Below are 271192 nucleotides of genomic sequence, written 5' to 3' on the forward strand. Positions count from 1 at the left end.
ACTTCCCTAGAAGCAAACTGTACCTCCATTTAAATGAAGCCTTGTTGGAGGACATATGCACTGTATCCGTATGTGATTTAAAACAGCAACTAAAAGACTTCCAGAGAATTATTTCCTGTTGTTGTTTTTTTTTTTTTTTTGTCTTTCTTGTTTTGTTACCATTGTTCTAAGTGGAATTTACAGAGTTAAATAAAGACTATATGTGACAATATGGTGGATTATAACATACTAAGAAACTTGACAACGGCTAATTGTGTTCAAGAGTTTTGTGTCCCTCCCTTTGTCCCATAGCTGCTTTTTGGATTGCATCAGGGAAGGTGGATGAAACAACTTTAAGATCATAATGCACACAGTAGCAGAGGAAACTGTCGGTCTGCCTTTCTTTACACTGTGCGCGTGTGTGTGTCTGTGTGTGTATGTAACAATCTGTGCTTCCTGTAAGTCTGTAAGTACTCAAACCATGTACCCAGCAACAGCACTCTTCTACAAATGTTAGATAATTGGAGAGCCACAAAAAAGTAGGGAGAGAGAGGCTTTGAAATGTGAAATTAATGTCCCTCGTTATCCTGGGTAATGCTTGCCAAGCCTTTACTTCTTTTTCACATCTGTTCACACAGCATAGCAAAGATAGAGAGACTGGGTGGGGAAGAGCCAGAGACAGAGAGGCAAGATAGAAAATAACAGAAAGAGAGGCGATAGAAAGAGGCAGAGTGAAAAGGACACCACTGAATTTGAAAGAGAAATCCCTCACTGAACTCCATCCATTATTAGATCTGTCTTGATCTGTTAATTCTGGGCATCTTTTAAGGGGGTTGTTAATACGCCAGCAGGCTGTAGCTGCAGCTTCTTCACTTCTCTCTGTTTAACAGACAGACTTGGCTGTCCACAGTTGAAGCTCCTGCCAGAGTGATAGACTCAAACACAGGCTTGTCAATACTGTCTCAAGCTTTTGATCGCCTAATTACTCCCCTCGGTGGCTGGGGACTCATTCAGGAGGGGGCTGAACACAGGAAAACATGCTGATGAATAGATTTAGAATAAATAGAAATAGAAAATGTTTTTCACTCTGGGTAGAAAGGTAATCTGGTCTCTTTTAAAGTTACAGCCTTAAACTCCAACTAAAACAGTCTAAATGCTGCAGTATATTAGTTAATGGGATTAAAAGGAAAGGAATACACTGGTGGATTTGCATGCTCTGCCCTCACATTTTACACACATTACATTACTGCTGAGGATTTGTCAAAGCACTCCAGTTTTTAGAGTGATTTCCAACCTGTTAGCTGCTATCAGCCCATGAAAATACATACAAATACAGACTTGATTTAGATAGTAGAGTCATGCTGTACTCCCATTAAAGTTCATGGTCAAAGTCACCCTTGTCACCTCCCATCCTGTTTGTGGGGAGATCAGTCATCTTATTAATCCAAATGGAGTTGCTTCAATTGCTCAGGATCACAAGTAAAACAAATCAGTGCAGCTGAGAGCTGAGAGCTGTTTGTGTCAGTTGTAGAAGAATTAGCTGAAATCCAATATTTAATTTTTTGATATCAGGTGTGTTTGGTCACTGTAGTGGTGGTCATTATTTTCTTTTGGTTCACTTCATTCTTATGTTCTGCAGCTGTGTTTTCTGTGCTACGGCCGCATTCACTTCATATGGAATAGCAGGTAGAGGTGGGAAATGTCCATGTTTACAACTTGTCAGCGTTCACATCACAGGACAACTCAAGATGGTTACATGATTACAAAGTAGGTCAAAATATGTGTACTGACAATATGCCACCACAACCAGTAAATGTGGGTTTAATCACATTGGACAACAGACTTTGGCTGGCATGAACGGTCTCTTGCTTGTGCTTGATTTTCAGGCATATTTGGAAGTATGAAGCATTGAAGTCGGCTAAAAAAAAGGGCATGGATGTTGACAATAATGCTATTTTTAAGCCAGAATCTCATCATTATGTTTATTCCAATATGACATGAATGCGGCATAAGACAGCCCTATGAAAATGTCCCCTTGGAAGCAAATGTAACTGAGTTAAACACAGTATTCAGTAAAAATGTAATGACTTTTAAAACATAGACATAGTAGCCTATTAATCCCAGGATGACATATTGTTGACAACATTATCATGTGCTGCATTAGCATTTTCTGCAGGTCACAGTCTGTGTCATCTGGGTCTCTACTGTATGTTCATTGAATTTTGGGAACTGATTCCCTGTAGAGTGAATCCCTACTATGGGGGAGGTTTGATACACAGTTATAAATATAGTTAGTATACTTTATAATAAAAAGTATTTTGGTGTGTTCAAGGAAACACTGACAACCAGGATTTGAGACTTGGCTGATGAAGGGAAACCTTTTCAATGCAAGATATTATCAAATTCCCACCATTCTGTTCATGTCCATGTTTGCTTATTATTTGTCATTTATGGTTTGATGAGTGTAGTGTTTTTAGCAGCTGATTCTCAATTCTTTAACATTAATTGTTCCTACTTCTTGAGTTTATCAGTGAGAGTTTTTTTCCAGTTTCTCCACACCTACTTTTCAACGACAATTTCCCCCATTTGTACCACAATCTTTGTTTCTGAAAATCTCTTGATGGCCGTGAGTCTCTGAGCAGTTTCATGCTATCGTTTCAGATCACACCAAACAGCAGGAGAGCAGTAACAAAGACATGATCCCTCACTGGCTTCCCACCCATGCATATTCAGCAGTTAAACCAAGTATGTGAGGTAACATGCAACACCACCAGTACAGCCATTTACAAATCCCCTGAAAAAATACAGCCATTGTTGTCCTGTTGTGCGTTGAATCGCAATATAAAATTATGCATTTTGCAGTAAAAAAAGATTTGTTGACACTGTTGTGTTCCAGATAATGAATGATAACATTGTTTGCACACATTATGTTGTTTCTTTGAATGATCCCTGTCAGCAGAACCAGGCCTGGATTTGATGTGTCTGTTTACTTCTGCCTTTGTGTTCAGAATGCTGACGAGACAAATAGAGCCAACCTTTTTCCACAAGTCGTCTCAGTACACACACACACACACACACACACACACACACACACGCACGCCTGCAAACAAAAACACACTCATCCACAGCATCTTCATTTCTGATTCACTTGTTGTCTAAACACAGTAAACCTGCTGGTTGTTTTCGTTGTTTTCAAATTTGTCTTCAGTCATTTTCCTCGTCTTCTTCTTCACAGTTTGTTCTGTATACAAATTTTCACGACTCGATATGTGACAGCATCACACAGCCATTAAGTGGCTATCAACAGCTTTAAACCATCAGCTGACAGAATTTATTAGCTGCAAAGTATTATTGGAGAGAGGCGAGAAGAGGGTACAAACCCTAAAAAGCCAAAATATTACTAGTATGAATATCAAAGGGAAGGGAGGGTCACAAAACAAATCAAACGGGGTGTCTGAACAGTCACTCCACAAAACAAACACTTTTTGTTTACTTTTATGTTCTTTTCTTTGGTATTTTTTTCATATTTCTATACTAGTGCTAAATGGATTATTAAAACTGATGATGAATATTATGATTAAATTGTTGTTATTATTATTCCTATTGAAGAGCAAGAGGTTCTATAGTGTGCTTGTAGGTGAAAGGGGGGCGGGGTCGGGGGTGGGAGGTGTTGGGACGAGATTCAGTGATGTTCCTCAGAGAGATCCCCATGTTGTTCAAACCTATAGACACACAAACTTCTTTTGGAATAAAAAAATATTCAAACAGTGAAACAAGTCTTTGCTTTTCAAGTGGAAAGTTTGCTGCATTTTTTTTCTCCTTTTCATCTCTGATTGATGTGATATACTGACTCAGGAAGACTTCCTTCAAACAGCATCTGTCTTTCTTCCCTGACATGACAGTACCAGAAACCAAAGATCCAAAGAGTCGGTGAGATTTGTACAAATGTAAAAACTTTTATTTTTTCTATTACAGATGCAACAACACAACAAATTAAAAATTAAGTATGAGCCCCCAAGTTATCCTTTTACACAGATAAAAGCTTGTGATTATGTTCTCACCTGACAGCACAGAGCGAGTGTGGCAGACATAATCTCACACCCACAAAATGACAGTTAGGAAACACAGTAAACGACTGTTGGCAATGTCGGTAGAAGTATGCATCATTGCAGCAACTTTGCAAAATATGTTTTGTCATCTTTTTACATCATGTGCGCTTAGACTATAACACCTGCATACAGGATTGTTACATTAGTGTTAACCAAAGTTCTGCAACACAGACGCACAGAATACTGGGCAGGATAAAAGACTTACTAGACCCTTGTTACCCTGAATACACACAGTGCTGTGTTATAATATACAATTCTTGTTTTTTTTCTTTTAAAGCTGCTGTAAGTAAGCTAGAGGCAAGAATACAACCACAATTCAACTCCCTAATGGAGTAAAACGAAGAGGTAAACATTATCGTCGCCAAACATTGTGATGTCCAATTTAGTTCAGAAAAATCACAACAACATGGGAAAACTAATTTACCACAGAAATGGAGTAAAATTCCCTCAAAGCCTTTAACTCTTACTGTGATGGGACCCACTACACTAGTGTTGACTCTGGTACTTAGTTTAATTCCCTTTTGGTTGGGTAATTTTGAATTTTTGTCTTTATTGTCTTCCTCATTTTGTGGTTTTCAGCAGCTTCAAGCTCTTCACACATAACAATGTATCTTTCACCTCAGGTGGGGTTGACAAGTAAGTAAGGATCTGGGGCTGTCCTTACTGCCTGGTATGAGAACTGCAGACAGCCCAAAGCATTAGGGGATGTGAGCTTCCCCCCATCCATGACTTTTACAATGGACGGTGTGTCAGTAAAGCCCACAGGATTATCAAAGACCCCAGCCACCCCAACCACGGCCTGTTTTAGCTGCTGCCGTCTGGCAAGTAGTACTGCAGCCTCAAGGCCTGGACCAGCAGGCTCTGGGACAGTTTTTTCCACCAAGCAACCAGGCTTATGAATAATGGACACTAACAGCCTGTTGCCTGTCTGTGACACACACACGTAGCGGTGCATACACAAATACACACAAAATATGCAAACAACTACATACACATATGCACATTTATTATGGTAGGACACACGCACACACACAAAACATTTTGCACACAATACATTATTTATATTTTTATTGTATTATACTTTTAGTGCTACTTTTATAGAACTATTTATGTAAGCACAGATCATTTTACTCCCAGTATACATTATTTATATTATTTATATTTTTATTATATTTTACTGCTATTTATATTGTTATAGTATTGCTATTATTGCTGCAATGTCGAGGAGCCAAAACCCAAGAATACCCACTTATCCTTGTATAATGGGATGTAACAATACAGTAATCCTGAATCTATTACAGCCAGATTTTTTCCCCATACACATCCATTACCAAAGAAAAGGCTAAACTTTGAAGCAAATTAAATATAACATTCACATGGAAACAAGAAAAGTGCCAATGTGAAGCTGTACCAAGCGATGCTTTGAGCTAAATGTTAGGTACATGTTCACCATTTTGTTGAATTGGAGTAGTGAACAAATTAAAACTTTGACCTCATGGTGGTGCTAGATGCCTGCAGTGCAGTTAATGTAATCCAGTTTAATTTTACTAAATTTCACCAAAATTATGTTAAATTCAACTGATTTACAGCAGCTTTAACAGTGTATTTTTTGCTCTCATCAGATACACAATATACATCATGCCTCAGTGTCATCGACAGAATAATCAAACTAATTCAATTTGTTGTTAGAGATGTAGACATGTCTAAACCTACTCTGAGCTCACATCGCTACTTTCAATCACAAATGGCCTACACATCCATCACTGGACCACGTGTAAAACAGATTAACTTTAGTCAAAGGAACTGAAACAGTCAAAAAAAATGTAAACTAATATGCTTCTATTTAGAAATAGAGAGAATAGGAAGTGCATTTATTCCCACCAGTGCCAAAATGCTACCTGACCAAAGCCTCACATCCCCATGACGAAAATAATGCACATTCTGACTTAATCTTGCATCTGCAGTTATATTGTACAAGATAATAGGTAGTATTACACATTTATATGACACTCCTGGTAATGGAAAGATTGTATTTTTAACAGCATAATCCTACACAAAGTGAATATCACACACACCTTATTTGGATGATAATGACCATCATCCTCGGTGCGACCATCCTCTCTGCATCGGTTGTGAGGAAAGAAAAGCAACTGATCAACCCTAAAACCTGTCGGGCCATCTTCAGTGATGTTATGTGAAATTAATTTAAATGTAAGTTCACTGTGCTGATATAACCCCAATTATCTGATGACAGATTCAGACTTTGGATCACTTTGATGTCTGTACATCATGTTAATATAGCTACAGATGGAAAAAAAAAGCTTTACTTATTAACCTCAAACAAGTTTGGTGGTTCCTTTAAATAAACCAGAGGGAAAGGTTGCTGTGATGCAGTTGTACAGCTCTGCAACCTTTATTTTCACATTTCTAATTGTCAGAGATTGTTCTGCAAACTCCACTCTCCCCTTCAGAGAAGCTTCAGTGACTACAACTCCTAATTGGACATTAGACACAATAATTGTAATTGTAATCACCAAACCTGAACTTTGATAGACATTATTGGTCTTTGGATGAACTGACATGGCAGTGTGACATCAAGCCTGAAGTATCCAGACTTCAGACAAGTTGATGGTTGCAGGAAGAAATACAGAAATGCAAATATAATATGAAACAAATCATGTTGGTTTCATTCTTTTATGATTTACCAGCAAAAACAAAAGTGACTAAAAGAATGCCTCTTCAAATTGTTATTATTCTATGTCCTGTAGTGTGTTCTCTTTCTATTTCATGTTATTTCCCTTGAGCATTTAGAGTATGGAGTATATTAAGTCCTCCTTTAGTTTCTAACAACAGCATGTCTGCCAGCATATGTTGTATTTGTTTCACGACAGTCTCCATGCTTTTGTGTTTTTAATTAGTCTTTTTTTTTTTTTTATCTTCAAGGCTTCCACCACGCTCCCCTGCAGTGATCTTAATTAAACTGTACTCAGCATTTCATAATTTAAAGCTTTTTGTCTTACCTGGGAAAGTGAAGTAAACAAACCACAAGAAGTATGACGTGGGATCTGCTGTAAGTTTTCATTGTGCACACATCAGCCAACGCACCAGCATTTCTGCACATCAAAATGACACAAACAGCTATAGATGAAACTGCTCATGCCAGCTTCAGTAGAAGAGAAAATTAGGAAACTTACTAAATAAAGAGGGATGGGGGAAAAAATTACGATGTCTGGTAAAAGAGAAACCACACCTCTCAAATGTTGATTGCAAGACATAATGTTAGCATCTACATAAAGCTTCAAAAATCTGTTACAGCAGCTTTCTCTCAAGTGTAAAGTAATAACAAAAGAAATTAAGGTAAGGCGAAGCAAGTTTATTTATTTATCACATTTCATGCGAGAAAAATAAAAATCCAAAGTGCTTTACAAAATACAAAAGAATATAAGAACAGGAATATAAAAGTAAAAACAACAAGAAGAAAGCAAACAGCAAAATTGATAAAAAAATATTGAATAAAAAGTAAAGGAGCATCAAAAGCAGCATAAAGGATTAACAATTATAATTGAATTAAAATCCATGGCAGAGATGTGCCTTGAGTTTAGGTTTGAAAGTTGTCAGCAGTGTCTGTAGTCTTAGATCTTAAGGTACTTTGTTCAAAATGTGAGCGGCACCGAAGCTAAAAGCAGCTTCACCATGTTTAACTTTAGGAATCATAAGTAGACCTGAACCAGCTGACCTGAGAGCTCGCTTTGGAAGCTTCATGCTGTCTGAGCTGATCTGAGATGAACCATTCAGGGATTTATGGACAAGCAGTAATACTTTTAAGTCAAATCTTTGACACACTGGCAACCAGTGTAGTGATTTGTGGACTGCTCCCTTCTTTTTTAGTCTTTGTTAGGATTCTAGCAGGATCAGCTGAATCTGCCTGATGGCTTTCTTTAGAGTCTTTTTGCAGTCGTCCAATCTATTGGACACAAATGCATGCACCAGTTTCTCCACATTGTTTTGACATGAACTCAGATCCTTCATATGTACTTGAGCTGATTTTGTGACAGATTTTATGTGACCGCTGAAATCTCTGAATCCTTGACACTCAGGTTTGTAATCTTCTGGAGGGAAAAGCCTTCGAGGGGAGCACTGACTTAAGTCTCTATTTGGTGCCAAAAATGATGCTTATTTAACTGAAGGAATTATTGATTTGCTCAGTAAAACAGACAATTAATTAAAATGACCCTTTTAAGAAATAGACTTGCCGGCAACAGGTAGCAATTCCCAATCTTTAACAATTTTTACTGGCAGCATAAAACAAAACCAATCTTTTATCGGATAAATAAAATCTTAGTTTTCTTGTCTTTGAGTTGCAATTCATCATTTTGTGGTTCATAAGGTTCAGTCCTCCCTGCTGCCAGTAAGCACCAGAACAACTGGGACCTCCAGTGGTTACATGATGATAATGCAAAACAGCACTTCTGTGGTGTTGAACACTGGAAAATAAAATATAAATGGAACAAAGGTGAAAGGTCCAGTGCTAATCGTTAATTATGTTAGAACTGAAAACTAATTTGCCATAGATACACTAAAATATTTATGCTGGATTTTTAAAAAATGTATTTAATAAGCTTCATGAGAATACTTAAAGGTGCATAGGTCTATCTTTACCGATTGCCTGTATACCAGTAGATATGTCACTTGCTAAAAAAAGGCATGGGATATAGCATCAAATTTCACAGTAGTATGTGAACCTTGACTAAAGCAGCTTTAAGGATGACCCAATATCAAGATTGCCTTTGCAGCAGAAATGTCCTTCTTTCCAATTTTGAAAACTCAAACTCAGCAAGGTGCAGAACATAGAGCTTCAATACATGCTCATCAAACTTAAACAAGTTACACAGCTCCTCTCCAAATAACGGAGGCTCTATTCCCCAAACGTTTTCAGCTATCTCGCCTTCATCAGGGTGGTGCTTCCTTAACACTCAATTATAGATGGAGTTAATGCTTTAAGCTTTCATAGGAAGGTTCCACTGGAAACGCACTGTCTGAAGTGAAATAAGGAGCTGTGTACAATGAATCTTGAGATGAACACAAAGAGAGGAGTGTGTAAAGGTTGGTGAGTCTAGTAGTGTAATTTTGTGAAGGACTGACCCTCTTAAACCATGAAGGAGGAGACGAGTTGTAAAGTCAATGAAAAAAGGTGAGCTAAGAGATGCCTTTAAAAACTGTTTAAATTGATGTCATTAATTATTGGGTGACTGCAACTATTTTTGTGTAAAACTTTACTGTAGTTCTATAAAACTTTCAGATCTGCAAGATGCAACAATTATAATGAATTACACTTTTTAATATAATTAATTTAATCTTCAAATGGTGCAAACAACAATAGCAACAATAGTAATACTGTTACTACTGACGTTTATTTGTGAATAGCATGTAACAAAACAGATTTAATTTGTGCACAAACACATCCCTTCTTCACAACACACCCACAGATAATGTACTTCACACACACACACAAACACACACACACATACACACAGTCAGCAAAGTGTTAGTTAGTGTGAGTCATAAAGTGAGGCATGATACTCTGACCAAGATGGTGCTGGTGAGAACGTCTGCTGTCCTTCGAGCGATTACAAAAAAACAAAAAACGCCTTAATGACTATCACCCAATAGCACTAACTTCTATCATTATGGGGTGCTTTGAGTGACTAATCGAAGTCCACGTCACCTCCTCCCTACCAGACTCACTGGACCCCCTACAGTTTACATACAAGCAAAACATGTCTCCACCCACCTGGAGCAGAGGGGCACATACAGTATGTGAGAATGCCCTTTGTGGACTACAGTTCAGCACTTAACACTTAGCACTTAGCTCAGGGACCTTGGACTGGCTTTATGAGCTGGATCCTGGACTGTAGCTGGGTCATGGCCTGGTTTGGGAGCAGCTCTTGCTCAGCACAGATCTCTTCCTCTTCTCTCTCTTATACAATTGTAAATATTTACTTCATACTGTAATTGGAACTTGAGCTTGAAGAAACACAATTTCACTGCCACCAATATTGCAAGCTGCTGTGTTGCTGTGCATGTGACAATAAAAGCTCTTGAATCTTGAATAATAATATCTCATTTCCAATTTATTTTATTCTAGGATCACACAATTAACATACATATATCAAATTATTTCAGGTTTCAGGTTATCCCCCAAGCAGAGACTGATTCACTCTCAATTTAGTGCACACTCTCAATTCAACATACAGTAAACATTTAATAATGTCTGTATCATTCAATATCAACACTAAAACTGGGTCATATAAACATATCCTGAGTGGCTTCCTTGGTAACATTAGCCGAGCATTGTTTTGGTGCTATATTGACCCAAACTGGGTCAAATTTTAACTTTGATGGTTCTGGTGTGTATACTATAGGCATGAAGAAATTGAGAGTTGGCAAACAATAAGATTTTTTATGCAAGAAACTACATCATGCTTTCTACAATGTCGACAATTTCTTGTTTTTTATCCTGATCATAATCTCATCTCATCTCATTATATGCTTTACAGTAGCTAATTCTCTTGTTAAATTAGTCTCTGCTTTTCAAGTTGAAAGTTAGCTGCATTTCTGTTCTTATGTCTGAGAGATCTGTGTCTGATGTAGTGATTTGAAAAGACTGCCGCTCCCTACAGAATGCATTTGTCTTATCTTTTGCATCTATTTCCTGTCACGAAAGCACTAGAAACCAATGATCCTGTAGGGTGGAAAATGCAGAACTTTATTCATTCAGTAGCCACAAACTAAAGATTATGTTCTACAGCATATGTTGAGACAGTTTCATGACTCTGCAGTAATTTCTGTCTACATGACTGAATTATCCTAAAAGCACAAAAACACTGATTGTAATCAAATTTCTTTAGCACCGACTTTCACACAACACAACCAAAAAATCTAAAGAATTACATATAAGTTAACATTTTTATACAGTGAAAAACAGATTTTATATAACATGTTCTGGCAGTGCAGAGAGAGTTTGGGAGGCATGATCTCACACCCACAAAACACTGCCACTGCCAGGAAGTGCGAGTTGAAAACCACCAGTTGATTGATAGTGACTGCTGCTAAGTGATGAACCGTACTTTGTCACCTTTTTAAACAATGCAAACTCAGACTGCAACATCTCAGTGTTAGATGTTCTGCACAACAGACTGAAAGCACACTGGACAGGATAAAATGCTACTACAGTACAACAAGTATGTGTGCCAACGGAATACATACTGTTTGTACTACATTACGACATTCTTCTTTTTTGTTTAAAGCTGCTGTGGTTTAAGGAAATAGGCAGTGTTAGGAAAGAATAATTGAGTCCAGCCTTCCTCTTTGACTCAAAATAAAGCTCCCAGGCAAATACTGACTAGAAAAACCATTGTTTCGTAAAATGAAGTAATTTAGTTGAGAAAAATAAAAGTAAAAATATAAATCTAGACATTTCACTTTCTTGCAGAAAACGAGAAGCTGGGTGTCACTTTAAGCCCCTGACCATCGCCAACTCTTGCTATCATTGACATGGCATGTAAGTGCTGACTGGCCTTTGCATTTAGTTCCCTTTGGACTGTGTAATTTACATATTTGTCTTCCTTTCCTATGTATCTTCCTCCTTTTAATGGTTAGCAAAGGAGAAAATGTGTGTACTGGATTACCTGTGGAGGGATTGGCACTGTGTACTGGTGACGGACAAAATTGCAGGTCATGCGACACCTTGGGAGCCAGATGAATTTTTCGCCATAGGCAACCATAACTGGATCTGTCTCTATTACATGACTGCTATCTCCTGCAGAAAGACATACCAATTGTTGGGTTACATACAGGCGCAGAAACATGTATGTCCCTTTTTACAGAGCGGTAGAGATAGTTGCTGTGAGCTGTAAGCAAGCACAGTCAAGGTTTCTGCTTGTACTATTCCTCCTTGCAACATTTAGAACTAGAAATAACATCAAATGTGTCCATTTGTTGTTATGTTGACCTGTTTTTATTGAAGAATAACACTGCTCACTCGGTGAAAATCACATTACGTTTTCTATCTTCTTCCTGCTGTGACTGGGCCTATGGAGAAACACTTTATACTGCAGGATCACGAACAAAGGCTAGGTTTTATTTTAGATGAAACTCTCCTACCTTTTTCATGTCATCTCTCCATGAGGAGGTGCATGTTTTTGAAATGTTATTATTAGAACAATCATAAACTGCCATATAAGGTTCTATGAAGGGCAATGTGTCTCAGCTTTCCACGTGGGATGGGATCACTGAGACACATTTTTAAATTCCAAATTAATTCAGACTAGAACATGATCATTTTAAGTCTGTTTATCCCCCAGTGAAGAAAGGTAGAGATCATCTATTAATGACACGCATTGACAGCTCTGGACCACTAGATTTCGTTCATACGTCATTATAAATTCTGAGAAAAATTGATGAATGCCACAAATGTTTTAAAATCATTTGTACGTGCATCTTAAGAACAAATCTGTTTGCATTATTTCATTCATAGAAGTCAGGATGTGACACACATTTCCCTAAATGACAGCAAAAAGATGGTAAATGCAACTTACGGCAGCTTTTTTTCTACAATCAACAAGTTTAAGAAAAAGAACATCATCATCACTTTAACATACATCTCCAAATCTCATTTGGGCTGTCGGCGCATAACTATGACCTCAGAGTATGTGACATCATCAGCATGCATGCTCTCTGTGTGTTTGTCATTGAATAAAGCAGTAACCTCTCTGGATGGTTCAAACTTGACATCAGAGTAGACCACATCCTATGAGAAAGCGTGAGAGAAAGGGTTGAGGTGGAGACTCTGTTGCTCAATGTTATCATCATAATCATTATGTTGGAACAGTAACAATGAAACTTCATCTGACTAAAACGTATTTAACTGAACTTCAAACCAGCTCTGAGCTCACCTCGTCTCTGTTGATGACAGAAAGCCTGGCCACATCCATCACAGGACCATCTTTATCTGAAAGACAAACTTCAGTCAAGGGAACTGAAACACACACAGGGTCAAACTAAATCAGGTGCTCTTTGGAAATAGAGTGAAGAGAAACTTATGCAATGCGTTCTCACCAATGTAGACACGGTGCCTGACTGCAGAGTCATGTCTGAATAAAGGAAACAAAACTGCTGAGATTAGTTCCTCTAAAGGTTTTTAATTTTCTACCAAATCCTTGAAACCCTTTTTGTGACACAATCAGTTATTTGTTGAAATAAATAAATGATTGTGTTATAATGAAACGATTAAGAGGGTTTTTTTTCTCTTTAAATCTTAGATGGACTGAATGTACACTGAACTTGAACTAAATTTTACAGCTATTAATATAAAAACATATTTGCAACAAGATTATTTGCAAGGTATTACCTTAATTAATAGGACAAATCTGTGGGACAATATTTTGAAATGTGTAGTTCAATACACACATTGAAATATGAAATAATTTCGTATTCCATCACAATTTGTGTACATGACAAAACATCAGGTTTATTTTACATATACATATCAAAGATTAAATTAATTTTAAATATGATGATTACTCTTATGACATTAGACCCTTGGTTCTGGGAAGAGGGTTTTTATTGCAGCTTTTACACTCCCACACAAGATGCATATCACACCCACACACAGACTTCAGATCATGGTCACTTTTGGGGACATTACATACTTACTTAAATTAACTTCCTGGAAACTTACCTAACCACTGACCAAGATATCAACTTTTTCTCAATTTGAGACACATCTTTTGTCCTCATTTGGACAAGCCATCCCCAGTTTACTGCTCGTAAGTCTGAAAGTGTCCCTAAAAGTAGCCTATGACACACACACACACACACACACACACACACACACACACACACACACACACACACACACACACACACACACACACACACACACACACACACACACACACACCTTCTCATGAAGATGAGGTATGCTGTGGCCGCCATGATCACTAACAGCAGCATGACAGTGATCACTATAGCAGCAACCACTCCTGATGATAACGGTATCTGTTCTGGGGGAGGAAGCATGACTGTGATTAAACCCGGTGTGTGTCAATCCTCACAGACATCAAATTGGTGTAAGCACAAATTCATTCATTGTTGTATATAAGAATCAGACGTGGTGTATTGATTTTTAGGTACAATAAATGAGCAATATAATTGGTACAATGCATAGATATTTTAAGAATATTTCAAATGAAGGAATCTAATCACACCATGCCATATTTTTATCATGGTGGCATCAATTCACTTTTGACTTTCTAATCAGTTTCAGATGCTGGTCCAAGTTTCTAACCTCCTATAACATCAGACTGCAATACTGATACATGCTGATTGAACTGTCACTACATCATCGTAATTTGGTAGCAGTTTGTATTAAGTGTTATGTGAGACAGAAAAGCTTCAAAGCTTCACATTCAAGAAGCTGCAACCAGCATTTTTTCTTTGAAAAATGTCTCAAAAATGATTATTAGATCAGGTAATTAATTTTCTGTCAATCGACTTAACTTGGTTAAATTGACTGGAAATCGCGCCAGTAATATGTAACTATTCTTACTTACCTTGAACAACAAGTTTGGTGGTTCCTTCAAATAAACCACTGGGAAAGACTGTAATGCTGCAGCTGTATGAGCCTGCATCTGCCTTATTCACATTTTTAATTATCAGAGATTGTTCTATAAGCTCCACTCTATACTTCAGAGATGTGTCATGAATACTCAGTCCATGTTGGCTATTTAAAACAAGAATGATGATTTTCTTTCCTTGTGGTGTGTGGAAATCCCACTGAAATTGTGTAATATTGTTCATTTGTGGCCCTTGGATGAATTGGCACGGCAGTGTGACATCATGCTTGAGGTATCCTGTCACTTCAGGCTGGAATTGGACTTTTTGTGCCTCAAGAGCTGCCAAACAACATAGTGATATGGTGACAAGGGGAAGAGAAAGACAGATGAAATGGAAATTAAATGTACAGTCTTAGTTTGATTGCACTCTTTGACTGACTGGTATTTATTTTGTAGTAAATATATACATATTTCAGACATGCAGAGTTGACAGCTCTGATTATACTGTAACTTGTCACATCATAAAATATATTTGCAATAATAGAGGAACAGTGTGCTAACAAAGTGGGCTCAAAAATATGTTAGTATAGCTTGTGTTGAAGACAAGTTTCACAAGTGAACGTCTAAAAAAGTCACTTAATATGATTTTATAACAATATTTACCAACTAGCAGGTGTTACATACACAGCAGCCCACTGCAAACAAGTTTTTTGTCTTACCTGGGAATGACGTGATGTAAATCAACAGCAGTATGTAATGTGATTTGCTGCAATTCTTCATTGTGCACACCTACACAGGGTGGACAAAAAAACACCTCACAGTACAATATAATAGTTCCCTATATATACACAACCGAATACACCGATTTAGGAAGTTACTGCAGTAAATCAACATTATAAAGTGAGTCACATTCAGTGGTGGAATAACTAAGAACATTTATTCAAGTACTGTACTTAAACACATTTTTACTTTACTTGAATATTTTCATTTTATTCTACTTAATAACTCTACTCCAATACATTTCAGAGGGACATTTTACTCAACTGCATTTATTTGACAACTTTACTGGTTACTTTTTAGAATGACATTTTACATAAAATAACATGATGATGATCTCATAAATTACTGCATTGCAAAGGTTAATCCAGTGGTTCTCAAACATTTTGGCTTGTGGGCCCTTAACCAGTGTGTATTTGTGTTTCTTTGACATGAGATATTTGCGGTTCCACCAAAGAAACACTTCACCTCCTATGGTTTCAAATAAATAACATATTAAAGCCCAAAGAAGTAAAACACTGCAATATTTGCATTTTTGTGCTTTAAAAAAAAGTCTAAAATAAATTGGTCCAATTTTATGCAGTAGAACTATGTTTTTTTCTTCTTTACAACTTAATCTATCAACTCAAGGGTCCGGACCCTTCAGATGTATCTTACTGTATGAGCATTATAAAGCAGTTTAAACGAGCTCCATGTCCATCAGCTACAACAATATATAATGCTGATTATGCATTGACACATCAATAAATGTATTTCATATCACGGCTGGATTTTCTTCAAAACCAGCACTTTTACTTTAATAGCCTACTTTTAGTAAATGTAGCAGGTAATACTTGAATACTTTTATTTAGGTACATTTTAAATGCAGTATGGTTACACTGTGGGATTGATTCTTTCACTTAAATAATGTATTACTGTAGTACGTCTTCCACCACTGGTCACGTTAAGTTAAAGCAGCGTTCAAGTCAGGATTAAAAAAGGAAACTTACAAAGATGCAGATCCGTCCAGCTGATCAGTCAAAAAACATCCAAAGTTGCAACGGGTCCCAGAAAAGTGGCAAACAGAAAAAAATGAGCATTTGCAAAGAGGAACAAACAGTTTAGTGTCAACTCCTCACCAACAGTGACTCAAACACACGTGATATTTGCTTCAACGCTGCAATCGTCGAGCTGCCTCAGATCCACCAGCACTGTATATAAACTAAATATGTATAATGTGTGTCTGATTCTGTGTGCTGTCCGCTTCCCTGCAGGTTTCTGAAGATGTATCAACCGCTTATTAAAAACACACCTGTGACATAAAACAAGCGAGTCTAATAAAAAGTAATTAAAATAACTTGCTTACGAAAGAGAAGAAAATTGTTGTTGTTGTGACTTCGTCAGGAGGTATATTTCATGTCTCAGTTCTTCTTTCTAATAATAATATCTTAATCAAAACGTTCATGTTCCGATGGTTTCTGTTTAGTTTGTTCCAAGTCTGATAATTCAGCAATCAGCAGTTCTGCACGATTCCCTGCCGCTGATTATCTTTAAAGAGAAACACTGACCTCATGTGGTCAAATGATGATGGTGTCCTCCATACAGCAGTGGTTCACAAAATTCGGTCCAGATACCTCCAGTGGCCTTGGAGGAGTCTCCAAGGGGTCCCGACCTAAAAGGGGAATCATTTATGTTCACTATTCCATCTATAAGTAACACAGTGGCAGGACGTGTGACATCTCAAATCAAAATTCTCATCAGATGGGGGTCTGTGATCTAATTTGTGTAAGTTTAGGGGTCCTTGATGTGAAAATGAGAACTAATACTACACAGAAACACTAAAGCATTGATGAAAACTGTCTGAGAAATGAATAGAGCTGCATTTACTACTAAAAACAACTTATGGTTAGGTGGGTTTAAAACTGAATCAGTAACATCATCACTGGCTGGTAAAAAGTATTGGTATTAAAATCTCTCTATTATGGTGTATCAAATACTCACATTCTTACAGCAGCACTGCAAGAAAAAGAGAGAAAAAGATCACCTTAAAAAATGTATTTAAGTATCGAAGTAACTCCTTGTGCCATCAACCAAAAAACAAAAACAACAACAAAATTCACCTTTTTAAAAAATTTCAACTCTAATGTTGGAGAGCAAATTGCACACAAACAAATTTCTAAGGCAGACATACTTTTTTGTACATGTAATGCTAATGATATGCTACTTTGTCTTCTTTAAATATAGTATTTGCACAATTCTTTGCTCCCCTTTATATAAAAGAGCAAATTGTGGTGATAAAGACATTAAAAATGGACACTGTCTATTTCTTCCTATTAACAGCTTCATATGTGTGAGAGTCTATGTGTGTGGGTTCATGTGTGTGTGGGAGAATTAAACAAAAGAGCAGAAAGCAGAGCAGTGATAATTTACAGCCTCACACTGGTGCCCTCATGTCAAGCCTCCTGAAGAAAGCTGTATAATACAAAAGTGGTGTATAGTTATCTCCACCAATCACAGTCCCTGGCAAAATTAGCTCCAGGCGTTGAACAGGGTAATCGGGTCAGGGATGCTGCCTGTTTCATTTGGTCAAATTTGGCTTGTTCTCTGCATGTAAATTACTGGTTTACAAGGCAAGACAGCAATAACAACTGAAATAGGTAAAGCTCTTCATCCTAAGTTGTCCAAGTCAAAGCAGGCAAAAATGCTTAATGGAATTTAAAAAGAACATTTAAATCTAGGCTTAATGCGGCAAAATATCGCTCAACCAGTAAAAACGCTGCAGTACAAAGGTTTTCACACTAAATGCACTCCTAGATGACACGTTGGAGGACTGGTGAAGATGTCTCCAGAAACTTAAAGTGTTAGTTCACCCTGATCACAAAACAACAAATAAAACAAACAAACAAACAAACAAACAAACAAACAAACAAACAAACAAACAAACAAACAAACAAACACATTTTCTCAGTTACTTCTAATTGGTACCTAGCCATACAAATAGCTTTGATCAGTCACTCAAATAATTCAGCAAACTTGTTGCAGAGGAATCAATCAACGGGCAGAATAAAGATTTAAATGTATTACATGCTGTAAATAGGAATTATACATAATTATGTACATGTTGTACGTACACATTTACATAGTTTATATACCAACACAATAGAATATAGTATGACTGCACACAATAACTTGCACAAATACACAAGCTGTTGTATGTGATTTCTGTGACATACACTTACATCACATTACTTCAAAGAATTTCAAAATCACTTTTGATTATTAGAGACCGAAACAGGAAGAGAAATAAGAGAAGTGCCACAGTCAGAGTTGCTATCACAATGTTTGTACAATGGTGATGCAACAGTGAAGCAACACTGCTGAACTTTTTGTAACCCAGATTAATTCACTGAATATGAGTAACAGTGGATTTGGAAACCCCCCCCCGTATGTTTGCAACAACAGCTTCCGGGAGAAGCAGGGACACCTACAGTAATGTGATCATATTAATTTCACTGTCTGGTCACAAACAAAGGCTGCCAGACATACTTTTATTCAATCCTTTATTTGAACAGGAAGTCTCATTGTATCAGGATCTCTTTTTAAAGAGAGAACTTTGTACAAAGAAATAAACACACAGATAATTCACAGACATAGATTACACTTTTTTTCACAATTAAGAAAACTTTTAAAATCTCTAAGTGAAAGAGAGTGTAACTTCAACCATTTTTATAAAGCATGTTTTAACCTACTTTTTCCTAGTTCAGTGTGAGTATGAAGTACAGCTAATATTAAAATGTCCTGCGATCTGACGTCGTACTGTATTTAATTGTAACCAGAGAGCAGTGATAAGTAAGTAGAGTAGTAGTAGCAGCCTTGTAAATACACAATATACCAAAAACAAACAAACAAACAAAACCCAAAACCAAACAATTGTTGACACATAGACTTTTATTTGAATACTTAAGGAATAATAAGAAATATGAATAGTAAATTCAGATGATGCTGATATAAATAATAAAAATAATTATAATAAAATAATTCATGTGATAATCAGTGTGATCTTATATTATCTGTACATTTATTTTCAAATAGATTGTTAGGTGTATTAAGTAATGTTTTTTCACAGTGTGAGTGTTTCCACATTGTCTCAGGAATGAGGTGACATAGAAGTAAAGTCTCTTGGGTCAAAATAATATTCATTGTTTCTGTCATTTGGTTGATTTTAAAGAAGATTATCCATCATAATCAAAAACACATCAAGGAGGCAAGAATCTGTAGAGACACACAAAGAAATGTTAGATAAATGTGGCAATTAAAATAGATATAGGAGCTTAAATGTGAATTATTGGGTATATATATTATAAATTATTAAATCACCTGTCACCTCCAGCTCATTATCAGCTACATTAACCCCCTCAGGCTCATTGAGCTCATCACCAGCACTGTCAGTGACCAGCAGGGAGCAGCACAGGATGCTTTATGAAGTAAGTAATTAAATAATTACCATCACTTGAAATGTCACCTGGCCTTAAAATATATGTATTAGTAACAAAATGACCATGGTATGTTAAAGACAAATGAATGCATACATCACTGTCCAGTTTCAAAGGGGAAATCTTACCTCTCAGATTCAAAACTGTGGAGTTTTCCTGCAAGGTCACCATATTTCTGGCAGTGCAGGTGTAGTTTCCTGTATTTTTTGCCTCCAACCTCTCTATGATATACAAGGAGTTATTAACATGTGTCTCATTGCCGTTCAACATCCAGCTGAAGATTGCTGGTGGGACAGAGGCTGCTGTACATTTCAGTGTCACTTTCTGGCCAGGTGGAGCCGCTGATGGTCCAATAATTGATATGTTATGTGGTCCAACTGAACAGAGAAGAGAAATATGCAGTATGTACAGGGGGCATAACATTTTTGTGAGTTTCTGTCATTTATATACTGTCAGATGTCTGTGTTCTAAATGGTTAAAGTTCCAAAAGTTGGGCTGAACACTCCTTTTTAAGTAAGTTTCCAACTTACAGGTGCTAAAATGGCCTGTTTCAGAAAGTGGCTGACCTGAATAAAATTCGGTAAAAGATAAGGAGTGTTTTGAACTTTAAATCATGCAAAGATATCCCAGTAAAGCCCCAGATTAAAAATATAGACCCGTAATTGTGCATAATATGTTTTCTTTAAGCCAGAGAGTTCAGTGCTGTACCTAATGCCCTTAATATGGCTAAAAAATGAGAATCACCCCAAAGAAGGTCTCCTATGCATATAATTTTCCCTTTACAATGACTTCCTATGATCTTTTTTGTTAGGACTAACCTTGTATGAACTAATTCAGTACTGCAGAGAGCAGTGAGTATACTCACAGTTGACAGTGAGGTTATGGGCTGCAGTCATGGTGCTGACTGGGTTGCTGACTAGACACTGGTAGATGCCGTGGTTGGAGCTGTGAACAGGTTGTATGAACACTGTTCTGTTGTCCACTGAGAAGCTGACTCTGTCACTGGGATGGAGAGGACGGCTGTCTTTTATCCACACTCTTGTGCTGATGGAGCCGGAGGCCTTGCAGGTGAGGTTGGTGGAGCTTTTCTCTTCTATGAGGATGGCTGCGGGGCTGCTAATGGCGGCGTCTGTTATCAGTTCTGACAGAAGAGAGAAAGTGTGAGTCGATAGGAAATGGTGAAAAAAAAAAGATGCATTGACACAGAGAAACACAAAACACAGTAAAAATGTCTTTATTCATTTGTATTGGTCCTGATCAAGTTAGATTTTAAATTGGCTACCCAGGAAACACTTCCATATCACTTTATGTAGATGTTCATGTCAATTCTATATAAATACATTTAATTGAAAAATAATTTATTTCTTTTGTTTGTTTGTTGTTGGTTTTTTTGGACACATTAATGTAACACAACTGGGTTTAAGCACTAGCTTAAAGTTTATTCCGGTTGTTTAAAGGCAAAAACAATCATGGATATCTTCATAAACACTAGAATCTTATTTATTTTAACAATATCATTTATTGTCTGACATTTGTACAAAAACTGTAGGTTTACTGTATTGGATTATTGGATATTGTGTCCACCATGCATGACTCTACTATATCAGAATATTAAGAAAAACAGTTTTTATCCATTTAATTATTTTAATGTAATTTAATTATTTTTGCCTGAACTTGTATCAATAAAATGGGCTTTGAAGACAGCACTCATTGTAGAAAATTATTACTCTATAATAGTAAACCCACCATACACATTCAGTGTGGTCTCTCCCTGTTTCTGTGGTTCTCCTTCTGGTATGATGGTGACTTTGTACAACCCGCTGTCCTCCGGCACGAGGTTGCCGAGCTCCAGGGCCCCCGTAGCTCGATCTAATGAGATCCTGTTGGTGTATCCGGTCCCAATGATGTCGGAGTTTGAGGAGGTGATGATGTTCACCCCTCTGAAGCTCCAGCTTACAGAGACAAATGGACTATCAGGAGGTCTGAGGGTGGTAGTGAACGTGACTGTGCGCGCCACAGCTCCACTCAGAGGTCCTGGAGGTAAGATACCTTCACTCACACACATACCTAAGTAACCTGATGAACAAAAATTACTGTTAGAGCAACATTGTGATGCTGCAGAAAGTGCTCTATTGTCTCAATGTTCAACAAAATAATAAATCTAGTTTCTTACACTAATACAACAGCTTATTAATTCTGATTAAAAACATTATTCTTCCATCAAAAACCATATGAATCTAAGTCTACCTGATAAAATGAGCAGCACAGCAGTCCAGAGCCTCTTCTCGTCCATAGTGAACAATACCTGATGTGACGTTGGCTCACAGTCCTCTCCAAAGTCAAAAACATAGAGAGTCTCGTGTGCTGCCGGCCTTTTATTGTCCCACACCCAAAGCCACAAGACCGACTTCAGCCTCCCACTTAGTATGTAAAGCACAAACTATGTTTACGATACCACTGTGTACATACACCAAAATGCCTGTGGGTACACTGTATGTTCAGTCAGGAGTTACTGAGGCTCACCTTGATGGACTCTTGCTGTTGGACTAATTGGTTTTGAGGAAATTCCCTTTGATCAAACGACTGGTGGCCAATTGTGCTGAAAGAACAACCCATTCTTAGATCCTAGTTCTAACTTTGACAACCAAACTGTAACAGAAGTTTTGATAAAAAGTCAAAAATGCAAATAAAGGCCCTCTAACTCAACTGACCACCTTATCAGGTTGCTCCACACTCCATTAGCCATAACTGAAATAATAATGTCATTCTCCTACAATGCACCTTACACTTGGAAACTGCAAAAAGCCTTAAACTTGGATTATTTTCCAATGCTACATCTGTTCAAAAGCCTTATTTCAGACCTTGTTTTAATTGATTGTAAATGTTTTTAACGTCACTGTAGTCTTATCTGTTTACTTCTTTTGTATTAATTCACTGTATTTATTTTCTTCAATTTTTATTTACATTTCATTATTGTCTTGTTGCTGTTTGGTCTAAATCTCGACACCATTGTAAGTGAGGATTCCTCTCTGGTCTTTCGAGGTCAAATAAAGGTGAATAAAAATGATCTTGGTTATCTTACACTATAGCTGTGAATATTTATATTTGATTTAATGATTTTACTGGTGATCTTACTCTAATGGTGGCCCTATTCACAACATAATTTTGATACTTTAAGTTTATCTCCAACATGCAGAATGTGTTGTATGTATAACTTTATATGATTTGACATTTAATTGACCAGCAGTTTATTATTATTAACTCCAGATAAGTCATACATTAATTCATTATATTCATCTTCTCAATTTATGTTTGATTTAATTATGTAAAACATTCTGTGTTGTGGGTTAGGGTTAGGGTCATCCTCTCCTGTCCGACTGGTGTGTGATTCTTCTCTTTGTGCTACAAAATTGAAACTTGTGTATAAATACTGATCTGTTTGGGAAGTATTCTTACATGGTTTCCTTAGATTAAGATGACTCATTCATTACTTTTGCCTTAATTAAGCAACATGAGTTCACCTTCATATTTTGGCCTCCAGAAAAATGATATCAGCTTCAGGACAAGAGACAAATACAATTTTAATGAGCTGAAAAAGGTTAAATTGGAAGGTCATTGCTTCTCCAAGCAACCAAGAGTCAATTTACTATAGGTAATATAACAGCAGAACATAATATAATAGGCATGATTATAAATGTTTTAGACTGTGTTCTAGGCTATGTATATGTGTGGATGAGTCATGGTGGTAGTGGGGTGAGGGGGGAGGAGGAGGTGTTGTGCATGAATTTTATGAGCTCTTAAGTGAGTGGTTTTGGGCTTCTTACAGGGTCATGTTTGACAAGTGGCAGCCAGTCGTAGCATTCCTTGAGGAGGTGGATCAAAGACATCCAGGAGACACTCAGCCTCCATCAAACAGCTTTACAAACAGTACTGTACACTTCAATGTCTACTGATACACTGATTTATAAACTGATTAAAAAATTGTGTATATTGCATACAGGGTTCTTCATATTCTGTCCCTTACATTAAGGTGTATTATTTCTATTTTTTATTAAACCTCGCTTTAATCACTGTCTGGTAAGTGCCATGCCTTTGTGTCTCTGCCTGAATGGTATGACACAAAGATGAAACCAGCGGAAACAATGAGGTATTGACAATGTGTCGTATGTGTCTATAACTCCTGACAAGTGAATGTACAGTATGGGAGGTGAAACGTCTGTCAGGGATGTGTCACCAACAGAACAATGTGCTTTTGTAAGTGCCAGTCTCAGTGTAAATACAAGGTTACTCAATCTCTGTGGTCTCACTGTGTACTGGGAGTGATGGAGGTAATGTGGTTCATTAGGGGCTGAGTGACTGATAAGTCACCATGCGTTCTCAATGAACAATGAAGCATCGTCTACTTGTGACCCCTAGTTGTACGCTACTTTCTAAAATGTATTCAAGAAGATAAAGAGTCCAAAAAATTTCATTCACACTTGCTAGGCAAAGATATTGTTACCCCCCACCTTTAGTCAAACTTATGGGGTGAAGAACACTTCAACACCGACCCAAACTACAACTCTGACAACACCTTTTAAAATAACAAAACCATGGAGTTTATTAACATAAAGACACACAAAACAACCAAGTTTTATGAAGCTGAATTTCAAAATTGATGGTAAAATTAAACATGTGAAGTTTGTGTCACAAATGTTTATGAGCTCAGATTAGATTCTTTGGGTAATGTCTGTAAAGGTAACCTCTAATGTAAACAGAATGTAACAGGTTAACTTCAACAGTTTACATCCAGAACCAAACCAAACCAAATTTTTACAATGACTCTGTCAATAGTGAACAAATTGAGTGTCTATATTCTTTTTCTAGTAATAAGAAGCTATTTTAGGACTATGTGTGTGTCATCAGTGGATTGTCATGATAGAAATGAGATTTGATTTTTTAGTGGATGTAGTGTTCATGGTCAACAATGCAATTTTCTTTCTTGTATATATTTTTCACTCATGTTTATTTTCTTTTCCATAGCACTCATAATACTCAAATGTTTAATTTCCTTCTATGCATAAATGAAGATAATAAAAAACTAGTAGTAGCCTCATAGCTTTCTTCAGGTATATACCGGGATGTTTTTTTTTCCTTTTTAAAATGTGCACAAATGAAGACAATGTGGAAATTGGATTATTTTTTGTTTTACAATAACCATTCATACACTATTACAAACAGTGCATGCATAAATGTACAAGCAAGAAAACATTAAACTAATACCCGTTTTGCTCTGTGTCCCTTTATCCAACAGACCAACCAGCACAATCGTAGTTACACCACAGGAGGGCAACATACTGTAGCTTTTGGCATGAAAGTGTTCTACAGATTTATATAATTATTTAAGCATTTTACATAAGTAGATTTAAAATGCTTACTTTAACAGGAGCCATATCTTGACAGTTGATCTATGACCACATTTGGATGTATGTTAAAGTTTGATCATTACCTTTCAGTTGTTGTCCTCTGGAGGCACTAAGTCATGGAAAGTCAATCCTAAAATCTTACACCAATAAATTCACATAACCATTAATGTTTCTGTTATACTTTACTTTAAATCCCTCTATGTACCATTTATAAGCATTATACACTATAAAATGTAATAAATGGTTACATATGCCTTATAAATGTAGTTATAATGCACATAACTGTGTGTTATGATATTGTGATTAATTACCTGTTTATGTACCATCCTGTAGTCATGGGTGCCCACAGGAGTTATATGACAAATACATTGATGTGTTTTAATGTCATTATATGTTTGTATTGCGTTAAAGTAAAATAAATAAATAAATTATTGATTATTATTTTTGTTGTAACATATAAATGAATAAAAGTAAAATGTATAAATTCAAGTACACATTTAAAGGATATAAATACAGCTTTATTAAAATAATGTCAACATCAAAACTATACAGGGAAAAGTTGATAAATCCAAAAAGTCTTGTCTGCTACGTCATGAATAAGAAAAAATACTTTAATTTAATGGATAACAGTAAATTAACAGTCAAAAATAATGTCAATGTGTTTTTAAATGTATTTCTAATAGATCTATCATTAAAAGGACATCTTTGAGTGAAACGAACAAACGAACGAACGAACGAACGAACAAACGAACAACTAACTAACTAAATAACTAACTAACAAGCAAGCAAACAAACAAACAACAAAAACTGCATTGTAGCTTGTAGGTTTTCATAAAAGTCCATCAGCTAATCACCTTGTTCTTTCACTGTAATGTGAATCTACAGCTAGCAGCTCTGTAGACTCAGTGCTTCTTTGAGCTAAATAACTTACATCATATACATGTTTACATGTTTACATATTTACAAAGACAATGCTGACATGCTGATTTACAGCAGCAGATATAATGTTTGCCACAGCTTGTTCACAAGCTAAACTAAGGGTTTTGACTCACTGCACAGTTGAGGCTGCTGCAGGTATTTTACCATAAATCAAAGTATTTTATTTCATTTATAAATTTGGACCTGTTGCTGGTGCTATATTAAAAGTTAAGGATCAACAAATAAGAGACATTAATGTGTGGTGATTTCATGGACATAGTTTAAATATTTCACTCAAAAGTACACATTTTTGAAACTCATCATGAAACTCATGGTGGTTGTAGAAGAAAAGTCAGGATGTCATCAAAGTCAACATGATTCATCTTCTGTGAAACATGAATGCCTTTACAAAATTTAGTAGCAATAACTGTTGAGATATTTCAGTGTGGACCAAAGACTGATGATCTGACACTGCCATCCATAAAAGACACTTGTTTTCTTGATGCTGGTGATGATTTTTCAATTATCTGCAAGACAAAAAACAGCTGATTAAGACAAAGAGTTGCTGTTTCGATTGACTTTCAGTGGTGAGTAATCTTAATAGTTGACCCATTGTAGTCTTTTCAGGTCTAAACCAAGAGAAATAATTTCTACTGCATAAAAAACATGATGCTCTGCTAGTCAAAGTTTGTCTTTTCACTGAATCAGAATAATAAGATTAGAACTTACTGTACCTTCAAAAGGTATTATTTTTTTGTGTTCCCATATAGCTCTGAGCTGTTCTCATAAATATGTAAGTCTTGTTCTGTGGAAAAATAGAGTTTTGTTACATATGATTATGATCATATTAATTTCTAATGTATTCTTCATTTTGTCTATGTTGCTACAGTATTGTGGTAGTTTGAGTTTAGAAAACATTAAATTAGATCAGATGAATACCAACCTGTGACTTGTGGCTCAGCATTTTTGTTGGTTCTAAACATTGAAAAAAACATTGTTAAGTTGAGTTATTGGTTTTAAATAACATTTCTCAACAGTAAACACAGCAACTCAATCTAAGCTTCATGGTGAGATTGTATTTCCCATTTTATATTCAGTATGTAGGTAATGCTCAGTTCGCTTTGAATTTGAATTTTTCCACTTAAAGGAATTAATTTCTTATTTAATTATCTTGATCACTATTTTTTTCACTTACTTTTTGTTATAAATGTAAAACCCTCCACCCAAAGCTCCTCCAACAACCAGCAAACATGCAATTACTATTCCAGCGATGGCACCAGCTGAAAGACCTCCAGCTTTCTCTGGGAATGTATGAAATGAAACAAAAGAAAAAGTATTATCACTTCAATTTGCAATTTTAGACACACAAACTTGCCTGAAGAGGGTTTATATCACAGTAAATGGTAATTGTTAGTACATATAAATTGATATATAAAAAGATTACATAGATTACAGGATCAAACACAAATCATTCACCTGATGGAACAAAATCTGTTGAATGCATCATGCTTCTTATCTCTTCATATGATTATTATGAGAAGTATAGGTTGAAGGAGGCAGTTTAGTTTTGGGTCGGCTATGGATCAGAGGTAGAATGGGTACTAATCAGAAGATTTATGATTTGATCCCCGGCTTTTCTGTCTGTGTCTGCAATCACCACACATCTGAAAATCAGTTTGAAAATACAATCAAAATTTCAGGACACAAATGAATAATTATAGTATATTCTTCTATAATATAATATAATAATAAACACTGGTAATCAGTTTAATTTAACCTTTTACGGATATAATGATGTCCTCATTTGTCATTGGTTATTCATTTATTTTTATTTTGTTGGTATTAATACAATCTGTTGGGAGACTGCTGCTCTTCAAATTATTAGAGGTATAATACTGTACGTTAATCACATACCTGTTACAGACAATCGATGAACCGCAAATGATGTTCTCCAAGTTATTTCATTCAGTGCTCGACAAGTGTAGCTGCCACTGTCAGACAGTTCACTCATGTTTTTAGTGAACACATCAGAATTGTATAATATATTTGTCCCATTCAGTATCCAGGTGTAACTGGCAGATGGTGTAGACGCAGCAGAGCAGGTTAATGTTAAGGTCTGTTTCACGTTTATCTCACTTGGTCCTGTGATTTGAACATTTTCTGGTCCATCTGAAAACAAATACATGGGAAGTTCTTAAACCAGCACAAATAATGTGTTTTTTATGTAGTACATTGATTGGGAAAAAATAACTAATAAAGAATAGAAAACCTGCATAATAATTGCCTTAAAAAGCAGGCGTTATAGGTCTATAAATACTTTACAATGTTTTACTTACAGTTAACAATCATGCTGTAATTAGCTTCATCATTGCTGACAGGGTTGCTGATTTTACACAAATATTCTCCACTGTCTGTTTTCTTCAGAGAGAGAAAAGACAACACTCTGTTTGTGTTGTAAAGTATCATGTTGTCAGTCTGAATCAGTGGTGAGCCGTCCTTCATCCACTCTCTGGTAAAGATGGAGCCAGCACCATCACAGGTCAGGTTAACAGAGTTTCCCTCAATCAGCTGTGTTGAAGATACGATAGAGGCATCAGATACTCTCTCTGTTGATGAAAGAAGAGTAATTACATTTTTTGTGAACATCATGACGTATCAGACAGCTGGAAGGATTGTGACATGTAATTTTCCTTCTATTAGGTTGAAACTTGTTATTTCTGATTTGCCCGAACAAATCCTCAAAAATAAATCAGTAATGATTTTAGTTATGAGAATAATGAGAGTTTAACATTCATTCACAACACTGAATAATGGAGATCCTCCAACACTGACTCAAGCAATTAATAGTTACAAGACTTGTGACTTTTTTCACTGTGTGTTCAGTCCAATATTCTGGTTTTAGGGTCTTAATGAAGAATGACATATTTAAATTATATGTTAAACTATGTAAATGATCAACTGGAGTGACATTTTCTTATTTTCAACCCGACTTATAGCATTAAAAAACAGGAAATGAAAGAGGTTAACCCATAAGATCAAGCAAATGTTAAATCAAAAGAGATTCAAATATTTCTATAACACTCTGCTATATTAGAACATTGTAATATTCAGTGTATAATCTTGGAGAGTTATACACTGGTCAAACAAAAGTAATACAGTGACAAACTTGCAAACTTTTTTTGTACCTATATCACTGTGTATACAGCTTCTTACAACAACTTACCCAGTACAGTTATAGCTGAAGGCTGAGATGTTTGATATCTCATAATTTTGTAGTTAAAGGCCCGACAGCTGTAGTTCCCACTCTGACTCATCTGAATATTCATCAGTGTGAGTTCTGGTCCAGTATTAGACAGCAAGTTTCCATTCAGAAACCACTGATACTCAACAGGGGGTCTAGAGGCAGCTGAACAGGACAGTCTGATAGTTGACCCTTCCACATGGTGTTCTTGTGATGGAGATAGTTTCACAATGATGTTTTCTGGGCCAACTGGGCGGAATATGGAAAGTAAAAAACAAATATCGGCATAAAGCAAAGTTATTGTCAGTTTAGCTCAGTCTGATGGCTTTTAATAGCTTCATATGTCAGTCAGATAACAAAACACAATACAGGTGATGAAATGTCATCATTGCCAGTCCTTAACTGGTTCATATTCAATAATATGAATCAAGCTTTGTTGCACTAGCATGCTTTTAATTAAAGGATAAGAAGTTGTGTGTGCAGGTTAGTAACTCACAGCTGATGGAGATTTCTACTGGATCGCTGGTGCCATCACTGACAAGATTAAACACATGACATCTGAACGGTCCCTGATCATAGCGGGTCACATTGATGATAGTGAGAGTACGGCCTCCATCAGTGAGCTGAACTCTCTCACTGGCTGTAACTTCAGAGCTGCCGTTCATCCAGAGGAAAGAAGGAGAGGATCCAGAAGAAGAGCAGGATAGACTGACAGAGCTGAACTCCACCAAGTCTGTGCTGCTGGCATTTACCTTTACATTGGAGACTTGTGCTGTGGGTGAAAAACACTTTGGTTTTATACTTGACACTATGTAGCAAAGGGATCATGGCTCAGTAGTGTGCAGCAATTTAGAAAGTGGGAACGAATCAAAGGTTAATGACACAACAATGAATATTATTGACTAGATTTTCATAGTTCACATTAGCTTCTGGGGCAACTAAAAACAGAAGTGAATAATTTAGTTTTGCTTAACATTCAATAAGAGTTTGACAATTATTATACACTAGACATACACAAACTGTACTCAACACAGAAGTGAAAACACTTCCAGTAACTTCTACATTCAGATATGGAAAAAGTGTTAATCTCTGACTGGTGTCAGTGCCATAATAGAAACAACGGTATCTACTTAAATATTCTGCTTCCTCTCTTCTTCTATTACTTGTTAAACATTTAAACACAACAACTGTACGATCAGACAATATGCATCTAGTGCAAGTAATAAATACTTTCCAGTCCAGTATCAGAGCTGTTACACTTGGACTTTTCTTCAGTGAGACTTGACTGTTTGAGACATGATTGTCTTAACATTGAAAGTTAAAACAGCAGAGAGGACTAGTTCAGCTGTTCCTCACACTCTGCATGTTTAACTTTTATATTGTGGTAGAAACTGCTCCCATGGCCTTCTGTACAACACTACCCTTAGTGATTGCAGTAGTGAAATCTTTAACCAGTGTTGGTGGACCATACTGTTAATTTTGAGTCTTTGACCATACCTACATTCTCCATGAAAATGTTTGAATGGCTACTTGCATACTATTTACTGATTGTGATTAGCTTGGCAAGTTAAATTAGCTTGGTGTCTTAAATGTGTGTACCAGTAGCAAACATTGACTAGCTGCAAGTATTTTCCTGTTTTTGACCACGTCAGACAAACAGGCATTTGTTACCACCTCAAACATATTTTATTCTGTGATGTCCTCATTGTCTATGTAAGAGCAAAGTTTGGAATATCACAATTTTAATAACAATTATTTAGTTCAGGAATGTATGTAAAGTTGTTATTAGAGTTTCTGCTCTGCATTAAAGGAACAAAAAAACTTTTAATTTGTTATGTGTTTATAAATAATGTAACAGTTGAGACAGACATGGGAGAAATATATATTATTGGTACTCTGACACAATATTAATAGCAAACTTACCCAGTACAGTTATAGCTGAAGGCAGAGATATTTGATATCTCCAAGTTTTGCTGTTAAAGGCCCTACAGCTGTAGTTCCCACTCTGACTCCCCTGAATATTCATCAGTGTGAGCTTTGGTCCAGAACCAGACAGCAGGTTTCCATTCAAAAACCACCGAAACTGAGCAGAAGGTCTGGAGACAGCTGAGCAAGACAAGCTGATGGTTGACCCTTGCACATAGTGGTCTTGAGATGGAGATAACTTCAAACGAGTGTTTTCTGGGCCATCTGAATATGGGGAGCAGAAACAGGCAATTTATAATCAACTAAACATTTTGTTAGTACTGTATCATGAGAACTAACTGAATCCAACAGCTTGACGCAGTGTGAAACCTCATAATTGATTAATATGCACAACTACATCACTATACACCAAGTCACCAGAAAATCCCTGAACAATATAATGTAATGAAACTGAACATCCCAGTGATTAAAAAAAATAAAATAATGTAATGATACTGTATAATGTTTTTGTGTACACAGTGCTTTCATTAATGTAATGTGAGATTTATTTTTGTGAAGAAGCAGCAGGCCTGTCATATTGGATTTGATTATCTCATGCAGTCACTCAGTGTCTACAGTGATCAGTTTAGCCTGCATAATGCAGGCACCTTGTAAGATGTGGCACAAATATAATCAAGCTTGCAGATACTATTAAATAAAATACTGAGCATGTTAAGAACTCACAGTTGATGTAAAGATTTACTGGATTACTGGTGCTACCATTGAGAGCATTGGACACTCTACAGACCAATGGCCTCTGGTCATAGCGGGTCACATTGATGATAGTAAGAGTACGGCCTCCATCAGTGAACTGAACCCTCTCACTGGCTGTAACCTCAGAGCTGCCGTTCAGCCAGAGGAAAGAAGGAGAGGATCCAGAAAAAGAACAGGACAGTCTGACAGAGCTGAACTCCATCAAGTCTGTGCTGTTTGCAGTTACCTTTACATTGGAGACTGGCTCTGTGGGTGAAAAACAAAATGCTACAGTAAACACCTCATAGGGTAAGTCAGTTTAACTTTCTGTTGACATTGTGACAACAAGTCACTGATTCAACTCTGTGGTAGTTTCTTAGGCTGTACATTATGGTGATGGCTCATTAGAAATGTTTAATATAATTCAGCACCACAACATTTAGTCTTAAAACTACCAAATTACTGTAGAGTTGAATCAATTCAACTCTGACACAGTCTCAACAAAAGCCACATTTAATTAGCATGTAACATAAGACTTTATTGTCTTATAAGACATAAGACAATTGTATTAGATTACATTCAACTACATTCATGTATAGATAAGCTCCTGTCTTATATATATCAGGCAAGTCAGAAAAACTAACAATACTACAAATGTGCACCTGTCAAGTTATTCATATCTCAGGCACGAAGCCGATATTCTAAGTAGTAAGATAAGATGTCAATTATGTTGCATTATTGCTCTTAAAATTAATTAATTTTGTTCTCCATTTAATGTTTAAAACTATTGCTCATGTGAAACATCTGCTCACCAAGTATTTTCAGTTCAGTGAATCCTGTTATCGTGTGTCCTCCATCTGTTATAATGTTAACTCTGTACTCTCCAATGTCATTAAGAGTCAGATCCATCAGCTTCAGAGATCCAGTAGATCTGTAGAGGATGATCCTGCCTTCATACTCTGGTCCAATGTTGTTTGAAGAACTGAAGGAGGTTATTATAGGTCTTTCTATAGTGTTTAAAACAAAAGTCCAGTTCACAAAAAGAAATGGTGTTTCTGGTGGAGTCACTGTTGTGGTGAACATCACTTCCCCTCCAACAGCTGCAGTCAGTTCATCTGGCAACACACCACTTCCTTTGGTTAAACCTGGAGGAGACAGTTACATGTTAGAGAAGGACTGAATATGAGACACATGGACAATTTACTTTATCATCATAAACTACTCTGTCTTAAAGTCAAATCAGTCAAAAACAGTCAAATCATGTTTTTCTTATTGTTAAATCAGTTGAATGTTTGACCCTCACTGTGCAGAATGATTGTACGTATGTGCACAGTTTGATACCAGAAAGTTTCTCTGTGATCATCAAAAATCTTTAGTTTAACAAGTTCACTGACAAACATGATTTGTGATTTCACAATTAGTTTAGAGCTAAATGTGGTCCAATATGCAACTTATACAAGTTTGAAGTGGAAACCTAAACACAACTTGTCATTCAACACACATACACTGAAGATGGACTTTACAGAGAAATGTCTTGTGTCCAGCAGTTAAACTTTTAAAAGGACAATATTTGCATGTTCATATTTGCATGCACCTATTTATATAGTTTAACAATTTAACTGAACTTTTCCTTGTGGAAAAAAACATGTGAGACACAAATTCAAAGTAAAGAACGTATTTGTACATCTCAAAAAATGTGAAAAGTTTCATGTTGTAACGTTTAATTTGTACTTCATTGTGGGTTTAAACGTGATGAGATTCTGCTGTTACTGAGCACAGTGGATGATACAGTGATAAATATACTGAGAAGGATTTTAAAATGCATGTGGTTGTATACGGAGGGTCAGACTCATTCATCCAGCTGTATACAGGAGGATGAATAAGCCTGACCCTCTTAAGGTAGGGTCATTCATTCATTGATCTGACGTAGGAGGAGCCACCACTGTCCACAAGCACTAACACACATTTTAAAGAGTGCACAGGTTGGAGTCTGATTCCTTTTAGGGTGAGCAAAGACACATCTCTCTCTGTAGCCTTCATGGTAGGATGAAATGGCCGCAGCATGTTTTAACCACATATCCTCACTTCTAACAGCTGAGGGAAAATAATCACATCAGATAGAGGGCATGATCTGTGCCCCTATCCACACACCAGCCGCAGACCCTCCACCTCTGCCTGAGACCACTATGACTTTCACATTATAACGTCATAATTTTCACGTAATGATGTTATTCTGGAAGACAGAAACAAGCCAATCAGCCTCATAATGTTTAGGTGACTGTCAGAAATCATAGCTGAAGCTGATGATATGTTTATAGAGCAGTTTATACTGTAGTGCTCTCTTCATTCATTTTTATGAGGACAATTTAGTTTGTGCCCTTTGATACTGTAGAAGTATTAGACCACAACAAGGCAATTAAATATTAACAGATTGACCCAGTTAGTGAATGGTAACCAGTACACAGTGGTATAAAGTTATTTGTGTTAGTAGCCTAGTAGCTGCGACTTTTAGCTGGTTTTATAAACTCCTTGGACAAAAAGTGAAGACTGATGCAACTTTTCTGTAAGTGACAACAAAGGAAAATATTTTATCCAGCAAAAGAGGAAGACTTTAAAACTCTCAAATACATTTTACAGCTCATATCTTAGTGTCAGTGTAGAAAACATATCTGATACGTATTGTGTTGCCAACTATGTGCATAGTGAGTTAAACCCACTGAAGCTGTCATGACAAACACTGAAGAGCATTGCCCTCTAGTGTTTGAGCTGACAGTTTAGAAGTGATAGTACAGTGTAACTGTAAATCCTCCATGCTGAGTACTTTGCACTGCACTGCACTGATTCAGATTTGCAGCTATATTTTGATCATTGTGCTGCTGTGCTGCTGCTTTATTTTTATACTTAGTTTATTTAGTTTAGTTGTTGATTACTATAGATACTACACAGAGCCCCAATCCTAACTCATAATATTCATAATGAAATCCAACCTCACAGCTTTTTGTGAGTTTTTTGTGCTCTATTTTATATTTTGTATACATTTTATTGTTAAACATGTTATGTTGGTGTTTCTGTTATATTTATAATTGGAATATTTTGGTCACTTATGGGATGAACTTGAAGATTTTAAATGTTTCATCAAGATATTTATTCATATCTGGGACCTTGATGCCTAAAACATTTTTTTTCTCAAACAACATTATTTTTTATGTTATGTGCTCCCAAAGGTAAGTTTGTCCAGAATATATTATTCTAATGGCATTTGCTAATGAAAGCAATGAGCAATTTATGTAAGCAATACTGTGAAAAAAAGGAAAAAAAATCTCTCTCATGACTTGTGGCATCTGATTTGATTAAATCTCAAACCTTTCTTGGTAACATCACCCTAACTAAACAGTGCTCAGAAAGCAAGTCTGTCTGTAAAGTAGTGTAAATGTAATCAGACAATGTAAAACCTTAATATCAACATCAACACTATGAGCATTTCATCATAAATAACTTGAAAAACAAATCCAAGGATAATATTTCAAAAATTGAGACAATATGTGTAAAAATGTCTTTGGTTGTATGAAGTTTTCAAAAACTGGTGAAAAACATTTAGTATGTTCTGTATCAAGTGATAAGAGCTCACCTGAGATGACTGCCAGCAGGATGAAATGAGTCACAGCTGTTTCCATTTTATCTGAATTATCATCAAGTATGACCAAAAAGAGAAGATTTTGTTTCAAGCTCCTTAAATTTCCTTTGGCTGGTTTCAGTGTGACAATGTGGATCTCAGTATATGAAGGATAATAAGGAAGCAATGTGTTATTTATGTTTCCCTATCAGATTTCCTCTAAATTGTTTACCTGCATCATCGTGCTGTTAATCATTGATAAAAAGGACTATGAGGAACTGAAAAGCAAAACAGGTATTTTTATTCAGGTATTGTATAATAAGCCAATCCCAGGGCAAGAGATCACAGAGAGCAGACAGACAACCATTCATCCTCACAGGTGAGAGTGATCAGTTGACCTAAACTGCATGTTTTGGACAGTGGGAGAAAGCTGGAGTACATACAAACTCCAGACAGAAGGGCCCCAGCCAGCTGTTGGGTTTGGACCCACAACTCTCTTGCTGTGAAGGAACACTACACTATTACACTATTACACTAACACTAACCACTACACCACCATGACACCTGATCTCAGTTGTTGCTTATTGTACATAGAATCCCATTTCACTGAAAAATACCAAACAACATTATTACCTGCAAAAGCCTCATTATAAGACATTTTATGGCACAATATAGTTTAACTGAATTGTTCCGTAAATTCCCCTCAAAATCTACAAATAATGTTATTTTAACACTTAAACTGTATTATATTGCTATTTGCATTATGGTTGTTCTGCATTTAAACTACAGTAATAGGTCATTTCTACAAAGAAATGTTTAAAAAAAAAAATTCTTTCTTTTAAATTAATAGTTATGTTTGGTTCATTATTTTACAAAATGTTATTGTAAAGTAAACAATGCTCCATTGTATTTCCTTTTTAATTACATTTTTAAATTATTTTTTTTTTTTACAGCGTATCTAAACTGTACACCAACTATCCAGTCACCCTGTGCTGCCACACAGTGGACATTGTGTACAATCCAGTTGACAGCACTCATAATTGTGCAATTATTTTGTAGTCAATTCATATTGAAGTTGAAAAAGTTTATAGTTTAAGAGATTACATGGATATCTTATTAAGTTCGATATAATGGTCAAGGGTTGAGTCAAGCAAATGAACAGTTCAAGAGATACGCAAGGGACAGATAGAGATTCCTTGTTTTATATAGAGATGAACACAAGGTAGTAAGGACCCACATCATGTCATCAGTTAATTCAGAAATGCATTCCTACTGGAGCGCCCTGGTGGTCGATTGGTTAGAGCACATGCCACGTGATCGCAGCGTCCCTGGTTCAAATCTGACCTGTGACCTATGCTCCAGGTCATTCCCCCCTCTCTCTCCTTATTTCCTGCTAGTGTCTCTTTGCCAGTTACTGTGTAAATAAAAAATAAGTAAATCTTAAAAAAAAAAAGAAAAAGCATTCGTACTGACTCATACAGTGACTTAAAGTGTTATTAACACATCTACTCACCTGCTTTAGACTGTCAATTTAAGTACATAAACTGCCCCTAACTTTCACTTCATGAACAGATCCTTGAATATCAACAAAATAATATTATCTGGACCAACTTAATTTGGGCAGGAAACAACATAAAAAACAATGTTGGGGAGAAAGAAGTGTTTGTGGTCACAGAAAATGTGTGACGACACAGAAAACTACCTTGATGAAACATTTAAAATCTATTAGACCATACCATCCGTCACCAAAATATCCCAAACATAAATATACCAGAAGCACCAACATATGAAAAACCTATTCAAGATAAAATGAAAACAAAATATAGAAAGGAACACACACAGGTCACAAAAGGCTGTGAGGCTTTTACATTGGATTTCATTAGGAAGAGTTAGTGCTCTGTGTAGTATCTATAGTGCTCAACAACTAAGTATAGAAAATAAAGCAGAAAAGGCAGAAAATAGCACAATGATCAAAATCTAGCAAAATCCAAAAACCTAAACATCCAAAACAGTGCATATTGTATTGTAAGATAAAGTACTCAGCACTGGGGATTTGCAGTTACACTGTACTATCACTTCCAGACTTTCAGCACAAACACTAGAGGGCAATGCTCTTCAACTATCGTCATGACGGCTTCAGTGTTTATCTCACTATGCACATAGTTGGCAACACAATACGCAGCAGGTATGGTTTTCTACACTGACACTGAGGCACCAGTTGTGTGATTGGTTAAGACAGTCAGAGTTTGATGGTTTAACTTTTCTCAGCTGTACACATCTCACAAAGACCAATGGATATATTACCTTTGCTTTGTGTTGTCTCTGTGACTTTTACAGGTAAGAATCTTGAATATATGAGAGTTTTATAGGTTTTTTTACTTGCTGGTTAAAATACATGTTGTTACTTACAGAAAAGTTGCATTAGCCTTCACTTTTTGGCCGAGGAATTTATAAAACCAGCTAAAAGTCACTGCTACTAGGCTACTAACACAAATAACTTTATACCACTGTGTACTGATTACCATTCACTAACTGGGTCAGTTTGTTAATATTTAATTGCCTTGTTATGGTCTAATACTTCTATCAAAGGACACAAACACCACAGTATAAACTGTTCGAGAATCATGTCAGCAGCTTCTGACAATCACCTAAACATAATGAGGCTAATTGGCTTGTTTCTGTTTTCAGAAAATAGACATTTATGCCAAATGATTATATGAAGTTTACTGACTTAAAAAGATTAATGAGCATTATATAACCACTACTTAAACACAGACATGTTTATAGAGAAGTAAAAACACTTTGAAAACAGTTTTCATTTTATATGTTGTTTCCACAAGAAAAAGTTCAGTTAAATTGTTATAATATAATCATATGTGAACATGCAAATATTGCCCTTTTAAAAGTTTAACTGCTGAACACAAGATGTCTCCTACTTCACTGTAAAGTCCATCATCAGTGTATGTTCACTGGCCGCTTAAAGTTTCCACTTCATACTTGTGTAAGTTGCATACTGGACCATAGTTAGTACCAAACTAGTTTTGATGTCACATACCATAAAGATTTTTGGTGATCACAGAGAAACTTTCGACAGATCAATGTGACAACTTACTAAAGTCAAACTCGACACATATGTACAATCATTCTGCACAGTGAAGGTCAAAAATCCAACTGAAGGAACAATAAGAAAAACATGATTTGACTGTATGAGAGACTTTGAGACAGAGTATTTTATTATTATACTTTTTTTTCTCCTAGTGTCTCATTCTGCAGTCCACTTATCTCAGTCCTTCTCTAACATGTAACTGTCTCCTCCAGGTTTAACCAAAGGAACTGGTGTTTTGCCAGATGAACTGACTGCAGCTGTTGGAGGGGAAGTGATGTTCACCACAACAGTGACTCCACCAGAAACACCATTTGTGGCGGTGACCTGGACTTTTGCTTCTGAAACTATTTTAAGACCTATAATAACCTATACGTCTTCGGTCAACAATACTGCACCAGAGTATGAAGGCAGGATCATCCACTACAGATCTACTGGATCTCTGAAGCTCATGGATCTGACTCTAAATGACATTGGAGAGTACAGAGTTACTATTATATCAGCAGAAGTAGAACAGTTTCTGGGATCCACTGAATTGAAGATACTTGGTGAGCAGATGTTTCACATGAACAGTAGTTTTAAATGTTGAATTGAAAACAAAAATCAAAAAAGAAATTAACTTTAAGAGTAATAATATAACATAATTGACATCATATGATTATATTACATGATTAAAGATATCTGTGAATTTTTATGGACAGTTTTCCACAGCAGTGAAATTAGTAAAATATCGTCTTTATTCCTGAATTTCTTAGTGATATGTAGTATTGTTAGTTTTTCTGACATGCATGATATACAAGACTGGAATTTATTTATACATTCATGTAGTTGAATGCAATCTAATACAACTGTCATTTAATAAAGTCTTTCATTATGTGCTAATGAGACTGTATCAGAGTCGAGTTGATTCAACTACAGTAATTTGGTAGTTTTAAGACTAAATGTTGTGGTGCTGAATTATATTAAAAGTTTCTAATGAGCCATCACCATAATGTACAGCCTAAGAAACTACCACAGCGTTGAATCAGTGACTTAGTTACACAATGTTAACAGAAAGTTAAATTGATTTTCCCCTATGAGGTGTTTACTGTAGCATTTTGTTTTTCACCCACAGTGCCAATCTCCAATGTAACGGTAACTGCCAGCAGCACAGACTTGATGGAGTTCAGCTCTGTCAGTCTGTCCTGCTCTTCTTCTGGATCCTCTCCTTCTTTCCTCTGGATGAACGGCAGCTCTGAGGTTACAGCCAGTGAGAGAGTTCAGTTCACTGATGGAGGCATTACTCTTACTATCATCAATGTGACCCGCTATGATCAGGGACCATACATCTGCAGAGTGTCTAATGCTGTCAGTAATGGCACCAGTGATCCAGTAAATCTTTCCATCCACTGTGAGTTACTAATTTACTCAGTATTTTATGTAACAGCATATGCATGCAAATGTTAGCCAGATTTATATCAGTGCCAATAAAATACAATGAACACTAATGACATTTTAATCAGGAGAGACTGGATCAGCATCAAGAAAGCACTAAAGCAGAGACGGTGAAAACATATTTAAAAAGACAGCTGCAATATGATAAGCTGAAAAAGGTGTGTAACCGTGCTATTGGTTAGATGTGACCAGGTGATGTGAACAGCTGACATCGTAATTGATGCCCCTGAAATGACAGCAAGGATATCATGAGGTTTGAGAAAGATCAGAATGACAAAGGGATGAGAAATAAAACTATAGATGTGAGCATGCAACTGATGGTCTTCCTGTCCGTCTGTACTTTCACTGAGCTTCATATTTACATACATTCCCACATTACCACTTACCGAATGCCTGTTTACCTGATGTTGTCAAAAGCTGAAAAATAGATATGACTATCCTATATTAATAAATGCTATAGAAATTGTACAGTTGTAAGGCTAATCACAATCACTAAATTGTAAGCAAATTGCCATTTAAGGTAACATTTTCATGGAGAATAGGCAGTAGTGGCTTGATCTACTGCCCACATTCTATATGGAGAGAGAGAGAGAGATAAATAACAACCATAAATATCAAAATGATATACAATCATAACAATAACAAATACCAGATTAATTATGAAGAATAGAAACTCAAATTACACATTGTGTAGTGTGACTAATTTTACTTTCTGAATCAGTAGGCCACCATACAACATTAGGTGCGCTAGATTCCTCCGCTCCTCCTACCTCAGGCTTTCAGTAGAGAGATCTGATGTCTGCTAGGTTATTAACTGGTACTAGGGTGCCCACTGCAACAAGGTTAATTGACCCAGAAGGTGACATTATAAAAGATTTTACCTTTTAATCTTAAGAAGAAAAGTCAAGTCTCAGTTCAACAGCTCTGATATTGGACTGGAGAGTATTTATAGCTTGCACTAGATTCATAATGTCTGATCATATGGTTGTTGTGTTTAAATGTTTAACAAGTAGTAGGAGAGAAGAAACACAATCTTTTAGTAGATACAGTTGTTTCTATTATGGCACTGATACCATTCAGAAATGAACACTTTTCCGCCCAGTTTTCACTTCTGTATTGAGCACAGTTTGTGTATGTTTAATGTATAATAATTGTCAAATTATAACTGAATGTTAAGCTAAGATAAATGATTCACTAAAGTTTTCAGTAGCTCCAGAAGCTATAAATAAGCCTTGACAATTCATACTCATCATTGTATTTTTAACATTTGATTTGTTCCCTGTTTGTACATTGCTGCATTCTAGTGAGCTATGCTCCCTTTCCTGCATAGTGGCATTTATCAACCAAAACCAAAAAATGTTTTTCATCCACAGTGCCAGTCTCCAATATAAAGGTAAATGCAAGCAGCACAGAGTTAGTGGAGTTCAACAGCTCTGTCAGTCTGTCCTGCTCTTCTTCTGGATCCTCTCCTTCTTTCCTCTGGATGAACGGCAGCTCTGAGGTTACAGCCAGTGACAGAGTTCAGCTCACTGATGGAAACTCCACTCTTATCATAACCAATGTGACCCGCTATGATCAGGGACCATTCAGGTGTCATGCGTTTAATCTTGTCAGTAATGTCACCAGCGATCCAGTAGAACTCTCCATCAGCTGTGAGTTACTAACCTGCACACACAACTTCTTATCCTTCAATTAAATACATGCTAGTGCAACAGAGCGTCAAAGACGCAGCTTGATTTATATTATTGAATATGAATCAATCACAGACTGGCATAAATCACCTGTATTGCTCTTTGTAGCTGACTGACATATGAAGCTATTAAAAGCCATTAGACTGAGGTACGCTGACACTAACTTTACTTTTTTCTAATGTTTGATTTCCCCCCTCTATATACATCCCAGATGGCCCTGAGAACATTATTTTGAAGTTATCTCCCTCTGAAGACCACTATGTGGAAGGGTCAACCATCAGCCTGTCTTGCTCAGCTGTCTCCAGACCTTCTGCACAGTTTCAGTGGTTTCTGAATGGAGACCAGCTGTCTGATACTGGACCAGAACTCACACTGATGAATATTAAGGGGAATCAGAGTGGGAACTACAGCTGTCAGGCCTTTAACAACAAAACTCTGAGATATCAAACATCTCAGCCCTCAGCTATAACTGTACTGGGTAAGTTTGAGTAAAATGTATGTGTACATTTGTTTATTATGTCTGTAACACCTGCTATTAACATTGTGTTAAAGTAACAATACTACTTATTTCTCTGTAATAATATGATACATCTTGCCAGGTCATGTCAAGTTGAAGTATGGCTCCACTGTTACATTCTTTACAAACATATAACAAGTTAAAATGTCTTTTTTAGTGTCTTTGATGCAGACCATTGCATTTTGGTTCTCTGTCAGACATACAGAGAACTAAAATGTTATTAAAATGGTGATATTCCAAACTTTGCTCCTACATAGACAACAAGGACGTATCAGAATAAAATGTGTTTGAGGTGGTAACAAATGCCTGTTTGTCTGATGTGGTCATAAGTGGTGCAACTCTCAAATATTAGGTACTGTGACACAAATTTAAGATGGTTATCAAGTTAATCACAATCAGTAAATAGTAAGCAAATGATCATTCAAACTAACATTTTCATGGAGAATGTAGGCATGGTCAAATAGTCAACATTAACTGTATGGTCCACCAACACTGGTTAAGCATTTCACTTCTGCAAGCACTAAGTATAGTGTCGTACAGAAGGCCATGGGAGCAGTTTCTACCAGAATATAAAAGTTAAACATGCAGAGTGTGAGGAACAGCTGAACTAGTCCTCTCTGCTGTTTTACCTTTCAATCTTAAGTCTCAAATAGTTGAGTCTCATTGAAGAAAAGTCCAAATCAAGTCTCAATTAAACAGCTCTGATACTTGACTGGAGAGTATTTATTACTTGCAGTAGATGCATATTGTCTTATTGTACAGTTGTTGTATTTAAATGTTAAACAAGTAGTAGGAGAAGAGAGGAAACACAACATTTAAGATACAGTTGTTTCTATTATGGCACTGATACCAGTCAGAGATAAACACTTTTTTCCACAATTTAATGTCGAAGTTACTTGAATTGTTTTCACTTCTGTTCTGAGTACAGTTTGTGTATGTCCAATGTATGATAATTCTAAAGCTCTACTTGAATGTTAAGCAAAGCTGATGATTCATTTCTGTTTTAGTAGCTCCAGAAGCTAACCATGAAAATTCAGTCATGAATACTCATTGTTGTATTGTTAACCTTAGATTTTTTCCTTGCTTCTACATTACCACACACTACTGAGCCATGCTCCCTTTGTCACATAGTGACGAGTATAAAACCAAAGTGTTTTTCATCCACAGAGCGTGTCTCCAATGTAAAGGTAACTGCCAGCAGCACAGACTTGGTGGAGTTCAACAGCTCTGTCAGTCTGTCCTGCTCTTCTTCTGGATCCTCTCCTTCATTCCTCTGGATGAACAGCAGTTCTGAGGTTACAGCCAGTGAGAGAGTTCAGCTAACTGATGGAAACTCCACTCTTATCATAACCAGTGTGACCCGCTATGATCAGGGACCATTGAGGTGTCATGTTTCCAATTTTTTCAGTAATGTCACCAGCGATCCAGTAGAACTCTCCGTCAGCTGTGAGTTACTAATCTGCACACACAACTTCTTATCCCTTAATTAAATACATGCTAGTGCAACAGAGCTTCATATACACAGCTGTATTCATATTATTGTATATGAATCAATTAAAGACTGGCAATAATAACATCTCATCACCTGCGCTTTGTTGATTGAAGCTATTAAAAGCCATCAGACTGAGCTAAACTGACTCTAACTTTACTTTTTGTTGATGTTTGGTTTTTACTCCCCATATGCCACCCAGTTGGCCCAGAAAACATTATTTTGAAGTTATCTCCGTCTGAAGAACACTATGTGGAAGGGTCAAACATCAGCTTGTCCTGTTCAGCTGTCTCCAGACCTTCTGCTCAGTTTCAGTGGTTTTTGAATGGAGACCAGCTGTCTGATACTGGACCAGAACTCACACTGATGAATATTCAGGAGAGTCAGAGTGGGAATTACAGCTGTCAGGCCTTTAACAACAAAACTCTGAGATATCAAACATCTCAGCCTTCAGCTATAACTGTACTGGGTAAGTTTAAGTAAAAAGTATGTGTACATTTGTTTATTGTGTCTGTAACACCTGCTGTTATCATTGTGTCAAAGTACCAACAATATATATTTATCTGTGATAATATGACACAGTTTCCCAGGACAGTATGTCTTGGCAAGGTAAAGTCAAGCCCAAGTATATCTCCACTGTTACATCCTTTGTGAACATATACCAAGTTAAAATACAGTATGAATCTCTTTTAGTTACTTTGATGCAGACCGTTACAATGACATCAAGTGAATGATGATCTCAATGGTCTCATTGAAGAAAAGTCCAAATCAAGTCTCAATTCAACAGCTCAGATACTGGACTGGAGAGTATATATTACTTGCAGTAGATGCATATTGTCTTATCGTACAGTTCTTGTGTTTAAATGTTTAACAAGATTTAAGTAGATACCGTTGTTTCTATTATGGCACTGATACCAGTCAGAGATTAACACTTTTTCCACAATTTAATGTAGAAGTTACTTGAAGTGTTTTCACTTCTGTGTTGAGTACAGTTTTTGTATCTAGTATATGATAATTGTCAAACTCTAATTGAATGTTAAGCAAAGCTAAATGATTCATTTCTGTTTTAGTAGCTCCAGAAACTAACCATGAAAATTCAGTCATGAATACTCATTGTTGTATTGTTAATCTTAGATATGTTCCTTGCTTCTACATTACCACACACTACTGAGCCATGCTCCCTTTGTTACATAGTGTCAAGTATAAAACCAAAGTGTTTTTTACCCACAGAGCCAGTCTCCAATGTAAAGGTAACTGCCAGCAGCACAGACTTGGTGGAGTTCAGCTCTGTCAGTCTGTCCTGCTCTTCTTCTGGATCCTCTCTTTCTTTTCTCTGGATGAACGGCAGCTCTGAGGTTACAGCCAGTGAGAGAGTTCAGTTCACTGATGGAGGCCGTACTGTCACTATTATCAGTGTGACCCGCTATGATCAGGGACCATTCAGGTGTCATGTGTCCAATCCTGTCAGTGATGGCACCAGCGATCCAGTAGAAATTGCCATCAGCTGTGAGTTACTTATCTGCATGTACAACTTCTTATCCTTTAATTAAATACATGCTAGTGCAACAGAGCGTCAAAGACGCAGCTTGATTCATATTACTGAATATGAATCAATCACAGACTGGCATAAATGACATTTCATCACCTGTATTGCTCTTTGTAGCTGACTGACATATGAAGCTATTAAAAGCCATCAGACGGAGCTAAGCTGACACTAACCTTACCTTTTGCTAATGTTTGATTTTCCCCCTCTATATGCCACCCAGTTGGCCCAGTAAACATTATTTTGAACTTATCTTCATCTGAAGAACACTATCTGGAAGGGTCAACCATCAATCTCTCCTGTTCAGCTGTCTCCAGACCTTCTGCTCAGTTTCAGTGGCTTCGGAATGGAGACCCGCTTTCTGATACTGGACCAGAACTCACACTGATGAATATTCAGAAGAGTCAGAGTGGGAACTACAGCTGCCAGGCTTTAAACAGCAAAACTTTGAGATATCAAACATCTCAGCCTTCAGCTATAACTGTACTGGGTAAGTTGCCGTAAGAAGCTGTATACACAGTGATATAATGTAGGTAAAAATAACATTAAAAGAAAGAAGTCATCTTCTTGTGATGGTGAAAGTGTGACACTGTAAGGTACTTGAATCAGAATTCCCTTTTCAAAGTAACTGTTCTACTGTATTGTAATATAGTGGAATGCTACAATAAAAAACACAATTTACACAAACTTGCAAACTTTTTAATCAATCTAATGTGATATTGTGAAGTTGAAAATACTAAATAAATCACTCTGAATTGATAATTTACACATTTAAAAATACATTTTGTGATTTTGATTTAATAGTTTTTGTCTCCATTATTCAGTGTACTGTCAATCATTTGTGTAAAGTCAATTCATTTTCCAGTGTTAATACTGTAAGTAGTTAATTGAACTCAGTCAACTCTTTTGTCACTTTTATTAAAAACAAAACAAAAATTCTTGTTCAGGAAAGTCAGAAATAACAAGTCTCAACCTAACAGAAGGAAAATTACATGTCACAATCCTTCCAGCTGCTTGATACGTCATGTTGTTCACACAAAATTAAATTACTCTTCTTTCATCAACAGAGAGAGTATCTGATACTTCAATCATACCTTCGACACAGCTGATTGAGGGAAACTCTGTCAACCTGACCTGTGATGGTGCTGGCTCCATCTTTACCAGAGAGTGGATGAAGGACGGCTCACTATTGAATCAGACTGACAACATGATACTTTACAACACAAACAGAGTGTTGTCTTTTATCTCTCTGAAGAAAACAGACAATGGAGAATATTTGTGTAAAATCAGCAACCCTGTCAGCAAAGATGAAGCTAATTACAGCATGATTGTTAACTGTAAGTAGTGCAGTATTCACTCACTTCATTAAGTACACCTGTGCGATCTAAAGTAATCCAATACAACAGCTCTGCCAAAAATCATACCTTAAAGAAGCTTATACATTATCAGAAAGGTGATAATTGACTTCAATGTTTATTATTGAGGTCATAGTGGGTGGTGGTGCTGTACTGGAGTGCATTATATTGAATGGTATTTCTAATATTTTGTTAACTTACATAAGGGAGGAAACATATTAGGAACACATTATTTGTTCTGGTTTAAACTTTGTTTTCAGATGGACCAGAAAATGTTCAAATCACAGGACCAAGTGAGATAAACGTGAAACAGACCTTAACATTAACCTGCTCTGCTGCGTCTACACCATCTGCCAGTTACACCTGGATACTGAATGGGACAAATATATTATACAATTCTGATGTGTTCACTAAAAACATGACTGAACTTACTGACAGTGGCAGCTACACCTGTCGAGCACTGAATGAAATAACTGGGAGAACATCATTTGCAGAACATCGATTGTCTGTAACAGGTATGCACATTTTGTTAATTGCAGACTTTGTTTATTGGAGATTTTGTTGCAGCTCTTTGACATTTTGATTAACATACAGTATTATACCTCTAATAATGTGAAGACTAGCAAGCTTCCTGAAGATATTACTTACATATTTTATTACCAACTAAATTAAAATATATTGATCTGAGATAGCATGTTTGCTAAAGCAACAAGCTGCACAATCATTCAGCGACAGCAACAGGAAACTCCTGCCAAAGTAGGCATCAAGGCCTCAGTCTCTGCACTCAACAAACAGGCACTGATAACTGTAAAATTACATAAAGGGAGAATTTATTGTATGGTTTATATCTACAGGGATGTTGAGATGATGAGACACCACTCTTTACAAAGTGGTGTTAAAATCTTGATCTTATCCCTCTTAAATGTGTACCTTTACAGAGAACACAACATCTACATGTTCAGCTGGTTGCATTGCTGGAATAGTAATCGCATGTTTTGTTATCTGTGGAGTTGCTGCTGGAGGATACTTCATTTATAAAAAACAGTAAGTGGTGAATAGCTTTGAGATATAAAGAGGCAGCATTTTTCTTGTTTTTTTATTGTGAAGTATCAATCACAATTATAGTATGGTAACATTTGTTTTCAGAATCTACCATAAATACTCAAGCTACCAAAGGTTGTTATTCAACAAAGTTTCACTAGCCTATGTATAGCGTCTGTTAGTCTCACAATATATTCTTCTTCTTTGTAGTCCTAATCCTGATTTAAGCTTTGATTCTAAAACGTTTGTGTTATTTCTCAGTAGAGCTTCACATTGCCACTGTACGTCTATGTAATTTAACTTAAAACTTTAAAAAACAACTAACAAAAAACCTGTGGCGGATTACACGGGTCACCATAAATTGAATCAATTTTGTCATAAGGGTCACAAAACTCTAAAACTAAACTGTTCAAAAATCATTGTAATGTATGGTGATCAAACGTATGTCTTTTAAATTATGTCTGATAAAATGCACAGTAAAGCTCTCTGTGAAAGAACAACATTGTACGTCATGCAAGAATGATTTACTCTTGTTTTTTTGTATTGTTTTGTTTTGTTTTTTTGAACAAGCAGTTCGTTGCACACTATGCAAGTTTTTGTGCAGCTTCTGACATTTAGGACAAATATGACCAGCAAAACAGATGTAAGTCAATCAGAAGCAGATCAGTGCTTACCTAATCAATCAGTAGATAATGCTGTTATTATTACCATAAAGTCTGCAAAAAGTCAGATAATGCATGTCTGATATCTAATTTACACGGTAATGGTTCATTATCTCTTTAAACAGGACGAAAAAATCCTCTAATGGAAACACCACCTCCAGAAGAGGTAAGTTTAATACAACATGTTATGTTTGTGATCAAAAAAACATCAAAGGGAGTAGATACAAAATGATTATGTGTATGTGCTAATTTTATATGTTTGTATAATTTATACAGTATTATTTACTCTCAGAATTGAATTCCTGTAAGTACTGATAATATATTGTATTTTAAAGGCGGTGGAGGCCAGGAGAACAGAGCATACTCTGGAGATCAGGTACTGTAAAATGTCACCAATGGTTTACATGCACTTAAGTAACTGGGTCACTCAGAGAAATCAGGTGTTGATATGCAGGTGATCAGAGAAAATGTTTTTCATGCCAAAGTCAATACCTAAAAGGTTCTCAGTTAGTTATCGCACCAAAACATGTGTGCCCAGAGAAATTGACATTTATGCACAAATCATGATTACATGTGAAAACACATGATGATGGAGTCATGTTTTATATACAGTATGTCATAAAACACCAGTCAACAATAACACAAGATTTTGAAGGAAAAAGTAAAATCTTATTTTGTTTATGTTCATCATACATGGTTGTTATAAAAATAGATGATTTCATCAGAATGCACAATATGACATTTAAGAACCATTTATGCCTCTGTTGAGTATTACAAGCATGAAATGCCATCAGCAAATTATGTAGTTCACACAAACCTTCATTCATTATAAAGACATTTGTAGTAACATTATTGTAAGTTGCAAGTAAATGCATGAAATATTAAAATATACTGTAAGCAGAGTCTTGATGGAAATATAAGATGAAAAAATCTTTTTATTACACAGTATGTTTTATTTATTTAATGTGTATTTGTATAGGGATATATAAGAACTAATGTCACATGCCAGAGCAGCTAGTTTGCTGTGCGTGTCCCTTGATGGGCCATTGAAATACATAAAACTTAACACTAAAATACATATGGAACTGCACATGACACAAAACTCAATACATATAGTGTACTTACATTGAATTATATTAATGCACAGTGTGTGATCAGGTTTGCTTTGGTTGGTTCAAAGAGGCTCCCTTCTTCCATTGATCAGATTCAGGACCAGTGTTTACCACAATGAGATGACAATGGCAGTCAGACTTTGAACCAAGAAGAAGATTTTCAGCTCACACATTGAAGTGGAAGTGTACATGTGTGCTTATTTTTGGCACTACAAGCCAAATATTAATTAAACTGTTAATATTTTATCTGTGATGTTAGCTTTTATAGAGTTTCAAACAGAGATTATGATATGTCCTGAACTTTAATCAAAACTGTTCTCTAATATGTTTTCCCACAACTCTTTTGTTTTACTAGGAGCTGAATTATGCAGACCGTTTTTTCAACAACAATGATGGTTTGACAGTCCACCTGGGGCTACAGAATCGCTCTCAGAATCAAGTGAACAGGGGTCCTGCTGGAGCATCCTCCCCTCCAAGCTATGATGTCCACATGCAGCGAATGAGGAGGCCAGCTCCTCAGCCTGATACTACTGATGCAACAGTATACGCTCAGGTCCAGGTCCGTAAAAAGTGAACACAGCAGAACTGATCCTCTAATGAGGTCAGACTGGAGACCAGAATCTGCAAACATGTGGTCAGAGAAACCTGCACTTCCCTTTCTGCTACTTTATGGAGGGCTAATTTGGACTTGGGTTTATCTAGTCAAAGCACTTTAGCAGTGGTTAATGATCAACTGTTATTGCCCTGACTGAAGTCAGCACAAAAACAATGATGCCCTTTTATGTGTGATACGCCACATATAATAGCTTTCTTGTTCCCTTGTTTGAATTAGTTCATTCTGTTTGCTTGAGTAAAATGTTTGGGACCACTCTAGTAACATATTAGACTCCACAAGAATACTGTAGGGGAGACCGGGGTTGGTTGTCACAGTGCTTTTTACAGACAAACTAGAGGGTGCTGTGACATGATGTTGATATCAGATAGTTAGCCTAGCATCCTGCCCATTTTGCACTGGTCACTTTGTGGAACACACACAAAACATTGAAGTGAAGAGATATTTTGTCATGTTTAAGGGTCAGAGTAGATTTTAATGTTAGTGTTGTTTTTGTATTAAAAGCTTGTAGGTTATTAGTCATTTAAAAATCAAACACTTATTGGAGCACCCTGGTGGCCGAGTGGTCAGAGCACATGCCACATAATTGCAGCGTCCCTGGTTCAAATCTGAGCAGGGACTTATGCTGCAGGTCATTCCACTCTTTCTCCCCGTTTCCTGTTGGCCTCTCTGCCAGTTACTGTCTGAATAAAGGCATAAAATCAAAAAAAATCAAACACTTATTAAAAATCCAAAGGTAATAGCTTTGATTTGAATCAATTTTTAGCTCACAGGCTAAACCCATGTGGTAAAAATGTTTGTCAAGAAGTCGGTTGGGGATGGTTGTCTCATTTATCTGGGGGTTGGTTGTCACACATGTGGCAACCAACAGGTCCAACCCGTACACTGATATGTTATGAAGCAATGGTCTTAATAAAGGCTAGAGCTTTTTTCAGCACTGTAAATTCCTTCATTTTACTTTTCATTACAGAGGCTAATTCAAACAAATAATCACCTGGTTCAAATTCATGGTTTAAACACATGGGGCATTGATGAGTACTATTATAGAGTAAATGGTAAATGGCCTGTACTTATATAGCAATTTTCTAGTCATTATGACCACTCAAAGCGCTTTTACATTACATGTCTTATGCACCCATTCACACTGATTCATAAACTGATGACAGGGGCTACCACACAAGGTATCAACCAGCTCATCAGGAGGAAACTAACCATTCATACAGTTGGAGCAGCAACGGTAGCAATTTGGGGTTAAGTATTTTGCCCAAGGATACATCGACATGTGGACTGGAGGAGCCGGGAATCAAACCGCCAATCTTCCAATTGGTGGACAGCCACTCTACCTCCTGAGCCATAGCTGCCCCAAGAGGTAGTGTTCATTTAAAAAAAAAAAAAAACGTTTTTTAAAATCACATTATTTTTTAACTGAAAGCCCATTGATAACTAGAGGGACAACCAACCCCATACCTTGTGACAACCAACACAGTGATGGTGTTGGTTGTCACAATGTGTCAGAGTGTCTTTGATGGTTAATTACTTCTTGTTACAATAAGACCTTAAGGTTCCATTTAATGTAGAAATGATTATTGAAAGATGTTTAATTTCTCCAATTAGATTCCAGTTTGGAGTTTGTCAGTTTTGAATTATTTTTGTATTTATTTTGCACCTTACAAAATATCAGTTATTTAACAATAATTTAAATTATATATTTATTTACATATCAGTGGTATCGGTAATTGTCAGGACATGGATGCACCTTGATATCGATGTAGCTTTTTTATTGAGGTTTTTATAATAACAGTGAACTATTTTGACGTTGCTCTGTTGGACAGATCTACAGTATGTTATCTATTGGTCCAAAAAGACAGATGAAAGATCAATAGACATAATTATTTGTAATTTAATTCCATAATAATAAACTTTATTATCCCTCAAAGGGAAGTTCCACAGCTCCGAAAATCCAAAACTGAAAAGTTCAATAACAAACAATAAGAAGGCATTTTTCTCCAATCCTACTGAAACAAAAAAAAAAAAAGATATACTTGAAGTTGAGTGAATGTCAAAGTCATGGTGAAGTGGGATTATTTGATGGACATCTGCAGTGATGAGACGGCCTGAATCTCAAAGTCCTTCCAGGTATACGGAAACTGTTGCCTAAAAATATCTCAATCTTTAGTGATGATCAGGGTACTGCAGGTCATGTTAACTGTAAATATTTGTAAAAGGTGCACTTTGATAAGATGATGATATAAACTAATCTATTTAAAATCTAATATGACTGAATGTCTCATCTGTAGACAATCTAACATTCATTGAGCCTTTTGTCAATTGCAATGTATCATAGTCAAAAGAGGTAGAGTAGGGTCAGGGATCAGTGTTTTACAGTATTTTTAATTTAATCATTATATATAAAATCATTTTTTTGTGTGACTACCAGCATACTGTGTACACTTATTGTAGTATGTTCTCACTTCATATTTTCTCTCAGATGTAGATTGGAAGTTTCGCACATCACACACAGACAGTATTTACTGACTTGTCCCATTGGTACTTAATCATGACCATCTGATCCAAAGTTGTCCTAAAATATTGTTTTTATTGAAATTAGGAGGATATATGTGGGACTCAAATTTTTTATGAAATCAAATAAATAAATACTTTTCTAGCATATTTCTAACCCTACAAATGGGATGATATAGTAATAGAAAAAAATAATAAATAAAATAAACTATTTTTTAAGATTTTAGTCAGGAAGTGGTTGAACTGTAGTAGATTTTAAATTATCCTTGACTGACTTTAATGCATTAGGGTGCAAAGTGTTTTAAAGCAAAAGTCAGGAAGAGTTTGAGAGGGAGGGAAAATGCATTCCTAACAGTTTGAACTGTTTCAGAGAAAAATGATAAAAACTCTTCACATTTATCAACTGAGAGCTCAATCGGCTTTATATGAAGCAGAAAACACAAGTTGTGACAAACTTCTGGAGGACAGTGCCCTCAAGTGTTTCATGCAAGGATCTGAAATTACACCATTTATACTCAACAACGGAAAAATACCCAGTTAGTGAATGGTAACCAGTACACAGTGGTATTAAGTTATTTGTGTTTACAACCTAGTAGCAGTGACTTTTAGCCAGTTTTTAAAACTCCTTGGACAAAAAGTGAAGGCTAATGCAACTTTTTTGTAAGTTATGTATTTCATCCCAAAAGACAGAAATACTTTAAACTCGCATATATTCAAGACTGGGATCGTATGTCTAAAACATTTCTTTCTCAAACAACATCATGTTTGTTTGCTCCACAAATTAAGTTTGTGCACATAATATTACTTTGAAGGCATTTAAGAAACTGCTTGCTAATTGAAGTTAGGTGCAATTTATGTAAGCAAAAGACTGTGAAATGTCAAAATAAATCAACAGAATAATACTACTAATAATAATAATAATAAAAACTCCATCACTCATTTTGTGTCAAACTCCTTAACTTTCCTTCAGGTGGTTTCAGTGTGACAATGTGGGTCTCAGTATATGAAGGCTAATAAGGAAGTAATGGGTTATTGGAGTTTTCCTATCACGCTTCATGTCAAGGCATCCGAAGGTGGTGATGCTGCCGGGTTTCAGACAGTGGTGATTTTTAACGCACTCCAAATGCAGGTTCTTCAACTTGATGAATTTACTATTAAACAAGGAGTTTCCAAACATAAATTAAGTTGATTTCATAATTTCTATTAAACTCAAAACTTAACAAAAATAATAACTTAAGTAATATAAGATAAACGTTGAGTGAAGAAAAAATGTGAAATTGTTGTTGAAATTGGATTTTACCACAGTCACTTGACACTGACACTGCTAGACTGACACTAGCTGCCATACTCAGGTGACTATGCCGGATTCAAGCCAAAACCACGCCTACTTGCTACAGGTAATCAATAAATCTAAACAATTAAATTTAGCAGTAATTCATTCTAATAAATAATAATGGAAAACACAAATACAACATCTCACAGACTACATGAGTGCCGTTGACGTTGTCTGGCAATCTTTTGGGCATGTAAGGGTATAATACCCACCTAACCTTGTTGTTCTAAAACCTTGAAAGTACAGAAGTGTAACAGCTCATTTTACTTATACAGTAAACCCTCCACTCACCACAATAATTTTTTTGTCTTGCAGTATTTTTTTGTTTCTCATAAATTAATAAAAAATCAAACATGAATTCAAGCATGCATTTGTAGGACATAAATACAGCTTTATTACACTAATGTCAACATCAAAGCTTTACAGGGAAAAGTTGATAAATCAGAACATGAGTCCTGTCAGCTTCATCATGAATAAAACATCTTAAATAAATTAGCTATCTAGTCTGTAAACTGATATAATCAGTGCACTTTTCTCCAGTGAATGCTTGTTTGGTCCAATACTTGTCTCATGTCTTTAAGTTAGATATGGAAGAGACTTTAGCAGAAGAGTCAATGTGAGTTGTTCGCAGTGTGATCAGAGTAGTTTCAGGTTTAGGAGCTAGATATTTTTGTCAAGGGCTGGTGCATATCAAACATGGCTTAAAGGAGAGTTAATATTGGACTTGCATGTATTAAGTGGCCAGAAACTCAGCAGAAATAATACAGTTTATGAATACAGTAGCCATGAAATTGTTTAAGGTGATAATATTGGCTTATCAGGGCAGTTGTATGTTATCTTGTTGTGGAATTATTTTCCTGGCCAAAAAAACTAATGAATGTAGTTTGTAATGTACTGTAATGTAAGCACATTTATATTACTGGTTGTTTAATAGTAACACATACACATATAAAGTTACTATCAAATTGAATTGCACTGTAAAATGGAAAAATATATATATACAAACTAGCAGAGAAATAATATCAAGTAAAGAACCTACAGATGTAGTTACATTATCACAGAAAGGCATATTTTGTGCATGCCATGTCCATTATTGTGTATATAATTTTAATGACATTTTGAATTTGTTGAATTTTGACTTAATAACTGTTTACCATTGATTGAACTGAAAGATGGACAAAAAAGGTATGTTCGTATGTTTCTGAATTCCCTGAACTGTTCAATAACAAATCGATCCACAGACCAAAAATATATTTGCCTGTTTAAAATGAAACAAACAAACAAACTAATAAATAAATTAATAATAATAAAAATAATAAAAAAATTTATTAATAAATAAAATCAGCATTGTAGCTTTTAGGTTTCCATAAAAGTCAGTCCATCAGCTAATCACCTTGTTTTTTCACTGTAACGTGAATCCCCCTTAAGAGTCTACAGCTAGCAGCTCTGTAGACTCAGTGCTGCTTTGAGCTAAATAACTTTCATCATATACATGTTTACATTTTTACAAAGACAGTGCTGACATGTTGATTTACAGCAGCAGATATAATGTTTGCCACAGCTTGTTCACAAGCTAAACTAAGTGTTTTGACTCACTGCACAGCTGAGGCTGCTGCAGGTATTTTACCTTAAATCAAATTATTTTATATCTTTTATAAATGTGACCTGAGGGTGACACTATATAAAAAGTTAAGGGATCAGCAATTTGGGGGACACAAGTGTGGTGATTTCATGGAAATAGAGATATTTCACTCATAACTACTAATATGAAACTCATGTTGGTTATAGAGGAAAAAGTCAGGATGTCATCAAAGTCAACATGATTCATATTCTGTGGAACATCAATGTCTTTACAAAATTTAACAATAGCAATAACTGTTGAGATATTTCAGTGTGAACCAAAGCAGTGGACCGACTGATCAGCTGACACTACCACTCATAAAAAACAATAAAGGTGTCTTCTCGATGCTGGTGATGATTTTTCAACTATCTGCAAGACAAAAAATGTCTGATTAAGACAAAGAGTTGCTGTTTTTATTAACTTTTTATATAATCTCTATAATTTCTCCTGAATAAAAAACATGATGGTCTGCCTGTTAAGATGTCTTTTTTCACTGATGAGATCACAACTTACTGTACCTTCAAAGAAGATCATGTAGTATATTTTGTGTTCTCATATATTGCTGAGTTGTTCTCATACACATCTAAGTCTTGTTCTGTGGAAAAATAGAGTTTTGTTGCATTATGATTATATTCATTTCTATTGTATTCTTTATTTTGTCTATGTTGCTACAGTATTGTGGTAGTGTGAGTTTAGAAAACATTAAATAAGATCTGATGAATACCAACCTGTGTTTTGTGGCTTGTTGTCGGTTCTAAACATCTCATACACATGTAAGTCTTGTTCTATGGAAAAAACTGTTTTGTTCAAATGATTATAATTATATTCACTTCTAATTTAGTCTTCATTTTGTCTATGTTGCTACAAGATTGTGGTAGTCTGAGTTTAGTAAACATTAAGTTAGATCAGATAAATACCAACCTGGGACTTGTGGCTTGTTGTCAGTTCTAAACATAGAAATAAATCATCGTTAGGTTAAATTATTGGTTTTAAAATATATTTCTAAACAGTAACCACAGCAACTCAATCTAAACTTCTTGATAAGATTGTATTTTGAATTTCAGTTAAGGCAGCTACAGTATGAAAATAATCCAGTGGACTTTCCGTATGTTGTAATGTTCGGTTAGATTAGTGCTAAATTAGAATTAAGATAAAGTCACTTTTACCTCTTATAAGGAATTACATTTCTATCAATACATGAAAAAATAATTTTGATGACTATTTTTCACTTACTTTTTGTTATAAATGTAAAACCCTCCACCCAAAGCTCCTCCAACAACCAGCAAACATGCAATTACTATTCCAGCGATGGCACCAGCTGAAACACCTCCAGCTTTCTCTGGGAACGTATGAAATGAAAAAAAAGACAAAGTATTATCACTTCACCTCGGAATTTTAGCCACACAAACTTGGCTGAAGAGGGTTTATATCATGAAAAAAAAATTGTTAGTACGTTTACATTTTTTAGAGTCGTAATGAAGCATGACATCATTAAAGCATATGTTAAAATATGTAAATTATCAATTGGAGGGACATTTTCAACCTGACATTATGGAATTAAAATAGCAGGGAGTGAAGATAACGCATTCAAATGTTAAATTAAAAGACATTTAAAGATTTATTCTTGTAACACGCTATATTAGAAAACTGTAATATTCAGTATATAATCTTGGAGAGTTATACACTGGTAATACAGTGCCAACCTTCCATTTTTATTTTTTTTACTTTCTTATTTTTTTGTACCTATATCACTGTGTACACTCTTACAGCAACTTACCCAGTAGAGTTATAGTTGAAGGCTGAGATGTTTGATATCTCAGAGTTTTGCTGTTAAAGGCCTGACAGCTGTAGTTCCCACTCTGACTCATCTGAATATTCATCAGTGTGAGTTCTGGTCCAGTATCAGACAGCAGGTCTCCATTCAGAAACCACTGAAACTGAGCAGAAGGTCTGGAGTCAGCTGAACAGGACAGTCTGATGGTTGACCCTTCCACATAGTGTTCTTCAGATGGAGATAACTTCAAAATAATGTTTTCTGGGCCAACTGGGCAGAATATGGAGAGTAAAAACCAAACATGAACAAAAAATAAAGTTATTGTCAGCTTAGCTCAGTCTGATGGCTTTTAATAGCTTCATATGTCAGTCAACAAAGCGGAGGTGAAGAAATGTCATTAATGCCAGTCAGTTATTGGTTCATATTCAATAATATGAATCAAGCTGTGTCTTTGAAGCTCTGTTGTACTAACATGTATTCAATGAAAGGATAAGAAGTTGTGTGTGCAGGTTAGTAACTCACAGCTGATGGAGATTTCTACTGGATCGCTGGTGCCATCACTGAAAAAATTGTACACATGACACCTGAATGGTCCCTGATCATAGCGGGTCACACTGGTTATGTTAAGAGTGGAGTTTCCATCAGTGAACTGAACTCTCTCACTGGCTGTAACCTCAGAGCTGCCGTTCATCCAGAGGAAAGAAGGAGAGGATCCAGAAGAAGAGCAGGACAGACTGACAGAGCTGTTGAACTTCACCAAGTCTGTGCTGCTGGCAGTTACCTTGACATTGGAGACTGGTGCTGTGGATGGGAAACACTTTGATTTTATACCTGCCACTATGTAGCAAAGGGACCACGGCTCAGTAGTGTGTGGTAATGTAGAAACAGGGAACATATCTATGGTTAATATTACAATGATGATTATTCAATGATGACTACTCATACTGCTACGTCATGGTTATCTTCTGGAGCTACTAAACAGTAGTGAATCATTTAGCTTTGCTTAACATTCAGTTAGAGTTTGACAATTATCATACACTAGACATACACAAACTGTACTCAACACAGAAGTGAAAACACTTCCAGTAACTTCTACATTAAATTGTGGAAAAAAATGTTAATCTCTGACTGGTATCAGTGCCATAATATAAACAACTGTATCTACTTAAAGATTGTGTTTCCTCTCTTTATACTACTTGTTAAACATTTAAACACAACAACTGTACGATCAGACATTAAACATCTAGTGCACGTAATAAATACTCTCCAGTCCAGTATCGGAGCTAACCCTAACCCATGAAAATGTTACTTTGAAGGGCCATTTCCTCACCATTTAGTGATTACGATTAGGTTTGCAACTGTCTTAAATTTTTGTACCATTTATTAATATTAGATAGTCACATCTATTTTTCTGCTTTTGACCACATCACACAAATCTTTTAACACCTCAAACGTTTTTTCATTCCTAGACCTCCTTGTTATCTTTGTAAGAGCAAAGTTTGCAATATAACTACTTGAATAACCAGTAGGTAATGTGGGAATGTATGTAAAGATGTCATCAGTGTTCACTGTATATTATTGGCACTGATATAAATCAAGATAACATTTGTATGCAGATACTGTTAGATTTGAGTGAGTAAATTAGTAACTCACAGAAGATGGAAAGATTCACTGGATCACTGGTGTCATTACTGACAGCATTGGACACTCTGCAGCTGTATAGTCCCTGGTCACAGCGGGTCACATTGATGATAGTGAGAGTACGTCCTCCATCAGTGAACTGAACTCTCTCACTGGCTGTAACCTCAGAGCTGTCGTTCATCCAGAGGAAAGAAAGAGAGGATCCAGAAGAAGAGCAGGACAGACTGACAGAGCTGAACTCCACCAAGTCTGTGCTGCTGGCAGTTACCTTTACATTGGAGACTGGCTCTGTGGGTGAAAAACAAAATGCTACAATAATCACCTCATAGAGAAAGGCAGTTTCTGTTGACTTTGTGTCACAGATTCATCTCTGTGGTAGTTTCTTAGGCTGTACATTATGGTGATGGTTCATTAGAAACTTTTAATATAATTCAGCACCACAACATTTGGTCTTAAAACTACCAAATTACTGTAGAGTTGAATCAACTCGACTCTGACACAGTCTCAACAAAAGATACATGAATTAGCATGTAACATCAGTCTTTATTGAATGACAGTTGTATTAGATTGCATTCAACTACATGAATTTACAAAATAAACTTCTGTCTTGTATATCAGGATGTCAGAAAACCTAACAATACTGCAAATGTGCACCTGTCACTAAGTTAGTCATATCTCAGGCACAAAGCCGATATTCTACTAATTTCACTGCAGTATTATCATTTATTTTGTGATTTATGTTATACATCCAACATTTAAAACTACTGTTCATGTGAAACATCTGCTCACCAAGTATCTTCAGTTTGGTGGATCCTGGTAACTGTTTTCCTTCTGCTGATATAATAGTAACTCTGTACTCTCCAATGTCATTAAAAGTCAGATCCATGAGCTTCAGAGATCCAGTAGATCTGTAGAGGATGATCCTGCCATCATATTCTGGTCCACTATTGTTGACAGAAGACGTAGAGGTTATTATAGGTCTTAGAATTGTTTGAGAAGCAAAGGTCCAGGCCACTGCCACAAATGGTGTTTCTGGTGGAGTCACTGTTGTGGTGAACATCACTTCCCCTCCAACAGCTGCAGTCAGTTCATCTGGCAACACACCACTTCCTTTGGTTAAACCTGGAGGAGACAGTTACATGTTAGAGAAGGACTGAGATCAGTGGACTGCAGAAGAGACACTAGGAAAATTTACTTCATCATAATAAACATATCTGTCTTAAAGTCTGCCATACAGTCAAATCATGTTTTTTTTTTGTCTTTTTTTTGGACATTGATTGAGCATGTGTACACAGTTTGATACCAGAAAGTGGTTCTTATCTGTTTCTCTGCAATCACCAAAAAACTAGTTTAACAAGTGTACTGACAAACATAATTTGTGACATTTGGAGATAACTGCAGCTAACTGTAGTAAAAACTTAAAGTGCCCAGTATACATACACTGATGATGGAGTTTACAGTCAATATATTTGCATATTCATATTTATATAGTTTAATAATTCAACTGAACTTTTTCTTGTTTAACAAAACATGTCAGACACAAATTCAAAGTAAATAAAGTATTTGTACAGTACATCCCTAAAATTAAGACTGTTATAAAGTTGTGGTGTATAAGATTTGTGTATCTTTTCAAGTCAGTAAACTTAACATAATTGTTTGGTATAAATGTCTATTTTCTGAAAACAGAAACATGTCAGTTAGCCTCATTATGTTTAGGTGATTGTTAGAAATCATAGCTGAAGCTGCTGACGTCTTTACAGAGCAGTTTATACTGTAATGTCCTCTTCATTTATTTTAATGAGGGGAATTTAGTTTGTTCCCTTTGATAGAAGTATTAGACCACAACAAGACAATTATAACTTCACAAATTGACCCAGTTAGTGAACAGTAACCAGCCTTGTAGCAGTGACTTTTAGCTAGTTTTATCAACACCTCAGACATAAAGTGAAGACTGATGCAACTTTTCTGACAGTGACAACATGTATTTTAACCAGAAAGAGAGAAATACTTTAAAACTCTCATATTCAAGATTCTTACCATTAAGATCCACAGAGACAAAACAAAGTAAAGGTAATATATCCATTGGTCTTTGTGAGATGTGTACAGCTGAGAAAAGTTCAACCATCAAACTCTCTGTCTTAACAAATGTTGAAATTTTACAACTCATGTCTCAGTGTCAGTGTAGAAAACATACCTGCTACGTATTGTGTTGCCAACTATGTTCATAGTGAGATAAACACTGAAGCCATCATGAGAAATGTTAAAGAGCATTGCCCTCTTGAGTTTGTGATGGCAGTCTAGAAGTGATAGTACAGTGTTGTTTATTTTTATACTTCGTGTAGTTAATTTATGTTGTCTGCTCCCAAAAGTAAGTTGGTTCAGATAATATTACTTTGATGGTATTTGCTAATGACAGTAATGTGCAATTCATGTAAGCAAAACACTGTGAAAAAGGGATGTCTTAATGTAAAAAAGAAAAAAGAAAACCCTCCATCACTTCTGACTCATGGCATCTAATTTGTTTGAATCTGAAACCTTTCTGTGTAACATCACCCTAAGTAAACAGTGCTCAGAAAGCAAGCCTGACTGTAAAGTACTGTAGATGTAATCAGACAATGAAAAACATCAAAACTGTGAGCATTTAATAACCTGAATAATAAATGCAAGCATAATATATTTTTAAGATTAGACAATATGTGTAAAAATTGGTTGTATTAAGTTTTTAACTGGTGGAAAATATTTAGTATGTTCTGTATCAAGTGATAAGAGCTCACCTGAGATGACTGCCAGCAGGATGAAATGAGTCACAGCTGTTTCCATTTTATCTGAAGTATCTTCAAGTATGACCAAAAAGATAAATTTGTGTGTGAGGAAAGATTTTGTGTCAAACTCCTTAACTTTCCCTCAGCTGGTTTCAGTGTGACAGTGTGGATCTCAGTATATGAAGGCTAATAAGGAAGTAATGTGTTATTTGAATTTTCCTGTCACCCTTCCTCTCAAAGTTTACCTGCATCATTGTGCTGTTAATCATTGATAAAATGGAATAAGTAGAACTGAAAAGCAAAACAATTTTAGTTATTTGTTGTATCAGAATTCAGTTTTTATAATGTCAAAAAAAGCAGCAGCAGCAGCAGCAGCAGCAGCAGCAGCAGCAGGTCTCACAATGGCTGCTCCCTCACTCTGTATTCGGACCAGACATGCTAGCTTTGGCTCCCTACACACATTCATGAGCCTGTCACAGGTGCATCGGTTATCCTTCTTTGGACCACTTGGGACCTGGAAGACCCCACAATACCTGTCATTTTGGAGATACTCTAACCCAGTTGTCTAGCTATCCCAATTGGGTTCTTCTCAAAGTCGCTCAGGTCCTCACACTGGCCCATTTTTCCTACTTCCAACACTCAAATTCAAGAACTGTGTGTTCACATGATGTCTAATATATCCCACCCTTTGACAGGTGCCATTTTAACGAGATGATCAATGTTATTTACTTAGCCTAGTTTTAATGTTTTGGCTGATCGGTGTATGAACATAGTTAACATTTTACAGCCTGTATTAGTGCTGAGGATAACTTTGCTCTGTGTCCCTTTATCCAACAGACCAACCAGCACAACCACAGTTACACCACAGGAGGGCAACATACTGCAGATTGTTACCTTTCAGTAGTCCTCTGGACGCACTAGGTCATGGAAAGCCAATCCTAAAGTCTAACACCAATTACTTAATTATGTTTATGTTATACTTTAGTTTAAATCTTCCTATTAACCATCTATAAGCAGTGTACACTATAAACATTTAATAAATGGTTAAACATGCCTTATAAATGCAGTTATACAGAGAAATTTGAAGAGTTGATTAATGTTATAACCTATCTTGAAGACATATATTAGAGTATCATTGTTATTAATTACTTGTTAACAGCTAACATTTCTCATCAAGCTCATTAAGATCATGTTTGTTGTTCAGTGGTTCAGTCACTTTTTATTTTATTTTAATTTTATTTTTATCTCACTGTGTTTTTTGTTTTAGAATCCTGTTCTCAGTATGTTTCCCACTGTCAGCCCTGCCCTTAATGTCCTCATCTGTGTCTTGTTGGACATGATTGTGTCTGTATATATATACCCTGTCTGTCCCTCCTAGTGTTGCCAGTTAGTGGTTATACTTGTTTCCTTGTTCCAACTGCTCTCCTGGAGCTTGTAAGTCTCTGTGTTTTTTGACTCTGCTTTGGATTTTAACTCTGACTCTTCCCCTGTATGTTTGCCCCTGTGTGTACCGAGCCATGTGTGCTTCTGCCATCCTGGATTTCTTTGTGTTGACCGACTGTTTAACTGTGTACCGAACCTTGGATTGGAAAATAAATGCTGTGTTATTCTTACTCTACCTGTCCTGTGTTGTCTTCCATTTGGGTCCAAGCTCAGTGTTTCCATCAGGCATTACACCAGCCTCCAGTTATGGGTCCCCAAATGAGGTATATAACAAATACATTTATGTTTTATTGTGTTTTAAACCCTTTGTTTGTATACTGCTAATAAAGGCTAAAGGATTAAGACTTATCTTATTTAGAGTTAAAACAAAATATTTGATATTATAGTTTTTCAGTATTTTTGTTGCTCATAAATTAATAAAAATGAAACATGAATTCAAGCATGCATTTGTAGGACATACATACAGCTTTATTAAACTCAACATCATAGTTGATTAATCAGAAGATGAGTCCCGTCTGCTACGTCATGAATAAAAAACATTGAATAGATTTACTGGATGACAGTAAACAGTCAAAAAAAATGTCTGGGTTTTTGAATGTATTTTTAAAAACAACTTAGTTTTCTATTAAAAAAGGAAGAAACATGTCTTTGATTGTTAGTGTTAGATTGTAGGGAATGAAGGTAGGTGAACTTCTGCTACATGTTATAGGCAGACTGTGTTTTTAGCAGTGCTGAAGAGTAAGAACCACACCAACATCTAACCAGATAGAAGTGATGTTTGCAGGTATGTTAACCTGCTTTTTAATGTGCTGCAGCTGATTAGATGTCTAGTCTGCAAACTGATGTGATCAGTGCACTTTTCTGCTGTGAATGTTTGTTTGGTCCAATACTTGTCTCATGTCTTTAAGTTAGATAAGGAGGAGACTTTAGCAGAAGAGTCAATGTGAATTGTTTGCAGTCTGATCAGTTATTTCAGGTTTAGGAGCTAGATATTTTTGTCAAGAACTGGTTCATATCAAACAGGTCTTAAAGGACAGTTAATATTGGACTTGCGTTTGTTAAGTGGCCAGAAACTCAGCAGAAGTGCTACAGTTTGTGAACACAGTAACTGTGAAAAATTGTAAGGTGATAATATTGACTTATCAGGGCAGTTGTGTGCTATCTCGTTGTGCAATTCTTTTCCTGCAAGTGGCCAAAAAGTAAATGAATGAAATTTTAACCACATTTATATTATTAGTTGTTTAATAATTACACATTCAGATATAAAGTTACTATCAAGTTAAATTGCAGTATAAAAAGGAAAAAATATATAAGTTACAAGTAGCAGAGAAATAATATCAATAAAAGAACCTACTGGTGTATTTACATTATCATAAAAGCATCTTTTGTGCATGCTATGTCCATTATTGTGTATATTCATTTGGGTACATTTTTAATTTGTTGAATTTTGACCTGATTTGTTATGACCCATGTGGGTTAATCATTGTTCAACACTGATTGAACTGAAAGATGGAAAACACATTAATGACCTGTTTGTCTGAATTGTTCAAATTGATCCACTGACAAAACATATATTGCTGGTTGGAAAACAAACAATCAAACACACAGACACAAAAATAAAGAAAACCAGTTGAGTCCTTATAGTGATCTATTGCTAGCAACATCAGCATTGTAGCTTTTAGGTTTTCATAAAGTCAGACCATCAGCTAATCACCTTGTTTTTTCACTGTAACGTGAATCCACCTTAAGAGTCTACAGCTAGCAGCTCTGTAGACTCAGTGCTGCTTTGAGCTAAATAACTTACATCATATACATGTTTACATATTTACAAAGACAATGCTGACAAGCTGATTTACAGCAGCAGATATAATGTTTGCCACAGCTTGTTCACAAGCTAAACTAAGTGTTTTGACTCACTGCACAGCTGCCACCCATAATAAAACAATAAAGGTGTCTTCTTGATGCTGCTGATGATTCTACAATTATCTGCAAGACAAAATTAAGACATTCACTAAGACAAAGAGTTGCTTTTTTGATTTACTTTTTATACAATCTCTATAATTTCTACTGAATAAAAAACACGATGCTCTGCCAGTTAAGATGTCTTTTTTTTACTGAATCAGAATAATGAGATCAAAACTTACTGTACCATCAAAAGGAAAGAAGATCATGGTGTTTATTTTGTGTTCTCATACATGGCTAAGTTATTCTCATACACATGTAAGTCTTCTGTGGAAAAATAAAGTTTTGTTACATTGTGATTATATTCACTTCTAATTTATTGTTGCTATGTTACTACAGTATTGTGGTAGTGTGAGTTTAGAAAACATTAAATTCCATCAGATGAATACCAACCTGTGTTTTGTGGTTTGTTGTCAGTTCTACACATCTCATACACATGTAAGTCTTCTTCTATGGAAAAAACTGTTTTTTTAAAATGATAATAACTATATTCACTTCTAATTTGGTATTTATTTTGTCTATGTTGCTACAGGATTGTGGTAGTCTGAGTTTAGTAAACATTAAATTAGATCAGATGAATACCAACCTGTGTTTTGTAGTTTGTTGTCGGATCTACACATCTCATACACATGTAAGTCTTCTTCTATGGAAAAAGCAGTTTTTTTGAAATGACAATAATTATATTCACTTCTAATTTGGTCTTCATTTTGTCTATGTTGCTACAGGATTGTGGTAGTCTGAGTTTAGTAAACTTTAAATTAGATCAGATGAATACCAACCTGTGTTTTGTGGTTTGTTGTCAGTTCTAAACATAGAAATAAAAAATTGTTAGGTTGAATTATTGGTTTTAAAATATATTTCTAAACATCAACCACAGCAACTCAATCTAAATGATAAGATTGTATTTTGAATTTCAGGTAAGGCAGCTATGAAAAATAGTTAGGATTAAGATAAAGTCACTTTTACCTCTTATAAGGGAAATACATTTCTATCAATACATGAAAAAAATAATTTTGATGACTATTTTTCACTTACTTTTTGTTATAAATGTAAAACCCTCCACCCAAAGCTCCTCCAACAACCAGCAAACTTGTAATTACTATTCCAGCGATGGCACCAGCTGAAACACCTCCAGCTTTCTCTGTGAACGTATGAAATGGGAAAAAAAAGAAGAAGTATTATCACTTCACCTTGAAGTTTGAACACAAACTCAGCTGAAAAGAGTTCATATCATGGCAAATGGTAATTGTTAGTACATATAAATATATAACAAGATTACATAGATAACAGGATCAAACACAAAGCATTCACCTGATGGAATAGAATCTGTTGAATGCTTTGTGCTTCTTATTTCAGCTTTCTCAAACAAATCTATCACTTATTATATTCTTCTATAATAGAAGAGAAAACATTGGCAATCAGTTTAACTTTATCTTTTACAGATAGTTCATGCTCCCTAGATGATGTCATTTGTCATTGGTTATTCCTTTATTTTTTTTATTTTTTTCGTAAGTCTGCTACTCATTAAATTATTATAATACTGTATGTTAATCAAAATGTCAAAGAGATGCAACTAAATCTACAATTAACAAAATGTGCATACCTGTTACAGAAAATCGATGTGCTGCAAATAATGTTTTCCCAGTTATTTTATTCAGTGCTCGACAGGTGTAGCTGCCACTGTCAGTAAGTTCAGTCATGTTTTTAGTGAACACATCAGAATTGTTTAATATATTTTCCCCATTCAGTATCCAGGTGTAACTGGCAGATGGTGTAGACGCAGCAGAGCAAGTTAATGTAAAGGTCTGTTTCACGTTTATCTCACTTGGTCCTGTGATTTGAGCATTTTCTGGTCCATCTGAAAACAAATATTTGGAAAGTTTAAACCAGCACAAATAATGTGTTACACAGTACACTGATTGGGGAAAAGTCCATATGTACTGTACTGTGTGTTACTTACAGTTAACAATCATGCTGTATTTAGCTTCATCATTGCTGACAGGGTTGCTGATTTTACACAAATATTCTCCACTGTCTGTTTTCTTCAGAGAGAGAAAAGACAACACTCTGTTTGTGTTGTAAAGTATCATGTTGTCAGTCTGAGTCAATGGTGAGCCGTCCTTCATCCACTCTCTGGTAAAGATGGAGCCAGCACCATCACAGGTCAGGTTGACAGAGTTCCCCTCAATCAGCTGTTTTGAAGATACGATAGAGGCATCAGATACTCTCTCTGTTGATGAAAGAAGAGTCATTTAATTCTTTGTGAACAAAATGACGTATCAGACAGATGGAAGACTTATGACATGTAATTTTCCTTCTGTTAGGTTGAAACTTGTTATTTCTGATTTGCCTCAATAAATCTTGTAAATTAACTCAGTAATAGTCTTAGTTATGAAAGTAATGAGAGTTTAACATTCTTATTATTTAGACAGCCAGCACCATCATCTGGTTTGTTCATATGATATAAAAAACAGAAATTCTCTATGTTGGCTAAAATATAAAGGATGTTGTTTGAAAATAAAAGTAACAAAAGAGTTGACTGAGATCATTTAACATTTACAGTTTTGAACAACCCGATGTCATATATATTAATACTGGAAAATGTCCTTGTTTTGGACAAAGAATTGACTTCACTACACTAAATAATGCAGACAAAAAACTGTTAAATAAAAAATGACAAAATCCTCCAACATTGACTCTAGCAATCTGTAAAGGACATGAACATAGTGCATTTTGGTTGTATCATGTGCTATGTATTTTTTTAGGTAATTTATTTTGACACTTCCTATTAAACGGGGTTATTTTATTATGAAAGGGTTTGACAAACGGAAAAGCAGCCAATTGACGGGAAAGTGATAGAGAAAGATAAACAAGCATCACAGAAGGAAATTCACGGATAAAGGAAAAATAACTACGGTGTTGGACTGAACTACAAGAGTGATTTATTAGCAAAAGTGGCAACAAGCTAAAGGCTTATGGTACATTTAGGTTTGTGTTGAAATGTAAACTAATTTTATGTAAAGTCAAGCTAAATGCTACAAGGTAATTATAGATATTATTGTTGTTCATATCTCATACATGATGCTCCTGTTATACCAGACACTTTAAATGTAACACTCTGTTACATTAGATCACTCTGTAATATACAGAGTGTAATCTTGCCATGTCATCATTAAAAGACATGATAATAATACTTTATTTACATTGTTCAAGCGGCTTATTTTTTATTGTTTTTGACATAAATTAACCATCCAAAGCCTCTGTATTTCCCAAACAACCCCCTCTGTTTATATGAAATGGTTCAGTCCTGTATCCAAACCAGGAGCACTTGCTAACAGTGAATTAGGATTCAGTGCAGCATAAACATAAAGTCTCAACAGCTTCATAAAATACAATCAGGGTTCCAAAAAAAAAGTGAGAGTGTGACAATATATCAAACTACTTTATATAAAAAAGGTGGCTCTAATCCGTGAGTGGTGGAAATGAACCCGTTAGCTAAGCTTAGTGCATCGTGAAAAAGGCTAATGTTTCTGTCCTAACATTAGTTATTGCTTATATCTTTAAATATCTTCAGTCGTCTTTCAGCTGATGTTTAATCAATGCAGGTAAACCTTTAGAAAGGTATTCATACTTATTCAGTTCTCCCTGCTCCTGGTGCCAGGAAATAAAGTTATTTAAAGTTTTGAATGGGCCAGTTGGGTTCTGGAGGTTTGGTTACAGTAATTGCACATGGTTGGCGTGTCCTGTGCCTGGTGTTGGGGCCCAATTTGACATCTTTTCATGGGGCCCAAAATCCCTGGTGGCCCCTGTTGGAGAGTGAATGCTGATTCAAGCACTGTATATACAGTGTCAAACTTCCACTATCACAAGCAGATGACTGAATCCAATCATTTTTCTTTTATCTATATCACTGTGCATAGAGCTTCTTACGATAACTTACCCAGTACAGTTATAGCTGAAGGCTGAGATGTTTGATATCTCAGAGTTTTGTTGTTAAAGGCCTGACAGCTGTAGTTCCCACTCTGACTCATCTGAATATTCAGTGTGAGTTCTGGTCCAGTATCAGACAGCAGGTCTCCATTCAGAAACCACTGAAACTGAGCAGAAGGTCTGGAGACAGCTGAGCTGGAAAGTCTGATGGTTGACCCTTCCACATAGTGTTCTTGAGATGGAGATAACTTCAAAATGATGTTTTCAGGGCCAACTGGGCGGCATAGAGTAAATAGTAAAGTTAGTGTCAGTTTAGCTCAGTCTGATGTCTTTTAATAGCTTCATATGTCAGTCAGCAGCAAAGTGCAATATAGGTAATGAAATGTCATTTATTCCAGTCTGTGATTGGTTCATATTCAGTAATATGAATTAAGTTGCTTCTTTAAAGCTCTGTTGCACTATCATTCATACTACAAGGATAAGAAGTTGTGTGTGCAGGTTAGTAACTCACAGCTGATGGAAAGATTTGTTGGATCACTGGTGCCATCACTGAAAAAATTGGACACATGACACCTGAATGGTCCCTGATCATAGCGGGTCACACTGGTTATGTTAAGAGTGGAGTTTCCATCAATGAGCTGAACTCTCTCACTGGCTGTAACCTCAGAGCTGCCGTTCATCCAGAGGAAAGAAGGGAAAGAGCCGAATGAGGAGCAGGACAGACTGACAGAGCTGTTGAACTCCACCAAGTCCATGCTGCTGGCTTTTACCTTCACATTGGAGACACGCTCTGTGTGTGAAAAAAACAATAATTATTTATATTCGCATTTATATTATATTAGAGGCTGGGAAATGAATCCCATTTTAAATATACCATGTTGACTATTCTTGAACATATTTAACTTCAAGTGACAAAAATTTGGATTTTCGATTTGACTTAGACTTTGGACTTGATTACCCAACTTTTGATGTAGTTACATCCTGGAGCCACATAACAAATAAGACAGAGGACAGCGTACATGTTGGTTATTTGGAGGTTAAGTTTAGTTCAATTAAGAAACAATGAACAGAATACAATGAGCTGCTTATATCCCAACTTGTTATTTGGTCATGATAACCTGAGAATTATCTTGTTATGACAGACTTGATCTTGCCATGAAAGCTGGGTTATAAATATGTATGTTCACCACCATTGAGTATCTACCATGTGTATTTCTTTACTGAACAGTGTCAACGTCAGGCTTTGGAGGTCATACAAGGAAAAAAACAATCTATGTCAGCATCTGTGTAGTGAAGTGAAACCTTATTGTTCATATCTCAGAGATTATTCTGCTCCTGTAACACTGAACACGTTATATTTCTTTACGTAACACCCTGTTACATTAGATCACTCTGGAGTATACAGAGTGTAATCTTGGAGTACTGTATATACAGTGCCAAACTTCCACTAACTGAATCCAATATTTTTCATGTTTTGTTTTTGTTTTTATCTATGTCACTGTGTATACAGCTTCTTAAGACAACTCACCCAGTACAGTTATAGCTGAAGGCTGAGATATTTGATATCTCAGAGTTTTGTTGTTAAAGGCCTGACAGCTGTAGTTCCCACTCTGACTCCCCTGAATATTCATTAGTGTGAATTCTGGTCCAGTATCAGAAAGCGGGTCTCCATTCAGAAACCACTGAAACTGAGCAGAAGGTCTGGAGACAGCTGAGCAGGACAGGTTGATGGTTGACCCTTCCACATAGTGGTCTTCAGATGGAGATAACTTCAAAATAATGTTTTCTGGGCCATCTGGGTGGCATATAGAGGGGGGAAATCAAACATTAGCAAAAAGTAAAGTTAGTGTCAGCTTAGCTCAGTCTGATGTCTTTTAATAGCTTCATATGTCAGTCAGCTACAAAGAGCAATACAGGTGATGAAATGTCAGTAATGCCAGTCAGTGATTGATTAATATTCAATAATATAAATCAAGCTGCGTCTTTGAAGCCTTGTTGCACTAGCATGTATTTAATTAAAGGATAAAAAGTTGTGTGTGCAGATTAGTTACTCACAGTTGATGGAAAGATTTGTTGGATCGCTGGTGCCATTACTGAAAAAATTGGACACATGACACCTGTATGGTCCCTGATCATAGCGGGTCACACTGATGATAGTGAGAGTACGGCCTCCATCAGTGAGCTGAACTCTCTCACTGGCTGTAACCTCAGAGCTGCCGTTCATCCAGAGGAAAGAAGGAGAGGATCCAGAAGAAGAGCAGGACAGACTGACAGAGCTGAACTCCACCAAGTCTGTGCTGCTGGCGTTTACCTTTACATTGGAGACACGCTCTGTGGATGAAAAACACTTTGGTTTTATATTTGTCACTATGTTGCAAAGTAGTGTAGTGTGCAGCAATTTAGACATTCGGAACAAATCAAAGGTTAATGACACAACAATGAGTATTCATGAGACCATTTTCATGATTCATATTTGCTTCTGGGATTAGTTTAGTCTAGTTTCTCAACACAGAAGTGAAAACACTTCCAGTAACTTCTACATTAAATGTGTAAAAAGTGTTCATCTCTGACTGGTATCAGTGCCATAATAGAAACAACTGTATCTAGTTAAAGATTGTGTTTCCCCTCTTCTACTACTTGTTAAACATTTAAACACAACAACTGTACGATCAGACAATATGCATCTATTGCAAATATATACTCTCCAGTCCAGTATCAGAGCTGTTGAATTGAGACTTGATTTGGACTTTTCTTCAGTGAGACTTGACCATTTGAGACTTGATTGTTTTAAGATTGAAAGGTAAAACAGCAGAGAGGACTAGTTCAGCTGTTCCTCCCACTCTGCATGTTTAACTTTTATATTCTGGTAGAAACTGCTCCCATGGCCTTCTGTACAACACTATCCTTAATGATTGCAGAAGTGAAATGCTTAACCAGTGTTGGTGGACCATACAGTTAATGTGTCCAATTAACTGACCATGCCTACATTCTCCTTATCATTTAGTGATTGTGATTAGCTTGACAACCGTCTTACATTTTTGCACGAGTAACTAACATTTGCTTGCTGCACCTATTTTTCTGCTTTTGACCATATTCAACATATTTTATTCTCAGACCTCCTTGTTATCTCTTTTAGAGAAAGTTGTGCAATATCTCTATTTGAATAACACAATTGTATTGTGGGAATGTATGTACATATGTTATTAGTGTTCAATTCACTGTATGTCATTACAATAGTCTGCATCAAAGGAACAAAAAAACACCACCTGCATTTAAACTTGTTATGTGTGAAAGCAACAGTTGAGACAGACCTGGGGCTTGACCTGAACTTTACAGGACAGTAAAACAGCTGTGTCATACAGTATTATCACAGAGAAATGTGTATTAATGGTACTTTAACACAATGTTAACAGCAGGTGTTACAGACACAAAATAACTTACACAAACATTTTACTCAAACTTACCCAGTACAGTTATAGCTGAAGGCTGAGATGTTTGATATCTCAGAGTTTTGCTGTTAAAGGCCTGACAGCTGTAGTTCCCACTCTGACTCCCCTGAATATTCATCAGTGTGAGTTCTGGTCCAGTATCAGACAGCAGGTCTCCATTCAGAAACCACTGAAACGGAGTAGAAGGTCTGGAGACAGCTGAGCAGGACAGGTTGATGGTTGACCCTTCCATATAGTGGTCTTCAGATGGAGATAACTTCAAAATAATGTGTTCTGGACCATCTGAATGTGGGGAGCAGAAACAACCAATTTATAATCAAATAAACATTATGTTCATATAATAAGAAAAAATTGAGTCAAACATCTTGACACAGTGTGAGGCCTCATAACTGATTACTATGCAAAACTGCATCACTATACACCAAGTCACCAGAAACCCAGAACTATGTTACAAGTTAAACGCCACCGTTTCCAGTGTTTGTGTTTTAATGTAGTGCCCACCTGTAATTCAGTGTCTGATCAGTTTAGCCTGCATAATGCATCATTCAAAACAGCCAAGAGCATCATAAGAAGTCATTACGATGAGGCCACACCTTGTAAGATGTGGTACAAATATACAGTAATCAAGCTAACATTCACATGCAGATACTGTTAGATAAAATGCTGAGCAAGTTAGTAAGTCACAACTGATGGAAAGATTTACAATATAACTACTTGAATAATGTAGGTAAATAGGTCATCAGTGTTCACTGTGTATTATTGGCACTGATATAAATCAAGATAACATTTGTATCCAGATACTGTTAGATTTGAGTGAGTAAATTAGTAACTCACAGTAGATGGAAAGATTAACTGGATCACTGGTGTCATTACTGACAGAATTGGACACTCTGCAGCTGTATGGTCCCTGGTCATACCGGGTCACACTGATGATAGTGAGAGTACGGCCTCCATCAGTGAACTGAACTCTCTCACTGGCTGTAACCTCAGAGCTGTCGTTCATCCAGAGGAAAGAAGGAGAGGAACCAGAAGAAGAGCAGGACAGACTGACAGAGCTGTTGAACTCCACCAAGTCTGTGCTGCTGGCAGTTACTTTAACATTGGAGACTGGCTCTGTGGGTGAAAAACAAAATGCTACAGTAAACACCTCATAGGGTAAGTCAGTTTAACTTTCTGTTAACATTGTGTCACTAAATCACTGATTCAACTCTGTGGTAGTTTCTTAGGCTGTACATTATGGTGATGGCTCATTAGAAACTTTTAATATAATTCAGAACCACAACATTTGGTATTAAAACTACCAAATTACTGTAGAGTTGAATCAACTCGACTCTGACACAGTCTCAATAAAAGCTAAATTTAATTAGCACATAACATAAGGATTTATTGAATGACAGTTGTATTAGATTACATTCAACTCCATGAATGTATAAATAAATTCCTGTTTTATATAACAGACATGTCAGGAATAAAAAAAATACTGTATATGTGCATTTGTCACTAATTCATATCATGAATATATGAAGCTGATATTCTCCTAATTTCACTGCAGTGAAAACTGTCTTTTTCACAGATTAGATGAATCATATAATGTAATCATAAGATGTTGGAATCATATGAACATCACTTCCCCTCCAACAGCTGCAGTCAGTTCATCTGGCAACACACCAGCTCCTTTGGTTAAAATTGGAGGAGACAGTTACATGTTATAGATCAGTGCACTGCACAATGAGACACTGGGACAATTTGCTTCATCATAATAAACTACTCTGTCTCCCATACAGTCAAATTATGTTTTCTTATCGTTCCTTTAGTTGGATGTTTGACTTTCACTGTGCAGAATGATTGTATGAATGATTTTGCAGAGTTTGTCACAAGAAATTTTCCACATTCATCTGCTGAATGTTTCTCTGTGATCACCAAAAATCTTTAGGCATGAAGCAGATATTTTAATTTTACTAGTTGTCGAAAACTGACAACAAAAACATCACAGATTAAATTAATTATGTAATGTAATCATATGTCAATTATGTTGCATTATTACTTTTCAAGATTTAAAACTATTGCTCATGTGAAACATCTGCTCACCAAGTATCTTCAGTTCAGTGAATCCTGTTATCGTTTGTCCTCCAACATCTGGTAGAATGTTAACTCTGTACTGTCCACCGTCATTAAGAGTCAGATCCATGAGCTTCAGAGATCCAGTAGATCTTTCAAGGATGATCCTGCCTTCATACTCTGGTGCAGTGATGTTTGAAGAAGTGAAGGAGGTTATTATAGTTCTTTCAACACTGTTTAAAACAAAAGTCCAGATCACTAACACAAGAGGTGTTTCTGGTGGAGTCCCTGTTGTGGTGAAAATCACTTCCCCTCCAACAGCTGCAGTCAGTTCACCTGGCAACACACCACTTCCTTTGGTTAAACCTGGAGGAGACAGTTACATGTTAGAGAAGGACTGAGATCACTGCACTGCACAATGAGAGACTGGGACAATTTAATTTACTACTATCTACTACTATCTCCTAATGTCCCCCATACAGTCAAATCATGTTTTTCGTATCGTTCCTTCAGTTGGATGTTTGACCTTCACAGAGTTTCACACTAGTAGGTTTTAATATTCATCAGATTCTGCTGAAAGTGGAAAGTAACTTATACATATATAAGGTGGAAACTTTAAACGCCCAGTGTACATACACTGATGATGGACTTTACAGTGAAGAAGGAGACGTCTTGTGTTCAGCAGTTAAACTTTTAAAAGGGACGATATTTGAATATTCATATTTAAATAGTTTAACAAACTATTTAACTTTTTCTTGTTGAAAAACCATGTCAGATAGAAACTGTAATTCAAAGTATTTTCACATCTCTAATAACATGACTGTCTTTAAGTTGTGGTTGTATAATGCTCTTGAATTTATTGAAGTTAGTAAACTTTGTTTGGTATGAATGTGTATTTTCTGAAAACAAGAACAAACCAAACAGCCTCATTATGTTTAGGTGACTAACAAATGAAGCTGCTGACATGTTTCTCAAACAGTTTACACTGTAGTGCTCTCTTCATATATTTTAATGAGGGGAATTTAGCTTGTGCCCTTTAATATGAGGTATTAGACCACAAAAATGCAGATTAACAGATTGACCCAGTTAGTGAATGGTATAAAATGTTCCTTTTTTTTCATTGTATTTTTAAATGTGTTTTTATATGTTGGTGTTTCTGGTATATTTATATTTTATATTTCTATTTGTTAACCATGATGATGGACTGTATACTTTTAATGTTTCATCAAGATATTTATACTTAACTGGGAACATTTCTTTCTCAAACAACAACATCATTTTTTATGTTATCTGCTCCCAAAATTAAGTTGATTTCATTTGCTAATGAAAGTAATGTGCAATTTATGTAAATAAAAGTATGTGAAAAAGGGACGTCTTAATGTAAAAAAAGAAAAAAAAGGAAGAAAAGAAAACCCTCTCTCTCTCATGACTCATGGTATCTTATTTGATCAAATCTGAAACCTTTCTTTGTATCATCACCCTAACTAAACAGTGCTCTAAAATCAAGCCTGTCTGTAAAGTACTGTAGATGAAATCAGAGAATGTACTTTACTATTAACATCAACACTGTGAGCATTTCATCATCAGTAAAATGAAAACTAAATTCAAGTATTATTTATATTTTTTTAAATTGAGACAATATGTGTAAAAATGTCTTTGGTTGTATAAAGTTTTCAAAAACAGGTGAAAAACATTTAGTATGTTCTGTATCAAGTGATAAGAGCTCACCTGAGATGACTGCCAGGAGGATGAAATGAGTCACTGCTATTTCCATTTTATCTGAAGTATCTTCAAGTATGACCAAAAAGAGAAATTTGTGAGAGAGGAAAGATTTTGTGTCAAACTCCTTAACTTTCCCTCAGCTGGTTTCAGTGTGACAGTGTGGATCTCAGTATATGAAGGCTAATAAGGAAGCAATGGGTTATTGCAGCTTTCCTATCACACGTCCTCTAAATGGTTTACCTGCATCATTGTGCTGTTAATCATTGATAAAGTGGACTAAGTGGAACTGAAAAGAAATAAAATTGGAGGTATTTGTTGTATCAGAATTCAGTTTTTATAATGTCAAAAAGCAGCAGCACAATGTTTGAACTAAACATGCAGTGATTTACTCAGAGTGATCTTACAATGGCTGCTGCTTCACTGTGTATTCGCTCCAGACGTGCTAGCTTTTGTTCCCTACACACATCCATGACCCTGTCACAGGTGCATCAGTTGTCCTTCCTTGGACCACTTTTGGTCGGTACTGACCACTGCAGGATGACCCCACAATAATTTTTGGAGATACTCTAACCCAGTATTCTAGCCATCAGAGTTTGGCTCTTCTCAAAGTCGCTCAGATCCTCACACTTGCCCATTTGTCCTGCTTCCAACACACCAACTTCAAGAACTGAGTGTTCACATGCTGTCAATGTTACTTACTTAGCCTAGTTTTAATTTTTTGTCTGATCGGTGTATCAACATAATTAACAGACATTTTACAGCCTGTGTTTCTTGTGAAGATAACTTTAATCATCATTTCTAATATATTTCATTTCCTGTGGAAGTTATGTCTATCCTGAGAAACTTTTTCACCAAATTCATGGGGAATTCACTGTTTTTGGTCCTCTTCTGATGTTTTCTGACCTTCTGTCTTCAGTGTTTGCGCAACAATGAAAACAGTCTTCCTGTGCAATAAATTAAACACATCATCGAGTTTCGACATGCTTGATTATTACCTCCATTAACACTTCTCTTCTGTGGATCTCCAAACTTACTCAACTACTAAGAAAACACAATTATTCAGTACTTATTATCTTCACTATTTATTATTCTGGGTTTCTTGATCCAATTATTGATAGTATTTTGACCATAACAGTAAACAACAGTTACTCCTGTGAGATTAATCAGTTTTCATGTGCTGTAAATGTTTTAGGAACTAAAAGTATAATGAGGATGCTTTCAAACATAATGCTTTCAATAGTTTTGATTTATCAATTAACTTCATAAAAGTTCAGTAAACAGAATATACTTAAATGTCACACATTAACTTTGCCTTTGCTTTCATTTAGCAACAAGAAGAAGACTGGAAAGTTAAATCAAACAACTGATTTCCAAATGATATGGAAATTGTTTCTCATCCCTTTAATGAATAGCACCAAGCAGAGTTAAATCTAACAGGACGACATCCTGCTCAGTAAAACCTAATACCACTTTGCTCTCTGTCCCTTTATCCAACAGACCAACCAAAACACCCACAGTTACACCACAGGAGGGCAACATACTGCAGATTGTTACCTTTCAGTTGTCCTCTGGAGGCTTCCTGTTCTGGGTGTGTTTCCCACTGTCAGCCTCGCCTTCAATGGCCTCATCTGTGTCTTGTCTTTCCTGATTGTGTCTGTATATAAACCCTGTTAGTTGTAGTACTTATTGTCTCTTCGTTCCAGCTGTTCTCCACAGTGTTTGTAAGTCTCTGTGGTTTTTGACTCTTGTAGAAGAACATTTTACTACAAATTTCTCTGAAGAATCACAAACGACAGGACACACAGTTGTTCTGCCAACCAACAAACAGTTTCAGCTTTTATACTATATCTACTAGTGGAAAGTTGAAGAAGGGAAATCATGAGGTAATAAAGCACATAAACCAACCATTTAACACTGCTGACTTCCTAACAAGTTAGACACAGTCAATTCTACTACCATGTGTCTTTCCTGAGTTAACAAATGTCCTTAGGCATTTAACAGATGTTAAGGCACACATACACAATAAATCCCTCACACTCTGCTTTGGATTTTAACTTTGACTCTTCTCCTTTAGAATTGTTAGTTTCCTTCTACCATCCTGGATTTGTTTGCCTTGACTGACTGTTTAACTGTGTACCGAACTTTGGATTGGAAAATAAATACTGTGTTATTCTTACTCTACCTGTCCTGTGTTGTCATGCATTTGGGTCAAAGATCAGTGTTTCCATCAGGCATTACACCAGCCTCCAGTTATGGGTGCCCAAAGGAGTTATATAACACTAAATATACACTGCTTATGAAGGCTAAAGGATTAAGATTTATCTTATTAACTTATTTAAGGGTTAAAATAAAACATTTGATATTTTTGTTTTTCAGTATTTTTGTTGCTCATAAATGAATAACAGTCAAACATGAATTCAAGCATGCATTTGTAAGACATAATTAAAGCTTTATTAAAATAATCAACATCAAAACTTTATAGGGAAAGTTGATAAATTAGATGAGTCCTGTCTGCTACGTCATGAATAAAAAATATTAAATACATTTACTTGATATAATGGATGAGAGTGAATTAAGAGTCAAACAATGTCTGTTTTTGAGTGTATTTTAATAGCGTTCTATTAAAAAGGAAGAAACATGTATTTGGATTGTAGGAAATGAAGGTAGGTGAACTTCTGCCAAAAGTTACAGACAGACTGTGTTTTAAGCAGCGCTGAAGAGTAAGAACCACACCAACATCTAACCAGATGTGTCATTTGCAGGTATGTTAAGCTGCTTTTTAATGTGCTGCAGCTGATTACATGTCTAGTCTGCAAACTGATGTGATCAGTGCACTTTTCTGCTGTGAATGTTTGTTTGGTGGCTCGTTCGACAAGCAGAGGTGTAGAACAAAACTTGCACAGACTGCAAACTGGGCTGAAGAAGATGTCTTTATTTAAGGTTCGGGTACCGGCAAAGTAAAAATAAAAACAATTTGTATCAGGGTAGTCGTATGCTATCTTTTCCTCCAAGTGGCCAAAAGATACATAAATGTAGCTTTAAGCACATTTATATTAATGGTTCTTTAATTATAACACATACAGAGATAAAGTTACTATTAAGTTGAATTGCACTGTAAAAAGGAAAACATATATAAAATGTAGCAGAGAAATAATATCAATTAAATAACCTACAGGCATATTTACATTATCACAGAAAAGCTTATTTTGCTCATGTCATATCCATTATTGTGTATATTCATTTGATGAAATGTTGAATTTGTTGACTTTTAACCTGAGCTGTGGTGATCCTTGTGACTTAATCATTGTTCACCACTGATTGAACTGAAAGATGTGTTTCTGAATACCTTGAACTGTTCAATAACAAATCAATCCACAGACAAAACATATATTTGCTTATTTAAAAACAAACAAACAATCAAATAATTAAAATCAGCATTGTAGCTTGTAGGTTTTCATAAAAGTCAGTCCATCAGCTAATCACCTTGTTTTTTCACTGTAACGTGAATCCACCTTAAGAGTCTACAGCTAGCAGCTCTGTAGACTCAGTGCTGCTTTGAGCTAAATAACTTACATCATATACATGTTTACATATTTACATATTTACAAAGACAATGCTGACATGTTGATTTACAGCAGTAGATATAATGTTTGCCACAGCTTGTTCACAAGCTAAACTAAATGTTTTGACTCACTGCACAGCTGAGGCTGCTGCAGGTATTTTACCATAAATCAAAGTATTATATTTTATTTATAAATTTGACTGCATGGTGGCGCTATATGAAAAGTTAAGGGATCAGCAACTTGGGGGGCATTAGTTTGTCCCGATTTTATGGCACTGGTTGAGACATTTTACTCAAAACCACAAATATGAAACTCATGTTGGTTGTAGTGGAAAAAGTCAGGATGTCATCAAAGTCAACAGGATTCACATTCTGTGGAACATGAATTTAAAAATTCAAAGTTTAGTAGCAATAACTGTTGAGATGTTTCAGTGTGGACCAAAGCAGTGGACCAACTGATCAGCTGACACTCCCACCCATAAAAACTATAAAGGTGTCTTCTTGATGCTGGTGATGATTTTTAAATTATCTGAAAGACAAAATTAAGACATTAATTAAGACAAAGAGTTGCTGTTTTGATCGACTTTTTATATAATCTCTATAATTTCTACTGAATAAAAAACATGATGCCAGTTAAGATGTCTTTTTTCACTGAATCAGTATAATGAGATCAAAACTTACTGTACCATCAAAAGGAAAGAAGACCCTTTATTTTGTGTTCTCATATGTCGCTGAACAGTTCTCATACACATTTAACTCTTTCTCTATGAAAAAACAGATTTTTGTTACATATGATTATAATTATATTAATTTTTACTGTATTATTTATCATGTGTATGTTGCTACAGTACTGTGATAGTCTGAGTTTAGTAAACATTAAATTAGATCAGATGAATACCAACCTGTGTTTTGTGGTTTGTTGTCGGTTCTAAACATAGAAATAAAACATTGTTAGGTTGAATTATTGGTTTTAAAACATATTTCTAAACAGTAACAACAGCAACTCAATATAAGCTTCATGATAAGATTGTATTTTGAATTTCAGGTAATGCAGCTATGAAAATAGTGCAGTGGATTTTCAGTATGTTGTAATGTTCGATTAGATTAGTGCTGAGTTAGAATTAAGATAAAATCACTTTTACCACTCATAAGGGAAATACATTTATATCAATAGATGAAAAAAATAATTTTGATGACTATTTTTCACTTACTTTTTGTTATAAATGTAAAACCCTCCACCCAAAGCTCCTCCAACAACCAGCAAACATGCAATTACTATTCCAGCGATGGCACCAGCTGAAAGACCTCCAGCTTTCTCTGAGAACGTATGAAATGAAACAAAAGAAAAAGTATTATCACTTCAATTTTCAAATTTTAGCCACACAAACTAATCTGAAGAGGGTTTATATCATGGAAAAATAGTAAATGTACATTAAAATGGATAAAATGGTTACATAGATTATAGGATCAAACACAAAGCTTTCACCTGACGGAATAAAACCTGTTGTATAGTTTAGGGGATGTGGATCGGAGGTACAGCAGGTCGTCAGCTAACTGGAAGATCAGCGCTTCAGTCCCTGGAACCTCGATATCACCATGTATACAGCTTCTTGCAACAACTTACCCAGTACATTTATAGCTGAAAGCTGAGATGTTTGATATCTCAGAGTTTTGCTGTTAAAGGCCTGACAGCTGTAGTTCCCACTCTGATTCATCTGAATATTCATCAGTGTGAGTTCTGGTCCAGTATCAGACAGCAGGTCTCCATTCAGAAACCACTGAAACTGAGCAGAAGGTCTGGAGTCAGCTGAACAAGACAGTCTGATGGTTGACCCTATTGCATGGTGTTCTTGAGATGGAGATAACTTCAAAATAATGTTTTCTGGGCCATCTGGGTGGCATATGGAGAGTGGAAAACAAATATCATATTATCAAAAAATAAAGTTAGTGTCAGCGTAGATCAGCTTTTATAGCTTTAAATATCAGTCAGCAACAAAGTGCAATACAGGTGATGAAATGTCATTAATGCCAGTCTGTGATTGGTTCATATTCAATATAATAAATCAACCTGTGTCTTTGAAAATCTGTTGCACTAACAATTATTTAAGGATAAGAAGTTGTACATGCAGGTTAGTAACTCACAGCTGATAGAAAGATTTGTTGGATCACTGGTGCCATCACTGACAGGATTGGACACATGACACCTGAATGGTCCATGATCATAGCGGGTCACATTGGTTATGTTAAGAGTGGAGTTTCCATCAGTGAGTTGAACTCTCTCACTGGATGTAACCTCAGAGCTGCCATTCATCCAGAGGAAAGAAAGGAAAGAGCCGAATGAGGAGCAGGACAGACTGACAGAGCTGCTGAACTCCACCAAGTCCATGCTGCTGGCAGTTACCTTTACAGTGAAGACTGGCACTGTGGGTTAAAAAAAACAAAACATGTTTATATTTGCATTTATATTATATTAGAGGCTGGGAAATGACTCCCATTGTAAATATACCATGTTGACTATTCACAGTTTATTATATTTAACTTCAAGTGACAAAAATATGAATTTGTGATTTGACTTATACTTTGGTTTTAAGACTTGATTACCTAACTTTTGATGTAGTAACATCCTGGAGCAACTTAACAAATAAGACAGAGGACAGCGTACTTGTTGGTTATTGGGCAGCTATGTTTAAAAAGCAATGAACAGAATACAATGAGCTGTTTATATCCCAACTTGTTATTTGGTCATGATAACATGAGAATTTTCTTGCTATGACAGACTTGATCTTGCCATGAAAGCTGGGTGCTAAACATGTATGTTCACCACCATTGACTATCTATCATGTGTATTTCTGTATTGAACTGTGTTGACGTCAGGCTTCAGGGGTCATGCAAGAAAAAAAATCTGTCAGCATCTGTGTGGTGAAGTGAAACCCTAGTATTGTTCATTTCTCAGACATTATGCTGCTCCTGTAACACAGGACACTTTGTATTTATTCATGTAACACTGTTACATTAGATCACTCTGTAATATACAGAGTGTAAAATTGGAGTACTGTATATACAGTGCCAAACATCGACTATCACAAGCAGATGATTGAATCCAATAATTTGTTTTGTTATTTGTTTTATCTATATCACTGTGTATATAGCTTCTCATGGAAACTCACCCAGTACAGTCATAGCTGAAGGCTGAGATGTTTGATATCTCAGAGTTTTGCTGTTAAAGGCCTGACAGCTGTAGTTCCCACTCTGACTCATTTGAATGTTCGACAGTGTGAGTTCTGGTCCAGTATCAGACAGCAGGTCTCCATTCAGAAACCACTGAAACTGAGCAGAAGGTCTGGAGACAGCTGAGCAGGACAGTTTGATAGTTGACCCTATTGCATGGTGTTTTTGTGATGGGGATAACTTCAAAATGATGTTCTCAGGGCCAACTGGGCAGCATACGAAGAGTAAAAATCAAACATCATCAAAAGGTAAAGTTAGTGTCAGCTTAGCTCATTCCGATGGCTTTTAATAGCTTCATATGTCAGTTAGCTAGTATAGAACAATATAGGTAATACACATGTAAGCAAATGCGTATTTAGTTATATTCAGTAATATAAATCAATCTGCCTCTTTGAAGCTTTGTTTCATTAGCATGCATTTAATGCAAACATAAGAAGTTGTGTATGCAGGTAAGTAACTCACAGCTGATGGAGATTTCTACTGGATCGCTGGTGCCATCACTGAAAAAATTGGACACATGACACCTGAATGGTCCCTGATCATAGCGGGTCACACTGATAATAGTGACAGTACGGCCTCCATCAGTGAACTGAACTCTCTCACTGGCTGTAACCTCAGAGCTGCCGTTCATCCAGAGGAAAGAAGGAGAAAAGCCAAACGAGGAGCAGGACAGACTGACAGACCTTGTAAACTCAACCAAGTTTGTGCTGTTGGCAGTTATCTTCACATTGGAGACACGCTATGTGGGTGAAAAACACTTTGGATTCATTCTTGCCACAATGAGAATGTGGCAAGAATTGGATTTTTAACAAAGGTTAATGATACAACAATGAGCATTCATGACTAGATTTTCATGGTTTGTATTAACCTCTGTGGCAATTAAAACAGAAGTGAATCATTTAATTTTGCTTAACATTCAGTTATAGTGTGATACTTATTATACACTAGACATACACAAACTGTACTCAACACAGAAGTGAAAACATTTCAAGTAACTTTTACACTAAACTGTGGAAAAATGTGTGTTCATCTCTGACTGGTATCAGTGCCATAATAGAAACACCTGTATCTACTTAAATATTTTGTTCCCTCTCTTCTCCTACTTGTTTAATATTAAAACACAACAACCATTCAATCAGATAATATATATATACTGCAAGTAATAAATACTCTCCAGTCCACTATCAGAGCTGTTGAACTGAGACTTGACTTGTAATTTTTTTCAGTGAGACTTGACTGGTTGAGACTTGATTGTCTTAAGTTTGAAAAGTAAAATCAGCATATATGACTAGTTCCTCTGTTCCTCACACTCTGAATGTTTAACTTTTATATTCTGGTAGAAACTGCTCCCATGGCCTTCTGTACAACACTATCCTTAATGCTTGCAGAAGTGAAATGCTTAACCAGTGTTGGTGGACCATACAGTTAATTTTGCATAATTGACCATGCCCTCATTCTTGATGAAAATGTTAGTCTGAATGATCATTTCCGTATTATTTACTGATTGTGATTAGCTTGACAACCATTGTAAATTTGTGTACCAGTAACTAACATTTGTGAGATGCACCTATTTTTTTTGCTTTTGACCACGTCAGACAAAAGGCATTTGTTACCACCTTAAACATATTTTATTCTCAGAGTTCCTTGTTACCTCTGTAAGAGTATGTTTTGCAAGATCTATATCTGAATAACAACATTCTAGTGTGGGACCGTATGTACAGGTGTTATTAGTGTTTCATTTTAGGTCATTACAGTGGTCTGCATCAAAGGAACAAAACAAAAAAACACTTTTTAACTTCTCATTTGTTTACAAAAGAAAGCAACAGTTGAGACAGACTTGAACTTGAAAGGACAGTAAAACATCTGTGTCATATTATCACAGAGAAATGTGTATTAATGGTACGTTAACACAATGATAACAGCAGGTGTTACAGACACAAATAAACGTACACAAACATTTTACTCAAACTTACCCAGTACAGTTATAGCTGAAGGCTGAGATGTTTGATATCTCAGAGTTTTGCTGTTAAAGGCCTGACAGCTGTAGTTCCCACTCTGACTCATCTGAATATTGATCAGTGTGAGTTCTGGTCCAGTATCAGACAGCTGGTCTCCATTCAGAAACCACTGAAACTGAGCAGAAGGTCTGGAGACAGCTGAGCAGGACAGTCTGATAGTTGACCCTTCCACATAGTGGTCTTCAGATGGAGATAACTTTAAAATGATGTTTTCTGGGCCATCTGAATCAGAGGAGCAGAAACAACTAATTTATAATCAAATAAACATTATATTAGTATCATAAGAAATAATTGAGTCAAACATCTTGACACAGTGTGAGGCCTCATAATTGATTAATATGCAAAACTGCCTCACTATACACCAAGTCACAGAAACAATAGAAAACCCAGAACTATTTAATGCAACAGAACAGCTCTGTGACAAAAATGAGAAATATTTGAATTACACTAACTGTATAATGTTTTAAATACACAGTGCTGTAAGTTGTGGTTGTGTTGCACCAGATATCATTATGTTGAAAGCTGCTTTTAAAATATTAGAAACACCAGAATATTAAAAACATTATTGAAAGTAAACATTGTGAACATTGTAAATTTAGCAAAGTGCTGCAGGACTGTTATATTGGATTTTTAAAAAAAAACCTCATACAGCCATTCAATGTAGGGGTGTTCAGTTAAAATGTCTCCACGATTTGCCTATACAGAGAGATGATTAATATCTTCTTACAGTTTACATTGTATCTGACATGGTAAGAGCCTCATACTGCATTTCCAGTTTGGTGGTGAAACCTGCACCAGTTTTAATGTCCTGGTAGGAAGCTCACCTGCTGCACATCATGTTTATCTGACAGTTTGGCTGCAGTGAAACACCATCATGTAACGCGTTACTGTAATCACATTACATTTATCTATAAAGCAGTAATGTAACGTATTACTGTGTCTACATAATAATCACATTACAGTTACTAAACAAACAAATATGGCGTTACTTGCGTTACATAAATTATTATTTATAAATTGGCCAGATTTTAAAAAAAATCAAAGGTGATTTTCATGCACGCTGCCTGACCTCTGACCCCTCAAACTAACACAAAGCTAATAGAGAAACAATTACAGACCCGCAGTAATGCTCAGGCTGAGTGTATGCTGACCCCAACCAAGCAGCCTAAGCCTCGTTAACCCCCGTTTTTCAGAAACAAACTCAGCAAAGTAATATTAATAGTGACATGCAGCAAAGGACCTCCAGCAGGGATTCAAACCGGGGTGTGGCTGTGTATGAGGCATGCTCTCTAACCACTTGACAAACTGCGCACCAGCTTCTATATTATGTTGAGGCAGTTATTATTTATACAACATGGTGTTATGATGGCCAAGACTCATTATTTTATTTGCTGTTATCATGATATGATTTTTTTTGTCATATTGCTCACCCCTAACTCAGTGTTTGATCAGTTTAGCCTGCATAATGCATTGTTCAAAACAGCCAAGAGCATCATAAGAAGTCATTAAGATGAAGCAGCACCTTGTAAGTTAGTAACTCACAGTTGATGGAAAGATTTACTGGATCACTGGTGACAGGACCACTGACAGCATTGGACACAGCTGTATGGTCCCTGATCATAGCGGATCACATTGATGATAGTGAGAGTACGGCCTCCATCAGTGAGCTGAACTCTCTCACTGGCTGTAACCTCAGAGCTGCCGTTCATCCAGAGGAAAGAAGGAGAGGATCCAGAAGAAGAGCAGGATAGACTTACAGAGCTGTTGAACTCCACCAAGTCTGTGCTGCTGGCAGTTACCTTTACATTGGAGACACGCTCTGTGGGTGAAAAACAAAATGCTACAATAAACACTTCATAGAGAAAGTCAGTTTAACTTTCTGTTTATCATTGTGTCACTAAGTCACTGATTCATCTCTGTGGTAATTTCTTAGGTTGTACATTATGGTGATGGCTCATTAGAAACTTTTAATATAATTAAGTATCACAACATTTAGTCTTAAAACTACCAAATTACTGTAGAGTTGAATCAACTCGACTCTGACACAGTCTCAACAAAAGCTAAATTTAATTAGCATGTAACATAAGAATTTATTGAATGAAGAATGTATAAGATAAACTGCTTTCTTGTATATCAGACAAACTAACAATACAGCAAATGTGCAAATAAGTCATTCATATCTCAGGCATGAAGCCAATATTCACCTAATTTAACTAGCAGTGGAAAACTGTCCCTACATTTTCTCACAGATAACATGAATAATGTAATGTAATCATATGATGTCAAGTACACGGTCGCCCATGAAGTTTGAATAATTTAGTTTTCAGACACATTCCTCTTTTTATTCCCTATTTATAAACATTAGTAATCACCTTTGACCAGGTGCAATGAGATTGATCAATACAATTTTGAGAATATTTACACTTTATACTTTATATATCAAGAATAAATCACATTGTCACAATTATTTCATGAGAAGAAGTCAAAAATATTGTATTCCAACTTTATGGGCGACCATGTATGTTACATTATTGCTCTTAAAGTAAATTATTTTGTGATTTATGTTCTACATCCAACATTTAAAACTATTGCTCATGTGAAACATCTGCTCACCAAATATCTTCAGTTTAGTATATCCTGTTATCTGTTCTCCTTCTGCTGATATAATAATAACTCTGTACACTCCACTGTCATTAAGAGTCAGATCCATGAGTTTCAGAGATCCAGTAGATCTGTCGAGGATGATCCTGCCTTCATACTCTGGTTCAGTGATGTTTGAAGAAGTGAAGGAGGTTATTATAGGTCTTTCTATACTGTTTAAAACAAAAGTCCAGCCCACTAACACAAATGGTGTTTCTGGTGGAGTCACTGTTGTGGTGAACATCACTTCCCCTCCAACAGCTGCAGTCAGTTCATCTGGCAACACACCACTTCCTTTGGTTAAACCTGGAGGAGACAGTTACATGTTAGAGAAGAGTTGAAATCAGTGCACTGCAAAATGAGAGACTGGGACAATTTACTTTATTTACAAATAGACTACTCTTCAAATAAACAAGTCTTCCGGTTTGCTCACCGGAATTATAAATTAAAATACATGAATAAAAACAAGAATAAAATCTCATTAAATGTTGAGTTATAATTTCGTCACTATCACACCACCTGCTGTGACACTGTGTTGGTCAGACTTTGTAGACACCCATGTGGTCGCTAGTCTGTCTGTCATGTGTTGTCTGTGAATACAAAGACGAAGGCAAGTGACGTACTTCATGTAACCAAAACTCTTGTTTTTTGTCAATGAAATGTTTAAAAAATAAAAGGTGTGTGAGTGGGAGGGGGCAGCGGGACGGAGGGTTTTCCTTATGGGAGCGCATGATGTCACTCGGGATTCCCCCGGTCGTCCCCCCGGTATTCCTCTCAAAAATGACAGCTGATCAAAAAGCGATTATGATGCGCAAAACATGAGATATCAGTGGAGTTATAAGATACACGGGAATTATAAATGAATCTATAAAATAAGCACGTCCAGTGCAAACACACACAGATCATTTGTTGTATAACGATCTCAAATCACGTGTTAAGTAACCTCATCGGCCTGTCACCAATATTACTGCTCTTCTAAATCTCTTCTCATCTCAGAATATTAGCAGAAAAATAATAAAGACAAGGTGGCTGTTGAATTGCGTGGCCGAGCAAAACGTTGTATTCCTACAAATTTGTGTGAAAACTACTTAGTAATAAGTGATAAACTAGACATCATATACATATTCACTGAACAGAGATTGTGAAAACAAAATGCATAATTCTCGCTAGAAATGTCATCAAAACACATTTTAATGCAGAAACTATCTTAAAATATTACAATTTAGACTGAGAATAAAATGAATGGCAGCCATTTTATTTGTTTTCGCAGACAAAAAATGTAATGTTACGTGACGTGAACGCAGTCCTATATAGGGCAGAAAAAAAGTAGCCATCTCACAATGTATGAGCTCAAATTGTGCGGTGGCTACGTTTTGAACTGTGGACCAACGTAGCTGTGATACGTTTTGCTGTGAGACTGGGTTGAATATGTATTTTCTGAAAACAGAAAAACAAGCCAATTAGCCTCATTATGTTTAGGTGATTGTCAGAAATCATAGCTGAAGCTGCTGACATGTTTATCGAGGAGTTTATACTGTAGAGGGGAATTTAGCTTATGCCCTTTGATAAAAGTATTAGACCACAACAAGGCAATTAAATATTAACAGATTGACCCAGTTAGTGAATGGTAACCAGTACAGTGGTACGAAGTTATTTGTGTTAGTAGCCTAGTAGCTGCGACTTTTAGTTGGTTTTATAAACTCCTTGGACAAAAAGTGAAGACTAATGCAACTTTTCTGAAAGTGACAACATGTATTTTAACCAGAAATAGAGGAATACTTTAAACTCTTATAAATTTAAGATTCACAAAGACAATATAAAGTAAAGGTAATATATCCATTGTTTTTGTGAGATGTGGACAGCTGAGAAAAGTTTAACAATGTAGCTCTCACTGCCTGTACAAATATTGAAATTTTACAACTCATGTCTCAGTGTCAGTGTAGAAAACCATCAGTGCTACGTATTGTGTTGCCAACTATGTGCAAAGTGAGATAAACCCACTGAGGCAGTCATGACAAATGTTGAAGAGCATTGCCCTCTTGTGTTTGTACTGACAGTCTAGAAGTGATAGTACAGTGTAACTGCAAATCCTCCATGCTGAGTACTTCATTTTACAACATCTGCACTGATCCACATTTGTAGCTAGATTTTGACCATTGTGTTATTGTCTGCCTTTTCTTCTTTATTTTTATACTCAGTCTAGTTAGTTTATTATGTTTAGTGTAATCTTAACCCTTCATAATGAAATCTGACAGAATGACCTTGCAGCCCAGAGGATGGACTTATATACTTTAAATGTTTCATCAAGATATTTATACTTCATGCAAAAAACATTTCTTTCTCAAACAACATTATTTTTTATGCTATCTGCTCCCAAAATTAGTAGTAAAAAAATTAGAAAGTAATGTGCAATTTATGTAAGCAAAACACTGTGAAAAAGGGACGACTTCATGTAAAAAAGAAAAAAGAAAAAAAAGAAAAGAAAAGAAAAGAAAACCTTCCCTCTCTCATGACTCATGGCATCTTATTTGATCAAATCTCAAACCTTTCTTTGTATCATCACCTTAACCAAACAGTGCTCTAAAAGCAAGCCTGTCTGTAAAGTACTGTAGATGAAATCAGACAATGTAAAACTTTAATTAATTAACATCAACACTGTGAGCATTTCATCATCAGTAAAATGAAAACTAAATTCTAGTATAATATTTTTTTTAAATTGAGACAATATGTGTAAAAATGTCTTTGGTTGTATAAAGTTTTCAAAAACAGGTGAAAAACATTTAGTATGTTCTGTATCAAGTGATAAGAGCTCACCTGAGATGACTGCCAGCAGGATGAAATGTGTCACAGCTGTTTCCATTTTATCTGAAGTATCTTCAAGTATGACCAAAAAGAGAAATTTGTGAGAGAGGAAAGATTTTGTGTCAAACTCCTTAACTTTCCCTCAGCTGGTTTCAGTGTGACAGTGTGGATCTCAGTATATGAAGGCTAATAAGGAAGTAATGTGTTATCAAAGCTGTCCTATCACATGTCCTCTAAATTATTCCTGCATCATTGTGCTGTTAATCATTGATAAAATGGACTAAGTGGAACTGAAAAGCAAACCAATTTTAGTTATTCGCTGTATCAGAATTCAGCCTTTATAAAGTCAGAGAGCAGCAGCACAATGTTTTGACTCTAAACATGCAGTGATTTACTCAGAGTGATCTTACAATGGCTGCTGCTTCACTCTGTATTCGGACCAGACGTGCTAGCTTTTGATCCCTACACACATCCATGACCCTTAGATACTCTAACCCAGTTGTCTAGTTATCACAATTTGGCCCTTCTCAAAGTCACTCAGATCCTCACACTGGCTCATTGTTCCTGCTTCCAACAAACCAACTTCAAGAACTGAGTTTTACTTTACTAGTTTAATGTTTTGGATGATCGGAGTATGAACATAGTTAACAGACATTTTACAGCCTGTGTTTCTGGTGAGGATAACTTTAATCATCATTTCTAATATATTTCCTTTCCTGAGGAGAGGAACACAAGTTATGTCTATCCTGAGAAACGTATAATTCATGGTGAATTCACTCTTTTTGGTCCTCTTCTGATGTTTTCTGACCTTCTGTCTTCCGTGTTTGTGCAACAATGGAAACAATCTCCCTGTGCAATAAATTAAACACGTCATCGAGGTTCGACATGCTTGATTATTACCTCCATTTACACTTCTCTACTGTGGATCTCCAAACTTACATAACTACTAATAAAACACAACTGTTTGTTCTGGATGCCAGAAATTCTGCTAATTATTCACTATTTATTATTCTGGGTTTCTTTATCCAATCATTGATAGTATTTTGACCATACAGTAAATAACAGTTACTCCTGTGAGATTAATCAGTTTTCATGTGCTGTAAATGTTTTAGGAACTAAAAGTAAAATGAGAATGCTTTCAAACATAATAATTTATCAATTAACTTCATAAAAGTTCAGTAAACAGAAGAAACTTAAATGTCACACATTAACTTGAAAGTACTTCCATGCTGAGTGCTGTGTGTATTCATACCTTTGTTGTTCAGTGTTACCAACACATGTACTCACCTCTGCTTTAATTTAGCAACAAGAAGAAGACTGGAAAGTTAAATCAAACAACTGATTTCCAAATGATATGGACATTTTTTCTCATTCCTGTAATGAATAGCACCAAGCAGAGTTAAATCTAACAGGACGACATCCTGCTCAGTAAAAACTAATACTACTTTGATCTGTGTCCCTTTATCCAACAGACCAACCAACACAACCACAGTTACACCACAGGAGGGCAACATACTGCAGATTGTTACCTTTCAGTTGTCTTCTGGAGGCACTAGGTCATGGAAAGCCAATCCTAAAGTATAATATCAATAACTTAATAATGTTTCTTTTCTTTTTTTCTTTCTTCTTTTTTTATAATTGTTTTTTTATTGAGTGAATAGAGATCAATTACAGTCACCACCACATCATAGCATACATTCGTCATTTTCCCAAAATGAAATAGCAAAGCCCAGTCTGAGTCATCATTGGTTACTTATCTACATAATCATACATGCTCCATCACAACATCCTCATCATAAGCAATATTTGTTCCCAATCCACCCCAAAACCCAAGGCCACCCTCCACCCATCTCTTCTTCCCAACCCTCAACCCCCCCCCCCCCCCCACACACACACACACACACACACACACAGACTAACGTGGAATTAAATTACAATGAAACAACAAGCAACAACTTTTTTAATGTTTCTATTATACTTTACTTTAAATCTCCCTATTAACCATATATAAGCATTGTACACTATACACATTTAATAAATGGCTAAACATGCCTTATAAATGCAGTTATACAGAGACATTTTAAGTGTTGATTAATGTTATAACTGTGTGTTATGATATTGTTATTAATTACTTGTTAACAGCTAATATTTCTCATCAAGCTCACTAAGGTCATGTTTGTTGATCACTGGTTCAGTTACTCTGTTTTATTTTTAATCTCACTGTGTTTTTTTATTTTAGACATCCTGTTCCCAGTGTGTTTCCCACTGTCAGTCCCACCCTAAAATGTCCTCATCTGTGTCTTGTTGGACCTGATTGTGTCTGTACATATACCCTGTCTAACCCTCCTAGTGTTGCCATTTAATCGTAATACTTGTTGTTTCCTTGTTCCAGCTGCTCTCCTAGAGTTTGTAAGTCTCTGTGGTTTTTGACTCTGCTTTGGATTTTAACTCTGACTCTTCCCCTTTGGATTTATTAGCCTGTATGTTTGCCCCTGTGTGTACCGAGCCATGTTTGCTTCTCCCACCCTGGAATTGTTTGCCTTGACCGACTGTTTAACTGTGTACCGAACCTTGGATTGGAAAATAAATGCTGTGTTATTCTTACTCTACCTGTCCTGTGTTGTCGTGCATTTGGGTCCAAGCTCAGTGTTTAAATCAGGCATTACACCAGCCTCCAGTTATGGGTCCCCAAAGGAGTTATGTAACAAATACATTTATGTTTTACTGTGTTTTAAGCCCTTTGTTCGTATACTACTTATGAAGGCTAAAGGATTTTATCTTATTTAGAGTTAAAATAAAATATTTGATATTATAGTTTTTCAGTATTTTTGTTGCTCATAAATTAATAAAAGTCAAACATTAATTCAAGCATGCATTTGTAGGACATACATACAGCTTTATTAAACTCAACATCAAAGCTTTGCAGTGAAAAGTTGAAGATGAAGTGTAGGGAATGAAGGTACAGTAGGTGAACTTCTGCTACATGTTATGGGCAGACTGTGTTTTTAGCAGCGCTAAAGAGTAAGAACCACACCAACATCTAACCAGATAGAAGTGACATTTGCAGGTATGTTAAGCTGCTTTTTAATGTGCTGCAGCTGATTAGATGTCTAGTCTGCAAACTGATGTGATCAGTGCACGTTTGTTTGGTCCAATACTTGTCTCATGGTTTTGAGTTAGATAAGGAGGAGACTACCTGATTTGTTATGACCCATGTGGGTTAATCATTGTTCAACACTGATTGAACTGAAAGATGGAGAAAAAAATTAATGACCTGTGTGTCTGAATTCCCTGAACTGTTTAATAACAAATTGATCCACAGACAAAACATATATTGCTTGTTGGAAAACAAACTATCAAACAAACAGACACAAAAATAAACAAAACCAGTTTGAATCTATATACAGTACTGTAGTGATCTATTGCTAGCAACATCAGCATTGTAGCTTGTAGGTTTCCATAAAAGTCAGTCCATCAGCTAATCACCTTGTTCTTTCACTGTAATGTGAATCTACAGCTAGCAGTTCTGTAGACTCAGTGCTGCTTTGAGCTAAATAACTTACATCATATACATGTTTACATATTTACAAAGACAATGCTGACATGTTGATTTACAGCAGCAGATATAATGTTTGCCACAGCTTGTTCACAAGCTAAACTAACTGCACAGCTGAGGCTGCTGCAGGTATTTTACCATAAATCAAAGTATTTTATTTATTTTCTGTATGAAAAGTTAAGGGATCAACAAACTGGGGGACACAAGTGTGGTGATTTCATGGAAATAGTTGAGACATTTTACTCAAAACCACAAACATGAAACTCATGTTGGTTATAGAGGAAAAAGTCAGGTTGTCATCAAAGTCAACATGATTCATCTTCTGTGGAACATCAATGTCTTTACAAAATTTAGTGGCAATAACTATTGAGATGTTTCAGTGTGGACCAAAGCGGTGAACCAACTGATCAGCTGACACTGCCACCTATAATAAAACAATAAAGGTGTCTTCTTGATGCTGCTGATGATTCTACAATTATCTGCAAGACAAAATCAAGACATTCACTAAGACAAAGAGTTGCTGTTTTGATTTACTTTTTATATAATCTCTATAATTTCTACTGAATAAAAAACATGCTCTGCCAGTTAAGATGTCTTTTTTCACTGAATCAGAATAATGAGATCAAAACTTACTGTACCATCAAAAGGAAAGAAGATCATAGAGTTTATTTTGTGTTCTCATACATGGCTAAGTTATTCTCATACACATGTAAGTCTTGTTCTGTGGAAAAATAGAGTTTTGTTACGTTGTGATTATATTCACTTCTAATGTATTCTTTATTTTGTCTATGTTGCTACAGTATTGTGGTAGTATGAGTTTAGTAAACATTAAATTAGATCAGATGAATACCAACCTGTGTTTTGTGGTTTGTTGTTGTTTCTAAACATAGAAATAAAACATTGTTAGGTTAAATTATTGGTTTTAAAATTTCTAAACAGTAACCACAGCAACTCAATATAAGCTTCTTGATAAGATTGTATTTTGAATTTCAGGTAATGCAGCTATGAAAATAGTGCAGTGGATTTTCAGTATGTTGTAATGTTCGATTATTAGAATTAAGTCACTTTTACCACTCACAAGGGAAATACATTTCTATCAATACATGAAAAAAAAAATTTGATGACTATTTTTCACTTACTTTTTGTTATAAATGTAAAACCCTCCACCCAAAGCTCCTCCAACAACCAGCAAACATGCAATTACTATTCCAGCGATGGCACCAGCTGAAACACCTCCAGCTTTCTCTGGGAACGTATGAAATGAAAAAAAAAAGAAGTATTATCACTTCACCTTGAAGTTTGAACACAAACTCAGCTGAAAAGAGTTCATATCATGGCAAATGGCAAGATTACATAGATTACAGGATCAAACACAAAGCATTGACCTTCATGAAATCTATCGAATGCATTGTGCTTCTTATCTCAGCCTTCTGTAACAAATCTATCACTTGTTGGTACAGAAGAGATCAACAACTGTGGGAAGCTTGCTAGTCTTGACATGATTATTATGAGAAGTATAGGCAGAAGAAGGTAGTTTAGTCTTGGGGTGGCTGTGGATCAGGTAGAGCGGGTACTATCACCAACAAAATCTGCAATTAACAAAATGTGCATACCTGTTACAGACAATTGATGTGCTGCATATAATGTTCTCCCAGTTATTACATTCAGTGCTCGACAGGTGTAGCTGCCACTGTCAGACAGTTCACTCATGTTTTTAGTGAACACATCAGAATTGTTTAATATATTTTCCCCATTCAGTATCCAGGTGTAACTGGCAGATGGTGTAGACGCAGCAGAGCAGGTTAATGTTAAGGTCTGTTTCACGTTTATCTCTCTTGGTCCTGTGATTTGAACATTTTCTGGTCCATCTGAAAACAAACACATGGAAAGTTCTTAAACCAGCACAAATGGAAATGGAAATGGACTGTACTTATATAGCGCCTTTCTAGTCTTTACCACTCAAACTTTACATTACAACTCATTGACCCATTCACACACATTCATACACTGATGGCAGGGGCTACCATGCAGAGTGCCAACCTGCACATCAGGAGGAAGTTAACCATTCATTCTCAATCATACACCGTTGGCGCAGCAACGGGACTAATTTGGGGTTAAGTGTCTTGCCCAAGGACACATCAACATGTAGACTGGAGGAGCCGGGAATCGAACCACCAATCTTCCAATTGGAGGACGACCGCTCTACCTCCTGAATGACAGCCACCCGCAAATAATGTGTTTTTACACAGTAGACCAATTGGGGGAAAAAAAGAACTAGAAAACCTGCTTAATAATTGCCTTGAAAATCATGTGTTATTGGTCTATATATACTGCACTGTGTGTTACTTACAGTTAACAATCATGCTGTATTTAGCTTCATCATTGCTGACGGGGTTGCTGATTTTACACAAATATTCTCCACTGTCTGTTTTCTTCAGAGAGAGAAAAGACAACACTCTGTTTGGGTTGTAAAGTATCATGTTGTCAGTCTGAGTCAATGGTGAGCCGTCCTTCATCCACTCTCTGGTAAAGATGGAGCCAGCACCATCACAGGTCAGGTTGACAGAGTTCCCCTCAATCAGCTGTGTTGAAGGTATGATTGAAGTATCAGATACTCTCTCTGTTGATGAAAGAAGAGTCATTTAATTTTATGTGAACAACATGACGTATCAGACAGATGGAAGAGACATGTAATTTTCCTTCTATTAGGTTGAAACTTGTTATTTCTGATTTGCCTGAACAAATCTTCTAAATTAACTCAGTAATAATCTTAGTTATGAAAGTAATGAGAGTTTAACATTCTTATTATTTAGACAGCCAGCACCATCACAGGTTAGATTGACTGACCTCCCCTCCATCATCTGGTTTGTTCATGTGATATAAAAAACAGAAATTCTCTATGTGGGGTAAAATATAAAAAATGTTGTTTGAAAATAAAAGTAACAAAAGAGTTGACTGAGATCATTTAACATTTACAGTTTTGAACAACCCGATGTCATATATATTAATACTGGGAAACGTCATACTGCCAAGTTCATAAAATGTTTTGCTTGTTGTTTGTTCACCCTTTGAATTTTGACGGGTTGTTGTTGTTTTTATTTTATTGAAGATGTTTTGAATAAAGGCTTTCTAACTTAATCCAAAGGTATTTTTGTTCCTCCTCTGAACATGAGCTCCTGAAGTTTGTATTTCAATCCAAAAGTAACAAAAGGGTTGACTGAAGTCATTTAACATTTACACTTTTGAACATCCCAATGTCACACATTAACACTGGAAAATGTCCTTGTTATGGACAAATTGACTTCACTACACTAAATAATGTAACATTCTGTTACATTAGATCACTCTGTAATATACAGTGTATTCTTGCCATATCATCATTAAAAGACATTAAAATAATACTTTACATTGTTCAAGCGGCTTGTCTTTATTGTTTTTGTCATAAATTAACCATCCAAAGCCTCTATATTTCCCAAAAAAACCCCTCTGTTTACATGAAATGGTTCAGTCCTGTATCCAAACCAGGAGCACTTGTTAACAGTGAATTAGGAGTTAGTGCAGCATGGACATAAAGTCTCAACAGCTTCATAAAATACAATCAGGGTTCCAAAAACAAACAACAACAAAAAACAAGTGAGAGTGTGACAATACATCACACAACTTTATATAAAAAGGTGGCTCTAATCTTTGAGTGGAGGAAATAAACCTGTTAGCTGAGCTTAGTGCATTGTGAAAAAGGCTAATGTTACTTTTTTTTCTCCTAACATTAGTTATTGTTAATATCTTTAAATATCTTCACTCGTCTTTCAGCTGATGTTTAATCAATGCAGGTAAACCTTTAGAAAGGTATTCATACTTATTCAGTTCTCCCTGCTCCTGGTGCCAGGACCAACAGATGTATGTTCAGACTCAGCAGCCCTGTCCCCCCAAAATAATGAACCAGTCCTACTCCAAACTGAAGAAGGTGAGCAGCATTGTGTTGAATGACATGTAATTTGGCAGAACTGAAAGGGGATGTTATTTTAATTAATTAATTATTAATTAATTAATTAATTATTTAGGTTTTATTCATTTTATGTTATTCATTAATTATAAAATCATTTTACCATTAAGATTACATTTAGATTGTAAAAGACAGTGTAAAGCTCATTACTTTTAGAGGGTATCAGTCTTACATCAAATAGTGAATTCTACTGTATGCAGTACGTTGAAAGTATGTCAGTAAATATTGTAGAGTTAATATTTGACTACAAGAAAGTTGCAAGCCTACAAAGGAAAAGTTATTTAAAGTTTTGAATGGGCCAGTTGGGTTCTGGAGGTTTGGTTACAGTAATTGCACATGGTTGGCGTGGACTGTGCCTGGTGTTGGGGCCCAATTTGACATCTTTTCATGGGGCCCAAAATCCCTGGTGGCCCCTGTTGGAGAGTGAATGCTGATTCAAGCACTGTATATACAGTGTCAAACTTCCACTATCACAAGCAGATGAGTGAATCCAATCATTGTTATCTATATCACTGTGTATACAGCTTCCTACAGCAACTTACCCAGTACAGTTATAGCTGAAGGCTGAGATGTTTGATATCTCAGAGTTTTGTTGTTAAAGGCCTGACAGCTGTAGTTCCCACTCTGACTCATCTGAATATTCAGTGTGAGTTCTGGTCCAGTATCAGACAGCAGGTCTCCATTCAGAAACCACTGAAACTGAGCAGAAGGTCTGGAGACAGCTGAGCAAGACAGGCTGATGTTTGACCCTATTGCATGGTGTTCTTGAGGTGGAGATAACTTCAAAATAATGTTTTCTGGGCCAACTGAAAGTGGGGAACAGAAACAGACAATTTATAATCAACTAAATATTATGTTAATGTCATGAGAAATAACTGAGTCAAACAACTTGACACAGTGTGAGGCCTGATTAATATGTAAAACTGTCAGAGCCTTTTCAGTTGCCGCTCCCACTCTCTGGAGTGAGGTCAGTACAGTCACAGAGGGACTTGGGGAGTGATCATGACTGTATTGACCTCATCAAATTCAAATCTCCCCTTTAGACTCCCCTTTTCAAATCTGCTTTTAATGTTTGATTGTTTTGATGTTTTTCTTTTATTTGTTTTGTTTTTCTATTTTGTTTCTTTTTCTCTGCATTGCTTTTATCGATTGTGTTTTCATTTATTCTGTATGGTTGTATATTGTTTTAATTATCTTTGATTCTGTAAAGTGTCTGAGTATTTTTAAAAGCATTCTATAAATAAAATGTATTATTATTACTATTGAAAGTAAACATTGTGCACATTGCAAATTTCACAAAGGGCTGCAGGTCTGTTACATTGGATTTAATTTCCTCATACAGTCACTCGGTATCTACAGTGATCAATTTAGCCTGTATAATGCATCATTCAAAACAGCAAGGGCATCATAAGAAGTCAATAAGACAAGGCCACACTTTGATAAGATGTGGCACAAATATAATCAAGCTAACATTTTGTATGCAGATACTGTTAAATAAAATACGAGTTCGTAACTCAAGTAACTCACAGCTGATGGAAAGTTTTCCTTGATTACTGGTGACAGGACCACTGACAGGATTGGACACTCTGCAGCTGTATGGTCCCTGGTCATGGCGGGTCACACTGATGATAGTGAGAGTGGAGTTTCCATCAGTGAACTGAACTCTCTCACTGGCTGTAACCTCAGAGCTGCCGTTCATCCAGAGGAAAGAAGGAGAGGAACCAGAAGAAGAGCAGGACAGACTGACAGAGCTGTTGAACTCCACCAAGTCTGTGCTGTTGGCAGTTACCTTTACATTGGAGACTGGCTCTGTGGGTGAAAAACAAAATGCTACAGTAAACACCGCATAGGGAAATTCATTTTAACTTCCTGTTGACATTGTGTCACTAAGTCACTGATTCAACTCTGATTCAACACTACAACATATGGTCTTAAAACTAATTAATTACTGTAGAGTTGAATCAACTCGGCTCTGACACAGTCTCAACAAAAGATACATTTAATTGGCACATAACGTAAGAATTTATTGAATAGCAGTTGATTGCATTCAACTACATGAATTCATAAAATAAACAGCTTTCTTGTATATCAGGCATGTCAGAAAAACTAACAATACTACACCTTTGCATTTGTCACTAATGGCGCTTTTCCACTACACAGTTCCCGCACGACTCGACTCGACTCGGCTCGTCTCGACTCAGTTTTGTTTTGCACTTCCACTAGGGATAGTACCTGGTACCTGGTACTTTTTAGTACCTGCTATGGTGAGGTTCCAAGCGAGCCGAGCCGATACTAAATGTGACGTCAACAGACTGCCGGCCACTGATTGGTCAGAAGAGTTGTCGCTGGAAGAGTCACGAGCCTTCCCACACAAGAATCAAACCCAGAATTTTTAAATACCGGCAACAGCGTTACAGCCATACAGCTCAATTTTCTTGCTTTGTGTGTGACAAACAGCCACATACAGCAGCAAGTACACCATCGCCTCCATGTCCTCCATTGTTTATGTGTTTTGTGTCGCGTATAAAACAAAGTCACAGCAGTTTCGCGGAGCCGTGCTATGACGAACCCGCCCACGTTGAGTAGGTACTTTTTTGTAATGGAAAAGGTCGTTCCTGGAACCGTACCGTACAGTCGAAGCAAGCCGAGGCGAGGCGAGGCGAGGCGAGTAGTGCTAGAACTGTATAGTGGAAAAGCGCCATAAGTTATTTATATCTCAGGTATGAAGCGGATATTCTCCTAATTTCACTAGCAGTGGAAAACTGTCCCCAAAATGTTCACAGATAACATGAATCATGTAATGTATGTCTTATTATGTCAATTATGTTGCATTATTGCTCTTAAAGTTAAATTATTTGGGGATTTATGTTCTACATTCAAGATTTAAAACTATTGCTCATGTGAAACATCTGCTCACCAAATATCTTCAGTTTGGTGAATCCTGTCATCTGGTGTCCTCCATCTGGTGTAATACTAACTCTGTACTCTCCATTGTCATTAAGAGTCAGATCCATGAGCTTCAGAGATCCAGTAGATCTGTCGAAGATGATCCTGCCTTCATACTCTGGTTCAATGTTGTCTGTAGAAGTGGAGGTTACTATAGGTCTTTCTATATTGTTTAAAAATAAAATCCAGCCCACTAACAGAAATGGTGTTTCTGGTGGAGTCACTGTTGTGGTGAACATCACTTCCTCTCCAACAGCTGCAGTCAGTTCATCTGGCAAAACACCAGCTCCTTTGGTTAAACCTGGAGGAGACAGTTACATGTTAGAGAAGGACTGAGATCAGTGCACTGCAAAACGAGAGACTGGGACAATTTCCTTCATCATAATAAATGTATCTGTCTTAAAGTCCCCCATACAGTCAAATCATGTTTTTGTTTTTGTCTTTTTTTTTTGGACATTGATTGAATTGTGTGCACAGTTTCATACCAGAAAGTGGTTCTTATCTATTTCTCTGCAATCACCAAACATCTTTAGTTTAACAAGTGTACTGACAAACATAATTTGTGACATTTGGAGATAACTGTAGCTAACTGTAGTAGAAACTTAAAGCGCCCAGTGTACATAGAGTACACTGATGCTGGAGTTTACAGTGAATACATTTGCATATTCATATTTATAGTTTAATAATTTAACTGAACTTTTCCTTGTTGAAAAAACATGTCAGACACAAATTCAAAGTAAATAAAGTATTTGTAAATCTCTAAAATTAAGACTGTTCTTTAGTTGTGGTTGTATAAGATTTGTGTATCTTTTCAAGTCAGTAAACTTAACATAATTGTTTGGTATAAATGTCTATTTTCTGAAAACAGAAACATGTCAGTTAGCCTCATAATGTTTAGGTGATTGTCAGAAATCATAGCTGAAGCTGCTGACATGTTTACAGAGCAGTTTATACTGTAATGTCCTCTTCATTTTATTTTAATGAGGGGAATTTAGTTTGTTCCCTTTGATAGAAGTATTAGACCACAACAAGGCAATTAAAACTTCACAAATTGACACAGTTAGTGAACGGTAACCGACCTTGTAGCAGTGACTTTTAGCTGGTTTTATCAACACCTCAGACATAAAGTGAGCATTGCCCTCTAGTGTTTGTGTCGGCAGTCTAGAAGTGATAGTACTTAGTTTATTAGGTTTAGTTTATTTGTTGATTACTATAGATAATAATACACAGAGCCCTAATCCTAACCCTTCATAATGAAATCCAATAGAACAACCTCACAGCCTTTTGTGAGTTTTTTGTGTTCCTTTTTATATTTTGTTTTCATTTATTTTCAAATGTGAATGCATATGTTGGTGTTTCTGGTATATTTATATTTTGGATATTTTGTTAACCTATGGGATGGACTTATATAATTTATATATTTATACTTATCTGGGACCTTCATGCAAAAAATGTTTCTTTTTCAAACAACAACATCATTTGTTATGTTGTCTGCTCCCAAAAGTAAGATAATATTACTTTGATGGCATTTGATAATGACAGTAATGTGCAATTCATGTAAACAAAACACTGTGAAAAAGGGATGTCTTAATGTAAAAAAAGAAAAAAAGAAAACCCTCCATCACTCCTGACTCATGGCATCTAATTTGTTCGAATCTGAAACCTTTCTTTGTATCATCACCCTAACTAAACAGTGCTCTAAAATCAAACCTGTCTGTAAAGTACTGTAAATGTAATCAGACAATGTAAAACCTTAATATTAACATCAACACTGAGCATTTCATCATCAGTACAATGAATAATATATTCAAGTATAATAAAACTAATTTTAAAAAGAGGAAATATGTGTAAAATGTCTTTGGTTGTATAAAGTTTTCAAAAACTGGTGGAAAATCTTTTTGTATGTTTTGTATCAAGTGATAAGAGCTCACCTGAGATGACTGCCAGGAGGATGAAATGAGTCACAGCTGTTTCCATTTTACCTGAAGTATCTTCAAGTATGGCAAAAAAGAGAAACTTGTGAAAGAGGAAAGATTTTGTGTCAAACTCCTTAACTTTCCTTAGGCTGGTTTCAGTGGCACAATGTGGATCTCAGTATATGAAGGCTAATAAGGAAGTAATGGGTTATTGCAGCTGTCCTATCACCCTTCCTCTCAAAGTTTACCTGCATCATTGTGCTGTTAATCATTGATAAAGTGGACTAAGTGGAACTGAAAAGCAATACAATTTCAGGTATTTGTTGTATCAAAATTCAGCTTTTATTAAGTCAAAAACCAGCAACACAATGTTTTGACTTGTCTAAACATGCAGTGGTTTACTCGGAGTAGTCTTACAATGGCTGCTGCTTCACTCTGTATTCGACCAGACGTGCTAGCTTTTGATCCCTACACTCATCCATGACCCTGTCACAGGTGCATCAGTTGTCCTTCCTTGGACCACTTTTGGTTGGTACTGACCACTGCATACCAGGAAAACCACAATACCTGTCATTTTGGAGATACTCTAACCCAGTTGTCTAGCCATCACAATTTGGCCCTTCTCAAAGTCGCTAAGGTCCTTACATTGGCCCATTTTTCCTGCTTCCAACACACCAACTTCAAGTTAAACTTTGAGTGTTGACAGGTGCCATTTTAAGAAGATAATCAATGGTATTCACTTTTCCTAGTTTTAATGTTTTGGCTGATCGGTGTATGAACATAGTTAACAGACATTTTACAACCTGTATTTCTGCTGATGATAACTTTCATCATCATTTCTAAAATATTCCTCTTTTTGAACCTGTTCTGATGTTTTCTGACCTACTGTCTTCAGTGTTTGCACAACAATGTAAACAATCTTCCTGTGCAATAAATTAAACATTGAAGTTCAACATGCTTAATTATTACCTCCATTAACACTTCTGTGTAAGAGCTTCAAGAGTGTGAGTAATGTCAACAATTATAATTTATCCTATTAAGACATATTTCATATCATCATTTATACACCAGCCTCCAGTTATGGATAAGTTATATAACAAACACAATATTTTACTTTTTTATAAACCATTCATTGTATACTGCTTTTAAAAAACCAGTATGCAAACATTAGTATTTATCTTTTGTTGAACATAAATGAATAAAAGTCAAACGTATAAAAAACAAGTACACATTTAGAGGACATAAATACAGCATTATTAAAATTATGTCAGCATCAAAACTTTACAGGGAAAAGTTGAGAAATCAGAAAATGAGTCCTCTCTGCAAATCATGAGTTAAAAAATAATTTTAATCTATTGGAAGACAGAGAATACAGTCAAAAATGTATGTGAGTGTGTTATTAAATGTATTTTTAAAATAGTTTTCTATCATTAAAAGAAAGAAACATGTCTTTGTCTATGGTAAATGAACTTCTGATACACGTCAACATTGTATTTCTGGCAGTGTTGATGAGTAAGGACCACACCAGCATCTAACCAGATTGAAGTGATATTTGGGAGTATACAGATAATGTACAGATGTTATTAATGTTTTATTCTCTTTTAAACCACAAATATACGGCACAAAGCTTACTGTATGTCATTGAAATGGTCTGCTTTAAAGGAATTAAAAAAACTTTTAACTAGTTATGTGTTTATAAAGAATGACAGTTGAAACAGATTTGGGATTGACTTCATCTTGCCAGGACAGTAAATCTGCTGTGTCATATTATCACAGAGAAATATGTATTATTGGTACTTTGACACAACGTTAATCGCAGGTTTTACAGACACAACAACTAATTCTACACAAATGTTTTACTCAAACTTACCCACTATAATTATAGCTAACTTTCATTAGCAAACAGATTCTTGAATACCATCAAAGCAATATTAACTGGACCAACTTAATTTGGGGATCAAATAACATAAAGAAAAATGTTCTTGTTTTAGAAAGAAATGTTTTTGGGCTGAAGTATAAATAGCCCACTTCTACAAGTCGGTCCCATAGGTGACCAAAATTTCTGAAATATAAATATACCACAAATACCAGCATGTGAAAAATCTATGTAAAAAGAAATTGAAAACAAAATATAGAAAGGTCCCAGTCTGGGTCCAGATGCTGGATTTAAGGATCTCGCTCCTGAAGTAAATCAACAGTGATTAAACTGGATTAAACAAAGCAAAGACCTGCTGAAATACACCAGTCAGACACAACATTAAAACGACCTGCCTAATATTGTGTTGGTCTCCTTCATGCTGGCAAAACAGACTCCAGAAGACCTCTCAAGGGGTCATTCATTTCATAAACGTTCAGTAAACAGAAGAAACCTAAATATCACACGTGTACACAGTACTTTGATGCAGAGTAATGTGTATAATTATAACTGTATTGTTAAGTGTTACAAACACATCTACTCACCTCTGCTTTATCTCAACAAGAAGAAGAAGACTGGAAACTGATTTTCAAATGGTGTGGACATTTTTCTCATCCCTGTAATGAATAGCACCAAACAGAGTTATTTCTAACAGGACGGCATCCTGCTCAGTAAAACCTAATACCACTTTGATCTGTGTCCCTTTATCCAACAGACCAACCAACACAACCACAGTTACACCACAGGAGGGCAACATACTGCAGATTGTTACCTTTTAGTTGACCTCTGGAGGCACTAAGTCATGGAAATCCAATCCTAAAGTCTAACACCAATAACTTAATAATGTTTATATTATACTTTACTTTAAAATCTCCCTATTAACAATTTATAAGCATTTTAGACTATAAACATTTAATAAATGGTTAAACATGCCTTATAAATGCAGTTATACAGAGACATTTTAAGTGTTGATTAATGTTATAACTTATCATGAAGACATATATTAGAGTATCATAACTGTGTGTTATGATATTGTTATAACCTGTTTATATACCAGCTAACATGCCTCGTCAAGCTTACAAAGGTCATGTTTATTGTTCACTGGTTCAGTCACTTCCTGTTTTATTTTGTCACTGTGTTCTCTGTTTTAGATTTCCTGTTCTCGGTGTGTTTCCCACTGTCAGCCTCGCCTTAAATGGCCTCACATGTGTCTTGTTTTTCCTGATTGTGTCTGTATATAAACCCTGTTAGTTGTAGTACTTGTTTTCTTGTTCTTGTTGTTCTCCCAGTATTTGTGAGTCCGGGGTTTTGGACTCTTGTAGTTGAAATGTTTACTACAAAATTGTGATGAATCTTTCTCTTTACTCATTACATGCCAGCACGGAGAAGGACACACAGTTTCAGCTTTTATACTGTAACTCCTAGTGGTAATTTGAAGAAGGGAAGTCATGAGGTAATAAAGCACATAAACCAACCATTTAACACTGCTGACTTCCTAACAAATAAGACACAGTCAATTCTACTACCATGTGTCTTTCCTGAGTTAACAAAAGTCATTGTACAGATGTCCTTAGGCATATAACAGATGTTAAGGCACACACACAACACAATAAATCCCTCACACTCTGCTTTGGATTTGAACTCTGACTCATTTCCTTTGGATTCATTAGTTTGCTTCTGCCATCCTGGATTTGTTTGCCTTGACCGACTGTTTAACTGTGTACCGAACCTTGGATTGGAAAATAAATGCTGTGTTATTCTTACTCTACCTGTCCTGTGTTGTTGTGCATTTGGGTCCAAGCTCAGTGTTTCAATCAGGCATTACACCAGCCTCCAGTTATGGGTCCCCAAAGGAGTTATATAAAAAATACATTTATATTTTAGTGTGTTTTAAACCCTTTTGTTTGTATACTGCTTATAAAGGCTAAAGGATTAAAACTTATCTTAGTTAAAATAGTTAAATAAAGTATTACTGATATTTTTGTGTTGCTCATTGATGAGTCTTATCTCTAATTATTTCGTATCTAAATCACTTTAAGTACTTCGTTGTTCGGAGAATGTCAGAAGTTCCAAAAAATACTCAATCAAAAAGTCACCAGGAGTCGTCCAGCTGAATGCAGTTAGAGTTTTATTGTCGACAGCAAAACCCGGAGCCAACATACGCAGACAGAATCTATGCATAAATGACACAAAGAGCTAAAACCTGGGGTCTCTTTTATACTGTCTATATTGCTGACCCTTCCAGAAAAGTTTCGACCCCCTCCCTCGGTGGAGTGAGTTTCAACCAATCCGCTTCTTTCCGCCCCCAACATGTACTCACGTTCATCGCACCCTCTTTCACCTCAAATTGAACTCACGTTCTTGGCGCCTATCCTAAAGACGCCCTAAAACGCCTTTTATGGCTATTCCTTCCGTTTCTATGCTAGCAGGTGTTTCGCTCTAGGAGATTTTGGATTACATCATTCTAGGCTTCAAGTTCTGTACTTTTCCACTTACTAGGTGCTGCCCCCTATCCTCCACAGCTGGTATTAGCTGTGTGGGCAATGTTTATCACAGATTTCTTTAAGTTCAATATTACCCAATTACTCTTATTACTGCAATCTTTTCTATAGTACTACTAATAATAATAATATAAAAGTGTGGTATATATAATCACATATATTGTGGTTTCTCATACTTATTCAATCATAAAGTACTTACACCTTCTTCGTTTAACATAATGCCTTCAAATTTGAAAATCTTCAGCAAATAATAGTCAACAATCAAGTACCCTTTTAGCAGATACAACATTGTTCATTGTTAGGTATTATCATCAAAATTTTACACTACATCATAAATTAATAAAAGTCAAACATGAATTCAAGTATACATTTAGAGGACATAATTACAGCTTTATTAAAATAATGTGAACATCAAAGCAAAGGAAAAGTTGAGAAATCAAATGAGTCCTGTCTGCTGCGTCATGAATAAAAAATACTAAATACATTTGCTTGGATATAATGGATGAGAGTGAATTAAAAATTAAAAATGTCTGTTTTTGAGTGCATTTTTAATAGTTTTGAATTAAAAAGGAAGAAACATGTATTTGAGCGTCGGTGTTACATTGTAGGAAATGAAGTTGGGGTTGCTGATTAGATGTCTAGTCTGCAAACTGATGTGATCAGTGCACTTTTCTCCAGGGAATATTTATTTGGTGGCTCATTAAACAAGTGAAAGTGTAGGACAAAACTTGTGTTCATGTTTTTGAATTCGATGAAGTGACTTTAGCAGGACAGTTGATGCATATCAAAGGAGAGTGAATATGTCACAATGGAACGCAGAGCAGGTAGTATGCAGCACAAACATCAAAATATCACTACAAATCTGAAACAGTGTAGATGTTCTAAGATAAAGTACTCAGCATGGAGGATTTGCAGTTACACTGTACAATCACTTCTAGACTGTCAGCACAAACACTAGAGGGCAATGCTCTTCAACTTTCGTCATAACAGCCTCAGTGGGTTTATCTCACTATGAACATAGTTGGCAACACAATACGTAGCAGGTATGGTTTTCGACACTGACACTGAGATATGAGTTGTATGATTGCAGCTGCCGGAAGACCCCATTTGTTAAGACAGTCAGAGTTTGATGGTTTAACTTTTCTCAGCTGTACACATCTCACAAAGACCAATGGATATATTACCTTTACTTTGTATTGTCTCTGTGGCTCTTACTGGTAAGAATCTTGAATATATGAGAGTTTTTAAGTCTTTCTCTTTTGCTGTTCATACATGTTGTCACTTGCAGAAAAGTTGCATTAGCTTTCACATTTTGTCTGAGGAGTTTATAAAACCAGCTAAAAGTCACAGCTACTAGGCTACTAACACAAATAGCTTTATACCACTGTGTACTGGTGACCATTCACTAACTGGGTCAGTTTGTTGAGATTTGAGAAATGGTTTATTGTGGTGTAATACTACTATCAAAGGGCACAAAACTAGAATCCCCTCATTAAAATAGATGGAGAGCACAATAGCATAAACTGCTCGACTAACACATTGGCAGCTTCAGCTATGATTTGTGACCCCCCTAATCATAAATGGACTATTCTACCAGATTTGGTTCAAAGTCAGGGTTGGAAACATGAAATAAATGTGTCTTTCCCCCAAAACTTTGTATGTATGCGAAATATATATAATATCCAAAGTATACATTTCCAGTTATTGTACAGTTAATTCTCATATTGTATTTTCAGATAGTATGCGAATATTTTTCTCACTACCAAAACATATAACATATATTAAAAGGGTTATATTGACTTATTAAAATTCTTTGTGTAAATCTATATTGTAAATTTTAGTTTTTACAATTTTATCAAGGTAAACCAATAACAATTTCAATTTTTACAATATTTGATGTGTAATTTTTTTAATTCATTGCATTTTGAATACAATCTTTCTTTGTAAAGGGAGTAAAGTTAATCATACTGATTTCAAAGTTAAAGATCCATTAGTCTTAATATACATTAAACCAAACAATATCATAACATCTTAGTTGATACCTAAATCCTACTACTATAATTGGAGAGCAGGATCCCAACCGCCTTCCATCTCCTCCAAGGTTCAGGGTGCCATTGCATATGGCATTTTTTTTACATTTCATTTCATGTCAAAGTCAATTTCTATTTCAATGTTAAAAAAAATAGTCTGCAGTTATACTTTTTATTTGGGACACCGGAGCCACAGCAACTTGGGACTATTTTTTCAGCCTGTGACGTAAATGCGTAGAGACGCCGTACGTAGGGGCGTGAACGACGGGATGAAAAGAGACAACGAGAGGAGACACATACTTACTATGACCATCATATACAAATATACATTCTTCTCAGTGCTTTGATCTATTAGTGTCTGTCTTTTGGCAAGTAAACAAAGGGTGCATTGTTCTAGTATACTTTTTTTTGACAAAACTTCTTATGTTTCAGTTGTGACTGCACATTTTCAGTACTCATATTTCACTACCAAATGTTTAAAAGTAACTCCTAAATGTTGCACATACACACTCTAATACAGCAGACACAAATCTGATTGTAAATATCAGAAAAGAACACGTAATTATACTTGGATTAACAATTACAATAGTTTGGGTCTTGAGGACAGTGCAAGTGAAGAGAGGTATGCCCACACAAAACAAATAAAAAAACAAGAAAATGTAGACTGTTTCAAAAACCCTTTCAGTCCCTAGGGCCATTCTACTGAATTGGTGCAAACTACTGTCCCCCAGTAAAAAAGAAATATTTAAAAATCATTTAAGTTTATAAATCTTAGATGTTTACAAAGATTATGCTATTATGTATTGAAACCCAAAATAATATTTGAGATAGCAGTAAGCTTAATATAAATAAAATCATAATTTTTTAAGCTACTTTGTTTTGCGAGGTGGCTGTCCACAACCCCAAACCCTTAAATTTCAATGAGTGAAAATGATGCTGAAATAATTTTTTCCATTTTTGTTTCTCAAAAGATCTTTCTGCTTTTTTTGAAAGGAAAGTCCAAAACAAATACATATATTTTACATTTAATTTGTAATTCAGGAAATTTAGTTTTTTATTTCACTAGCAAAATGGGGAACATTTTAGTTTGTGGACTGAGACTGATTTTAGTTTATGGTTCAGTCAGAGTTTATGCTCTTTACAAAGAAGAAATACAATGAATTTCAAAAATTACACTTACAATATTGTTATATTTTTAATTGCTATTGTTTTACCTCTGAAAACCTTTTAATAAAATTGTAAAAAATAAAATGTATAAAATATATTATTATAATTTATGTTGTGTGTTTCGGTAGTGACACATTTTGGGAAAGGAAGAAATATTCCAAAACTTTCTGAAAATACAATATGAGATTAATAAAAGACATGTGAACATTGGATATTATATATTTGCATACATACAAAGTTTGTGGGAAAATAAACATTTTTTTCAAGGTTTCCAACCCTGACTTTGCACCAATTTGGTAGATTTGCCCCCTAATCCCTATTCTTAAAGTCTGTGTAAAGTAAGAATAAATATGTGTTCTGAGTTTGACATACCACAGAAAAGTGTGTTTTATAACCACCCTGCCAAATTTGAATGGATAAAAAAATCTCCAAATATATGAAATTAGGCTTCAAAGTTGTGTAAAAGTCAGCCTCTTTCTCTGCTCCCAAACGCTGTGGGAGTGCCCGCCGAGTTCGCTAAAACCCCGCCCCCTACCAAGTGTCACCTGTCAATCAAAGTCACCACCTCTACCAGAAACATTGACGCTACGTCTGAGAGCTTTCTGCCGCTAGCTCAGCTGCTAGCTCGCCGGCTTGCTCAGCTAACTGGCTAACTGTAGACCAGTGGTCTCCAACCCTGCTCCTGGAGAGCTACTGCCCTGCATGTTTTAGGTATCTCCTCACTCTAACTCGTTATCAAGCAGCTGAGGCTCGTCAAAGGGCTTGATAACGAGTTGATTATTAGAATCAGGTGTGTTAGAGTGAGGAGATACCTAAAACATGCAGGGCAGTAGCTCTCCAGGAGCAGGGTTGGAGACCACTGCTGTAGACTGTTAGATATTAACAATAACTCGCCACTAGGCAGGTTAACCACTGAGGAGAGCAGACTCTCGGTCTTATATAGTAGGGGAGGGACCAAGGTCACGCCACTACATCACGGAGTAGCCCTTTTTTGCAGGCTCAGAAAATCAGGAAAAATGAGAGGGTGAGAAACAGTTTAAAGCTCTATCTCCACAATTCAGTACTGCATAGTTATCAGCCTTTTCACATATTTTCTGTAACCATTTTCCAAAATGTATAATATGTTTAGAAGTAAATCAATGAATTGACTTTACATGAACTTTAACAGAATGTTCATATAATAAACAGGATTATTTTAGTGTAAAAATGGTATCACTTAAAATGAATTCCATCTATGGCCTACATGAATTTATACATGGAGGAATAAATGTAACCTCCACTGTTTCATGTTTTAGTTTTTCCATATTATATAAGTTGAATGCTTTGTTTTCTATTGGAGTATCCTAACTGGCATCAAGTGACTGTCACTTTTGTTGGACGCCTGTTTCTGTTTACCTCCTGTCACTTGCGTTGAATGTGTATTATGTACAAAGAACAGCTGATTCATTTAGTTAAAATAAGAAATTATCTCTATGATACCGCCTCATGTCACTACAAAAACGTAAATAAGGTAGCAGCTGGTTGGATGGAAATCGCCATGGGGCTGGAGAGTTCTGATTAAGTTGCTGCTGACTATATTGTTTGTCATTTCCAGTAAAGGAGCATGAAAATATCACTATAAAACACGTCTTCCGTCTGACAAGTACGAACATGGAGCAGAAAGTACTCTCTCATCTTTTACTTGAGTGGTTACGTCTCCAGATGGAGATGATGAATGGAGTCAGTATGGACAGAGAGCAATGTCCAATGTTTCCTGATGCAACACGTGTTATAAGTAACGATATAAGAAGTCAATAATACTAATCTAAGCCTGCCTACACCTGGGGCCTGTTTCAGAAAGCAGGTTGAACAAGCTCTGAGCTAAAACCAGAACTCTGGCTTGACTATCTCTGAGCTGTCAATCTCAGAGTTTTCGGTTTCAGAACAGGTGATAACAGTTGAAAATCAACATTGAGTTAAAGTATACCTGAGTTAAGCTCATACATAAGGAGATAAAAAGCCTTCATCAATGGAACACAGATAACATGATTCACCATGGCAACAGGTGAAAAAAAGGGCTCAGTCCTCCTACTTCTTCCATTGGAGTCAGAAATATTAATGAATGCATGCAGATAATGAGTATATACAGTATATTTAAGAAAAAAAGCAACACAGTAGCAACAGCAAAATAACGTGAGCTGGTGTGGCAGAAAATTATGACCTAAATGCCTTTATACATACAATTCTCCTGTATTTTGAAGTGTCTTTCATTTGGAATGCTAAAGGCTAGTATTTAGTTTTAGTAGCTTTATTGTCATTATATTGAGGGTCAGACAACAATATAACACAATTTAGATAGCACTCCCTGAGCCATAACAACATTTAAGACAATTAAAAACAACTTAAGACATAAATATAATCATTAACAATCTATAAGAGCAACAAGTGCAATATGCAATATAAAAAGGTGCAAACAGTAGCAATTTTTGTTGTAACAGTAGGCCACAATCAGTGAGTGTTTGTGGGTGAGTGGGATGAGGGGATCGTGTTCATTAGTTTAACAGTTTGGGGGATGAAGCTGTTTTTCAGTCTTGTAGTGTGTGACTGAATTGTCCTGTTTCGCCTGCCAGAGGGAGGTAGTTGGAAGTGGTGGTGGCCAGGATGTGTTGGGTCACGGATGATTTTTAAGGCCCTTCCCTGACAGCAGGCTTGGTAAATGTCCCCAATTGCAGGAAGATGGGTCCAAGTGATGTATTGTGCCGTCTTGATGAGTCTTTGTAGAGCCCTCTGGTCCTTTTTGGTGCAGCTGGTAAACTACGCTGAGATGCAGTATGTGATGATACTCTCCACATTTCACAGGTAGAAGTTAACGAGCAGGTTCTGTGGCAGACCGGCTCTACTCAGCTTCCGCAGGAAGAAGAAGGCTATTGTGTCTTCCCAATGATGGTGGATGTATGTGCAGCCCAGGAGAGGACACTCTCCACTGCTTCACCATTAATGAACACTGGCTAGTGATTTGTTCTCCTCTCTTTCCTGAAATCCAATACAATCTCCTATGTTTTCTTATTATTCAGGATGAGATTATAAGTGGAACAGCAGACAGGTTTTGCACCTCATCCCTGTATGCTGACTCATCGTTGTTGGAGATCAGGCCGTGACGCCATCTGTAAACTTTATGATGGTGTTTGTTGCATGGATAGGCTGACAGTCATGGGTGAAGAGGGCACACAGGAGACACCCCTGAGGAACACCAGTGTTCAGGATGAGAGTGGAGGGTTTTTGTTTTCCCAGCCTGAGGACGGTTAGTCAGGAACTCCAGGACCCAGTTGCAGATGGTTGTGTTCAGGCCCAATCCATACAATCAACTGATCTGCACATGCCTGAAGTACCCGCCCCGTACCTGGTCCAGCTGCCTTCCTCGTGTTGATGTTGCTCAGTGCCCTCCTGACCTCATCCAGAATGAATGCCTGATGATCTGATGGCAGCCTGTCCATTACCCTGGTGTTGTTATCTGCATCAAAGCAGACAAAGAACCTATTAAGGTCCTCTTCTATTGAGGCGTTGCTGATTGTATGATTGTCATTCTTTTTGTAGTCTGTCATGACCCGTATGCCCTGCCACGTACGTCTGGAATCGTTATTGGTGCAATTTTTGCTGTTTTTTGCTTCCTTAATGCCATGTTTAAGATGTCTCCTTGCTAGGCTATAGGCTGTAGTGTTGTTGGCTCTGTAAGCAGCATCTCTGAAGCCCAATTTCCACCGGGGCTGTCAGTGGCGCGGAACGGCTGCGCCGCGGTCACCGGAGCTGAAAGGTGACACTCTATTCAATGAGAGTGTTTCCACCAGGGGCGTCCCAGCAGCGGCTCTCCACGTTGCAGCGCTATCAATCCACAGCATTTCTATTTTTGACGGAGCCGTTTCTAAATCGCGACAAGCTCAACAGAGCAGATTGCACCAGACAGAAAGTCAGACACCAAATCGGCATAATAAAACTTCCGTCTTTCAAAATAAAACAACCAGTGCAGCCTCCCGATCACATCTAAGCAACAAATATAGCGAACCCCAGCCGGAATTATGGTGAAGCGTACAGATGTGTTGGAAGCCTTTATTTATGTTCGGCCATCATCCTTAATTTTGAACACACATTTCTCCGTCCTTCTCCTTTCTTCATTTACACCGTAAGAGCTAATGGACAGATAAATAAATACAATAAGCTCTTACAACACAACATAACATTAGCAATAAACACATAAAAGGACTCGAAAGGCTCTTATAGCTCGTCAGCACCGCCATGAGGCCCAATACACATACACAGAGGCTAATGTTAGCATGGTTACACATTAAACATTTCTCCACAGTAAATGTAAAACAAGGAGGCACACATTGCTGAACATACACATTATTTACACACAATACCTTGTTCCCAACTCCAGCTAGTCGCTTAAACATCTGAAGGTATCCTTTTGCAGAAGAGCTGTAGTTTGTGACCGTACCGTCTGTCATATCACTAACGTGAAGAAAAGTTATTTACAAAGACGGGTACAGTTACTTCCGCCCGAAGAGTGCCAAAATAAAAGCATACAGGAAGTGAACGCCTTATTAATAGAAATCCTCTTAAAAGTTACTTACAACAAACACGAATAAAACAGACCCATTTACGTAGCCTTCTGACACATCATATAAGCACAAAAATCAAAGAAAATTACCAAATCAACTAAATTTGAGCAAAATCGGCCATTTAGTTGTGCTGCTACTACAGTAATTATGGTAGACTAAAGGCACTCGTTCGGATTTGGGCTGCCGTAATTACTGTATTAACAGTGCAACTTCATTTTAAAATGCATATTTCTCTCCCAGAGCATGCTCCGCTCTACTGCCGTAATGCTCCCGGTGTGAGTTGACGCCGGGCAGAGGACGGAGCTAAACCGTGGTGCAGCCGTTCCGCGCCACTGACGAACCCTGTGGAAATCCCCAGTAAAGCCGTGTTCACACCAAGCGCGATGACGCGATGTCGCGCCACAAGTTTACATGTTAAGTCAATGCAAACACGCGATTAGACGCGAATTCACGCCGGGCGGCGCGATAAAGCAATAAACACGACGCGATAGACGCGATGACGCGAAAAATCGCTTCAACCCTCAAACTGTGCAACAGTAAGCCTGAAGTACCGCTGGAAACGGCCATCGTCCAGACGGAGCTCCTGTAGGAGACGGTGGAACTCGCCGAGCTCTGTGCGCCTCCGGAGGATATCATGGACCCAGAAACAACGGCGGCGGTTGGCCTTCAGGCGTGTCTCGGACGTCCAGAGGAGGTACAGCGCAGCGATAGTTGTGATCTCAGCCATTGTTGATGAGAGAAGAAGCAACGGCGTTCCCGCTCGAAAGTGGGCGTACACGCGACGGCGCGATGACGCGAATTTTACATTATGGTCACAAAAGGGTCACGCGTCGAAACTCGAGCGATGGCGATGACAGATTATCATTTGTCGCGCGTTTTTTATCGCGTTCATCGCGCTTGGTGTGAACACGGCTTAAGACTTAGCAGGTTCCCTAACTTTGTTGTTCAGCCCGGGTTTCTGGTTAGGAAACTCATTGATTTTCTTAGCATTGGTGACATTTTCGGTACAAAAGTTGATGTATGATAGTACCAATGAGGTGTACTGATCAAGGTCTGCATCAACAAAAAGACTCCAATCAGTGCTCTCAAAACAGTCTTGTAGTTGTGTTGTTGTATCATCAGGCCACACTTGAACTTCTCTGCTAGTTGGCTTAGCTCTGCTGATGAGTGGTTTGTAAGCTGGCAATATTAACAGAGAGGTGATCAGACTGTCCAAAACTAGTGTCTAAAACACTGAGGGGAGCATGCGCGGGGTGAGAGGACGCAAGGGCTGAGAGCTCCTGGCCGCGTGTGAAACAATTCACTAAAAATCTTCTTTTAAAAAAAAAAAAATCTCACTTGAAAAGAAAATTAAGGGCACTTTCACACCAACAGCATTTGGTGTGCACTAAACAGTCCATTTGGACAAAAAACTCTTAGTTTGGTTCGTTTTCGTTGGTGTGAAAGCATCAATCGCACTCGGGTGTGCACTAAATCAAGCGGACCGAGACCTCCAAAAAGAGGTGGTCTCCAAAAAGAGGTGGTTTAGGTCCGCCTGACTCCGCACCAAATGCCGACCTACCGGAAGATGAGGGAACATCAATTGGACCAATTTTGATTGGTTTTGATTTGCCCTAAGGGCGCTTTCACACCACTGGTTCGATTATTTGGTCCGCACCAAGCAGTAAAATTGTTACTATGTAGCATACAGACTGTGTGGTGTGATCCACGTTCACACCTGCAAACGAATCAAAATTGCATTAATGTTTACAAACCCCCTATTTCAGATATGACTTTTTTAAATAAAGTGCAAAATGTGTGTCATGCTATTGTCACTTGCATTTTGTCTGTGTTAAAAGTCATATAGAGTTATTTAATCAAACTAATGTAGATAATGGAGACCCTCAAGACAGACCAGAAATTGTTATAATTTGGGATACTTCAAGGCTTATATAATAGGAATAATGTTAGGATATGCAGCAAAAAAGAAAGCAAACTTGGACAATGAGATAAATAAATTGAAGGAACAAATTGGTATTCTAGAAAGGAAGCATAAGATACAGGCTAGGAATTAAAATTAAAATTGGACAGTTTATTATGTAAGAAAGCAAATGATTTTAGACATAATTCAAATAAACTTAATTACATTTCTTTTAATAAATCAGGTAAACATTTAACCTCATTAGTTAAAAAAGTTTTAAAGAGAAAACCTATATCTCTAAAAATTTAAACATTAAACACAGTATATAGGAATACTAGGAGCATTAATGATGAATTTAAATCAAACTATGAGAACTTATATATACATCAGAGGTAAAGGACCATGGCCCTCTTCCATTTCTTGAATCACTCAATTTCGAACGTTTATCAACGGAGCAAAAAGAAGAACTTAATAAAGACTTTACCTTCACAGAAATTCAATCTGCAATTAAATCATTTTCTTTAAAAAAAAAAAAGCCCCAGGTATGGATGGCATCCCAATAGAATTTTACTAAACATTTTGGTCAAGCGTAAATACTAGTATTTATGGAAGTTGTAAATTTAGTCCAAAAAAAGTCATACACTCCCACAGACAATTTATTTATCAACTATTTCTGTTATACCAAAACCAGGAAGAGAGTGTAATAGAACTTCCGATTTCAGACCCATTAGTCTAATAAACTGTGATTTAAAAAATAATTACTTAAGTCATAAATAATAGAATAGTAGAGATTTTACCAAATATGATCCACCATAACCAAACAGGATTTATACAAAATAGAGATTTAAAAACAAATACTAGAACATGTCTATCTTTGGTACATTATGCAAAGAAGTATAACAAGGATTTAACACTAATGGCAGTCGATGCGGAAAAAGCTTTCAACCGACTCGAAAGATTTTATTTGTATAAAGTGCTAGAGATATATGATTTTCCAGTGAGTTTTATTAACATGATTAAAACTATTTATAAATCACCAAAAGCACAGGTTTACACAAACGAAATTCTTTCTAATCCGTTTGAATTAAGTAGTGGTAGGGCTCAAGGATGCCCTCTATCGCTTTCTCTATTCGCAATAGCAATTGAACCTTTGGCGCAAAAAATTCGACAAACAGAAAAAATAAGTGGCATTACAATTGGTAAGAAACATTTTAAATTTACTTTTTTGCGGATGATTTATTGCTTTACTTAAGTGATATAAACACTTCCATACCAGTTTTAATTGACATTTTCTAAGTTTTCAGGATACAAAATGAACGAGGAAAAAACAGAATTAATGGTTATAAATAAAACTACAAATGTATTTGAAAATTTTAAACAATTTAAAGTAAAAACACAAAATACCTGGGTTGTTATATTAGCGCAGATAAGTCACAACTGTATAAGGATAATTTTCTTCCATGAATTAAAGATTTTAAGCTAGATGTTGAAAGGTGGTCAGACTTAAAAATTCATTTGATGGGCAGAATAAATCTTTTTAAAACAATGTGGTTGCCAAAATTCCTTTATACTTTTCAGACTCTTACCCCACCCAAATCTTTTTTTAAGGAAGTGAATTCAATGATTTCCTCATTCATCTGGTCGAATAGAGCTCAGACTAAAGAAGAAATTACTACATTACCCCAGACATGAGGGAGGCTTAAACCTTCCCAATCTGGAATTATATTATAAGGCCGCTCAATGTCATGAACTAGGAGCGTAGAACGGGAGGACACAAATGCTCAACACAGCAGGTTCAGGCAAGAAAGGCAGGTTTATTACCAGGCAGGGTTCGGTACACGGGCAGGCAGAAGTTTCCAAATCGAGAGGCAAAAGGCAGGTCAACGGGGCAAGCAGGGTCAAAACACGAAAACAGGCTATGGCTTGAAACAGGCTATGGCTTGGTCTATAATAAGAGCTGGGACGAGGACTGTGAGGTACAACGAACTGGCAACAAGACTGTGAGACACACAAGGTAAAGTACAAGAGGTAATGAGGGAAGATGGGAAACAGGTGGGGAGAACAATCAGGGAGCAGGTGTGACAGGACGGGGGAAGGGCGTGCAGGAAGTAAATCTAGAACAGAGACAGAGGGTTAGTGATTTCAAAATAAAAACAGGAAAGACAAGACATAAACATGAAATGTGCAAAAGCAAACAGAAACTTGACAGACATGACAGTACACCCCCCTAAGGGCCGGCTCCTGAAGGCCCAGGTGCTTGAGGGTGCGAGGCATGGAAATCACGAATAAGTGAGGGGCAGACAATAAACCGAGAGGGGATCCAGGACCGCTCCTCCGGCCCGTACCCCTCCCAGTCCACCAAGTACTGGATCCCCCTGCCACGACGGCGGGCAGACAGGAGCTTCCTGACCGCAAAAACTGGACCGCCGTCGATGAACCGGGGGGGTGGAGGGGGCCTGGCCGGAGGGCAGAACTGGCTGGTGAGTGCTGGTTTGACATGACTAACGTGAAATGTGGGGTGGACACGCATGGACCTAGGGAGACGCAGACGGACAGAGACAGGATTAACAACCTTGGTTATGGGGAAGGGGCCGATGAACCTGGGGGCGAGCTTGCGAGACTCCACCCTGAGTGGCAGATTCTTGGTCGAAAGCCAGACCCTTTGACCCGTGGAGTAAGCAGGAGCAGACGACCTCTTTTTGTCCGCCGCGGCCTTATATGCGGTGGACTGCCGCAGGAGGTGCTGGCGAGCTCGCTCCCAGGTCCTCTTACAGCGGCGCACCAAAGACAGGGCAGATGGAACAGAGCTATCAGGGTCTGTGGAAGGAAAGAGAGAGTGGGTGACCATGTACTACATGAAACGGAGAAAAAAACAGATGATGCAGAGGGTAAGGAGTTATGAGCAAGTTCCACCCAGACCAGTTGTGATGACCAGGTGTCCGGGTGTTGTGACGCAGTGATCCTCAGGCCCTTTTCGAGTTCCTGATTGAGGCGTTCAGATTGTCCATTAGACTGTGGGTGAAAACCTGACGACAGGCTAACTGTGGCTCCCAATAGACTACAAAACTCCTTCCAGAACTTGGAGATGAATTGCGGGCCCCGGTCAGAGACCACATCCTCAGGGAAGCCATGAATCCTGAAAACATGATTAATTAATGCTTCGGCTGTCTCCTTGGCCGAAGGAAGCTTGGGGAGCGGGATGAAGTGAGCCATCTTAGTCTGTCAACAACAGTCAAAACAACAGTGTTACCACTAGAGGGAGGAAGCCCCGTGACAAAATCTAGGGAAATGTGCGACCATGGGCGCTTGGGTACTGAGAGGGGCAGAAGCTCCCCTGGTGGTCTCCGATGGGACACCTTATACATGGCACAGACAGTGCAAGCGTTAACATAATTAATAACATCATTCTTCATCTTGGGCCACCAGAAACGCAGCTGCACTACAGACAGGGTCTTAAGGATCCCCGGGTGGCAAGTTACCTTGTTGGTGTGTCCCCAATGTATAACCTCCCCCCGGAGTTCTGGGACCACGAACAGTTTGTCCTCAGGACACTCCGGAGGAACCTGGACGCTGACACTAGCCGCTCTGACCTTGTCCTCAATTCCCCAGGAGAAGGCCGAAACAAAACAGGACTTTGGGAGGATGGTTTTGGGAGCCTGATTAGAATTGTCTGGGTCAAACATACGAGAAAGAGAGTCAGGTTTGGTGTTTTTGGAGCCAGGGCGGAATGAGAGGACAAAATCAAATCGGCTAAAGAAAATAGACCATCTGGCCTGCCTGGAGTTTAATCTTTTGGCCGATTTCAGATATTCAAGGTTTTTATGGTCAGTCCAGACCTGAAATGGCTGTTGCGCCCCCTCAAGCCAGTGCTTCCACTCCTCCATAGCCACCTTCACCGCCAGCAGTTCTCTATCCCCAATGTCATAATTTTGTTCTGCACTGGAGAGTTTCTTGGAAAGAAAAGCACAAGGGTGCAGCTTACCATTATCTGGATTAATCTGTGAAAGTACTGCCCCAACACCCACATCAGAGGCGTCCACCTCGACTATGAACTGCTGGCGGGAGTCTGGGAGTCTGAGCACGGGCGCTGAGGTGAACCTCTTCTTGAGGAGGTTAAAAGAGGTTTCACATTCTATGGACCAGACAAAAGCTTGGTTAGGAGAGGTCAGGTTATGCAATGGAGCAGCTATGGAACTATAGTTGCGGATAAATTTGCGATAAAAATTGGCGAAACCAAGAAACCTCTGAACCTCCTTCCTCGAACGAGGCGTGGCCCACTCTGCAACTGCAGAGACCTTGGCAGGGTCCATCTGGATTTCCCCCTCAGACAGCACAAACCCCAGGAATGACACCGAGGGCTTGTGGAACTCACACTTTTCCGCCTTGACATACAACTGGTTGTCGAGCAACCGTTGTAGCACTTTCCGGACATGGTCCTTGTGAGTTTCCTCATCGGAGGTACAACGAACTGGCAACAAGACTGTGAGACACACAAGGTAAAGTACAAGAGGTAATGAGGGAAGATGGGAAACAGGTGGGGAGAACAATCAGGGAGCAGGTGTGACAGGACGGGGGGAAGGGCGTGCAGGAAGTAAATCTAGAACAGAGACAGAGGGTTAGTGATTTCAAAATAAAAACAGGAAAGACAAGACATAAACATGAAATGTGCAAAAGCAAACAGAAACTTGACAGACATGACACTCAAATGTTTTATATTGACCGGATAATTAATAATAAAAATGAAGAACCTTGGATAATTATTGAAAACGCTCAGTTACAACCCAATAATCTACTTTTAGCTCTCTTTTCGAAAAAAAATGAAAACAGTTAAATTTATAATTATTAGTACATTAAATGCTTGGAAACAAATAAAAAAGATAACAGATCAAGAAATAGAGATCCCCAGACATATTCACATTTGGAACAACTCATCAATAACTATCCAAAATATTAAACTGAACTGGGAGACGTGGATAAAGGGCGGAATTCTAAAACTATCGGATATTATCAACCACAATTCAGTAATCTCCTTCCAGGACTTGAAGAATAAATATAAACTGAAAGAAATAGAATTTTTTTAATATCTGCAACTGAAAAACTGGATAACAGAAAACTTTAACCTCAACAATAGATATCCAACTGAGATACGGGAAACCCTAACTAAAAGGTATAAAAAAAAAAAAACAACACGATTGATAGGTGCTATAATATTCTTAGGGCCTGATTTACTGAAGGTCTGCGTGTGTATAAACGTGTGCAAACTTGACATCACCCGCAAAAATTGCAAGCTGATCTATTAACGCAGCGCACTGAGGTTTGCATCTTTCAACTGTGCAAGATAGTACGCGCTGTCCATTACTGGATTAGTCGTACATTTTCATTCGTAGTGGTTTTGTATGTACGTTGTAAACATTCCTTCCATTTTTTCCCTGCATCTTCTGTGCCCAAATCTATATTCAATTTGTTAAATATGTTTTGAAGCAGATCATCATTACTCTCAGGCTGAGAGTCTCAGCCTTATTATGGTCCTGATTTACTAAGATCCCAAATAGTGTCTGAATGGAGAGTTTGGATGAGCAGAAAACTGCAGAGGTTTACAAATATATTGAGTTATACCAAAAACAAATATTACCAAAAAAACCGACATATGGGAGAGTATTTGTGACGAAGTCAATGCTGTTAGTAAAACCAAAAATATTCCACTCCAAAATTATTAACACAGGTGGAAAAACTCCATCCTGTGCGTATTCTGTCATTGTGCCTCCGTCTCCTTCTCTCCACAGTGACAAAAGTCATCTGTGCGTAGCATAGGCGCCGACTTTTGTTTTTGCCCGTGGGTGCTCGCGGTTCCCAACTGGGGGTCGCGACCCATAAATTGCATAATAACGTTTCATATAATCCTATTTATTTTCCCTGTGCATATCGCATCAATATTTTACAATAAAATAACCTATTTAAATTTAAATCGAAAATGTAATTACACGGCAAACGCTTGACGCGACACAACCGATGGCACTTATGACCAAAACTATTTCCCAGGATGAAAACACGGTAAAGCAGTCAAGCTGAGCTTTGTAATATGACAAATCAATCTGTAGCCAGCCTAGTACATGTGTTGTAGTGTGGTAATATCACTTTGCTAAAAGATCTAGCCTACATTTTATCAAGGGTGGTGCTTTTATCCCTGCATTGAGTTTGGATAGGCTGCTAACGGATGGGTGCGCGCGCCATCTCCATTGGCACTTTTAATCTGACTCCCCTCCTCCAAATTTTCGACACTCAAAGGTTTCAGACATCATGAAAATATTTCTATTAACTGGTTTAGAGTTAGGCTAAAATAATGTCCAGGACAATAAAAGAAACGCTTATTTAATGCCTGAGCGAACAGAACGCACAGAGGCGAAACGTTGTTCGCTCTGAATAAAGGAGCGTAAAGTCAAACAAGTGCTTTCCATTTGAAACGTTTATTTACCTCTTATTGCAAGGCGAGTAGCCTAACTTTGGCACTGTCAACGTGAGTCCTAGGCATTGCATTTTTTTTTAACTGAGTAGCTTAATTTATTTAGCTGAGTAACCATGAAGTTGTATCAGGAAATTCAACAGGTAAAACAACAGGCTGATACTGAACGCTGGTTGATTGCAATCAAACAAGTTAAACACAATCACATTGCCCAAGATAACTGATTCCATTCATAAACTAGGCTAAATCAGTTGATTTAGACAGGTCTTGCTACTGGTTGTAGCCTATAACAGATTTAAACATGAGTGTGTTTGAAACGCTTCACAAAAATAGCCTATCTTTAACAGATGAGATGACAATAAAATAAAATAAATCAAGAGTAAAAATCATTAGGCTACATTACATTATCATAGCCTACATTTCATTGCATTCGTGAGACGCTTTATAACCAAAAATTAGAAGTAAGGAACTGAGAACGATGTTGCTGTAAGATTTAGAATGGTCATAAATGTATCATCTGGAATCGTGTCCCAAAGCTGATCTGCTGCATAGCACCACACTGCGGTTTGACAGGTGTTTCCAACAAGTTTTTCTGCTGAAATCTTAAAGACATTTTTGGTGTGTACCTGTACAGCAGCTGCTTCGTTGGGCAGGAGAGTGGTAGCGTGTGTGGGTGTGTCTGTGTGTGCGCGCGCGCTTATCAGGGCAGCGATCCGCACCCTTGGCACAGGTCCAAAACCTCCTTTATTAAGTAAATGACTACACTTCTCTGCTCACCGTTATGCAAACATATTTTAAATAGAGCGCTATATATTCCAATCGGACGTCTATAATAAGTGTAAGTAGGAACAACGGTAGGAGTTACAGTGTTTTAACAGAGAAACCGCTAGTCTCGTCCGAAGTACGTGTTTGATTAAAAAAAAATGTCAGCTGGATCCCGTGGGTGCTCATGAATTCCCGTGGGTGCCCGGGCCCCGGAGCACCCACGGTTTCGGCGCCTATGGTGCGTAGTGCACAGCTGGTTAATACCTGTCCTTCAAAGGTATTATTTATAGACGCAGTTAGCGTCAGAAATAATACCTTCAGGTTTGGTAAATCACAATGCGCGTGCTAAATAACATTTCCTCCCTGTATTTTGCACACTGGGGTTGAAACGCCCGATATTACATATTCATTATGGCAAACGTACTAAATGGACAGCGCGTACTATCTTGCACAGTTGAAAGACGCAAACCTCAACATATTTAACAAATTGAATATAGATTTGGGCACAGAAGATGCAGGGAAAAACCTAATGAGAAAGTAATTTATTATGATAAAGTAAATGGTCCCAGTGTCCCATTTTGCAGTATACTGATTTAAATCCTTCTTAAACATTTAACTGTCTCCTCCAGGTTTAACCAAAGGAGCGGGTGTGTTGCCAGATGAACTGACTGCAGCTGTTGGAGAGGAAGTGATGTTTACCACAACAGTGACTCCACCAGAAACACCATTTCTGTTAGTGGGCTGGATTTTATTTTTAAACAATATAGAAAGACCTATAATAACCTCCACTTCTACAGACAACATTGATCCAGAGTATGAAGGCAGGATCATCTTCGACAGATCTACTGGATCTCTGAAGCTCATGGATCTGACTCTTAATGACAATGGAGAGTACAGAGTTAGTATTACACCAGATGGAGGACACCAGATGACAGGATTCACCAAACTGAAGATATTTGGTGAGCAGATGTTTCACACGAGCAATAGTTTAAAATCTTGAATGAATAACACAAATTACAAACAAATTTAACTTTAAGAGCAATAATGCAACATAATTGACATAATAAGACATACATTACATGATTCATGTTATCTGTGAACATTTTGGGGACAGTTTTCCACTGCTAGTGAAATTAGGAGAATATCCGCTTCATACCTGAGATATAAATAACTTAGTGACAAATGCAAAGGTGCAGTATTGTTAGTTTTTCTGACATGCCTGATATACAAGAAAGCAGTTTATTTTATAAATTCATGTAGTTGAATCAACTGCTATTCAATAAATTCTTACGTTATGTGCCAATTAAATGTATCTTTTGTTGAGACTGTGTCAGAGACGAGTTGATTCAACTCTACAGTAATTAATTAGTTTTAAGACCATATGTTGTAGTGTTGAATCAGAGTTGAATCAGTGACTTAGTGACACAATGTCAACAGGAAGTTAAAATGAATTTCCCTATGAGGTGTTTACTGTAGCATTTTGTTTTTCACCTACAGAGCCAGTCTCCAATGTAAAGGTAACTGCCAACAGCACAGACTTGGTGGAGTTCAGCTCTGTCAGTCTGTCCTGCTCTTTTTCTGGTTCCTCTCCTTCTTTCCTCTGGATGAACGGCAGCTCTGAGGTTACAGCCAGTGAGAGAGTTCAGTTCACTGATGGAAACTCCACTCTCACTATCATCAGTGTGACCCGCCATGACCAGGGACCATACAGCTGCAGAGTGTCCAATCCTGTCAGTGGTCCTGTCACCAGTAATCAAGGAAAACTTTCCATCAGCTGTGAGTTACTTGAGTTACGAACTCGTATTTTATTTAACAGTATCTGCATACAAAATGTTAGCTTGATTATATTTGTGCCACATCTTATCAAAGTGTGGCCTTGTCTTATTGACTTCTTATGATGCTCTTGCTGTTTTGAATGATGCATTATACAGGCTGTATGGCTATATGGGGCGGCTGTGGCTCAGGAGGTAGAGCGGTCGTCCTCCAATTGGAAGATTGGCAGTTCAATTCCCGGCTCCTCCAGTCTACATGTTGATGTGTCCTTGGGCAAGACAATTGCTCCTGTATGTCCGGTGTATGAATGCGAGTGAATGGTTAGTTTCCTCCTGATGTGCAGGTTGGCACCCTGCATGGTAGCTGCCTGCCATCAGTGTATGAATGTGTGTGAATGAGTTGTAGTGTAAAGCGCTTTGAGTGGTCGAAAAGACTAGAAAGGCGCTATATAAGTACAGTCCATTTACCATTTAAATTGATCACTGTAGATACCGAGTGACTGTATGAGGGAATTAAATCCAATGTAACAGCCCTGCAGCCCTTTGTGAAATTTGCAATGTTCACAATGTTTACTTGCAATAGTAATAATAATACATTTTATTTATAGAGATTTTAAAAATACTCAGACACTTTACAGAATTAAAGACAATTAAAACAATATAAAACCATACAGAATAAATGAAAACACAATCGATAAAAGCAATGCAGAGAAAAAGAAACAAAATAGAAAAACAAAACAAATAAAAGAAAAACATCAAAACAATCAAACATTAAAAGCAGATTTGAAAAGGGGAGTCTTGAGGAGAGATTTGAATTTGATGAGGTCAATACAGTCATGATCACTCCCCAAGTCCCTCTGTGACTGTACTGACCTCACTCCAGAGAGTGGGAGCGGCAACTGAAAAGGCTCTGACAGTTTTGCATATTAATCAGGCCTCACACTGTGTCAAGTTGTTTGACTCAGTTATTTCTCATGACATTAACATAATATTTAGTTGATTATAAATTGTCTGTTTCTGTACCCAACATTCAGATGGCCCAGAAAACATTATTTTGAAGTTATCTCCACCTCAAGAACACCATGCAATAGGGTCAACCATCAACCTTTCCTGCTCAGCTGTCTCCAGACCTTCTGCTCAGTTTCAGTGGTTTCTGAATGGAGACCTGATGTCTGATACTGGACCAGAACTCACACTGATGAATATTAAGATGAGTCAGAGTGGGAACTACAGCTGTCAGGCCTTTAACAACAAAACACTGAGATATGAAACATCTCAGCCTTCAGCTATAACTGTACTGGGTAAGTTTGAGTAAAATGTTTGTGTATGTTTGTTTATTGTGTCTGTAACACCTGCTATTGAAATTGTGTTGAATTAACAGTAATATACATTTCTCTGTGATAATATGACAAGGTCAAGTTTAGCCCAAGTCTATCTCCACTGTTAAATCCTTTATGAACATATAACAAGTTCAAATATAAATCTCTTTTAATTCTTTTGATGCAAACCGTTGCAATGACATAAGGTGAATGGTTGCGCTAAATAGTTGAAGATGAGAAACACTAATAATATCTGTACATACATTTCTGCACTAAATAATAGCTATTAAAATAGTGATATTCCGGTTTTCCGGTTGAGCGGCGGCTAAGATGGCAGCTTAAGAGAGAGTCTCCCCCGACTACTAAGATTTGAGTGCCCATTAACTTGACGAACTCGATTTGAAATTGACGGAAAAGCATGGTTAAGGGCAAGACTGCATTGCGAGACAGGCAAAGGAAAACCAGATCTGGGAAATTTGCACAGAATACCGAAGCACACGGAAAACAGAGTCCGGAGTCGTCTCAAGCTAGCTCGGCTAATGATAGCGGAGAGGAAGACGAAGCTAACATGGAGGCTAACCTGAAAACCATTCTCGCTGAGATAAAAGATTTCCGACAAGACAATAAGCAACAACTCCGGGAAATCAAAGAGGAGATCGGCAAAACCAAAAAGAGACTTGACGAAGTAGAAGACCGTGTTTCTAACACGGAGGAGAGGATGCAGTCACTAGAAGAAGTGACGGAGGAGCTAATAAAACTACAAGCACACCTGGAAGAAAGACAGGACGACCAGGAGGGAAGATCCAGACGAAATAATATCAGAGTCTATTCCGTCCTGGAGGGGTCAGAGAACGAGTCCTCATCAATGATAGAATTTGTCGGAAAACTGCTAAAACATGGCTTGTCTCTGACGGAAGACGTGGATCTTCATATTGAACGTGCACACCGGGCACTTGGACCCGCGCCAAGAGAAGGAGCACCTCCGAGATCCATAATTATTAAGTTTCTGAGTTACAAGACGAAAGAGAAAATCCTACGAACAGCGTGGCAGAAAAAGGGCTTTATGTGGAAAAATAAACAAATTAATCTGGACAATGACTATGCACCGAGTGTGTTGAGGAAAAGGCAACAGTACATGGAAGCTAAGAGGGTGCTGAAGGAAAAAGGGATCCGCTTTCAGACACCCTTCCCGGCCAGACTTCGAGTTTTTTACGCGGAAGGGACGCGCACCTACAACACGGCCGAGGAAGCAACGAAGGAGATGGCAGAGAAGGGGCTGCCGGTCACAGTGCTGAAACCACCCGAGACGCTGCTGGAGCGGATCCGGAGGCTGTCATGGTCGGTGAGCGGCAGACGGGAACGTACACAGACACACACACGCCGAGGACAGACGGTCAAAGACAAGCTCCAGAGATTCACCTGGGACATGGAGCAGAGAGGTCAAGATACGGCCGAGTAGAAAATTATCACGCAAGTATTGTTTAAAAGGTGTTCGATAAGATTTGGACGTTTTTGATTTAAGCTCGGACATTGTTCGGCTATCTCTGAGAAGCAGAAACTCACTCCTCACTTCTGTGTTGTTTTATGAACGAGTGTAAAAGACTCTGAATGATGATGCTAAGAAAACACCCCCACTGCCAGAAAGAATGTTTAAAGCAGTAACTTAAAGAGATAGAATTTTTTTTTTTTTTTTTTCATGTAACCATGTAACACACGTAGCCTAATTATTACATCAAAGTGACGTATATAGGTGGGAGAGCTAAAAGGTTATTAATAATATTATTTTTATTTTTTGTTTATTTTTCTGGGGCATATTCTCTGTGCAAAGCTTCCCTTTTTTTTGACTTCATTCAGTTTTCAAAGAGCCTAATCTAGGGTGATTGATATGTCGGGGGCACACCTGTGGATGAGATCTTGGCTGAATCCATTACAAATGAGGGCCCTCTTGCAGAAGAGAGGCTTTCCCTCTCCAGGGCCGCACTTAAACACCTCACACAGGGTTTTTCTTTTAACCCCACCTTTGGAAACCCTAACGAATGTTCTCAGATTATAAGAGTTCAAAACCTCATTGGTTGTTGTTCTGTTCATGTGTTTGCTGCAGTTCAAAGCAGAAATAGAGATGTCACACAAACTCTATCTGAAAACTGGAAAACAAATCTTAGTAATGGTACTGGCAAGTAATATGTTGAAAGTGGTCTCCTTCAATGTAAATGGATTACTTAATCCTATTAAGAGAGGCAAGATTCTGTCAAAACTGAGAAGGGAGGGTGCTCAGGTAGCATTCCTTCAGGAAACGCATTTATCTGAAACTGAACATGCAAAACTGAGACGAGGAGGCTTCAAACATGTATTTTATTCATCCTATAAATCAGGACATAGAAGAGGGTCTGCCATTCTTATTTCAAATCAAGTCCAATATGAACACATTTCAGAGAATAAAGACAAGGAAGGCCGATATGTAATGATAACGGGAAGGATCGAAGGGCTGATGGTAACTTTGTTTAGCATATATGCTCCTCCTGGGAGTGATTGGACCTTTTATAAAAAAATATTTGATATGATGTCTGCGGAAGCTCAGGGTGTGCTTATATGTGGAGGAGATATGAATATTAGATTATCCAAAATGGAATCTTCCACCTCCAATTTAGGACATAACAAATCCATGATTAATAAAATAAACTTAGTAATGAAAGAAATTGGCATAGTAGACGTTTGGAGAGAGTTTAATCCCACAGCCCGTGACTACACTTACTTCTCTGCACCTCAATCTACTTATTCAAGGATTGACTATTTCCTTGCATTTAAGAGAGAACGATTGAGAATTCAGTCATGTGATATTGGAACAATAGATGTGTCTGATCATGCACCAATATTAATGACAGTTGATATTGGTAATAACCTAAAGTCTACACTATGGAAATTGAACTCAAGTATATTGAATAACCCCCAGGTAAAAGAAGAGTTAGAAAAGGCTATAGATACCTATTTTAAAGAAAACAATAATGGAGAAGTGTCTCCTCCTATGGTGTGGGATGCATATAAGGCGGTCCTGAGGGGGAAAGTAATTTCTATTTCCTCATCACTAAAAAAACGTAGACAGGAGAGGCTCAATTCTCTATACACCAAACTCAAAGAATTCCAAAAAGAACATCAAGCTAAACCAGGGACCAAAGAAGTATCAATTAAAATTAAACAACTGCAAAACGAGATAGATGACATAACCACAGAAGAGATTAAAAAGAAACTGGTATTTCTTAAACAGGGGTACTATGAGGTAGGTAGTAAGGCAATGAAATTGTTATCATATAAATTGAGGAAACAACAAGCAGACGCCACTATTAATAAGATAAGATGCCCCCAGACTAAGAAAATACAGCATAGATCAGAACAAATTCAACAAAGTTTTGAAAATTATTATAGGGAGTTATATTCACAACCGAAATTAGATAATGAAGACGAGATGAAGAATTTTCTCGAATCCCTAAATCTTCCCACAATTACACAAGAACAAAATAAGGTCTCGATTGCGGATATCACTGAAATAGAAGTCAAGGCAGCAATATCAAGACTCAAACCACATAAGAGCCCGGGTTCGGACGGCTTCACAGCCGAATGGTATAAGTCTTTCAAGGACCAGTTGATTCCAAAACTGTGCCAGATATGTAACGGAGCACTCCAAAAGGGAGAGATCCCCCCCCTCATGGAAGCAAGCTATAATCTCAGTAATACCAAAGGAAGGCAAAGATTCATTAGATTGTAAACAATATCGACCCATCTCAGTGTTAAATCTAGATTATAAAATTTATATGTCAATATTGGCTAGAAGAATTGAAAAATGTTTGCCATCTCTCATTCATTTTGACCAGACTGGTTTTATCCATGAGAGACAGACCCAAGACAGTTTGAGGAGGACGCTAGATATTATGTGGCATATCCAGCAAAACAAGACACAAGCTATGTTAATAGGATTAGATGCAGAGAAGGCGTTTGATTCAGTAAGATGGACTTTTCTGTATAAGGTGCTAGATAAATTTGGTTTTCACTCTACTCTTATAGAAGCTTTCAAAGCTGTATATAATAATCCAACAGCAAGAATAAAAATAAATGGCAGCCTCTCAAACTCTTTTGTTTTGGAGCGTTCCTGTAGACAGGGTTGCCCCTGTTCGCCACTTCTTTTTGCCCTTTTTATAGAACCTCTCAGTCAATATATTAGGCAAAACAAGCAAATCAAAGGTATAAATATAGCAGGACAGGAACATAAAATATCCTTATTTGCGGATGACGTGTTAATATTTTTATCCCAACCATCAACATCCCTACCAACTTTAATGTCGTCTCTGGATGTGTTTGGTAAATTATCAGGCTATAAGATAAATATTAAGAAAACTCAAGTTATGACTCTTAATTTTAATCTGCCAGATGATTTGGTAACTAAGTACAACCTGAGTTGTAACAAAAAATCAATGAAGTATCTGGGAATTAATCTTACCCAAGATATTACAAAATTATTTGAAGCCAATTATATACCTCTTAACCTTAAAATTAAGTCAGATATCTCCAGATGGAATCACTTACCTTTTCTCAGTCTAACTTCAAGGATTGAATCAGTCAAAATGGTGATTTTACCACGCCTGTTATATCTTTTCCTATCACTACCAATTGAAATAAGTGATCGACAGTTCATTGAATGGCAGAAATTAATTTCTCGATATATCTGGATGGGTAAAAAACCAAGGGTAAATTTCAAAGTAATGCAATTATCAAAAGACAAGGGAGGAATGGCGCTGCCAAATTTAAAAGATTACTACTGTGCGGCTCAGATAAGAAACCTGGGGTATCTCTGTGACTCGCAGTTTAGAGCCAGGTGGAAGGAAATAGAAGAGGGAGGCTCTGTGGATCCGCCCTTACAGGCAGCAATGGCAGACAAAAAATGTGTAGACAGTCTTGCAAATAAGGATAACCCCTGGATAAAAGTAACACTAAGAACCTAGCACAAGGTTGTTAGGAAATACAATTTAAAGGGTGTAGAAAACATATTACGTTGGTGTGCTTATGACACGGATTTTATTCCAAATAGGACAGACAATAGATTTAAAATGTGGTCAGAAAGGGGCCTTACGGCTTATTGCTGCTTTATACACAATGGGTCTGTGAAAAGTTTTGACGATCTCAAAAGGGAATATGATTTAGAGAGGCAGGATTTTTTCAGATACCTCCAAGTAAGGAATCGATTAAATACAATTTTGACAGAGGACCAGAGAAGTGACATCCTGAAGGTTTTTGTTTCAATTTATAAGTCTGGGTGTGGAAAGAAATTAGTATCTAGATTATACAAAGGTTTCCAAGACGCCTCAAATTCCAACAGCCTGCATATTAAATGTAGATGGGAAAGGGAGGGAAATTTGGTCATATCTGAGGATGAATGGGAAAACATTTGTACATTACAATGGAAAACCACATCCTCACATAACTGGCGAGAGTTTGGATGGAAAAACATAGTGAGATTTTTTATAACACCTGCTCAGAAGAGACACCAGGGTAGTGGAACAAATTGTTGGAGGATGTGTGGTTCAGATGTGGCCAATCATTATCATTTATTTTGGGATTGTCCGAAACTTTCATCTTTTTGGCATGACATTCTTGATTGTCTGGAGTATATGTTTCAAATGACTATACAATTTGATGTCAGCTCAATGTACTTTTGTACCACAGCGTTACATATCCAATCAACAGCGGACAAATATTTAATGAAGATATTATTGATTGGAGCAAAGAAAGCTATAACAAGGAAATGGCTACAACCCAACGCACCGACACTGGAAGACTGGCAAGGGTCTGTTCACCAAATCTACATCATGGAGAGACTGACATTTGCTCTAAAATTGCATTCGGAGAAATTTAAGAGTTGGTGGTCCAAATGGATCAGATATATGAGACCACGGAGACCTGAACTGCTTTAAATACCTCTATTACAAGGCTTGAAGTACCAGTCCATTAATCTTGATGGAAAAATGAGTAAATGTGACTTCTTTTGTTCAAATGTTCTTATTTAAAACATTGTAAAATGAGGGGGAGTAATAGCTTGGTTGATATGTTAACACAATTGTCCAAATACATGTTTTTGCTCTGCTCTGTATGAGTGTAATGGCGCTGAAATGACTTAGTATGTTTCTCCCTGATAAAAATAAAATTAAAAAAAAATAAAAATAAAATAGTGATATTCCAAACCTTGCTCTTACATAGACAACAAGGAGGTATCAGAAATGTTTTAAATAGGAACAAATGCCTCTTTGTCTGATGTGGTCAAAAGCAGAAAAGTAGGTACAGCTAGTCAATGTTACTGTGACACAAATTTAAGACAGTTGTCAAGCTAATCACAATCACTAAATGGTAAACAAATGATAATTCAAACTAACATTTTCATGGAGAATGTAGGCATGGTCAAATAGTCAAAATTAACTGTATGGTCCACCAACACTGGTTAATTGAGGGGAAGTCATCAAATCTAACCTGTGATGGTGCTGGCTGTCTAAATGCAGTTCATGATTAATGAATGTTAAACACTCACTACTTTCATAACTAATATTATTACAGATGTTTTTTTAAGGATTTGTTCAGGCAAGTCATAAATAGCAAATCTCAATCTAACAGAAGGCAAATTTTGTGTCACAAGGCTTCCAGCTGTTTGATACGTCATGTTGTTCACAAAGAATTAAATGACTCTTCTTTCATCAACAGAGAGAGTATCTGATGCCTCTATCGTATCTTCAACAAATCAGCTGATTGATGGGAACTCTGTCAACCTGACCTGTGATGGTGCTGGCTCCATCTTTACCAGAGAGTGGATGAAGGACGGCTCACCATTGACTCAGACTGACAACATGATACTTTACAACACAAACAGAGTGTTGTCTTTTCTCTCTCTGAAGAAAACAGACAGTGGAGAATATTTGTGTAAAATCAGCAACCCCGTCAGCAATGAAGAGGCTAAATACAACATGATTGTTAACTGTAAGTAACACACAGTGCAGTATAGACCCATAACGCATGACTTTAAGTAAATTATTACGAAGGTTTTCTATTCTTTATTAGTTATTTTCCCCCTAATTGGTCTACTGTGTAACACACATTATTTGTGTTGGTTTTAGGACTTTCCATGTATTTGTTTTCAGATGGACCAGAGGATGTTCAAATCACAGGACCGAGTGAGATAAACGTGAAACAGACCTTAACATTAACCTGCTCTGCTGCGTCTACACCATCTGCCAGTTACACCTGGATACTGAATGGGACAAATATATTAAACAATTCTGAAGTGTTCACTAAAGATGAGACTGAACTGTCTGACAGTGGCAACTACACCTGTCAAGCACTGAATGTAATAACTGGGAGAACATCATTTGCAGCACATCGATTGTCTGTAACAGGTATGTGATTAACATACAGTATTATACCTCTAATAATGTGAAGAGTAGCAGCCTTTCTGAAGATATTACCTACATATTGTATTACCAACTAAATAAAAATATATTAAACTTAGATAGCATGTTTGCTAAAGCAACAAGCTGCACAAGCATTCAGCAACAGCAACCGGAAACTTCTGCCAAAGGAGGCATCAAGTCCTCAGTCTCTGTAGTCAACAAACATCATTTTAAAATTATATAAAGGGAGAAATTATTGTATGGTTTGTATCTACAGGGATGTTGAGATGATGAGACTGTTCCTTTTTACAAAATGGTGTTAAAATCTTGATCTTATCCCTCTTAAATTTGTACCTTTCCAGAGAATACATCTACATGTTCAGCTGGATGCATTGCTGGAATAGTAATCGCATGTTTGGTCATCTGTGGAGTTGCTGCTGCTGGAGGATACTTCATTTATAAAAAGAAGTAAGTAGTGAATAGCATTGAGATATAAAGAGGCAGCATATTTTTAAATCTTTTTTTTAATTTAAAAAAAATATCAATCACAATAAAAGAATGGTAACACTTTGTTTTGAGAATACTGTAGTGTCTCTTGCCTTTGTGCATCTTCTGCTAGTCTCACAACGTATATTGTCTTTATAATTCTAATCCTGATTCAAACTTTGACTCCAAATCATTTGTGTTATTTCTCAGTAGAGCGTCACATTTACACATACATCTGCATAATTTAACATATTTGTTGTCAGGTAAAAAAGTGAAGAAAAAACAACTGTGGTGAATTATATAGATCACCTTAAAATTTGTCATCAGGGTCATGAAACTAAACTGTTCAAAAAATTGATTATTAATGTATTGTAGCCAACAGTGCAACTGTCTGTGAAAAAATAACGTGTCACATCATGCCTTTTAAAAAAAAAAAAATTAACAAGCAGTGACACTATCAAAGTTTTTTTTGCAGCCTCTGACACTTTTTGACATTAAGGAGACACTCCTGATAAATATGACCAGCAAAATTGATTTAATGCAATCAGAAGCAGCTCAAAGTGTTTACCTTATCATTCAGTATATATTGTGGTTATTATTATCATTATGTTTGCAAAAGGTCAGATAATGTACATCTGGTGTCTAATTTATATGGTAATGGTTCATTATCTCTTTAAACAGGATGACAAAAATCTCTAATGGAAACACTTCCTCCAGAACAAGTAAGTTTAATACAAGATTTTATGTGTTTGTGATCAAAAAAGGTGAAAAGGGAGTAGATGCAAAAATGCTGTGTATCTGCTTATTTTTTCATTCATACAGTATTATTTACTCTGAGAAATAAATTCCTGGAAGTATTGATTATGTCTCGTTTTTTAAAGGCGGTGGAGGCCAGGAGAACATAGCCTACTCTGGAGATAAGGTACTGTAAAATGTCACCAATGGTTTACATGCACTTAAGTAACTGGGTCACAATAACATCAGATTTTAAAGGAATAAGTAAAATCACATTGACATGACATTTAAGAAACTTTTTTTTTTGGGGGGGGGGGTTTGGCCTTTATTTGTACAGTATCTGGCAGAGAGGCCGACAGGAAACAGGGAGAGAGAGAGAGGGTAATGACCTGCAGCATAGGTCCCTGGCTGGATTTAACCAGGAACGCTGCAAATATGTGGCATGAGCTCTAACCACTTGACCACCAGGGCACTCCAACATTTAAGAAACTTTTATGCCTCTGTTGAGTATTAGAAGCATGAAATGCCATCAGCAAATTATGTAGTTCACACAAACTTTCATTCATTAAGACATTTGTAATAACATTATAGTAAGTTGCAAGTAGATCTGCATGACATTTTAAAAATATACTGTTAGCAGAGCATTGATGATAAAAATGATGATAAATGAATTAATAATAAGATCTTTTTATCACACAGTATAATATATTTATTTAGTGTGTATTTGTATAGTGACATGTAAGAACTAATGTCACATGCCAGAGCAGCTAGTTTGTTGTGCTTATCTTTTGATGGGCCATTGAAATACATACAGCTCAACACTAAAATACAGAAGGAACTGCACATGACACAAAACTCAACAATATATACAGTGTACACACATTAAATTATATTATTGGCCAGTGTGTGATCAGATTTGCTTTGGTTGGTTCAAAGAGTCTCTCTTAATACAGGACCAATGTTTACCACAATGAGATAACAATGGCAGTCAGACTTTGAACCCGGAAGATGATTTTCAGCTCACACATTGAAGTGGAAGTGTACATGTGTGCTTGTTTTTGGCCCTACAAACCAAATATTGATTAAACTGTTAATATTTTATCTGTGAAGTTAGCTGTTATAGAGTTTCAAACAGATATTATGATAAGTCCTGAACTTTAATCAAAACTGTTGTCTAATATGTTTTCCCACAACTCTTTTGTTTTACTAGGAGCTGAATTATGCAGACGTCAATTATTTCCACAACAAGGATGGTTTGTCAGTCCACCTGGGGCTACAGAAGAACTCTCAGAGCCAAGTGAACAGGGGTCCTGCTGCTGCATCCTCCCCTCCAAACTATGATGTCCACATGCAGCGAATGAAGAGGCCAGCTCCTCAGCCGGATACTACTGATGCAACAGTCTACGCTCAGGTCCAGGTCCACAAGAAGTGAACACAGCAGAATGGATCCTCTAATGAGGTCAGACTGGAGACCAGAATCTGCAGACATGTGGTCAGAGAAACCTGCACTTCCCTTTCTGCTACTTTATGGAGGGTTAATTTGGACTTGGGTTTATCTAGTCAAAGCACTTTAGCAGGTTAATGATCAACTGTTATTGCCCTCACTGAAGTCAGCACAATAACAATGATGCCCTTTTATTTTGGATACGCTATGTAATAGCTTTCCTTTCTCTCGTTTTTATGAGTCTATTCTGTTTGCTTGAGTATAATGTCTGGCACCACTCGCTCTAGTATCATATTAGACTCCACAGGCATACTGTAATATCTCCAATTAGGTTCCAGTTTGGAGCTCGTCAGTTTTTGATTATTTTTTGTATTTATTTTGCCCCTTACAAAATATCAGTTATTTAATAACAATGTATTAACATTTCAGTGGTAATTGTCAGGACATGGATGCACCTTGATATTAATGCAGCTTTTTCATTGAGGTTTTTATAATAACAGTGAACTATTTTGACTTTGCTGTATTGGACAGATGAACAGTATGTTATCTATTGGTCCAAAGGGACAGATGAAAGAACAATAGACATGATTCTTTATTATCCTCAAAGGGAAGTTCCACAGCTCCAGAAATCCAAAACAGAAAAATACAATAACAAACAATAAGAAGGCATTTTTCTCCAATCCTACTGAAACAAAAGAAAAAAGATATACTTGAAGTTGAGTGAATGTCAAAGTGATGTTGAAGGGTTATTTGATGGACATCTGCAGGGATGAGATGGCTTGAATCTCAAAGTCCTTCCAGCAGGTATGCGGAAACTGTTGCCTAAAAATATCTCAATCTGTAGTGGTGATCAGAGTAATGCAGGTCATGTTTATTGTAAATGCCTGTAAAAGGTGCACTTTGACAAGATGATAAGATAATGATAAGGTGATCAACGATAAGCCTTGTTTATATTGTCACATATAATTATAAATTACATCTATTTAAAACCTAATATAACTGAATGTCTCATCTGTAGACAATCTAACATTCATAAAGCCATTTGTAAATTGCAATGTATCATGTACTGTATCATAGTCTAAGAAGTTAGATATACCTCTGTTGATTTTTGAGTTTTTTTCTCATAGGTTTCTTGAAGTGTCAGGGGTCAGTGTTGTACAGTTTATTTAATTCAATCATTGTAAGATTTTAGAAATGAGCCGTCTTATAAAAAAGATTTGCTTCATGGTCAGAGCAAATGAGCTGAAGAGAATGAAGATGAAGTCTGTTGCACAGAGCTTGACATTGTGAATTTCCCCTCCCCCTGTTAGTTATTCATTACTAAAGATCAAACTCCTTGTGAGTTATTCACTTGGTTGATTCTACCTGCATATAGAGGAAGTATGTTTTTTAGACAAGCTAACTTTACACATCTCTGTAGTTCTGTATTCTGACGTGACTACCAGTATCCTGTGTACACTTATTGTAGCATGTTCTCTATTCAATCTGAACATACCTTCCTCTTAGAGCCTTCCTCTTATATATAAGAAGGCTAACAGAGGTTTTGTCACAAGCCACACCAGAGTGAATGTGTGATGAATGTTTCACCAGTGAAAGAATGCAGTGAATATAACTCAGGTTGTAGATATTGTGCTTGCTCATTCAGACAAATAAACTATTTTTCATCAAATGAAGTGTGCAGAGCATGACACACTTTAATGGTACACATGACTACATACAAACAGAAAATTCACAGCAGACATTGCAGTAGTAGAACGTAACAAAACTACATGAACCCAAGTAATGTACATTTTTTAAGATACTTGTACTTTACTCAAGTATTTTCATTTAATGCTAATTTATATTTCCATTCCACTTCATTTCAGAGGGGAAATATTGTACTTTGACAGCTTAACTTACTTTTCAGATTGATATTTTACACAATAGACAACAATATAACACACTTTTAAAATTCAACTCATTGTTAAAGATTAAACCAGTAGTTTGCAACATTTTTGGCTTTTGACGTCTTACAAAAAGCAGTGTGTAGTTGGGGTTACATTTCAGATGTCAATGAGTTGTTAACAGCTCCACCAAATAGTGATTTTTCCCTCTAAATTTCTCACATGGTTTAATTTGAATAAATCTTCAAATGATCCAATATTTCACCAAAAATCAAGGATTAGAGAAAGAGTCCAAAAACATATTTGTGTATCAGAATTTGTTTTTTCTTCTTTCTGTTAATCATCTCATTATCCCTCAGATTTATCTGATGGACCTTTGGAGGGGACCGACCCCTAGGTTGGGAGGGAACCACTCGACTAAACTAGCTAACTGTGTTCTATAATGTATAATCATATATCAGACCTACAAAATTAATGTTGCTGTTATTACTTTACTTAGGATTTTGCAAAGCAGGACTTTTACTTACAGTGGAGTTGTGTTGTACTTCATGCTGGTGTGTCCATCATTACTGTATGTGTGTAAAGTGTAATGTTGAACTTAATTAAATATAGCCTATTAACTAACTAAGAGGAGGTTTGGTGACATCTCTTTCTGAGCTGACCTCTACAACATATAAATGGTTGTATATATAGTGCACTACAAATAATCATTATATCCTCTGTTTGACATTGAGATTCACTGTGTATCATCAAATTACTTCAAATAGTTAAAAAAAACAAAAAACAATGACAATACCCAAAAACTAAAGGACAAAAAAACTAGTTTTACTATAGTAAGTGACTATTTCATTAAACTCGTAAAGGCTGCTTTAATGCTTCCTTATTTGACAAAGGTGCAACTGCAACAAAAGAAAAATAAAACCATTAAAAGCTGTACATTTTCTCAGAAATGGGGAGGAAGTAATTGTATGCAAATGATAAACAAAATAAATCAATTTCCGGGAATGACACTGAAAGTAAATTACAGCAATAAATTCAAAGTTCATTCTGGAGAAATGCCTCGCTGTGGCAACCTAACATTACAGTGCAAAAGTGAATGTAAGTACTGAGTTGATAAGCAAATGCTGTGAGTCAGTATTTTTTCTTTGTGCTCTTAAATGTCTCAAAAGGATAACTCTGAAGAGATTTGATATTTTGTCTCAGATGTAGATACACACAGACAGTATTTAATGACTTGTCCCATTGGTATCTTATCATGATAAGAATACAATCGATCTAAAATTGTACCTGATATGTCAACCTAATGCTTTAGAAATCACATGGTCAGTTGTATCAAAAGCTGCAGTAAGATCTTAAAGCAATAAAATGGATGTTTGGCCATTATCAGCTGGTAAAAGAATATCATTAACTCTAAGTGCTGTCTGAGGACTATGACCCATGATAAAAACTGAAGGAAATTTAGAGCCTGTTGTCGTTCATATGATCTATGAACTGCCCAGGAACTATTTTTTCAAAACTTTAGTCAGGAAGTGGTTGAACTGTAGTAGATTTAAAATAATCCTCGACTAACTTTAATGTATCAGGGTGCAAGATGTTTTAAATTAAAGGTCAGGTTGAGAGGGAGGGAAAATGCATTCCTAACAGCTTGAACCGTTTTAAAGGAAAAATGATAAAAACTCTTCACATTTATCAACTGAGAGCTCAATCGGCTTTATTCAGAAGCAGGAAACAAAAGTTGTGACAAACTTCTGGAGGACAGTGCCCTCTAGTGTTTCATTCAAGGATCTGAAATTACACCATTTCTACTCAACTGTTTCTGTGTCTCGTCACTATTTTCCTGAATTTGATTAATCCATATTGATATAATGAAAAAAATATATTTTTTTTTTATTTGAACATTTTATTTCGAATGTGTGAAAAAGAAAAACAAACATGAAAAAAGAAAGCACAATGGTCATACTGAAAACAGTGAACTTACACATAACAGTAAGCATGATGCAATGCAAGATTGTCAACCACATCCAAAGGTAGTGGAAAGAAGTGAACACTTATTATATCCCACCCTTACTTCATAAATCAATGATTGCTAGAATAACAGCTTCCTTATGAATATATAATCTATATAATAATTATTTCCTGATTATTAGTTCATACCACCATACAATTTCTTACTAATATATATCATATGTAATGTCAATATATACATCTATATTTACTGTAATCAATAAATAAATAATTGCTACATTTGTCTCTCAAAAATAACTATATATATATATATATATACATACATACATACAAAAAAAGGGCACCTGATTTAGTGAAACACCTCCATCCCTGTACCTCATAAAAATCATCTCTTTATACCTCCTTTTAAACTGCATTATTTTTGGACATTGTAGTATATTCTTTCGTATTTCTTCTTAATTGCCGGCTTCTTTGTGAGGCTGTAGGACAAGTGTGGGCCATGCATTACATTCCAGTCAACTGAGCTAAAAGAGCAGTGCTAGCCTTTTAAGGTAAAGCCTATAGCAGTGGGATACATGAGGGAATAAACAGAACCTTGTAAGGGTTTTAGGTTCATATAAACATTGAATGGTCGAGGGATATATGATGTTCATGTGTTGTATAACATTGGATGACGTAGATTTCCATAGGGGTATAAAATAACCATTGAGGCAGCACCCAGTTTGAGATGAGATAAGATGAAATGAAATCAGAAGAGGTGATATTGGAAAGGACCTCTCAACCACTTAATTTGACCATTTAGATTCTCCCGCTGTATTTAGACAGTGTATTTGATTTGTTAATAAAGAAAACTAAAAAGGAACAGAGACGTGAGCTTGATGTCATTCTCGTCACCCTGGGTAGTAGTGTTTATTTAACTATATTCACGACAACATTCCTTGAGCTTCAAATTCAGACTGTTCCATAATCTCATCCCACAGACAGAAATACAAAAACTTCTCCTCATCGTACGCATCGTAACAGAGTTGAAATTAAACAATCCCCTTAAATTATAGCATACATTCTCCTTACACATACATATATTTTCACTCTCACACACATACATTCTCCTTACATATACATATATTTTCATTCTCACACACATACATTCTCCTTACACATACATATATTTTCACTCTCACATACATACATTTTCCTTTTACATACATATATTACTTATAGTATGAAAATGTATAAATATGAGAGTGAAAATATATGTATGTGTGAGTGAAAATATATGTATGTGCAAGGAGAATGTATGTGTGTGAGAGTGAAAATATATGTATGTGAAAGGAGAATGTATGTGTGTGAGAGTGAAAATATATGTATGTGAAAGGAGAATGTATGTGTGTGAGAGTGAACATATATGTATGTGAAAGGAGAATGTATGTGTGTGAGAGTGAAAATATATGTATGTGAAAGGAGAATGTATGTGTGTGTGTGAGAGTGAAAATATATGTATATGTAAGGAGAATGTATGTGTGTGAGAGTGAAAATATATGTATGTGTAAGGAGAATGTATGTGTGTGAGAGTGAAAATATATGTATGTGAAAGGAGAATGTATGTGTGTGAGAGTGAAAATATATGTATGTGAAAGGAGAATGTATGTGTGTGTGTGTGAGAGTGAAAATATATGTATATGTAAGGAGAATGTATGTGTGTGAGAGTGAAAATATATGTATGTGAAAGGAGAATGTATGTGTGTGAGAGTGAAAATATATGTATGTGAAAGGAGAATGTATGTGTGTGTGTGTGAGAGTGAAAATATATGTATATGTAAGGAGAATGTATGTGTGTGAGAGTGAAAATATATGTATGTGAAAGGAGAATGTATGTGTGTGAGAGTGAAAAAAATATATGTATGTGAAAGGAGAATGTATGTATGTGAGAGGGCCAGAATGAAATATGGCTTGTACGGCCCCTCATAGTATACCAGTTGCTTGTTACCTTATTATCCAATTCATGTTGATCATTGGTATTTGTCCAGCTCCTCCATATTTCTGACAATACTTGTCAATACTTTGGCCTCCTTGGGTGTTCCATTCAGCTCAATGAAGATTTTACAGTTAGTCCAAGTTTTTTGGATGTTTCCCTGCTTTTTCAAGTAGAGTGCCTTCCTGGCTATGTCAGCATTTTGTTTGGTCAGGTGCTCATTCCTGAAGACATTGGATCCTTTAAGCTTCTTTCCCTTTTTTAGTATGTAATACCTCGATATCGATATTGCAACGATAATGTAGAGATGACTCTTGATGCTTTCACAAAATATTTACACAATGAAATGTTTGATAAACAATCATCGGTAATGTGGATATAATGACAAAGTTGGTAAAAGGCAAATAAAAGAACAGCTAGAACAGCTTGTTAGTTCAGAAAATTACACATTTTTACAGTAACGCAACATTTGAAAGCAGGAAAAGACAACACTGATGACATATCACGATATTACGATATCCTAAATCTACGATATCTGGTCTCATATCATGACATCGATATAATATCGATATATTGCCCAGCCCTAACGTTATTTAATTATATTCCTATCCGTCCTGCACAGTATTAATAACACACAGTGGTTTATAAATAGCAGCTCTGTGCTTTACATTACTGTAGTCTATTTGACGTGTTATCACAGTGTAACGTGGGTCATCATTGTAAACATCAGCTATACTGAATGATATCATGTAGGACCAGTATCATCAATATTTTGATTTTTAAAATTAAAATTATTGTCCATATTCTGCACTGACATTACCATATTCCCAACATAATAACTGAGGAAACCTTATGTGTTTTTCCTTTATGTTATTTTTACAGACACTTCTTCGAGGGATGATCTTGGAGGCGCGCAGGCATGATGATGCATCAATGTAGACATTGTGCCTCACCTTTCACTGGAGTACCAGGGGCACCATGGCATACTTACAGTTACTGTGGACATTCCTACAGAAGAGAAGGAGAGGAAATGCTGTGGCCAGGATCATGCAGATTGTGTGAACCTAATACTGCCTAGAAGCTTTTTGTGCATTTACAGACAGTAAAGGGATGACATTACAGTATAAAGCTAAACCTGGGGATGACAACTGGAGTACAGTTATGCTGCTTACAGACATTTAATCTATTGACAGCATGTTTCTGTAGGCACTGGTAAGCCATCCCCAGCTGCTGTGTACACTGGTTTCACCCCTGGCCTCCGAGTTTCCGTCCAGACACTCTGAAATGTTCACAGTACACAGTACCTGAAGTACTCAGACACCAGCCTGTTTATATATTCACATTTGTTCAATTTAAATTTGCAAGTTCACTGAATAAGAGACATCCATCAGATGTACATGCTGCAATTATTACAATGATATACATATTAACATATACCAGTACTTCCCTACAATGTCAGTATTATTACCACCTCCTGTTATGCCAGCTGCAATTTACTAGTTTGAACTAAAAAAGAATTAAGAAATGTACAAAACAAAAACAGAATAATAAGAATAATGATATTTGTAATATACATTTATTTTATTTTACATAAACATGTTGTGACATCCTTTTCAGTCTACACAATAAAATATTGTTAATATACAGCTTTTAGTGTTCAGACAAACATTTTGGTGAGACCCAGGAAGAAGATGTTGTGTCAGACCATATACCACACCAAAGGTATCCAGTTTACTGTTCTGGATGAAGATGCTCTAAGTGAGCTTGTCTCTTTATTTGAAGATCTCTTGTAGTAGATGTTGACCATGGTAGACATGAAGCACTGGAGGAGCAGGAAGTGACCCACACCAAGTAAATGAAGCTTCTCTGTTGTCCTGTTTGGGCAGGAACAACACCCATGATTCACTGACTGCTGCTCCTCATCTGCTCCAGGAGCTGTGTGTAGAGAGCAGCTGCTAGAAAACGGCTTCTGTTGAAGACAGTGACATTACAGAGGAAGTTAGTTGACTAGTTTATATTTTATGCAGTTATACACATGCAGAAAATAGCGCTGTTTAACCAAAGTAGGAGTTACAGGGGAAGTTAATATACTACAAAGGCAAATACATGTGTGGGGGGTTCAGCCGGTCGAAGGCTCTCAGTGTTTGTTTCAGTGGGTTGCCGTTGTAGCAGCGGTGCTGTGTGTCCGTAACCTAGCAACACTAGGGGGGTCCAAGAACATTTTGAAAAATAATAGGGCTGCAACTAACGATTATTTTGATAATTGATTAATCAGTCCATTATTTTTTCGATTAATCGATGAATCGGAGAAACATTTTTTTTTTAAATTTCCACCCCTTCATTCAAAAACAAAACATTATTTCAAATTGACATTGCAATAAAGTGCTCAAACAACATGTTGCTGCTTGGTCCCTGAGTTGTTAAAGTAATATTAAATTATAAATAATAACTTAAACAAAACAACTAAATGTTAATGTCTGATAGCTTTAACAAAATAACATACACATGTATGCTACACAAAAAGAGGTATTTTCTGTTGTTCAATCGACCTGAGCTGTTGGAACAATAAATAAAAGATAAATAATAATAATGGTTTATTTTTGTAGTTACCAGTTTTACTTTTACCATCATTAGGCTTCCATACATAGCTACTAGCTGCTGCTCTCCTCATCTCCTACTGCTGACTGTGAGATCTGAGCAGGTAAGGCAAGGCAAGGCAGTTTTATTTATATAGCGCATTTCATACACAATGGCAACTCAATGTGCTTTACATAAAACAAACATTTAACAGAAAAAATTGAAAAAAAACATGGAATTTGAGAAATAAAAAATAAAACCCAATCATAGTAAACACATACAGAAATAAAATACTATAATAGAGCATTAAAAATAAGGTTGCAGCATAAAATAATGATATGCTTTAAAATCATTAAAAGGACATAGAGTGCAAATGAAAGATTAACATTTAAAGTGCTTTGAAAGAGTTCAATCATAAGCACAGGAGAAGAGAAGTGTTTTTAACCTGGATTTAAAAATATTCACAGTTGGGGCTGATTTCAGTTCTGCTGGTAGTTTGTTCCAGTTGTGTGCAGCATAACAGCTAAAAGCTGCTTCACCATGTTTAGTCTGAACTCTGGACTTCACTATCTGACCTGAGTCAGTAGATCTCAGAACCCTACTGGGTTTATATTCTACTAACATGTCATTCATGTATTCTGGACCTAAACTATTCAGTGATTTGTAGACCAGTAGCAGAACTTTAAAATCTATTCTATAACTGACTGGGAGCCAGTGTAAAATCTTTAGAACTGGAGTAATGTGCTCTGATCTCTTTGTTCTGGTCAAAACTCGAGCTGCAGCATTCTGAATGAGCTGCAGTTGTTTAATCCTTTTTTGTGGGAGTCCAGTCAGAAGACCGTTACAGTAGTTGAGTCTACTGGAGATGAAAGCATGAATCAACTTCTCCTGGTCTGTTTGAGACATAAAACCCTTCACTCTGGATATGTTCTTAAGGTGATAGAAGGCTGTTTGGGTGATTGATTTGATATGACTGCTGAAGGTCAGATCTGAGTCTATCAGCACGCCAAAGTTTCGGACTTGGTCGCTAGTTTTTAGAGAGAGTGGCCCGAGATGTTTACTGACAGCAATCCTCTTCTCTTTATTGCCAAAAACAATTACCTCAGTTTTGTCCTGATTTAATTGAAGGAAATTTTGGTTCATCCAATGTGTTACTTGCTCTAAACAGTGACACAATGACTGTATTGGACTGTAGTCATCCGGGGACAGTGCTGGGTATATCTGCGTGTCATCTGCATAACTGTGATAGTCTACATTAGAGTTCTGCAGAATTTGACCCAAAGGCAGCATATATAGACTGAACAGAAGGGGTCCAAGAACTGACCCCTGAGGAACTCCACATGTCATAGCCACTCGATCGGATTCATAACTTCCAATGGTCACAAAATAACTCCGCTCCTCCAAGTAGGACCTGAACCACTCTAGGACTGTTCCGCTGAGTCCTGCCCAAGTTTCCAACCTTTTCAACAGTATATGTAACAGGGTGTAATAGTAAATTCTGTTTGTCTGTGTTAAAAGATTGTTAAAATAGTCAAACTGATATTATGAAAAAAACGGTTAAATGTTAAAAAATGTTTAATTCATTCATTGAGTATTCCATTCTTTATTGTAAAAGAGTAAAATATATAATAGTGTTATCAGTGATCTACATGGTAATCTTGATCTGCGAGTCTGGGATCGATTGTTTGAATGAATCTATGCTCCTCTTGTGGAGCTTGGCATAACGGAGGTCCACATGTGGCCAGATGTGGTGAAACAGCTGCAGAAAGAGCTCAGCAATGCTAAGTCTGCTAAAAACAACTTAGCTCCATGCTATTGTCGATGGCTGCAGCTTTTTGTTTGCATTTTTTCAGAGATGTTTTAGTTCTCGTTCCCCTGTTATTGTCCAAAACGCTTCGGTGCTGACACTTTGAAACAGCAAACAGATAAAGCAATAAAAGGAATTAAAGCCGCAGGCGGGCCCTCGCTCACCCATGCCACCGCGTGGCCTGAGGCATGGCGGGGCTGTGGCGTGAAGCAGAAAGTGAGAAAAAACCTGGAAGGAGGCCAAAAATGCAATGTTTCATTCATCCAGTAGGGGGCAGTCACAGGTAGTTACACATATGGTCTGGTGTGGTCTGGTGTGTTCAGGGCGGCCACTCATCAGTCATGTGAAGTTTGGAGTGAATTGGACAAAGCATGAAGGAGTTATGAGAGGTTGATGGTTCATCCACCAGGGGGCAGTAGAGTGTAACAAAACACAAGCGGTTGCGTTCAGGGTGGGACAGTGATTACACGTGAAGTTTTGTGGAAATCGCACAATGATGATGTAAAATATGGCACTTCCTGTTTCCACTAGGGGGCGACACGAGTGAGATCGCCTATGAATTTGAACTTGATCGGGCGAACGCTGTGGGAGGAGTTAATTTTAGGCGGGAAAAATCAAAACCAAAATGGCCGACTTCCTGTTGGGATGAGGTCAAGAGGCTTTTTTGCATATGTGGGTATAATACATATGTGTACCGAATTTTGTGAGCATAGGACAAAGTTAGCAACATTCCCTATGGGCATTTTTGGACTTTGTAGGGGGCGCTATTCCGTCATTCTGCGTCGACCATGTGCGACCACCCAAAAATATCGAATTTCGGATGAGGCCGGACGTCCGTGCAAAAGTATAAGCATTTTCGCATTTGGGAAAGGGCCGAAATTGGGGCACGAAATGTCGGAAGAATAATAATAATAATAATAATAATAAACATTACAATTTCAATAGGGCTTTCGCCAGGCGACTTGCAGTCGCCGCTCGGGCCCTGATAATAAACATTACAATTTCAATATAGCATTTTTCCCCGGGGGTCTTCCATACCACATGATTACTTCATTACTTGATTACTTTGGGGTCACTTGCACGTTGGGGCATGAACGAATTTCAATAGGGCTTTCGCCAGCAGACTTGCAGTTGCCGCTTGGGCCCTAATAACTCCGTCCTAACAGCTCCGTTTATCATAACAGCAGCGGGAGAAACTCCCAGCTCCTCCATCACCTGCTGCTGCTTTATCCTCTTTTTCTCTTCTAGTGAAAGTCTTGTGAAATTATGTTTTTGTAGAGAAATTACAAAATAATCTTCTTTAATTTCCGTGGCTCCACTTTAACGTCATCTCCTGAAACTAGCGTCAGCAGGAGTTTGGGTGACAGCAGCTGACGGGAGGGTGTGAATGACAGCCAGAACTGTCCAATCACAGTAGATTAAAAAACATGAAACAACAACAATTCGCTGCCAATAAAAGTGGGCGTGTCCGGGGCGCACTGAGCTGCGCCGTGGGAAACTTGACGCAAGCCAATGAGAGAGCAGCCTCAGGTCATGTGCTTGTCAAAAGTTTGAGGGTACAGTACATATAGAAATTAATAAAATATAATTTGGAATCGATTTATAATGAATGCTGACAGGTGCTGAGAGACTAACAGACGCATTTTACAAAATACTTTTTTATTTCATAATGATTTAGAATTATCTAATTAATTCATATTTAATATGTTTAAGTAGACTTTCTCTAGATTATTGGATGGGGCGGCGCCCCAGCGCCCCGCATTGACCAGCCGCCACTGCAATCATTCAATTTCTTATCTGTTGCTCAGGGGACTAAAGTGGTGCAGTCCTGCATTGTGCAACTGATACATTTAATTACGATTAGGCCATTCCTATCATTTGCAGATCTAGAAAAGATAATTCATGATTTTACATCCCAGCTTAACTACTGCAACACACTTTATTTGGGTCTAAGTGGAAAAAAAATCCAGAGACTAATACAAAGCACTGCTGCCAGGCGTTTAACATGTTCTACGTCAAGCGAGCACATCACATCAATCCTTGCTTGATATTAAGATTTTACTTCTTGCTTTTAAAGCTTTGCATGGCTCCCACCTACATCTCTGTGATCTATACCATATGAGCCTGATTGCTGCTTGATATCCTCTAGCAGGATCTTGTTAATGGTTCCTAAATCCCACCTTGTCACTAAGGGTGACCAGGCCTATTACTTAACTGGAATGTGTAATTTGTGTATATATTCTGGACTATTTATCTTGATTATAGGATTTTATTTACTTTTTATTTCTTGTTTTGACTGTAAAGCACTTTGAAACTTTGTTTCAAAAAGTGCTATACGAATAAAACTGTTGGATGTGAGATGATGGTCATAGTCTGTAAAGAGGTTCTGCAGGTTTAGGAGATATTTATATTTTTTTCAAGAGTTGGTACCGATTACACAGGGTTAAGAGGAGAGTGAATATTGGACTTGTATTTATTAAATGGCCAGAAACTCAGCCGAAATACCACAGCTTGTAAACACAGTAGCCATGAAAATGTATATGGCCATAAGTTGTTTGATTAAAACATTCAGATACAAAGTTACTGTCAAGTTTAATTGCAGTCTGAAAGAAAAAAATATAAAGAAGCACAGAAATAGTATTAATTAAAACACCCTACAGGCATATTCACATTATCACAGAAAAGCATCTTTTGTGAATGCCATGTCCATTATTGTGAGTGTTAATTTGATTAATTCCTGAGCTGTGGTGACCCTTCTGGGTTTATCAGTGTTCACCATTGACTGAACTGTAAGATGGACGAAAAATTAATGACTTATTTCTGTGTTGCCAGAACTTTTAAATAACAAATTGATATAAAGCTATTTACTTGTTTGTTTAAAAAACATAAACAGTTTAAGTCCATATAGCAATATATTGCTAGCAACATAAGTTGTATCTTTTGTATTTATTGTAGCTTTTTAGCTTTTCTCAAAAGTAAGTTCACCAGCTAAACGCAATCACCTTGTTTTTTTAATGTAATGTGAATACACAAAAAGAGTCTAAAGCTAGCAGCTCTGTAGACTCACCACGTCACCATGCTAACAACATATTATGTCAATGCTGACGTGTTGATTTACAGCAGCAAATATAATGTTTGCTATGTTCACAAGCTAAATTAAGAATTTCTGCACACTGATTTTGTTCATTAGCACAAAACACATAGAGCTGAAGGTGCTACAGGTATTATGTCATAAATCAAAGTATGTGAAAAATGAGAAATTGTGGCAATATATTTCAAGTTTAGGGATCAACAAACTCATCCTGAGGGAAACACTCCTGTATGGCAGTTTCATGGCAATTTTCACTAAACAAACAAACGTGAAACTCATGGTGGCGCCAGAGGAAAAGTCAGGGTGTCATCAAAGTCAACAGGATTCATCTTCTGTGAAACATGAATTTAGTGGCAATAACTGTTGAGATATTAAAGTATGAACCAAAATGGTGGACTGAGTGACAAACAGACATTGCTACCCATAAAAAAAACAATAAAGGTGTCTTCCTGATGGCGGTGCGATTTTTCAATTATCTGCAAGACAAAAAAACAAACATTAAAGCAGATTTGCTGTTTTAATTCATTTTGTTGAATACCTTTATTGTCATTGCACAAAAGTGCTCGTTTCCTTTGTAGCAGGGGAAAACATTAAAAAAAAAAAGATAAAAACAACAACATTCGTCCATTAAAAAAAAACATTAAAGAAAACAGCATGCATACAGTCTGCACAACCTGTAGTGAATAAATAATATTGCACTGTTCAAGAGTTCAGATAATTAATGGCACTGGGGTAGAAGCTGTCAGTGAGTCTGGATGTACGGGCCCGGATGGTCTGTAGCACCTCTCCGGGGGCAGCAGTGTGAAAAGGCTGTGACCTGGGTTAGAGCTACGTTGGTCGACTGGGGCCAACCGCTTCATTTGGGGGAGAACAGCTGCAAGTACAGAAACGATGCAAACTACAAAACACAATACAACTACAAAATGGCACTGCAAATAAAAAAACACACTGCAAGAAACAAAAACAAATGCATTAACGTCAAACGCGCTGCATATTAGGAAATGATGCAAAGCCAGAAACGATGCAAATCAAGAAAACACCTGCATTAAGAGAAACGCTGCATAGAGAAAAAGCGCTGCATAAACTACACGGTCACTACAACGGTGCCCCAAACCTACAGGGGGTGCTCTAGGTAGTTACTTTTGAATATTTTTTCCAGAACTTTATTGAACATTGAAAAGAATCTCAATAGGATATTAATCGACAGATCAAAGTTAAATAAAACATAAAAATAGAAATAAAAATTGGGGGATTCATGTAAGGAAAAACAAAAACAAATAAGTGCACATAAGTTTCCATGTAAATTAGGCATTTAAATCAACATATCGGAGCAGAGACAAGAAAGGGAAGTCATACATTAAAATAACAAATAGCGAGCAATGTCCAGACTTATTTTCTTGCAGTTTTTAATAAATTTAGAATATGCTTTGTTCAATGTAGCTGAATTAACCACATTAGAACCGTGCCAAATGATCCCTCTGCAATAATCATGAAACAATCTGGATTTCAGAGCATTACCAGTAAACTTATTACTAAATTTTTTATCAGTGAGATTACATTCTTCGATCAAAAGATTTGGTAATACTGTTAAAGCATTATAATATATTAAAAAGTTCTGAATTAAGTGAAACAAAGGTAGAGGAATCACACTACACATTTTGTTATATTCTCTTTGAGAACTATTTAAATTGTATTTTTCTATAAAGTCTGTGTAATTCAAAAAGATACCATTACTATCCATTAAATCAGTTACAAAAATAATGCCTCTTTCAAACCAGGTACTTTTAAAGACTGATTTTCTATTAATTGTAGTTACTCTGTTGTTACATAAAGTTGAATTATGACAGAAATTGCGGGTAAATATCATCTTCCAAAAATTAACAAACTGTTGATGAAAATTGGACAGCTTTATAGGGATCTTGTTCACCTCAAAATCACATTTCAAAATAAAATCTAAACATCCTATTTTCTTAAACAAGGACCGTGTAATGGAGTTTTGTTCCTCCACAACTTTTGACAGAGACGCTTTCATTCAAAGCAGCATGGGCATGGCACTGAACATAGACATATATACATAGCCGCCGCATTGACTGCTGCTGCCGATTGGAGCGACGTGCCTACACGGCGGCCATCTTGGTACAGGGCCACTCGCTCCTGCAGCGCATTACGTCTATAGAGGAATGACGTGTTTGCACTATTAAAAAGTGATTATACATCGCTCAATTGTAATAAAAATAAATAAATAAATAAAATTGCTCAATTGTCAACATATATTCACGTGGGTTGTTTGTTACAAACGTCAGACATAGGGGACAGACAGACAAACAGAAAGGCAGACAGACAGATAAAGACATAAATAGAACAAAAGGAACCCAGAAAACGTTCAGGTGTGTTCAAGTCTTTATTTGGAGAATTGCTTGTAGGGTAAATATTTCTTTTGATTATTATTATTATTATTGCTATTATCTTTATCATTGTATTATCATTATTGTTATTATTATAATTTTATTAGTATCATTATTATTATTATTAGTATCATTATTACTATTATTATTTTTATTATCACTCTCATTATTATCATTGTAGGGTTAAGTAGCGGAACTTTGAAATATTTAAGGTAAGTGCAAGAACATAAAGAATCCCCCTAGAAAAAAATATTTACAAGAATATTTATTTCATTAAACAGGCCTATGGGAGTTAAAACCCCTGAAAGAGAACTGTTTTGCACAGTTTCTTTCTTGTGCTGCCACTCTGAAGTCATTTTTGCAATGTGGTGCAGCCTAATTTTAATAAACACAGACACCACTAATCTCAGTAGGTTTGAATGGTGGTTATCAATGCCAAATTGTGTTTTTTCGACATGTTCCCTGAGCAAGAACACATCCTCTGTGTGTATTTGGGTAGTAAAACCGGCATTTTTAAAATATCCAAGCATCCCGTGTCATAGTTACATGTGTGACGTTTTTAACAAATCAAACCGTTTGGAAATCGGTCGAGATTTCAGTGAATAATTCTACTTTGAGATTGTGGAGTGCCTCTTACCTCCGTAGATGTACATGCACTAATGCCTCTGCTAGCCCTGTACCAAGATGGCAGCGCTTTAGGCACGCCTCTCCACAATACCAATGCGGCAGTGGCGGCTGGTGACCTAAATGTTTGGGGGGGCGCAGTTTGATGGTTGGTGGTCCTAGGGTTAGTGTCAAATAAGCCGTAGCACCACTTCATACCGCAGCAAAAAAATATAAATAAGAAAGAAAAACTAATCTAAAAACAACACAACATACTATAATGTCCCCTGGTTTGTCCCAGTATAGTATCTCAGACCCACAGAGAGAGGAATAAAAAATTATAACCAGATATGATAAAATGCCCATTTCACTCACATCACCTAAAGTTACCAGCAGTTAAAGCAGAGTTACCAATAAGGTAGTATGCTTAAAAAGAGACACCACCTATATTTTAGTTATTGTGTCTTCAGTCCTGATTTCACTGTAATCTGTTAGTTGTTGCAATACCTAAACATGACAATAGATGGCGCATTAAGCACTATACACTGCTGTGATTAGGCATAATTTATTTAACTTATTTTAATAATGAAATGTACCCAAATCAACTGTAATAGTCAAAATTACTTCCATCATTTCTTATCCTGCATTTATGCATTTTAGTTTTTTACACTTCATAGTTATGTCTTTTATAAAGTATTTTTAACACTTTACAATATTAATAACAGCAATGCAGCTACTACCTGATCTTGTATATGTCCTGTTGGAGCTGCTGGATGCAGCCACTGACTGAATCTATGTTCCTCTTGTGGAGCTTGGCATAGCGGAGGTCCACATGTGGCCAGATGTGGTGAAACAGCTGCAGAAAGAGCTCAGCAATGCTAAGTCTGCTAAAAACAACTTAGCTCCATGCTATTGTCTCGATGGCTGCAGCTTTCTGTTTGATTTTTTTCAGAGAGATGTTTTAGGTCTCGTTCCCCTGTCGTTGTCCACAACGTTTCGGTGCTGACACTTTGAAACAGCAAACAGATAAAGCAATAAAAGGAATAACTCACACTGCATCCAGCTAGCCAGCTCCGTTTATCATAACAGCAGCAGGAGAAACTCTCAGCTCCTCCATCACCTGCTGCTGCTTTATCCTCTTTCTCTCTTCTAGTTAAAGTCTTGTGAAATTAGGTTTTTGTAGAGAAATTACAAAATAATCTTCTTTAATTTCCGCGGCTCCACTTTAACTTCATCTCCAGAACCTACCGTCAGCAGGAGTTTGGGTGACAGCAGCTGACGGGAGGGCTTGAATGACAGCCGGAACTGTCCAATCACAGTAGATTAAAAAACATGAAACAACAACAATTCGCTGCCAATAAAAGTGGGCGTGTCCGGGGCGCACTGAGCTGCGCCCCGTGGGAAACGTGACGCAGGCCAATGAGAGAGCAGCCTCAGGTCACATGCTTGTCAAAAGTTTGAGGGCTTGCATTGACTTCCATTAGTCCGGCGCCCCACATACAGGAAGTACATATAGAAATTAATAAAATACCATTTGGAATCGATTTATAATGAATGATGACAGGTGCTCAGAGGCTAACAGGACCATCTTGCTAACAAATACTATTTATTTCATAATTATTTAGCATTTTCTAATTCATTTATGTTTAATATGTTTAAGTAGATTTTGGCCAGATATTTGATGGGGGCGGCGCCCCAGCGCCCCGCATTGACCGGCCGCCACTGCAATGCGGTATATATGTCTATGGCACTGACCATAGACACCATAACCCTCAGTCGTCTCGTGAGAGAGTGAACTCTCTCCCTTATACCTGCCTCCCGTTGATTCGAGAAAACCTAGAGCGCCCCCTGAAGGTTTGGGGCACTTCAGTTGTAGTGAGTGGTTATGCAGCGTTTCTCTTAATGCAGGTGTTTTCCTGATTTGCATCGTTTCTGGCTTTGCATCATTTCCTTATTTGCAGCGCGTTTGACGTTTATGCATTTGTTTTTGTTTCTTGCAGCGTTTTTTTTTTTTATTTGCAGCGCGATTTTGTACTACGAAGCTGGGATTTTTTCTTATCGAGGTAATTTCAGGGTTAACCCTGGGTTTTCCGTCCTACGACGCTGGTTCACTTCTAACCAGGGTAAATCACCATGGTAACTTATGCTGAACGGCTAACCTGCTCCGGAGCAGGTTATGTTCCAGAGTAAGATCCAAACCTGTCAAAACCTTGTCCTCTGACCAATCACATCACCGAAAAAAGTCATTATTCCTACAGGATCCCGACATGGACAAAAGTCCTGAGTTTACAATAAAGCAACAAGTTTAAAAAAAAAAAAAGGATAAATATAGACTGGCTACATTTTTATAGGTCATTAGAAACATCAAGGCTTTTTATTTCCACTCCGGTTTTAAAGCAGAGCTTCTAACAAACAGAGATCATTATTACTGTAGCTACACTAAACACATAATGATGATTTTAACTACATTTTAATTGTGCAAAGTATAGTTTATCCCCAGAGTGAAGCTGATTGTGGATTGAGTATAGACTCCGATTTATCACTGCAGCATAGAATAACATGAAAAAACTGTGTGATGATCACTGGAGATAATGAAAGATCCTCTTATATTAAAACAAAATCCACACTATTAATTTTCTTCAGTGATTATAAATGTAACACTTGGATCAGATAGATCTCAGTCATTAACTATGTTTCCTCTCTTTGCTTCAGCAGCAGATACAGTCTGACATGAAGGCTATATTTTAATCTTATGTGAGATATTCAGAATGATTCATTCATTATCAAAATACTCACGCTGATGAATATTTTAAGTCACACTAATACCTGTTTCTTGTGCCCTAAACTACTCCTAATATATTGGAAATCATTTCTACTGTGTTCTGTTAAATTAGACAATATGATGTGTGTAAAATGCGCAATTATATGGGAACTACAAACATATATTCAGGCAATACAGAACTGAGGTAAACTACATTCTGTATGTTATACAGTTGGTTTGACATCATTCACTCAAATGGTTGAAGCGCATAATAGGTTTGTATTTTGAATATCAAATGAATGTTGAATATTAAACTAACTTAATGTAGCTTGAAAATCTGTACCTTTCGGATAGTTGTAACCTCTCACGAACCGCGCACCAATGCCGACAGGCTCTTCTATGAATGGGCAGGCCATTTTCCAAGAGAACTGATTGGTCAGGAGGTGGTGCTTTTATACTCGTTGATCTCTTATCCAGAACATAACCTGCTATGGAGCAGGTTAGCCGTTCAGCATAAGTTACAATGATGATTTACCCCGGTAAGAAGTGAACCAGCGTCGTAGGACGGAAAACCCAGGGTTAACCCTGAAGTTACCTCGATAAGAGAAAATTCAGCTTCGTAGTACAGGCCTCAGGTCTGTTGAATGAGAAACATGTGAGTGACTTCAAATTTATGTTTTGTAACATCAGCTGATAAAACACGCAGCACTGCAGCATTTTACACATTGCACCGCTAATAGCACCGTTATTTAGTTGGAGCCGTTCATATACTGTAATGTTACAGTTACCTGAGGATTAACGTTGTTAATGTTGACATCACATGGCGCTGTTTTCATGTTTTCTGTTTTTCGGGCTCCGCTTTTTTTATGAGCAGGTTTCGCCTCAGATGATGTAGATTAATGTTTTAACCAGCGGCATGTGTTTGTTTCCTTAAACTTAATATCACTGTTAGCTTGTCTGTGTTTGTTTCCTTAAACTTAATATCACTGTTAGCGTGTCTGTGTTTGTTTCCTTAAACTTAATATCACTGTTAGCTTGTCTGTGTTTGTTTCCTTAAACTTAATATCACTGTTAGCTTGTCTGTGTTATGCTAGCTGAAGGTACAGAGAGCTACAGGTGTGTTCAGGGTCAAAGTAACTGTTTGCGGGAATCAATTAAATTGTGCGCAATACCCGCAATCCTGCGCTGAAAATCAGGCCCTGAGGGTGTAAAGCAGCGAGCTCAGCACGCACCCCGGGCCCTTGTGCTGAGAGTCAGGGCTGAGGAGTGATGGGAACCCAGCCGTAAGTTTTTATATATTTACCCAAATGCTCATTTCTAATTTATTTTTTACTGTCTAACTTGTCTATGTTGCTACAGTGTTGTGGTAGTCTGAGTTTAGAAAACATTAAGTTAGATTAGATGAGTATCAATTTGTGTTTTGTGGTTTGTTGTCGGTTGTAAACATTGAAATAAAACTTATCAGTTCTAAATTATTGGTTTATAAATTACATTTATGAACAGTAAATACAGCATCTCAATCTAAACTTCATGATGAGAATGTATTCCCAGAACAAAATGTTACTGCTCAAATCTTGCTCTTCTGCAGCTCGGGGAGACAAAACTGAGATTCTCATTTCAGCCTTGTTTAGTCTCTGTTTTGTCTGATATGTTTCTCTTATGTTTCTCCTAAAATACACTAGGAGCAAATAGGTGAGACAGGACAGCAACAGGAGTCTTACTTGAGAGTTTACAGAGTCTTACTTGAGACTTAACTGTGTCTTATTTGAGACATCCTTTATTTCTCTCTTGGAAACAAAAATGATTTAGAGTCACCAATTATCTTAATCTGCATGATTCTGGTTTGTGGGAAGAAGCCGGAGTACCAGCTGGAGAGAACACATGCAGGAATGAAGAGAACATACAAAGTCCACACAGACGGGCACTAGCCGGCTGGCAATTTCAAACCCAGAACCTTCTTGTTGTGAGATGACAGTGCTAACCACTGCACCACCATGCCACCTGTTATGTTTCTCCTGAAATTCAGTAGGAGTAACTCGTAGTTGACTTTATTACTCCTAGTGATAAAGTCAACAAGGTGTCGGAAAACAAGCCTCAGCACTGGTCTACAGTGAAAAAACACTACACTACACTGCAGACCTGAATCTGATTCCTCTGCCTGAGATAAAAAAAGAGACACAAAAGTTGAGAAAATCTGAGACTTAATTAAGAGCTGAGCTTGATGAGATTTCCTTTGAAACTTACAAGGATTCCAAGTTGAGATTTTGTGCATTTTGTTTCTCAGAAGAAACAAATGAGAAACAGGAGAAATAATAACAAATAACCCATAGTCTCACTTTGGTCTCACATAGATCTCATAGTTGTCTAGGTGAAATGAATGTGCCACTATTGCGATCTCTTCTCTGACTTTCTTTTCCTCTGGGTTTTGAATTTTGTGTAAGGCAGCTATGAAAATAGCCCAGTGTAAATGAAGGTACTGTTCAGTCAGATTTGAGTTAGAATTTTTCCACTTACAAAGGGATTTACTTCTATTTAATTATTTTGATGACTACTTTTCACTTACTTTTTTTTATAAATGTAAAAGCCTCCAACCAAAGCTCCTCCAACAACCACCACACATGCAATTACTATTCCAGCGATGGCACCGGCTGAAAGACCTCGATCTTTAATTGAGCCTGTATGAAATGAAGCAAAATAAAAAGTATTATCACTTCAATTTGCTATTTTAGCCACACAAACTCAGCTGGTGAGGGTTTATATCATGGTGTGATAGGTAGGCTTTTGGCCTAATGCCACCATCAGTTTTCCCCTCTCTATGGAAGCCACTTCCTTTTTCCGCTCACTAGCAGGCACACACACCTGAAGATTATTGTCTCATTAGAAGCATATTGAAGTAGAACAGAGATATCTAACTCTGGATGCATGTTGTCCAATGTTGCTCAGGCCCTGCAGGCTGGATGACCTGCTTTTGAAGGCAGCTGTTATACTGAATCTCATTACATTGAGAGTAGCGGAGGTTGACAATGCCACTGAGTTGCCTTGATCATCCTGTGGTTGCTTGAAATAGCGTTGACTCCAGAGCCGGATCTGGGTTGCCAGACATTGGTGCCAGCTGCTAGGCCTTTTAACATTTTTTCCTCAAAAAAAAAAAATCCTTTGTGTGATCCAACCTCACCCCCTTTACCTTTTTGCCCCTTTTTCTTAGTGTCCCCGCCAGACATACAGGGTGGTGTACCAACGGCGCCCCTCTCCCCTTCACTGCATATGGTGTTAGTTTTGTTGTAGTTAGGTGGGGGCGCACATAAGTGTGTGTGTGTGTCAGTGTTCAGGTATCTTGGGTGCACTTGGGTAGCCCCCTAAATGTCTGGCTTTCAAAGGTTTTGAGGTGGTTCACTAATTACTGATCTTTTTATGTGTTTTGAGCCAGTTGGTACCAGCATTTTGCTTTTTAGGACTGCTTGTGCTTTCATTGTGTTGTGTATTAATTAATAAATAATAAAACCTGTATTTAGTTGGTGTTCAATAAATTGCCCTGCCAGCATCGTCTCTGTGTTATTTTGTTATCTATGGGGTACCAACATCAAAATTATGCCACCCAGGTGGAATAATTTTAATATTGAGGCCTACTAGCCCCTAACCAACCTTGGTTACAAAGGTAAATATTACTACATTAAAATGACTATATCACTTCACCTTACAATTTTAGTCACACAAACTTGGCTGAAGAGGGTTTATATCATGACAAACAATAAATGTTAGTACAATAACGTGCATATATAACTTGATTACATAGATAACAGGGTCAAACACAAAGCAACCACCTGAAGGAAAAAAAATGTTAAATGCATCATGTTTCTCATCTCAGTATTCTGTAACTAATCTATCACTTGTTGATACAGAAGAGATAAACATCTTTTGGAAGCTTGCTAGTCTTCATATGATTATTATGAGAAGTATAGATTTAGGTTGTTCACCAATTGGGAAAAATCAGCCATTTGATTCTCAGCTCTTCTAGTCTGCGTGTTGAAGTGTACTTAGGCAAGTTCAGTATCTTGCCCACTATCTTTACACTCTGTTTTTTAAAGAATGATCAGTTAAAACACATTTGGGTCTGACTTGAACTTGTCAAGAAATATAAAGAAATATTATATTATTTGTATGTTAATACAATGTCAATAGCAGATGTTACAGACACAAACAAACATACACAAACATTTTACTCAAACTTACCCAGTACAGTTATAGCTGAAGGCTGAGATGTTTGATATCTCAGAGTTTTGCTGTTAAAGGCCTGACAGATGTAGTTCCCACTCTGACTCTCCTGAATATTCATCAGTGTGAGTTCTGGTCCAGTATCAGACAGCAGGTCTCCATTCAGAAACCACTGAAACTGAGCAGAAGGTCTGGAGACAGCTGAGCAGGACAGGCTGATGTTTGACCCTTCCACATAGTGGTCTTCAGATGGAGATAACTCCAAACGAGTGTTTTCTGGGCCAACTGAATGTGGCGAGCAGAAACAACCAATTTATATTCAACTAAACATTATGTAAGACACAGTGTGAGTCCTCATAATTGATTAATATGCACAACTGCATCACTATCCACCTAGTCACCAGAAACAATAGAAAACCCAGAACAATTACACTAACTGTATAATGTTCTGTATACACAGTGCTGTAATTTGTGGTTGTGTCGCACCAGATATCATTAGGTTGGAAGCTGCTTTTGATAGAATATTTTAAATATTAAAAACACCAGAATATCAAAAACAACTGGAAGTAAACATTATGAACACTGTAAGTTTCACATTGTTCAAAACAACAAAGACTATCATAAGAAGTCATTAAGACAAGGCCACACCTTGTAAGATGTGGCACTGATATAAATCAAGCTAACATTTGCTTGCAGATACTGTTAAATAAAATACTGAGTGACTTAGTAACTCACAGCTGACGTTAAGATATACTGGATCACCGGTGACAGGATCACTGACAGCATTGGACACTATGCATCTGAATGGTCCCTGATCATAGCGGGTCACACTGATGATGGTGACAGTGGAGTTTCCATCAGTGAACTGAACTCTCTCACTGGCTGTAACCTCAGAGCTGCCGTTCATCCAGAGGAAAGAAGGAGAGGATCCAGAAGAAGAGCAGGACAGACTGACAGAGCTGTTGAACTCCACCAAGTCTGTGCTGCTGGCAGTTACCGTTACATTGGAGACACGCTCTGTGGGTGAAAAGCAAAATGCTACAGTAAACACCTCATAGGGAAAGTCAGTTTAACTTTCTGTTGACATTGTGTCACTAAGCCACTGATTCAGCTCTGTGGTAGTTTCTTAGGCTGTACATTATGATGATGGCTCATTAGAAACTTTTAATATAATTCAGCACCACAACATTTGGTCTTAAAACTACCAACTTACTGTAGAGTTGAATCAACTTGACTCTCGAGTCTCAACAAAAGCTTAATTTAATCAGCACATAATTTAAGGATTTATTGAATGACAGATGTATTATATTGCATTCAGCTACAGGAATGTATAAAATAAACTTCTGTCTTGTATATCAGACATCAGAAAAACTAACAATGCTGCAAATGTGCACTTGTCACTAAGTTATTCATATCAGTCGATATTCTACTGATTTCACTAGCAGTGGAAAACAGTCCACAGCATGTTCACAGAAAACATGAATCATGTGATGCAATTATATGTAAAAGTAATTTCTTTTGTGCTTTTTTTCCAATTCAAGATTTAAAACTACTGCGGATTTGAAACATCTACTCACTGAGTATTATCAGTTCAGTGGATCCTGTTATCGTTTGTCCTCCATCTCTTATAATGTTAACTTTGTACTCTCCATTGTCATTTACAGTCAGATTCCTGAGCTTCAGAGATCCAGTAGATCTGTTGAAGATGATCCTGCCTTCATACCCTATTCCAATGTTGTTTGAAGAAGTGAAGGAGGTTATTATAGTTCTTTTCGTTTCGTTAAAAACAAAACTCCAGCCCACTAAGACAAATGGTGTTTCTGGTGGAGTCAGTGTTGTGGTGAACATCACTTCCCCTCCAACATCTGCAATCAGAGGTTCATCTGGCAACACACCACTTCCTTTGGTTAAACCTGGAGGAGACAATTACATGTTAGAGAAAGACTGAAATCAATGCACTGCAGAATGAGACACTGGGACAATTTACATTATCAAATAAACTACTCTCTTGTAGTGTCTGGATTGTTCTTATCCTGTGATAACTTGAGACGTCATGTCTTTGTCTTGTATGTCTTCCAAAAGTAGATGTTTACTTAGGTTAAAGGTTAAAGGTTAGCCATAAAGGACAGGCCAGAGACTATTTCTCCAGACTGACCATTTGTTAAAACTAGTCATAAATGATGAGCCAGGAGCTGTTTTCCCAGACTGACCATTTGTTTAGAAGGTGGAGTTTTATTTTGGGTACTATATATATAGTGTTGCAAGTGTTGTAGAAAAGAGAGAAGTTCCAGGCCAGGACTCTCTCAGATTGGACATGTGACACTGATCTCTTTGTAATAAAACCTTTTAAATATACAAGTGAGACGTGTCAGCGGTGGTTTCCTTCTTCATCAGCACATCAAGAATCTACCTATTAAATTACACTTCAAAATGGCGTTGTCGGCTCGGACGAGCTTTGTGGTCTTTCTGCGTTTACCTTTGGCTTCTGCGGGCCGGCTTCAGCATTTGACCGGTCTAAAGAGGGTGAGTTTTTTCACATTATTGTGTGCTGGGTCGCCCGCTGACACTGATGGGTGTTCGCTGTTTTGGGTCACACCGTTACAAAGAACCTGTCTGTGGGGAAAGTTGTTGATGTGCTGATGTTAAGGGTTTCTCCATCGTTTAAATTTGGGGTTATTTGCGTTGCAGGCAACGCAATAAGGGGGGAGTACAGTACAATAGAGTGAAGTAGCGTATAAACGGAAATAAGGAAAAGCCTAACATAAGTTCAGCTAAAAATTATATCGCGCAAGCGTTAAACAGCTCAACTGTTTGAACAGTAAGACGCATATTTTTTTAGTAATTATGTGAAAATTGGCTTTAAATAAGGAATTAAAAGGAATAAGGAAATAAAGGAAATAAGGAAAAGAGTTTTAATTAGTAACATCAAGTTAGCTAAATATATGGCACTGTGCGAAATCGACGAGATAAGGCCTTTATTGTCTAGATAGTTAGTCACATGTCTTTTTAGGAACTAATGTGAAAATTGGCTTTAGGTAATAAAGATTTGATTAAAGGAAAAAATATTAAAGAATTATAACCTTGGGCCCAAGGGGAATTTGGAAACTTTGGAAATACAGATAAATTAAAGGAAAAGAAGGGAATAAGAGTTAAAAAGAGGAATAATAAGAAGATATGAGTTAAAAAGATTAGAAAAGAGAAGAAGAATAGGAATAAGGATAATAGAGAATAATAGGAATAGTGGTAAAAAATTAAAAAGTTAGAAGCTGCAGTTATTTAGGGTTGTGATCACTCAAATTGTCTGTGTGTGTCTGTGTGTGTGCTTGTGTGTGAACCGGGTTTTCTGTGTAAAAAAGACTGATATGATAGATATTGTATAAGGTATAGGAGTTGATGGGATTTGAAAACAGGAGATTTAGTTAATAATAATAGTATACATATATATACAAATATACAAATATATGATATATAAGATAAGATATTTTGTCTTTAAAAAGTAACTAAGCCCCAAACTCACCTTTTTCGATGTGTTACGTATTATTTTGCAGATGTATTAAGTACATATTTCTTGTTACTTTTTAAAGGGATAATATCTATGAGCCCGGGAAGAACATTTGATAAAATGTATGAGCCTGAAAAGGACATACTGGGGGACATAATTGGTAAAAGTCTATGAGCCTCTGTTTAGGGGACTGAGAATATAAATAAATAAATAAAATAAATCTGATGAGCCACAGAAGGAGGGATTTTTGTGCTAGGGAAATTCTTTGATAAAGCCTGATTGAGTTTGGGGAAAGTGTTCATTTAAGTGGGAATTCTTTGTAACATTGCAACAACATTCTAAAAATATAGTATGACTTTCTAAGAAGAGGATAGAATCTGGATTATAAACCTTGGCAAAAACAAAGATATGTTAGAAAATGGAGTTTCATCTACTTGGATAAGTAAGTAGGGGGTTATACATTTTAGCTCTATAATAAATGTTTGATAGAGTGTTTGATACTTAATTAGCCAGAGCATGTAATTTCCTGTGTGGTATTGACAGACTAGTTTAAATTTAGGCTTAAAGAGGAGCTACAGTTATATGTTAAATGAGTACATTAAGAATACTAATATGTATGCGGTATATAGTTATATTATTGATAACATCTTGTGTGTAAGTTTGCGAGATGGTAAAGAGATCTCTTGTTGATTCCTATGACACAAGTTAGAATATTTTTATTATAGTAACATGTGTTGTATGACTCCTAGAGGAGAATGTCACACTGACATAAAGGGATATGTGAGTGAAGTTTACAACAATATGATAAAAGAAGAAGCTTTTGTAGTGACTTAATTCAGTGCACTGTGGTACTACAGGGGTGTGTTGCCCGGAATGAAGGTGTTGTATAAACCACCTGGCTGAAGTGAGTTATTCAAAGGAAGGGTGTGCTTGATAAGATCTAACCATACTGTATATGCATATGGAGAGATGGGAGTGACTGTGTATGCTGTTCATTGTTGTACAGCAATGTTTGTTTAATCTTCAACCCAACAGTGTTGTGTATTATTCCATCTTTATGTTTGGTGCATTCAGACGATTTCTAAGTTATTATTTGGAGATTTGCACCAAGATGCCGCAATCTGTTGTCTGTTTCAAAGGAAGGGTGTTCATCCTGTGGCCAGGGAAGTTTTATTAGATAAAACTGGGAAAACCCCAAAACACATTTTAGTGGGTGTGTTTTTAGGGAAGCCTGTTCGTCCTTTCACTGAAACAGAACCAGTAGGTGCATTTCACTCTTAGTGGATTATAGAGATTTAATTGATATGTACATTTTGTGGAAATTGTAATTGGTCACTCTATTAAAGTCTAAAATTGAATAGGTGTGGTTTAAGCACACACTAAATTGTGGTTGAAGTTTGTTGTTTGTCTGTTTGTGTTGTTCTAAGCTTAGAAAATTAAATTAAATTAAATTCCGGGTCCGTTCGGTTTAGACCGATAAAAAGCGCGTAGTGAGTGTAGAACTCACTTATTTTGTTTCTTGTGGGTTGTTGTGTTGTTAAAAGTTAGTGTGCTGCTTGGCTGGAAGTGTGTGTAAGATAATGCAATGCACACTTTTGTTTGTTTTAGCTGGGTGCTTGTGCCCCCTTCTTTTCTTATCTCTGTGTGTGGGCTGATCATCCTGATTGTTAGGTGTTGTATGTGTAAGTTGTGTGTTGAAGAGTCAGACCAGTGAGTGTCCTTTGGTGGGAAGAGCTGAAACGTCTTGGATTTTTGATTTCTGGAATATTGTGTTGTATGTGTGAAGTAGAAAAATACACAGTTCACATTACAAGTTGTGGTTAATTTTAAGTAGATACTTTTTGCCATAGTGTTCAAATTATATGGATTTAGGAATTATTAAAATTATTCAGAGTGAAAAAAGACATTTTCAAGATTTCTGGTTTAATCTATCACTAGTAATAGTGTATTTAATCCTGTTGATACATTTTAATTTTACTTTGGTTTCCAGTTAATTCTTTTTAGTTTTTAATAGAAGACTGTTTCTTTGAAAGAACAATTATTTTGGGGACATTGCAGGATTATTATTGTTGGGAAGTTAATATAGTTGATTGTGAGAGGTTTGTCATGGCTGCTAATAATAGTTGTCAGAATAAAGTTCAGGGCACAGTAGAAGTTATGTACGGAAAATATGACAGCATAGCGATGCAGTTTTTTTGCCTAAGTAATATATAAATTTGAGGTTATTCAAAGTGGGAGAATAGATTATGTTTCGCTCCAAACTTTGAGATATAAGATGGGAGAAAGGTTGTAAGATAATATTAGCTAGAAAGCTTAGAAAGCTAAAGTATGTGTTTATAAGAAGGGTAATGGTAAATGGTTAAAGAAATTGAAAGGTTGAAGCTGAAGGAGCAGACAGAGAAAGGGTTGTAAAAGGATATAAATGGTTTGAGAATGTGTATTAGAGTGTTAAAGAGTTTGTTTCATTGTGTCTAAATGATGCAAATGATAGAATTGCACAGATGACACTTAGGGTTTCTGTTGATGAGGTGAAGTTATGATGATGCTTTTATGTGATCATGTAGCAGAGTTTAATCCTGGAGGGTGAAAGAATAGCTGATTTGAAGATCTCAGGTAGTATTGTTGAAGTAACTTAGAAAACCTTCCAACCCTATGGGAACAGCTGACTGGGATAATGAGTGTAAGAAATGCCGCGGGGGTGAAAACCACTAGTCAAAAGGTGTGTCACAAAGGTCAGATGATCTACAACCGTCCTAAAACAACTGGGAACAGGGTTCATAAAGTGAAAGATGCCAAGTAGGAAAATATCCATAACAGCTGGGAGTTGGGGCAGCAGCAGGAATCTAAGGAAATCTCAGGAAGGTACAAGATGAAAGAGACCAACAAATGAAGAAATCTGAAGCAACAGCTGGGAAGACAAGAAGATCTGGCTAGCCTATTGGGCTGCAGCTGACAGAGATTGGAGTCTCCTTCCTGACAACAGAGAAAGTGGTGTCTGCTGGAGGTGTCTTTAAGTGCCTCAATGCGCGAGGGATGAAGAATGTAAAACATCATGCCGATCACCTGGTAATGTGTCTGTAACTATTTATGTAAGCATCAAGTCAGAAGAAGAGGTGAACAACTTCAAGTAAGAGACTTTGAGAATGATTAATATAGATCCTGTTGACTGACATTTGACTGTTGGTCTTTCCCAAGTGATCCCAGGTTTATTGTTAAAATAATGTTTTTGACTACGTGAGATGGAATCCATACCACCATGCATCGTAAGTTCTGGTAACCTCTCCATGGTAGGTGACCTTCTACTGTGCATACAGCACATAGGTTGAAGATTCAACTCCAGAATACAAAACTTCTCAGAACTGTGATGATGATTGCATGTTTCTTATTTTAATTATGCATTGGAAAGTTTTTATTTGGTTTGATTTGAAGTTTATTGACAAATTCAGCCCATATGACATCATGGTAAGTCACATACGTATCCTTGCTCTGATTGAGTTTGGAATTTCTTTGTGTTTTGCACATGTGTTCACATCTGTATGCGAGACTTTCTCTACAAATGATTAAGTAAAGTAGTTGGAGGGGAAAAGATACATCTATACCTTAAATAGATTAATTGAGCAATCCAGTGACACTTGCTACCCATCATAGTTTCAGGAATCTCTTGTACAATATAGCAAAAATACACATTGATCATGTTTAGACTTAGAGACTATCATAGGCTTTTAGAGCAGGAAGATGCCACATTAACAAGATGTGTCAAGGTGAATCCAGCTGAGAATTTGCCAACTTTAGAGGATGATGAACCGCATGATTGTGTCCAAGAAGCAGAGAGATATTCAAGGGTTAGGTCAGATTTGCAAGTCCTCCCATTGCATGAAGCGGACTTGGAATATTGGACTGATGGATCCTGTTATTGTGTAGGGAATACATTGAGTGCTGGTTATGCAGTGGTAAAAGCCCAGGGAACAGGGTTTGTTGTTGAGAAAGCCTGCATCTGCACAGCTTGCTGAACTTGTGGGAACTGAAGTGTGTCTGTTAGCGGAAGGAAAGCGAGTGACAATATACAGATTCTGCATATGCACATAATGTGTGTCATTTGTTTGGAGCAGTGTGGAAGAATCAAGGTATTAAGAAAACAAATGGTTCTCCGATACAGTATCACGCTCAATACTGAAACTTTTGTATGCTGTGATGAAGCCTAAAGAAATAGCAATAGCTAAGTGTGCAGCACATAAAATGGACATGTCAAGAGTTACTCAAGGTAATAAGACCATTGATGAAGCTGTAAAGCAGTTACAGGAGCGGATAAATTGGGTAAAGTTTTTGATCACTCATGAAGTGGACTTTGAGGACAGAATTACGCTTAAGGATGTATTTTTAATGCAGGAAGCTGTTCCACTGTTGTGGTTAGACCAAGGGGCCACTCAAGATTCTACTGGTCTTTGGAGGAATCATGAGGGGCTGATAGTAGCACCTCCAGATCTGTTGGGTCTGATGGAAGCACATGGGTTAGCCCATGATGCAAGGGGGGAGGTTAAGAGAAAGATCATAAAGGAATATGGATTTTGGGTATTATACTATACTTGCTTGAACAAATTGATTTTGCAAAAATTGGGTATTAAACAGCGTCTCGGAGCAGTCTATCATCCACAAAGCCAAGGTATTTGCGAAAAATTAATGGTGTTCTGAAAAATCGTATTGTTAAGATCTGCCAACATACAGGTTTAAATTGGATAGCAGCACTTCCGTTAGCATTTATGGCGTGTCGCGAGTTGCGTGATTTGCATATGACACCCTATTAGTTGGTTACAGGTAGGAGGATGCCAATGCCTTGTTTGCATACAAGTGGAAAGAGTCCACGTTTGGCTCTTTTGGAAGATGAAATGCGAGCATACGTTACATATATGGCCACTCTTCATAAAAAAATAAATAAAAAAAAATTAACATATATTTCAGACAGGCAAAGACAAGAGGAGGTCCAGGAGAGGCTTGATGAACAAAAAAGGAGCACAGTTCAACCTGGAGATAAAGTGTTCGTAAAGGTGTTTAGAAGGAAATGGTATAACGAACGCCATGAAGGACCATTTGAAGTTGTTCGCAGTACTGGAACTGCGGTCCAGGTTAAAGGGTCTCCAACGTGGTATCATTTATCACATTGTGTTAAAGCCCCAAGAGAAGAAGCGCCACCTCCACAGAGTCAAAATGTTGTAGGCTCAAGAGAGCCAGATGAGACTGTCTAGGTTGAAGACAATGCTGATTTTGTGCATATTGTTGATGATGCTTTAGGTGACTGTTCAGTCAATGGACAGGAAAGAAGATTTAATGACATTTATTTTTAACATGTCCCAGAAACAGCAATGCCTATCTCAGTGGAGTGTGAAATGCCAAAGAATACAAAGGGTTGTGATGTCGCTTCAGGACAATCCAGAGATTCAGTTGGACAAAGGAGTTCAAGGCCAGTTCGCAGGAGAGTTAGACCAAAACGTTATGAAGACTAGAGTTAAAGTAGCCTTAGGGGAGTCAGTTCAGTTTCCATGTAAATAGGGAAGGTGGAATTTTGGTGGTAACAATTCTCCTGGATAAATAGTCGTGGTGAAGATGTGGTGTCTCCCAACAAAAGGAAAGTTAGGGGAGAATGCTTACTTTTCTTGAAAAATGTTACATGGGAAGATCAAAGGGAATATACATGTACTTATCTAGAGCCAGAGTTTAAATGTGTTCCACTTCAGAATTATTGGATAGAGGATTATATAATTCGTAAGGTGACACTTATGATAAAATGAGATATGATTTTAGAAGGGATGAGTGTTAAAACTGTGATAGGGACAACCTTTACTCCTGTCACTTTTGGAAATTTTAATAGTGATGACAAGGGCAACTGTACATAGTAAAATAGTGTTGAGATCATAGACATCTAAAAATTTGTAGAAAATTACACAAACACTGGTTATGACATCTTTGGAGTTTAAGCAGGTAGTAAATGTAACTCAGAAGCCTATGTTAAAGATGGAGGTTAGCGTTAGCGTAATGATAATCCTGAAATTAGAGAACAAATTATGGAGAAGAATGATGATTTATCTGAGACAGCTCAGATGATTATTTCAGATGCGTAAAAAGATATTTTAGAAGTTGAAGGGACATCAGAATAAGTGACTTTACATTATCATGCATTACAGAAGAGAGAAGCTCAGTGGAAGGCATAGGGATTGATTCCACAGCATTACAAATTGTAGAACTTTGGGCAAGTAGGAATTTATGGTTTCAGTAGTTGACTCATTTTGTAAGATTAGGTTCAGATGCTACCATTACTACATATAATTAATACAGGTGAAGATGATGAGGAAGTGATGATAGAAGGCGAATTGATGGAGAAATATCAATTTTAAATATTTGATCATATTATAGTTTTGGTTTACTATGTTGTAGTCTCTTATTAAAGAGTGTGGTTATAGGGGAACATGGAAAATGTGAATTATAATTTTGAATAAAATGAAAGAACGATATTATGAAGTTTATATTTACCTATAATGTGTTAATTTGATTTTGATGTTTAATCACCTTTAATGTTCTAATTTGTATTTGTTGTTTTTGCAAGGATACTGGTGGGTGTTTCCTTTTCTTCCTACTAGAACGATATTAGAGGAAGACCACCGTAAGGGTGGCCGGTTGTTCAGAGACCCTGATGTTCTGAAGGGATTCTGATACTCAAACATGGACAATAAGAATGGACTGGAGAACTTTGAACAAGGACATCGTGATAAAATGTTCAGATTTAAAATGCTATCAACACTACATGAGGAGCCGCTGCTGGGGAGCTGCAGCGTGATACAAATGTTGTATTTTGTATTGGATTGTGTTGTAATCTATGACATTGATAATTACTTAACATATGTTTCTGTTAGTAAGTGAATGCATTGGAACCTTAGATGCTTTCTTTTCTTTTTCGATGGTTAGGGTAATTGAGTGCTAGGCAGGGAAAGGTTCAATGGAGGGTCAGATGGGACGACCAGCCTGAAATTGAACGTGTTGATTTTATTTTTCTGAGGTTTCTACATGTATTTGCTTGAGTTATATCTCCATACAAGTTTTGAGAATTCCTTCTTTTTGATTGGTCTGAAATATTAATTTGTGGTTGCCAAGGCGGAGGGACCGTGAGAGAATTTCCTGTCTAGATTGATTGATGGAAATCTTAAGTAAGATAGTTGCTTGACAGGTTTTTCACTCTCACATTTCATAAATTTGTTGTATGGTTAAAGGCTGTACTGTAGCAAGCACGTACAGGAGGAACTGTTATTTTTGTCACAATAGTAAACATGTATGTATTATTCTTTTATTGTTTTGAGACTTATGAGTCTCAAAGGGGGGAATATGTAGTGTCTGGATTGTTCTTATCCTGTGATAACTTGAGACGTCATGTCTTTGTCTTGTATGTCTTCCAAAAGTAGATGTTTACTTAGGTTAAAGGTTAAAGGTTAGCCATAAAGGACAGGCCAGAGACTATTTCTCCAGACTGACCATTTGTTAAAACTAGTCATAAATGATGAGCCAGGAGCTGTTTTCCCAGACTGACCATTTGTTTAGAAGGTGGAGTTTTATTTTGGGTACTATATATATAGTGTTGCAAGTGTTGTAGAAAAGAGAGAAGTTCCAGGCCAGGACTCTCTCAGATTGGACATGTGACACTGATCTCTTTGTAATAAAACCTTTTAAATATACAAGTGAGACGTGTCAGCGGTGGTTTCCTTCTTCATCAGCACATCAAGAATCTACCTATTAAATTACACTTCACTCTCTTAAAGTCCCCCAAACAGTCAAAGGATGTTTTGATCAGTTGGATGGTTGACCTTCACTGTGCAGAATGATTGTATTAATGATTTTGCAGAATTTGTCACTGGAAGAATTTTCCACATCCATCAGCTGAAAGTGGAAATTTCTCTTTGATAAACTTTTTTTTTTTTTTTAAATCTACAAACATGATTTGTGACAACAAATCCAGCAACTTTTCCTGGTCAGATACAAACTGTTATTCAAAATATTTGTATATTTCTAAAGACATATCTGCCTAAAAGTAGTGGATGTATAAGGCTCATGAATTTTTCGAAGTCGGTAAACTTCATATAATCGTTTGGTACTAATGTCTATTTTCTGAAAACAGAAACAAGTCAATTAGCCTAATTACATTTAGGTGATTGTCACAAATCATAGCTGACATGTTAGTAGAGCAGTTTATACTGTAGTGCTCTCTTAATTTATTTTAGTGAGGGCAATTTAGTTTGTGCCCTTTGATAGAAGTATTAGACCACAACAATGCAATTAAATATTAACAGATTGATCCAGTTAGTGAATGGTAATCAGTAAACAGTGGTATAAAGTTATTTGTGTTAGAAGCCTAGCAGTGACTCTTTGCTGGTTTTATAAACTCCTCGATCAAAAAGTGAAGGCTAATGAAACTTTGAAAGACTTTGAAACTCTCATAATTCAAGATTCTTACCTGTAAGAGCGGCAGAGACAATACAAAGTAAAGGTAACATATCCATTGGTCTTTATGAGATGTCAAAAGTTCAACCAACAACCTCTGACTGTCTTAACCAATCATATAACTCATGTCTCAGTGTAGAAAACCATACCTGCTACATATTGTGTTGCCAACTATGCGCATAGTGAGATAAACCCACTGATGTGAGTGGTAGTACAGTGTAACTGCAAACCCTCCATGCTGAGTACTTTGAGTTAGTTAGTATGAGAGATTTTGGTCATTGTAATGTTTTCTGCCTTTTCTTTTTATTCTTAGTTGTTGACTTTTTTTTTTCACCGCCATCCCAATGTAGTATCTATTGTTGACCACTATAGATATTACAGAGATATTATAGAGTGCCAATCATAACACTTTGAATGAAGTCCAACAGGATGGCCTTGCAGCGTTTGGTGACTGTGTGGTACTTTTTATACTTTGTTTTAATTTTATTTTCAAATGTGTTTTTATATGTTGGTATCTCTGGTATATTTATATTTTGGACATTTTGTCAACCTATGGGATGGACTTGTATATTTAAAATGTTTCATCAAGATATTTATACTTATCTGGGACTTTGATGCTAAACACATTTCTGTCTCAAAAACATTTGTTTTTTTATGTTGTTTGCCCTGATATTACTTTGATGGCATTTAAGAATCTTGTTGATTGTACTTGTTATGAACGTAATGTGCAACTTATGTAAGCAAAAGACTGTAAAAAGTGTCTTGGTTTGGTCCGTTGGTTTGGTGCAGTATGCTAACATGTTGCTGTGTCTCTTAATTTGTTTAGGGGCTCGAGTTATTCATGTCTAATGACTGGAGGATTTTGTTATCTACTTCTACTACTACTTCTGTCATCAGAATAAACAGATATCGCCTCCAAAAGGTATCTTGATTTAAGCCTCTTTAACTAAATACAACGCACATAACGTCAGACAAGTTACAATCATACATTGTAAAACCTTAATATTAAAATAAGCACTGTGAGCATTTTAGCATCAAAAACATTTTGTATAATCTGTATCAAGTGATAAGAGCTCACCTGAGATGACTGCCAGGAGGATGAAATGAGTCACAGCTATTTCCATTTTATCTGAAGTATCTTCAACTATGACAAAAAAGAGAAATTTGTGGGAGAGGAAAAAAATGTGTATCAAACTCCTTAACTTTCCTTCAGCTGGTTTCAGTGTGACAGTGTGGATCTCAGTATATGAAGGCTAATAAGGAAGTAATGTGTTATTGCAGCTTTCCTATCACACGTCCTCTAAATGGTTTACCTGCATCATCATGCTGTTAATCATTGATAAAAATGGACTGAAACGAAGTGGAACTGATCAGCAATACAATTCTAGGTATTTGTTGTAAGAATTGAGTTTTTATACTGTCAAAAAAAACAGCACAATGTTTTGACTAAACATTCAGTAATTTATTCAGAGTGGTGTTACAATGGCTGCTGTTTCACTCTGTATTTTGTGGGACTGTATGTTCTACTTCATATAGATAAAACACACATAAAGGACCCATATATATATAAGGCACACAGAAGTCCAACTCACGTTCATGTTAATAGACATTCATTTACAATATTTACACATTAGAGAGAACCGGGTTGAAAGTAACACGTGATTGAATTAACATGGCAATTTTGTCTGAGCCGATCTGATGTCAAATTGTCTTAACTAGTACTTTAACAGAAAACTATGAATATTTAACATTTAAAATCTACAATTCCATCCTAAAGGTTAACAAAATATCCAAAATATTAAAATATCAGATACCAACATCATTATGAAGGGTTAGGATTGAGGCTCTGTTGTAAGATAAAATACTCAGCATGGAGCATTTGTAGTTACACTGTACTATCACTTCTAGCCTGCCAACACAAACACTAGAGGGCAATGCAACAATTGTCATGACGGCCTCAGTGGGTTTATCTCACTATGCACACAGTTGGCAACACAATATGTAGTAGGTATGGCTTTCTACACTGACACTGAGACATGAGTTGTGTGAAAACAGTCAGAGTTTGATGGTAGAACTTTTCTCAGCTGTACACATCTCACGAAGACCAATGGATATATTACCTTTACTTTGTATTGTCTCTGTGACTTTTACAGGTAAGAATCTTACATATATGACAGTTTTAAAGTATTTATCTTTTGCTGGTTAAAATATGGTCCTATATGGTCACTTTCAGGAAAATTGCTTTAGTCTTCACTTTTTGATCGAGGAGTTTATAAAACCAGCTAAAAGTCCCTATTATTAGGCTACTAACAAAAATGACTTCATACCACTGTGTACTGGATAACATTCACTAACCGTGTCATTTTTGTAATATTTAATTGCTTTAAATACTTTTATCAAAGGGCAAAAACTACAGTAAAATCCCCTCATTAAAATAAATGAAGAGAGCACTACAGTATAAACTGCTTGAAAAACTTGTCAGTAGGTTCAGCTATGATTTCTGACAATCACCTAAACATAATTGAGGCTAATTGACCTGTTTTCAGAAAATAGACACGATTATATGAAGTTTACTAACTTAAAAAGGTTAATGAGCATTATACATCCACTACTTCAAGACTGATGTGTTTTACAGATGTAAAAACAGTTTGCATCTTACATGGTTTTTCCACAAGGAAAACTTTTGTTAAATTGTTTAATTATATAATATAAAAACATAAAAATTGTCCTTTTAAAAGTTCAGGTGCTGAATACAAGATGTCTCCTACTTCACTGTAAAGTCTATTATCAGTGTATGTCTATTATCAGATAGCACTCAAAATTTCCACTTCATGCTTGTACACCTTGCATACTAGACTATACTTGAATCCAAACTAGTTGTTATGTCACAAATCACTTTCAAAAGATTAATGTGAAACTTTTCTAGTGTCACATTCTGCAAAATCATTTATATAAAATCATTCTGCACAGTGACGGTCAAACATCCAACTGATCGAACAATGAGAAAAACATGATTTGACTGTATGGGAGACTTTAAAAGACAGAGTAGTTTATTATTATAAAATACATTGTCCTAGTGTCTCATTCTGCGGTGCATTGATTTCAGTTCTTCTCTAACATGTAACTGTCTCCTCCAGGTTTAACCAAAGGATCTGGTGTGTTGCCAGATGAACTGACTGCAGATGTTGGCGAGGAAGTGATGTTCACCACAACAGTGACTCCACCAGAAACGCCATTTCTGATAGTGAGCTGGAATTTTGTTTTAAACACTACAGAAAGACCTATAATAACATCCTACACTTCTTCAGACACCCCTGAACCAGAGTATGAAGGCAGGATCATCCTTGACAGATCTACTGGATCTCTGAAGCTCATGGATCTGACTCTTAATGACGATGGAGAGTACAGAGTTAACATTATAACAGATGGAGGACACCAGATAACAGGACTCACTGAACTGAACATACTTGGTGAGCAGATGTTTCACATGAGAAGTAGTTTTAAATGTTGAATTGAAAACAAAAATCAAAAAAGAAATTAACTTTAAGAGCTATGATGTAACATAATTGACATAATATGATTACATTACATGATTAATTTAATCTCTGAACATTTTGTGGACAGTTTGCGACTACTAGTAAAATTAAAATATTTGCTTCATGCCTGAAATATGAATAACTTAGTGAAAGGGGCACATTTGTAGTATTACAGGTTTTTCTGACATCCTGATATACAAGACAGAAGTTGTGTAATCAATGTAATTGATTGTAATCTAATACAAGTGTCATTCTATAAAGTCTTTCAGTATGTGCTAATTAAATGTATCTTTTATTGAGACTGTTTCAGAGTCGTGTTGATTCAACTCTACAGTAATTTATTAGTTTTAAGACCATATGTTGTGGTGTTGAATCAGAGTTGAAAATAGTGACTTAGTGACACAATGTCAACAGGAAGTTAAAATGAGTTTCCCTATGAGGAGTTTACTGTAGCATTTTGTTTTTCACCCACAGAGCCAGTCTCCAATGTAAAGGTAACTGCCAGCAGCACAGACTTGGTGGAGTTCAGCTCTGTCAGTCTGTCCTGCTCTTCTTCTGGATCCTCTCCTTCTTTCCTCTGGCTGAACGGCAGCTCTGAGGTTACAGCTAGTGAGAGAGTTCAGCTCACTGATGGAGGCCGTACTCTCACTATCACCAGTGTGACCCGCTACGATCAGGGACCATACAGCTGCAGAGTGTCCAATTCTGTCAGTGATCCTGTCACCAGTGATCCATTAAATCTTTCCATCAGCTGTGAGTAACTAAGTCGCTCAGTATTTTATCTAACAGTATCTACATGTGAATGTTAGCTTGATTATATTTGTACCACATCTTACAAGGTGTGGCCTCATCTTAATGACTTCTTGTGATGCTTTTGGCTGTTTTGAATGATGCATTATGCCGGCTAAGCTAATTAGACACTGAGTTAGGGGTGGGCAATACGGCAAAAAGTATCATATGATTTTTTTCAGACAGGATCATGATCCACAATCATATCATGATTCTTTTTCATGTTGGTTTATTATGTTGCAAGTCAATGAACAGTGCTCAAGATTTCAAAAAACATTATTGTCTATCACATAATAACAGAAATGTGTCTTAGGGGCTCACAAACAACATATTAACACCACTGAAAGACTTACATAAAACTATACTAAAACACATACAACTCCATAAATAAACAAGAGCAGGTGTGCCAAGCCACATTAAAAACTAGTGATAGTCTATTTGGACTTGTTCAAAATGAATATTGCAGTAAAACCAAACTAATTTCACAGCTGAAAAGCAAAAAGTTGATGTTGTGTAGAAGTGTTGATAGTTTGCACAACACAGTGCTAACAGCTGACATCACGCTAACTATTACCATGACAAAAGTTAATAACAGCTAGCAGGCCAGGTAACAGTGAAAGGGTCAGTGTTGGTTACTCAAAAAATGTAATGCATTACACATTACTCATTACTCGTTACTTTGAAAAAAGTCATGTGATATTTTACTTAATTATTCCCTGTGAAAAGTAATCAATTACTCGTTACATTACTTTTGCGTTACTTAGCAACGCCTGCAATGTTGTGTAAAAATAATATATCAACAAATAAAATAATATGCGTTGGCCATCATAACACCATGTTGTATAAATAATAACTGCCTCAACATAATATATAGACAACCTGTTTCTCCTCGGAGTCAGCACAACACTGGCTGGTCTAAAGAGCCTCTCCATGGGGGCACTAGATGTTTCCATCCTGACATAACACCGGTCCAGATAGCTCACTACAGTTTTCCCGTCTATTGACGGCCGTCCATTCACTATTATCGGTACTTCGCTGAGTTTGTTTCTGAAAGACTGAGATTAACGAGCAACACAGAGGCTTAGGCTGCTTGGTTGGGGTCAGCATACACTCAGCCTGAGCATCACTGCGGGTCTGTAAGTGTTTCTCTATTAGCTTTGTGTTAGTATGAGGGGTCAGAGGTCAGGCAGTGTGCATGAAAATCACCTTTGATTATTTTTTTAATCTGGCCAATTTATACATAATAATTGAAGAATTTATGTAACGCAAATAACGCCATATTTGTTTATTTAGTAATTGTAATGTGATTATTGAATGTAAACACAGTAACGCGTTACATTACTGCTTTATAGATAAATGTAATGTGATTACAGTAACGCATTACACCCGACACTGGAAACGGTGGTGTTTAACTGCAGCCCAGCTGTCAGATTAACATGATGTGCAGCAGGTGAGCTTCCTACCAGGACATTAAAACTGGTGCAGGTTTCACCACCAAACTGGAGATGCAGTACAAGACTCTTGCCATGTCGGTGCTGTTATCCATTGAACTGATACAATGTAAACTGTAGGATGATACTAATCATCTCTCTGTAAAGGCAAATCATGGAGACATTTTAATGGCACACCCCTACAGGCTCTATGAGGTAAAAATAAAAAATAAGAATCCAATATAACAGTCCTGCAGCACTTTGTTAAATTTACAATGTTCACAATGTTTACTTTCAATAATGTTTTTAATATTCTGGTGTTTCTAATATTTTAAAAGCAGCTTTCAACATAATGATATCTGGTGCAACACAACCACAACTTACAGCACTGTGTATTTAAAACATTATACAGTTAGTGTCATTAAAATATTTCTTATTTTTGTCACAGAGCTGTTCTGTTGCATTAAATAGTTCTGGGTTTTCTATTGTTTCTGGTGACTTGGTGTATAGTGAGGCAGTGTTGCATATTAATCAATCATGAGGCCTCACACTGTGTCAAGATGTTTGACTCAATTATTTCTCATGATAGTAACATAATGTTTATTTGATTATAAATTAGTTGTTTCTGCTCCCCACATTCAGATGGCCCAGAAAACATTACTTTGAAGTTATCTCCATCTGAAGACCACTATATGGAAGGGTCAAACATCAACCTGTCCTGCTCAGCTGTCTCCAGACCTTCTGCTCAGTTTCAGTGGTTTCTGAATGGACACCTGCTGTCTGATACTGGACCAGAACTCACACTGATGAATATTCAGGAGAGTCAGAGTGGGAACTACATCTGTCAGGCCTTTAACAGCAAAACTCTGAGATATCAAACATCTCAGCCTTCAGCTGTAACTGTACTGGGTAAGTTTGAGTAAAATGTTTGTGTATGTTTGTTTGTGTCTGTAACATCTGCTATTGACATTGTATTAAAATACCAATAATACATTATTTCTCTGTGATAATATGACAAAGTAATTTTACTGTCCTGTCAAGTTCAAGTCAAGCCCCAGGTTTGTCTCAACTGTTGCTTTCACACATAACAAGTTTAAATGCAAGTGGTGTATTTTTGTTCCTTTGATGCAGAACATTGTAATGACATACAGTCAACTGAACACTAATAACTTCTGTACATACATTCCCACAATAAAATCTTGTTATTCAAATTTAAGACAGTTCTCAATCTAATCACATTCACTAAATGATAAGGAGAATGTAGGCATGGTCAGTTAATTGGACACATTAACTGTATGGTCCACCAACACTGGTTAAGCATTTCACTTCTGCAATCATTGAGGATAGTGTTGTACAGAAGGCCATGGGAGCAGTTTCTACCATAATATAAAAGTTAAACATGCAGAGTGGGAGGAACAGCTGAACTAGTCCTCTCTGCTGTTTTACCTTTCAATCTTAAAACAATCAAGTCTCAAATGGTCAAGTCTCAATTCAACAGCTCTGATACTGGACCGGAAAGGATTCATTACTTGCAGTAGATGCATATTGTCTCATTGTATGAAAGTTGTGTTTAAATGTTAATCAAGTAGTAGTAGAAGAGAGGCAACACAGTATTTAATTAGATACAGTTGTTTCTATTATGGCACTGATACTAATCAGAGATGAACACTGTTTTACACATTTAATGTAGAAGTAACTGGAAGTGTTTTCACTTCTGTGTTGAGGAACTAGACTAAGCTAAGCCCAGAAGCAAATATGAATCATAAAAATGGTCTCATGAATACACATTGTTGTGTCATTAACTTTTGATTTGTTCCCACTCTCTAAATTGCTGCACACCACTGAGCCATGATCCCTTTGCATCATAGTGGCAGGTATAAAACCAAAGTGTTTTTCATCCACAGTGCGTGTCTCTAATGTAAAGGTAAATGCCAACAGCACAGACTTGGTGGAGTTCAACAGCTCTGTCAGTCTGTCCTGCTCTTCTTCTGGATCCTCTCCTTCTTTCCTCTGGATGAACGGCAGCTCTGAGGTTACAGCCAGTGAGAGAGTTCAGCTCACTGATGGAGGCAGTACTCTCACTATCATCAATGTGACCCGCTATGATCAGGGACCATTCAAGTGTCATGTGTCCAATTTTTTCAGTAATGGCACCAGTGATCCAACAAATCTTTCCATCAGCTGTGAGTTACTAACCTGCACAACTTCTTATCCTTTAATCAAATACATGCTAGTGCAACAAAGCTTCAAAGATGCAGCTTGATTTATATTATTGAATATGAATCAATCACTGACTGGCATTACTGAAATCACCTGTATTGCTCTTTGTAGCTGACTGACATATGAAGCTATCAAAAGCCATTAGACTGAGCTAAGCTGACACTAACTTTACTGTTTGCTAATGTTTGATTTCCCCCCTCTATATGCCACCCAGATGGCCCAGAAAACATTATTTTTAACTTATCTTCATCTGAAGACCACTATGTGGAAGGGTCAAACATCAACCTCTCCTGCTCAGCTGTCTCCAGACCTTCTGCTCAGTTTCAGTGGTTTCTGAATGGAGACCTGCTGTCTGATACTGGACCAGAACTCACACTGATGAATATTCAGATGAATCAGAGTGGGAACTACAGCTGTCAGGCCTTTAACAGCAACACTCTGAGATATCAAACATCTCAGCCTTCAGCTATAACTGTACTGGGTAAGTTGCCGTAAGAAGCTGTATACACAGTGATATAATAAAACAAAAAACAAAAAAAATGAAAATATTGGATTCAGTTAGTGGAAGTTTGGCACTGTATATACAGTACTCCAAGGTTACACTCTGTATACTCCAGAGTGATCTAATTTAACAGGGTGTTACATAAATAAATAAACATAAAGTGTTCGGTGTTACAGGAGCAGCATAATGTCTGAGATATGAACAACACTAGGGTTTCACTTCACTACACAGATGCTGACATAGATTTTTTTTTCCTTGTATGACCTCCAAAGCCTGACGTTAACACTGTTCATGCATACATGTTTATCACCCAGCTTTCATGTCATAACAAGATAATTCTCAGGTTATCATGACCAAATAACAAGTTGGGATATAAGCAGCTCATTGTATTCTGTTCATTGTTTCTTAATTGAAATAAACTTAGCCTCCAAATAACCAACATGTACGCTGTCCTCTGTCTTATTTGTTATGTTGCTCCAGGATGTAACTACATCAAAAGTTGGGTAATCAAGTCCAAAGTCAAAGTCTAAGTCAAATCGAAAATCCAAATTTTTGTCACTTGGAGTTAAATATGTTCAAGAATAGTCAACATGGTATATTTAAAATGAGATTCATTTCCCAGCCTCTAATATAATATAAATGCGAATATAAATAATATTGTTTTCTTTTTTTTCATCCACAGTGCGTGTCTCCAATGTAAAGATAACTGCCAGCAGCACAGACTTGGTGGAGTTCAACAGCTCTGTCAGTCTTTCCTGCTCTTCTTCTGGATCCTCTCCTTCTTTCCTCTGGATGAACGGCAGCTCTGAGGTTACAGCCAGTGACAGAGTTCAGCTCACTGATGGAGGCCGCACTCTTACTATCATCAATGTGACCCGCTATGATCAGGGACCATTTAGGTGTCATGTGTCCAATTTTTTCAGTGATGGCACCAGTGATCCAACAAATCTTTCCATCAGCTGTGAGTTACTAACCTGCATACATAACTTCTTATCCTTGCATTAAATTCATGTTAGTGCAAGAGAGCTTCAAAGACGCAACTTAATTCATATAACTGAATATGAACCAATCACAGACTGGAATAAATGACATTTCATCACCTGTGTTGCACTTTGCTGCTGACTGACATATGAAGCTATTAAAAGCCGTCAGACTGAGGTACGCTGACACTAACTTCACTTTTTGCTAATGTTTGGTTTTTACTCTCCATATACTATCCAGTTGGCCCTGAAAACCTCAGTTTGAAGGTATCTCCATCTGAAGAACACCATGCAATAGGGTCAACCATCAGACTGTCCAGCTCAGCTGACTCCAGACCTTCTGCTCAGTTTCAGTGGTTTCTGAATGGAGACCTGCTGTCTGATACTGGACCAGAACTCACACTGATGAATATTCAGATGAGCCAGAGTGGGAACTACAGCTGTCAGGCCTTTAACAGCAAAACTCTGAGATATCAAACATCTCAGCCTTCAGCTATAACTGTGCTGGGTAAGTTGCCGTGAGAAGCTGTATACATGGTGATATAGATAAAAGAAAAATGATTGGATTCAGTCATCTGCTTGTGATAGTGGAAGTTTGACACTGTATATACAGTGCTTGAATCAGCATTCACTCTCCAACAGGGGCCACCAGGGATTTCTGGCCCCATGAAAAGATGTCAAATTGGGCTCCAACATCAGGCACAGTCCACGCCAACCATGTGCAATTACTGTAACCAAACCTCCAGAACCCAACTGGCCCATTCAAAACTTAAATAACTTTTCCTTTGTAGGCTTGCAACTTTCTTGTAGTCAAATATTAACTCTACAATATTTACTGACATACTTTCAACGTACTGCATACAGTAGAATTCACTATTTGATGTAAGACTGATACCCTCTAAAAGTAATGAGCTTTACACTGTCTTTTACAATCTGAATATAATCTTAATGGTACAATAATCGTATAATTAATTAATAACATAAAATGAATAAAACCTAAATAATTAATTAATTAATTAATAATTAATTAATTAAAATAACATCCCCTTTCAGTTCTGCCAAATGACATGTCATTCAACACAATGCTGCCCACCTTCTTCACTGGTTCATTATTTTGGGGGGGATAGGGCTGCTGAGCCTGAAGATACATCTGTTGGTCCTGGCACCAGGAGCAGAGAGAACCGAATTAGTATGAATACCTTTCTAAAGGTTTACCTGCATTGATTAAACATCAGCTGAAAGACGAGTGAAGATATTTAAAGATATTAGCAATGACTAATGTTAGGAGAGAAAAAAGTAACATTAGCCTTTTTCATGATGCACTAAACTCATCTAACAGATTAGAGTCACAGATTAGAGACACCTTTTTATCTTAAATTGTGTGATATATTGTCACACTCTCACTTTTTTTTGTTGTTGTTTGTTTTTGGAACCCTGATTGTATTTTATGAAGCTGTTGAGACTTTATGTTCATGCTGCACTAACTCCTAATTCACTGTTAACAAGTGCTCCTGGTTTGGATGCAGGATTGAACCATTTCATGTAAACAGAGGGGGTTGTTTGGGAAATATAGAGGCTTTGGATGGTTAATTTATGACAAAAACAATAAAGATAAGCCGCTTGAACAATGTAAATAAAGTATTATTGTAATGTCTTTTAATGATGACATGGCAAGATTACACTCTGTATATTACAGAGTGATCTGATGTAACAGAGTGTTACATTTAAAGTGGCTGGTGTTACAGGAGCAGCATAATGTATGAAATGAACAATAATAATATCTATATTTACCTTGTGGCATTGGTTGGTTAAATTAACTTATATTTCAACACAAACCTAAATGTAACATAAGCCTTTACCTTGTTGCCACTTTCAACCGGGTTAATAAATCACTCTTGTAGTTTAGTCCAACGCCGTAGTTATTTTTCCTTTATCCGTGAATTTCCTTTTATCCATGTGATCCATGCTTGTTTACCTTTCTCTATCAAGTTACCGTCAATTGTCTCCTTTTCCGTTTGCCAAACCCTTTCAAAATAAAATACATCCGTTTAACAGGAAATGTCTAAATAAATTACCTAAAATAATACATAGTAAATAAAAACCAACATGCACTATGTTGATGTCCTTTACAAACTGCTTGAATCAATGTTGGAGGATTTTGTGATTTTGATTTAACAGTTTTTTGTCTCCATTATTTAGTGTAGTGAAGTCAATTCTTTGTCCAAAGCAAGAACATTTTCCAGTTTTTTTTAATGTGTGACATTGGGATGTTCAAAAGTGTAAATGTTAAATGACTTCAGTCAACCCTTTTGTTACTTTTGGATTGAAATACAAACTACAGGAGCTCATGTTTGGAGGAGGAACAAAAATACCTTTGGACTAAGTTAGAAAGCTTTTATTCAAAACATGGCTATCTTCAATAAAAAAATAAAAAAAAGCAGCTCCGACCTCAAAGGTCTTCATCAAGATTCAAAGGGTGAACAAACAACAAGCAAAACATTTTATGAACTTGGCAGTATGACGTTTTCCATTATTAATATATATGACATTGGGTTGTTCAAAACTGTAAATGTTAAATGATCTCAGTCAACTCTTTTGTTACTTTTATTTTCGAACAACATCCTTTATATTTTACCCAACATAGAGAATTTCTGTTTTTTATATCACATGAACAAACCAGATGACTGAGGGGAAGTCAGTCAATCTAAGCTGTGATGGTGCTGGCTGTCTAAATAATAAAAATGTTAAACTCTCATTACTTTCATAACTAAGATTATTAGATAATTAGTTAATTTAGAAGATTTGATAAGACAAATCAGAAATAACAACTTTCAACCTAACAGAAGGAAAATTACATGTCACAAGTCTTCCATCTGTCTGATACGTCATGTTGTTCACACAAAATTAAATGACTCTTATTTCATCAACAGAGAGAGTATCTGATGCCTCTATCGTATCTTCAACACAGCTGATTGAGGGAAACTCTGTTAACCTGACCTGTGATGGTGCTGGCTCCATCTTTACCAGAGAGTGGATGAAGGACGGCTCACCATTGACTCAGACTGACAACATGATACTTTACAACACAAACAGAGTGTTGTCTTTTCTCTCTCTGAAGAAAACAGACAGTGGAGAATATTTGTGTAAAATTAGCAACCCTATCAGCAATAATGAAGCTAAATACGACATGATTGTTAACTGTAAGTAACAATAACACATGATTTTTTAAGGCAATTATAGAGCAGGTTTTTCTATTCTTTATTAGTTATTTTTCCCCAATCAGTTGACTATGTAAAAAAAACACATTATTTGTGCTGTTTTTAGAACTTTCCATGTATTTGTTTTCAGATGGACCAGAAAATGCTCAAATCACAGGACCAAGAGAGATAAACGTGAAACAGACGTTAACATTAACCTGCTCTGCTGCGTCTACACCATCTGCCAGTTACACCTGGATACTGAATGGGGAAAATATATTAAACAATTCTGATGTGTTCACTAAAAACATGACTGAACTGTCTGACAGTGGCAGCTACACCTGTCAAGCACTGAATAAAATAACTGGGAGAACATTATTTGCAGAACATAGATTGTCTGTAACAGGTATGCAGACTTTGTTAATTGCAGATTTTGTTGCATCTCTTTGACATTTTGATTAACATACAGTATTATACCTCTAATAATGTGAAGAGTAGCAGGCTTCCTGAAGATATTAGTTACATATTTTATTACCAACTAAATTAAAATATATTGATCTGAGATAGCATGTTTGCTAAAGCAACAAGCTGCACAAGCATTCAGCGACAGCAACAGGAAACTCCTGCCAAAGGAGGCATCAAGTCCTCAGTCTTTGCACTAAACAAACAGGCACTGATAATTGTAAAATTGATTAAAGAGAGAATTTATTGTATGGTTTGTATCTACAGGGATGTTGAGATGATGAGACAGTTCTCAGTCCTCTTTACAAAGTGGTGTTAAAATCTTGATCTTATCCCTCTTAAATTTGTACCTTTCCAGAGAAGACAACATCTACATGTTCAGCTGGATGCATTGCTGGAATAGTAATCGCATGTTTTGTCATCTGTGGAGCTGCTGGAGGATACTTCATTTATAAAAAACAGTAAGTGGTGAATAGCTTTGAGTTATAAAGAGCAGCAGAGTAGCAAAGTAGCATTTCCCCCATTATTTTATTATCAATCACAGTAACAGATGCTGGTGATGCTCAAACTACCAAAGTGTCACTTGCCTTTATGAATCTTCTGCTAGTCCCACAATATATTTTCTTTTAAAAGTGAAAAAACAGAACTGTAGTAGATTTTATTGATCATCATGTCATTTATCATTTCACTTCATGCCATGATTCCTTGTTTTGTTTTTTTTTTTCGTTTTTTTAATTTTTTTTTTATAACAAATATGACCAGCAAAACAGATTTTATGCAATCAGAAACAAATCAAATATTTATCTAATCATTCAATATATAATGTTGTTATTATTATCATTACATTTGAGAAAGTCGGATAATGCATGTCTGGTGTCTAATTTACATGTTAATGGTTCATTATCTCTTTAAATAGGACGAAAAAATCCTCTAATGGAAACACCTCCTCCAGAACAGGTAAGTTTAATACAAGATGTTATGTGTTTGTTATCAAGAAAGGTCAAAAGGGAGTAGAATCAAAATGATTGCCCATGTGCTCATTTTATGTGTTAGTATAATTTATACAGTATTATTTACTCTCAGAATTGAATTATTTTTCGTGTTTTAAAGGCGGTGGAGGCCAGGAGAACACAGCATACTCTGAAGATCAGGTACTGTAAAATGTCACCAATGGTTTACATGCACTTAAGTAACTGGGTCACTCAGAGAAATCCGGTGTAGATATGCAGGTGATCAGAGAAGATGTTTGCATGCTAAACACAATACCTGAAAGATTCTCAGTTAGTTATCGCACCAAAACATGTGTGCCTAGAGAAATTGACATTTATGCACCAATCATGATTACATGTGAAAACACATTTTATATACAGTATGTCATGAAACATCAGTCAACAATAACACACAATTTTGAAGGAAAATAAAATAGATGATTTGATCAGAATGCACAATATGACTTTTAGTTCACACAAACCTTCATTCATTATAAAGACATTTGTAGTAACATTATTGTAAGTTGAAAGTAAATGCATGAAATATTAAAAATATACTGTTAGCAGAGTCTTGATGGAAATATAAGATGATAAAAATCTTTTTATTACACAGCATATTTTATTTATTTAATGTGTATTTGTATAGGGATATATAAGAACTAATGTCACAGCTAGTTTGCTGTGCGTGTCCCTTGATGGGCCATTGAAATACATAAACCTTAACACAAAATACATATGGAACTGCACATGACAAATTCACTCCATTGATCAGATTCAGGACCACAATGAGATGACAATGACAGTCAGACTTTGAACCCAGAAGAAAATTTTCAGCTCACAGATTGGAGTGGAAGTGTACATGTGTGCTTGTTTTGACCCTACGAGCCAAATATAAATTAAACTGTTAATATTTTATCTGTGAAGTTAGCTGTTATAGACTTTCAGAGATTATGATATGTCCTGAACTTTAATCAAAACTGTTCTCTAATATGTTTTCCCACAACTCTTTTGTTTTACTAGGAGCTGGATTATGCAGACATCCGTTTTTTCCACAACAATGATGGTTTGACAGTCCACCTGGGGCTACAGAAGAACTCTAAGAACCAAGAGAACAGGGGTCCTGCTGCTGCATCCTCCCCTCCAAACTATGATGTCCACATGCAGCGAACGAGGAGGCCAGCTCCTCAGCCTGATACTACTGATGCAACAGTATACGCTCAGGTCCAGGTCCGCAAGAAGTGAACACAGCAGAACGGATCCTCTATTGAGGTCAGACTGGAGACCAGAATCTGCAAACATGTGGTCAGAGAAACCTGCACTTCCCTTTCTGCTACTTTACGGAGGGCTAATTTGGACTTGGGTTTCTAGTCAAAGCACTTTAGCAGGTTAATGATCAACTGTTATTGCCCTGACTGAAGTCAGCACAAGAACAATGATGCCCTTTTATTTTGGATACGCTATGTAATAGCTTTCTTGTTCCCTTTGTATGAGTTCAGTCTGTTTGCAGCTTCTCAGTTTTGGATTCATTTTTGTATTTATTTTACATCTTACAAAATGAAAAAATACCAGTTATATAATAATAATATTGTTAATTCATTGTAATTTATTTACGTTTCTGTGGTATTTGTCAGGACAGCGATGCACTTTGATATTGACGCATCTTTTTAATTGAGGTTTTTATAATAACAGTGAACTATTGACCTTGCTGTGTTGGACAGATGTACAGTATGTTATCTATTAGTCCAAAGCGACAGGTGAAAGATCAATAGACGTATTTATTTGTAATTTAATTCCATAATAATAAACTTTATTATCCCACAAAGGGAAGTTCCACATCTACAAAAATCCAAAACAGAAAAATATAATAACAGACAATGAGAAGGGATTTTTCTTCAATCCTACTGAAACAAAATAAACAGATGTACTTGAAGTAAAGTAAATGTTAAAGTGATTGTGAAGTGAGGTTATTTGATGGACATCTGCAGGGATGAGACGGCCTGAATCTCAAAGTCCTTCCAGCAGGTATGCGGAAACTGTTGCCAAAAAATATCTCAATCTATAGTGTTGATCAGAGTAATGCAGGTCATGTTTATTGTGAATGTCTGTAAAAGGTGCACTTTGATAAGACGGTAAGATAATGATAAGGTGATCAACGATAAACTTGTTCATACCTTATTTAAATCTATTTAAAACCTAATATAACTGAATGTCTCATCTGTAGACAATCTAACATTCATAAAGCCTTTTGTCAATTGCAATGTATCATGTACTGGATCATAGTCTCAGGAGTTAGATATACCTCTGTTGATTTTTGATTTTTTTCTCATAGGTTTCTTGAAGTGTCAGGGGTCAGTGTTGTACAGTTTATTTAACTGAATCATTATAAGATTATTTAATTTAATTAGATGTTAGAAATGAGCCCTCTTATATAAAAAAGATTTGCTTCATGTTCAGAGCAAATGAGCTGAAGAGAATGAAGATGAAGTCTGTTGCACAGAGCTTGACATTGTGAATTTCCCCTCCCCCTGTTAGTTATTCATTAGTCAAGATCAAACTCCTTGTGAGTTTTTCACATGGTTGATTATACCTGCATAAAGAGGAAGTATGTTTTCACATATGTGACTACCAGCATCCTGTGTATACTTATTGTAGTATGTTCTCTTTTCATTCAGAATATACCTTGCTCTTATAGTCTTCCTCTGTTATGTCACAAGCCACATCAGACTGAATATGTGATGAATGTTTCATCAGTGAAAGAATGCAGTGAATGTAACTCTCAGGTTGTAGATATTGTATTTGTTATCATGTGCTTGCTCATTCAGACAAATAAACTATTTTTCATTAAATGAAGTGTGCAGAGTGTGACGAACTTTAATTGTACACATCACTACACTGTACTGCACAATTTTTAAGGTACTTTACTTTACTTTTGTATTTTGATTTTATGCTACTTTATATTTCCATTCCACTACATTTCGGAGGGAAAATATTGTACTTTGACAGCTGAAGTTACTTTTCAGATGTATGTTTTACACAATTGACAATATAACATGCTTTTAAAATTCAACTCATTGTTAAAAATTAAACCAGTAGTTTACAGCCTTTTTGACTTTAATCATGACTTGTTAATCTTCATATGATCCAACATTTCACCAAAAATCAAAGATTACAGAAAAAGTCAAAAATTGAAAACAGATTTGTGTATCAGAATTCAGTTTTTTCTTCTTTTCTCTCTCGTTAATTATCTCATGACCCCTCAGATTTATCTGGTGACCCCTTGGAGAGGACCAACCCCTAGGTTGGGAGCCCCTGGACTAAACTAGCTAACTGTGTTCTATATTGTACAATCATATATCAGTATATCATATATCAGAGCTACAGAATTAATGTTGCTGTTAATACTTTACTTAGGATTATGCAAAGCAGGACTTTGACTTGCAGTATAGAGTTGTGTTGTACTTCATGCTTGTGTGTTGTACTTCATGCTGGTGTGTTGTACTTCGTATATTTCTGCCCATCATTACTCTATGATGTGTGTAAAGTGTAATGTTGAACTTAATTAAATAAAGTAATTAACTAACTAAGAGTAAGTTTGGTGCCCTTGCTCCAGATCTGACTTCTACAACACAAAAATGGTTCTATAGTCCACTACCAATAATCATTATATCATCTGTTTGACATTGAGGTTCACTGTGTGTCATGAAATCACTTCAAATAATAATTAAAAAAACTCAGTAATAACACCCAAAGAAAAAAAATGACAAAAAAACGTGTAAGTAAGTGACAATTTCATTAAACTCATAAAAGCCACTTTGATGCTTACTAACTTCACAAAGTTGTAACTTTGCAATAAAAGAAAAACAAAACCAAAAAATCTGTGAATATTCTCAGAAAGGAGGAGAAACAACTGTGGTTATAGGGAAATGATATGCAAAAATGAATCCATTTCCAGTAAATGACGCTGAAAGTAAATTACAGCAATAAATTCAAAGTTCAGTCTGCAGAAATGCCTCGCTGTGGCAACCTGACATTACTATGGCAGTGCAAAAGTGAATGGAAGAACTGAGTTAATAAACAATTGCCATGAGTCAGTATTTTTTCTTGGTGCTCTTAAATGTCTCGATCAAAATTAAAAGAGAATAACTTAATATAGAAGTTTCACATATCACCCACAGATAGTATTCACTGACTTGTCCATTGGTAATTATTACTTTGCATTCATATCTCATCATGACCATGTGACTCAAAGTTTTCCTAAAATATTGTTTTTATTGAAACTAGGAGGAGGTTTAAATTAAATTAATAATTTAATACCCATTTCTAGCCCTACAAATAGGCCGTTGTAGTAATAGAAACATTTAAGGCACTTTACAAAGACATAAAAACAAGAAAAATGACCAGATAAATAATATATAAAGGAAGAATTGATACAGTAGTAATGAGAATTCAAGTATATCATATATTAGAGCTACAAAATGAATTTAGCTGCTAATACTTATGTACTTTTACTTAAGAAGGATTGTGCAATGCAGGACTTTTATTTGCACTGGAGTTGTGTTGTGCTTCATATATTTTAGTCCATTGTTGATGTAAAATGTAATGTGGAAATGAATAAAATGAAGTCTAATTAACTAACTTAGAGGAAGTTTGGTCCCCTCGCTCAAGATCGAACTTCTACAAAACATAAATAGTCCTACTTAGTGCACTAGAAACAATCATTAAGTCATCTTTTTGACACTAGGATTCACTGTGTGTCATTATATCACTTCAAATAGTTAAAAAACAAAACAAAACAGAGACAACACCTAAAAATGAAATGACAAAAAACACTTGTTTCACTGTAGTAAGTGACGATTTAATAAAAAGGCTGCTTTGATGCGTGCTTATTTGACAAAGGTGTAACTTTGTAATAAAAGACAAATAAAACCATAAAAACTGCTGCAATGTTCTCAGAAAGGATGAGGAAGTCATTGTAGGAAAATGATACGCAAAATAAACCCATTTCCAGGAATGACAATGCAAAGTAAACATAAGTAAATTACAGCAATAAATTCAAAGTTCATTCTGCAGAGATGGCAGTACAAAAGTACTTGGACATAGTGAGTTAATAAACAAATGCCATGAGTCAGAATTTTTCTCTTTGAGCTTTAAAATGTCTCAATCAAAGTAAAGGATGATAACTCTTCTTACTTCATATTTACTCTCAGATGTAGATTGGAAGTTTCACACATCACATACAGACAGTATTTACTGATTTGTACCATTGGTATCTCATCATGACCATCTGACATAAAGATTTTGTTGTTGAAATGAAGAGGATCTATGTAGGACTCCACATTTTATATTAAATCTAATTAATTAACTAATTTAACTATTTATAGCCTAACAAATGGGTTGTTATAGTAACAGAAAAGACAAGATTGACAAATTGTGTTGTGTTATTGGAGTCAAATGGGAAATAAACAAAGGATAATAAGCAAAGGACTGGGCCTTGAGGCACTTCCTAGGACATGACAGATGGGAAATGGGACGTGGAGGATTTGAAGTCACCAATGGCCACACAGAATTTCTTATTAGAAAGATAAGACTGAAACCAATCTAAAATTGTACCTGATATGTCAACCTAATGCTTTAGAAATCATTAACTCTAAGAAGTGCTGTCTCAGTCAGGACTATGACCCGCCCTAAAAACTGAAGGCAATTTATCAAAGAGCTCGTTTGTCATTCATATGATCTCTGAACTGCCCATGAACTATTTTTAAGACTTTAGTCAGGAATTGGTTGAACTGTAGTAGATTTAAAATAATCCTTGACTGACTTTAATGTATCAGGATGCAAAGTGTTTTAAAGCAAAGGTCAGGAAGAGTTTTAGAGGGAGGGAAAATGCATTCCTTGAACTTTATTAGACAAAAAATCTCTTCACATTTATCAACTGAGAGCTCCAAAGGTTTTATTCAGAAGCAGGAAACACAAGTTGTGACAAACTTCTGGAGGACAGTGCCCTCTAGTGTTTCATGCAAGGATCTGAAATTACACCATTTCTACTCAACTATGCATCTTGTCACTATTGTCCTGAATTTGATTAATCCATATTGATACAATGAAAATATACCACTCCACTACTTCCAAAACTCACAAAATAACTTAACCATTGTACTGTAATTGCAGATTTCCTGCCAGGATTGCACTGATTTCATCATCTAGTAAATTCTGTTGATACAGAACAAGATGACACTGTGATATTAGGGTGTAGCCAAGAAAAGTCATGTTTGAAAAATATATTTTAAAGATTGACTTCCTGCCTCTGCATTGTGTGTTGTTCTTGTTTAAAGTCACACATGAGTGACTTTACTGTGGTATCTGGAGGAATCTGACTGTTTTGCTGGTTGCACTAAGCGGTAAGAACACTATATTCAGTTAGTGCTGACTTTAACAAAGACAGTTAATACCGTGGCCTATTTAGAAAAAGAAAGAAAAAACCTTCATATATCAGCACTTTGACAGTTGAGTTTGGTGTTAAAAAGCTGGTGATGTGAGCATTGAAGGGACTGAAAGACATTATCCTCTGTGAAGTTAAATGAATGTGTCTCCACATCTCTATTAATAAAGATCTTATGTATGTATGTACATTTTTTATTACTTCATCTGGAATAAATGAATTGTGTTGACATATTGCAGTGGTATTGGATGTGACATAATCTTTCATGGAGTGGACATAACTAAGCTGCACCTTTATTGTTGTATTTTATGTGCAAGGCCAATGAAATAATCATATTAAGCACAATACATTGAATAATATTAGTGTTTACACAGAGATTTTCTTGCCTAGAAACCATAACAGGAAACAGTCTCTGTTTTGGTTGGTACTATTAACCCGGCCACACTTTAAATGAATGTTGAAGAGAAGGGAATGTGTCTATCACAGGTCTACATCTTTGGTGTTAGAATAAATAAATAGTCATGAGCTAAACAACACATCATACATTATCTGTTAAAGCCTGACTGACACTTCCTTTCTTTCAGGTGTACCAGGTTTGGGGTTGAGGATGAGGATGTCCTGGACCAGAGTGGTGACAGCTGGTTTCAGTACCAATTTCACTTGTTCCTCTTCTTGCCTCCCAAGCTGCACCTACACCTGGTCATTTAAAGCAGTGTAGCAGTGTACCGTCTTCAATCCAGAAACCAGATTATCCAGCAGTATTACCTTTTGTACGGATGGGGGATAAATTAAAGGAAAAAACAATTTAAAGTGTCTTAATAAGGTGACGGACAACCACGTACTGTAAGAACTGCTCTGATATATTTTGGCATTGATTCTACAAGTCTGGAGTCTGGAGGCATTCTTTCAAAATATATTCCCCAATTTGATGTCTTGATGATGAGGGTGGAGAGCATTGTATTGTGTGCATGTTAGTCCAAAATCTCTCAGAGTTAACTAAATTGGGTTGAAATCTGATGACTAGCATATGATTCACATCATTTTCATATTCATCAAACCATTCAGTGACCACTTGTGTCCTGTGGATAGGGGTAATGTCATCCTGAAAGACACCACTCCCATCAAGATAGATATATTTTATTATAAAAGTGATCACTCCGAACTTATTGATTTGCAGTGATCATTCCCTCTAAGGGGACAAGTTGACCCAAACCATGCCAGCATAATGCCTCCCACAGCATAAGAGCCACCAGATCCTCTCACTGTGCAGCATTCAGACCTGTGCTGGTTTTTCCTTTCATTTGTACCCCATCTGTACTCTTTACTGTACTCCATTACACCTTTGACAGCTGTAGTTACTTTTTTCAGGTTAATATTTTACATAAAAATATATGGATGGGCTTATTAATACAATACATTGTTAAAAATTAAGCCAGTGTTTCCTTAACCTTTTTTTAAAACTTATATTTAATGTATAAAGAACAGTGTCTGGTTTTTAGTTCCTTGTCATGTTTCAGATGTCTATGAGTTGATACCAGGAAGACATTTCCCCTCTTAACTTCCCAGGCACAATCTGAGGCAAAAATAAGTCAAATTAACTAAATTAACAAATCAAATTAACCAAATAGTTAACACAATGAGCAAATATTCAGGCCAAACATACAAGTATGCAGTAATAATTTGTGTATCTCACCCCATAAATCATCTCAAAACTCCTCAGAGTTGTCTTGGGAACCACTGGACTACATTACGTAACACTATCTGTTGATAAAATTAGCTCCATCTCAACCAGGTACAACAGTAAAATGCTACTCACACAGTATTGCAAACTATGATCACACTTCTGTACGTATACTGTACTTAAATAGGATTTTGAAGGCAAGACTTTTACTGGTTGTGGATTACTTTGACATTTCTGTATCGATACTTTCACTTTTTTATTTTACTAGTACATGTGTGCCTGTTCTGTCTTCCCCCTGCATGTTGTGTTGCAAATCAAGTGTCGAATATTGTCCCATACTTCAACCAGCCACTGGATCTAGTCCGTCATGGAGGTTCACCAGTTGACATCCTAGGCCCATCATACCAGGATGACCACACGGTCTGGTACAAAGACGGACAGAAACTGACCCTGCGTGAAAATATGCGCTTGCTGCCAGTTATCCTCACCCTCCATTTTGACTCTCTGCTGCTTCTGATGCTGGATTCTAGCGGTGTGAAGCTTATCTGCCAACGTACGAACCACAAAGAGTTTTCAGCTGGGGTTACCATTTCAACTGAGTGAGTGAGAGAAAAATAGTTGGGAAGAAGAAAGAATTTATTTCCATTATCTCATAACTTTTCCTTTTTTTGTAGTTGATCCATGAAATGTCAGCATTAGTGGACTTAACACCATGTTTACTGGAAGATTGAGCAAATTCACCTGCTTGACCAGTGTCTGATCTTACAGTTGCATTTACTGTGATACTGTCATATTAAATCCAGTCTAATGATTTGCGTATTTCTCTTTCTCTTCTTCACTTATACAGGTACATTTTCTGGATCAGAGGCGGTGCAGCTCAGTGGACTTTTTGCACTCAGCCTGGGACTGCTGTTGCTTATTACTTGATTCATCGCATTGTTTATTTTAAATTTTTTTTACCACTTAAGCTAATGACTCTATTTGGCCATTTAGTTATTGAACCAAAGTGGTGAACCAACTTTCAGGACTGATATTTTCATTTATTTATCAGTTATTGTGTAACATTCAGTAAATTCCTGAAAATATGAATAATGATTTATTTGTTTGATACATATGTGTTTATGTTTAGTTTTTGCTCCTATTTTACATTCAAGTTGATGGATGTTTTCTCAGATTAGATGAATTCCGTGCAAATTTAGACCGTTTCATCGTGAGATTTTTGAACCACACTACGACAGCAGCCAACTTACACAAACACAGAGCTGCGGTCATTTTTCTCAAAATTGTTCTCCTGTTGTGTGCACATACAGTTAAATTCTGGTTGCAAGTCATTTCCTAACAGTGTGAATTTTCCTAACGCCAGTTTTGCAATCAGCTTTCATCACATCCTGTTTTTGCTGAAATTCTGGATGGTCAATGTTAATGTATAATTCAAGATATGATTAATGACTGATGGTTACATGTTAATTATGCTTGTCGATAACAATGCTTATTCTTGATGTTTTCTCCTCCCTAAGTAGATTTAGCATCATGGGATCACCCTTTTTTCTTTTCTTTTTTTTACTTGAAAGTGAACTCTGACCTGGATGTTACTCATTCACTTACACGCTCAATAGGGATTATTGTGAAGTAAACTTCTATCTAGAAGTGTCAATAAAATGTTCGACCCACTGACTCATCTATACTGATGTGTTTTCGAAATAGCTGTTGAGTGACATGCCAATCTTTCTCTTAGTTTACTGAAACTGAGCAAATATAACAGATAAGAGAGTGACGCAGAGCAAACACATGAGGGAGACAATACATCTGATATGTTTTGCTTTCATAGTTCCCTTGTGTGACGCACCATTATTATGGGTCCTCTTTGTTTTGTTAATTTTTCTATGTGTTATCTGTCCTGTTTCATCCAAATGTAGTCATGTGGTTTAGTTGGAATGGGGAAGCAAAACAAGAAACCAATGCTATACAATTTATGTAAAACAAGAGAGAGGAGTACAAATTTGAGCATCATTCAATTGAAACACTGCAAAAAATGTTTGCCAGATTGTTTTTGTTGTGAACTTGAAGTAATATATGGACAGAAGTTGTTTTGCCTTAGTTAATTCTGCAACATTAACAGTGCTGTCTCTCAGGCTCAAGTCCACGTTAAGTAGTCTGTCCATGAAACACCACAGACATCAAAAGTACTTTCCCAGTCAGATTAAATGTTTCCACTTTCAGTTTTCCCAGCAATACTCTCAATAATCAGTGTACCATCAACTAGAAGGATCCAGTATAATCAGTGCTGTGAGGTACATTAATGCTTGTAATAAAAATAACCCATCAGGGAGAAATTGTGCTCTCAGTTACATAACAGGTGAATAAAATTAGATTTCCCATTGAACTGTATTCCTTTTAATATAGTGTAGTGTATAAGAATAAGACCTGTAGTTAGGGCCCAAGCACTACAGTGCGAAGGCCCTATTGTAATCGTAGAGATTATTAAATAAAACAAACGCCTTTTTGACAGCCTAAACGTGCCCCAAAACTCACAAACATTTGCGCGCACATCAGACCCGGCGAAAAATTTGATATTTTATAGTTCGCCAAAATGTCCATCGCAAAATGGCTCAATAGCGCCCCCTAACGAATATAAAAATGTGACAGATTGACGTACATGAAAGAAATTTGGTATATATATGTATCATGTCCAGACGCACAAAAAAGTCTTGGGGCCCATGACGTCACTCCAACAGGAAGTCGGCCATTTTGAAAAATATGTGCGATTTTGGCGTTTTCCACGCCTCGTATTTCAACGAATTTGTCCTAGGGATTTTATCCGACCGACTTCAAATTCACTCAGACACATGTTGAGACATTGGAGATGAAAAGTTATCAAAAACTTTCTGATTAGGGATTCGGTTTGGGCGTGGCGGTGCCGACAATTTCCTTCGCCATTCGATCCTTCGCCAAAAAGCAGGAAGTCCTTATAACTCCTACAGACATCGTCCGATCTACACCAAATTAATCATGCACGTAGAAGGTCCCGCCCTGAACACGTCTACGCATCAATACTGTGTTAGCTCCATAGCGCCACCTACTGGATACAACGAACTCCTCCTAGAGATTTAATCTGACCAACTTCAAATTCACTCAGAAACATCTTGAGACATTGAAGATGAAAAGTTATCAAAAATTGTCTGATTAGGGATTTGGTTGCTTCGTGGCGATGCTGCTGGCCAAATCGGGGTACTGCACCCCGTAGAAAATTAAGGAAATTGAGCCCCTCCCTCCAGATTGACAAAGACAAACGAAATTCGGTACACATATGTTTCGTCTAAAGACGCACAAAAAGTCTCTTGGACCCATACCCTCACTCTAACAGGAAATCGGCCATTTTGAATCGAATTTGCGATTTTGCCGTTGTTTGTTTCCATTTGACTTAGAAGATGCGTTGCGGCAAGTCTCGCTCATTCGTGGCGGGGCAGGGGAGCTTGGGCCCGGTCATCGCTGCTTGCAGCTTTAATTAGGGCCCGAGCACTGACCAGTGCGAGGCCCTATTGTATCAGTAGAGATTATTATTATACTTTTTCTACGAGTTCGACAGCCTTTTTCCCCCCTTAAACGTTCCCCAAAACTCACCAAATTCTGCATGGAAGCCAGGCCTGGCGAAAAATTTGATATTTTAAGGAAACGCATGTATCGTGTAAAGACGCACAAAAAAGTCTAGGGTACCCATGACGTCACTCCAACAGGAAGTTGGCCATTTTGAAAAAATATGTGCGATTTTGGCGTTTTCCACGCCTCGTATTTTAACGAACTTGTCCTAGGGATTTTATCACACCAACTTCACTGGTCAGTGCTCCCCGCAAAATGGCTCAATAGCGTCCCCTAACGAATATAAAAATGTGACAGATTGACGTACATGAAAGAAATTTGGTATATATATGTATCATGTCCAGACGCACAAAAAAGTCTTGGGGCCCATGACGTCACTCCAACAGGAAGTCGGCCATTTTGAAAAATATGTGCGATTTTGGCGTTTTCCACGCCTCGTATTTCAACGAATTTGTCCTAGGGATTTTATCCGACCGACTTCAAATTCTCTCAGACACATGTTGAGACATTGGAGATGAAAAGTTATCAAAAACTTTCTGATTAGGGATTCGGTTTGGGCGTGGCGGTGCCGACAATTTCCTTCGCCATTCGATCCTTCGCCAAAAAGCAGGAAATCCTTATACAGACATCGTCCAATCTACACCAAATTGATCACGCATGTAGAGGGTCCCGCCCTGAACACGTCTATGCATCAATACTGTGTCATATACACAGCGCCACCTACTGGACACAGGAAGCCAGCCTCATATGACAAACATCATCCGATTTATATGAAATTTGCAGGATGTCTTCTCCACATCACATACTACAACATGACATATAATTGGTGGGTGATCTCTAGCGCCACATAGTGGACACAGGCAGTGATATTTCACCACATCATGCCACATCAAGTTAAATAAAAGCCTGCGTATGAAGACGTCTACCTGCGCGCCTTCCGACTGCGCCACAGCTCGACGTGCATTAGGGGGCAAGGGCCCGTTCATCGCTGCTTGCAGCCTTTTTGACAGCCTTTTTGACAGCCTAAACATGCCCCAAAACTCACCAAAACTTGCAATCATGTCCGATCCTGCGAAAAATGTGATATTTTAAGGATCGTGGAAATGGCCGACGAAAAATGGATTAATAGCGCCCCCTAGAAAATTTAAAAAATCAAGCCCCTCGATCCAGATTGACATAGACAAACAAAATTCGGTAAACACATGTATCATGTCCAGACGCACAAAAAAGCCTCTTGGACCCATAACCTAAGTCCAACAGGAAGTCGGCCATCCAGGCAAAAATGCTCAATCTTGATGCTTTTTTGGCCCTTCACCCACATTCCTTTTATGCTGAGAAGTCACCAAGACTCATTTGTGGTCTTAGTTTGCCATCTAGTGGAGACATTAACCCCATCATACAATGTTCACTTAAAGGCACAGGAGCAAAGACATCTACATGCCAGTTTTGACAGCCCTGCCACTGCCGCACGCACCGACGTGCACATACGGCGCACGTTACCATTGGGGGGAAAGCTGGGGGGTGCGAGGGCCCTTCGACACTGCTTGCAGTTTTAATTAATATTATTATTATTTCATACAAATATTAAATACATGGTGCTGTAAAAAGAGGAAATTCAGCAAGGAAATATCCCTAACCCTAACCCAAAGCAAACCGACTTTGCACCAAACTGCTTCACAAAGACAGACAGTATCTATGCACATCCAAGCATGAAAGGATCCAAATTAAGATTTACAAAATTTAAACACAAGTGTAACACTCTAAGAAATCAGATAGCAGGTAAAACACTTTAACCCTCCTGTTGTCCTTGAGTCAAAGGAGGGAGAAGGAAGGAAGGAAGGAAGGAAGGAAGGAAGGAAGGAAGGAAGGAAGGAAGGAAGGAAGGAAGGAAGGAAGGAAGGAAGGAAGGAAGGAAGAAGGAAGGAAAGGAGGGAGGAAGAAGGGAGGAAATGAGGGAGGGAGGAAGGAAGGAAGGAGGAAGGAAGGAAGAAGGAAGGAAAGGAGTGAGGGAGGGAGGGAGGGAGGAAGGAAGGAAGGAAAGGAGGGAAGGAAGGAGGGAGGAAAGGAAAGAAGGAAGGTAGGAAGGAGGGAGGGAGGAAAGAAGGAAGGAAGGAGGGAGGGAGAAAGGGAGGGAGAAAGGAAAAGAGGAAGGGAGGAAGGAAGGAAAGAAGGACAGAGGAAAGAAGGAACCTAATGGGGAGGAAAGAAAGAGAGAAGGAGGGAGGAAAGGAGGAAGGAATGAAGGAAATATGGAAGGAGGGAAGGAAGGAAAGAAGGAGGGAGGGTGGAAGGAAGGAAGGACAGAAGGAAGGAAGAAAGGGGGTTGGAGGTAGGAAAGAAGGAAGGGAGGAAAGAGAGAAAGGAAAGAAGGAGAGAAGGAGGGAGGAAGGACAGACGAAAGGAAGGGAGGAAAGAAGGAACAGTCAAAACAGACGGGGTCAATTTGACCCGGGAGAACGTCAAAAAGGTTAGGAGTAACAAATGACCTCCTCCGAGCTGCACCTGGGGGCGCTAGGGTTAGGGTTAGGGTTAGGGTTAGGGCTAGGGCTATGGTTAGGGCTAGGGTTAGGGTTAGGGCTATGGTTAGGTTTGGGGTTGGGGTTAGGGCTAGGGTCAGGGTTAGAGCTAGGGTTAGAGCTAGGGTTAGGGTTAGGGCTATGGTTAGGGTTAGGGTTATGGTTAGGGCTAGGGTTAGGGTTAGGGTTAGGGTTAGGGCTAGGTTTGGGGTTGGGGTTAGGGTTCAGGGGTTGAAGTTTATCAAGAGTGCACTGGCCTACAGACTTGGGTTACCCATGTTAGGAGTAACAAATGACCTCCTCCGAGCTGCACCTGGGGGCGCTAGGGTTAGGGTTAAGGTTATGGTTAGGGCTAGGGTTAGGGCTAGGGTTAGGGTTAGGGTTAGGGCTAGGGCTAGGGCTAGGGTTAGGGTTAGGGCTAGGGTTAGGGCTAGGGTTAGGGCTATGGTTAGGGCTAGGGTTAGGGCTAGGGTTAGGATTAGGGCTAGGGTTAGGGTTAGAGCTAGCGTTAGGGTTAGGGCTAGGTTTAGGGCTAGGGTTAGGGTTAGGGCTATGGTTAGGGTTAGGGCTAGGGTTATGGTTAGGGCTAGGGTTAGGGCTAGGGTTAGGGCTAGGGTTAGGGCTAGTGTTAGGGTTAGGGCTAGGTTTGGGGTTGGGGTTAGGGCTAGGGTCAGGGTTAGAGCTAGGGTTAGATTTGGGGTTGGGGTTAGGGCTATGGTTAGGGTTAGGGCTAGGGCTAGGGTTAGGGTTAGGGCTAGTGTTAGGGTTAGGGCTAGGGTTAGGGTTGGGGTTAGGGCTAGGGTCAGGGTTAGAGCTAGGGTTAGAGTTAGGGTTAGGGCTAGGGTTAGGGTTATGGTTAGGGCTAGGTTTAGGGCTAGGGTTAGGGTTAGGGCTAGGGTTAGGGTTAGGGTTAGGGCTAGGGCTAAGGCTAGGGTTAGGGCTAGGGTTAGGGTTAGGGTCACTCTTAACCTTTGTGTCGTCCTCCTGGGTCAAATTGACCCCGTCTGTTTTGACTGTTCCTTCTTTCCTCCTTTCCTTCTTTTCCTTCCGTCTGTCCTTCCTCCCTCCCTCCTTCTCTCTTTTTTCCTTCCTATCTCTTTCCTCCCTTCCTTCTTTCCTTCCTCCATCCCCCTTTTTTCCTTCCTTCTGTCCTTCCTTCCTACCTCCTCTCCTTCTTTCCTTCCTCCATCCCCCTTTCTTCCTTCCTTCCTCCCTCCTTCTTTCCTTCCCTCCCTCCTTCCTCCCTTCCTTCCTTTCCTTCCTCCCTCCTTCTCTCTTTCTTTCCTCCCCCTACCTTCCTCCTTTCCCTCTTTCCTCTGTCCTTCTTTCCTTCCTTCCTCCCTCCCTCTTTTCCTTTCTCCCTCCCTCCTTCCTTCCTTATTAGCTCCGTCCTTCCTCCCTTCCTTATTTTCCTTCCTCCCTTCCTTCCTCCCTCCTTTTCTTCCTTCCTTCCTTCCATCCTTCCTCCCTTACTTATTTTCTTTCCTCCCTTCCTTCCTCCGTCCTATCCTTCCTTCCTTCCCTCCTCCCTTCCTCCATCCCTCCTTTACTTCCTTCTTCCTCCCTACTTCCTTTCCTTCCTCCCTTCCTTCCTTTCCTCCTTTCCTTCTTTTCCTTCCTCCCTTCCTCCCTCCGTGCTTTCCTTCCTTCCCTCTTTCCTTCCTCCCTCCTTCCTCCCTTCCTTCCTTGAGGGACCTATTGCTTTTGCCAAGATTCTTATTATTAGGGCCAGAGCACTGACAAGTCAGTGAGGGACCTATTGCTTTTGCCAAGATTCTTATTATTATACTTCATTATTTTTCACCTTCTTATGCCGTGTAATGAATCGCATTTTTGGTGGCCTGAACATGCATGAAAACTCATGAAATTCTGCACACGTCACATCTGGTGAAAATGTATTTAATTTAACGTGATTGGACGCAAGTGTAAGGGGGGCATTTTTTCGGCCATTTTCCCCATTTCCAGGCCTCGTACTGTAACGCACTCCTCCTACAGTTTTGACTACAGAGACTTCATATTCGAACTGTATCATCCTCAGACCTTGATGATGTAAACTTGAGGACAGATTTTACCTACGTTATACCAGGTGGGCGTTATACCAGGTGACTCCTTATACCTCCTTCATACATTGTCGGATGTTTATACATGCATTGCGTGAAATGTCACACCTGTTGAAGCCGTTTCATTTTCAACATCATTGGGTGTGGGTGTGGCAAGGGGTCTCCATAGCGCCCCCTTAAAGCAGGTCATGTGACCAAAAACTTTGTCTGATCTTCGTGAAATTTACAGGACTCATAGCACTCATAGGTAAACTCCCAAATTAATTTTTTCAAAATGTTCGCTCTAACAGGAAGTCGGTTATTGTGCATTTCCTGCGTTAATTTTCCGATTTTCCCACTGTGTTTAGAGGACTTTCCCGTCTTCACAGAATCACCAAACTGCCCACATAGGTTCACACTCAGGAGCACTTTAATTTGAGACCATAACTAACCCTGGGCGTAGCACAACAGCTCACTAATGCCTTTATCCATTTTGTACATTTTCACAAACTCCTGCACTCACCAAAATGTACACATACGTCAAAAATTTGCGCGCACATCAGACCCGGCGAAAAATTTGATATTTTATGGTTCGCCAAAATGTCCATCGCAAAATGGCTCAATAGCGCCCCCTAACGAATATAAAAATGTGACAGATTGACGTACATGAACAAAATTTGGTATATATATGTATCATGTCCAGACGCACAAAAAAGTCTTGGGGCCCATGACGTCACTCCAACAGGAAGTCGGCCATTTTGAAAAATATGTGCGATTTTGGCGTTTTCCACGCCTCGTATTTTAACGAACTTGTCCTAGGGATTTTATCCGACCGACTTCAAATTCACTCAGACACATTTTGAGACATTGGAGATGAAAAGTTATCAAAAACTTTCTGATTAGGGATTCGGTTTGGGCGTGGCGGTGCCGACAATTTCCTTCGCCATTCGATCCTCCGCCAAAAAACAGGAAGTCCTTATCACTCCTACAGACATCGTCCGATCTACACCAAATTAATCATGCATGTAGAAGGTCCCGCCCTGAACACGTCTATGCATCAATATTGTGTTAGCTCCATAGCACCACCTACTGGATACAATAGCGCACCCTAAAAAATCTAAAAAAAATTGAGCCCCTCAACTCAGATTGACATAGATAAACGAAATTCGGTACACTTATGTATCATGTAAAGACGCACAAAAAAGTCTCTTGGACCAATACCCTCACTCTAACAGGAAGTCGGCCATTTTGAATTTGCAATTTTGCCGCTGTTTGTTTCCATTTCACTTAGAAGATGCGTCGCGGCAAGTCTCGCTCATTCGTGGCGGGGCAGGGGAGCTTGGGCCCGGTCATCGCTGCTTGCAGCTTTAATTTAGTTTATTTTAGTTGATATTATGAGATGGAGAACATTAAATCACGAACATAAACTATAAGAAATGTCAAGAGAGATGCTAAGAAAGACTTGTTTTCCATTGTGATGTAAAGATAAGCTGCAGGACAGAAGGTGAATCATACTACCTTTTACATCTATAGCATCATTGCCAAAATATGCCATATGAAAAATAAAAAATAGGAAAACATTATACAAAATGGAAAAAATAAATACATTTGACATGACAGCACAAACTTTCAACAACATACTGTTGATAAATGTGGTTTCTGATTAGTCATGCCACACCTATTTACCCGTATCTGCCAAAGCAGATAAACTTATGACAAAACATTTTCATTACATTTCCCCAAAGTGTTGACAGAACAAACTCAGGCCCCTATCAAACAAGTGCTTGGCATCCTCCTCATGCTCAAGTGGCTTGATTCTGCTCTCTAATTTGTAAATGTGGTTGTCCTCTGGTCAGAGTGTTGGATTACAAGGTCGAGACATGATGGCATCAAAGAGCATTTCTCTTTCTGTTTGAAAAAAGAAGTGCACAAGTTATTGAAGGAGCAAAGTTTGTGATGTTGAAATTATTTTATCCAAATATATTTAATCTACATGATCAGTGTTTGCATTATTATTTGTTCTTTTTGCTTGTTGTTGTTTATTGTGATTCTTATCTGAATGTACCTGGTATCATTTCTACAGAGCATTAACTAATGTATTTCTATACAAATTGCAATGCAAATGCAAGAAATTTACATGACATGTATTCAAAACAGAATACAAGAGAATTATGATTAATGTTATCAGACAACATAAGGGGATGATGAAATGACTGAACATGTTGTGATATACAACTTGGACATCTGAACTGAAATTCCAGCTGTAGATATATGCTATAAATTGTCAAATGCTAAAATATCAGATAATGTGATTTAGTACTGTATTGTTTGTTTCAATTGTTAAATGTGGTACAATGTATAACAGTGAAAACATGATGTGTGTCATAAGGAGAGGAATATACAAAAGACATGGGAAAAGCATGGGAACCAGTGTCACACGGAGGTGTGATTGGAAGGGGGTGACTGTATTAACATAGTCCTGAGCCTCCATCTGTTGATCAGCTGGTAACAACAGGGTCAGATAACATCTGGATTGTTTGTATGGGTAACTTTTAACCTTTTGTTGGACAATGGGAACGAACCCTTGAAAGACCCCCCGCATCATTTCTGGAGATTCTGTAGGGGTCAACACAGGAATCACAACTTACCACACCTGTAAGGGATTTCACAGGGAGGTCACAGATCCTGGAGTCAGAAGATGAAGGATGAAGCCAGACATACGGCCCAGCCGGAGACGGCGCAACTCACATTCAATTTGCATTCTGTTTTTGTATTTAAGAGCGTCAGGGAAAGAGATAGAAGTCAGAAATTTACGAACGCTGACAGAGATGCTGTTGACGTCAGGGAGAGTAAATTGACCCGGAGCTCTGTATATGCTTCATTGATTAACTGCTAAATAAAATAGCGCATTGAGACCGAATATCTTCCCTACTTGTCTTCCTTAAACGAACACACGAACTGAGCTCACACATAGTGTAAGATTTGCAAGTAAAGGATAGCTCAGATTCCAACACAGCTAACATCGGCTAATATGAGACCAATCAAATAACAGCTGGTACTGGGACTTGTCCTACTGAGAAATTAATTTTTGCTGTACAGACACACTCACACTTATGTGAGGCTTTTAATATAGCTTGGTTTTATCACACTTTTTGAATTTTATGAAAGCATTATTCAAACCATATTCAAATGGATGTGTGGAGACTTTCCTCAGATTTTCCTTAGTTCAAACTATTCTCCAGACTTTATTTACACTGCCAAGCAGACCAAGTGTCAGAGGAAATGGGGCAGCCAATAAAGTGTGTGTGTGTGTGTGTGTGTGTGTGTGTGTGTGTGTGTGTGTGTGTGTGTGTGTGTGTGTGTGTGTGTGTGTGTGTACAATGAGGCCTGATGAAGTCATATCTGGCCTCTGGTGCTGCTTGACCCAGCCTCTTCATCAATCTCGCCCTGCATGTCAGGTTCATATCCCAGGCACGCCCAGATACTGAACTTTGCACCACCACAGCTCAAACAATGACACAGGTGTTTACTTAGTGATAATGTGAATGGTATAAGGGCCTGCCACCTACTTAACATGTAATGGTAAAAAAAAGAACAACAAACAGCAGATTTCTCAGTGTTTGAAATAAGTGCTGAACTGATTATTTGTGAATATACTAATATAATGTGTCAGCGTAATATATCATACCTTGTTATTTCGGTCTCATGACTGAAGATTACATGGTTATGATTGGTTGCTGTGCTGCAAGATTAAGTACACAGAGCAAAAGAGATAGACAACCTCAGTAAATATGCACAACACACAGCTGCAGGTGCAGACCTATTTGTTGTGAATGAAAAAGTTGTTGAAAACCTTTTGTTTTGAGTTTTGATATGAAATCTTTGATATATACATGCATAAAAACACGTAAACTTTCAAGAGTCAGCGTGAAAAACAACATCCCAAAATCTAACTCTACCTGATGAGGGTTAAAAAAAGGCTTAAAAAATGCTAAATTTGCATTATTTAGCCTAAGACCCCTGAATAAATAACACCACCGATAACCCCCCACTCGCCAATCCTGCTCCACATACCTTCTGTCACAATTTGTCACGTAGAGAACTTCTCCCAGGATGGTAAACAAAAAATCAAATGTACCTTTTGTACATTTGACAAGAATTAACAGCAAATAACTAGAAACACCTGCAGATAAGAACTGGGGTTGCTGCTTTGGGTATTTATGAGTAGGGGGCTGGACATACAATGTACAAGTATAATAGAGCAGAAAAGGTATCAGACCATTGATACAAAATGGAGAAGACAAGGGATGGAACCCCAGCTACTGTACTGCTGGTTTTAATGCAATGTACGCTCTACTAACTAATTTCTGATTATGCTAACGTGATTTACCACAAAAGTATCTCTTATAACTTCCTATAATACGCAGGATGATCCCTCCTGCATAGATCAGCCTTTTCTATATGCTTTTTCTCTTCCTCAGATGTTTTGGCCTCTGGTGCTGTGGAGGTCCAGCCGTCCATCAACCCTGCTGTCGTGGGGGATACAGTGACGTTGTCGCTGTCTCCTACTACGTCTCTGAAGAGTGGACGCTGGGCAGTGGGAGATTCCCTCATCCTGACCTGGCAGGGAGACCAGCAGGCGGTCTTCCCCGGTCACAGCGGCAGAGCGTCGGTCAACATCCTCACTGGAGCTCTTACTTTGAGCTCTGTTACCATGGCGGACTCAGGAGTCTATGTGGTGCAGAGCAGTGAACCCCAGCTTATGGCCAACACCTCCATCATTGTTCTGGGTGAGACTAATAGTTCAGTTATTAGATTACAGCCTCTGTATTCTCTCCAAAACACTGCAGTACAAACCAGACTGTGGAAATGTTGAGTCATTCAAGGTCAAAGGTCAGTTAGGAGCAAAAAGACTAGAAGTACAGCTTCATTTTATGGAGCCAATGGAACTTCATGCTACGAAACCTTTTGGCTGCCTCAATGAAATGCTTGGAAAGATCAAATGTAATAATTTTTATCCAAGTATTTGGATAAGGTAGAGTTGTTAACTGCTGATATCTCCTGATAACTTTTACTTAGTTTAAATAGTACAGATGTGATAAATGCTTTTAAAAAGCGTACCTCTCTGTAACAAATAAGTGTGATATTTAAAATGTAGTTTGGGTCCCTGTTTAAGGTCCATATTCACTGTTGGAATTATACTGGAATTACACTTGAATTATACTGGTTTTAGCTAGACCCCAGAGCTACTGTCTAATGTAGCTTATAACTACTGAGTCTTGAGTAACACTCAGCAAAACCCTTAGCGACTATATTTTTGACTTCTGGCAACCCCTGGAAATCCTTAGTACCATAGAATTCAAATATTCATCCAGATTTTCTAGTCTATTTTGACTTAATCCCTACTATTACATCTCCACAAATTTAGAAGAGTTATGTTTTGCTTTTAATCCATTACTCACATTATCGCATTACCCTGAATGGGAACTTGTTATAGCTGTATTAAAAAAAAGAAACTTACTTACCTGGAATACTTGTCATATCGGTGTTGTACCAGATTGTGGTGCAAAATTGTTGAAGAAATTAAAATAGTGTGACATTAAAATGGACAAATAGGGGCATGGTCAGTTCATTCATCAAAGTATGAGGTTTATTAAGACAAAGGAGGATGGTGTAGGTATAAGATAACAGAAAGGTCACAGAAGTACTTAACATTCTTTTATCTTATCTTTAATAACTAAAAACTCTATATTATTTTATTATCAGTGTAAATTGGTACAGACTGAATATCTTTGTTGTCTATCATCTCAGTTTCAGAGTTTAAGAGCACTGATGACACATACAATAGACTGAAAAAGAGACAGAAAGAGAAAATGTGCTGATGAGTTGCTTACACTACCCTTTTTCAGGAACCGGTTCCTGCTGTTATGAGAAACTGTGAAAGGACTAAAGGGAATTTGTGTTTCTGCTGCCATGTGATATTTGGACTGACCACCAGCAAACCTGAATACCTCGCTACGTGCTGTAACAGCCTACGTGTGTTTTTGGTTTCGCTGCCCTTTTGCTCTCCTTTCTCTTGTCCTTGTTTGTTACTTTCTATTTATGTACGCTTTTCTTCTTCCACAAAGACTAAATCCATAATAACTTTGTACATGATTATGACCATTTAAATATAGATTCCATAAAATATTACATTAGATAGAGCATCAAGTAATCGCACCTTTTTATAACAGAGCACATTTTTAACTAATGTCTTCATTAATGGTTGCAAATTAATTGTAATGCCTTATAGTAATAAGCCATTTAATTTTAAAGAACATATTTTTCCTCAAGGCTGGGAAAAAGAGACATGATATATTATTGTAGTGCAAGAATATTTTATTAACAACTTTGACTCGCGGGTTTTCTCTTGGGTCTCTTGTAAATAATAGTATTATTAGAAATGACAGAAAATTATCATGAAGTTGCCACAATCAAGTAAGACTAACAAGCACTGTATGTTCTTATATATTGTATATACTGTAAAGCCTCATTAAGCCACACAGACAATATTTTGACTGTTTGATACACATTTTGATATTTATCTCATCTGTTTCCACAGAACCCATTTCTAATGTGACCATAAGGGTGAATCAAACCAAGCTGATGGAGTTCAACAGTTCAGCAGTCATTGCATGCTCTGTCTCTTCTGGATCCTCCCCTTCCTTCCTCTGGCTGAACGGCAGCTCTGAGGTTACAGCCAGTGAGAGAGTTCAGCTCAATGATGAAAACTCCACCCTAACAGTAGCTAATGTGACCCGATATGATCAGGGACCATTCAGGTGCTGTGTGTTCAATCCTGTCAGTAATAGCACCAGCGATTCAGTAAACTTTACCATCAGCTGTGAGTAGAGTTATCACTATGATCCGACCCATGTATAATCATCCAGTTTCACTTACAGAGCTTTAAAACTGCTGTCTCTCCTCCTCTGTCTGATTCCCTCTCTCTCTTTCTCAGATGGCCCAGATAACATGGCCCTTACAGTTAATGGGCAGAACACTACTTCCTTTTTAATTGGATCCAATTTGACCATGTTCTGTTCAGCACAGTCCAATCCTCCAGCTCAGCTTCAGTGGGCTTTCAGAGGAGTATTGTTGAACACCACAGGTCCACTGTTGGAACTTTACAGCATCAGTGAGGACCAAAGTGGTTCATATTCCTGTCTAGCCTTCAACAACCACACCAACATGAACAGCAACATCACCACACACATCTTGATTGGCAGTGAGTTTAGTAGTACCGTGATATTGACCTGCATATTTCTCCATTTGCTCCAATTGCCCAAATCACACTTCCTTTGGTCTGTCTCTAGAGTCTCCATTATCAGGATGTAAGCATCATGCAGCCAATATGTGGATCCTTCTTGTGCTGTCATTGGCTGGATTATTCCTCTCAACTCCAGGCAAGTTGTAGAATAACTTCTTGTACCTACATCATGTTTTTGGTAATTCACATCTCCAAAATAATATTTTTATATATAGATTGACATTGAATTCTGCACAGTTTCCATCAGAAAACAGAGAATGTATTACCATATATATATATATATATATATATATATATATATATATATATATATATATATATATATATATATATATATATATATATATATATATATATATATATATATATATATATATATATATGTGACCTAGGAATACTCTTTAGATACTAAAAATTTCTTCTTGGCAAACATGTTTTCAGGGGAATTAATGTGTGGAGGATTGAGGCAGGGTTGAAATGATTACACTAACATTTAAATTACACAATGTAACACATTAATGTTCCTTTGACATGGCTCATCAGCTGCATCCACATCACATGCAGCTTCCACTGCAATCCAGATTTGAACACACACAGTCACACACACAGAGAGACATGCACACACACAGTCATTAAATGTCAATTTCTGAATAACTGAAGAATGCTTAAATTAAAGCAGGGGGTGAGAGGACTCCCGCTTGATCAAAGAGGCTTTCCTGATTACCGAATGTTTCAGTTCAGATAGAAAAGCTTAGAGTGAATCAGTCATATTGCTGCCCTGATTAGTTATGCAGAAGAGTTTGGTTTTGTATTTGTTGGTCGTGAGGGTGTTAGGATGGAGGAAACAATGAAATATGTTAAGTGTTCAAAGAAATATGCAATAGTATTTAGTAGTATGACTTGTATGATTGTGAGGATACTTAAATGACTGCTTTTCTTTTGCAGATGTCGGTGGCTCATTCAGTCCATGGATGCTCTAGTTAAAACTGTTTGCAGTAAATGATGGAACATTAACAACCACTTCTACATGTGTCAGCATGGTGAAAACATAGGAAATAAAGGCTATATTAAACTGTGTACTACTACCAAACTACTATTCTACTGTAAAACATTGTATATGATGCCAGATTTGCATCATGAACAAAGCAAATGTAAAACTAAATGTTTACAATCTACCATTTACACTTATAATCAATAATTACATTCTCATTATGTGTACTGGTTGTTGTTGTTTTTTCGTGAAGTGTAATAAATATATACGTAAATTATTTGATTCAACAAGGAATTAAAAGACAAATCAAATCATGGCACATTACTGATGTCTTATATTTTTGCCTTTAACCTTTTACAGTATGTTGCAATATGTTCTCTAATCAAACAAGTCTTCCAGCGGTGTTTAAAGAGAGCAGATATAACTTTGCACAACCACATATCTCATAACTCAAACACAGTCAGTTGCGAAACTACCCTAGGAAAGAATTTAATTCTATTATCAATATAAAATGTCACCTCACAGACTCTTTGCTCAGTCTTTAAGTGTTGCACCATTAAGCACTCATTGTCGTTTAATGTTTGAATTTAAGATAAATTATTTAATGCAAATGTGAGAAAAATCCCTAAAATGGCTGCTGATTTTTATGTAATCTTTAACAATGAAGAAATGTTCTATTTTTTGTGGCTGCTCTCAAAAGAAATTTAGCCTATCATATTCCCTAAAAAGTGCCCGCTGATTGTCGATAACAGAAAAGACGAGTAACAATTGAAAAGACACTTTTTGATATATTCATTAGGGCTATTTGGCTTGTCGAGTATCAGGTGTTTCAATGCTAGACTTATCTGCTTTGTGTGGGTATAAAGGATATCCACTCTGTAGGTCTACAGTAAACAGAGAGAGGAGGAGACATCTAAAGTCAATTTTCATGTCAATATAATTTTACTGGGTGGAGCTTGATACCACATACCTCTGAGAACAAAACTATCTGATGGACAAAAAGTGGATTGGTGGATATCTGGATAGATGAATGATGAATGATGTTTTAAAAAGTTTGATTCCAAAATGTCTAAGAATTTAAATATCCAGCGCATCCTCCTATTTTTTAAATGTCTAACGTGCATTGCGGGAAAGTGTTGGTTAAATCCTCATTCTTGTTACCCTTCCAAGTCATACCGTACACTTACAAAATATACCCGGCCGAACGACAGAGGTTTACAGTAAATGGACACTCCTTGATGTGTACCAGTAAATGTTAGCATGGATCAGGGCAAAACAAGGTGTGGCTACAACAGCCAAGTGGCATGATGATGGCAGACCGGTGGTAAACATTTGCATCAAGAGAACAGAAAAGGTGGAGTGATGTAGGACAAATATTTGCTGAGGTGTATGATACAGTATTGTCAGACCAGAATTAATCATAGAGCCTATTCCTTTCAGCTGACAAGGAAGTTCAGACTGCTTACAACGAAAAAGAACCCGAGGAGTCGAATGGAGTCTCATGTGGTCTTTATCTTAATCCTAACAGCAATATCCTTTGCAACAGGTAAGCCTGAATTATTGTTTTTTAATTGATTTCAGTTTCTTTTTAATATATCAATTTTTCAATTCAAACATTGAGTGCTTCAGTAAATTCGTACATTTTAAGCATAAAAATGTTGACTGTTCAGGTACATTTAAATGTTTGTATAAGTACTTTGACCAGTATTCCAGCTATTTTTGTGTGTGGATGATAACTCCACTTAAGGGTGACTAGCTATATTGTCTGTTTCTGGTTATTTCCAGATCATGTATGCAGCCAGAGTATATATGCCTCTGAAAACCCAGTACCCGTGGGCAGCAACGTCACACTTTTCAGCAGTGCCAGTGTTTCTACAGGCTCATGGAAGTTTGGCACTGATACGATTGTATTCATATTTGAAGGGAATGCACTCATATCTAACACTTGGGAAAACAGATCTATATTTAATTCAACCACTTCATCATTAACTCTTAAGTCTGTACAGCTGGAAGACTCTGGACTGTTCACATTACAGGCATTCAATTCTTTTAGTGCACAGTTAACACTGTCAGTCCAAGGTAAGGACCACTTTATAACAAGTTTACTTACTACAAACATTCAAAAATATTGGATCAAATCATATTTCAGTTTAAGTCATCAATTTTGCCTAAAATTTAGTTGGGACATGCTACATTGCGACATTCCCTTCAGATTTCAGACAAATGGCTCTTTATTTTCTTCTCCGCAGTGCCTATTTCAAATGTGACCCTGAGGGCAAACGCAACAAACCTGGTGGAGTTCAATGACACAGCAGTTTTCATGTGTTATGTTACCAATGGCTCATCCCTGTCTTATATGTGGCTGAAAGGTAGCTCTGTGGTCACAGCCAGTGGTGGAGTTCAGTTTAGTGATGGAGGCTCTACCCTCACTATAGCCAGTGTGACTCACAATGACATGGGGCCGTTCAGGTGTAACGTGTCCAATGGTGTCAGCCAAGAAATGAGTCTTCCTGTATATCTGAACATCAGCTGTGAGTTGTTTTTTTTTCTAAATAAAGATTGTATACATGGATAAAAAACAACAACCCTAACATCAACCCCTAAAACTGTTTCCTTCTTGTTGCTTCTTCAGATGGTCCCAGTAACACAACAATGGTGGTCATGCCCATGAAGCACACCTACAGAACAGGGTCTAACATCACACTGTCATGCTCAGCGGAGTCCAGCCCTCAAGCAATGATCCAGTGGATGGTTGGTGGGGTGTCCCTCAATCATTCTGACTCACAGCTTCACCTACAGAGTGTCACAGTGAGCAATTCGGGAAACTACGTATGCCAACTTTACAACACAGTCACATCCAGGTTCAGCAGTGCAAGTGCAATGATCAGGATACAGGGTAAGATTGGATTTGTAGTATTGAGATTGTAGAGTGTGGATCTTTGATATTGTTGTTCTCAGCAAACAAACATATTGTTTTAAAGAAGTTGTTCCACATTGTTGACAGTGCACTTAATCGCTTTCTTGCAGAGAGTCATATATGATCAATACCACTCTTATATTTATCTGTACATTCAGTTAGGGGGGAAACAGCTAGCATTCTGAAGGCAGCAAAACCCACCTACAATTACCTCGAATGCTCACCAATTAACACAGTATATATTCATTTATACAAAAAACAACAACCGGAAAGATACTATAGACTGTATAAAAAATACTGGATATAGCCACCGCTACCATCCATTGGTTTGTGGATTTGCATTTTGAAGCCTCAAATTTGGCATTTTGGCCATCGCCACGTTGGATTTTTGGAGCCAGAATTGACCATATTAGACAATAGGGTGGAGCTGACCCTGATCATAGCTGGTAGCTTGGTTAGCATGTTGTATTTACAGTCTATGGTTACCCATGATAATGATAATGCTAATACTAATGTTCACTATTAAAAAACTGGCTAAAGACCATTAAAATAAAAAGCACTGCTCTTTTAGTGCAGCTTAATGCTGAACAAGACTTTTTATGCCTATTCTCTGTGAATCTGTGGTTACCAGACCAACGGTTCTCATAGTCTGAGAGAAAAAAAAATGTACCAGAAAAATGTTTTATGTTCTCTGAGGGGAGGGTCACTTTCCCACACTTTGAAAAGCCCTATGCTAGACTTGTATATCTTATCGTAACCATGAGATTGGCGGGCAGCCAGCAGGTACTCGTTTTGACTATTTGGCTTAAACAAATGAGATATAAAGGGTTAACTTTTGAGCTTTGGAGGTGCTGGGTGGATTTGCTCACCTTCAGACAGGTTATTTTCCCATTTCTATTTTCCCATAAACTAAACTAATTGGCTGCTGGCTATAAGCTGACATTTAATGCACATACATGCATGAATATGAATTACTCATTTCACTTCTCCTTATAGATCCAATAGCAGCAGCTGTGGTGAATAACACAGGTGGACCAGCCATACTTAACAAGTCGTTCACTCTGCAATGTGAAGTCACTGGATCTGTTGACTACATTCAGTGGTGGAGGAATGGTCAGCCTATTTCTGCTGACAACACAACAGTGTTTGATATGGAAAACAAGACACTGACTCTCAACCCAGTGCAGTTTTCAGATCGTGGAGATTATCAGTGTCAGGCTTCTAATGACGTGAGCAACATGACCAGCAGCCCCTACATAGTCGAAGTAAACTGTAAGTAATTTAATGAATTCTATCTATCTATCTATCTATCTATCTATCTATCTATCTATCTATCTATCTATCTATCTATCTATCTATCTATCTATCTATCTATCTATCTATCTATCTATCTATCTATCTATCTATCTATCTATCTATCTGTTTTTACACATATAACACATTTCTTACAGTACAGTATTCAATACAGCATGTAATACATTTCAATACAAAAAGACAACACACAACAATACAATGTGTAATATTAAAGAGGATAATATTCCAATCCAACTATTGAGCATAATCCTAGAAAAAGAATGCTGAAGTCAAAATCTGACACATACAAGCAGATAATTACTATTGGGGTTTGTTTGTTTCAAAAGGCCTCACTGCACTATTCTGGACAAGCTGTAGCTGAGACTATTTGAGAAGTGAAAAAAACGCTTACGATACACTTAACCTGCAGGTGGAAAAACACACACATTACTCATTCAGTATTTTCAACAAAGAGGACATTGTGAAGACGCTTGAGAAGCTTGAGAAGCTGCCATGTCTGAAATACCACCACACCTGACTTTGTAAGGTTTTATGGTATAATGTCAAATGAACTGTATGACTTTGTACAGGTGACAATGATCTCAGTTTACTTTGTGGCTGGAGAAAATTATGGCCATTCCAGTTATACTACCAATGTACATAATTGCTTTGCCCTGATGTATGAGGAAGAGAAAGTATAGGCTTATTGATATCTTGTACATATCAAATATGTAGATACACAAAGACCAAACATATTGAAAAAATTCAACTTTTTCCCCAATTGTTCGACATTAAAAGATGGCCCAATGACACCAGTGATCACAGGGCCATCCATGGTTCTGACAGGAACACTTAATACCCTCAGCTGTTCAAGCGCCTTTCATCTCCCCAGCTACCTCAGCTGGTACTTCAACGATTCTCTGGTGATTACCACCTCAGAGTACCAGATTGGATCACTGACCTTCAATATGAAGAGAGTTTGATTTTATTTCTTAATCATAAATTAACTAAAAAAAAGTGCTATTTTTTACTTTACATTTTTGTTTTTCTGGTACATGTGCATCTCAGTAAGTGTATCATTTATGCAATTTCTCTTTGACCTTTAAACAAATCACTTGGACCTTTCACTAACAGGCCTTTTCAAATGTCCTTTGCAGTGTAGTATTCTTTGTCTCCAGTTTACATGCACATGCTCAATGACCCAAACAGTTAGAGTCAAAATTGTTTCATAATCCATTTACTCCAATGTTCACAACAATAATTTTGGAGCATTCCATCCAGAATGCTTTGACAGCACATTGCTTAGCTGTGTCATGCTAGTGTGCTTGAGAAAAAGTTTACAGCAGAGGAATCAATATACATTTCAAATTATTGGTCACACACTATTAGTCACAATCCTAAATAACAAAGGCATAGGGATTCCTATAAATAATTATGTATAAATAAATTGGATTTTACCAATGCAAAAATGTTAGGAACAATACATTGAGAGTTCATCCCAAATTGTATCCAGTGCATATTTTTTTAATCAGGGCAATTGCATGTTTATGTTTATGCCAGGGAAACCAATGTGAATGAATGGATCTTGCCAACCATACTATAACATATAGATTATATACTTTATTTGTCAAAAGAAATACAACAAAAGTGAATTTGACCAAAACCAAAGTAGTATTTCACTCTCAAAAACTTATATTAAAGGAAATTATTAGGTGTATTGCACCACTTACACTTGCATGAAACTGTCAAATCATTGCAGCAGAATCAGCAAAATTGTTAGTTATTTAAGGTAATGTTCATGGGTTTAGATGGACCAGAAATGCCGTCTATCACAGGACCAACTGTGGCAAAGACTGGACAAAGTGTCACACTCAACTGCTCGGCGTCATCATACCCTCCAAGCCTCTTCAAATGGTACTACAATGATTCTCTGGTGGCCAATACATCTGAGTATGTAACACCTCCTCTTACCACCTACATGAGTGGCATATACACCTGCATGGCCTACAACGACATCACCGGCCAAAACAGCACTTCCCACAGGATGCTTACTATTTTTGGTGAGACTTGGATGACTATTTTTTTGTTTATGTGAAAATACTTTTCAGAAGTGAGGTGCCTCAGGAGAGAATCAAATAACTATTGTGGGCTTTTGCTTTGTTTTCAGAGCCAATAAAAGATGTACAAGTTGAAGCATCCATGAATCCTGCCATAGAGGGTCATCCATTTATGCTAAAATGTAATGTGACTGGACCTGTTGAGCAAGTTTACTGGATGAAGAATGACAAACCACTGCATACAGACAACAGAACTTTCATCAACATGGATAACAAGACAGTCTCCTTCAACACATTAGAACGTAATGACGCTGGAGACTACCAGTGTATGGCCATCAATCCTGTTGAAAATAAGACCAGCCCTGCTCATATGCTCCTTGTAAACTGTGAGTATAACATTTAACTGATTTATGTTACTCTAAGTGTTAAATTTATAACTGACAGTTTTCGTTCAAACCTTCCTCAGTATCTCAATGTGGGAAGCACCTTCAAGGTCTCTGCAAAAGTTGCTTCCTATAGTGATCTCAGAGAACCAGTTACACTCGTAACCAAACCCTTTTATTATACTGTAGTGCATCATCCTGAGCTCTTCAAAGACATTGTAATTTGAGCTGTTAACATGCTGTATTAGAATAACTCACAGTTTTTTTTCCCATTGTGTTTGGACCAAAAACATTCATAATTTCTGGGCCATCTTTTGCCCAAACAGGACAGCATGCAGTCTTTAACTGCTCTGCTATGTCAATACTTCCTAACTGTTCAGCTTGTAGATCTTAGGCTCCCTGGTGGCCAATGCCCCATAATAACTGGTATTTTGTATGTTTTGACAGTAATATGAACGTTTTTTAAAATTTTAATTAAGTTAATTAAAGTTAATGTTCATGGGTTTAGATGGACCAGAAATGCAATCTATAACAGGACCAACTGTGGTGAAGGTAGGACACAATGTCACACTCAACTGCTCAGCGTCGTCATACCCACCCAGCCTCTTCAAATGGTACTACAATGATTCACTGGTGGCCAATACATCTGAGTATGTAACACCTCCTCTCAACACCGGCATGAGTGGCATATACACCTGCATTGCCTACAACGACATCACTGGCCAAAACAGCACTTCCCACAGGATGCTTACTGTTATTGGTGAGACTTGGATGACTATTTTTTAGCTTCTGTAAAAATATTTTTCCTGTGTAAAAAAAGAGAAAGGTGCCAAAGGAAAGAATCAAATAACCAGTGTTGATTTTTGCTTTGTTTTCAGAGCCAATAAAAGATGTACAAGTTGAAGCATCCATGAATCCTGCCATAGAGGGTCATCCATATATGCTAACATGTAATGTGACTGGACCTGTTGAGCATGTTTACTGGATGAAGAATGACAAACCACTGCATGCAGACAACAGAACTGTCATCAACATGGATAACAAGACAGTCTACTTCAACCCATTAGAACGTAATGACGCTGGAGACTACCAGTGTATGGCCATCAATCCTGTTGAAAATAAGACCAGCCCTGCTCATATGTTCCTTGTAAACTGTGAGTATAACATTTAACTTATTTATGGTACTGTAAATGTTAAATGTATATTTGACAATTTTCGTTCAAACTGTCCTCAGTATCTCACTGTGGGAAGCACCTTCAAGGTCTCTGCAAACAGCGCTTCCTATAGTGACCTCACTCAGCTCTCGGAGAACCAGTTACACTTGTAACCAAACCCTTTATATATACTGTAGTGCATCATCCTCGGGTATTCATTTTATAATACTGACACTGCCAGAAGTTGAAACCACAATCTCTTCTGCTGGACCACAAACACCCATTAACCCTAACCCTACTTAGCTAACTAACTGAGCTAGTGATGTTGTATAGCCCCACTAATGGCCAATTCTTCAGTGTTTACAACCGGCTTTTTCAATGGCTTGACAGTGATGTGAAAATGTTTTCATTGAAGGTGATTTAAAGTAATATCCATATGTTTAGAGCAGTGGTCACCAAACTTGCTCCTGGAGAGCTACTGCCATGCGTGTTTTAGGAATGTCCCCACTCTAACACACATGATTCCAATGATTAATTCGTTATCAAGCAGCTGACGCTTGTCAAGGGGCTTGATAACGAGTTAATTATTAGAATCAGCTGTGTTAGAGTGGGGAGATTCCTTAAACAAGCAGGGCAGTAGCTCTCCAGGAGCAGGGTTGGTGACCACTGATTTAGAGGGACCAAAGAAATCAACTATCACAGGATCAAATGTGGCGTCTGTGACCAAAAGGGGGCACTTTCCACAAGATACCACATTGAACTCTCACAAAGTCAGGGTCACCCTGGTTCCCAGACATTTTACATACTGTAGTGCATCATTCTGCGTTATTCAAAGACATTGTACTATTAGCTGTTAACATGATGTATTAGAAGAAAACACAATCTTCTTTTCCACTGTTATTAAGTGCTTGGAAAAGAAACATTCATCATTTCTGGGCCATCTTTTGCCCAGACAGGACATCATGCATTTTTTAAATTGCTCTTCTATGTCAGTGCTTCCCGACGGGTTCATCTGGTGGTTTTTAGGCTCCCTGGTGGCCAATGCCCCATAATAACGGGTATTTTGTATGTTTTGATTAAGTTAATTAAAATGAATATTCATGTATTTAGATGGACCAGAAATGCCATCTATCACAGGACCAACTTTGGCGAAGACGGGACAAACTGTCACACTCAACTGCTCGGCTTCGTCATACCCTCCAAGCCTCTTCAAATGGTACTTCAGTGATTCTCTAGTGGCCAATACATCTGAGTATGTAACACCTCCTCTCACCACCAACATGAGTGGCATATACACCTGCATGGCCTACAACGACATCACCAGTCAAAACAACTCTTTCTCCAGGATGCTTACTGTTATTGGTGAGACTTGGATGACTATCTTCTGTAAAAATATTTGTCTTGTGTACAAATGGAAAGGTGCCAAAGGAAAGAATCAAATAAACACTGTTGACTTTTGCTTTGTTTTCAGAGCCAATAAAAGATGTACAAGTTGAAGCATCCATGAATCCTGCCATAGAGGGTCATCCATTTATGCTAACATGTAATGTGACTGGACCTGTTGAGCAAGTTTACTGGATGAAGAATGACAAACCACTGCATACAGACAACAGAACTTTCATCAACATGGATAACAAGACAGTCTCCTTCAACCCATTAGAACGTAATGACGCTGGAGACTACCAGTGTATGGCCATCAATACTGTTGAAAATAAGACCAGCCCTGCTCATATGCTCCTTGTAAACTGTGAGTATGACATTTAACTGATTTATGTTACTCTAAATGTTAAATTTGTAACTATTGTAACTAACAATCTTATATACTAATGCATCATCCTAAATGCTTTATTGTTGCTGAAACACTGTACTGTAAAAACCTACTATGTCATTCGCTACTGCAGATGGACCAGAGACACCCATCATTTATGGGCCATCTTTTGCTGAGATGGGATATCATGCAGTCTTCAATTGTTCTGCCATGTCGGTGCCTCCGAGCCACTTCAGCTGGTGGTTCAATGGTTCCCTGATGGCCAATACCTCAATGTTAACAACTGGCCCATTATCTTTAAACATGAGTGGACAATATACCTGTATGGCCTACAATTATGTGACAGGAAAGAACAGCACGAACTCTACGATGCTCACAGTCATAAGTAAGAAAACCTGAATATGCAAGTTACGTTACTGTGTTACTGATTAAATACTGATTTTTAAAGTATTCTAAAAGTCTAAATGCTGTTTTTGGATCATGTGTTTTGTGTCTACAGAGGCTATAGAGTCAGTGATGGTCACAAACAGCTCAGCTCCAATAAACTCTGAAAACTTCACTCTCACCTGTGAAGTTATTGGGCCTTATACCTCCATATCCTGGACGGTAAAACTCTCCAACCTTAACTCAGTCACATCCTACTACATTAAAAACACTCTGGACTTCACTCCGGTGACACTGGACTATGAAGGGACATATCAGTGTATTGCTACGAATCAGGCTGGTTCACATGAAAGCCCCAAATACAAACTCCTGGTGAACTGTGAGTATTGTAGGAAACAACTGAGTCTTTTTCATTTTAAGTAGTTTTAAGAAAATAATTTAAAGTACTCTTGGAAGTCAGGATTGTTTTGATGTTAAAATACTCAATTAGAGCAATAGTCCAAAGGAAGAAAAAAAAAACATTATATGACATTTTGAATTATTATTTGCATGGCTGTAGACTCTTCTATTAATAATGGTCATTGTATAAATATCACCTATGATGACACTTTTAAAATTGTATGTTGTACCCCAACGTGAGGTTTATACCTTCACGCAAGTCGAAAGACAAAAACTTGAAATAAGATGTTATTGTCTTGAAACTTCAGAGCTTAAAATAACTGTCAAAGCATATTGCAGGTACTGTAACAGACATATCTCTTGTATAGCTAAACATCCCAAAATAAAATTGCAAATAAAGAGAACGCAAGGGACATTAACTTGAATTAAGTCAAACACCCTTACATAGTCAGCACTAAATAATCCAGTTGATATACTCAAAACAAGTCAAACTATATTTAAAATCCAAATATAAAATTATCTCATTTAAACTCAGAGATAGTTTTTGAAGTGTTGTGCAGGTATATTTTCTGCTGCAATACTCCTTGACCATGTTATCATGAGACACAGTGAATTTTACAGCAATACAATTCAACATATTTAGTAAGTGACAGCTGAATGAATAATAATGAATATATTGTATGTTATTTACTATAATAGTGATTTACTGTGCCATGGTTTGAGTTTGACCAGAAAATATGTGAGTTTTGGAAAGCTCTCCAAATACTGCTCAGAATAAATGACGATTAGTAAAACATTGTAAAATTGTAAAGATTAGCATTTTGTGCTCCTCATTTTACGGTACATATTTCTTAACAACTCTCTGTGTTTGTTTGCAGACGGCCCATTGAATGTGAGTATCTCTGGTCCAGATTCAGCAAAAGAAGGCATCATCGTGACCCTGATATGCTCCACTGATTCCCGGCCAGATTGTGACTATCACTGGTACTTAAACAACCTGCCATCAGCAATCAAGACCGGCCCTGTCATCAGATTCGCTGCATTGAAAGAGACGAAGGGGATCTACACATGCAAAGCAACAAACCCTGTGACTAACATCACAATGACCAAGAATAAAACATTTACACTCACAAGTGAGTCTACCTCTCCTCTTGATGTAGTGTCTGTAATGGTCTAATTCTATAAAGAAAGTCTCATTTATACAGCTCATTTTGTAATATATGATGAGCTCACAAGCAAAATATGAGTTAAACCTGATCCAGTACTTTTAAAATGCTTTATCTGTTTTAGAAAAATTATTGTTGGCATTAAAACATGAAATATTTGATGATTAGATCCACCCAAATGTTATTCATTCCTTTGTTAGTTAGTGATGATTTATACCAGAGTGTATAGCATATAATTACAGTTATCTCATGTTGTGTTAAAACATAACTTTCTTCTCTCCTTAGAACTAAACATAATGTCATTATTTCTCATTATTTCCTTTTCACTCTCCCTCTCAGATCATGCCTCCGCCCCCTGCTTCTCATCCAAGAATGGTCTGACGTTGATGGCTCTGGCTGCCTTGTCTCTCTCTGTGCTGTTCCACTGAGTGCTCCACCCTGGAAAAGCCAGTCACAAGTGAAAGGCCTCTGGCTCCCCCTACACTCTGCCAGTAATCTTAAATCTAAAATGAATGGAAAAGTACTGTATATTTAATATTCTTAGTGTAACATGGCAGCAAGTGAGTGCATGTTATCAGTTGTTGAAGGTTTTCTTGGAAAAGCTAAGAGGATTTGTGAAAGTGTGACAGACATTGTAGAAGTTTATTGTTTGATATTAACTTTTATTAGATTCTTTTTTATTAACATGCTTGTTTTGTGTTGTGTTTTTAAATGTCAAATGTTATCATTGTTAGACTAATTTTCCTAATTTTCCAGGATAAAATAATATTAGTGTATTCCTTTAAAATGCCCCCATACCGCATATAGCTCTTTACTTGTTCAATAGCAGTTATTTACTAATAATATTTTTTCCTCCTCAGTTATTTACTGTAAAATGTTTGTGTAAAACTATAAGTAAATGTAAGCCTTATCATGTTTTGATTTACTGGTTTAATTTCTTTATCAATAAAACAGAAGACCAATCATTTCCTTTGGTACTTTATTTGGCATTATAGATACATCTTTATGCTGTTTCAGAAAGTTACACTTTAGTCGGTAAAACAGTTTCATATACACTTGCTGTAAAAGTATTATCATGTGTATAAGAACAAAGAAATATATGTATGATAGTGATCATTAGAAAACACTTGTTAGGGAATTTAATGAGAGCCTCTTAGTTATGTTCATATGGGGATGCTGGGACTTTTAATCCTCCTGGTGTTACCATCCTTCTTCGGTTTGACAAACCAGCTGCACTTCTTCAAATTCTTCATTTTTGGTCTCTGGCACAGTTGGCTCCCTTGTGGTTTGAATTATTCCAGACAGATAAAGAAACAGGATAAAAAAAAACAACAGGTTTACCAGCCAAAGTGTTTTTAAATCTGTAACTAATACTTTTGAAGTGTTCTTAATATATATCTATAATAATCTTTCAGTTTTAGTCTCCTGTTCAGGAGAATATACTGAATGTACATTGATTTTTCTCATTATTGCTGGTTTTATTTCAATTTATCAAATAAGTGAAGTATTTTATTATGATATAAATGTCTAAAAATTATAGGCGACTCACAATTTCTAGGCTTGCGTCTGGTAGACATCTGACAAAGGCACTGTGTATCCACCATCTCTCTTTCCTTCCCTGCACGTCCCAGACATACATAAACAAATGAGAATAATAGGTTAGGATAATGGACTGAGGTCAACAACGGAGGCTGTGCTTGCAAGTAAACTAATGAGGCACTAAGCAAATATATATTTTCTGAACTGTATGCCAATGATAATACTTATTTCACCTTTACAGTTACACAGTCTGTTGAGCTGTTTTGGTGTGTTGACTGGATTTGGAGTTGCCAGAGCTTCCCCAACAGGAGAGGCTATAACACAATAAAAAATAAACTTAATATCTTTTATTAATTATTAATAATAACTTAATAAATATTAATTAAACACTCTTGTGGAAAACTTGATATCCCCACTGATCTCACATACCTTTGGTCAATGTGCTGTCAATTAAGGGCTGTTCATGAGTTTCAGGAACACCTTTGAAAAAAGAAAAAAATCACAGAATAATAAAAGTTCTTAAATGACTTTTACAACTCCTTATATTGTCTTATACTGATAGAGTATACAATACCTTGACTGTCATCAGGGAGTATTAGCAGTACAAGAACCAACAGCAAAAACACCCTTGATCCCATGCTGTAGAAAAGTTAGTTCAGTACTGTGTGTCCCAGGAAAGAAATCCCGTGTGTGTACTAACCTGAGTCCCAGTGAAGGAATGAAATGGCTATTGTTGTCGCTCATTATATAGGATGGTGCTGATGTCTGAAATAATAGCTGTGGTACATTCATTGACTGCCAATTGCATGAAGCATGTCTTACCCAACCATCATCTCTACAGTGGGTGGCTGTGAATATCAGACGAAGATGTACCTTTGCCAACAAACCAGATTGTGGTTTTAAGTAATGGTACACTGTCATGAGGAAGTTCTGGACCCACATCATACTGACACGCACAAAACAAGCCTTTGAATGAACTTTTCTTACAATGTCTTTGGTACCTGTTATTTTATAGGCTTATGCTTTTTGAGTTCCACACTCAAGTATTTTCAGAGGGATTATACAACATTAAAAGGTCTCTTTGTGATTCAGGCAAATATCAAGTTTCAGGAAATGCTTACATTTTCAAGTCTGTAAATCTTCTGAGTGCATATATTTAGCTTATCTTCTTTTTTTCAATTACCTAAAAGTAGCCGTATGTAATGTTAATACACATAATCAATTGGATATTTCCATGTAATTTGGTAGCATGGCAAATGTGCTTGAGTTTTTTAAGAAACAACCTAATATGCTAAAATATCAACTGACACACAAAACTACACACTAAGAAATGAATATTTTCTGATGGTTAGAAAATTGTTAAGGGCTTGATTTGCACTTGCATTTACCAACTAAACCAATTTAACACTTTTTTCTGTTTTTCCTTAGAATTTGTACCAAATCGCACCAAACTCTCTGTATCATGTCCCAAAAATGAACTCTTAAATACCTGAAAATTACTCAAAAGATTTCCATGAAATCATTATAAAATTAAGTGACCTGTAAAGTAAAGCTTTACCAAATGGTGTCCTCTATGCAGCTGTTATTTTCTATGCTTAACATAGGAGGACACTGATAAATCAAATGAATAACTGAACTGAACTGTTTGCCGTTAGTGTACAACACATATTGTGGATTAACATTTAGAAGCAGTAAAACTATGTCGAGGCTTATAATCTATCACAATTAGAGGTCTCTTATTATCAGTGCTGTCAACACCACTGCAATAGATACGACAGTCACATGAGGGATCATTCTCTTTTTTATATGGGAAATGGCAAGAATTGTAAATATGGGTCGTGGTATAATGCGTGATGACAGTTGGAAAAAGTGCTGTTTTTTCATTCATGTTGACGAGGCTAGAACCAGGAGAGAACAAAGCAAGACTTGTTCACCCTCCTCAAGTTTCAGACACGCAGCTCTCAGGAACAGAACCAGTCAACCAAAAGCAATAAATCTCAATGTAATCTGTGTTTGTGCTCTCTTGATGAACCTGGTGGTTTGTGATCCGTTGTGAGGTCAAAGTTCTATCTGCATGTTCAGACAGATCAATCAATTAATCACTCAATCAATCAATCAATCAATCAATCAAGGGGCACTAAAATTCATGATTTCATGTTTAATGCATTCTTTCATCAGTTACAGGATCAGCCACCCTGAAGCTCAATTCAAGTTCTGCAGCACAATGTTTATCCAAGTGGCTCAGAAGCATTTTAGTGTGAAGTAAAGCCTTTTAAACTGTCTAATGGGCCATTATCTTGAGTGATCCTGAAGCAAAGCAGCTATGCACAAGATGTATCCTTACAAGTTCACAGCCTACACAAATACATATATATTTGCAACAAAACAGAGCCTCTCACATCCAAATCTGATGCTATTACAATAGATGAAGCAAAGGGGTATTACAGTACCATAATGAAATAACATAAGACATGATAAAAAAAGAAAAAAAAAAGTAGACCGCAATGGCCATTTGATTGCCATGCTTAGACAAACAAAATCAAAACATTTGGTCATTTTAATGAATGTACAAAAGGCGTCAGACATCACAACAGAGTAAATAAAGCTGTTGCCAAATAAATGTTACCTCAGTGAAACTGATAAAGCAAAATGATAAATTACAGCTTTTTTCTAGTGAGGGCAAGTTGTAACTTGTATTTTTGTTTTTACCAGACATTTCCTGCACCTACTGAGCCAAAGTCCCACGACATTTTCCAGCTAGTTTTTGTTCCAATAGCCTCAGCCAAAATATATTTTGATAACCAGAGTTTCTTTATACAGTCCTGAAACATATACCTCCATCATTGTTCTGAAGTAAATTCAGCTTTGAAAGACTTGTGATAACAAATGCTCAATGATAACAAAATAGGTGTTTTTTGTCTTGTTAAAAATGATGAAGTGCTCAAACTAAAGTTGAAGATACCCATTTAGCATAAAATATGGACAGAAAACCCTGGTATCAACTGAAGTGATGAAATCTGGAGCACACAGTAATAAATAAAGCTTCTAATGAAGTGCAGCAAGTAATGTTTTCACTTAAAGCATGTTTTCATTAGAGTATGAGGTTGCTGCATCTTTATAAAAGCATACTGGACAACTGGACTGATCCACATATAACTATGTGCTGCAGGCATCATCCCTTTAGCTGTCACATCATTATCTTGTCTGTTGAGCCGCTGGCTCTGAACTCCTGGATGATGCGCAGAGTTCCCCTTATCATATTCAACCCTTGTATCATGTGGCAGAGAAATGAAATAATCCTTCTTTGGAAAAACACAAGTGGAAGCTAGAGTAGGATATGCTTACTGGGACTTTGTCTCTCTATAGCACAGCACATTTAATATCTGACTGCATCATAAACACAAAACTTTATGGTCCCATTATGTAACAGTGGTCCTCTACCCTGGCAATGGAGAGGACAAATAAATTGTGCAGCTCTTAGCCCTTAAAATTGATTCTATCCATCATTCAAGGTTTTAATAAGCTAACGGCAGAGTGTAATGCTCTCCGTAAACAGGGAGGAGGACCACTGTAGTAGTGTTAAGTTTGTTCCCTGGTTACTCAGTTCTCAGCAGGCTTATCTAGCATGGACTTGAGATGAGTGTGCAGGGGTTCGCACACAGACTGGTAGCCCTGAGGGGTCAGGTGAAGGTAATCATACATATCCTGGTGGGAGATGCTACCATTGGAGTGGACGAAGCCTGGGTCTACGTTGAGGAAAGAGGCGTGGGGAAGGGATGACACAGCCTCCTGGACTAGCTTGTTCACCTTGGCATTTCGCTCTCGCAGGGGGTTGGGCGATTTACCTCTGGGCAGAATACCCTGCAAAACAGATGTATGGATGTTAAAAAGGGGGAACACTCCTAATCACCTAAGTTTACTCAACAAAATGTTTTAAGGAATGTTTCCGTATGTGACAATTAAGCTTATCATCTCACCTACATGTCAATTGACATTTTACGAAAGTTTACAGCCGAGGGTTCACCTGTAATTCTATCTTAGCCCTCTACCAAACTAATAAAGCCTTTACATGTTGTGTGTTTCTGTACTGTAGGGCTCACAGCACCATATTACATATCACAAACTAATTCACAGCATCCAAAACTTTAACAAAACTGAGATGGAACTAAAGTGGCTGACATCGCTTTTTGGTTTCATGGTTCTATGAATTTCTTTTCATTTTTGATTTACATGTAGGTGAGTGGATAAAACTCTTTTGAAGAAAAACATCGAGAAAACCTACAAGTACAAGTGTGTGGGCATGGGTGAGCTTGTTCTTGATAACTTGGACAATAGCCATGATGCCTCCACAGATCTGCTCAGGAGTGTGACCATGATTGTTGGTCCCCACCCACAGCACTACAACCTATAACAACAAAAGAGAAAAGATTGCATGACTGATATCGTTGAGAGTTTGGGGTCAAGAAACCTGGAATTAGGCTCAAACTTAAGTACAATCAGTCTACTGTGTGAATACACAAGCACAGTCATGTTTTCTACTGTTGGCAGTGATTTGGACCTTTGGGCTGATGTTATCCAGTTCGCCGTTGCTCAGTCTCCACAGCACATGTTGTGTTGCATCACCACCCACCCCAAAATTTAGGGCATGAAGAGGAGAGAACAGTTGCCGCCATATCTGCAGACAAAGCACACAACAACACCCTTTCACATGCTGAACACTAAGTTTAACCTAAAATATGACAAGCTCACAGACAACCAGACAAAGGAAAGAGTGCAGTCCATCATACCCCAAACTGGTGCATGAGCTGAATAAGAGAGTCTCCAACAAACAGGACATCGGGTTCTTTGTCTTTGCTGTCAGACACAAAGCGGTTGTGCTACACAGAGAAAAGGAGAAAGACAAATACACAGAGTTTGATCATTTTAACACAGTATAAGCCTGCCACTAGATGTAACATCATGGGTTACTCCTGCAGGTCAGGAATGTCAGCTGACCATAGCCAAAGAAAACTTTTTACAAATTCAAACAAGTATTGCAGATATGCATACTAATTGTGTATTTTACATATTTAGTTATATAGATATGGGAATTGGAAGATGCATACTTGAAAATAATAATAATACAGAAGAATTTTGTGAGAAAAATTGGTTTTCCTTTTTGATAAGATTATCCATAAAACAATATTCCTAATGAGTTACAGCTGTTTATATTCCATAAGAGTAAATTAATAAATTGCTCATCATCATTTTTGACTGTTTTGACCATTTTCAACTGAGGCCTTCCTTTTACCTCATTCATCAAATCGTGAATTCACAGACAGCATTAGCAAAAACACATCTTGGGAAATTCTTACAAAAATGTTCTGTGACTACAGAGTAGCTATGAAAATCCTAGTGACCAAGCTATGGACAAAACATATAAAAGATAACATTATTTCACACACCAGTGACATCCATCGTCCATCTCCCTGGGTGTCCTGACAGGGAGTGGGTGTGGCGGCTGGGTTTGGGTCTTCTGCACTCATAACTTGGCTCTATCTGTGTTGAAAAGCAGTCACGTATATTTGTTGGTAACTTTAGCAGCAAAACAAACCGATAAATCAATGGCCTATAGCTATCACTGCTAGCTAAAGCTGCAGAGGTTAGTGAAATTAGCTACAACAGCTAAGTTAGCTTGCTGTGGCACAAGACTGCTGCAGTTTAACAGAGATAACGCTCACACACTAATAACAGATTGTTCCTAACGTTAGATTTTACATGCCTGTATTGTGCAACAACAAAAAAGACAAAGCTTTTACGCAGCAATTGTATTTAGAGATACTATTGAACACAGACTACCATGAAATCAAAATATCGTCATCTCCCAACTCAGTTTCAGGAAGTAAATTTTCACTACCGTTGCATGTACCATTAACCTCCGCGGGTAACAACACACATGCTTTGACGTGTTTCTCGTTTTTTCCATTACTTTATTATTACCGCTCAGTATTTTACACGGATTTTAGCATGTGCGATATGAGAAACGAAAACTTTAATATGTTCAACGGATGAATAAATGTAAAAAGCTGAGACAGGTTTACCCCCTTCTCCGTGTAAGTGGACTCACCCTGCGGTTGGGTGTTGGAGGTGTCGTTGCTGCGCAATGAAAACCAGCTGCGCCACGTTGCCGGGCAACGACAGAATTACATGCGGCAGAAAACGACTTTCGGTAAGCAGTGTTTTAAAATGAATGATGTGAGGTTTGCACAACATGTTTGCTTGACGAATTTGCAGATTTAATCTCCTGACATGTGCTTAAAGTTAAAGTTAGAGACTGCATTTGTAAGCAGCTGCAGCTTAATATTGTAACTTCATACACGTGTGCTTCAAGTTAAAGTGCACCTCTCTAGCTAACAGTTAAAGCTACATTAACTGCCTGTATTTAGATGTGACCGCAGGGGTGCGCTGTTGCATTTTGCACGGATGTTGTCACACTTCTACACAAGCTGGTTGTTGTTATTAATCTTATAAGTATTTCAAGGAGGGAAGAGAGAAGCCCTACAAAAAGATAAGATCCCCTCAGGAGAAATTCAAATTGACACAGTAATTGAAGCAGTATATGGTGGAAAAAACTAGCAGCAGTGTAAGGGTGAAAGTGATAAAATACTATTTACAGTAAACAATCTCTTCGTAAACAAATCTGCAATATGCAGAAGTTTATATGAGATTTTATACATGTGTGCAATGTTCCTGGGATTAATGTAGTAAGGACAGCGTCTTTTTTTAATGGGAGTGGGAGGTACTGGGAGCTGTGATGTTGTAGAATCTGATGGCTGATGGTATGAATAACATGATAAATAAATAACAACGTTTTTTAAAAAATATTTCAAGTGTGTGTGTGTGTGTGTGTGTGTGTGCGTGTTTGTTTGTGTGTGTGTGTGCCTGCGTGCGTGCGTGCGTGTTTGTGTGTGTGTGTGTAAATATGCTTTATCATGACTTCTGCTTCTCGGTCTTATTTGCATGTAACTCCTCAAGATAATGAAAGCAAAACAACTGAGCATAAAATAGTTTCATAGATGTGTGTGTGTGTGGTCATGACTGAGCTACACACACACACACACACAAACACACACGCTCTGCTCATTATTATTGGCTGCAGGTAATGCACTCACTGCCCTAAAGGTTGACATCCAGAAATGTCCCAAAAACAGCAAAATAATAAGAAAATACAGGCCAAGGTCAGAATCCTGTATACACCGCCACACACTTCAAGATGAGGCTAAAGGCTAATTCTACTTTTCTTTCTACAGTATCCAGTTCAGCATGAGCCACGTGTGTCGCAGGGCCTTATCGGAAAAAGAAAAGGTCTTAAATGTTTTCGACAACCCGTTTAAAACGACAGATGAAAACAGCTGCTCAGCAAACAGATCCGCTGCGGACTGCAGATGTTTAAACCACCACGGCGGCAGTAAGACGGACGGACTGCACAAGAAGAAACGATTGAGGAAACGCAAGGAGAGGAGTCAGATGAGAAGCGGTGGGAAAGACGTCACCAAACCACATCACCATTACTGTCACCAGAGCAGTAAAGACATGAGCCATCTCCACAACTGCTGTCATAGTAGCTGTCGTTGTCCGTCAAGGAGCAACGCTTCATTTCTAAATGTCGTTCCCACTGCACAGGAGCCGAGTATCATCACGGAGAGCCGCCTGATAGGACACCATGGCCTCTTCAATCACGAGGTGAAGTCGATCGACATTGAACGCTTGTTAACCGAGCAGAGGAAGTTGGAGAAAGACAGGAAGATCAACACTGCTTCAAATAATCGTTCAGCATCTCACATCCCCTCTCCGCTCTGCAGCAGTGATTTGTTTGGTGGTCACACAGACGAGGTGGAAAAGAAAGCGGACCGAGCTGCGAAGGTCCAGCATGATTTCCAGGAGAAAGAGAAGAAGACCGTCCAGCCTGAAAGTCAGGGGTCGGATCTTACACCAGGACAGAGATCACAGCAACGACTCAATCCTTCATCTGGAAGTTATAAAAGCTCCATCGATGTCGAGATAACAAAGAGCATCACGGCCGACTCTGTCACGTCTGAGAAGGGCAGAGTGTCGGAGCTGAGTCCCATTTGTGAGACAGAAAACGTGAAGACGCTGAAGAAGAAAGAAAAGAGACAGACGTTTTCGACTCTGGAGCAGACCCCGAAGAACCAGGAGCCTCCAGTCCACCAGACGCAAGCTCATGGTCTCAGTCCGAGTCCTCTTCAGCTCTCCATCTCACCCACCGCTGGAGACACACGGTTCAGAAGAAAAGTTCGTGATTGTGTGTCCGAGTCCGTCAGTGCAGCGGCGGCACGTTTGAGTCGCAGTCTTCAGTTTCCGCTTCTGAGGAAGAGAAATCTGCTCTCAGAGAGCAGAGAGGTGCTTCTGAAAGCGCTGCAGGAGTACCATGGTCCCAGGCTTCAGGAGAACCTCCTCAAGGTGCAGCAGTGTCTCAGCTTTGACTGTGTGAGAGCAGTCCAGAACCAGCACCAGAACCAGAAGAGACCAGTCCTGATAGATGAGGATGGGCTCTGGTCCGCAGGTAGGCTCTGTGGTAATACTGTTGTTGTTCTTTAGAGCCAGGTGGTGTCACTCACACCAACAAGATTGGAGAGTAAAGGGCCGTCCACACTGAGAACGATAACTATAAATATGTAGTTTTAAATATCGTTCTAATTCAGACGAGGTAGGTGGTACTATACTTTCTGGTGGAGGACCCCTCTGACCTCTTGTTTTGCCCCCCCCCACACACACGCACACACACACACACTTCTTAAACCAAAGTTACACTCTTGGCGGAGTCCACACCACAACTATAACAACAACGATAGAGGAGAACTATATCTTTGGAATCACTTTCAGAGCGATCGGATGAACGATAAAAACGTTGACTGTCAATCAAAACCCTTATTAATTTATTTTAATGAGGCTTTGTTCCTCTCTCACCACGGACTGACCAACTGTAAACTGGAGCAGGATGAAAGGTGATTTATTTAGATAGGTCTGTCTCTCTTTATTATGCCAAAATATGCTGGAACTTTGTTCTCTATTATAATGTAAAAAAACAAAAAAAGTTAGCGGATCTTTGTGTGTCACTGCTGCAGCGGTGCACTTTTACACACCGCACTTCAACATCTGCTGCGGGTCAGTTTGGTCTGTAAATAGAGCGAGCAACTATGTCTGAAATACTTCTGAATCAGTACCCACCAATGAACCCTTCTGCTTTTATTTTTATTTCTCCGTACAACATACTACAACATTAACAGCTCATCACTAATGAGCTGCAGACACAGCTGGAGAACGCAGCGCCTGGTGGACACCGCTGTTTACAAGACATTATCGTTTTCAGTGTGGGCGGCCCTTTAATCCAAATTACTTTGATGATACCCTGAGACTCATGAGGTTTCTTTTTTTTCTTTTTTTTTTCTGTAAAATAACTCAATAACTCTTAGATACATTTTTTCATGTAGCACCATCATCAGATTCAGATTTGAATTTGCCCCATACTTTGATTTATAATAATAATTTAGTGATATTCTCTTCAGCATACTTTGTGTTCAGGGCTAATTAAAAAATGTTAACAGGCTAAACTTACATGGTTAACACTATATTTACTAAACATTAGCATGTTCGGATTATTGTGAATACGTTGCTACATTAGCATTTAGCTCAGCCAAGCTGTTAGCATGTCTGTAGCCACTTAGTCTTGTTAAGTGATATTAGGTCTGCACAGTTATTTAATATGTTATATGGCTCTCTGTTTAATCATATCATAAATCACCATTCACAGTTCTTACTAATATTAATAACATATTGTCATCTCAATACTGATATGTAAGTACTCTATCATGTTTGTTGTCAACACTTTTTTCTTGTTTAAATTGCTGCTATGATAAACACTGTACCCATTATAGTTTGTAGGCAGGTTTTCTTTACTTCTTAGATGCTTTTGCTGCAGTGTTTCAAGTCGATGCGACCAACCAGGCAAGTGTTGGCACCCAGAAAACCGCAAGTTTCAGAATGACAGGAAGTAAGCATTTTAACTGGAACTCGAGTCCGCAGCCTCACCAGAGTATAGAGCAGGTTTGAAGGTTTTTTTCTTTTTTCATACTGCCACTCTCTCACATTTAAAGTAATTTCACATATAACCCAGCTGTATTTCCTTTTAGTGACCTGCAGATAATTTGCAGACCTGCAGATTTTTTGGAATAAAATGCTCTCTGTTGTTTCATGTGAAGACTGCCGGGTGGTTGACGAGCCCTGTGGAGACTTCTGTCAATCTTTTGGATGATATCCTCAGTTCTCCTCAGATGTGCATGGACTTTGAGCCCTTCAGAGCTTCATCAAGTGATCATTTGTTTGCTCCTTCTCTCTCCTCCTTCTGGGGAGCAACCACCTCAGCATCTCAGCACTGGGAAGACAGCTTCAACAGGCCAGACACCAAAGACTCGGATATGTTTGATTGCTTTGATAACAGCTTCATGAACCATACCAGAGCAGAGAGAGAGGGGAGCAATGACATTCATTACAGTGACCGCAACCTCCGGCCGTTCTTCCCCAACCAAGCACAGCTGCCAGGTAGACACTCAGCAGAGCCTAGACAGTTTCTTCAGGAGCAAGACTCATTTGAAACTGAAAGATGTTCTTTTGCCCCAATTCCCCAACTTCAGCAGAGCAATCACCCGTCTTTCAGCCATTTCAGTCACCCTCCAACCTGCTCCTCCCTCATGTCCCACCACACTGATATGAAGAATTACCCCCCATCTCACATGCTTGAAAGAGGAGCCGCACCTTCCCTCTCTTCCTTACCAAGCCCTGAGGATTGGTCCTTCCCTCCTATGAGACTTTACTAATTGTGCACAGATACTTGCCTGCGGACATTTCTTCGGAAAACTTAAAAAAAAAAAAACAGCTCTGTTTTAATTTACACCTTCAAGACTTTTTGTTTAGAGTCTACAGAAACATCTTTTGTTTGCCCATATTTAGTTTGAGACACATTATTAAATATAAAGGCAAATATTTTGTCTCATCAGTGCTGAGATAAAAAGAAACAATTATGTAATGTTTGCATAGTTGGTGCATTTTTTTTTAATATGCAGAATTGTATATTAACAAATATCTTCATAAATGCAGGTACTATTATGGCAAATTCTTTACAGAGTAATAATTTTAGCCAAGACTGCTATTGTGAAAAACATATAATATTTTGATGGTAGGTTACATTTAAATGCAAGAAAATAAAGCATTTGTACAATTGCACAATAGTGAAATGCCATATCAAGCATTGCAAATAGAAAATTAAACTGAGCACAAGAAATTAAACGACATGTCTGATTCATGCTTGTATAAATTGTTATTGTTCGTCACAAAATGCAACACACATCACATATACAGTCAGTCAGACCTAGGAAAAATGAATGCAGTCTAATGTAAAAGCCCTGCAATAATATATCCGTATAGATGAATTAGTTTTCAGCTTTGTTGAATTTGTTTTCTGAAGGTCTTAATTCAACTTTATGGTCTGTAGTTTGTGAAGATTTATTTTTTATTCATTTATTCACCCTATTTATATCAATGAGTGGAAAAACACTTCTTAGTATATAACTGAATACAAATCAACAGCAGCACAAACCACAGCATCCAAAAGGTGGTTGATGAAGGTAGTATTTGTAGTAGGGCCGTTGTAATAGTACTTGTGTAATAAACTGACAAAATTCACAGTTTACATTCACACCACAAATAAAATTCTCAAATCTTTTCATGGTAGCAAGTCATAATTGTCATCTGGGGTTTAAGTTTCAAAATGTCCCATTTCTCTGCTGTAATGAGTTTCACAACTTTAACTTTTTTAATTTTCCTCTGTTTGGAGTCTGCTCCCCGTTCTCATTGCCGTACGTAGCTGGCTCCAAAACAGGTCCTGTGCCTGTGTTGGGTCGGTGCAGTCTGAGCCGGGCCACTGCAGGTAAGTCTTCCTCAGCATGACCTTCCTCATGCGGTGATAGGATGACAACTGCCTCTCAGAGATTGACTCCAGAAAGACCAGCAGGAGAACATCTCGATGCTCATCGAAAAGTCGATAGCTGGCCAGTTGGATTTCCAGAGAACACCACTCACTTTGTAGGAAATTCCTGCTCACGACACAAATAGTTTTACGACTGCTATATACAGCAGAGACGATGTTATCCACAATATAACGGCCTAGCTCAAAGTCTCTGTGATGAAGGCAAAGTTTGAAAGACGAGCCGTTTCCCTCCAGGTTAGGCAGCAGCTGTTCCATGACCCATTCTTCATCAGAGGAGTTATAGGAAATAAATGCATCATATTTACAATTTTCTTCCTCCTCTCTAATTCTGCGCCACTGCTCACTAAACCAGGAGCGAAACACATAGTAGCCGTACTTCATTTTCCAGTAGAGTTTGACATAAAGTAAAGGAGTGACTGTGAACAGAAAGATTGCGACCGTTGTGCTCAAGAACAGGTACTCCCCTAAATCTATGTAACAGACTTTGGTGTCAAAGTTGTAGAATTTGTGTTTTTCATGAGGTGTGCATGGGAAGTCATAGAGATATACAAACTGGACATTTGGGTTATATAGACTCCAGTTTTGCAGCAAGATGTTCATGCAGGTGCAGCTTAGAGGAATATTACGCATGTCAAGGTAGCGGAGTTCAGGTAAACTTTCTAGTGCATCTACATTAATGCTTTGCATCCCATTGCGGTTTAGCTGCAGTGTGTGTAATTTTGTAAGATTTCCAAAAACCTCCTTTGAGAAGTTCCGAATGCCTATATTTTCTACAGCCAATATAGTCAAATTCTTTAGATTTCTAAAGACTCCTGGTTGTAGTTGTATCCCGTCAATACAGCAGCTATCCAGTGTGAGGAAATGTAAGCCTGTCAGTTCATCAAAGGCATCTGGAGCAAGATGAGAGATGCGATTGTTGGTGAGATACAAAGATTTTAGTGAGTGAAGGCCACGGAAAAAATTACGCGGTAAAAGGGTGAGGCCATAGGGCCGCTGCCCATCTAATTTCAGGTCACTGAGGTTTCTGAGATTCATGAATGGTGAATAGATATTTTCACTGGAAAAGTGAATCAGATTACTCTGTAAATCCAGGACTGTGAGTGTATCTTGAAATACATGATGGAGGGAAGTGTCAATCCGTTTGAGGTTGTTTCCATCTAGATAAAATTTGGACAGACTTTTTAGTCCATCAAGACCAGACTTCTCAAAATAAGTGATCTTATTACCTCCGAGGTCCAATATAATCAGATTGTTGAGATTGAAGAAGGTTCCATTGAAAATGACAGAAATACGATTGTTGCGTAGGTTAAGGGTTTGTAGCCTGAACTGATCTTCAAATGTGACATTGAACAAATCAGTTAAGAGATTATTGTCCAAACGGAGCGTCTCGAGCCTTTTTAGCCCTTTGAGAGCTTTGCGATCGAGAAAGGCGATTGTGTTTATGTTCAGTTTTAGCATCTTGATATTTGGTGTGTGATAGAAAGCATAAGAGTTGACTGACAGAATGCGGTTGTAACGATAGCTCAGCTCTTCCAGATGTTTGAAATAAACCATGTTTTTTGTTTTACACGACGGGAGGTTGGTCAGATGATTATGCTCTGAAGTGAATTTTTTAATATATTTCTGTTTGTTGAGAAAGTTGAGACACTGTGTGCCTTTTGGTTCGTTGCGGGATAAATCAACAATCCCTTTGATTTTTGGACAATAGCTCAGTGTGTGGGTTGTTAGATTCCTAATACCATTACAACACAGGCGCATACTTGAAATCTCCATCGCCTTCATTTTTAACATTGTGCACAGCTCTATGAGCAGAGTGTCATTTTTTAGGCCAGTGCCGGAGAAATCCACATGACCTGCACGGATGTTGCTGATGTTCAAAAACTCCACTACGTTGACATTGGTTGAACGCAATCGCAGGTAGTTTACTTGTCTCAAATCCACCCCTTGAAAAGCCATCGTGGGGAGTTTAAAATTGTATGACAAATCTAGCACCTCGATCCGCCCGAGAAACGATTGTTTACATCCTAAGGTAAACAGATTGTTCCTACATATATACAGCGTGGTGAGGGATTTGGGTAATGAAACATTTGAGTGGTTGAGAGTGGTCAAACTGTTACAGCAAAGATCTAGTGTCCTCAGATTTATTAGGAGTGACACCGATTCAGCAATTTCTGAGAAATTTGTTAGAAAGTTTTGTCTCAGTATTAAAGTTTCTAAACTGAGAAGATCAGAGAAAATGTTCTTAGGGAGCTGCTTTAATGTATTGTTAGTCAGTGAGAGAAAGTTGAGATTGGGCAGGCCCTCAAACAGAGAGGGGCTGAGTTCTGATATGTTGTTAAAGGACAAATTTAGAGACTTAAGTTGATGCAGGTTTTGGAAAGCGGATCCATCAATCCTGCTCAAGAGGTTATGATCTATTCTGAGGTGTTGAATTTTTGGCAAATGAACAAAGCTTTTTCCAGATATATGCTGCAGTGGAGTATTCTTTACGATGGTCAGGTTGATGGCAGATGACGGCAGGTCATGTACAATGGCAGACATGTTCTTCTCCTTTCGATTGACGCATTTGAAACTTGTTCCATATGACTGCGGATCTTCAATGCAGTTGTTAAAGCTGTAACCAGTGATGAGTGGAACAGCACAAAGCACAGCTGTAATTGACAACAGCTGATGAGTTAGACTTGCCATTGTGTCTTCTCACACTCCAGAGAAACAGTCCCTTAAATATCTTTCATCACTTTGTTGGTTTGGTTTGTTTAAATCTTAAGTCGAAAATTATCTGTTGACAAGGTCTCTGGGATATTTTTCAGCTGATCGTGGCTCAGGAATCTGAGGGCAGAGAGCAGAACGTAGCACATATCATATCAGGTTGTAAAAGTAAATGGAAAGTAGGATTTCAAATCAAACAACAAGCAACAGATAATGCCTTATTACATTGCGAGGCAGCTGAATTCACAAGATCATGACGACTTGAGAATCCATCTTGTTTGATTGATTCGGACCCATCAGTACCCTATAAAGATCCTATCGTGATCTCGCGATTAACGAGTATCCAGCTGCCTCACGAGGTAAGATAGTGATAGGCAGATCGTTCATCCAATCACCTGTCAAGTATTTGTTTGAGGGTCTGTCCTAACAGTTTCCAATTATGACTTCTCCGATGGTTCTGTGTAACAAACCATCTGATGTGTCAGGTTAACCTTTTCATGCTGTCGCTTAATTCGTAGGCAGAACTATTCTTTTACAGAGCGGCGACTGTTGGGGAGCTGCCATAATCTTAAGAGTATTTACCAGTATTCAAACTGTTCATTTCATTGAACATGTCTTCATACCTTTAAAAGATGTATGGACATTTTGCAAAATAATTCCAGTTATCCTCTAAAATGTATTTGTCTTGTGACTTTGATATATATTTATAATGTAATAGCAGTAAAACAACAGCTGCCCAAATTAAGTAATCAGTAATCATTCCTCTTAGTCATATTGACCATTTGACCATTAGAAGATCCCCTCCAAATGCACCTATAATGTAAGTGAGGCCAAAATCCACAGTCTTTGTGTATTTAATAGTTTATCTGAAGCTTATGTGAGTATTCCGAAATCTGAGTTCGTCAAATTAAGTGGATATCTTCCACATTTACAATCTTTTTAGTTAAAAATTCCCCTGCTGTGTCTCAATGGGAAGTGTTTTCCTGTTCAGCTGAAGTGAAAGTTAGTGACAAACAAGTTAATTTGTCACTAAAAAGACAGTAACTCTTAAAGATATTGAATTGATTTTACTATTTTGGATTGCTGAAGCCTTGTATTATCTCTATATAAACTTTTTAATTCATGTCTGTACAGACGGAGGGCTGTGGTCCCCTCAATTACATTTAAAGTGCATTATGAAGGACTCTCTTAATGGTCATTATGAACAGTATATATGGTATATTTGAGTATATATACGATATATTTCAACATAAAGTTTTTACTAATGCTAGTGTGTCTAACCAGACCCAAACTCTTACACCGGTCTCAGGTTTAAGCATCCTATAATCCTAACCTGTGGTGTTTCTGCACAACTTTAACATTAGTGAGCTCAATTCCTCTTTTGTAATGTTTTCATATCCCTTTTCACTCTGTTCTCCTGTTCCTCCTCCTATGGCTTTTGTTCCACTTCGTTATAAATCCACATCTGATAGTATCAAAATTATACCAGGAAAGATTTGGCACAGTTGTCTCATAAGCTGATAATTTGACCCACAATGAGTTTATTGTTATAGAAATGGACTATGTAAGACAACATTTTAGACATTGCAGCTATCCTCATGTGAGTTGCGTCAGTATTCAAACAGACAGGAAGAGTCCTAAAATAGTCATTGTGCATTCAGTCAAAAATATTCTCCATTATGTTTATTACTTGCGTATAAAAATCAGCCTGCTCAGTTAAGGTATTTTTAGTCTAAATATCAGATGTTATCAAAGAAACATTGCTTAAAAATATCAATTTCATCTGAGAATCCCTGCTCTGATAATCTTTCACACTATCTTTCATTCTGTTTTCTAGATACAAATAATAATTTAGCAATAGAGTCAAGTTACATTTGATATAATTAATCTGCCATCCCAGCCTTACCTGGTCAAATAAATGCACCTCGCCTCCTCGGAGAGTCTCTTGTATCGTGATTCTTAGATACACACTATATCACAAAAGAGGAAGATGGGAGTCACCCATGATTTTCTTTCATATCCACTGGCAGAAAATGGTACGTAAAAAACACTTCAATCACAACAGAATGCGAGTAAGGGGTTTTATTCAAATACTGTTATTTGAATGAATATACATTTTTTAATTAAACATATATAAAAGACTCATTGTGTAGAATATTACATGAACACATTACACACATCATTGAATAAAAGAATATTTGGTAAAAGGAAAGCAGTCTGCAGTTATAATTACACAAAACAAATAACGTGTCTAAACGCAACACTATAAACTTGCTGATTTATTGTAAGGGAAAAGTCATTGTCGCTGTGAATCCTAATATTTCCTCCTTCACTGCCCCTCATGTGTTTGTTGCAAAAAAGACTATTTCATCACAGCGAGTCACTGTTTAACTTGTTATGAAGTATGAAGTAACAGTTCGGGGTAAAACTCAAAGCTTTTCCTTCTATTTGAATTATTTTGCCTGTTTACCAACCTCTGAACCACTGCAGACATCTTCAGGGATTCACAAAGTACAGTATGGTAACAGTAGAATAAAGTACAATACACTAATGATATAGATGAAATAATCGTAAACCTTGTAACGACCTGCTTTGGCAAAACTTTTCTTAATCATGAATATGCCAATGAAATAAATGTATAAATGCAGAAATGAGGTTCAAGACCAAGGAATGTAAATGTCCACATGCTCCACATGCTCCACCTTTTTAATTGTGTTAATTACATTCAACATCCCTTTTCTTTCTCATCCTCTCATCTTTTGCTCTCGTGCCATCTGACACAGTCCACACAGAGGCAGGCAGGCCATGACTACCCAGTCATCACACACAGAGCCCTGGGAAAAAGCACAGGCATGGTAAACTGGTGACAAACATCATAATCATCTCATTAAGAATAATAATGATCATAACCATTTAAAGATTGTTTGGGGTGAACAATATCTTTACAGATCCATGTTCAGGGAGCAGGTCTCTGCATTTCACTGCTACTAAAGCAGTAGCATCCTATTTTTAGGACAAAATCAGTTGTTGTTTTTTTTGGTCTTATCAGTGTTTTGACAAATTTAGTAAACTTACACCAATATTGTATCTGCTGCGCATGCTTGTCCTTAGAGCAATCATGGCACCAGGTAGGAACGGCACGCAACAGCTGTCTCCGTTGTCTTGAGCCACCTTACAGCCCAAGATACATGGAACAAATGTCGCACAAAGACCTGGAAGTGAAAGATACTGAATATTGTCATGGGTTTTCATTTCCCATCAATGGTTAATTTGTCCTTGGTTACACAAAAACACGTACAGATGCCACAGTCGTCACAACAGTCACACACATTTGAACTCCAGTCTGATAATCCAGAGGACACGGTGTACTGTGTGAGCTGAGGTTGTGAGGAGATCACATTTGACTGGAACGCCATAGCTGCAAGTAAAAGAACAAGAATATGAAGTTGAGGAGAAATATAACTTTATTTTTCATTTTTTGTAGTAATGTACTAAGTCACTATATTTAAAAAAAAAAAAAAAAAAAAAAAAGAGAAAAGAAACACTGAAGATTAGCTTCCTGTCTCTATATAATTTCATAGTCCTATTTGCAGCAATGCTTCCTCCAAGCAAATGTCCAGTTAAGTGTCCATTCATGTGCCACAAATTTAGCAGTTCAGCCTTAAGAATCCATGGAGCTGGACAGGACGATCTCAGCTTGGAGGAAATGTTGCTTCACATCTCACCTCCCAAAGTTAGTTTATAGCTCCTCAAAAGGCAGTCCGATGTTGTAGAAGGCCAACTCCAGAATCAGGAGGGACTGGCAATAACTCTTATACCCTAAGTGACATCACTCTTCCACCAAAATCCAGTTTCTATGCTGATATATGGAAAACATTGACTATTCAGGCAGGTGCAAACACTCTGTAAAGAGAAAACTCAAATGTTTGATTTTGGGGCGTACCACACCTTCCAAAAGGGTGCACCTAACATGACGTGTTTTTTATCAGCATATAGTAAATGAAGAACAAAGCAGTGCATATTTGTATTCCAGCCACATATAAACCAGGTTTTGCCTTTAGTTCATGGGTGTGGTGTGTGTACACACTGTGGACCCGACTATATGAATGAGAAATTAAGAGTTAAAATGAGCTGCAACCATCAAGCACAAACCTGAGTAGAAAAGGGTTTGTTGACTTGTGCTGCAATGCATTGTTTTGATGTACACATTTGATTGTCAGATGTACACATATGTCTGTCTGTAGAAAAAAGTGAACATTACTCAACACGTGCTGTGATTATGCTGGGATTATGTAATGTGACAGAAGGCTGCTAAACTACAATCTACAGAATACAAAAGATTTTGTTTGTATTTTCATGATAAGATTCCTGTTAGCTATGCACCCAGTAATCATCTCCATGGACTATTCATCGAGTCCGTACATGACACATAAGACAACATCAAAGGAATATAAAAGTGATTGAAGAAAAGATTATTTACAGTTAGTCAAAGTAAAATACACACATACCAGTTACATATGACCACAACGTAACATTTGGTTAGGATAAGATTTATTGTGTGATTTGATATGTGTCATAGGATATGATATGAATGACAATGTGTAATATAAACAAAACTAAAACACAGATTTCCAACTCAAATGACTCTGTTTCAGCAATATAGGATGTAAATAATGCCAAGTAAAAAAAACATAAAAACATAATGAAATTATTAAAAATATATAAATAATAAAAATAATGTAAAGTGAGACAAACTACAGTATGAAACACAAACAAGATGTAATGCATGAAATTAATCCATACAATTATAATTACGCATGATAAAAACACTTACCTCTGCTCTAATAAAGATTACGATGACAACAAAGACTGCTGAGCTAATAATGTGACATACAGTATAATAGATTTTACACACTGTTACAAATATTGCCTAGACAACATTTTTGTTACTACTCGCTCCTCTAATGGATTCCAAATATCTGATATCATCTATTAAACCCTAACACTTTGAAATGATTTAAAACCTTTATCTATAGTGTTTCACTCAGTTTTGACAAGTATTATACCTGCATGTTTTCTAGCACACTCAGACACCTGTAAATATTCCACTCCCTAACAGCCCTCGGCTAACATTACTCAGTTTTAAAGCTACAGTGAAGAACAAAGGCATCTATTGGTACCGACCATGTCATGATAGCTTGTCAGAACGGGGGGCTAAATAACTGAAATTATCAACTAAATTTTGGCAACGGAAAAACTGACATTTACAAAGGAAGAATGGGTTTGAAGTTTGAAGTTTTTATTTTGCACAATAATAAGACAAAAAGAAAAAGATAAAGAAACAACACCAAAAGAAAAGTGCAAGGTAGTGGCAAGAAACCCAAAAGGGCTTATACAGGGCCTCTACCTATATTAAAATTCACAAGTTAAATTAAGAACAAGTAATTAGAAATAGAAAAAAATTATAATTACCATAAAAATAAAGCTAAATTATAATAATATTAAAATTAAAAATTAAAAATAAAACAAAAGTGTAGAAATGTGTGTGTATGAGTGTGTGTTCTACTTAGTGACCTGAGCAACCAGAGCAGCCCCTAAACTGTTCTTATAAGTGTTAAAAGAGGAGAACTGTATGGAACTATTAAATTGATCATTCCAGGGTATTGTACCTCTATATTTTAAGGAAAATTGACCAAGGGTAGTACGATACTGAGGAGGGTGAAGTCTTGTCAATTGTCTAGTATTGTACTTATGTAATTGTGAGTTGACTTGGAAATATTCACTGAAAAGTTTAGGAATGGAATTTGGAATATACATATACTTAAAGATAAAAATGCATATTTGGTATATATTGATCTGAAAAATTGTCATTATCTTGAGTTTTTGGAAAAGGAGAGCAGAAGGATTTAGTCGTTTTTTCTATGGGTACCCACAAGTCTCCCTTTTATACCTCATGATAATGCCAGGCAGTTTTGGGCAAAAGTCTTGCCATTTTCTTTGCATGCAATATGATAGTGTTGTTTTCATCAATGACACCAATCACCATAACCAATGATGTATTTGAATATTTCTGTATACTGTGTGTTAAACATTTTTGGACATAAAATGCAATATTTTACCACAAGCAAAATCTTTAACCAAATAACAGATACTCAGATCAGGTGGCCCACCTAAGTAGGTTACAGAGATGTGGCCTTAAAATCATGATCCCATTACAGGTGTTATGAAGAAATCTGAACTGCATAAAATACTTAAAATACCGCTTCGGTTACAATAAGACCTGCCAGGACAAGACAGGAAATTTAACACCATTGTTATGCTCAACCATCACCAACCAACCATCTCCTGCAGGTGTGATCTCACAATCCTCTCAAAAGACTGTTTGCGGTTATCATCTCAAATTTCCATATTTATGGTCCTCAAGTGCATTTTTCAAATATTTCTGCTTTCCATTTTGCAGTGCTCGAGTTTTTGAATCAGAGGTGAATCAGGTTACAGGTACACTGTTTTTCATTATCTGTGTAGGCTTAATAAAGTACTGCTAAAATTTTGTTTCCTGTGTTGACCAAAACAAAGTTTCCCTAAGAAAACAACGTTTAAACAGAAGAACATGCAACTATGGTCCGCTTATATGTGGGATAATGTTGCAAAGATGTAACTTAACTTACAGACATGGGGGAGATACAGCAGGCTAAATGAGTTGTTTTTTTAAAATGAGGGCAGCAGTGAAAAGACCACACAGAAAACACAGTGCAGTGCCAAGGTTCATATATGCCATCAAAAGCTAGAGGAGCATTCGGGTTGACCAGAGAGATATTTGAGTGACCCAAGTTTTTAAAATGAGGCATTGAAGTCACTGTCAGACACATCTTATAAGGATTGTGGCTGTCAGAAGAACAAGGAAGGTCACCCATTCCCTTCCCTATGTACACACACACATACAAAGTGATATAAGAAATAGAAGTAAGAACAGCAAACTGTGAAAATACAGGCAAGTATTTTACTGTTTCCTGTTACTGCTAGTTGCTATATCTTATTACATAAACACGTGTTTTGTATGTAAATTTGTGATCTGAAAAGTTACTGCAACTGTCAAATAAATACAGTGGAGAACAAAAGTAAAAATATTTATCTCTGAAATGGAGCAAAAGTATAAAGCAGCATTACACAGCAATACTCGAATACCTTAAAACTGTACTTTATAACAGTGCTTGAGTACATTATTTACTGTTTTAACACTGTTTAAACCTCTGTTGTTCATATTGCACAGTTTAACAGCTGGGCTTAACAGCAGAAGTATCAAATCTGAATTGTTGCGCAATAGTATAATTTACCAGAAGACCCTAAGTCGGGACAGAAGTAACCACAAGAGTGTTCAGTTCCTCATGCGTTTACCCTGTTTTTGAAAATAAATCGTATAATAATGCTGGAGGGAATTTTAGCTAATTTTGTCACACCCTGGTCTAATTTGTGGAAGTAGCAGCAGAGGACTTTTTGACTCATTTCTTTAATTTATTTCTAAACAGCATTTGATTTCCTCTGAATTGAGTCTGCATGTGTTTGTCTGTGTGAGCCAGAGTTTAACACTCTTTGGTGAACTGACTTTTCACCTTAACTTCCTAATAAAGTTGTAGCATCAACAGAACATTACTTCTATTCTACTGTACTGTGGTGTTTGATCATATCAGGAGTCTGCAGGAAGATGAAAACTATGACGAGATAAATAAGATGAAAAAATTACCTAATTTCCTGTTGTGTTATCCTGTTATCTAAGTATTGAGTTTGTTCAAACCCTAGATACATCCTGTGTTCTTTACAAGCTCGCAGAGGGTGGGTAAGTCTTGTCCTCCTCTTGTTATACAGTGACCACATAATTAATTTGTTTCATTTACAAACATTTATAGGTGTAGCATAGTTGTGATTTTCTCTTGGTCAGTGCTTTGCAATGGTGCTGGATTATTTTTAAAAATCACGATAATTAGAACAGAGCAGAAATCCATTTGAAGTACTGTCTTAAATCATTGTTGTGACATTTGAAAATTCATGACATTTGAGCTCCTGAAAAGTCTTCACGTTACTACAATAGTCTGGATGTGATGTTATTATCTTAGAGCATGTTGGACATAAAGAACAACATTGTGGAGACCGCAATTTCTGACAAACACGCACTTTCACTTCTCCTCCATTTGTTGTTTATTATTTTGTTCATCTGGTTTCTGCTTTGTAAGAGGTATTCAATCCCACAGATTGTGTTCCCTTTTGATATAATGACATGTAAGCAATTAATACATTGGACAGAAAATAACTGCAGTGGATGTGCGTGTACAATCCAGAAAATATTATTCCACATAGAGTACACCAGTTACGTACTGTCTGTCTGGGGGGTAGGGGGAGATTTTTTTTTGCAGACATTTTTAAAAAATATATGTCACAATTTCCTTGAGTCATCCATTCCTAGTATAGCTATGTTCACATTTAAAATGTGTGAGGGCTTACTTCCTTAAATCATGACTTCTTCTTTCTGATCCACCCAGGCAAAGATAGACTGTGAAAAAGGACATATATGCCATTTGTTTATGATCAAAGTGTGCTCTCTTGACTCTTGGAGGGTTTCAGGTGTTCTGCTGCCTCTGTGTTTACTACAAATAATGGATACGAGCATGTCAACCACAGATGACTACTGGGTGAGTGGCTGTTTTTATAATCCTACAAGGGCATCATTGGGCATCAGAGGAATAAAAGAGTAATTAGAGACTTCTCTGCAAGATGTTTTCTATAACATGAGCAAGTAAATGCCCACTGTAGAGATAATCTCAAATTATATTTAATCAGTATCATTACTCAAGTTCCTTATTGATCAAATTAAATACCGACATTTTTTAAATTTGACATTTTGGGAATCTTTTGACTTTCATGTCAAAAACTAAACTACAATCTTAGAAAATGTTTTTAACATAACTTTTTCCCTTTTTATGTCAACAGATCATTGATTACAATTACACATATGACCCTGAAACGAGCAAGAATTATGCAGTCCCATGCCCACAAGAGGACATATACAGTTTTGCAGAGAGGTATTCCCCTGTGGTATACAGCCTGGTGTTCACTCTAGCTCTGATGGGAAATGTGCTGGTGCTGTGTGTGATCCGACGATACCGAAACTCCCAGAGTGGTGGCGCCTGTGCATTCTCTCTGACCGACACGTTCCTCCTTCACCTGGCCATTTCTGACCTCCTGCTGGCCTTCACCCTGCCTCTGTTTGCAGTGCAATGGGCTCATGGGTGGGTATTCGGTTTGGCTGTTTGCAAGATCGCCGGTGCCCTCTTCTCCCTGAACCGCTACAGTGGCATCCTTTTCCTGGCCTGCATCAGCTTTGACCGATACCTGGCCATCGTTCACGCTGTCAGCTCTGGCTGGAAGCGCAACACCTGCCATGCCCAGATTGCCTGTGCTGTCATCTGGGTGGTGTGCTTGGGCCTGAGTGGAGTGGACATTGCCTTCCAACAGGTAGGGCCAGCCCATGTAGGACCGCCAAAGCTCCTGTGCGAGGTGTGGTACACTCAGAACTCCACACAATGGCAGGTGGGACTGCAGCTTGTCAGCTTGATTCTAGGTTTTGGGGTCCCACTACTGATCATGCTCTACTGCTACGTCCGCATCTTCAGGTCACTCTGCAATGCCACCCGCCGCCAAAGGCGCAAATCTGTCCGCCTCATCATCTCTTTGGTGGCTGTGTTTATCATCTGCTGGGCACCGTACAACTGCTTCCAGCTGGCAGATAGCCTGCAAAGGCTGGGTGTGGTGACTGGAGGTTGCCAATTTGGTTATGTAGTGGACATCGGGATTCTGGTCACTGAAAGTTTGGGGCTGTCACACTGCGCCTTGAACCCTCTGCTGTATGGCTTTGTGGGGGTGAAGTTCAGGAGGGAGCTGGCTAGAATGTGTAAGGGGCTGCTGGGACAGAGAGGCTTACTGGGTATGGAGGGATGGAGGCAGAGGAGACTCAGAAAAAGTACAGGCTCATTCAGCTCAGCAGAAAGTGAAAATACTTCATACTCTGTCATGGTATGAGTGACAAGAAGAATGACTGAGATGTGGGGAGATAATGTGTGTGGTTTTGTGTTTGAGAAGAGTGGATGTCTAAAAGAGAGGTGCTACGTTAACGTTGCAGTGCTTTCAAAGACTGAAATTCAATTTTATTTAGACTGTAAAAATGTTCTCAGTGGTAAAAAGCTTGCTGCCTGTAATGAATTTCATCCACTGGCGTTTTCTGATAGTATGATGCAGCTTTCAACATCTTTTATTACTGTCTGTTTGGTTTTTTTTACTGAAGAAGTAGTAGTGAAATCATCAAGTGACTCAAGTTGTATGAACTGATGTTGGGAGTGGAGCGCATAGTAAAACAGTACAACACCACTCCCACATACTGATGCTGTTACACAACTTTTTAGTGGATCTGTTGATTTTTGTGTCCGTAGGTCAGACCTTGTGAAATAGTTAGATTTCTTCATACCTCTAGAAAAGCTTGTTCAGCAGTTAAGACATAGGCTTTGGCGTCAGTAGTCAGACGCACATTTCAAATCCTTACACTCTGTGGATTTTACTCATCAGATTCCACTCTCAGCTAGTTTGCAGTGTAACTAGTTTCAGTTACATCAGCAAAAATGTGTAAATATGTGTGTAAGTTGTTTCCAGCTGTGTGTTTGAAATGTTTTATTTGTGCTTTGTACTGGAAAATGAATATGACTCTCTTATAATTTTGTATGCAACAATCCAAACTCTTTGTTGAGTACAGCAAATTTTTTAATAAATATTTTGGATATAAAACAAAGTGTGATATCTTTTATGCATTAGCATCTCTGCATGTTCATTCTGAATAACTTCTATCTCATGGTTCACGCAATTGCCATCTTTTAAATTTCCATTTATTACAGAAAACTGGTCTGTAACAAGGTTAGGGTAACGTACAGTCCTTGGAAGCCAATTTTCCCTCAGGACTGTGAGTTGAATAAATAGAAGTGTGGAGCAGCTGCTCAAACAATGAATTTGGGATCATGGTTCTGATCTACTGCAACATTATTAGAAATGTAGATTTACATTTAGTCACAAAGCAGGTCTAAACTGTTGTATTGTAATAGCAACATAGGCTGTTTAATTGGTTGTTAGATTATTGTAAATGTTATAAAAACTGGACAATGACCATAACCAGTAGTGGAGGTAGTATTCACAGAACTGAAGTAAAAGTGCCAATACCACCCTGTAAAAACACCTTGCAGTAAATTTTCTGCATTAAGAACTGACTACAAAACCCTTACTTTATCAGCTAAACATATTTACAGTTTTAAAATTAAAAGTACTCAATATGCATAATGCCTCTTTTGATGCTGTTTACTACAGCTACAATGTTAGTGTTTTATCATTTCTAGTGCCTTAACATGTTTCAGGTGGCTGAGGTAGAGTTAATTTGTAACTATTAATGTAATGTTGGGTTGTTAAATATATAACAATACATTGTTTTTAAAGATAATAATAGGTTTTAATGTAGGCATTTTTTTCAAATCTTCCAAATAACTAGTATGTTTAGGAATAGGCTGCTATATTTTAGTTTCCATCCTAAAAACCTCTTTAGCATTTTGTCTCATCCCTGTTAAATAAGTTATCTCAATAACTGAGAACTCTAGTAACCATAATCCCCTTAGAAAATTCCCTCTAGACATGTATTAAGACATAAAAATACTCTGCTTGGCACAATATTGTGTCAGATTCGTCTTTTCCACAAAAAAGTATAATTACCATGTTTTTAAAAAATGTGAGAGAATATGCAAAAATATTTAATTTCAATCATATCATCATATAACATCATATACAGGGCTTCAGGTTTTCTCTGTTCTCCAGTTTGGAAACACAAGTACAACAGCTCTATCTAGTGGAAAGTGTCCTTTCTCTCTCTGTGCAGCTCTCCTTGTGGACACAGTGGACTGTATACATATATTGTCAATGGTACACAGCAGGGGCCTTCAAAATAAAGTTTCCTATCCTTTATTATAGCTTCTTACTACAAAACTGGGGGTGTGACCCCTGAACTGACAGCACCCAAATTGCAGATTAAACTCTCAAATCTAATTCAAAGCTGATTGAATATGATTCAAAAGTATGTTAATGTACTATTTCTCACTACAAATGTTCTCAGAAACATATGTTCTCATTTAACACTGTTTTGCTGTAATATGACAATGTTTGTAACAGCAAGGGACTCACATGCACTAAAATGCATATGTGAGAGAGACAATGCATAGGTGCCCGGAGAGACGCTCAGATTACAACCAAACCCCCAGGAGCCTACAATTTGCCAAAGTGGCCAAACTTCTGCACACAATCATGGGAAAAGGAGCAGCTGTGAAATGGTGGATTTTTTTTTTTTTAGCATCACCCACTTGACTATCAGAATTTGATTCATTTGGTTTGATAACATTTGGAAAAACTAGTAGTTTTATCCCCAAGTTAGCCATCTCGGCCAGTGGAAATCTCTGAGCATGCATCTGTATATTTTCTTTACAACAGTTTCATGTGCCACTGAGCAATTTTCATAGGAATGAATGGGGCCACACCTCTGACTCTCAGCCATTGTTCCAGTAAGGCAGCTACTGAAGCGTTTCCCTTTCTGTTTCTTTACTGTCTTTTTCGAAAGTGCTTATAGTTCATATGTGTCCACTCATTGGAAATATGCCTTATCATGACTTCTGCTTTTAGGTATTATTTGCATCTAACCCACCAAGTTAAAGAAAAACAGCTGTGCATAAAATAGTTTCATAGATGCCTGTGTGTGTGTATGTGTGTGTGGTGTATTATAAGCTACTTTTGGGGACACATTTCAGACTTAGGACCAATGAATTGGGGACAAAGGCCAGTTGAGGAAAAGGCAGATTAGGGTTAGGTTTATGGTTATGGTTTGATGTAAGTCTATTTAATGTCCCCAAAAGTAACCTTGATCTGACATATGTGTGTTTTTCTGCACACAATCATGGGAAAAGGAGCAGCTTTAATGTAAAATGGTGGTGTGACGGCCATGCCTCTTGTGGCTGTTGGTCTGCATGTCTTTGTCTTTGTGTTTTGTATTGCAGATGACCAGCAGGAGGCGTGGGGTCATTAGTTTTTACACGGCAAATAGTTGTTTGCTGATATCTAGTGGAGCTAAAGTGGTAGACTGCACCTTTAAAGGACCAGGATAATTGGGCCAGTACCTAAAAATGCTTTTTCATAAAAAAATAAGTGTATTTTGCAAAAGATCAGCATTTTATCTGATAGAGACCATCAAGATATTTATTATGAATCACCACTTCTAAATGTTTGTTTCTTTATTATTGAGTTATCAACCTTATCATTGACAAGTAAAATTTGCTATGCCAGGCACCTAAACACACTGTTTTCTTCAACAGTCTTGATATGAGGCATTGTCCTGCCCAGCTTAGCAACCTCCGACCAGTCAAATCAATTGTTACATATCAAGTACAGTTGTGGCAAGAATTTGAAAAAATGTGCAGTCATTGGCTGTTAATGTTTAAAGAGCTAAGATGCTCAGACCTTAAATGGCCCATTTTACCTGACGGCCCAATTTTGCTGATATCACCTAGTGGTATCTAGTGGTGAGGCTGCAGATTGCAACCAAATGAGTACACCTCATCTCAACCTCCCCTTCAAGATATGTAAGGGCGGCTCTGGGGTCAGGGTTTGGTTTTTCCATTCTGGGCTACAAACATGGTGGTGCGTGATTCTAAGGTAACGAGAACATTTTTTTTTTTTCAAGTGATTGTACACTAATTAAAACATGAACATTATATTCCGTTTCTGACGAATCAGATTAACCATTTGTCACTAAATTCTACAAACTGCAAATTTAATTGAAATCAAAATGAAAACTAGACTTTAGAAAAAAGCAGAAACTAATTGAAACAATATTGTGTACATATAACTAATATAAAAATATACAAAATATGTCAATTTGGTGTAATTTAGTCAACACAACAAGCATGAGGAGGCATTGCTGCATGTTTATTGAGACTGATGTCTACAGGATTGTGAGTTATGGCTGGGCGATATAGAAAATATCAAATATCACAACATTTTTGACCAAATACCCCAATATTGTAGAGATGACTATTGGTGCTTAAGCAAAATATTTACACAATGAGATTTTTGATAAATGGTCATCAGTAATGTGGTTATAATGACTAAGTGGTTAAAGGCAAATAGTAGAATAGCTCGAACAGTCTCATTTCACTGCAATGTTGCTTTTAAAACCAAGGAAATAAAACACTTATGCCATATCACATTATTACAATACCTTAAATCTAAGACAATACTCTCATATCATGATATTGATAACATATCCATATATTGCACAAATATTTGTTTTGTCAATCTGTTCTGAGCTTTTTTATTACAATAAGTGTTTACAATGGGTATCTGTTAGGGTAAGATTTAACACTGTAACTAATAGAATAAATAATAATAATAAAATCAAGTAAACTAAACATGTTTAAACACTAAAAACGAAACTGAAACAAGCAAACCCCACCCTGAACTAAGTAAAACGAAACTGAATTGAAAACAGGAATTAAAAACGAAATAAAAAATAATTATAATAAAAGCTCATGAAAAATGAACGAATTTTTGTTCAGTTAATGGCAACAAAAGGACTTTATTTTGAAAAGTAACCACGGTGTGACTGGGCACATCCGGCAGCGGCGCCAACGTGTGAGCAGGGTGTCAATAATGATCCAAAACAAAAGTGGATTGAAGTATGTTGTATATACAGAGAAGAGGAGAGCTACAGTGTACCTTTGTAAAGTACGTCCGGTTTCGGTCTGACAGACGTTTTTCGTTTTTCTTTTTTCTTTTGGTTTAGTTTCCTTCTGCTGCCGGGGCGCTTTTGTCTTTATGGACTCATCTTTGGTACATTTCCAAATGCAATTTCTCTTTAAATATAAGTTTGGCGACCTTTAAGTTTTGCAAGCCGAAATAGTTTTGCAGCGTTTTATCGGCTGTGCGCTCGGCAGCTGCAGGAGATCGTCTGTTTTTTTCCCTCCAAATACAAACGTGGACGGCAGCGCGGTGCCATAATCTGCGGTGTGGGCTGTGGTCGTATGACCATAGTTGACCCCAGTGTGCGGGAGTGCGCGCAGCTTGTTGCGTTAGTCCGTTTTTAGTTTCATCGGTCTGCTGGCGCACAGAGAGGTTGTCATCCTCACAGTCTGCTGCACAAGCCCTATATGGTAAGCATGACATGTTTCCGCACGTCTCAAGGTTATGGTTGTCTGTTAATATCTTTTACCATCTATGTTTGTGGTTCTGTAGCCATTGTTTCAGAAAGGCTGCCACTGAAGCGTTTCCCTTTCTGTGTCTGTTTCGAAAGTGCTTCTAGTTCATTATGTGTCCACTCATTGGAAATATGCCTTATCATGACTTCTACTTTTAGGTCTTATTTGCATCTAACTCACCAAGATAAAGAAAAACAGCTGTGCATAAAATAGTTTCATAGGTGTGTGTGTGTGTGTGTGTGTGTGTGTGTGTGTGTGTGTGTGTGTGTGTGTGTGTGTGTGTGTGTGTGTGTGTGTGTGTGTGTGTGTGTGTGTGTGTGTGTGTGTGTGTGTGTGTGTGATTGGCTACTTTTGGAGACACATTTCAGACTAGGAAAAAGCTGCTTTTGGGGTCAGTGGTTTATGGTTAGGTTTGATGTAAGTCTATGTACTGTCCCCAAAAGTTACCTTGATCTGACATATGTGTGTGGGTTGTTATTGTTGTTTGGTTTTATATTAAGGTGGGGTGGGGGTGTGGAGGTGGTTGTGTGTGCTGCATGAGCAAGGGGAACTGTGCTTCCCGTTTATACTGACTCCACTGTTGCCTCATTTGGTGACATCGCACCATGTGAGTTATGTTTGAGTCTGAGCATGATTATAAAACCTTCCCTGGGTTTACCAAGGGGATATTTTGAAGAATTTGCATCTAACTCACACAGCTGCTGATACATAGAGATAAACAGAGTATTAAGCCAGTATTAAAGACGACCAGCCTCTGAGACACTGCAGCATATATTTTTTAAATCTCTGTCTGGATTTAACCTTTTGGTCTTTACAATAGATCAACATGAATGTGGAACTTGATGGAATATTCAACGAAAACAACTCCTTCAACTTCAGTTACGACGACTATGTGTATGAAAAGGAAAATGAAGATCCCCAGTCAAGTGGCAGTAAGGCAGTGTTGATCCCTCTTCTGTATTCCGTGGTGCTGATCGCAGGTCTGCTGGGAAACGGACTACTCATTGCCGTTCTGAGCCAGAAGAAGCGAGCATGGAGTTTATCAGACATCTTTATCCTCCTGCTGAGTGTCTCGGACATCCTCCTGCTGGTGACGCTGCCCTTCTGGTCCGCACAGGCCACCCAGGATTGTGGATGGTGCTTCGGGGTTCCTCTCTGCAAGATCAGTGGAGCAGTTTTTAATGTAGGTACCAAATGTTATGTAGAACAGGCAGGGACTGAAAGTGAAAGGGAGGGCGTTTCAGTGAAGCTGTGAGAAAGTTAATATTGAATAGATTGGTCGTAAGCCAATATTTCCAGTTTAATCAAGACTTTTGGCAGAGCAAGGTCATTGTACTTAATACTGTTATTCAGCACGTACACTCCCTTAGTGATATTTCTCAGGGAGAACAGAGGAGGCGAGAGAAAGAGATCAGTTTAGGGTGTATAAGAGAAGTGAAAGTTAAATCGTAATGTAAAAATGATGATGGTTCTAGGTTTTTGTCTTGCACGAGATCACAGCTTGAGTTTTCTTTTCCTTTTTCCCAGATGAACTTCTACTGTGGGATCTTTCTGCTGGTTTGCATTAGTTTGAACCACTACCTGTTCATCGCCCACTCTACCCTGCTGTACTCCCACAACAGGCCCAAGTTAGCTTACATCAGCTTCCTTTTGGTCTGGTTCGTCTCCTTTCTCCTTACCATCCCTGACTGGGATTTCTTGGTGGTTGAAAGAACGTGGAAAGAGAATACAGTGTGTATTCCCAACTGCTATCTTCCACAAAAGAAGCTGGTCTCACGCCTGTTCCACCACATATTGGGTTTCCTCCTGCCTGCTGTTGCCCTGATCATCTGCTGCTCCTGCATCCTGCTATCTAAACGCCTCCAGAAGCAGAGAGCCATCATCCTGGCCCTGGTGGTGGTCTTCCTTTCCTGCTGGACGCCATACAACATCACACTCATCGTGGACACCTTCAAGAACAGCTCTAAGACGCCCCAGGAAATTGCAAATTCTGAGGGTTCCCTGAAAACTGCCCTGCTGGTCACATCTTCATTAGCCTGTGTTCATGCGTGCCTCAGACCTGTGCTCTACTTCAGCCTGTGCAGAAACTTCAGGGAAAGGATGCTGGCATTGTTGAGGTGTTCAAAAGATGAGTGCGAGGACTCTCTATGGGAGTTGGGTGTGGGTGAGAAAGATCTGCCTGCAAAGACACATGAGGGGGAAGCGCTTAAGCAGATAACAATTGAAGAGCAGCAGGTGCAAACAACTAAGTGCTGATACAGAAATGTCCTCCTATGACTCATAACATTGAGAAATGTTGCCCTTCTTAGGGGAATTTAGTGTCATTATTATCATGTCATGGGTTTAAAGGGTGGATGACAAAGTTCAGTGTAATGATGAGAAATGGAAACTTTAATGTGAAGTACTCATGGTGACATCATGGTGACATATAGAGTGTACTGTTGTAGGGTTGTACCACTGTGTGTTGTTCTGTAATCACTGTAGCACAATTTTAACTTGTCATCCTAAATCATGATTTTTTTATACAGTTATATTTACATTTGAATAGTCTATTTTTATTATTATTGTTATTGTTATTATTATTATTATTATTATTATTATTATTATTATTATTAATGGAATTACTATTATGATCATTAGTATTATTGTTATTGAAAGCAGGCTTTGGTTCTGCATTTTATACTGTGTGGTAAAAAACCAGTTGGGTGAGTTTTTAGCTCTTAAGCAATCAGCATGAAGCTAATACATGTCGGTGTTATTGAAATCCTGCAATAAACAGTCTGACACTGTTTCTAACTTTATTGTTGATCATTTTTTTTACAAACTGTTTCATTTGGCATGCTATCTTCAAGCAGGAAGACTGTGGATTCCACGATTGCGCAGTCAAAATCTGTGTGTGACCTCAGTGCAGTGAGGGAATTTCCCCATGGCGAATCCCACAGTCTTTCTTCTTGACTTCATTGTTGCAGTACGGGTTTGTGTGGATTAAAGGACACAGGATAACACAGTCAGATCGTGATGTCATCAGTCAGGTGACAGAGCGCGAGACAGAGAGAGAAGGAGGAAGAAAAAATAGCTCTCTACAGTCATCTGAAGACTTGTCTGTTTGGTGGAAAAGAGAACTGTGGCAAGCTTTGTGTGTGAGGGCAGTCAATTGAGGGGAAAAAGAGTGTAGGTGGCAAATGCAGGGAAGAAGAGTTAGATAAAATCTTACTTTGTGGTTTCACCCACACACAGGTTATGGCTTTTCCAGATAAGCCTGATTTCAGGGCTCAAGTAAACAATAATGTTGATGTATTTAAATGTGTCCTGAAATAAAGTGTGTTCACAACTGAGTGTTCAGTGTACCGTAATTTTATTTGTAATCATGGTGTCACACACAAAAATAAACTGTTTCAATCTTAGCCTATCTTTTTGTTCTCATTACTGCTGTAACAAGAATGATGTTTAAGTTACCAGAACTACAGCTCTTCTGAGAAATGCTTGTTGGCTTTTACAGCAGCAACATATCAAGTTCTGCTTATAATAAGTATTGAGTAGTGCTTGATGTGTTATTTCCTGCTTCAGCTACAGCTTTTCTGTTAACTGAGACAGATAGAGACAAGCTGCTTATCAGGACTGTTCTTTAATGTGTACAAATGTGTTATCAGCACGAACTCAAACTATGTTGTACTGAGAGGAAGCAAAACTATAAAAGTTAAAAACCTTCACTCTCAGCCAAAGTGACTCAACCAGCACAGTTACCTCTTCTGGAGTCAACTTTTTAAAGTGTACATACTGCTAATGCCAGTTTATGGGATGATCTCTTTAAACAATGCTGATGTGAAATGTTTTCCTCCTGCAAGATATGAATAAGACACAGAGAGTCACAGCTTGTCTCTATGATCTTTACTTATCAAATTAGTAGTCACTAGTCACTTTTCTGATAAAAACTGTGTTTCAGGATGTGCGGATGAATTTTTTCAATTTCCTGTCAAGAAGATATTTCCACTGAAACCACCACAATTATGTATGCAGTTTTCATTATTGCGCAATGTAATGATCAGTTAAAAACTATATAATATATTGCTGTGAAACTGCCTGCCTGCCCAACACTACACTGTTACTAACAGGACAGGGTTAGACCAGATTCAACAAATCATCAGAGCTCCATAACTTATGACAATTCACACTCTCACAGATCACATGAATATTGACTAATTTCTGCAAATGTCTGGTGTTGACAGTACAGAGTTAATTTAACTGTACTGACAGTGGTCTTTAAATATGGTCTTTAAATCACATAACCCCACATGCCTGTTTAGCTGCAGTAAATGCCAGTAAAGGTTACACAATGTCAACAGCAAAGACTTTGAAGAGGTGGGATCAGGGCTGTAGCCAGGATTTTTGAAACTGAGATCAAAAGTCCAATTTCCCACTCACCAAGAAACTGATTTTGACTAGGCACCAATCAAACTCTGTAGAATGCTCTAGTCATAAAAAAAATCACACATTTTCAAATGTATTTAACTGTTCAATTTAATTTTCTGTTGTTGTATCTGTTGTAGGTATGTTTTGTGGTTAACAATAGTAACATGTTCATTTATTTAGTCTGGAAAATACCCAAATCAGCCTTAAAAATCCAAATGTGTTCTAAGTGTGTAATCCAGGAATGTGAACTCATGTCATTTGACCTCCCAAAAGATTTCCTGAAATATTAACCAACAACAACATTATTACTCTGGGGACCTTAATAGTAGGTACGTTCAAGAGCAGCCTGCAGTATTATGGCACCACTGTCTTGAATCTGAGAGGTTTGCACAGGAACAAAATAGTCAAATCTGGACACTAGTATATGGTCAATAGAACATATCAATAATGTATCGTTATTTTTGTGAAATTGAATTGTCATCTCAGATTTCTGTGAATGGTCAGGTTGGCCCCACTGCTGTACAAATTGAAAACACACTAAATGGTCTTTGATTCAAAACAAAAGTTTATTCTGCATTTTAGTATCCATATACAAAAATCATAATGCAATATACAATTCTGGTGTAAAATATCATTTTATCACATATGATTTTTAAGTTTGTATGTAAAATAGTCAATAGAGTATGCAGTATTACACATTATGCGTTTATGTTGCCAAGCAAAAAGGAAATGTTATTTTTCTACACAACAAAAATAGGTTCCCACAGGTAGTCTGCAGGTGTATGACCTCGGATCCCAGATCAAAGGAAATAGAGAGAAAACATAGCTTGTTACAGGTTATATGACACAGGAATATAGAACGACGCTGTTTGCTTATTAGCTCATGTCTCACGTAAATTTGTTCAGGTTGGTTGATCTACTTGCTCATTTTGTGTCTTCCTCTTAGATAGCTATGGAGTTGGAGGTGTCAGCTGACTCAGACCAAATGGAGCTTTTCCTGCTGCTTGCAACAGACTGGAGTCTGACACTTGTCTTCAGCTTGCAGCCCAAAGACCTCAAGATGTTCAGCAGCTGACGCCGGAACTTCACACCCACAAATGCATACAAGATGGGATTTAGGCTGCAGTGGAGGTAACCCACAGAGGATGTGACTGTCTTGGCTTTCTCCAGATATGATCTGACTCCACAGGTCTCACTGATGTTGCCGGACTGAATTGTGTCCACCATGAGTGTGATGTTGTATGGCGCCCAGCAGAGAAAGAAAACCAACACGACAGCCAAGATGACCCTGAAAGCCTTCTGCTTTTGGAGGCCATGCGTGCCACATCGCAGTCGCCGCAGGATGCTGGTGTAGCAGAAGATCAGGACAACTGAAGGAAGCAGGAAACCTGCTATGTGGTAAATCAGGCGTGATGCCAGCCGCCAGTCCTCTACTATCTTCCTCTGAGATGAAAACTTAAAGTAGTTGCGAATACACTCTTTTTTGTTTCGTCTTTCATCCTCCACATCATCCAGAAAGATCCAGTCAGGAATAGAGAGAAGCATGGAGGTCAGCCACACTGCCAAACAGCTGGCTTGAACGACCCAGGGCTTCTTGCGGGAGTACATCTGGGTAGCATGGACAATGGACAGGTAGCGGTCTAGACTGATGCAGGCTAGCAAAAAGATCCCACAATAGAAGTTGATCTGAGAAAGCAAAGAAATCAGTGTAAAGAGGTGAAAAAAGATTGCAACCATTATATATTTACTATCCTGCACTTGCTTTAATGCAGGCAGGTTTTTTGTGCATCTTTCCTGCCGTGCACCTCTTACCGTAAAAATAGCTCCAGTAATCTTGCAAAATGGAGTACCAAAGGTCCATCCCTGAACAGCCTGTGCAGCCCAGAAGGGCAGCGTCAACAGCAGCAGGACATCTGCCACACCCAGGTGGAGAATGAAGGTATCTGTCACACTCCAGGTCCTCCTGCTCTTAGCCAAAACTCCCAGAAGCAATCCGTTCCCCAGGACACCCACAACAAACACCACGGAGTACAGAGCTGGGATGAACTGGGCCTCAAAGTGCATGCCCTCGTTCAGGTCGCATACATCACCACCTCCACAGCAATTATCATTGTTGTATGTATATGACTCATTGTCATATAAATCGAAGCCATCGAACCACGATAAATTGTCTCCTTCATTGAATGGAATCGTTGCACGCCTGTCCAGACCCTCTGGCTACACAAAAAGTAGAGGGAATAGAAATGCACATTAATTTAGTGTGAGTATTTCACATAAAAAGTAGTCTGTTGTCACCACATGGTGGTGCTGTTTATCTTTAAATATAACAGTATCTATCTATCTATCTATCTATCTATCTATCTATCTATCTATCTATCTATCTATCTATCTATCTATCTATCTATCTATCTATCTATCTATCTATCTATCTATCTATCTATCTATCTATCTATCACAGTATTCAATGCAGTTTGCAATACATTTAAATAAAAAAAGACAACACACAGCAAAACAATGTGTAATATTAAAGAGGATAATATTGCAATCCAACTATTGAACATACTCCTGAAAATAACTGAAATTAAATAGAAGAATCCTGAAGTCAAAATCTGACACATACAAGCAGGTAATTACGGTTGGGGTATTTTTTTGTTTTTTTGTTTGTTTGTTTTTATTATTATTCTGAACAAACTGTAGCTGAGACTATTTGGGGAAGTGAAAAAAACGCTTACGATACACTTAACCTGCAGGTGGAAAAACACACATTAGTCATTCAGTATTTTCTGCACAGAGGATTGTGAAGGTGAAAGAGAAGCTGCCATGTCTGAAATACCACCGCAACTGACTTTGTAAGGTTTTATGGTATAATGTCAAATGAACTGTATGACTTTGTACAGGTGACAATGATCTCAGTTTCCTCTGTGGCTGGAGAACATTATGTCCATTCCAGTTATACTACAGATGAACAGAATTGCTTTGCCCTGATATATGAGGAAGAGAAAGTATAGGCTATGCATGAGAGGAAGCATCTGAAAATTCAAAGATTGCAGAAAGTAGAAAATCTTGAGGCATATAGGTGCAAACCACAACATAACTTACCGTCTTTAAATCATTGTATTACAGATAATTAGGAAAATCATTTGAACCCTTCTGCTTTGACACAAATTTGACTGTAGCTTAATAATTTTGTAATTGGTGAACAGATGTAATGATGCAATGGCGCATCTTTTTACTGAATGGCATAGTTATGCACAGGCATACTGTTAATCTCCAAACCACATCACAGTCTAGCACACTGTGGTCTCTTTCTATGAACTAAAATTGTGAGAATAGACAGCAAAGGGGTGAATAAGAAAAAATGAAATAGCAAAGATACCGAATCAAAATTCAATCAATATTTGTCAGTAATTAATTAACAAGGTAAAGATCAAAGCAGCTGAAATACATTATGCACTGATGGTATTTTAAATATTTTAAATGTAATCATCAAATAATAAATAGTCTCAGAAATGGTTATATGTGCATCATCTTCTAAAAAGACTTAAAGGAATAACTTACCAAACTGTTATCATTTAACATTGTAATCTCCTCAGTGATCAGGTTCAGAACGTCAGACACGTCAGATACGAGCTATCTAATGATCCTGTTAACAAGAGCTGCATCTCTAAAGCCGTCACAGAGGAAGCCCAGAGAAGATTTTTTTTTTTTTAAAGAAAATGAAACCACACAGTCTCAGCATTTTACAATGTGGATAGCACAACCATGAGTTTAATATAATTATAGCATTTTTCAGAGGAATTGAAGGAAAAACCTATTACAGATTTTGTGATTTAAACCCCACTTTTTACCTTTTGTTTTACTTTTTTAAATTTTCTCTTAAATCAGCTTGATTATGAAGTTTTATGTTGACAGAGCATTTTTATAATAATAATAATAATCAAAATCAAATGGCATTTTGTTTCAGGTTATTCACTGAATCTGACTAAATCTGCAGTGAACAGAAATCAAACGGCTTGCTCACAAATTCTCTGTAATACTGCATTTATTTGACATTTTTGGTTTAAATCACCCTCAAGTGCACGCAGCCTTTTTGTCTCGTGTTAGTGAAGGGACTTTACACCAACGGTGAGGAATGAAAATGCCAAATACAGGGTGTTTTTGAATGTGTTAGAGTAGGCTGGCACACTTTCCATAGAAACCGTTGAATGCCTTGTGTCTAATTTTCACAGTTTTCTTTGGTCGAGATTTTGTTACAATATAAATAATCTCTTGGTGTTTTAATAGAAATATATTGAGCATACTTTTCATGTTAAAATGGTCATCTCCAGAAACCAGGTGTTAATTATCATTTATATCATTTATCAATTATTATTTGATCAACACTGACAACTTGACAACATTACCTTACTCTGGCCATTCAACTGCAGCAAGAAGACACTTTTACTTTCAGGTTTACAAGTTGCTTGCAATTATTTTAACATCACCTGAGTTTAAAAGAAATGCTATGAATCGCATAGACTAATGACCAGATTTATTGCATGAGTTATTTCTCTTTCTCAGTTTTGCTTTCTGCAACGCACAGTTTATTCATTCATGTATAGTACCAGTCAAACGTTTGGAAATACTTTCTAATTCAAATGAATGGGAGGTGTATCCAAACTTAACTGGTACTGTATGTGCACACATCAAGCTGGCACGATTGTAGAATGTAATGATATTTTTTCAATGTAACATTCAATAGAGATTTTAAGTTTATTATTTAAATACCTGAACTTTATATTAACACACACACACACACAGATTATGTACCTTCATCAACACCCACACAAAAAAAATGGTTTGGTCACATGAGAAATAACTAAAGAGACACAGACATTAACACACACACACACACACACACACACACACACACACACACACACACACACACACACACACACACACACACACACACACACACACAACAAGAGGAAACAAAATTTAACTTTTGTAAAAGATCAAGTACACTCAAGTGGTCAAAGACAACTGCTTATCTAATTCATCACTACACATTTAAACTTTTTTTGTTTGTTTGGTTTTGTTTTGGGTTTTTTGCAAACTGTGAATTAAGTATCCACATTCACACCACCTGTGCAATCTAATGCAATCCAATACTACAACTATACTAGAAATTGTTAAATGTTTTCCATTAAAGTTGCACAGTATGAATTCTCAGTATAAATTCTGCCTTTAGAGAGCTTATACATTTTCAGTTGTTGTTGACGCATGTCAATGGTGTGGACAAAATAGTGGGACACTCTTCAATAATATACATTATCACCCTGATTATGTCAACAAAAACTAAAAGCTTTGTAGAAGTAGAATGTATAGCATGGCTGCTGTATTAGAAAGCATTGTATTGCATGACTTCCTAATAAAGTGCTCAGTGGTGTACCTGTGCAGTAAACTGCATCAGTTTACTAAGAAAATTGCTGGTTGAGACTGGTTTGCTCTTGTGGTTTTAATACAGAGATGTGTTATCAACAGCACTGACACAAAGCAGCAACTGAGCCAGCGATATAAAGCTGACATTAGATTATAAAGTCCCAAAAACAAGCTTTTTTTTCCTAAGGTTAATAGTTGTTATATTAATAGCTTTATCAAAACCTTTATTCTTTTGGTACTATTTATATACCTCATATCAGTGTAAAATCTCTTATCATAGACATCTCACAGACACAACTACCTTCTCCAAAACCTCAAGGTTTTCATGTTCGGTGTTGCTTGCACATTGACATGCAAACATGACACCTGTGACGGCACCAGGTTTTAAAAGTGTCACTCTGTTCCCCCCTTGCTCATCTCCTGTAAGAGCGTGTTCCTGTTGTTTTCACACCTTTTTTTCCTCTTCTGTTCTGCAGCACGTAAGCAAATGTTGCGGTGAGAGACTGATGGAAGTGCAAACATGTGGCCATGACTTCATCAACCCACCATGTGAAAGAATAGTTTTGCTAGAATAATTAAATTCTGATTCATGCCAACACATAAATGAACATCAGCATGCATGTTATGTTTTGGACTCAACATGATTAAAAGACAAGTTTACCATTTGTGAAGTCTGTCTTCAAATAATAGTCAGGTCAATCCTCCCGTTCAAAGTGGCCATAATAAGATAATTTCATAAATTATTTACAATGTAATTGATGGGGGACAAAATCCACACGCCTCCTTCTGTGCAAAAAATGTTTTATTTAAAAATGTATTTGAAGCAAATATGAAGCTTTGACCGTCTCAGATCAAGTAGATATCTTTCAATGTTACATTCTTTTTCGTGCCAATGTCCCTGTTTATGTTTCTATACTTCCCCTGCAGCTCATAAGGGAAACACTGTCTGAGGAAACAGCGAGGGAATTTGATGCTAAAAAGACAGGCAGATATCCACTTGATATGACTTAAACTGCTGAAGCCTCATATAAGCCTCAAATCAACTTTTGAAAGCATTTTTGCACAATATAACTCTCTGGACACACTGTGGGTCGGAAATAATTGTTTAATAGCCAGTATGAACAGGAGGAAAAATTATAGAGAGCAAAACCTAGTTCACTGTTCATTTGGGTACCTGACTATGGTATTAATACAGAGTTAAAAATCCATCCCATCCTTTAACATATACTGTAATTGTCAAAAAATACTCATGTGATATTAGAAGGTTCATATGCTTGACATATTAGGGAGCATAGAGATATGAGTGATATGGAAGCCTCTTTGTGGTTTCAGACATTGAGGTTTTCACTTAACCTCATTAATACTTTCTAATATAGATTTTGTGCTTTGCAGATCCGGTAAACAAGCTGTGTCGGCAGCTAATGAAAATAGATAGGCTATTGATGACCTGTTACTGCTTTATGTTGTAGGGAAAAAGAAAAAAGAAAACCAGACGGGTGCTGATTCAGTGTGTTGATCAGACGTATTTCAGACACTAGTTGCTGTGATGTTTCAGTATTTACAGACCAAACTGAGCTGACCCACAGCAGCACATGTTGAAGCGCAATATGTAAAAGCGCACAGATGATCAGCTTTTATTGCACTGTGGCAGCGACACACAGTATGAGCAGAGATCTGCCTAAAGAGCCTAAAAGATTCATTAACTTTGTTGTTTTTGCTCTGGATGGAACAGAGGATGATGCTTTGTTTGATTCTGGGACTGACACAGAGTCAAGGGACAGTGTGCTTGGTGAGACTAATAACCACATGTTTTGGTTTTGGTTCTAATGGCGCTATTTTGACTCGCTTGGAACCTCACCAGAGCAGGTACTAAAAAAGTACCAGGTACCAGGTACTATCCCGTGTCGTGCTGGAACTGTGTAGTGGAAAAGCGCCATAAATGTGACGCCAACAGACAGTTTCGCGGAGCCGTGCTATGACGACACCGCCCACGTTGAGTAGGTACTTTTTTGTAATGGAAAAGGTCTGTTCTGGAAATGTACCGAGTCGAGGCGAGCCGAGTCGAGGTGAGTAGTGCTAGAACTGTATAGTGGAAAAGCGCCATAAAAGCCTACAAGAGAAAAACTGAAGAGTTGGATATTTACATTTTCACATGAAAACACTAAACGTCCTCTCACCTCAATGTCAAGCAGTTTACTCCAGAAATGACCTTGGAAGTAACATCTCACCTAAATTCTGAAACTTTCAGTGCCAACACTTTTACAGCGCCCTCTAGGGACCGAGATCTGAGGCATGTGACAACCAACCCGTGTGACAACCAACCCCCTTCTCCTCTACACACTGTATCAAATATTTAAAATTACTGTGTTCTTTTAAAAGGCTTAATTGAAACTCATGGTCAAATCCGAACCCGGTCAGAGTTAATATACCGGTCCAGTTAAGCAAATCATTACCGGACCATTAACCATTAACCCGATACACTGTTTCAGGTGTAATATGTGTGTTTTATTGTGTTTCAAATAAAGTCAATTGAAAGAGTTTTGGAATATAAACATATGTGTTTATAAATGAATAGCTACTGGTGCATTCAAATAAACCAGTCTTGAATAAAAAAGCGGTTTTCTCCGCATGACACCCCCCAAAATAGATTGCGACTTATACACCGTTGCCAGTTTTTACTGTACATGTTAGGTAGTCACTGTTCTGCCCCATTTGTTTTTATGTTAAATTTGTAATTGTGAAACCATGGCAATTCAATGGAGGAACTGAAAGAACAAAAATCTAAAAAAAATATTTTCACATGCTAGTTTTGATTCCGTTAGCCCTGTACAGACTAAGTTAGTGTTCATCCTCATGTTGTTGCTAAGTTTGAATAACAATAATTTTAAACAATCATTTGTGACCACTGCACGGCAATGACATTTCACTGTTGCATTATCTTCAACTTCATACGATGATCGGGGTGGGATGCATAGTAATAAAAAATCACAGTAATATAACAAGAATAAACTATTTTTGACTGATTGTGTTAGAGATGAAAGAGAGGAAATGCACCATCCTTGCAGCAGTGTTATATACGCCATCTGAAGATAATAATAATAATGCATTTTATTTAAAGGCGCCTTTCAAAGCACTCAAGGACACCTTACAAGGCACATAAAACACAACAACAGTACATCAAACAATATAAATCAGGTAACATTTAGTGCAAAGATAAAGAATAAATATGAATGTGGCTACAAAGTGCATTGATGCACTGAGATGTTTCAGTTCTGACACATGAAATCAAGTTGTTTCAACAACATGGATGTACAGCGTATATAAAGGTCTTTACTAAAATGTAGAGGAAACTGTTGTCTGCAGTCTACAGGCACACATTTTAAAAGGAGTAGGTGATACGATAATATCCTTTATCACAGCACATGCCAGTTAAATTGCAACACTGATTATCATATGGTACATTCTGTGGAAAATTTATTGGGAAACTGCTTCTGAACAATATCTGAATGTCTGTCTGTTTTTGACCAATCCAGCAAGAAAACAAAAACAAGTCAGATTAAGTTTCATATATTAAATTTGATTAAATTATAATAAAATTCAAATTTTCCATCGGAGAAATATGTTCATTTTATTTCATGAGATATTAAATGGACATACTGTGGGGTAAATTCACAGGTAAAAGACTTACAGCGTCTCATGGTAAATATGTTTACATCATTCAGTCGTACATTGTACATTGAAAAACATTTCTTCAGTTGTGGCACATCGTGTAACTTTGGTTAACTTGTGAAGACTTGGCCCTGAAGAAAGGGCAAGTATACCATGAAGGGAGAAGAAATGCACCTTTGTATGACAAGAAAAATCCCACAGCACTCTTTGTGGATTTCCTGTGTGACATTTGCTGCTGTAACTGTCATTATATTTTCACCCTTTATATTTTAGCAGTGACTTGTGTAGTTTAGTTAAAGATGGTGAACAAAAATACTGTTTTTAAAGCCTTTTTAAAGAGAATAAAAAGAGAATATTTAATCACACATAATGTAACATGGTACTATTGCTACATTTTGTAGCTTTACCAAAGTCCTATGTTACTAAGAGTAGTAAGAGTGAAATCAAAAGGAGAAGTGTAGAGCACCTGCTGAAAATGCATCCCTAATATAAGCTCAAAGCACATGTGGCAGGCAAGGTGTGTGTAATACTGACCTTTTTTCATTCCTGTCCAGTATTTTAGTGTGTCTGAGTTGTACAATATCAACACATATTGTATGCCAACTGCAGCCTCCTTAACACTCATTATCACATGCATGGTCCGAGGCAACAGGCATGTGTTTGGTTGAATTATGGCTTATCTGAGCTACAATGTTTTGGTTTCTGTTTTGTATGGTTACAAAGATCATTTAAAGGACAAAAGTGAGTCAATGATGTCATGGCAAGCTTGAGCTTGAATTTTTCTGTAGCTAGGCAACAGATGAAGACAGTCACACTGCAATGTCACATATTGGCATTGTGGCTCCATCTGTTGGATAAGCAATTCTTACATGACACTCCCGAGAGTGTCCTTCCAAGAAAAACGACACAAATCCCCGCAATTTTGTTTGGAAAACAGGGCATCTGTATTATTAAATGTATTTGGACCACTCAGTGAGATGATTGGTAGTTCATGTTTATAGGATATGCAGAGAGGGTTTGCAGCTGCACAAATTAAAATATGAAAACATGATAAAGGTTTTTTTTAATTAAGTCCTGTGCACTTTAGCTTCCATTTTTGTGTGTTCAATAATGCAAACAGATTTAACTTGTGATCTGAGAGAAGTCTGACTTGCAGCACATTTTTTAAAAGTGGACAGCACACTGCACTGACCTCGCTGATATCTGGGTCCAACTCTGCTCCTGGCACATGATATCTAAACTCTAAGCAGCCATGATAAACAGGAGGAATACAGTGATAACAGAAAGCTTTGGATCCTTTACTAGCTGCTAAAAACAACTGGAAATTGTAGGGGGGAAAGCCCCCCCCCTATTGTTAGTACAATGCAGTGCATTGTCAGTGTTTTCAAAGTAAGTATGTTTTTGATCCACTGCAACTAATAGTTAGAACTTACTTGCACATACCTGGTGGCCTCCACCCAAATTAAACTGAGCAGATGAATGTCTGCATCATACTAATACATATATTAAAAATAAGAGCAACTTGAGAAGCTATTTCTGTCACTACTGCTTGAACACCTGCATATGTGGTTTTGTACACCCCTCGGTTTGAGCATCACCTTCCTAACTGAAAGTAGCTGTCATCACCAGAGTGTTAGTAAGTGTGCCACAGTGCATAGTTTAGATGATAGCATGAGAACCCAAATACATTGTAGGCATGATCCTGGCAGCAGTGATATTTACACAATATTAAGATGCACTGAGATGTTTCATTTCTGGCACATGAAAGCTGGTTGTTAGAAGATTCAGGATCAGGAGAGAGGACATATCTCAAATCTTTGAAAAATCCCATTTCGACAACATGAATGTATACAGAGCTCTTTACTAAAATGTAGAGGAACTGTTGTCTGCTGTCTATGGGCACACATAACCAGCATTACTTTCACTGATCATGACACTCCCCTCTCCTCATCAGTCACCAGCCTTGGTGTAAGATTTGACCCTCGACTCACCTTTGAAGCACATATCAAACACTTCTGTAAGATCTCCTTTTACCATCTTAGAAATATTAGGCAAACTCCGTCCCACACTAACCTCATCTGATGCTGAAAAGCTGGCCCACGCCTTTGTCTCCTCCAGACTGGATTACTGCAATGCACTTCTCATTGGGATCCCTACCAACAGCCTGTTTCCTGTCGGCCTCTATGTCAGCTACTGTTAAATAAAGGAAAAAGTACCCTAGAATAAATCTTTAAAAAAAGAAATGTGACTCTTGCACTGAAACGTTTACTGTACACTTTTGTAGTGTTGTAGGCTATGTAGCCATAAAGGCATTTAGGTGGTGCTTTCAAATAGACAATAATAAATACTGGCAGTGTTGGGATTGCTTAGTAGATTTCACTAACTACTGAAATATATCACATGTTGAATGTGTAGTCACTGAATGCTGTTTAATAAGGTAGGGCAGGCTAAACAACATCACAGTTGCTTGTAATAATATCAAACCCTAACTGTTTGAACTATATATATATATATATAAAGATGTGTGGGTACATTTATTTACCCACACATCTTTATTTTATTTACTCATGTGATTTGAATACCCATTTAGGAGTAGTACAGAATCAGTATCAGTATTGTTAAAATTGTAACAGAAAGTATCGGTATCGTATCGAATTGAAAACTCAGCTGAGCCGTTTTCTCTGTCAAATATCTCCCCCGTTGGTAAGATGTCTCATTGCTGCCACATAGTGAAATTCATTGCATTGTTTCAAGACTCACACTACACAACACAACCTCTATTTGATATCAGCGGTTGATCGATAAAAATTTCACCTGATCGACAAAATTCTTAACGATCAATTATGGATCACAGATTGATCATGCCCATCCATAGTTTAAAGTAAA

At 37.3% G+C, this 271192-nt stretch overlaps 12 protein-coding genes and 1 long non-coding RNA gene across 15 annotated transcripts; 6 read left to right on the plus strand and 7 right to left on the minus strand.

Annotated features, from left to right (window-relative positions):
- Nucleotides 1-17037: 17037 nt before the first annotated feature.
- LOC133983910 (carcinoembryonic antigen-related cell adhesion molecule 5-like) lies at nt 17038-35889 on the minus strand. The gene is made up of 11 exons (XM_062423124.1): nt 35804-35889; nt 32988-33320; nt 32167-32442; nt 31441-31707; nt 30014-30289; nt 29500-29766; nt 28613-28882; nt 21700-22029; nt 20819-21094; nt 20082-20330; nt 17038-17132 (listed from the first exon to the last, which is right to left on the minus strand). The coding sequence occupies exons 1-11, from the start codon at nt 35847-35849 to the stop codon at nt 17038-17040; spliced, it is 2685 nt and encodes an 894-aa protein (XP_062279108.1). The 5' UTR covers nt 35850-35889.
- A 2098-nt stretch (nt 35890-37987) lies between these two features.
- LOC133984144 (carcinoembryonic antigen-related cell adhesion molecule 5-like) lies at nt 37988-188746 on the plus strand. Of its 2 annotated transcripts, none has more exons than XM_062423425.1 (15): nt 37988-38125; nt 39107-39439; nt 40006-40281; nt 41699-41977; nt 42228-42494; nt 43701-43979; nt 44225-44491; nt 45253-45528; nt 45789-46055; nt 46633-46902; nt 47181-47435; nt 47859-47964; nt 187033-187073; nt 187227-187267; nt 188126-188746. In XM_062423425.1, exons 1-15 carry the CDS (start codon nt 38080-38082, stop codon nt 188345-188347), a joined length of 3225 nt encoding a protein of 1074 aa, XP_062279409.1. In that variant the 5' UTR covers nt 37988-38079; the 3' UTR covers nt 188348-188746. The 2 variants fall into 2 exon arrangements, with proteins under 2 accessions (XP_062279409.1, XP_062279410.1); XM_062423426.1 differs by lacking the exons at nt 187033-187073; nt 187227-187267; nt 188126-188746 and adding exons at nt 48749-48789; nt 48959-48999; nt 50091-51941.
- Nucleotides 51953-81053, minus strand: LOC133984147 (uncharacterized). The gene is made up of 3 exons (XR_009925398.1): nt 81028-81053; nt 56551-56607; nt 51953-56417 (listed from the first exon to the last, which is right to left on the minus strand). It is a non-coding gene; the product is annotated as an uncharacterized LOC133984147 (long non-coding RNA).
- Nucleotides 81671-103359, minus strand: LOC133984146 (carcinoembryonic antigen-related cell adhesion molecule 5-like). The gene is given in 9 exon segments (XM_062423427.1): nt 81671-82016; nt 82268-82546; nt 85327-85593; nt 86914-86969; nt 86971-87190; nt 98915-99178; nt 99900-100181; nt 101290-101619; nt 103250-103359. Coding segments are annotated over 9 exon segments (2073 nt in total). The 5' UTR covers nt 103296-103359; the 3' UTR covers nt 81671-81687.
- A 5405-nt stretch (nt 188747-194151) lies between the features above and the next one.
- Nucleotides 194152-216867, plus strand: LOC133983911 (carcinoembryonic antigen-related cell adhesion molecule 5-like). Its single transcript, XM_062423125.1, has 9 exons — nt 194152-194191; nt 195545-195778; nt 207859-208167; nt 209979-210260; nt 210375-210641; nt 213924-214205; nt 214307-214570; nt 215588-215863; nt 216683-216867. Exons 1-9 carry the CDS (start codon nt 194152-194154, stop codon nt 216865-216867), a joined length of 2139 nt encoding a protein of 712 aa, XP_062279109.1.
- An 836-nt stretch (nt 216868-217703) lies between these two features.
- Nucleotides 217704-223623, plus strand: LOC133983912 (carcinoembryonic antigen-related cell adhesion molecule 5-like). The gene is made up of 10 exons (XM_062423126.1): nt 217704-217944; nt 218052-218327; nt 218833-219084; nt 219203-219478; nt 220589-220840; nt 220950-221225; nt 221380-221631; nt 221746-222009; nt 222908-223162; nt 223535-223623. Exons 1-10 carry the CDS (start codon nt 217704-217706, stop codon nt 223621-223623), a joined length of 2433 nt encoding a protein of 810 aa, XP_062279110.1.
- Nucleotides 223624-226884: 3261 nt separating this feature from the next.
- pafah1b3 (platelet-activating factor acetylhydrolase, isoform Ib, gamma subunit) lies at nt 226885-230625 on the minus strand. The gene is made up of 6 exons (XM_062422382.1): nt 230573-230625; nt 230179-230272; nt 229522-229611; nt 229293-229409; nt 229017-229139; nt 226885-228595 (listed from the first exon to the last, which is right to left on the minus strand). The coding sequence occupies exons 2-6, from the start codon at nt 230257-230259 to the stop codon at nt 228335-228337; spliced, it is 672 nt and encodes a 223-aa protein (XP_062278366.1). The 5' UTR covers nt 230260-230272; nt 230573-230625; the 3' UTR covers nt 226885-228334.
- Nucleotides 230626-234762: 4137 nt separating this feature from the next.
- Nucleotides 234763-236207, plus strand: LOC133983863 (uncharacterized). Of its 2 annotated transcripts, XM_062423076.1 has the most exons (3): nt 234763-234838; nt 234994-235333; nt 235426-236207. In XM_062423076.1, exons 1-3 carry the CDS (start codon nt 234776-234778, stop codon nt 235497-235499), a joined length of 477 nt encoding a protein of 158 aa, XP_062279060.1. In that variant the 5' UTR covers nt 234763-234775; the 3' UTR covers nt 235500-236207. The 2 variants fall into 2 exon arrangements, with proteins under 2 accessions (XP_062279060.1, XP_062279059.1); XM_062423075.1 differs by having other exon boundaries at nt 234994-236207.
- Nucleotides 236208-236525: 318 nt separating this feature from the next.
- tlr21 (toll-like receptor 21) lies at nt 236526-239465 on the minus strand. Its single transcript, XM_062422276.1, has one exon. The coding sequence runs from the start codon at nt 239463-239465 to the stop codon at nt 236604-236606; it is 2862 nt and encodes a 953-aa protein (XP_062278260.1). The 3' UTR covers nt 236526-236603.
- A 2707-nt stretch (nt 239466-242172) lies between these two features.
- cnfn (cornifelin) lies at nt 242173-242902 on the minus strand. Its single transcript, XM_062423250.1, has 3 exons — nt 242785-242902; nt 242562-242698; nt 242173-242320 (listed from the first exon to the last, which is right to left on the minus strand). The coding sequence occupies exons 1-3, from the start codon at nt 242900-242902 to the stop codon at nt 242231-242233; spliced, it is 345 nt and encodes a 114-aa protein (XP_062279234.1). The 3' UTR covers nt 242173-242230.
- A 4409-nt stretch (nt 242903-247311) lies between these two features.
- On the plus strand, nt 247312-250277 carry cxcr3.2 (chemokine (C-X-C motif) receptor 3, tandem duplicate 2). The gene is made up of 3 exons (XM_062422696.1): nt 247312-247320; nt 248021-248170; nt 248469-250277. The coding sequence occupies exons 2-3, from the start codon at nt 248063-248065 to the stop codon at nt 249555-249557; spliced, it is 1197 nt and encodes a 398-aa protein (XP_062278680.1). The 5' UTR covers nt 247312-247320; nt 248021-248062; the 3' UTR covers nt 249558-250277.
- A 3874-nt stretch (nt 250278-254151) lies between these two features.
- LOC133984034 (C-X-C chemokine receptor type 3-like) lies at nt 254152-258207 on the plus strand. Its single transcript, XM_062423251.1, has 3 exons — nt 254152-254758; nt 255624-255986; nt 256331-258207. Exons 1-3 carry the CDS (start codon nt 254756-254758, stop codon nt 257057-257059), a joined length of 1095 nt encoding a protein of 364 aa, XP_062279235.1. The 5' UTR covers nt 254152-254755; the 3' UTR covers nt 257060-258207.
- A 1557-nt stretch (nt 258208-259764) lies between these two features.
- cxcr3.1 (chemokine (C-X-C motif) receptor 3, tandem duplicate 1) lies at nt 259765-262815 on the minus strand. Its single transcript, XM_062422620.1, has 3 exons — nt 262772-262815; nt 261026-261430; nt 259765-260899 (listed from the first exon to the last, which is right to left on the minus strand). Exons 1-3 carry the CDS (start codon nt 262790-262792, stop codon nt 260156-260158), a joined length of 1170 nt encoding a protein of 389 aa, XP_062278604.1. The 5' UTR covers nt 262793-262815; the 3' UTR covers nt 259765-260155.
- Between the last annotated feature and the right edge of the window lie 8377 nt (nt 262816-271192).

Source organism: Scomber scombrus, chromosome 7, assembly GCF_963691925.1.
Source record: "Scomber scombrus chromosome 7, fScoSco1.1, whole genome shotgun sequence".
NCBI lineage: Eukaryota > Metazoa > Chordata > Actinopteri > Scombriformes > Scombridae > Scomber > Scomber scombrus.

Coding starts and splice junctions, on each gene's coding strand:
- LOC133983912 (XM_062423126.1), top strand. CDS start 217,704: ATGCCGTCTATCACAGGACCAACTGTGGCAAAGACTGGACAAAGTGTC. Junction 217,945..218,051: donor CAGGATGCTTACTATTTTTG/GTGAGACTTGGA, acceptor CTTTGTTTTCAG/AGCCAATAAAAGATGTACAA. Junction 219,085..219,202: donor CAGGATGCTTACTGTTATTG/GTGAGACTTGGA, acceptor CTTTGTTTTCAG/AGCCAATAAAAGATGTACAA.
- cnfn (XM_062423250.1), bottom strand. CDS start 242,902: ATGGCGTTCCAGTCAAATGTGATCTCCTCACAACCTCAGCTCACACAG. Junction 242,699..242,784: donor TTGTGACGACTGTGGCATCT/GTACGTGTTTTT, acceptor TTTCACTTCCAG/GTCTTTGTGCGACATTTGTT. Junction 242,321..242,561: donor GCAGCAGATACAATATTGGT/GTAAGTTTACTA, acceptor GCTTTTTCCCAG/GGCTCTGTGTGTGATGACTG.
- pafah1b3 (XM_062422382.1), bottom strand. CDS start 230,259: ATGAGTGCAGAAGACCCAAACCCAGCCGCCACACCCACTCCCTGTCAG. Junction 229,612..230,178: donor ATGGACGATGGATGTCACTG/GTGTGTGAAATA, acceptor TTCTCTGTGTAG/CACAACCGCTTTGTGTCTGA. Junction 229,140..229,292: donor TGGATAACATCAGCCCAAAG/GTCCAAATCACT, acceptor TTGTTGTTATAG/GTTGTAGTGCTGTGGGTGGG.
- LOC133983911 (XM_062423125.1), top strand. CDS start 194,152: ATGAGGATGTCCTGGACCAGAGTGGTGACAGCTGGTTTCA. Junction 210,642..213,923: donor CACACACATCTTGATTGGCA/GTGAGTTTAGTA, acceptor TCTTCTCCGCAG/TGCCTATTTCAAATGTGACC. Junction 215,864..216,682: donor CTACATAGTCGAAGTAAACT/GTAAGTAATTTA, acceptor CGACATTAAAAG/ATGGCCCAATGACACCAGTG.
- tlr21 (XM_062422276.1), bottom strand. CDS start 239,465: ATGGCAAGTCTAACTCATCAGCTGTTGTCAATTACAGCTGTGCTTTGT.
- cxcr3.1 (XM_062422620.1), bottom strand. CDS start 262,792: ATGTTAAATGATAACAGTTTG. Junction 261,431..262,771: donor TGTTAAATGATAACAGTTTG/GTAAGTTATTCC, acceptor CTTTTTGTGTAG/CCAGAGGGTCTGGACAGGCG. Junction 260,900..261,025: donor TTACTGGAGCTATTTTTACG/GTAAGAGGTGCA, acceptor TTGCTTTCTCAG/ATCAACTTCTATTGTGGGAT.
- cxcr3.2 (XM_062422696.1), top strand. CDS start 248,063: ATGATCAAAGTGTGCTCTCTTGACTCTTGGAGGGTTTCAGGTGTTCTG. Junction 248,171..248,468: donor CAACCACAGATGACTACTGG/GTGAGTGGCTGT, acceptor TTATGTCAACAG/ATCATTGATTACAATTACAC.
- LOC133984144 (XM_062423425.1), top strand. CDS start 38,080: ATGGATATATTACCTTTGCTTTGTGTTGTCTCTGTGACTTTTACAG. Junction 41,978..42,227: donor AGTAGAACTCTCCATCAGCT/GTGAGTTACTAA, acceptor TATACATCCCAG/ATGGCCCTGAGAACATTATT. Junction 47,436..47,858: donor ACATCGATTGTCTGTAACAG/GTATGCACATTT, acceptor GTACCTTTACAG/AGAACACAACATCTACATGT.
- LOC133983910 (XM_062423124.1), bottom strand. CDS start 35,849: ATGGAAACAGCTGTGACTCATTTCATCCTGCTGGCAGTCATCTCAG. Junction 30,290..31,440: donor TTCAGCTATAACTGTACTGG/GTAAGTTTGCTA, acceptor TTTCACCCACAG/CACAAGTCTCCAATGTAAAG. Junction 29,767..30,013: donor AGTAGAAATCTCCATCAGCT/GTGAGTTACTAA, acceptor TATTCCGCCCAG/TTGGCCCAGAAAACATCATT.
- LOC133984034 (XM_062423251.1), top strand. Junction 255,987..256,330: donor TCAGTGGAGCAGTTTTTAAT/GTAGGTACCAAA, acceptor CCTTTTTCCCAG/ATGAACTTCTACTGTGGGAT.
- LOC133983863 (XM_062423075.1), top strand. CDS start 234,776: ATGACAGGAAGTAAGCATTTTAACTGGAACTCGAGTCCGCAGCCTCAC. Junction 234,839..234,993: donor CTCACCAGAGTATAGAGCAG/GTTTGAAGGTTT, acceptor TTTCATGTGAAG/ACTGCCGGGTGGTTGACGAG.